At 40.0% G+C, this 288,358-nt stretch overlaps 7 protein-coding genes, 1 long non-coding RNA gene and 1 other non-coding gene across 18 annotated transcripts; 4 read left to right on the forward strand and 5 right to left on the reverse strand.

Moving 5' to 3' along the window:
- Window positions 1-17,114: 17,114 nt before the first annotated feature.
- Window positions 17,115-20,063, forward strand: LOC122107771. The gene is made up of 3 exons (XR_006147413.1): window positions 17,115-17,148; window positions 18,225-18,396; window positions 19,613-20,063. It is a non-coding gene; the product is annotated as an uncharacterized LOC122107771 (long non-coding RNA).
- A 9,210-nt stretch (window positions 20,064-29,273) lies between these two features.
- Akirin2 (akirin 2) lies at window positions 29,274-51,657 on the forward strand. Its single transcript, XM_042679519.1, has 5 exons — window positions 29,274-29,515; window positions 44,647-44,790; window positions 47,867-48,016; window positions 50,650-50,721; window positions 50,975-51,657. The coding sequence occupies exons 1-5, from the start codon at window positions 29,281-29,283 to the stop codon at window positions 50,983-50,985; spliced, it is 612 nt and encodes a 203-aa protein (XP_042535453.1). The 5' UTR covers window positions 29,274-29,280; the 3' UTR covers window positions 50,986-51,657.
- A 6,607-nt stretch (window positions 51,658-58,264) lies between these two features.
- On the reverse strand, window positions 58,265-109,098 carry Orc3 (origin recognition complex subunit 3). 6 transcript variants are annotated; one of them, XM_042679513.1, is made up of 21 exons: window positions 109,020-109,080; window positions 108,627-108,788; window positions 107,004-107,058; window positions 101,170-101,264; window positions 99,664-99,805; window positions 97,582-97,686; window positions 96,479-96,630; window positions 94,953-95,086; window positions 92,432-92,591; window positions 88,748-88,861; window positions 85,844-85,977; window positions 84,848-84,911; window positions 78,714-78,830; window positions 77,848-77,927; window positions 71,033-71,163; window positions 69,365-69,441; window positions 68,309-68,409; window positions 62,260-62,401; window positions 60,465-60,581; window positions 59,555-59,634; window positions 58,265-58,669 (listed from the first exon to the last, which is right to left on the reverse strand). In XM_042679513.1, the coding sequence occupies exons 2-21, from the start codon at window positions 108,687-108,689 to the stop codon at window positions 58,564-58,566; spliced, it is 2,169 nt and encodes a 722-aa protein (XP_042535447.1). In that variant the 5' UTR covers window positions 108,690-108,788; window positions 109,020-109,080; the 3' UTR covers window positions 58,265-58,563. The 6 variants fall into 6 exon arrangements, with proteins under 6 accessions (XP_042535447.1, XP_042535448.1, XP_042535446.1 ...); XM_042679514.1 differs by having other exon boundaries at window positions 94,953-95,083; window positions 101,170-101,267; XM_042679512.1 differs by having other exon boundaries at window positions 101,170-101,267.
- A 130-nt stretch (window positions 109,099-109,228) lies between these two features.
- Window positions 109,229-152,348, forward strand: Rars2 (arginyl-tRNA synthetase 2, mitochondrial). Its single transcript, XM_042679603.1, has 20 exons — window positions 109,229-109,309; window positions 113,135-113,208; window positions 115,802-115,904; window positions 117,812-117,895; window positions 121,730-121,827; window positions 124,688-124,743; window positions 127,523-127,606; window positions 132,329-132,405; window positions 139,010-139,168; window positions 139,959-140,065; window positions 141,033-141,128; window positions 143,573-143,633; window positions 146,225-146,301; window positions 147,216-147,340; window positions 147,970-148,037; window positions 148,121-148,230; window positions 148,592-148,687; window positions 149,827-149,901; window positions 151,388-151,451; window positions 152,105-152,348. Exons 1-20 carry the CDS (start codon window positions 109,274-109,276, stop codon window positions 152,189-152,191), a joined length of 1,737 nt encoding a protein of 578 aa, XP_042535537.1. The 5' UTR covers window positions 109,229-109,273; the 3' UTR covers window positions 152,192-152,348.
- Window positions 152,349-154,159: 1,811 nt separating this feature from the next.
- Window positions 154,160-180,795, reverse strand: Slc35a1 (solute carrier family 35 member A1). Its single transcript, XM_042679604.1, has 8 exons — window positions 180,661-180,795; window positions 175,565-175,742; window positions 166,483-166,642; window positions 166,094-166,246; window positions 160,443-160,509; window positions 159,081-159,257; window positions 158,311-158,445; window positions 154,160-155,072 (listed from the first exon to the last, which is right to left on the reverse strand). Exons 1-8 carry the CDS (start codon window positions 180,674-180,676, stop codon window positions 154,945-154,947), a joined length of 1,014 nt encoding a protein of 337 aa, XP_042535538.1. The 5' UTR covers window positions 180,677-180,795; the 3' UTR covers window positions 154,160-154,944.
- Trnaa-ugc lies at window positions 168,484-168,547 on the forward strand. Its single transcript has one exon. It is a non-coding gene; the product is annotated as a tRNA-Ala (tRNA).
- Window positions 180,796-190,180: 9,385 nt separating the features above from the next.
- Window positions 190,181-238,012, reverse strand: Cfap206 (cilia and flagella associated protein 206). Its single transcript, XM_042679609.1, has 13 exons — window positions 237,914-238,012; window positions 236,171-236,279; window positions 232,996-233,079; window positions 231,604-231,694; window positions 228,871-229,059; window positions 226,497-226,655; window positions 225,286-225,494; window positions 217,429-217,548; window positions 214,467-214,665; window positions 209,016-209,156; window positions 205,368-205,561; window positions 194,896-195,039; window positions 190,181-190,411 (listed from the first exon to the last, which is right to left on the reverse strand). Exons 2-13 carry the CDS (start codon window positions 236,276-236,278, stop codon window positions 190,181-190,183), a joined length of 1,869 nt encoding a protein of 622 aa, XP_042535543.1. The 5' UTR covers window position 236,279; window positions 237,914-238,012.
- A 14,658-nt stretch (window positions 238,013-252,670) lies between these two features.
- Window positions 252,671-268,274, reverse strand: CUNH6orf163 (chromosome unknown C6orf163 homolog). Its single transcript, XM_042679615.1, has 5 exons — window positions 268,127-268,274; window positions 266,749-266,843; window positions 264,377-264,484; window positions 259,918-260,120; window positions 252,671-253,106 (listed from the first exon to the last, which is right to left on the reverse strand). Exons 1-5 carry the CDS (start codon window positions 268,272-268,274, stop codon window positions 252,671-252,673), a joined length of 990 nt encoding a protein of 329 aa, XP_042535549.1.
- Window positions 268,275-275,316: 7,042 nt separating this feature from the next.
- On the reverse strand, window positions 275,317-287,961 carry Smim8 (small integral membrane protein 8). 5 transcript variants are annotated; one of them, XM_042679622.1, is made up of 4 exons: window positions 287,891-287,909; window positions 283,017-283,146; window positions 278,163-278,316; window positions 275,317-275,735 (listed from the first exon to the last, which is right to left on the reverse strand). In XM_042679622.1, exons 3-4 carry the CDS (start codon window positions 278,295-278,297, stop codon window positions 275,577-275,579), a joined length of 294 nt encoding a protein of 97 aa, XP_042535556.1. In that variant the 5' UTR covers window positions 278,298-278,316; window positions 283,017-283,146; window positions 287,891-287,909; the 3' UTR covers window positions 275,317-275,576. The 5 variants fall into 5 exon arrangements, with proteins under 5 accessions (XP_042535556.1, XP_042535554.1, XP_042535555.1 ...); XM_042679620.1 differs by lacking the exon at window positions 287,891-287,909 and adding an exon at window positions 287,493-287,595; XM_042679621.1 differs by lacking the exon at window positions 283,017-283,146 and having other exon boundaries at window positions 287,891-287,961.
- Between the last annotated feature and the right edge of the window lie 397 nt (window positions 287,962-288,358).

A 288,358-nucleotide genomic window follows, 5' to 3' on the forward strand; every position in this document is an offset into this window, starting at 1 on the left:
TGCCTTTAATCCTACATACTCAGGAGGCTGAAATCTGAGGATCAAAGTTTGAAGCCATGCTGGGCATGAGACTTTTCATCTCTAAATTACCACCCTAAGTCTGGCAGTGGAGCTGTGGTTAAGTGTTAAGAATACCAGCCATGATAGAAAAAGCCAAGTAAGAGTGTGAGGCTCTTAGTTGAAGCAAAAAGAAAAAAGCAAACATTGAGATCAAGTTTGTGAAAGGAAGCAGAACACTTACAAATTACAAATTACAATCACATGTTCAATTACAAATACAGAGCAGAGCAATTGATTACAATTTTGTGGGGGAGGAGGACCTTCTGTACTAAAATCAGGAGCCTCCTGGGTAAACTGTGCCAGCAGTGAGATGAAGGCAGACCTCCAAAGCTGCCAAGCAGACAGGGAGTTCTGTCATGACCATGACCTATTAGCTTTGTCTGATGCTGAGCTGAGGTGACTGGGCCTTTACTCCTCGCCTCAGTCATTTAGTAGAGACTGCCTGCCCTAGAAAAACTATGATTTTGGATCAAAGAGCTAAAGTGAACCTTGAAGGAGCTAACAGATGGAAGAAGGAATAGAAGCAGCTGGACCCAACATCCTTTGAAGGAGAGTCTGAATGGTACATCTTTGTGTCTATTGCAATCTCCATCTTATGCCTCAGTGTCCTCATTTGAAACATGAGAATAATAATGGTAAATGCCCAGCAGATTGTTTTGAAGGTTACAGAAGTTATGTGTAAAGTGATTAGTACACAGTCACCCCCTATTAGTTATTTTACCACAACATGCGTCCTTCTGGTGTTTATTGTTGGATCTTGAATTCTTGATCTTTTGGTCTCCTTTGTGAAGCCACTAAATTAGTGTTCATCATACCTCAGTCTGGCTGTAATGTACATGACCAATCTATAGCTTCCATGGATTAGGCTGATTGAATCTGGCCATGTCATTTCTTTTTTTTTTTATTATTTTTTTGGTTGTGGGGCTTGAACTCTGGGCCTGGGCGCTGTCCCTCAGCTCTTCAGCTCAAGGCTAGTGCTCTACCACTTGAGCCACAACACCACTTCTGGTTTTCTGGTGGTTAATTGGAGATAAGAGTCTCACGGACTTTCCTGTCTGGGCTGGCTTTGAACCACAATCCTTAGATCTCAGCCTCCTGAGTAGCTAGGATTACAGGTATGCGCCACTGGCACTGAGCAGAAGGAAGAATTCTTAAGTTAAAAGTAGCTATCAGAGAGAGAAAGAGAGCAGGGTAGGGAGAGAGGGATTGGAGGAGAGAAGAGTAAGCCCAAGAGACCAGAAAAAGCATAAATGAAAGAATGACTACAGATCATTTTTAGCCTGGGTAACTTCTGTGATTATGAAGCTGATGAAATAAATGATCCTCCCCCTGACTTCCCTTTCCTCCAGAATAAACCATGACGTGTGATTCCACACGTGTTCCACTCTGAAGAAGCTACAGCTACTAAAAATCATATGAATCCATTTATGAACAAGAGCAGGAAACAGCACGAGGTGAAAAATTGGAAGGTGATGTTGCTGGTATGCAAATATTTCCCTGCCCTAGGAGCTGGACACAAATTACTTTTTATAATAGCCCTTGGCTTTTCATTTACCTGGGAGGGAAGTGTGAGGTAGCAGGCTTCCACACCCTCTTTTACCTGGCTGAGGGCCCCTCTGCGTCATCTAAACAGATGCAGCTTAGATCATATGGGTGGGTTGCTTGTTTCCTCCTCTCATTACCTGAGCTAAGGCAAGCGCACAAAGAAACCAAGCAAAAACAAGGGCAATCTCACACACTGTCTTTGAAATACCTAGATCTCTTTCAGCTTGTTCTTCTGTTGAATTCTAAGCATTATCAGTCTAGGATCCTTTGCCTGAACTGCTGGCACAAAAGGTGCAATTTTATCCTCCAAGCAGGGTGTTCCTCTGGCCATGAGCCAAGGCACTTGGCTCACTCACTTCCTTTACCACTGCGTCTCTTCAGGGCTTTGTGCCTGTCAGAAGCCAATTACACAATGATTCAGGAGGTGGATGCAAGTACTGCTTCTGCTCTCACATTGGCTACTCACCTCTCTCTGACCTACACTGCTTTACTTCACCAAAGAACCACAGAGTTTCTGGAGACCCAGTTCTTTTCTAATTTTGTAATTACCATGATGGAAAGCTAAAGTAGAAAGGCCTTCCTGCCCACTCTGTGGAGAAAAGGGCCTGGGATTTTTGTAGTTTCTGTAGAGGAACCTGGGCTGGCATGTGCTGCTGATTGTCTGATTGCTACTATCTGGGCTCAGGTACCCTGGTGCAGGTAAGCAGACCGAGTTCTACCCTAGAGACAGTCACACTCGTGTGTTTCCTAGTGGAGCTGCTGGTGTGCATGTTACACTTTTTATCTCCTGCCTGCTTCTTTCCAAGAACCACGGGACACATTTCTTCTTCTAAAATGTTTTGATTTGGAAGTAGGCTATGTCTCAAGTGAATGCCAGCCCTGAGTGAAAAAGTTAAGTGGTAGCACCCAGGCCTTGAGTCTAAGCTCCAGAAACCACACACACACACACACACACACACACACACACACACACACACACACACACACACTGTTATGATTTAAAGTGCCTGGCCCAAGCTGGGAATGCCCAGCCTGTAACTCTCCTCTAGGAATCACGTAGGTGACCTTCATCTCAAATCCCAGCCAACTGTACGAACCATTTGCAGGTACCCTACAGGTCATGTTCTTTTAGGTCAAGAAGTAATAGTGAGCATATGGTTGTGGCTCAGGCCTGTAATCCTAGCTACTCAGGAACCTGAGATCTGAGGACCAGAGTCAGGCCAAGCAGTTAAGTCCATAAGACTCTCATGTCTAATTAGCCTCCAAAAAGCCAAAAGTAGAGCTGTGGCTCAAATGGTAGAGAGCCCAATGTGAGAGAGAAAAAAAGAAGCGAAGAGAGAGTGCCCAGACCTTGAGTTCAAGCCAGTACCAGCATGAAGAAGATGAAGAGGAGCATGCTAGCAGAATCAAGGTAGAGGAAGGTCTCTGCGCCAACAGACTGCCAGCAATGGGAAAGGAGGGAGTCAGAAACTGCTGCTGCTCAGCCCTCCCGCTTTCTGTCATGCCACCTGGAGATCCTCTTACCAACTGGAGGGAGGCCTGGAACAGGCTTCACATTCAGGAATACAAGAGATAAAATGACTGGGCTGGTGTTTGAGCAAATGATTCACTTGGCTTTTTATAAGTAGAAGAACTCAAGAAACTGTTAGCCTTCCTCTATATTCTGTCTTCTCTTTGCTGATAAACATGAGGAAAAAAAAAAAAATCTGAGAAAATCCTTCCATGTGCCCAGACTCAAACTGTATTTTAGGTATACTACCAAAATCATACTTCAATTTAGAACTACTTGAGCTTAGCAAACTAATGCATTAAGGTTTCTAGTGGATCATACAGGTCCCATGAGACCATGAGACTTCATATCCCATGAAAAATTATTGGATAAATTCTCTCTCTCTCTCTCTCTCTCCTCTCTCTCTCTCTCTCTCTCTCTCTCTCTCTCTGTCTCTGTGTGTCTCTCTCTCTCCATTCTCCATTTTCAATCTAACCATTAGTACAATGATCCAATGCTCTGTTTCCTGTACATATGAATGTGGCTTAGCTCCTTCTTGTTTAGGTATTTTACATTTGTATCTGTATCCTTCTGGATATCTTGTAAATATCCTTCTGGATGTTTTGTGAAATTGGTTGTTAGCAAATGTGAGAGAGGATATACATTTCATTCCAGTGGTAGAAGCAGGCACTGAGGAAGGGATCGTCTTCTTATTGTGTATACCCCAAAGATACACCTCCCCTCTATGACTCTGCTGCCCCTCCTCATGTAGCTTGCCTTCCTAACATAGCCTCAAACATACAAACAACAACAACAAAAAACCACCTCTCATTTCTCCTCTTGGATTCAACTAAAAAAAACTGCTATATGGGGGAAATAAACTGAGATCCTGAGATATTTTGACCATCAAATCTCTCCAGAATGCATTTCTGGCTTGAAATCAAACTTAAAGTGCTTATGCCTCACTTGGAATCTCTCTTCCCTGTAATTCCTTCAGGGCTACCTTAGCAGCCTGTGAAATATCTCCCTTACCACATTCCTACATGTCACTGTCACAGTCACCAGTGATTCCAATTCCTTTGCCCTTTGATGGATATTGAAAAAGCTCTAGGAATTCCACTACACAGGCTCAAGCAAACCATGTTGCCCTAAAGAATCATAATGCAGATCTGAAAAGCAATGGAAATCAGGTCCCTTTTGAATTCAGAGACATTTTTGCAGCATTTTCTAGAGGAGAGATGTTTGGATGTTATTTGCAGAACTCAATCTGTGGGCATAATATTACTTTATGATCTTTTATGAACCATAAGCTGGAATTGTTAAAATAACTACGGGTGGATGGATGCCAAATGGCAAAGCAGGGTGGAAAGTGGTGGTAAGGATGGATTTTTTACTGCTCCATTTACTTGCTGAAAAACCCCACCCAATAATTTCTGCAAAGCAAGAATACAATACATTGAATACTCTGATGATCTCTAAAACCTTTAGCCTCTGAGTTAGGGTGAGTAAAATGTCCTGATTAAAGTCATTTAAAAAAACATTGTCACTAGGGCTCAGGGAAAACTGGCAGGAAGACTCCTGAGAAACTCCCTAATTGTCTCATTTTCCTAAGACACAGTGCTTGTGCTGACATTCTGGATGTACTTGCCAAAGAAGCTGCCCGGATTCTATTCGTAGACAAATACCCTGGGGGAAGGGGAAGAAGACATCTGTGAGGAGGTACACTGGCACACAGGCTATATCAGCATACATTTCATAGGACAAACAGTTGTTAGGTCACGCTTTTCTACTTGTTGCAAATAACATTTGAACAACAAGTGTGAAAGGTTGAAGAATGAAAACTACAGAAAGCTTCAGAAATCCACACACTTGGCTGAGCCTGGTGATACAGACCTTTAATTCCAGGATTTAGGAAGTAGAAGCAGAATTGAGAATTCGAGGCCAGCCAAAGGATGTCAATTGACATGAGTTGATTTGCATGCATGGAGAAGGGAGTACAACGTTTCTTTGTGGGAAAAGGAATTCGGAAATGGAAAAGATAAGGCATTAAGGATTTGATTCCCTCAGCTCAGTCCTAAGTCTGAGTCTTAAGGGAGAGAAGGGCTTTCTTTACCTAGTCTCCCAGTTTTCATAAGGGATTCTTTAAGAAAAAAATGGTATTGTTATTATAAAGGTAATGTACAGAGGGGTTACAGTTATATAAGTCAGGTAAAGAGTACATTTCTTTTTGGACAATGTCATCTCTTCCCTCACTCTGTTTTTTCCTCCCAGCCCACCCACAAGTTCTGTAGTTCATCTTCTACATCATGCCTAGTATCACTGCTGCGTTTGTTTACTCTTTTGTCTCTCCATTTTTGTGCCTCATAAGGGATTCTTGCTGTGATGATGTGGGTCCCAAAGTGACATGGGGGAAAAGCCCTGAGAGGCAGCACATCGTTAGTAGCAATCATGTTTTCTCCCCTACTGACCTAGGGACCAGGCCAACATCTGCAAATGGCTTCTGAGGCCACAGCCAGTAACAGAGGAAGCAAAGGAAAGGACTTGAGAACTCTTTGGGAGTATATGGAGACAGCCCTGAGGATTCTGGGAGACAGTCTGGCATTATTGAGGTGAGAGCAAAAGCCAGTAAAACTTCAGGCTTGTCATTCAGGTGACCCTACTGGTTATCAACAAGTAAATGTTGCATGATAAATATGTCCTTTAGAGCCAGGCGCCCGTGGCTCAAGCCTGTAATCCTGTTACTCAGGAGGCTGAGATCTGAGGATGGCCGTTCAAAGACAGCCTGGGGAAGGAAAGACCATGAGACTCCTATCTCCAATAATCCACTAGAAAACCGGAAGTGGTGCTGTAGCTCAAGTGGTAGAGCGCTCGCCTTGAGTTGAAGAGCTAAGGGACAGCACCCAAGCCCAGAGTTTAAACTCATCATGAAGATTTTTAGTTGCTAGTTTAAAAATGAAATGAGGAAGTGGCACTCTGGCTCAAGTGGTAGAACTCTTGCCTTGAGCTGAAAAGCTCAGGGATGATGCCCAGGCCCAGAGTTCAAACCCCAAGACCACCACCAACAAAACAAATGAATGTATTAAAGGGTACATGTATATGGACTACCTAGAAGGGACAAAGCTTCATTCTCTGGAGCTACTTGACAAGAAATTCTTTCCAGGCAGGCACTGGTGGCTCATACCTGTAATCCATGCTACTCAGGAGGCTGAGATCTGAGGATCACAGTCCAAAAGACTCTTACCTTCAACTGACCAGCAAAAAGCCAGAAGTAGAGGTTTATCTCAAGTGGGAAAGCACCAGCTTTGAGCAAAAAAGCAAGAGCAAGAGGCCCTGAGTTTGAGCCCCAGTACTTACACACACACACACACACACACACACACACACACACACACACACACACACACACACACACAAATAAATATAATAAAAATCTCCAGACTACAGTATACTGTAGGGATGTTTCAGCAGAGACCACAAGTGTGGATGGTGGTCTCTGTACAGGGTAGCTGTGCTAATAGCCCTTTGTTTTGGGTACCTACACTAGAGCTGCTGGCCATTTTGTGTCTCTGCCAAGTTGCTCAGCTTCATCAGCAAACAGCCTGCACACACATGCTTTCTGGTGGTTTTTCTTCTGTATCTCTGTCTGGGGTGGTTTCATCTGATTGTAAAGAGACTTGGTTACATGTCTGCATCCTGGTTGCAAAAAGGCCAAAATAGAATGTTTTAGTTTTATCCTGAGAAGGAAGGACTCATGATGTCAGTTTCTTGGATATAGAAAGGGCTTTCAAGAGATAATGAATGGCCACAAATACAATAAACGGGTACTGGGAGAGATGTGAAATAACTGGGCAGCCAAACTTCGCAAAGCAGTGAGAGACCAGGGTTTACATCTTCCTGCAAAACGACTTGTCATAATAGGGATAGAAGAGTCATAAAAGGACTTTTTTGTAAAGAAAGTCTTTCAGATGGCTCTCAACAGACAATCTTTGCTCTTTTCCTCTTGGGGAAGAGAGAGGAGGGATGCAAGAACTTTGCCTTCCATCTAAACTTTAAAAGGTAGTTTCGGAAACTTTATAGAAGTTATTAGAACACTGGAAGAGTCAAATGTTTACTTTTTCACAAATTTGGGAGATTAGTGAACAGGAAAAAAGAAAACAGCCTGAATACAGTTGTTGAAATGTATGCGGTATAAAATAAAAGGTCTCTGCTGAGTGCCAATGGCTCATGCCTGTAATCCTAGATTTTCAAGAGGCTGAGAACTGAGTAGCAAAATCCCTGAGCAGAAAAGTTCCTGAGCCTTAATCAGTGAAAAGCTGGAAATAGAGCCGTGGCTCAAGTGGTATAGCATCAGTCTTGAATGAAAAAGCTAGGGGACAGTGCCACAGTGCCCAGGCCCTAAGCTCAAGCCCCAGTACTTACACACATGCACGCGCGCACGCACACACACACACACACACACACACACACACACACACACACACACACGCACATACACAGAGGCAGAGAGATTAACAGAAGTTTCTGAGCTTTTCATGGACATGATTGTGTCCCTGGTAGGTTAACCCTACATTCCACAACTGCATCTAAAAGGAAAGTGGGTTAGGGATGCAGCTAAGCGGTAGAGAGTTTGCTTGAAAAACATGAGGCCCTGAGTTTGACTTCTATTACTACAAAAAAAAGAAAAAAGTAAAAGAAGAGGGCTAGAGGTACAACTCAGGTGGTAAAACACTTGCATAACAAGCTAAAAGCCTTGAGTTCAAACCCCAGTATTCTACCCCCCTCCACCGCCATACATACACAAAGATAAAATAAAGTAAGATGACTTTATGAGAAATTCAGCTCAATCCTTTAAAAAAAAAAACACAAAACTTTAGGTGGAAAGATTTTAGAAATCCTGATACATGTTCCCAAAGTGGCAACTATATACCACAATAAGATCTTTATTCCTAGATCAAACATCTCTAGAATATCCTTGAAGAAAGATCTGGAATGAGGCTGACTCACATAAAAAGTCCTCAAAACCCATTCTCCTTGAAAGTTGAATCTCTAGAGTCTGGATAATTAGTGAGGAGAATGTTAAAAAAAAAAAAAAGGCGATTCTTCACACTGTGGGGTTTGAGATAAGACCTTGATGTTTGTAGTCATCATGAATGTGGACAGGCTTGCCACCCCAAAAGAAATGCAACATGAACTGTAAAGTGTCTCAGGAAGAATTGGCATTTAAAGAACAGAATTCCACGTAGCTTGACTAAAAAGAGGCTAAGTTTGAAGACAGAGGTTGTGAAAGCAGGTGATACAGCTATATCTAGACGTTATAGAGCTAGGCACTGTGGCACTTCCTCTCTCTGAGGTAGATGATCTCTCTCTATCTTGGCGACCAGTCTGCTCCAGCCTTGGGTTTCTCTGTTTGCAGACTGCAGCTCTCTGTTGACTCATGATTTCTCAGCTTCCCCATGCTACTCTGACTAGCATGAAGCCTTGGCCTGTTGTAGCAAGCCAGCTGGGCATGACCTTGCAGCTTGGCCCTTCATAGTGAAATGACTCAGCTTCTTTGTCCCTGTTCCAAATTCCTGGGAGAAAGCTTGATCAACCAAGCTTAGATCAGATGTCTGTCCTGGGGTCAGTCACATGGTATGAGGAATGGTCCCTTCCAGGCTTAGGAGTGGGGCAGAGGCTCCAAGGTAGAATGTGGGTAGGAAGAAGAGAATGTTTGGCATCTTGTGGACAAATACAAGGCAGAGAGAGGCTTGCTTAGCCATGATTCAAAAACAAAACAAAACAAAAACCAAAAACATAGGTTTGGAGGGAAAAAAAAGTCCTGTAATTTCTTAGTCATGAAACTATGGGCAATATTCCTAATCTCTTAAATACTCATTTCCTCATAGGGAATCACAGGGAGCTGAGCATGATAATCTCCATGCTGGTCATTTTCATATGAAGAATCTCATAATGTAAGGAATGACCATTTCTAATATCAATGATTTGGTAGATTTCACATAAAAAAAAAAAAAACCCTCTCTCTGCAATAAGACCAGTAGTGTATTATCCCCAGCCTCCCCATTATTGTAAACACTTTGGAAGGCTGTTACATGGGCTAGCAATGCGGAAGTCCCCAGCTAGACATTCTGCAAATGCCTCTTGCTTAGGAGGGAATTCTAAAAGAAGAAAACAAGCCTTATACTCAAGGGTTTGCCTGACCAGGTGTTACAGCCTTGAAAATGCAATGTGGTGAAATACATGCATTAGTTCTAACAAAATCCACTCATTTCTCATGCTGCTGGTAAACAATGCTCCCAAATCATTATTGGTGAACTGCCTGCTGCAAATGAAGACAAAAGACGGTGTTAATTGAAACTGCTTTCTGTCTATGCCAAATTAATACAGCTATCTTGCAGCATGTGAAATTGAAGGATTACTGTATTTTGCCTACACAGCAAGATTAATATTTCTCCCACTGGAACCCACTGTGGTGTGAACATTGAGATTATTCCTATCAAAAAAGGAAAGATACAAAGGGAAACACTTAAAAAATAATAATAATCCCAGTGAGGATGGCAATTCCCCAGCCTATTGGATTGCCTTTTAAAAAAGCTTGAAGTAACTTACACAAACCCATGACTGGTAGCAAGTAAATGCGCTTCTGGAATTAGGCCACCTCCAGTTTTCCCACATTAATGCCAATTCTTCCTATATGCAAGCCCTCCTTCAGTTGTACACCTCAACTGTCATTATTCACCTGCCTCCTCTTTTTGTATGTAAGTATAAAAATATGTTATTTCTAGGTTGGAGCTGAGGAGTTCACTCAAGTTGATTAATCTGTAGTGGAGGGAAGGCAGTTTGGGTTGTGGGCGAACCAAATTTTCCAACTGGGATAGAGCGAATAGACTGGTGCTTCAAGGAACCAGAGCTTCCCTTCTCCGTCCTCAAGACCTCCTTCTAGACAGGCACTGGTGGCTCATGTCTGTAATCATAACTACTCAGGGAGCTGAGATCTGAGGATCATAATTCAAAACCAGCCCAGGCAGAAAAGTCCATGAGATTCAACTACCATTAAATAGCAAAAGGCTGGAAATGGAGCTGTGGTTCAAGTAGTAGAGCCCAGGCCTTGAGCAAAAAAAGCTAAAGGATAGCACCCTTACCCTCCCTTACTGACAAGCATCAGTACTGACATGAAAAACAAACAAACAAACAAAAACAAAAAATCAATTCCTTCTAATAACCCAAGTTCCTGGGCAGAGCAGTCCGTGTTACCATCCGCTATGCATGCCTGTGTGCCACTAAGAGAAGACTTTTAATTTTAAAATATGATCGTCTCCCTTTCATATAACAAACTTTTCTTGCTCACCCTTCAAAGTAGGGCATCTTATTGCTTACTTGCTTTCTGATCATAAAAACAATCTGAGGCTGGGAATGTGGATTAGTGGTACAGTGCTTGCCTAGCATGCATGAAACCCTGGGTCCCATTCCTCGGTTAGTGGTACAGTGCTTGCCTAGCATGCATGAAACCCTGGGTCCCATTCCTTGGTATCACATCAATAGAAAAAGCAAGAAGTAGTGCTGTGACTCAAGTGATAGAGTGATAGCCTTGAGCAAAAGAAGCTCATGGACAATTGCCTAGGCCCTGAGTTCAAGCCCCAGGACTGGTTAAAAAAATATCTATGCTCTGGGGCTGGGAAGGTGGCTCAGTGGTAGAGTGCTTGCCTTTCATGCATGAGGCCCTGGGTTTGATTCCTCAGCACCACATACACAGAAAAACCTGGAAGTGGACACTGTGGCTCAAGTGGTAGAGCACTGGCCTTGAGCTGAACAGCTCAGGGACAGTAACCCAGGCCTAGAGTTTAAGCTCCACCACCAACCAAAAAAAATATATGCTTATATTTTAGAAGTTCAACAATTTTGAAATGAATATAGTAAGCAAATGGCAACTTTCCATAATTCTATTACCAGATACACAATTATTACTTTCGTATTTTTCCTTCCATATAGAGTATACATACTTCAAATATAGTAAAATATATGCTCTATTTTTTTAAATAAAATCATCTACTCATTTCTGTTGCCTGCTGGGTTTTTTTGTTGTTTGTTGTTTTTAGAGCTCTTTGGCTTTATGTAAGTATTCATCTCATTCTTTTTCTTTTTTTTTTTTTTTTGGTCCAGTCATGGGGCCTGAACTCTGGGCCTGGGCACTGTCCCTCAGCTCTTCAGCTCAAGGCTAGCACTCTACCACTTGAGCCACAGCGCCACTTCTGGCTTTTTTTCTTTTTTGCTTATGTGGTGCTGAGGAATCGAACCCAGGGCCTCATGCATGCAAGGCAAGGGCTCTACCACTGAGCCACCTTCCCAGCCCCTCTCATTCTTTTTAATAATCTCTCAGTAGTCCTTTGTACCCTAATGCCTACCTTCCACCAAAGGACATTTATAATGAAGTTTTTCATTCAATACTAAAAATATTTCAATAACTGTGCCGACATATGTACCGATATATCTTGTTCATGTTCTGATTGTTTCCTTAGGACACATTCTTATAGCTGTTGGGATAAAGCCAGAGCTCATTTAAAATATCAAAACATACCCAGGAATGTACAAGAACATTTTGAGCTTCTTGCAATAATTTTTGAACTATTATTGCCAAACTTATAGTCAAAACTATTAGCTTGTCATGCTAATTTTTATTTTTTTGAATATTAATAATTTATCAGGTGTTCATTGAGTATTTGCTTCTCTTTCTCTATGAACTGTTTCAACTTGTGCATCTCCACTCTGATGTCTCCAGCCCCACTCCACACCTTTGGTTGAGTATATCAGGATGTGGTAGACATCTGGGAAAGTAAATTCCTACTCCTGGAACTGGAGTTGAGGGCAAGTCATCTCTGTTGTATTTAAACCAGAAAGTCATGCAAAACTGGGCTCAGTCAGCCACTGTTGCTCACATACAGTACACACACACACACACACACACACACACACACACACACACACACACACACACACACACACACACACACACACACACACACATATATAGGATTACAGGCATGAGCCACTGGTGCCCAGCTGGACTTTTATTTTTAAGAGGTTCTTGGGTGGATGGGGATCTCAGCCAGGCACAGCAAGTCCCCGCCAACCCATGTGGGACCTCTATGTGCTATATTTCCTTTCACCTCTTTCTTTTTACTCTTCCCTCTGTCCCCCTAGCCTTGTCCCATGCCAGCCCTTAATGTTCTCAGCCTAGGCAAGTAAGTTTTGTTTCTTATGTTTTTAAATTATATGAATGATGCCAATAAAACCTCAGTTACTCTGTTAAATAGAGAAAGAGAAAGAGAGAGAGGTGGGGGAGGGAGGGAGGGAAGGAGAGAGACAGAAAGTGGGTATGCAGAGAGAAAAGAATGGGACACACCCTGGAAAAGATGGGGCACTGCACCCTTGATCCCTTCCTGTCCTGCAAGCCTGTGAGAAAGGTCTTTATTCTTAATTAGTTTGATTGGATTTTTGTTAAGATAATATCACCCCCACCCCATACTGGTTTGAGTCTAGAGCCTGACACTAGGCAAGCGCTTTACTCATTAGGTCATTCCTCTAGCCCGTGAGACTATCCTAGGTTAATTCCCCTGTCTTCTGGAAAGTTAAACCCAACAAAGACCTAAGAAATCTGTGATTCTCAAATGTGAAGGGAAGTTACAGCAAACATTGCACAATAGACCCAGTGTGTCTTCACTGTACTTGTTCTTTGATTTGTTCTTCTAGAACTCCTCATCCAACTTCAACCTGGCTTGCTGCTGCTACTCTGCTCCCTTCAGGAACCACATCAGAACTGCCCACTTTTGCCAGGGTAACAACTCGCTTTATTACTCAGTAATGTACTATCAAGTATACAATAATATACTATATACTTGCTAAGTGTTTTGTAGATAATAAATTCTTGAACCAAATTAGGATATTATTGTTCAATATAGCAAAAGAGGAAATGATGCTTAGGAAGTTTAGTAAATTACCCAAGAACACTTAGCTGAAGCTGTTGAGCAGGATTCTGTTTCCGATCAGTGACTCTGCTATACTTCTTCCTCCCTGCCTGGCTAGAATTGGCTGCTGGAACCTAGACCTAAGGGGGCATTGGAGCAGGGCACCTGTGGCTCATACCTGTAATCCTAGCTACTCAGGAGGCTGAGATCTGAGGATCACAGTTCAAAGCCAGTCTGGGTAGGGAAGTCTGTGAGATATATCTTCAATTAAGCACTCCCCCCACCCCCCCAAAAAAATCCAGAATTGGAGCTGTGGCTCAAGTGGTAGAGTGCTAGCCTTGAGCAGAAAATGTCAAGAAATGGCACCTAGGCCCTGAGTTCAAGCCCCAGGACACACACACACTAAAGAGGCAAAATTTTGGTCTCTATGATCATGGCTCCTGGCCCTTATGCCTTCCAGTGGACTGAAGATGTTTTGAAGATGCAATGAACTGGGTTGGATGAGTCAAATAGTGTCACTCATGGAGCTGCAGTGCACTAGCTGGTTCTGAGATTCCAGACTCATGCAGTGGAAGTTCCTTGCTTCCATGTAGCCCAAGGGCTATGGCTGAACAGGGCTTAGTTTCTGTCTTTCTGGCCCTTTCAGCCCAGCATTCTGTTTTCTGGTGCCCTAAGCTCCTCTTGTCTTTGCTCTTTCTCATATCCACATTCAGAAAGGAGAAATATTCTTGTGATCCTGCAAAATTTCCCTCTCAGTTCTGCCATTTTTCTTTTCCCTCAGTGATACTTACTCTATTTTGTTATTATTGGTTCAAAAGGACTAGTATAATTTCCTTAATAGACTTAAGCTAAAAACATCATTTCTGCTTTCTTATCTGTCGTGTCCCTCCTCTAAGGAAATGAAACTTAGGACTGCCTACCTGAATAAAAGGCGGATTTGAGAAGGTTACTGCACCTTTCTAAAACTAGATCTCCTACCTTCAGAAAGGAAATAGCAGCTATCTTACTGAGCTGTTAAAAGACAATAAAGAAACTTCAGGAGCTGGTGCTGGTGGCTCATACCTGTAGCTACTCTGAGGTCTGAGATCTGAGAATTTCAGTTTAAAGCCAGCCTCAGCAGGAAATTCTGTGAGACTCATCTCTAATTAACCAGCCAAAAGTCCGAAATGAAGCTGTGGTCAGGTTGTAGGGGACCATTCTTTTTTTGTTTTGCTTTGTTTTTGCCAATTCTGGGCACTGTCTTTGAGCTTGTTTTACTTAAGACTAGTACTCTACCATGCACCACTTCCAGCTTTTTCAGTTTATATGGTACTGAGGAATAGAACCCAGGGTTTCATGCATGCTAGACAAGCACTGAACACTAAGCCACATTCCCAGCCTAAAGCACCATTCTTGAGCAGAAAAAGCCAAATGAGAGCTCAAAACCCTGAGTTTAAGCCCCACTATAGGCTCAAAAAAGCAGTACCAAAAAAGAGAAGCTTCTTTTTTGTTTGTTTTTTGTCAGTCTTGGGGCTTGAACTCTAGGCCTGGGCACCGTCCCTCAGCTCTTCTGCTCAAGGCTAGAGCTCTACTACTTGAGCCACAGCGCCACTTCCAGCTTTTTCTGTTTATGTGGTGCTGAGGAATCAAACCCAGGGCCTCATGCATGCAAGGCAAGCATTCTACCCCTTCCCAGTCCCCGCCCCCCCCCCCCCAAAAAAAAGAGAAACTTCTGAACTTCATTAAGCTATAACTTCATTAAGCTAGCCTGCTATCCTCAATTTCCCAAAGCTCAGTTAACAAAGTTTTTAACTCACACCTATAATCCTATCTGCTGAAGAAACTGAAATCTAAAGATACCAGTTTGAAGCCAGCCTAGGCAGGAAAGTCCATGAGTCTCTTATACCCAATAAACTACTCAGAAAAAGCTGGAACTGGAGCTGTGGCTCAAGTGGTAGAGAGTTGACCTTGAGCAAAAAAGAGCTTGGGAACAGTACCCAGGCCCAGAATTCAAGCCTCAGGACTGGCAAAACAAAACAAAAACCTTTAAGTAGTTGTACAAAATGGGTCAGTTTATGATCATAATGCATTTTTTTTCCTTTTTTTGTGTGCTGGTAATAAGCCTTAAACTCAAGGCCTGAGCACTATCCCTCAGCCTTTTCTCTCAACTTTTTAACCACAACTTCACTTTCAGCAATGTTTTTAGTGGTAAATTGGAGATTAGAGTCTCATGGACTTTCCAGCCTCAGCTGGCTTTGAACTGCCGTGCTCAGATCCCAGTCTCCTGTGTAGCTAGGATTACAGGCGTGAGCTACCTGGTTAATATAATGCAGCTTGATCATTGTCACACCTTCGATCTCCAAAAGGAAATTTTACATCCCCACTATATATAGAATATTATTTGTTTTAAACTAAAAGTTGAACAAAATTTTTAAAAGACCCTGTTGCGAAGGGAAGTAAGTTGTTAGAGTCATTCACAATCTACGCCAAAGAGAGACTTTGCCAGACATAAATCAGAATGGGTCAGATACCAGAAGAAGAAATAGCTTTCTCACTGGTATACAATAAAAATATTAAATGTGACTTCACCCATGTCCCATTAAATCATCTTCCCTGTCACTTGAAACCATTTCCTGTCTTATCTTACACTTGGACGACACTGAGATCATGCATGTAAAGCACTTGCCTCAATGACTGGCATAAGGTTTTGTTATCTTTTCTAATTCCTTCTTTTCTTTTCCTACAGGGGTTAAAGGCTCACCTAAGCCCAAAACAATGACTACAATCTGTGTCTTATGTCCCCAGAGCATGGAGTCTGGATCTGGGCTCTGCCATTTTGAAGTTACGTTATCTTGGGCAAGGGATTCTTTCTCTGTGCCACAGTTTTCTTATCAGTAGTATGCTGATAGAACAGCAGTTAATTCATAAATGACTTACTACACATAAAGCACTCATAATAGTACCTAGCACCTACTCAACATTCTATACATATTATATAATTAATTCTATTATGTGCTAGCATAATAGTGTTCTTTCTTTTTAATCATGCACATTATGATAACAGTAGTCATGAACAAGTAGGTTACTATAGAAAAGATGTTCTCAAATTGGGGTGAAGAAATAGTTGTACTCTCCTTATGTTGACCTGTAAATAGAACAAAAGTTAACTATTAGAAAAATGAACTTAAAATAAGAAAATGTAAAAATACAAATCTACTATTTTTAAATTACTAGATTCTCTAATCAGAGAAAAACACAGGAAAAATGAGTTACAACAGTGTAGACACTGTTCATTGAACTCTGAGTACAGGTTATTAATAGAGTCTTGCTTTAGTATCTTCACGTTGTTTCATGTTTACAACAGGACAATACAAAAGAAATTAAATGTTCTCATATGCACCAATGCACACTGAACCAAACACCTTGAATATCAATTTTAAAAAATAACTGAGCTTTTTTGGGGAGGGAGGTGCAGGTCCAGAGAGTTGAACTCAGGGCCTGGGGGATCTTTTCTTTCTTTTTTTCTCAAGGCTAGCACTCTTCCACTAGAACCACCAGCTTTTTTGGTGCATAATGAGAGATAAGAGTTTCACTAACTTTCCCAGCTGGCTTCAAATCATAATCCTCAAATCTCAGTCTCTTGAGTAGCTAAAATTACAGGAATGAGCCTCAGTGCTCATTTATACTTGCTTGTTGATTGTTGTTGGGTTTTTTTTTACTTGTTAATTTATGTAATCTAGATTGGCTAGATGATAGCACTCCTAACAGGAACTATGTATCTTAGTATTTGCTATGTTTGTTTCAATAATATTCATAACAATGCAACCCATCTCACAGAGATATGAAGGAAAAGGGATTTAAAGCAGTTTCTATAAGCTCTGGTTTCAGCTTATATCTAAACACAAAGTATGTAGTGTTGTATAGTCAACATTCATTTTCAGTTCTTCATTTGTAGTCAGTTCCCAAACTTACTCTTTTATTTTTCTTTACCAGTCCTGAGGTTTGAACTTCAAGGCCTCTGCACTGTCCCTGCACTTCTTTGAGCCACAGTGCCACTTCTGCTTTATCTGTTTATATGGTGCTGAGGAATCAAACCCAGGGCTTCATGGATGCTAGGTAAGCACTCTTCCACTAAGTCACATTCCCAGGCCAGCAAAATGGATTCTTCATAGTTAAATTTGTATTATCTTTGATAAACAAATGAACAAGTTGAGTTCTGGATTTTAGAAACTTTAGGGCTATAGCTAAGAAATTTAACCTTTAATAATTCTAGCTAGTGCAAATGTGATGCCTGCATTTGAGCTATACCCATTAAATGAGATGAGTCCTCTGGTACACTGAGGGTATGGCTCCATGGTAGAGGGCTTGCCTGGCATGCTTGAAGACCTGGATTCAATCTTCATCACCATCAAAAATGGAAACAGCTAATGGCAGTCCCGTCGTGATGCTCATACATGTTGTGACTATATTAAGTTGTTAAATTGCGCTATATTGTTGATTTATTTGTCTGATGGTTGGGAACAAATCTAGAGACCATACTGTGAGTAGTACTAGTCTACAATACTGTGCTGGGATGTGAAATTACACAACTTAAAAAATTGTGGAGTAGCAAATGATGCTTCAGTTTTGCTATTGTTGTTGTTGTTGGGGAAGTACTGGGGCTTGAACTCAAGAGCCTCATAAATTGCTAGGCAGGCCCTCTAGTACCTAAGCCATGTCCTAGCCCTTTATTGCTTTATTTTCTTGATACAGTTTTGAATTATTTTCCTGAGACCAGTCTTGGTCTAGGTCCTCCTGCCTATGCCTTTTGAAGCCAGTAGGTCTGGCTTATTTATTGAGATGGGGGAGGGGGGGTCTTACCAACTTTTTCCCTAGGCTGGCCTTGAACCACAGTTCTCAGAATTTCTACCTCCCAAGTAGCAATCACTGGGTATAGGCATGAGCCACTGCTCTCATTTATTTTTTGCTGCTTTTATTTATATTTTTAACCCAAAATGATCTTACTGCTGAAGAAAGTATCTATCTCCAATTTAAAAACTGGCATCTTAGGTGCTAAAGAAATTTATTGAAAAGATATCCTTGGCAGAGAGGTAATATTGCAAAGTGTATGGGAGTGGGGGGCAGGTAATACTAGGGCAGAATTAGTCCTTTCTTCTTGATCTGTAACCACAGTCTTGTGTTTACATTTGCAGTCACCTGTAAGCCCCCATCAAGGCTGGCATGCGTTGTGTTTATCTGGAACTGGAGTACTCAGTACAGAGATGGACACCTAGCAAATACTCAGTAAATACTGAGAGGATTCTAAGAAGCTTATCTTTCTTACATTGCTGGTGGAGCGTTGTGGAGGGACAATTACCAAGAAATGTAAGAACTGTTTAGCAGTATGGAAGCAATATGTAGCATATTAGCAATAATAATAACAGTAACAATAATAATAGCAATATGTACATCTTTCCTTTTTCTTATTAATCGTTTCCTGATTTATGAGATGCAAAGACAGTGGCTCCATTGAAAGCCACTCTGAACTCTACTCGTTTGCAGGAGGGAACATTTACATGCAAAATTTTTCATTGATCCAAGTAGGTATTTTTAGATGGATTGTATAGGCTCTTTTATTCTACTTTCTATCAGGGAGGGTGTGTCTTCGTTATCTTGGTATCGCTGAGGACAAACAGAGGGCATGGCACATACCTGCAGCAGGATGTTATTAGCACATCTGCCAGGGAGAAGCTGGCCAAGTGAAGTATAGCTTCCAAATGTAATGTGACACACATCACCCGAGGTCTTGTTAAAATGCAGTTTTAGATGCCATCGTTCCAGGTGTAGCACCAAGTGATGCCAATACTTCCGGTTTATGGGTCACACTGGCAGTAGCAAGGACTGAGGAAGAATGAAACAAAGCTGCATTTCTGTGGAGATGTTTGGTAGCAAACTAAGTAAAAGATATGACTGATATTATTTAGGAATGATTGTGTGTGTGTGTGTGTGTGTGTGTGTGTGCATATGTGTGTGAGGATATGTGTGTCAGTCTGAGGCTTGAACTCAGGGCTCGGGTGCTGACTCTAAGCTTTTGTGCGCAAGGCTAGTGCTCTACCACTTGAACACAGCGCCAATACTGGCTTTTTTGGTGGTTACTTGGAGACGAGACTCTCAGAGGCTTTCCTGCCGGCTTGCTTTGAACCACAACCCTCAGATCTCAGCCTTCTGAGTAGCTAGAATTACAGGCGTGAGCTGCTGGCACCTGGCAGTCATGACTTTTTAGTGATCTGTAAGTATGTGTTGTTTTGGAGACATAATAAAAGGCTATTTAGGACATGTCACAGGACATTTCACAATACTCTCTGGGAACTCACAGTTGCCTAGAATAGTACATGAAACTGCAACAATCATCTTTTGAAGCTAGAAACTCAAAAGCCAGGTGCCATAGAGAAACAAAACACAGTGAAGCAGTTGTAAGTGACATTCTTGTCTGTGTTCTAGAATCCATGTTGAGATCCACCTTTAAAAATATTTTTATTGATCACTTATTTACATTAGGCTGCTTTGTAAAATTTAAATGAACATATCTCTTTCCTTCTAGTGGTGACCTGGTGGCCCAGATCAACAGTGTGGAATGCATCTTGAGGACTTCACAAACTTGGAAAACTGATCCATTTTAGGCTAAGTGCAAGCCTGAGCCACAAGTTCAGCAGTAAAATGGGATTAGTACTACTATCTTTTTTCCCCCGGGGTACTGGGACTTGAACTCAGGGCTTCAAGCTTGCTCAGCTGGTGCTCTACTATTTGAGCCACATCATCAGCCAGCACTACTATCTTGTACGATGTTTACTAGGATATATTGAGAACAATCCTTGGCTATAGTGGGATGCTCATAAACGAAAATTATCCCAACTTGCAAATATTGCCAACCTAAGTTCTAACTCATCTAATCAAGTGAGGTTAAATAAGCATAATTTATAACCCACTTTCTCTAGTTATTTGTAAACGTTTACATGTATTATATATTATATATTCATTCAATATATATTATATATACATAATATATGTATTATAAACTATATATACATTTACTAATGGAATACATACACTTATAAATAGTATATACGTATATACATTTACCAATTATATGTGTGTGTGTGTGTGTATATACATTTCTCCACCAGATTGCCAGCTTCCTTGAAGGGAGGAAATTGTTTTTATCTAGCTAACCCAAGTGCCTTAGAGAGACTGGACTCTAAGGACATGGTAGTTTAAACAAGGAAGATCACGCTCAGAGTTAAAAATGGTTTTGCCGGGAGCTGGTGGCTCACGCCTGTAATCCTAGCTACTCAGGAGGCTGAGAGCTGAGGATCGCGGTTCAAAGCCAGCCCGGGCAGGAGAGACCGTGAGACTCCTATCTCCAATAAACCACCAGAAAACCGGAAGTGGTGCTGTAGCTCAAGTGGTAGAGCGCTCGCCTTGAGCTGAAGAGCTGAGGGACAGCGCCCAGGCCCAGAGTTCAAGCCCCACGACCGACAAAAAAAAAAAAAAAATGGTTTTGATATACACTCCAATCACATCTTTTGCCACTTTTCATGTTACAAAATAAGTTGTCAACATACTAGTTTAATTAACCCAATGACTAATATCTTTTCTTGTGACCTAAAAGACAGTATGAATTTTAGAGGTCAGAATTCAGGTCATAATCCTGATGTTCATTACTTTTGGCCTGCTTGTCAGAGACAATTCAAGTTGAGCTGGTTGATTCTCTTTTCAATAAATGTGGACTTTGTTTCAAAGTGTTCTGAGTTTTGGACTGATAATTGTTATAAATCAAAACAAAAAAAACCCGCCAATGAAGCCCCAATTAGAACTGGGATGATAGCCTGGTGAATGGTTAGGAAATACATATGACAGTTTCAGTCTGAACTCTCATTCCTATTTGGGAAGACCTAAGTGGGAAGAAGTCTTTGTAGTACAACAGATGGTAATAAGGAACCATGGTAGAAATGTAATCAGAGGTGAGAGCTCAGATCATTACCTAGGAGCAAAAGAAAATAGAAGCCAGGTACAAGTGGCTCATACCTGTAATCTGAGCTACTCAGGAGGCTGAGATCTAAGGATCATGGTTTTAAGCCAGCCCAGGCTGGCGATTATTTTTGGTGATTATTTCCAATAATCACCAAAAATCCAGAAGTGAAGCTGCAGGTCAAGCAACAGAATGCTAGTCTTGAGGAAAAAAAAAACCCTCAGGGACTGCCCCAGGCCCTGAATTCAAGCCCCAGGACTGACAAAAAAAGAAAAAAACAAAGAAGAAGAAGAAGAGAGAAAATAGAACAGTCCTTGGCAACAGTCTACTTGGAAATTTAGGTGAGGGGTACTTGTGAAATCGACTCAAAATCTGGACTCCAGTGCATATAATTGGCCTATGAGCAGTCTAATGACAAGACAATGCTTTTGAGATTCATCTGTTATCATATATTTGTGGGGGTGATTTTGGATTTTCCCTTTGCATGAGAATAGCTATCACCTAAGAAGGGTTCGCTGGGCTCTGGCACTATTGTGAGAGATGCTGGCTTAGCTGCAGACTGGTGGTAATTGGGATGACTTTTTTTTTCCTCTAGGGAAAACACAAAATTTCAATTTGCCAAATTATTATGACATGAGAGACTTTAGGAAAAGAATCTAAATACATAAAGTAGAAAATGAGCCTATTTGGAAATTTTTCTGGACTAAACTAGCCACAAAGAATAATCACAGGACACACGTTCCAGGTGAAACATAGCAGTTTCTCTGGCACTCAGTGAAGCCCTGGCCTTAATACAAGCCCTGAGGGCTGCACATGACTAATAATTGGTCTCAGGGTGATGTTTGTTATCAGTGGGTGGGGTTGCAAAAGCTGCTTCTGGGGTAAGGCTAGGCCCCTTATTTCCTTTACACCACACACCTGGCTGACCCTTATAATAATGGGCTTGCAGAAGGAAGCCCACAATACTGGAAAGGAGTAGGGATCATCTCATTCTCTTCAACATTCTCACCAGAGAAAGTTCAAGGTGGCAGCATGGAAACACAGAACAAAAGACACAAGAGGGAACGAGAACCTGATACTGACAGTGACTCTGACTCTGAGTCAGGATTGGACTTAAGCAAGAAAATGGAGGTGACACCTGCAGTAGAAGGTGTGAAGGCATTGTAAACTAAGTGCACAAGGCTAGGGGCACCCTTCAGGGACTAAGGGAGCTCCACAATGGTGAGATAGTCATGAAATGTTTATTGTGGATTTTATGCCTGGTATTCTGCAGTGATTAGAGCACGTGAGGCCCAAGCTGTTTCATGTAATTAACTCTGAATAAGTGAAACTTCGGATCTTCTTATTCTTAAATACTATCCATGGGAAATTTTGTGTGTGTGTGTGTGTGTGTGTGTGTGTGTGTGTGTGTGTGCTGGTCTTGGGACTTGAACTCAGGGCCTGGGCCCTGAATTTTTTTTTTTTTTTGAGTCCGGTTGTGAGGCCTGAACTCTGGGCCTGGGCACTGTCCCTCAGCCCTTCAGCTCAAGGCTAGTGCTCTACCACTTGAGCCACAGCACCACTTCCGGCTTTTTTCTTATGTGGTGCTGAGGAATCGAACCCAGGGCCTCAAGCATGCAAGGCAAGCGCTCTACCACTGAGCCACCTTCCTAGCCCCATGTCCTTGAATTTTTGTGCTCAAGGCTAGTACCATATTTGAGTTACAGCTCCTTTTCTGGGTTTTTGATGGTTAGTTGGGGATAAGAATCTCACAAACATTCCTGTCCAGACTGCATTTGAATGGAGATCCTTAGATCTCAGCTTTGTAACTAAGATTATGGGTATGAACTGCTGGCACCTGTCTTCATGGGCAAGTTTTTAATATATATTTTAATACACTTTTTAAAACACATACTAACCCCAGTTTGTGCTTTCCTCAATGACTTGGAGTCACCACCTTGTTACAAAATACCAGATATTCAGTAAAAGTGGGATTTCAGCTAAACGTGTTATTTAAAGAAATTGTGTCTTGTTTATCTGAAGTTCAAATTTAACTGGGTGTCTTATTTTTATTTGGTAAGTCTGACATTACTATTATTATACAGTGCTGTCATAATATGGTGGATGCCTCAGTTACAGATGAGTTATAGTAGGACTAATCATTCTCTCAAGACTGTGGTAATTCTTGAATTTGGAGATTTTTCCCAAGGATCTTTCTTGGTTTCTAGTTACTGCATTGTTTATTGAAGCCAGCTTATTGTATTTTTTTAAGTCTTGTTTTCCTCTCCTATTTCATTCTATTAATTGATTTAGGCTGGGAAATAGCCCCAAATATTACTGATTTTTTTTTTTTGTAAAGTAAAAGTAGTTTCTGAGCAGTACCTGTACTTGAGGGTGTATATGTGGCAAAGTATGTAAATTTTAAAAACAAGGATTTCATAAATTCTGAATTTGAGTTCCCAAAGTTGGACAGTTGAATCACTTTAAAGTTTCTTGGACTAAGTAAGTCACAACTTGTTTTCTGGAATGTATTACTTTCTTTTTTTGCTATTACCAAAGTTCATTTAACAAAACTTTTCATCTGAAAAGGGACATGACCCAATTTTATGTCAGAGTGAAACAGGCATTTTGGAGAGGGACCAAAAATTTCTTTGCTGACCAGCCATTAAACTCCTTGAAAGGCTTCTAACATAATGCCCTTTCCTTGAACTTCCACCATTCCAATATTATTCTACTTTCCACAGCCACCCATTCCTCCACCACAAGATTCTTAAAAGAGATCACATCCCTGCAATATTCCTTGGACATGTTGGCTACTATTTAATTACAATGACTTCTTATTGTTTTGCCAGTCCTGGGGCTTGAACTCTGGGCCTGGGAGTTGTCCCTGAGCTTCCTTTGCTCAAGGCTAGTACTCTCCCACTTGAGCTTCAGTGCCACTTCCAGATTTTTCTGAGTAGCTGATTGGGGATAAGAATCACATGGACTTAAGGGCTGGGAAGGTGACTCAGTGGTAGAGCACTTGCCTTGCATGCCTGAGGCCCTGGGTTTGATTCCTCAGCACCACATAAGCAAAAAGAAAAAAGCCAGAAGTGGCGCTGTGGCTCAAGTGGTAGAGCGCTAGCCTTGAACTGAAGAGCTGAGGGACAGCACCCAGAGTTCAGGCACCACGACCAGGCCCCCCCCCCCCCCAAAAAAAAAAAAAAGAATTACATGGACTTTCCTGCCCGGGCTGGCTTCAAACCATGATCCTCATATCTCAGCCTCCCGAGTAGCTAGGATCATAGGTACCATCCTCCAACACCAGCTAATGATAGCTTCCTGTCCAAACTTTTTTTTTGTTTTTAACTTGGGAGGGACAGTCTGGCTCCTGGTGTCTCATAGTTCATGTCTTACTTTGTTTTGCATTGGTCTCCATAGGGGACTGTTCAGAAGAAGTCATCTTCTGTCAGAGATAAATATTAGATATAGGAAATTCGCAATAATATGTTTACAACTTATGCCGTATTCTAGATGTTTTTCCTGGAAAATCTTTAGGAAGACTCAGGCAGCTACTGATCTGGCTTGATTACAGGTAATCTTGCCTTGAGGCTGGGGACTTCATTGGGTGACCTATTAAAATAACTGCCAGAAACACATGGCAAACTTGCAAATATTTGACCGCACAATGGTGGTGCAAAAGCAATATCCATTCAATAGAAACTGTAGATTTTTGAATTTTGATTTTTGCCAACTAGTACTAGTGCATTAGTAGTAATCTGTAATATAATCTCAGTCAAACCACATGATCAGAATGGGAAACAAATATGGTTACAATGTACAATGTAGATGCATTTTTACTTACATTTTCAACTTATAATGAGTTTATTGGAATTTAGTCCTATTGTAAGTTAAAGAGCTTCTGTTTATGACTCTGATTACTTTATGTTCTATCCAATCAACTTAAAATAATGAATATAAAAATTAGCCAGCCTCCTATCTACAGCACAAAATACTGTGTTCTAAAAAAAGATCTGAGCCAGGCTGCAAAATAAGGAATAACAATGTCTACTCTCCCCTAACTGCACTCATTTACACGATTAACAATTTTTTTCTGCCCTAGGCAATGCTTGCTCTGAATATAGATTTGAAGTGGCTCCTAAATTAGAACTGCTGTTCCTAATGCTGAGCATATAATTACTCAACCTCAGCATGAAAAGCCAGCAAACACTTCTCCACACCTTATACATTAGCATTTATCTATATTTGATGTCAAAAAATGTTTGAAAATGACTTATGGTATAAAGAGGATTTTCAGGCTCATGGTGGTGAGATTTTGTGATATCCAGCTATATTTATTTATACTGGCTTTAATCAAACAATGCCTCATCTGAATCAGATCTGAGAAATATTTTGGGAGGTGTAAGAAAAATGCATTATCAAGCAAAGATGAGCATCTAGGTAAAAGAGTTTGATTTTCTTCTGGGACTTCGGAGAGTGTACAAATCAGAAAATACTAGTTATATGGTGAACACACAACTCTAACTATCTCAAGCCTTTAAAACTTGCCTTTGACTCATGAGAATAATTCTGGTCTGTGTAGGGCACAAGAATCATTAGCTGTACTATATATTTAGAATCCCAATGACCTAATTCTATGCATTAATGTGCTAAATATAGTTTTCTTTTTTCTCTCAAGTTGCAAAACAAAAATTCACTCTTGATGTTTTTCTTCTGCTCTGACAGAGTTTTTACAGTATTTTAGTATTTATCTGTCTTAAAAGATGAAGATAATGTGGGCTATTGAGAGGACAGGATGGCAAAAAAAAAAAAAAAATGTTTAGGAGACAGGTGCTGGTGGCTCATGCCTGTAACCCTAGCTACCAAAGAGGCTGAGATCTGAAGATCATGGTTCAAAGCCAGCCCTGGCAGGAAAATCTGTGAGAGTCTTAGCTCCAATAAACCACCTGAAAACTGGAAATGGCACTGTGCCTCAAGTGATAGAGTGCTCACCTTGAGCTGAAGAGCTGAGGGACAGGGCCCAGGCCCAGAGTTCAAGTCCCAGGATTGGAAATATTCGATGGACATTTAGTGAAATGTGGGAGAGATCCATGAATACAGAATTACTTTGCAATATGGTAAAAATGGTGAAAGTACGCAAACAGGTATTTCTTCATGATTCTATCAAACTAACTCAGCACTGAAGCATTAGTGAAGGGTTCCTGAAGGCATTAATGACTAGACTAGGTCTTAAAAGGTGAGTGGCAGAGGGACTGGGGATGTGGCTTAGTGGTAGAGTGCTTGCCTAGCATGCATGAAACCTTGGGTTTGATTCCTCAGTCCCACATAAACAAAAAAAGCCAGAGGTGCTCTGTGGCTCAAGAGGTAGAATGCTAGCCCTGAACACAGAGAAACTCAGGGACAATGTCCAGGCCCTGAGTTCAAGCCCCAGGTTTGGCAAAAAAAAAAAAAAAAGTGAATGGCAGAATGTGTGGATCAGAAAGTCTGATCAACAACACAGAGGTTAACAGGTGAAATAGATCTGTAGTCCTTGGAAGAAGGGAGGTACTCCACCCTTGTCACTATTACATCTTGACCACCTTTTGCAGATATACTGTGCAGTGATGACATGAGCCGCTATTATGACTGAGTTTACCATATATCCCTTACCACCTTTAGGTGGTAGCTCCTCATTTTCTAGGCAGTCTTGTGTACCTCATATGCTAATCACAACCTCATATTAATTTCCTACATAACAAAGTACTACAAACTAGGTGTCTTACCAGAAATTTTACATCTCACAGTTCTGAAAAACTGAATTCTAAGACTAAGGTGTCCTCAGGGTGGGGAATGAAAGGGCAAATCTGTTCTGTGCTTGTGTCCTAGCTGCTGGTGGATAGCAGTAACATTGCTGTTCCTTAGTTTTGAAATGTGTCATTCTAATCTCTGTCTTCATGTTCATGTTGTTTTCTGCCTCTCTTGGAATTTCCCCTTTTATAAAAATATCAGTCATATTGGATTAGGGGCCTCACCCAACTCTAGTATGACCTCATCTTTAATTACTTTTGAAATAACTCCATTTCCAAATAAAGCCACATTCTGAGATACTAGAGGGTTATTACAATTGAGGACTTAACATAGGCATTTCAACTCAATACCATCTTCCAACATCAAATAATTTCAAAACTTTTAAATTATATTTATTTAAAAATACTAAATTCAAAATATTAATTTGTCAAGAACTTTTTTCTATTCATTACCTTATATGCATTCATTATATATATATTCTGTTAATTTCATGTGAACAGATTTCATGAAGTAATTAGAATTTAGCAAATGTCTTTTTTTTTTTTTTTTTTTTTCCTGGTCCTGAGGCTTGAACTCAGAGCCTGGGCACTGTCCTCAAACCTCTCTGTGCTCAAAGCTAGTGCTCTACCACTTGAGCCACTGCACCATTTCCTGCTTTTTCTGAGTAGTTTGTTGTAGATAAGAGTCTCACAGACCTAAATGTCTTTTAAAAAGACATTTACCCAAAAGTATAATATCCTAAATTAAATTGTGCCTCACTTACTTGTTGATACAATGTTTTAAAAAAAAGGCTTCTGATTTTTGAGGCATTGGACAATTCTATAAAACAAGAATACATTGAAATAGTATAAAGATAGTATAAAGAATATAAGAGAATAGTATAAAGAATAGGCTCAAGCGGTAGAGTGCTCGCCTTGAGCTGAAGAGCTGAGGGATAGCACCCAAGCCCAGAGTTCAAGACCCACGACCGATCAAAAAAAAAAAGAATAACATGTTGACTACTAAGTAGACCAAATAAAAATTGGCAGTCAGTATTTGATATTTTTAATCATTTGATAATATGGCCTTCACCTAATTTTGTTTGGTCTAGCACCCATAGGCAGAGGAAAGTACAGTGCTCTCTATTAGTTACTTTTAAATTAATGCTATATTTAATCCTTATTTTAGGTCATTACAACTTTTAGAGATATTTTTCCCTTCAGCCTACAAAATGGGGCCAAATTGTGCATGCGTGTATATTCACACACATGTGTGTATACATACATACATATATGTGCACACCCGTTTCAGAAACATGCAACAAATTCAATTTCTGGTATCATTAACCTTTTATCCAGAGTAAAACAATTGGTCTGTACGGTCCAAACCCTGTTCACAAAAGCAAAGTGTACATAGGGCAAAGGACTGGGTTCACTCAAGGATTCTGTAATCTGATTCTACTACTTTCTCAGTCTCTCCCAGTAGCTTCCAGATCTTTCAGTTCCTATTTCCACATTTCCACGACGTGACAGATTTTGTTGCGCTCTATATACAGAAATTGATATTGACTATTAATTCGACTGTTAGGTTGGCTTTTTTCTGTTTCCCGTCGTCAACAGATCCTGAGTCTTGTTGGCTCCGCTCACTCCTAGTCTCTGAACCTTTTCTTCTTTCTCTTTTACTCTCTAGCTGTGTAGGGGGATTTAAATTCCAACCCGGAACTCAGAGTAGCGCGCACTGAGTGACGGGAGATGTAGTTTCTCTGACTCTGGACTAACCGCCTGTCACGCCGATTCCTCTCCTGAGCGAAAACCCACAACTCCCAGGATGCACCCTTGGATGAGCCCGCCCCTTTGCGCAGGCGCACTGAGGCCGCAGGATTTGAATCGGCGGCGTTGTTATTGACGCCATATTGAGGCCGGCGGCGGGTGGAAGAGTCGTACCGTGACCAAGGAAGCGGCTGGACGTGTTCGTTGGAGCTCCCACCGCCACAGCCACCTCGCCAGCCCTCCTCCTCTGCCGCCGCTCGCCAGCTTCTGAGCGTACCCGGGCGCCTTAGAAGCTGTGTTCCAGCTTCGTTCCTCCCGGGACCGCGATCGACTTCCGAAGGGAGCCGGTCTCCGCTCGGGGGCTCCGGAGCCCGGACGGACGGACGGCGGGGCGGCCGGAGCCTCTGCCGGGGAGCCGCGCCGAGGAGGCGGAAGAGCCCCCCTGACGCGGCCGGCGTGCGTGCGGCCACCGCCCCTCCCGCCCTCGCCCGGGCCGGCCCTGGCCACTGCCCCTGCCGCGGAGGCAGCGGCGGCGGCGGCGGCGGAGGCAGCGGCAGCGGCGCGATCGGCGGCGGGCGCCCCCGACACCCACCGGCTCCTCCTGCGCCCGTCGGTTGGGCGCTCGGCGAGTCCCCGCTCGTAACCTCCCTGCCTTCCCCGACCGCGCCCGACTCGGGCGCCGCGGCCGCCACCACCACCGCCACCCCCCCCCCTCCACCCCCCGCCATGGCGTGCGGAGCGACTCTGAAAAGGACTCTGGATTTCGACCCGCTGCTGAGCCCCGCGTCCCCGAAGCGGAGGCGCTGTGCGCCATTGTCGGCGCCCACCTCCGCCGCCGCCTCCCCGGCGGCCGCGGCCGCGGCCACCGCCGCCTGCTTCTCGGCCGCGGCCGCCTCGCCGCAGAAGTACCTCCGGATGGAGCCGTCCCCCTTCGGCGAGGTCTCCTCCCGCCTCACCACAGGTGGGACTCGGCCGCCCCCCCCCCTCCACCGCGGGGCGGGCCGGCCCGGGCGGGGAGGTGGGGGGTCCCGGGGCGCGGGGTGGGTGGGGGTGCGCGACGGCGCCCCTCGCCGCCCGCCGGAGTCGTCGGGCGAGCCCAGTTGTTTTAAGTGGTTCTCGGGGTGCGGAGACACAATGGGAACGGCCCTGCGATTCGGGGGTGGGGTGGGGTTGTTGGGGGGGCAGGGAGGGTTCCGCCGGTCTTGGGGGTGGGGGGGGGGAAGAGGAAGATCCTTTTTTCTTTGGGCGGAATTCACTGGGTTTGAGTGTTTCCGTCGGTCCGTCCGTGGAGAGCCGGCGGAAACGATCCGAGAAGGCGAGATTATTCCCCAACCAGGCGAGGGAAGGTCACATTTCACCCGAATCTCGACATCTGTTGGCCGGAATCGAACGGTGGTGGCCGTGTGAACTCTGGGACTGGGTGGTTGGAGGCGAGACGGCAGCCCCTCCTCCTCCTCCTCCGGTTCAGACATGGCTGATTTTAGTACCGAGGGGGTGGGGGGTGGGGATGGATGTCACCGGGGCGCGATCTAGGCCTGTCATTAATCACCCACGAGAACGCCACTCGGGCTGAGTCAAGACCTGTTTCCCTAGCAGGGTCAACAACAAAGAGAAGGCACTTCCCGAGTACTCTGGAGGTGAACACACCGTGCGTCCGGACCTTGAGAAAGCTGGAACTTTTATTGAGGACTTGGCTTTTATTTGTCAGTGCTCTATTTCTTTATTTCTGTCTAGCAAAGTATGTTGGGAGGGAAAAAACAACTTAGAATAATAAGGAAGCAAATCCCAGGGACTTGAGACTTAATTTGCATCTTGAAACATTTTCTAAAAGTGATGTGAAGGAATGCCTTTTGGCTGCTGTGTAGAGAGAGCATGTGTGTGCCCAGGTGTTCTTTTTTTTTTTTTCTTTCTTCATCTTCCTTTTTAATCACTCTGCCTATACTTTGAAATCCTTGTGTGTTCCTGCACATCCTAGGATAGGATTTTGTGCATTTGAAGTGTAAATCTCTTTTCCTTTGTGTGTACGGTGAAAAGATTTTGCGTGTGTGTCTTTGGTACTGTCACTTAGACAAAGCCTTTGATTAGCTTGATTTGAAATGCCTCATAATTAGCTTTTATTTTTTAAGGTAGCAAGTACGTATTTCTATTTGTCAGAAGGTTTTTTGCTTTTTCTAAATACCCTTCACCAAATCCATGGGGAGACCCTCAATTACACAGACAACCATTTTTGCTATTAAATACTTGATGTTTTGGAGTTGTAGCCAGTTTTGATAGGAATTCCCAGAGTTACTGTTTTTTATAAAGGCCTTTCTGATTGAAAGCTTTTCTTGTTTTTAAGAAATATCCAACAATGTCATGAAAGCTCTTTATGTAGATATCTTTAGTCTATTTAGTGAAATGCCACCTTTGAAAACTAATGTCAGTAAATATATTAAGCCATTTTAGAACTACTAAGCCATTTTAGAATAGGTTATAACCTGCAATAAATGTGGTTGAAGACAGTGTTAAGAGTGTTAAATTTGTGAGTTAAAAGTGTATCTCAATGCTGCTAAAGTAGTCTTGAGTGTATTTGTAGTTCACTTTTTTTGAGTGTATTTGTAGTTCACTTTAAAGGGACTTACTGAAAGAATTAGGAGCTTATTTTGGATTTGTATTTTTGATACATTTGTGGCAGTTGTTTTCTCATTTCTGATTTCAGTTAGGTATATTATATATAATAGTAAACGAATTGGAATTGTTACTATTGTTTATACCAGTGGATTCAATTTCATATTTTCCAAATCTTGTTCTTCTGTTTATCATGCTATTTTTTGACACCTACTTCGGAAGTTGGATCAAAGCCTGAAACCTAAAGTCACCTCCTATCAGGTTTCATTGAATCTGTCAAAAATTAGTTATTTCAGATAGTTTGAGTATTAAAGCAAAACGTTGACTTGAGAAATGAGTTAATTTTTTATTTAAAATTTTTTATTTAAATGTGCATATATATATATATATATATATATATATATATATATTGCCAGTCCTGGGGCTTAAAAGTTAGAGGCTCTGAGCTTTTTTTTTTTTAATCTTTTTTGTTCAAGGCTAACTCTCCCACTTGAGCCAAAGCTCTACTTCCAGTTTTTTTGCTGAATGATTGAAGAGTCTCATGAACTTTACTGCCTGGGCTGGCTTTGAACAGTGATCTTAAGATGTCAGCCTGCTGAATAGCTAGGATTACAGGCATGCACCAGAATCTGGATGAAATGTGCATGTTTAAGTAATTTTTAATGACATGGCAAGTATCTTTTGTTTTTTGTTGGTCATGGGGCTTGAACTCTGGGCCTGGGCCTTGTCCCTGAACTCTTCAGCTCAAGGTGAGGAGTACTCTTATCACTTGAGCCACAGCACCACTTCCGGTTTTCTGGTGGTTTATTGTAGATTAGTCTCACAGACTATTTAGTACCCAGCCAGCTTTGATACATGATCCTCAGATCTCAGCCTCTTAAGTTGCTAGGATTACAGGTGTGAGCCACTGGAGCCCTGCAAATGTGTCTTTATGTGACAGTTTGGGATTTGCTCTTGTATAGTTTTGTAATAATGTTGTCATAATGGGAGCTGCACAGTGTTGGGCAGATAGGAAAGAGCTTTCCGGTTTTCCTTCCCAGGCACTGGTTTTAACTACAACGATTCTTAAATTTGATAGGAATGAGGGCTGGAAATGAGGATTAATGGTAGAGTGCTTGACTAGCATGCACGAAGCCCTGGGTTCGATTCCTCAGTATCACATAAACAGAAAAAGCTAGAAGTGGCTCTGTGGCTCAAGTGGTAGAGTGCTAGCCTTGAGCAAAAGAAGCTGAAGCACAGTGCCCAGACCCTGAGTTTATCCCCCCTTTCAAATATATACGTAGGTGTGTGTGTGTGTGTGTGTGTATGTATGTGTGTGTATGTATTTGGATTGTAATGAATATATCCATGTATTCTTAGTTGAAATAATTAGCTAGGATTGATTCCTTCGTACAACCTGGGAGCTAAGAATGTCTCATGTTTTTATTTTTATTTTTAAATTATTTTGTGGTGCTCGCTAGCACTGAGACTTTGAACTCAGGTCCTTGAGTTCTTGTGTGGATATGTAGTTAAGGCTTGTGCTCCACTTCAGCTTTGCTGGGTCGTTGGAGATGAGATTCTTACAGACTTTTCTGTCTGATCTGGCTTGGAACTGAGATCCTCCCAAGTGGCTAAGATTACTGGAGTGGGCCACCTGCATGTCCTAGACCTAGCTTGTCCTTTTCAGTTTTAAAGTGGCTGGAAAAGAGCTGAAGTAATTACTTTGGGGTATGTGAAAATAATAAGGAATTCGCGTTTCAGTGGTTGCCATAAATGTTTTGTTGGAAAACTCTTTCCTTTTTTCCTTTTAGGTTTTGTTCACTACAGACTGAGAAGTTGTAACAGACTATTGCTCTAGAGGTCATATTTACTATATGGTCCTTTACAGAAAAAGTTTGTGCACTCTGGTCTATAGTGTTAGCAGTGAGATTTAATTTTCTTGACTATTTAGAAGTGAAAGTGGGTGAAGAATGAAAGTTGGTATGGGGAGAGAAGCATTAATATGGTTGGGGAAATGAATGCGTCTAATTGGAGAAAAATACTTATCCTGGAAAGTTAATAGAAACAAATTTGAAGTGTTCTATCTTTACTCATTTTTGAAGCATCTGTGGTATTATCATTTAGCCTAGAGATTGTCATGATATTCCCAAGTTGTTTAAGAAAACCAAAATATTATGCAACATTACAAGAGATTGTCGGTCAAATTCAACACATGTTTTTATAATTGTTCTGAGAATTAACGGACTGGTGAAGAGAGCCTTCTGTAAACATCAACTTTTTTGTGAGTTTACTAGTAAATTAATACACATTGTTTATGGCTTGCTATCATGGTTCTCATTTGCCTTAGGAATTGAGTTGGATGAAGAGTTAAATTCCTTTGTAAGAACTCATTGTATCTGCTGGAAGCTAGCCACTAAAAATGGAAGCTACAGCTTGTGAATGGAGAAGAGTTTACAGGAACATAGATTGTTCACTAGACATTGATACATGCCTGCAAATGGAGACACCAGCTGGCTTAAATGAAATATAAATGGTTCTAGGCAAACAAATGAGATGTCTGTTGGAGCAGGCAGCATCTCACTTCAGATGTCATTTGTATTGAGCCAGAAGTGGGTTTTGATTTTTTTGTTGTTGGTGGTATGGTTATTTAGACAGCTGTTAAGTTGGGTTTGGCAAAAAAAATTTTTTTTAACTTAATTTTGTTATTATTAAGGTGGTGTACAGAGGGGTTCCCATTTCAGAGGTCGGGTAATGAGTACATTTCTTTTTTGGACAATGTCACCTCTTCCTCTTCCTTTACTCTGTACTGTGGATTTTAAGCCTGGTATTTTGGACTGTGTAGTGCGATAAGTTGGGGTGGGGGTGAAGGTCATTGGGAGAGGGCTTTGTATAGCCTTGGTTTTGTTTTCAGTATCCAGCACTATGATTGAAAAGAAAAAAGTTTATGGCTTTTAAAGAAGAGTGCAGTTGTATTCATTTTTGAAGTCTTTTGCGAGAAGGGGTCAGAAAAATGAAGCCTAATTTAAGTATAGGAATGGATAGGCTAGTCTTTGAAAGGTTAGGTATCAATGCTGCCATGGTTGCCATAGAGACATAATCAGAGATGTAAAGGAGAATAATTTCTTCAGTTTTAAAATGGCTTTATAGGAAAAAATAATGCATTGTGAGTTACTCAGGTGTATTTTTCCTGCTGAATATTGAGATAGAACCAGGGTAGAAGGACTATTCAATAGAATGTCTAGTTTTATGTATTTTTTTCCTTCAAAAACAAGCATTGTTTTAAGTATTTTTTCTACATTACGTCTTTCATTGTAGTATTTGTATCATAACTCATTTGAATCACATTTTGTCATAAAATGTTGTTACATGTTATTGCATAAAATGTTGGGTTTTTTTTTTTTTTTTCCTACAAAAACACCTCCTCCTTAAAGGAGGTGTTAAAGTGATAGCATGAGTTTGGATGGTTCATGAAACCAGAGAATGGGGTAGGTATTTTCAACTATCTTAAACTTCAAAGTAGTTAACTATCATTTTGTGAGTTTTAAAGTCCACTGTCCTTTTGACCAACAGAATGATTTCTCTGCATGTATAAACTACAGTGAATTTCTTGCCGTTGATAAGACCACCCACTTTGAAAAAGATATGAAAAATGGAAGTACTCTTCAAGCCTAATTATATTGCTGATTGTAGGAATTCTAGAACTCATCTTACCTCAACATATCTTAGCTTTCTAAACACCTGATCAGTGGTCCATTAGCAGCAGTTGTTGTAGCACTGACTCTTGAACTGATGCCTTCTGAATTTTGAGGGCTAGTGATTATGTAACCTTCTCTCATAGGAATGTTTTATCATAAAGCTTTAAGATGTAACACTTATTTAGTTATTCAAGTCTTGGCATTTCCTAAGTTGGTAGTGGTACTGAGGATGGAGAAAAAAGTTTCATGCTGTTTTGTAACAGTTTAAAACATGAAATAACATTTTATAAGAAAAATGATTCAAATGAGTTATACAAATATTGCAATAAAAGACTTAATGTTGAGACATTTGAAGTGTGCTTCTCAACATTCTTCATCTTTTTGGTTAATAGACATGGACTAGCTAGTAGCTTCAGATTTGCTTATTTGAAACAATACTCTTTAAAAAATTTTACAAAGTTCTGAGGAGAAACATTTTCTAATCATAGGAGAATTAAATAATTTTTAAGTTATAGCAGATCTTCCCCTAGATGAATGGTATAGTTACATTGGGCCAGTGGCTCCATGCAGGTAATTTAACATCTTAATGTAGGTTCATTTTTTAACTTCGGTATTTTAGATATTGATCAGAATTTTACATTATGTAATAGGTTTTGTAATCTTTGTGAAGGTAGACTTTTTAAAAAGGTTGTTGTTGGTGTGGTATATAACCTAGCACTAGAAAAGAAACTCATAATAGTTTTGTTTAAATAGAACTTACATATTTTCCACCTTTAAAATCCTCAGCCATTAATTTTTATGTTTTAAATCCTGAGATGTACTAATGCTGCACTGTGATATTAATTACACATTAACTAATATAAGCTTTGAATATGATTTAAATTTCTAGGTTCTATTGATGTATGTACCTGATTTTTCTCAACATTAAAAATTGAAATTACTAGGGCTGGGAAGGTGGCTCGGTGGTAGAGCGCTTGCCTTGCATGCCTGAGGCCCTGGGTTCGATTCCTCGGCACCACATAAGCTAAAAGAAAAAAAACTGGAAGTGGCGCTGTGACTCAGGTGGTAGAGCGCTAGCCTTGAGCTGAAGAGCTGAGGGATAGTGCCCAGGCCCAGAGTTCAGGCCCCACGACCGGACCCAAAAAAAAAAACAAACAAAAAATTGAAATTACTGTAGAGGCATATGTTGACTGGCCTTTCAAAAGAGGACAGTGAGGTAGAGTCTTGTTTTCCTCCTTTTTGATAATGTGCACATGATAGTTTTTGCCTCCTAGGATTGTTGTGAGAATTAGGAGCATTTTCCTGTCCCACAATAGGGTATCCTTAAATGGAACTTTCAGTACTGCTTAGCAGTCCTGCCTGTCTATTCTACAGAAGAAATAGAGGCCATCAAAAAGGCAGTTTCTTTAGTTTCACAGTACCTATACTACTGACATGTGTGCTAGGCTCTTTACCTTTTAATATTATTGAGGATTAGAGGTGATAAAAGTTTTTTTTTTAACAGAAAACACAGTGAAAGAATCCTTTCCACTGGAGCCATGTCCTCTTATTATTTTTCATCTCTCTAACTGGCTCCTTTGAGTTGGACCTCCCAATTAGTAAGAAAACATTTGTTTTCAGCTCTTAATGCATTTGTGCTTTAGCTAGCTGTCATTTACCCTCTGACATTTCTTATAATGTTAAGCCTCCTAACACATTCTTTTCTATTTGAAACACATGCTTCTTTGACAGTTTTCCTTGCTTCTCTGGTTGCTCTTTCTGTTATCTGGTCATTAAATTTAGGATCCCTCCCTCTCTCCCTCCCTCCCTTCCTTCCTTTCTTCCTTCCTTCCCTTTCTTGGTCAGTCGTGGGTGTTGAACTCAGGGCCTGGGTACTGTCCCTGAGCTTTTTTTTGCTCAAGGCTCAATTACTTTGAGCCACAGTACCACTTCTGATTTTCTGGTAGTTAATTGGAGATAAGAGTCTCATGGACTTTTCCTGCCTGGGCTTGCTTTGAACATCAACCCTCACATCTTAGTCTCCTGAGTAGCTAGGATTACAGGAGTGAGCCACCAGCACCTGGCTAAATTTAGGATTTTTTAAAATTCTGGCTCAGTGTCTTGCCTGACATACAGGCCTCCCCTAGGTAACCATGTCTTCAGTTCCACCTGCAGATGGCACTAATTTTTATCTTTAGTTTAGACTATTCCTTTTAGTTTCAGCCATGAGGATTTGGACCTTTTGATGTTAGCTTTTCCAAGGCCCTCTGCCGTGTGTGTGTGTGTGTGTGTGTGTGTGTGTGTGTGTGTGTGTGTGTGTGTGTGTGTGTGTGTGTGTGTGTGTGTGTGTGTGTGTGTGTGTGTGTGTGTGTGGATTTGGACCTTTTGATGTTAGCTTTTCCAAGGCCCTCTGCCGTGTGTGTGTGTGTGTGTGTGTGTGTGTACTTTTTGATGTTAGCTTTTCCAAGGCCCTCTGCCGTGTGTGTGTGTGTGTGTGTGTGTGTGTGTGTGTGTGTGTGTGTGTGTGTGTGGATTTGGACCTTTTGATGTTAGCTTTTCCAAGGCCCTCTGCCGTGTGTGTGTGTGTGTGTGTGTACTTTTTGATGTTAGCTTTTCCAAGGCCCTCTGCCGTGTGTGTGTGTGTGTGTGTGTGTGATTGACCATATAACTAACTTTAAAAAATACATGTGATTAGCAAAAGATGTCTGTAGGCTTCTAATCAGTACCTTCTTGTGAGAGAAGTAAACCTATAAACTCCTTTTAATAGTAGTCAGGATAGAAGAGTAAATACATGTTTTTCTTCATAAGTCACATGATGATGAACATGAACATTCTTTTTTAAAGAAGATATGTTTTGGAGAGATGAAAGAAGCAGTATAGTTTATTCTATAATGAACCTCTCAGTAGTAGAATCATTTAATGAATTTGCAGATTTTTTCCTATGAAAGGGGTTTGCTAATTTAGAATTATAAAAGCCATTTAGGTAGTGGCAGGAAAATGAATTTAGATCTGCTTAGGTATTTTCAAACATTAATTCCCCAGTTTTTAAAGCTTTTATTCTCATTCCTTCCTTTCCTCTTTAGTTTCTTGTATGTCCATTAATACATACACAACTTAAAAAATACCCCATTAAAGGAGTTATTTTAAGCAGGGGCCAGAAATTCTAAGGGTCCATAGTTTGATGTAATGAAAGTTAGAATTGAAACTAGTGAATTCTAGCTTTGCTAGAGATTTAACAGCATCCTCTCATGAGAAAAAAAGAACCAACTCTCTGGATCTACATTTTAAAAAAGATGTCCAGTTGTGTATATAGAGCCTCAACATTATGGCTCCAAGCATACTGCTGTACGTGCTCAGGAATCAATACCTTTTAACTGCTGGCCACACATTCATACTGGTTTTACCACACAGAACTCCGTTTGGCCTTCTGAATCATCAGTTTGCAAATTCTGTTTTTGAAGTGTGCTCTAGTTGGAGGGCTAGATTTTTTTTCAGATGCTAATAAATTATGATAGGAAAATAGGTTTGTACTGCAGCTTGATTGTGTGGTAGAGTCCTCACGAGAAGTCTGTTCTCAGTCTCTGCAAAGACTCAGGTTCTCAATTTGCATTATGTAACATTTTGCCTGTAAGAGTTACTCATTTGTCTTTCTAAAATAAGATAAAAAGCTGTAGTCATTTCAAGGTCAAAATGTCTCACTGTTGCTCTGTAGCCAGTGATAATTTGTGTGAAATACATGCCTCAACTTGTTAAAACTCTGCAAGTAAATTTATAAACTTTGGTGCTTTGGTGGTGAATTCATGGCTTTATTTATGAATGGCTCAGTCAATTCAGTCATTCATGACATGAATTGGTAGGAATAGGAAGGGAAGGGAACTCTATACTTCTAAACCAAATGGAATGAGATATTTTCTGTAGTATGCACATTTTAGTTTTTGTATTTTGGATGATTCCATTCCCCTTGTTCTTCCCAATTTACTGTTTTAAAAAGAAATTAATTTTCTAGCTTGTGAACTACTTGAGAAAGATACCTGTAGTATAGAGCTTCACAACAAAAGCAACAAGGTTTACATATCCTCATAATAATAATAATAATAATAATAACTGGAGCTGTAATGCTGTGGAGAATCCACCTATGTTTTGAGAATTGTTAAACTCTTTACAGGAATGAAACTCATTGTGCATTTTGTAAAATGTATGCTTATCTGCAGGGTTTTAACAAGTGGAGTCCTTTATTTCAAACATTGGTAGTAAAATAATATAGTTGACTTTGTGTCATTATTGCTTTTTTTCTCCTGCTGGTGGTATGTAAATCAATACCTCTTAGATACAACAAGTATTATGTATTGTAAACTTAGAATCCAGTTATTTTAAGTTACTGTGGATACATTAAAGTATATAATTATGTACAACTAAATTGTGCTTAATTAAGATTCATGTTAACCCAGATAAGAGTTAACGTAGCTTTGTGTTGATTGGTGTTTAAAGGCATTAGTCCATTCTTTTTAATCAAATAGCTTTTGGCAACCTAAGTACTTTGTTCCCAGGGGTTCTTCATGGAGAACATAAGAACTGTTTTGGTTTGTAAACATGATCCTGGAAAAATAGATGGTTATGAAGATGGGAGAAGTCCTCAATTGTGAGTTCTAATTCATAAAATAGACAAGGTGTCATCTAGTGTGTAGTTCATAGTTCTAGATGTGTTCTGTTCTGTTTGGAACACTTTGTTAGTTTTTGCTCTCAGTGGTTGCTGCAGGTTTTTTGTACTTAATTGTGTGCAGGTTTTTTTATGTCATTTGTGTTTGTCTAGAAATGGTGATCTTCCATGATTAAAAAATCCTGTTTTCTGTCTAGATGCACTTTCACTTTGTTTTTTTTCAAAGATAATTCATTCCATACTGAAATAGATGGAATGTAAAGAGATATAAGAGAGTATCATATACATAAGCTTTAAAAACTGTTGAACCCTAGTGCTTCATCTAATAATGGCAGTAGGAAAATTATAACTATGGATTTGGGGCAAAAAATTCAATTTCACATGTCGGTTTCAGGATTTATAGACTCAGAGTATACTTTGACATAATCTCTAACTTCATATCCTCTGTTTTTGATTCTCCTTTAAACACACTTTTGGTTGCTTCTAGTTTCAGTCTTCCCCTTATTCTCAGACGCAGCTTGATGCTGTTTTGAAGTTATTTCTCTTACCAATTCCTGTTATCTTGATCCCATAACTGAATCCTCCTTTTTTTTTTGTGCCAGGCCTGGGGCTTGAACTTAGTTGTGAGTTCCTGTTCCTGAGCTTTTTTGCTCAAGGCTGCCACTTGAGTCCCAGTTCCACTTCAGCTTTTTTTTAGTAGTTTATTGGAGATACAAGTCTCACAGACTTGCCTGTTCTGGCTGACTTTGAACCACAGTCCTCAGATCTCAGCCCCCTGAGTTTCTAAGATTACAGGTGTGAATCACCAGCACTCAGCAAGAGTAAGTTCTGACTTAGTATTTTTTTTTTCGGTCGGTCGTGGGGCTTGAACTCTGGGCTTGGGCATTGTCCCTGCACTCTTCAGCTCAAGGCGAGCGCCCTACCACTTGAGCCATAGCGCCACTTCTGGTTTTCTAGTGGTTTATTGGAGGTAAGAGTCTCACAGACTTTCCTGCCCCAGCTGGCTTTGAACCACCACCCTCAGATCTCAGCCTCCTGAGTAGCTAGGATTACAGGCGTGAGCCACAGGTGCCCCGCTTTACTGGTATTTCTGACCTACTAAGAGGAGAATTTTTATTAGCATTCTTAATGGCATTTACTAGATCTGAGAGTGAAAAATGCTGTGAGCCAGAATTTGTTCTTACTTTCCCTTAGTATTGAATGGTAAAAGAGTGATGCAGATTTTAGGATTTTACAAAAGGTTTATACATCTATTTGTGATTTCGCTTGACAGGCATATAAGTGCTTTGCAAGTGTAATGATGAACATAGTTAAAACTGGAATAGGCAACTCATGCACATGAAGCTTTATTTGAGTTTTATTCTTCTTTAATGGACTATAAATTGTGTTGGCAACACTATCAAATATCTATTCTTGAAATAAAGTACTTGAAATACAAATGTATTTGCTAATCTGTGGAAAGGTGGTTAGCTCTAACTTGCTTACAATGAACTGAATAAATTATTAATATATATAGAAGGCCTATATACAGCTGACATGGTAGTTTATGTTGGACACATGGTCTATTTTCTCTTTTGTGGAGTATCAAATATTGGGATTATAAACAGTTTATACCCATGAACTGAAATAAATTGAGGCTTGACCCTTGTAGTTTGCTGCTGGTGATCTGTACTGCCATCTTGGCCAAGTTAAATTGGACCATTTACTGCATGATGTTGGTCACATGTTACTGGTATTGAACATTTGAGGGCACAGTGTGATTTAGATGAGCTGGTTGCATCATATTAAATGTGAAAAGCAGTACAGGCAATTCAAAATTCTTCAGCTCTTTAACTGACAGTATCATGTGTTGGCAATGGTGTGGAACAGCTGGAATTCTCATGCAGTTATGCTGGTTGAAATGACAAGTGGCAAAATCATTCTGGAACAAAGTTTGGCACTTTGTTAGAAAGTAAAGTCAGTAAGCTGGGCGCTAATGGTTCATGCCTATAATCCTAGGTACTCAGAGGCTGAGATCTAAGGATCACAGTTTAAGCCAGCCCATGCAGGAAACTGAGACTCTAATCTCCAGTTAAGTACCCAAAAAAAGCTGGATGTGGAGCTATGGCTTAAATGATAAAAGACTAGTCTTGAGCAAAAAAGCTCAGGGAAAGCATCCTGAGCTTTGTTGAACCTTTGTTCAGGCCTTAGGACCCGCTCCAGAAACAACAACACACCAACACATGGTCACTTGTGATTAATGGAATCTGATCCCACTTTTAGGTATTATCCAAGAGAAATGAAAACATGTCTTTCCAAAGACTAATATTTGCATATTAATCATAGGATAGATAAATAAATGAATTGTCTAACACAACGAATAATACTAGTCAATAAAAGGGGGGGATTTTACTGGTATATGCCGCATACATGAAAAACTCAGTCATATTCAGTTAAAATATTCTTACTCATAGTTGAATCTGTAGATTCAGAACTGAAAGATAGAGAGCCAACTATAGTAATAGTAGGAATGTGTCACAAACGGAGGTATGTGTATGGAGTTGAGATAGGGTGGAATTAACTGCAGAGTAGCATGGGGGAGACTTTGGAGTAACAAAAGTTATACTTCCAAGACACTACATATGCATTCACTTGTCTGAACTCCATTATATTTTCGAATTCTTTTGTTAGTGTTGTCTAAATATTAGATAGTACAGAGTTTTACAAAGGTAAATTTTAAAAAGTGTTAACTGTCTTAATCATAGGTTTTTTTTACAAGCTTGCTATTTTAATTGTGCTTCCATTGATTTTGGTGAGGCAGGAAGCAAAAAATCTGAACAAGAAGTTAAAATATTTTAGGTCAGCAAAAGGCAGATGTCAAGTTACTCTGAGCTAGTATATCCTAGTTTGGTTGTGAATAAGTTTTACTGTGATTGAGTGGCATTTTAAAGTAAGGATTTTGGTAGTTTTAAACAGCAAATTGGTGAATGAACCTTGCTGTAGAAAATAACATAAACTTTAGCTGGGTGCTCATGGCTCACACCTGTAATCCTAGCTACTCAGGAAGCTGAGATCTGAGGATCACGGTTCAAAGCCAGCCGGGGCAGGAAACTCCATGAGGCTCTTACCTCCAATAAAACACCAGAAAACTGGAAGTGGTGCTGTGGCTCAAGTGGTAGAGTGCTTGCCTTGAGTTGAAGAGCTGGAGGATTGTGTCCAGGCTCAGAGTTCAAGCCCCACAACCGAAAAAAAAAAAAAGAAAAAAGAAAATAACAAACTTTAAAATCTTGTGGGATGGGATACTGTTACAGATTTAAAAAATGAATTTGCTCTTGTACTGATTGATACAAGATTTGTTGCTAGTTTTATTTCACACCTGTAAATATTAAATCCATTTATATCAAGATAAATTACTGCCAAAACAGTACTTTTATTTCACAATGGTAAGTTTGTTTTAAAATAATGAACTAAAAAGTAAAAAGAATTATACATAAACGGAAAATAACTATAACCCATATTAAGCTATTAAGGTTCTAAAAAATATTAAATGTAGCTAAAGCTGACACAGTCTTCTTGAAGTTAATCATTGCAAAACATAATTCTTTTTTTTTTTTTTGCGGGGGTGGGGGAGTGGGGTCCGGTCATGGGGCCTGAACTCTGGGCCTGGGCACTGTCCCTCAGCTCTTCAGCTCAAGGCTAGTGCTGTACCACTTGAGCCACAGCACCACTTCTGGCTTCTTTTTTGCTTATGTGGTGCTGAGGAATTGAACCCAGGGCCTCATGCATGCAAAGCAAGCGCTCTATCACTGAGCCACCTCCCAGCCCCATAATTCTTATATTTTATCCACATTCATACAGACACACAGACACACACAATGTTTTGTTAACATAACAAAATTAAAATAGATTTTTTTTGGTACTGGGACTTGAATTGAGGACTTTATTCTCTTGCTTAGTTTTTTACCCAAGACTTGTGATGCTCTGCCACTTACTTGAACCACACCTCCATTTCCTGCTTTTTTTAAATTGTTAACTAGAAATTGTCTACCCAGAGGGCTCCAAACTAAGATCCTAACATCTCAGCTACCCAGCAGCTAACCACTGAAGCCCAGCTCTTGACCATTGATTTGCTGGAACTTACTCCTGTTACAGTAATGAAACTGGCAGCACTTACAATGTTGGCAATATTTAAAATATTTCAAGGAAGGAGTTAAGTCCTTTGAGAATTCTAAAATTCCCCTAGGGAAATTAAAGTAAGAAAAGACACAAGTGAAGGTTTAGATATGAAAAACCTACCAGTGTTTTTAAAAGGCTTATTACCATACATATACTTTTTTTTGCCTCAACTTTTTAGTTCTTAAAGCATCATTACTCACTATACTAAATTTGTAAATTGCTTTTTATTACCTATTGTTGCTTTTTTGTTTTTGTTTGGTTTTGCTTTAGATTAGGCTCGGGATCTATTTTTACAATTTGAGAGCATGGGACTGGTAGTCAGAAAGCCTAAAAGGAGAGTGGACACCTCCAACAGGCATTCTCTAGAGAGAGTAAATGGTAGCTGTTCTGATTTAGAAATCTTTTCAAAGTGAATCATACTGGCTTAAAGGATATGGTGTTTTAGTGGTTGTGGTTAAAAATAATTGCTGCGGTATAGTTGTTCTGTCTTATTGAGAGGACCTGTTATGTACTAATTACCTTCCTGTGAATTTCTCCCTCAAGATTCAGAATGCTTTTCTGTTAATCCTGGATAATTATTTAGTCATGGCCATTAGTATTAAACTCTAGAGCCTTAGTTAATACTTTGTCATTTGGTAGACCTATAGTCACTTCTTACTGGTATCCTTTTTTCTAAGTATTTATGGACTTTGAAATACCTGTTTGGTAGTTTTGTATGTGATGAATATGTAACTTAAGAATCGAGTAAAATTTATGTTTTGGTTCAGACTCCCTGGCCTTTGAGTAAAAGGCTTAAATTTTTGCTTAAATTTTTGCTAATCTCTGCTCAACACTAGTCATTGTTGGGTAATGGATCCCAGATGATTAAGTTGCCCTCATTTGTGCTGAAAAGAATTCCTTATAGACTGTCAGTTTTAGTATGTTGTTTGAAGGAATGATTTTGGATATCTTGGTTCTTCTAAATAACTGGTGATGTGAAAGTTTTTACTTTGCTAAATTTTAAACTTCTTTTTCTTTTAGAACAAATTCTGTACAACATAAAACAAGAGTATAAACGTATGCAGAAGAGAAGACATTTAGAAACTAGTTTCCAGCAGACAGATCCAGGTTGTAGTTCTGATGCACAGCCAAATGTATTTCTCCTCAATGGACCAGCTTCACCAGGTAATAAAGTAATGAGAACAGTATGGGAGAAGTGTAATTAAAATACCTTCAGTCACTTAAACTCCTATTATTAAAAATTAAAAACAAAACAAAGCCCCTATATATATGTATATATGTATGATACCTTAAAAATATGACAAAATAGTCATTAATTGGATTCACACTAACCAAAGACAATCAGTAGACACTGTGTAAAGACTATAATTTGTAGCCTCCATTCAATATGAGATTTTGCTTCTTTCATTCGGAATAGTTATACCTTTTTTACTGATGCCATTTTATTTCCTGTAATTACTCATAATCAAAAATTCTGGTATTACAGAATTTATAGAATTATCTGTATACATACTTAACACCTACTACCTGCCTTATTGGGCTAGATTTCTAAAAGTGAATCTTTTGATTTTGTATCCAATCTTACCTACCTTTTTCAAAAATACTATTTAAGGCAGAAAATAAGTACCATTTGAATAAGAAAGCTGAAACATTAACTAAAAACGAGCCATCAAGAGTGTTTCCTTTAGACATGTCCATAGCAAATACGGTTTGTCTTGTGGTAGTATTTGATTTCTTTCCCTTTAGCAAGAATAGGAAAACCTAGCAGAATGAAAACAAAAAAATTCAAAAGCCATTAAATTAGATCAGGGAATATGAACTTGTTCGAAACTACTGTACTATTCCTATCAGTTTGGGGAATGAGAGTAGGTAAAACATGCCAAAGGGAGGTTGACTATATTTGTAGAAATTAAAGTCATCGTCTCTTTACCTTTTTTTTTTTTGGGCGGGGAGGGGGGGGAGGTCCGGTAGTGGGGCCTGAACTCTGGGCCTGGGTGCTGTCCCTCAGCTCTTCAGCTCAAGGCTAACGCTCTACCACTTAAGCCACAGCACCACTTCCGGCTTTTTTCTTTTTGCTTATGTGGTGCTGAGGAATCAAAACCAGGGCCTCATGCATGCAAGGCAAGCGCTCTACCACTGAGCCACCTTCCCAGCCCAGTCATCATCTTTTTAATATAAGTTTATTTCTTTGAAAATCAGTTAACTGGCAAACTTAACAAAGCTGCTACACTTTATTCTTTTAACAGACGCAGTTCTAATGAGTAGTTAACTATGCCCGGCTATGTAGGTTATAAAGGAGCTAGTGCAGAGAAGAGTAAGAGGTAGTAACTGCAGCATATATATAGACCAAAACACCAAAAAGAAGTTAATAGCAAATGAGTTTATGCTTCTGTGTATAAGGTCCTTACAGCAATATTGTAAGGATGGCCATCATAATCCTAAGTGCTCAAAAAGATTAGTGGCAGATGTTCTCAAGAAGCTGGGAATTGTGTTTTTGGAAGTTGATGGGACTGTCTGAAATATCTTACTATCTGATAAATACTAGGTTGCTATTAACACTAGCAGTCTTTAAGGATTTTGAATTAAAATTTTAAGTGTTGAATATTAGGTCTTTATTGTCAAAATGTATTTTTACAAAACAGCATATATCATTAAAAACAAAGCTGTAGAAAAATACAGAATTCAGATAAGCAAAACATAAACAATGATCAGTTGTTCCCCTCCATTGAGATCAAAGAAATAAACTTTTCTCTGAATTGTTGCTCATGAAGTAGCTTTTAAATATACTTAGCATTCTGTTCTCCATAAAGCTTTTCATAGACATGTATTTAATGTCTTAAAAATTGTTGCTACAAAATAAATATCCTTAAAAATATCTAGCAGTATACATGAAAATAATTTTAATAGTAATATTAGTAATATTGTTAAATTTCAAGTAGATACATACTCAAGTCATATTGCTAATTCAGTGAAATAGACAAAGTGTTGGTACAGATTTGCTCTTGGATATTTAGTGTGGTGACATTATAATTCTGCTATAGTTTGGAGTATATCATTTTGAGTAAGTGCTTAGTACTTAGCACTTACTTTCTAGGTGAGCTTTAAGTTACATTACCTTAGTGGAAATTGTGTTCACGGTTTAAAACTCAGAATTAATTATGCTTCTTTATGGGCTGGGAAGGTGGCTCAGTGGTAGAGCGCTTGCCTTGCATGCATGAGGCCCTGGGTTCGATTCCTCAGCACCACATAAGCAAAAAGAAAAAAGCCAGAAGTGGCGCTGTGGCTCAAATGGTAGAGCACTAGCCTTGAGCTGAAGAGCTGAGGGATAGTGTCCAGGCCCAGAGTTCAGGCCCCACAACCGGACCCCCCCCCCCCCCCCAAAAAAAAAGAATTAATTCTGCTTCTTTAGCAAAGAGTAGGTATCTAGATTCCAGAGTATTCTTTTGAGTGTCTTTTCAAAGGGTGTGCCCATTCCTCCTCCCCAAAAACTGAGGTGGTCTCAGACTTTACACTGACTTAAGACTTTATTGGCTTGCTCATGGCTGGCACTCTACCACTTGACTCCTTGCTTTTTTTTGCCAGTTAATTGCAGAGTCTTGCATTTTTCTGCTCCTGCTGGATTTGAACTGCATTCTTCTGATTCTATGTCCCCGGGTAGCTAGGATTATGGGCATGAGCTACCAGTGCTTGGCTTCTTTTTAATCTAACAATGAGAAATAACTTTTTCTGAAAAGAAACCCTTTAAAATTAAGAGGTTTGGGAAATGAGGGAGGTATTATAGTGAAATAATTACTAGTTTTTTTGGAAGTAAGACATTTTCTATATGGCTTTTAGGTAACAGTGTATTTTTATAGCCTAATCATTTGTTATTCTGGTTCTAAATAAAATGTTTATACCAAAAAGGTTCCTTTTTTTTTTTTTCTAGAAAAGCTTGCAAACTAGTCACTAAAACTTTAATAAGAGTATGCTAGAATAGAGACAACAGTTTTGTAATGGGACTCATCTTCAGACTTTCCCCCTGTAAACTTAATTACTTCTTACTATGTTCCAGAGCCATAGGCTGATAGAATTTTTACTATACTTGTTTTAGGACTCGTGGTTAATCTTGTGACTAAAAATTGAAATGTTGAAAATGATTTTATATTAACATTGAAAAGATCCAAATGAACCTCTTTTATTTAGACAATGATTTATAGCATGGTTCTAAATGAGGTGTTGTTTTTGTTCATGTTATACACAGGGACTTCATCTGCAGCATCTTCACCATTAAAAAAAGAACAGCCCTTATTTACTCTACGGCAGGTTGGTATGATCTGTGAACGTTTGTTGAAAGAACGTGAAGAGAAAGTTCGAGAAGAGTATGAAGAAATACTGAACACAAAACTTGCAGGTAAGAGATTTAAGTGTCCCAAACACTCAGTTTAAGAAATGCATTATTTATTAAAGCATTATTCCCACGCTTCTTATCGGAGGAGGAGTTCAGCTTAATAAAATCAATTTTTTTTTGCCAGTCCTGGGACTTGAACTCTTGTGCCTGGGCCTTGTCCCTGAGCTCCTTTTTTTTGCTCAGGCAGTTACTCTCCTGCTTGAGACACAGTGCCACTTCCAGCCTTTTCTGTGATTAATTGGAAGTAAGAGTCTCACAGACTTTCCTGTCCAGGCTGGCTTAGAACTGTGGTCCTTAGATCTCAACCTCCTGAGTAGCCAGGATGATAGGCATGATTCACAGGTGCCCAGTTTCAACTTTCTTTAAGCTCAGACCTCATCTCAGTAACATTAGGGAAAAAAAGTAACATTAGGAATAGAGTTATTCATGTAAGATCATAGCAGTATTAAGAAATTTGACTTTTCACGTAAATAATCCTTAGCTAAAAATTAACTTCAGCTGTTTATTTCAGCTGAGCTGTAGGTTTTTAGGCTTTCATGATAACCTTGCCATCACTGAAGACATCTGAAATACCTTTGCTGTCACTGCGTATGTCATTTTAGAGTATTAAGCTATGGAATTTATTAAAAATTACAATTTAAGTATGGTAAGATTATGTATGCTATTTGGATCAGGATGCCCCCTCCTTTAATAAGACATTGTATAAAAACTATTGTAAGCTTTAAAAAAACAACACTTCTTTCTTTTCTTTCTTTCTTTCTTTCTTTTTTTTTTTTGGGTCCAGTAGTGGGGCCTGAACTCTGGACCTGGGCGCTGTCCCTCAGCTCTTCAGCTCAAGGCTAGCACTCTACCACTTGAGCCACAACAGTGCCACTTCCGGCTTTTTTCTTTTTGCTTATGTGGTGCTGAGGAACTGAACCCAGGGCCTCATGCATGCAAGGCAAGCACTCTACCGCTGAGCCACGTTCCCAGCCCCAACACTTTTTTCTTATAATGTACAGAGGGGTTACAGAAGTCAGGTGAAGAGTACTTTTTTGGTTTTGGTTGGTCAAGGGGCTTGAATTCTTGGCCTGGGTGCTGACCCTAAGTTCAACTCAAGGTGAGTGCTCTACCACTTGAGCCACAGCACTGCTTATGGTTTTCTGGTGGTTAATTGGGGATAAAGAGTCTCATAAACTTTGCTTCCCTGGGCTGGCTTTGAACTGTGATCTATAGATCTCAGCCTCCTGAGTAGCTAGGATTACAGGCATGAGCTACTGTGTCTAGCTAGTACATTTCTTTTTGGACAGTATCACTCCTTTTCCTCAGTTATTCCCTCCCCTCCCCACCTATAAGTTGTAGAATTCATTTTTAACAGTGTTTAATGAGTACCACTGCTGTATTTGTTTACCCTTTGGCCTTCCATTTCTATACCCCACTTTTGCCCTCCAAAAGACAGATTAAAAAACAAAAACTGCAAAAAGGAACGTTTTGTTCCCATTTCCTGGAGTTCATTTCAATAAATATTATTTTATGTGGTCAATTTATAAGCTTTTTAATTCTTGTTTGTTCACTTTAGGTGGTACTAGGGCTTGAACTTTTCCAGGCAGGTGTTCTTTTACTGACTCATGTCTCTAGTCCTTCTTTTGCACCGATTGAGTCTTCCTTTTTGCCCAGCCCCATGCCCTAATCCGTGAGTTTCCTCCTATATGCTTTTCACCTAAGCTGGGATGACAGGTGCACCGTGCCCTGCCCAACTAGTTTGGTTGAGGAGGAGTTTCACAGGCTTTATCTTGGGTTGGCAACAAACTAGTCTTCTAGATCTCAGCCTCTTAGTAGCTGGGATTACAGCTATGAAAGACTGCCTAGCGGTTTTTTGATTCTTAACAGTTTAAAACAAGGTGTTATGTAGGTAAGAGAATTTGCTTCCTTACTTTTTTTTGTAACATCTGCTAAGATTATAGGTATTTATTTAGTTTCTGACTGTTGCACTTCAATAAGTTGGCATTCCTAGATTACTTATAATAAACTTTCAGAGTAGATAGATACTTTTTTCCCCCAGTTCTTGAGCTTTTCTATTTAATGCTAACACTACCACCCAAACCACAGATCCACTTCCAGCTTTTTGGTGGTTAATTGGAGATAAGAGTTTTATAAACGTTCCTTCACAGGCTGGCTTTGAACCTGGATCCTCAGATCTGAGTCACTTGAGTAGCTAGGATTACAGGTGTGAGCCACTGGCGCCTTGCTAAAGATTAATCTTTGTATTGCAAGCCTTGTGTTTTTCATCCTTAGTAAATAAATGCCACCCAGCATGTATACAAATTATGTGATTTGGACTGAAACTTAGATGAAGATCAATACTGAGCTCTGCAGATAACTCAGGATATAGACTTTTCTTTGGGATTTTAAGGCAAAGTATTTTTCCATTAAAAACCACTTAGATCTCTAGATCCTAAGTCCATTCTGTTGATTGACTGTCTCTTATCTTATCCTGACTAAAAACTCATTTTGCATATTACTAAGGTTATTGGAATGGTTAAGATACCTGCTTAGAATTATTTCATTATATACCTTACATTTTTAGTGTATCTGGCTCAACTATATTAGAGAAGGTATTTTGCAAGTGATGTGGCTGACATGTACTTTTATTTTAGAACAATATGATGCATTTGTGAAGTTTACGCACGATCAGATAATGCGACGATACGGGGAACAGCCTGCTAGTTGTAAGTATTTGGCTTTTGAATGAATTGTACTCTGCAAATCAGGGTAGCTTTAAGGAGAAATATTTTCAAATTCAAGAAGAGAATTTAATAGTAATGGAAAAAAAAGCCTGGAGAAAATAAGCAGCACAAGCAAGGCATCCTTGTAGTTAAGTAGCTAGGGATAATACTGCAAAACCTGGTGGGTTTTGAGTTTTGCTGTAGAGAAGTTTGGATTTTGACCTGTTCTTTGCACTGCTTTCCTTTTCTCCTCTAGATGTGTCATGAATCACGCCACTGCAATTGTGGGCTGCCTTGTTCCTTGTTGGTTGTTGCAGGAGGTCCTGATTATGACATGCAGCAATGGCAATACACCCCTGTGAATACAGGTTTCTTCAAGCTTTCGTCAGTGGCAACCACTCTTAGGCAGCAGCAACTGGTTTTGGAAATTTCCCTGATGTCAGTACCACCTGGATGTGGACCTTTGCTACCTGTATTAATACCAGTGGCCTCATTTTGCTGTATCATTACAATTGGCTTCTTATAGTAATGTGTTTGAAAAGGATTAAAGCTGGTATTCTAGAACATGCCCTTCACTGGTTGTGTAAATAAAACTGTAGAATGGCACTTGAGATGAAGTTAGTGTGATTTTAATTGTGCACTACAACCAAGCTGTAACCAGTTATTAATAATTTAGAATGTAATCTGAAGACAATATATTAAGCAAATAGCCTACAGTGCTTCCTATGAAATTGTGAAGGAGGGCATTTCTGTATTCCAGGACTTTCTGGGGTTTCAAAATGGGTTTATATGATTTTTTTTGGTAGTTTTATTTATTCTATCAGTCTTTTAAACAAATGTTTATTGCTGCATCTCCTCCCCTTATCCCCAAGTGTATCATTGTTTTACTGCCCTTGTAGTACTGGAATTTAGTTGGAAGAATAAAACATTTACTTCTGTTCTGAGTCTTTTTTAAATGTACAGAGGGTAGTATTTGAATAAAGCGAGTGTTTTAAATGTAAGCGTTTCTAGCAATCAGTGAACTAACTCATTGTTTGGTAGGATTTACAATGAAATTTGCAATTTCTTCTATCACTTACTGCATAGATAGAATCTTTATCTCAAAGGTGTCAGTAGATAGAATGAATCTAGTTCTCACTCCAAATGGACTTACTAGGTGAAAGCATGATTGGGCAAGTATAACTCACTTTCCACGCATAGTTTCCAAACACAGCTACATAGCTTTCTGAAGGAGGGAGGTGTTTCAGTGGCTTCTATTGAATTCTAATATATTTCCACTCATTACTCCAATCCTAAATGTGCTGGGATGTGTTCATTTATACTTGACCCAATTAGTGAAAGTATGTTTTCTTGGTGACTGGCAATTATTTCATTGTTGAGAACAAGCCCAAAGGTAGCACAGTCTTTGCACAAGATGCCCAGGCTGTTTTTCAGTCCATTAGTATTTGAGAATATTGGTTACCACACAGGGTAGAAAAATCTGCTTTTAGAAGTAGTTGGATAAGAGATTGTCAGTCTCTCAACAGTACTAGCACTTTGGGCCAGATCATTGATTGGGGTAGGCAGGGTGGTGGGGAACGACTTATGTGCTGAGGGTTAAAAGCTTACCAGTATCTTGCCTTGGTTATTAGATTTCAGTTGTACCATCCAGCACGCCCCCCTTCCTCCCAGTGGCAACCATGTTCCCTAAATAGCCTTTAGCATGTCAATTTGCTTTATTAGGGAAAATTTCACAAAAAAGCTGAAAAGAACAGTTTTAATGATCCACTTATTATTACTGTATTTGTTTTATGTAATTTTAAATAATTTAATTTTTAATATGTTAACTTAGAACATTCTTCCAGGAATAGTAAACTTGTTTTTTGTCAGTTCATATAATTTAGTGCAGTTAACAGTTTAGAAATTCACCAACACATCAATAGTACAAAACTAAGCAACATTATGTTATCTGCCCCCTCAGGAAAATAAAACATACTATGATTGTCAAGGTTAGATGTCAAAGTTTTAGAACAGAGGAAGAATGTGAACCTGAGTACAGGAAAAAGCAACTGCTCAGTGACACAAAAGAAAATCCCAAAGAAAGTCCACTTTGACATTGTCTTAAGTAAACTTTTATATAACTCCAATACTATTATTTCTCTAACATCAGATCCATATTCACATTTTCCTGTGTGCGGTACCAGTATTTTCCCCACCCCTCCTTCAAGACCAGGTCTATTGTCTTGAATATTTATTTTGCTTTATCCTGGTTATATGATTTCTGCCTTTGAACAGATTATAAATTACAAGCTAAGTCTAAACTTTTAGTTTTCTGGTTAAATTTGTCGATAGAGGTTTTGCTCTGATGTCCGCATGAAAACGTGGCATGGCTTTTCTAGGATTAGTGTTTAGATGGTTGGTTATTCTGTAAATGACTCCTTTTAGTTTTGTCTTTAGTCCATTTATTTGCAAAGTCACCAAGGAATTTTACAGTATTAAGAAAATCTATGCGTTAGCTGCTGCTTCTGAGGTACCAACCTCTTGCTGCTGGCCCCATTTTCACTTCCCTGATCTTAAATAATAAGCATGTCCTAGAGACTGAACTTAGGCTCCTTAATTACTTAAATGCCTAGTTTGTTTTGTTAAAAGATCTCATCTAGGGCTGGGATGTAGCTCAGTGTCAAAGTGCTTGCCTAGCAAGTGCAACGTCCTGGGTTCGATCCCCAGTACCAAAAAAGAAAAGACAAAAAAAAAAATACAGTAAAGATCTCATCTAGTATGTCGGATGACATCTCCACTTGGATGACAAGACATCTCAAAATTATATCTGAATACAAATCCTTATTTTTGCCTCGTTTCCCCCCGCTTACTCTGTATTAGCTTCCCATCGCAACAACAAAACACTTGTAAGAATTAACTTAAAAGGTCCTGTAGTTTTGGACGTTCATTCCATCAATCATGACTGCTTTGGGTCTGTGGCATGGTAATACATCATGGATGCATGCTGGAGCAAGTTTCATCAGCCAGAAAGCAGAAGAGGGACACAAGACTTGCCAGCATGGCTCAAATGTCCTAAGAACCTCTATGTAGGCTGTACCTCCTAAAGGTTCTATCTACCACCTTTCAAAAACACTACCCTGGAGACATGGACTTGGGGGGGAAACTTAGCCTAACGTGGCAAATCCTTGATTTTTTTTGTTTTTTAAAGCTAACAAGTACCTCAAGCTAATAAAAATGTAGTATGAGGTGGACACCGGTGGCTCATGACTGTAATCCTAGCTACTCAGGAGGCTGAGATATGTGGATTGCCATTCAAAGCCAGCCCAATCAGGAAAGTCCACAAGACTCTTACCTACAGTTAACCACCGGAAAACAGGAAGTAGCTCTGTGGCTCAAGTGGTAGTGCTGACCTTGAGCTGAAGAGCTGAGAGACAGCGCCCCAGATGCAGAGTTCAAGCCCCATGACCCCCCCCCCCAAAAAAAGTATGGGTTCACCTAAAATTTAAGTCATTTAAGACCAATCATTTAACTTTTTTTTTAAACCTCATATATGTCCAAATAAGATCCTTGTGCCAGCCACAATGACTGTTTACCTGAGCTTTTTCATTCAAGATTAGTGCTCTTCTACTTTGAGCCATGTACTACTTCTGGTTTCCTGGTGGTAAACTGGAGATGAGTTCCACACTTTCCTGCCAAGACTGGCTTTGAACAGTGATCCTCAGATCTCACATCCTGAGTAGCTCTGATTACATGTTGATCACTTCTACAGTTTCTGTTGTAGCCGGAATACTTTCTGTTGTAAGACGTTCGCTGCCACTATGGAGTTTGATGGTTAGTTTTAACATTAAATGTACTTAATACTTGTAATTAATGGGAGTAATCATGGCAGAATCTAAAAACTAACACAAATTTCACAGAATTATTGCAGGAACTATAAAATGTAAAATGTACAGGAAGAAAGGTATATATATAATTGGCAAAGCCAATGAGTGCTAATTTTTCTCAATCAGAATTTAGGGAAATTGGTTAATGAACTCAATATGGACCATGTAGAAAAATGAAAGTTACAAGGAAAACTTAAAGAATTATTATTATATTGCATTGAAAGTGGATTTAGGAAGCGAATAGCTTTTTTAACCTACTTTACATCTAAACTCCAAATTCATTAAATCTCCTAAGTCAACATGGAATAGACAACAAAATATGCTCACAATTGGTAGTTTTAACTCAACTGACTCATTTTTACCAGCCTGCTTTCACTTACGCAAGTTTTAAATTCCTGTTCCTTGGACTTCTCCTTTTGAGGAAACAATGTCTTTTGCAGCCAGATGCTAGTGGCTCCTCCAGTAAACCTAAACTTAGCTATTCAGGAGACAGATCTGGAGGTTCAAAGGCAACCCAGGAAGAAAAGTCCACAAGACCTGTCTCCAAAATAACAAGCAAAAAGCTGGGCTGTTTGTCATAGCTCAAGTTGGATAACCAGGAGGCCCTGAGTTCAAATCCCAGTATCTCCAAAAGAACAAATGTTTGCAGGGTAGGAGTGGTGGCTCAAGCCTGTAATCTTAGCTGCTTGGAAGCAGAGATCAGACCATAGTTTGAGGCTGGCCTAAGCAAAAAAAGAAAGTTACAAACACTCCATGTCAGCTGATGTCTGAGCGTGGTAGTACACACCTGTTACTTCAGCTGTGGGGGAAGCACAAGTAGTTCATGACACAAGATGGCACAAAGTGAGACCTTTCTTTGAAAATAACCAGTGCCAGCTGGCTGGTGCTGTGGCTCAGACAACACAATGCCTGCCTTGCAGCCCCTGGTTCAAACTATCACAATCCAGCATGTGTCCAGCACATAGGCAGACCCACATTCACCATGCCCCAAACATCCCAAAGCCTATTCTGCTGGGCTGTCCTTTAAAGACTCCCTGCCTCAAAGTACCTTTTTTGTTTTTTGAGATAGTGGTAGGACTGTAACTTTTTAAAATTTGCCTGGAAAAATCCGTTTCCTTTTCTCCAAAAACCTTTCTCATTATTTAGCTACTTCAGTGAACTGAATTTACAGTATCAAAAAGACCACCCCATGCATGATGCAGAGACACATCGTTGGGAATGACAAGAGATCTCTACCAATGCCTGCATCATACGCATAAACACAAGGACAGAAAGGAAAAAGCAAGCTGGAATGTTCAGAAATTTGCTGAGTTTGAGTTGTCCTTAATTATAGATTTGTTTGTAATTAAAAGGAACCCCAGAAAATCACTCAATATTCTTCTAAGCAAGAACTGCTTCCCAGGGGCATAAGGAGAAGTAGACAAAGGGCAGAGGGGAAGGCCTACAAAGGCAGAACTAGGAAAGGAAGCCCGGGGGAAAAGAGGAGAGGGGCCAAGGGGCCAGAGGAAGAATGAGAAATTCATTCTCCCTTCTACCAGATTCTCTTCTAAGGGTTGACTCCCAGCTGGAAAGGGTCTCCACCCCCTAAAATCTCATGTTTTTGTTCCCTCAGCTCCCAGGAGACTATAGCCCCAGACTGGGTTCTAGGCCCTTTTAAGTACTGGAAACCAAGACGGAGTCTCCTCACTTGGGCTATGCGGGACGGGCTCACTTTCATGTTTAATTCTTACATCACTTTTGTTCTTACCCTGTTTCTTCCATAATTACCTCTTCTGCTTGAGTGAGATGAAGGCAAGGATCTTGGATGGTTTCCAAGTGCTGTTCTCACCTACTCGTAAAAGACGAATCAGTAGCTCTTAGTGAGAGACTCACTTCTGTACTTAGTACTAAAAGTATCTTGCTTTGTATTGCTGATTTTAATGGTTTTTAAACAATTTTATATAGTACTCATTAGTGTCATTTGAATACCAGAGAAAACCAAGTTTTCCATGGTGATGATGTCCTCATCAGTATTGGAAAACCTTTCCCATGGTTGACTCTTCACATAATTAAATAGATAGAAAAGCCTTGAAATAATCTATACAACCTTTACAAACATTACTGAAACATGAGTTGAGTGTCAGTGACTCATGTCTGTAATCCTAGCTACTCAGGAGGCTGAGATCTAAGGATGGCTGTTCAAAGCCAGCCTGGGCAGAAAAAGTCCATGAGACTCTTATTTCCAATAAATTGCTCAGAAAAAGCTGGAAGTGGCGCAGTGTCTCAAGTGGCAGAACACTAGTCTTGAGTGAAAAAGCCAAGTGAGAGTGAGAGGTCCTGAGTTCAATCCCCAGAACAAATAATAAATAAGACTTTAGGATGACAGGCTCAGCCTTTTGCTACAAGGTATCAAAGCCTGTATTTGTCTTAGTTACTTTTTAAGGGTCATAGTTTTTTGTCAGCCGTGGGGCTTGAACTCTGGGTCTGGGCACTGCCCCTCAGCTCTTGAGCTCAAGGCAAGCACTCTACCACTTGAGCCACAGTGCCCACTTCTGGCCTTTTCTGCTTATGTGGTGCTGAGGAATCCAACCCAGGGCCTCACGCATGCAAGGCAAGCGCTCCTACCACTGAGCCACCTTCCCAGCCCAGGGTCATAATTTTCTGTGCATATCATAAACTAAATTTCAAGTTGACAGTCCCCCGAGCATGTGTGTGTTTAAATTCTGCTGACTGAATAAGTTCTGGCATTTTTTGTTTAGGTGAATTAGGTGAAACACGATGCTATTCTGGTTAACAAGACTACCCAGAGCTCTATAGGGTCTGCTTGCAGTTGATTCTTCAGTTGTGGGGATCTTGGGGCTTCCTCTCCCTCTCTCTCTTTTTTTTTTTTGGGGGGGGGGGGTCCAGTCATGGGGCTTGAACTCTGGGCCTGGGTGCTGTCCCTCAGCTCTTCAGCTCAAGGCTAGCGCTCTACCACTTGAGCCACAGCGCCACTTCCGGCTTTTTTCTTTTTGCTTATGTGGTGCTGAGGAATCAAACCCAGAGCTTCATGCATATAAGGCAAGCGCCCTACCACTGAGCCACCTTCCCAGCCCCCTCTCCCTCTCTTTACTCTCTTCTCTTGAATAAAGTTAGTTATTCATTGAAATTACCTTCAAATTAAATGGTGTGTGTGCCTGCCCCTTGCCCCCCACTACCAGTTTTTTTGGTGTGGACATGTACTGCCCGTACACCACCCAGTCACATTTGCATAGTGCTTTTCATATGTTATTGAATAAAGTCCCACAATGCTCTCTGGGATAGAACATTAAATAATGAGCTTTAGGTTTTGTAGTCTCATTATGTCTTGATGAGTTCTTGCCATGGAAGAGCTCCATATGTCACTGAAGTCTTGGTTTCCTTACCTGATTTTTACATGTTTAGGATGTGATTTGTAAAGGCCTTACTGGCTTTAAGACTTAACGAGCACTTATCCAAAAGTTGAGTGTTTAAGGGTAAAGCCAAACAGCCTGAATCTTGTTAAGTTGTAAGACTAAAGGACACAGGAAGTCAGAGGCAGTTTTTGAACTTTTGTAGTCAACCACTAGAAGAAACAAACCTGTAAGGCATTCATTCATATAAAATATACTCAAGTGACGAAGGCCATTGCACAAAAACCAGGGACAAGGCTAGAATATTACTATACCAGTCACACATATTCTAGATTCCTGGTTCAATATATTTATTAATTTACACTGTACTGTCAAGACTGACCCACCCATAACTTATTAAAGACTGTGAAAAGTACAACAAGAATGAAAGTTTTAGTTATACTGTAAGTATGCTATTTGTTGTATTCTAAAGTACATCAAAGATGTTGTAATAACCATCTGTTTGGGGTTAGCAGTGCACATTGTGGTGATCACACATGTCTCTCCTCACCAGGAGTCTCCTTTGGTGACTTACATGAACAGCCTCCCTTTGCCCTTAAGTTAAATGGGATACTTGGGTCACTCATGGTTCCTTAGCAGCCGCCCCATGTTAGCCTTGCCACATGGTCAGTCTTTTGTTTTGTAGGTCTGATGAAGCCTAAAAGTTCTAGTTCAGAAACAGCTCTAATAAACCGAGCACTGGAGACTCTAGGTAAGGAAACTGACCATGTTAAATTTTGACAGAGGTTAAAATTTCAATGTTAAAGAAGTAGTAGTTGAATTATATACTCCTCAAATTAGCATAAATAACCTTTAACGGAAAACATTAAATGCAATTAGAAGATACTGTCAGTAATATACAAATGGAAAAGTGCTTCCTGAACACTTACCCAAAGTCTAAATTTTAAAAGAATATAAAAACTGCCCTCCCTCACTTTGAAACAAACATTAGAAAAGTAGAGAAATGACTACTTCTGGTACAGTCCCATTAAATTCAGAATATTTAGAAATTTAAGTTTTTCTACAATGGCATGGTTAATGCTAAAAAGTTAACTTCTTATCTAGGTGCTAATGACTCATGCCTATAATCCTAGCTACTCAGGTGGCTGAGATCTGAGGATTATGATTCGAAGCTATCCAGGGCTTGAAAGTCAATGAGACTAATCTCTAATTAACCAGCAAAAAACTGAAGCTGTGGTTCAGTGGCAGACTGTTGGCCTTAAGCAAAAAAGCTCAGGGACAGTTCCCAGGCCCTGAGTTCAAGCCCCAGGTCTGAAGAGGAGAAAAGAAAAGTTAACATCTTTACAAACACTAGTACAAATCTACAGAAATAACAAAACTTTTTTTCCCTTCTGGTGCTAAGCCTTGTGCATGCAAAGCAGTACTCTACTACTAGCTACAATTTCCAGTCCAAGAAACTATAGACACTTAAAAAAAAAAACCAAAAACAAAAACTGTACTTTTGTTTTCATTATACTTGTTGATGCTTGCTACTGAGCTATCCATGCCCACCCTTGCCCTCCCCCACAATAAACTTCTCATACTCAATTTGAATACTCTAGACCTGATTTTTTTAAAGGATACTGGATAATTTCGTTTCTTTCTTCTGAGGTGGTAGCATTCCCATCCATTTGCTCAGCAGCTGTCACAACTGTTGCAAAAGCCTTTTGAGTACACAAGACAGAGGAAAACAGAAATATCTAAAGTCACCAAATATCTTTTACTATACTCTTTGATGTTTCCATAATAAGCTATATTTAATACTGTTGGTAGCTGGTATATTTTTTTCATTATATGAAATGTCACCTCCTTAAAACTGATAATCATTTCAAAGCAAGTTATACATTAAAAGATAACACAATGGCTCCTGAATAATCTTGATTCAGAAAACCACAAAGTATTCAGAGAACCGAAGAAACAAAAGAGAATCAAAATTAAAAGGCCAAGAAAACCCTGTATCTTCTACCTTCAATTTCATTTACCCCAGAAAAACTGGCCTATTTTTCTTAGAAGCAGGTAATTGGGGAATATTTTTAATGGTGAGAAGACAAGACTTTCTACAGAGCTCAGATCTCTGTAATTGTATTCTGAGGAAAAAAATATTTTAAAGAATAATGACAGTTGTCCATCACTCTCAAGCTTACTCTTGCACTTCTTGACTGTTAATCTTTTGTAGTCATTTCAATTTTTTTCTTTTATGCAAAGAAAAAAATGCTAGCCAATAACATACTTACTTTGTGGAGTACCACAAAACAGACCTAAATTGTTTAGTTTTCCTTAATGCTAACAGATCACATATTTATTTTGATCTGGCCTGAATGCAGAATTGGCTTGGTTGAGGAATGCAGGATCAGAGAGCAGATTGGGAGTGAGGATTGCTGAGCTTCTGAAGAATGAAGCAGTTTATGCTTTCCAAATAAAAGAAAATATTCCAGGGAAGTTGCCATGGGTAAGGTAGCCAAATCCAGAGTTTGCTCTTTTCTTCCTGACATACCTCTGACCAGTCCACAAGGTTGATTAGCCTGCTACACTCCAGGTGCAGTTTGTATGCTATGCAGATGTCAGGGGCGATATTTGGAATGCAGCCTTCTTCACTCTTTAGGGCTTCATTCTAAAAAAAATGGTAAGCTAAAGTGATGATTAAGAAAAATGAGGCATTAGTCAACCCTTCCTAATATCTCTAGTAAACTAGTAATAATCTGGTTTCTTTAGTCAATGGACTCATTAGAAATTTAAAGCTCTTATTAAGCTTTAGGTCTTGGTCATATCTCTCTAGCTCCTAGTCACTGGAAAAATTTTCCCAGGACAGAAGACAAGCATATTTTTCATTTTAATCATAAATTATTTTCTGAAACCCCATACATTTCTAGTTGTGATATCTAATTTAGGGAATCCTTTAACTAGTAGAGGTATAAGTTATCTCGAAGACTATTCTATCAACATCGTAAATCTTAAGCACTGTAGAAGCCACCAGTATCTTTTCAACCTACAATATTTAAAATCCATAGTTCTTACTCAGAACACAATCATATATACAAGCTGCCCAAGCTACATATCTTCCCCACTGAAACCACATCTGTTTTTATTTTCTGTGATGCCACTACTAAGATTGTGTGAGTTTTAATCTGTACCTTATATATTAGAAGTAATTGAAGCCTGGCGTCAGCGACTCACATCTATAATCCTAGCTACTCAGGAGGCTGAGATCTGAGGGTCTCGGTTCAAAGCCAGCCCAGGCAAGAAAGTCTGTGAGACTCTTATCTTCAATTAACCACCAGAAAACTGGAAGTGGCTCAAGTGATAGAGCACTAGCCTTGAGCTGAAGAACTCAGGGACAGTGCCCAGGTCCAGAGTTCAAGACCCATGGGGGAAAAAAAAAAAGTAACTTGCTTTATTCTTCCTTAACATGCAATTAACAAGTTTCCTACTACCCCTCACTGAAAACCAGATTTGTGTTTTCCTACTACTCAGTGTTGTCCTGCAGTAGATAGCATGCTGTGCATTCTGCAATGGGAAGCTAGTGGGTGAGGACACCTCACAGACTTCAGTGGGTCTTTTTTTTAAAATTTCATTTTATTGTATAGAGTTACATGAGTAAGGAGTATACTTCTTGTCAAACATTGTTTGGTGCTGGTCCTGGTGCTTGGATTCAGGACCTAGGCGCTGTCTGAGCATTTTTTTTTATAGCTCAAAGCTAATTTTCTACCACTTGAGCCACAGCTCCACTTCTGGCTTTTCTGGGGGTTAATTGGAGGTAAGAGTCTAGTGGCTTTTCTGCCTACACTGGCTTATGTCTGAGTAGCCAGGATTACAGATGTGAGCCAGTGGTGCCAGGGTCAGTGAGTCACTTTTAAGTAATTTTTGCAGAATTACTCTAGGGACTTAAACTATTTCCAAATTACTTAATATATGTGGTTATAATTTATATTAAATAACAATCTCTTCAGGAGACATTTCCTTTTTTCACAAGCTCAAGTAGCATTATTTCCTCAGTCCTGTCACAAGATCAAGTAGCATTATATCCTCAGCCCTGTGCCTAGGATCTGGCTGTATCATAGGAAAGGAAGACAGTTCATGATATGGTCAAAAATATGTAGCATCACCACTGATTGGTGGTTTTCATTGAGTTAGAAAATCCCTCTAAATTGAAAAGAGGTCTTAAAAAGATATGAAAGATACAGCTCCTACCTGCCAGTCTTTGCTCATTAAACCAGAACTGCAAACAAGAGTATTTTGTGACGATAAAGCACCAGGAGTGAGCTTCAGTTGAGAACCAAATCCCTCCTTACCTTTAGATAGTAGTAGGGGTTGTTGAGTGCTGTGTGGAGGGCGATTCTGGGAGAGGCATTCAGATGCTCCCGAAGGGTGTGGGCTGCGCTGAAGTACACCACCTCGTGGAGAGGCTGGGTCTCAGGAGGCAGAAGGTATTCTCTGAAATAGCCAGTTAGCTTTTAGAGACAGACAGACAGACAGACACACACACACACACACACCTGAACAATCTATTGAGAAGGCAAAACCAACAAGAGCCAAATAAAACAAAACTCAAATATTAGATCTAGTATTTCATTCAGAACTACATCTCATCTATATATCTATATATTTTTTTGGGAGGTCCGATCGTGGGACCTTAACTCTGGGCCTGGGTGCTGTCCCTCAGCTCTTCAGCTCAAGGCTAGCGCTCTACCACTTGAGCCACAGTGCCACTTCCAGCTTTTTTCTTTTTGCTTATGTGGTGCTGAGGAATCGAACCCAGGGCCTCATGCATGCAAGGCAAGTGCTCTACCACTGAGCCACCTTCCCAGCCCCTCATCTACATATTTTTAATAATGTCTTTACTATTTTTCTGAACCAGGAGCAGGGCTTGAACTCAAGGCCTGGGCACTGTTCCTGAGCTTCTTTTGCTCAAAGCTAGTGTTCTACCTACCACTTGAGCCACAGCTCCATTTTTGGCTTTTAGAGGAGTTTATTGGAGATAAAAGTCTCATTAACTTTTCTGCCTGAGCTGGCTTTAAACCATTAACACTGAGATCTCAGCTTCTTGAGTAGCTAAGATTACAAGTGTGAGCAGGAAGTGACCAGATTCCTGGATATTCTTTACAAAAGTTATGCTCTAAATCTTTAAAATCGAATTTAAAGTATGAATAAGTAATTTTTAGCAGTATTGGTACTTTGAACTCAAGGACTTATGCTTGCTAGGCACTTTCTACCACTTCAGTCTTGCTATAGTTATTTTTTGGTAGGATTTACAAGGTGGGCCTTGGACCATGAATGCCTCCTGCACAGCTTGGCTTCTTTGTTGAAGATGGGGTAGAATCTCACTAACTTTGCTCAGGTTGGCTCCAAACTTTGACCCTACTGATTTGTAGCTTGGATTACAGGTATCAGCCAGTGTCTGCCTTAATGAGTTTTTTTTCTTTCATTTGCATTTATTTTAGGCTAAATGTATTTCTGTGCTGAAAGTTATTTTCTTCAGTTTCTTCTGGAGTATCTTTTTCTTCTGTGTTATCTCTTCTTCTGGTTTTTGCTCCTTTTCAGTCATGATCAACTCAGTGTGGCAGTGGAAGCTCATATATGGGTCAGTCTGACCATGTGTTCTTTAAGTATCCTGGTCTTGCTAGCTTTCTCACCTGGATTCACTCAATGACCAGAGAATCTACATCTAAATTTTCAGTTCAGGATTACTCTATGCACTTTTAAATATATGCAGCAGAAATGCCGCACTTTTGGGGCCCTTGTGTTCAACCAGTTAGGCCTGAGCATACTTGCCACCTTTTTAAGAGTGACATCTTAGAGATAGCTAGTAGCTGTTCAGATATGCATATCCTCCATACTTCAGGCAGTTCTTTCTTCATGGAAACTCAAAGAGCTGTGTGGTTTTCTCAAGTGGGATCAAGAGAGTACCAAATCACTTTCACAAGTCATGCTAGGCAGCTTACAGAAAGAGGAATCTTTTTTTTGTTTGTTTTGTTTTTCATTTTTTTTTATTGCTGTTAATTCAAGGAAAAAAGGTTGCATAAAATCCAATCTGTCTAGAAATATAAGTGGCCTTTCCAGTACATAACATTTCAAATATCAAAGTATATGGTAAACATACAAATAAGGAGAAGGCAACATACCTCCTATATACAGTACAGTATTTTAAATCATAAAATAAGCTCCATAAAGTACAACTGGCAAGTGACTCGCACTGCGCTTGCGCATACGTGGCTCATCAACACTCTCACCTGAGCAACTCAACTGCAGCTTAACAATTTAATAATGTGGTCCAAAAATACCCAGGTCAAATAAAATATATTTAATCAAAATAATTTCCTTTGCTTGAATTTTTTCTTTCTAAATTAAAGCTCTCATCTGCCCCTTCTCCCCCCTTTCCCTTTCCTGTAGCTCCCCACCCTGAAAGTTTCACAATGTACATTGGTGCTATAAATAGAAATGCCACTTCAGAAGCATCCAAGTGAGCTGCTTTTTGTCTTCAAGTTTTTCTGTCTGTCTAGCAATGTCAGGCTTCTGACCCAAGACCAAGCATGACGTTCCTCCGCTACACACCAGCACAACCCTCCACAACAAAGACGCGTCAGAAAGAGGAATCTTAATGAATTTCTTACATTCATTAGAAAACCAAAATAATCACATTCTCTATGTTTTTTACCATAGCAAACATTTACTCTTTCTTAATAGTATTAAACACAAGGCTTAAGCCTAAAATTGAGAATTTAGGAGAGTCTTTTGGGAGGATAATGGCTTAGTTGCCATTTTTTCAATGGGTACAATACCTCAGGAAGTTTTTTTATTTTTATTTTTTGGGCAGTCATGGGGCCTGAACTCTGGGCCTGGACGCTGTCCCTCAGCTCTTCAGCTCAAGGCTAGCACCCTACCACTTGAGCCACAGCACCACTTCCGGCTTTTTCTGCTTATGTGGTGCAGAGGAATCGAACCCAGGGCCTTATGCATGCAAGGCAAGCACTCTATCACTGAGCCACCTTCCTAGCAGCCCGAGTGTTTTTTATAAACAAGAATTATTTACTTTAGGAAGAAACAAAGGCTAAATTTCTTTCTTTTTTTCTTTTTTGGTCAGGGGCTTGAACTCTGGGCCTGAGCGCTGTCCCTTAGCTCTTCAGCTCAAGACTAGCATTCTACCACCTGAGCTACAGTGCCACTTCTGGTTTTCTGATGGTTTCTTGGAGATAAGAGTTTCACGGAGTTTCCTACCCGGGCTGGTTTTGAACCATGATCTTCAGATCTCAGCCTCCTGAGAAGCTAGGATTACAGGCGTGAGCCACCGGCGTCTGGCACAAAGGCTAAACTTCAATTTCACAGTATGGAGAAAACTGTTAAGCAATAATGTTTCAATTATTAAAAAGGTTGGCATAGCTAGGCTCTGGTGGCTCATGCCTATAAACCTAGCTATTTAGGAGGCTGAGATCTGAGGATTGCCTGTTGAGTTTCTCATTTCCAGTTAACCACAAAAACAAAAAATCCAGAAGTAGAGCTGTCTTGGTGGTAACAGTGCTAACCTTGAGCACAAAGCTCAGCGTCAGTGCCCAGTTCCTAAGTTTAAGTCCCACAACCAGCACACACATACACATACACACACACGCGTGCGTACACACACACACACACAATATTCCTGGCATAAGTTAGAATTCCTATTTTTCACCTATGGATTAAATAGCAAACCAATTTTAATAAACTTAGAGCTAAAAATGTGGCTTAGCAGTAGAGTGCTTGCCTAGCATGCATGAAGCCCTGGGTTTGATTCCTCAGTCCCATATATTCAGAAGTGGTGTTGTGGCTCAAACCCCAGGACTGGAAAATAAATACAAAGCTAAACTTAAAAAAGAAGACATCACAAAGTCACTTTGGATCTGTAATGAACTCAAGAGCTGGTCTGTCCCATAGCAATGACATCACCATTAGGTAGCCTGTAAGGCAGCAAACTGAACAAACTTTGGTACACACAACCGAAGGCTGGTAATAGGTCACCCACTGGATTTAAGTAGTTAATGCACATGCCTGCATAAAGATTCCTGGGACTTAATCCAGTTCTGAGCTTGAAGTGTGTTAGCCACACCAGACTATATAGCTCATTTCAGTCAGTGTAAGGAGAACAAAGAGCTACCTCAGCCCTGCCACCAGACATTCTTCCTCAAGAGTCTTTTTTCACCTCCTGGAGAGGAGACCACTTCCTATGAAAATCCCCTTATACACGCTCTAGTCTGAGATACTCAGTGGCTTGAAGATGAAAGGAAAGATATTAACATGCACATCACTCATCCTCTCCCTCCTCCCATATCAAGCTCTCCTCATCCCTTCACCCATTCTAATTCCAAATGCTGCTGAGTCCAATGGAGCAAAATCTACCTACAGTGTAAGGTTTTGATTTGACCCTCACTAAGGGAACATTCTGCTTTCATCTCAATTACTTAGCACTGAGCTAATTAAGCTGCTACTTCAGGAAATGTTTTCTGTGATGCTGGTGGCATCTTGGATGACATGGAATGCCTAATTTGTAAATTATGTGCCTAAATCCTAAATCTTCCTAAGCCCCCCTAAACCAACCTCACACAGTTACTCCCCTGGGGCTATTGTGGCTGCCATTTATAGCCCTGGAGCAAGGCTATGCGCTTAAGGGCCTTGGCTCAATCCTCAGTATTGGAGGGAAGGGGGACATTGGGTGAGACTTTATTGAAATCTTCATATGCAATGGAAGAATGGAAATCTCCCAAAACTAAAGTTATAGAAGATATAAACTACTGCTTCACATTTGTAGTCCTACCCTTTTAAAAATGTCTTTACAATTAATGTTTAAAAGATTCAGGCAAAATGCTACTTTTTTTTTCTTTCTATCTTCAGGTAAGTCTCTATCTAAGGCAAAACATCTGCCTTATTTTGTTCCCACTGGGCTACATTAATTGAATACGTACAAACTCAGTGCTGGGGCTTTTAGTGGCAGGGTGGAGAAATTTTTGACAAATGTTAGAGACTTAAGACAGTTGACACTAGCTATCATACCTCTCTCTAGGTTTTGTACTTCTTTAGCTTTCTTTTACTTCTGTCTCTTAGTTTTAATACGCTACAATCCTAAACTCTTCCCTCTCTGGAAAGACAATCTTAGTAAAGACAGTAAGCTTGAGATATGTGATTTCACATTTCATTCATGCTCAGCATTATTCAGTAACTGCTCTGAAGCCAGCCCTTAGGATAAAGATCATGAAAGGGGAATACTTGACACAGTTTCATAGCTCAGTTTGGGATGTGTAAGACCACAGAAGGCTGATATTTAGGTAAGTCTGTTAAATCTCATGGTAAAATAATTTCTAGTGACTGCAATGGGCATAACTTGTCAAGTCTCCTTGGGCAAGTTCTGAAAAATAATTCTTGACTAACAGTTCAGCTCAATATTGAAGATATCACTTCATTATGGCACATTTCTCTCTTATAACTTTGTCAGACTCTGTTGATCATTTTGTTTGGCATTTACATTTTTCAGCAACTAGGAAAGACCCTGCACTCACACTCTCCTGGAAAATAGAAATTTTCACTTTGAGGAAGGGAATGCTATTTGCCAAATTTTACTGTCCTCAATAAAACTAAGCTGTTATTTTTTTTTTCAGTACTTTCTTCCACCTGGTGCCTTGCATGCTGGAGGGTTTCAAATATCACTAAAAACAAACAAAACAGAATAAAACATGTTTCTACTTTTTTTCTTTTTCTGCATACTTCTTTTTGTAGCATGGTCCAAGTTTCCAAAAGGTAGCTTTGGATGGGTGATTTTACTGTTACATAAAGCAATTTACAATTCAGAATGATCTAGGTCCCAAGAATCCAGGACAGACTGAGAGATGCCTATATTTACTGAGGAGGTGGTTCAACAATGGATCTCATGCTGATAATGAGTTGTTCTGGTATTCTTTAGAAGTTCTTTATTCAGGACAAAATGGAGCAGCATGGCCAGTCTGCTTAGCCTGTTTTCTGGGCATGACCCAGATTCAATATTTACTTCTAGCAAAGACAGAACCATGACAAAGTGAGATACAAGCACTTTAACAAAGTAAATGGGGGGGGGGGGGGGGAGGGAGAAACACTTTATAATTCACTGTTTTTTCCTATGTGGCCTTATGAATTACGTTTAAATTTAATTTTTTAAGCTGACAGTATAACAGTAAACTAAGAAATTTGATTAGATGCCTTAAAGGAAAAGTTGAATAAAACTGATAAATCTAAGTTGAATGGAGAAATACAAAAGACTAGGAAAAAGTATCTTGGGTTGGTGATAGTTATTATACCAGTATTATTTGCAGAACCAGGACAATTACTAACACAAGACAGACTCACCTCACCAGACAGTCAATGAAGTTCACAACTTTTTCTCTGAGTATTTCAAACTTGGTTTGCTTCTTACTTGTTCTTCTTAATTCTTTCATTTCCAATAAGGACTATGGGTGAAAAGAATGTACTTTTTCTGGTGATTCTGAGAAAAAGTTTCCAAGGGAGCTATTACTAGGTAGAGGCAACTAATGTTCTTTCCATAGGCAGAATGTACTAAAAGCCAAGTCAAATGTGCCCTTTTTTCTTTTTTTAAACATCTGGCAAGGCTCTGAGGTGTTTTGCTTTAAGCAAATAAATTTTCAGGGAGAAAGGAAAAGTGCAGTTCATGTCACTTTTCAGTTATGTAGTAAAGAACTCCGTACTCAGAATCCATTTGTTCATTTAAGAAAAGGAATGAAACTGGATAAAAAAAGCAGGAGAAAATACAAGAGACTGAGGAAGGGGTGAAACATGAAGGGAGGATGAAAGAAGGGACCATCAATAGCCACTATACCTTTTGGAAATAGTAGCTGAAAAGATTTCACATTTTCTCTAGTAAAATATTTGTTATATCTACATAACTTGGCATTACGGTACCAGTACCAACAACATTCTTCATTTGACAATCAAGATCATGAGGTTAGAACTGAAAAGTAACATACTGTTATATGGCTCAGTTTCTACTCTATATATAAATGTGCACTAAAAATATCTAAGTATCTAAAATGAATGAGTTCCTCCTTTGAACCTCTTCAAATTTGACCTACCAGAAAAATAAATACTTAGGCTAACAATCTGGTTGGGGTGTTTTGCAACTATATTTGTTCCATTTTTCCGAATGTTTTACTCTGAGCCTATAAAAACAGCTTCCACCTGTCTACTACACATAGGGTGTATGCATGCAGAGCTGAGGCGGGCAGTAGGACAAACAGGATGTGAATTTGAAAGTGTGAATTCAAGGTCAATACGCCTACTAAATTGAAAGTGTTGTTCTGGGTTATGGCTTGAAAACAAAAATATCTTGGCATAGCTAATCTAGAGCACACATTGAAAAAATGACGTTGGAAGGAAATGAGACTTGACCTTCTGAAGATGATAGAGGTCTGTCTTCTGAAACCCCTTTGACTGTGACCCAGAAGCATCTTCTTCCTCTTTGGCATCTGTTTTCAATATACAACCAATATACAATAATTAAGATAAGTCCAAGTCAAGAGAACAAACACTATATGAAGCCAAATGAAGTAAAATGTGGCAAGGGATCAAGGTATCATCAGGTAAATAATTTGTTCAATGCAGAAGGTCAATTAATATTACTTAATTTATATGGTTCCATAAGTTCTTCAACAACCACCTACTAAATTTTAAGTGTATCATAACGAAAACTAATCCTCTGAAATCAACAACAAAAAGCATTAAAATATTAGTGTTGTTATAGCTCCTTTTAAAAAAATCATGCAAATGGTAAACTATTTTTCTTTATGTAGATTGTAAACAACACAATCCCTGACAAACTTTGTCTCTGCTTTTCAAATAACTATTTCTACAATACTACGTATTGGGAAATAGGTAGTGTATAAAAGTTGTGAAGTAATCTACTAAAACACAGTATAGCATGGTTCCTTAGCAAAATGAAGAGAAAACCGTAACTGGTAAAATGTACTACTGTGCTTTTGGAAAGCTGAGGCACTGATGCCCTCCTACAGTTCAGGGTATATCTTGGGGCCTGATACTCACAAAGTTTGGGCCAAATCTAAAATAGAAGATAAAGCTAGAGAATATATATCATTCTCAAAGAAAAAAATTCTTCTTCACTGTAGATAACTTGTCTCAAAAAGAGCATAATTTAAGGTCAATAAACCTACTAAATTCTTTATTCCATTTCACTAACATGTAGCAGTGCCTTAAAAATAATTCCAATCTGACATTCTGCCTTACTTAACCGTCCTCAATTTGTAATGTCAAATCAGGACTAAAAAACCAGACTGCAAAGCCATATATTTCTACTTCTCCAATACAGGAAGTGTAAATTACACTTATTAACAGTGTTTTGAAAATAGACACTACTCCAAGATAGCTTTTGCTTTCATTTGTCATATTCTTTATTCTTTATGCTGTTAAGCATTTTAATGTTCAATGTTCCCATTCCAAAAATATATATTTATTTAATGTTAGCATACCACAGAATTTGATCACTAGATGTTACCTGAACTGCAAATAAAATTATGAAAGTTTCTTTTTACAGCAATCATTAGAGACAAAATTTTGAGTCTAATTTTGTAAAATAATTACATTTACCTGCTATTCTCTCTTTTCCTTTCTGTTGCCTTTTGCTTAGATAAATCTAAAGAATTTCTGTCCATCTAATACTAGTCCTAGTGCTTGAACAAGGGCCTGAGTGCTGTCCTAAGCTCTTTTGCTGCAAGCTAGCACTTACCACTTGAACCACAACTCTACTTTTAACTTTTTGGTGATTAACTGGAGCTAAGAGTCTCATGGACTCTCTTGCCGAGGCTGGCTCTGAATCACAATTCCCAGATATCAGTTCTTGAGTAGGGAGGATTCTAGGCATGAGCTACTGGTGCCTGGCTATGATACTCTATTGTTTAAACCACATCTAGAATAGAAGCAGGCTGACTATTGGTGACTGATAAGGTGTGAAATTCTGAGGCTTAGTATACTGACCATGAACTATATTTTGGTTAATGGAGGAATGTCACTGTCAGTAGAACTGGTAGGATATTACATTTTTACCATCAAGGTTCTGAAACTCAGCCAGGAACTCTTCTATTTTCTTTACTGTGCTGCCAAGCTGCTTTTCAGAAGAATTAAAAACCTTGTAACATTTCTTTAGTATGTTCATCAGTTCATCCTTTGCCAACATTCTGGAAAAGAGTGACAGATGTAAAAGAACTAAAAAAATGAATACATTTAAAACATTTCCTACTTATTAAATATTTCTGGTCAGAGCAGATAGTATAAATTCCTCATTAGTAGTCCTCACTTTTCTTTGAAAAGATTTTCCTGAATATATATGACAGTGAGAGGTAGTCTTGAAGAGCTCTCTCTATCATAAAGCTTAAGCTTGGAAAATATTCAAAAATTTGGGCTCACAGCCTTGCTGTGAATTTACTATGTTAAAATGCAGAACAAGTTTACTAGATATCTCTGATCCTTGGTTTTCTTGTGTGTAAAATGAAAAAAGTCATAACTTACATTATGAGAGAGATTAGATGAAAGCTTAATAATTAAACAAGAAAGTATGACATGCTAAATGAATGCAGGTTTAAAAGTATCAAAAATAGAGCTAACACAATCATCTTTTTTTTGGTCAGTCATGGGGCTTAACTCTAGGCCTGGGCACTGTCCCTCAGCTCTTCAACTCAAGGTAAGTGCTCTACAACTTGAGCAACAGTGCCACTTCTGGTATTCTGGTGGTTTACTGGAGAGAAAGTCTCACAGACTTTCCTGCCTGGGCTGGCTCTGAACTATGATCCTCAGATCTCAGCCTCCTGAGTAACTAGGATTACAGGTGTGAGCCACTGAAGCCCAGCAATCATTTTTCTAAGCATTACCATTTGAACTATGCTTTACATCTTCTAAAGGCTTCATAAACATTACTCAGTAAATCAACTGAGTAAATTTACTCAGATAAACACTGTAGGCAATTCTGCTTGCTAGCAGAATATATAGCACAGGCAGAGTGATTAATTCATTCAAGGTCACAGAATCACCTCTGATAAAAACTAGTTTTGATGAGATGCAAAAGGCTAATTATAATCAGTTTAAGAGAATGGGAGAGAGAAAGAGAGCATTTTCCAATTTTGGTTCACTGCAACTGGCATTCCGCTTTAAAAGAACTTAAAAAAGAAAATACCAAATTCAAAGGTTTAAAAGCCACTTTATAACATTAAAGAAAAGGGCAAAAAGGTGATTAAATAGTTCACACTAGTGCCACAGAAGAACACTAAAGGGCATTTAACTAACTTGATTGAGAAATGATTATATCACTATAGATCAAAAAAGAACTTTGACAATATATTAAAAGGTTTGTACTTTCTATCATTTGCAACCCCCTCCCTCCCCCACAAACCAACAACAAAACAGTTTCCTTGTGAAACAGAAACATAGGATCATCACTAAAAACAATCATCCTGCAGGGCAAAGAAATGTTCTGCTTCTTCATGCAGAGAGCCCATCATTTCTCATTAGTACTAATTATATAAAAGTCAGATTAAGAGGAATAGAAAAATTGGGCTAATTCAAAGATATTTTGAATAAATCCTCATGTTCCAAACAGACAATTCCATTATAAGACAGCTTTGAAAAATATTTAAAACCCAGGATTACAAATGTATTAATGTTAATGAAGACCAGAAATTAAGAAAATAAAATGTCACTAAAAGCAATTTATTCAGAGATCTTTTTAAAAGACTAACACAACAAAGTAAATATAGCTACAGCTATCTATATATGTATGACTTGTAACTATGAAAACCAAAGAATGTGTAGCTTCCTTTAAACCTTAATTTCTGATATCAGATGCCACTTAACAACCTCACAAATGGAGGTTAACTGCAAACTGGTGGTACCTTAGCATTCAAGAGCTCACTACATTTTTTAAAAATTGCTTTTACTACTCTATTGTAGCTACCTATCTATTGATCTGCTTGAATCACTCACTTGATCACAATTTATGTTGGTAAGAACCAGAAATATATTTGTCATCAGATCATTAGCTCAAATGAAACACTGAAGAAAATATTTTTCCATGAAGAGAGTTAAGTCATGCAATAATAAAGAATTATATTATATCAGGCCTCAGTGAAGAAAAGATGCTAAGGTGAATGGGTCTCAAACCTATTCACCCAGGAGACAATCTGGATAAAAAATTAAAACCAAATAAACAGAAATGAGGATAATTCCATTCAGCTAAAGTAATTCCTTCAGCTATCAATGAACTTCAGGGTTTGAGTTTCCACAGCAAACTTAGAAGGTCACTTGGGATAAGTGGACTAAACGCCATTGCTTCCTTCATTTTTCTGCACTTGTGCTGAGATGACTAAGATCAGGGTTAAGACAGTGTGGCTGAGTCCACAGCAGCTCTTTCTCCTGGCTCATTTTATAATTGTGGGTGTGTTCTTAACATGGTCTATTTGCCCAAATACCATTTCCTCTTGCTATTAACTCTCAAACAATGGATCTAGGGTGGAAAATGTGGAAAGTACTGTTCTATAAACTTGAAAAAAAATATTGGTGTTTCTGGCTTTGGTTTCCTTATTTGAAAGAAAATGATAGACCCGAAGATGAATCATTATCAGCTAATAAGGACAGGGAGCAAAGCAAATTCTCCTAGGAACAACAAAGTTTTCGTTGCCCCCAAGCCAAGAAAAAACTGCTATTACTATCAGAGTACAGTATGCTTTAGGTTCAGTTGATCCATCATGTTTCTGTAAACTGAGGGCTCTGCTTTATATCAATGCTTGAAACTTTATCATGTAAGGGCTGGGGGCACTGGCTCATGCCTATAATCACAACTACTTGGGGGGTGAAAATTGGGATGATCGTGGTTTGAGGTAAGGACAACCCTAGCAAAAAACTAAGTAAGACTATCTCAAATAAGGTGGTAGGTAATCCAAGTTATGCCAGAAGTATAGGTAGAAGGATCATGGGCCAAGGGTAGCCTCAGGCAAAAAACAAGATGTTAAGTTACCTTTATTGCTTTAAGTTACCTTTATTGCTTTATAACTAAAGCAATAAAGGGCTGGCGATGTGGTTCAAGTAGAATGCCAGCCTAGTAAGCAAAACAAACAGAAGCATTTATCACTTATGCAAGGTTCTATGAATTTTAGAAGTCTGAAAGATTCTGGGCATATGTTTAATTCGTACATAGGGATTCTAGTAACAACATTTTCCTCTTTGAAGTCTTTCAAGCTGATGAGGAAAGGTAATGTATTTACCTAGCTCCCTGTTGGGTTACCATCCTTTTTTTATTACTATTTATTCCCACGTGATTTTTGTCTTAAATAGTTCCTCACATAACAATTCAAGACTGATGAACAATGACTTACTTCCTATCTTATACAAACATATGCTCTCCATGGTGCAAGAACTCAGTAAGGAAAGGTTCTAGAAGACTTAAGCAAATCAATACACTGTGATACATATCACAATACACGCGTGCATATTCCCCCAATATTAATGTACATTATGTACATTTTATGGATATTAAATTCTTTTCTACTCATGTATTTCCCAATATGATTACAAATTCCTCATAAACAATTATTGTTTTGAGACAGGATCTCCCTATATTGTCTGGGCTGGCCTCTAACTTCTGGTCTCAAGGGATCACTTATCTCAGCCTCCTGAGTAGCTGGACTACATGTATGTGCTACTATGCCATGCCTGGCTCCTCATAAATACTTTTTAATGAATATGAAATAGTTTATCAAGCAGACCAATGGCCATTTCAACATAGCAGTTGCTAGACAGAAATTTTTTCATGAGACTTTACTACCTTGGTTAGTTTTTTGTTAAAACAGGATCTTGTCATGTAGCTCAGGCTGGCCTTGAACTTACTGTCTGGTCCAGGATATCCTGAAACTCTTGATTCTCATGCCTCTTGAGTGCTGCTGGGATTACAGGTATACGCCATCATACCTCGCAGTTTAATTTTTACAAAAACAATCAAATGGAAAATTTGATTAAGATCTTTTTTAGTGCCAATAGTAAGGCCTGAACTCAAGGCCTTAGAGCTGTCCTTTTGCTTTCACTCAAGGCAGGCACTCCAGAAACCACTTGAACCAAAGCTTCACTTCTAGCTTTCTGGTGGTTAACTGGAAGTAAGAATCTCATGGACTTTTTTTTTGTTTCTTATAGAACATTAGCATATTTTCTTTCCAAAGGAACATTTAACAATGAATTGACTTGAAGTTCAAAGATGAAATAAGGATGCCTGGTTTCCTTAATCCAGACAACTCCTATTGAGAACACCTCAACTGAAAAGGGTCCCTGGCTATTTGTGCACATGGAATGTGAGCAAAGGAGGAAAGGTGGGTATGTAAAGCTCAGACTGTACCTGTCCTAGCTAGAACAGCTGCTATATCTCATCTGCAGTGCTTCTACCATTTCTGTTTTTAAATGGCCTATGTTTCTGATTCAGCTTTCAAAAACGATGGAAATTTCACTTATTTGGTTCTTGTCAGCATTGGGGCTTGAACTCAGGGCCTCAAATTCACTTGGCTTAGTATGTTCACAGCTGGTGTTCTACCAGCTTTCTATTTTTTGTTTCTGCTTTGTTCAGATCTCTAAACCCATATATCTCTCAAAAAACAGTTGATGGTACAATCAGACCCACATTGGGATTTTGTTTCCATCTGGGCATGGTCGCACATGAGTATATTCTAGCACTTGGGAGGCTGAAGCAGGAGATCCCAAGCTTGAGATCAGCCTGTGCTATATGCAAGAAAATAAAAATTGAAGTGAAATAACAAAATAAAAAGTAAATTAATACCAAGCCAAACAAAAACAAACAAACAAAACAAAAACCCCAACAAGCCTTCTTGGTTTCATACATAGCTAAAGTGATTTCAGGTAAGTCATATAATCACTAGGATAAGGAGGTGAAATCTGAGTATCTGTCCTCCTGAGATGCTAGGATTAAGGAATGGTGCCCAGTTGGAACAAACATTCTTTTTTTTTTTTTTTTTCTTTTTTTGTGCCTGTCCTGGGGCTTGAATTCAGGTGATGTCCCTGAGTTTTTATGCTCAAGGCTAGTACTCTACCTTCTAAGCCACACAGCTGCACTCCAGCTTTTTGATGATTAACTGGAGATGAGAGTCTCATGTACTTTACTGTTTGGAGTGGCATTGAACTGTGATCCTCAGATTTTTGCTTCCTAAGTAGCTAGGATTACAGGTGTGAACCCCTGGTGCCCACCTGGAATGTGCATTCTTGATCAGTGATTAATAACTCACAACTGACAGGCCAAAGAAGTTCAGAAAGAAAGAAACAAGTTCCTCCTTGACAAAGAATCTATGAATTTGGGAACAGCAACTGGAGAAAGAAGATAATCATTAATCATGAAATTAAAACCAAAAACTTTGTAAGAATTACTGGATACTTAAGACATGGGTGTTTACTTGAATAGAAAAAAAGTTCCAGAAATATTGCAGTTCAAGTTTATAAATTCACAGACACAGTTTATTAGGATTAAGAAAAAAATAAAATACTGCCTTTTAGTGGCAATGGAATTTCCTTGGAAAATTATTTTTCCAGAGAACATCAAATTAATTTGCACCTAACTGTGGATCATTTATATCTGCATTATTAAGTTTCTGGACTCAACATGCTTTTAGTGTGAATCTGCCTCCTACTATGTCCATCTGTTCTTTTCTTGTGGGCCCAGAGAAAACTAGAACTTAAAAAAAAAAAATCTACTTTCTAGAATTCTTTATTGTATGTTCATGTAAACATTTATATAATATAGTATGTAGTACCTAGCTCACATCTATTTGATTTATCTCTTTAGCTAGGTGGTCATTATTTTAATTATTTTAATGACTAAGAGGTCACAATATATAGCTGGATGTGATGGTGACTTCCTATCTGTAAGCCCAGTATTTGGGAGCTTGAGACAGAAAGATTGCGATTTGAGGTTCAGCATGGACTACATAGTGAGACACTGTCTCAAACAACCAAACTAAACTAAACCAACAGCAATAAAATAGAAAGTAAAGCCAAGAATATAAATGATTCTAACTTCCTAAGGTGTATTTGTAGGGATAAGTGCTCTTTGATGTTTAGTAACACTAAGATATTCATTTATGTATTAGTTAAGTAATTTCTGAATTATCCAATGCTAATGTGCATAGAGGCAGATTAGGAGGAAGAAAGTATGTAGGTCACTGTCTCCTCATGTTGCTTCTAATCAAGTAATGACCACCTTCAATGACAATTCATGTTTCTCTATTCTCTGAAAATTGAATAGGTGCCAGTAGTAAGCAGTTTCTTGGCTACAATGTTAAGCTGATTAGATTCAAATAATCTATATCTACATTCTCCTCATACAGTGTCAATATTTAAACAACCATAGGTTTTTCTTTTTTTTTATTTTTTATTTTACTTTTTGGGTCCGGTCGAGGTGCCTAAACTCTGGACCTGGGCGCTGTCCCTCAGCTCTTCAGCTCAAGGCTAACGCTCTACCACTTGCGCCACAGCACCACTTCCGGCTTTTTTCTTTTTGCTTATGTGGTGCTGAGGAATCGAATCCAGGGCCTCATGCATGCAAGGCAAGCGCTCTACCACTGAGCCACCTTCCCAGCCCCAACCATAGGTTTTTTTAAAAAACTATTAATTCCAAAAACAAGATAGTACCATTAACGAAATGTATGGTTGTTACCTTAAAAACACCATAAGCTACAAGCATAAATTCAAGATATATATACATCTTCCTAGACACAATATGACTACTTATGAAACTTTTTGGCAGGCAGAGTCTGGAGGGAGGTGTTATTTACAGGCAGTCTTGGAGCACACAAAAAAGGAAACATAAAATGAAGAAGTACCTCAGCAACTGCAAGGCAGATCCATACTCTTCTGAATCCCATATGTTCTTTTCTAAACATGCACAGTACAACTCTCTAATCTGCAAGTGAACAACATAAGAACCAAAAATCATACACTAAGTTTATACACAAGACACACAAAATAAAAACCGTAGTCTTTAAATGACAACAGACATCGTGGTATTTATAACAAAAGTGAGTATAAAAATATAACCTGCAAAAAAGTAAAATGAAATTATATCAGGACTAGCTGATATTGCAAGTCATTTTGCGATAGGAAAATGATAAGGGAAAAAATGCTTGTTGAAGGTTCAATGGCAGAGATTACCTCATGAACAACTCATTCTAAAATTCTTGAATATGTTCTCCAAAATTCTGACTTAAGAACCTGAGAATTAGAATTCCTTTCATCTGTTCTTCAGATGGCTGTTGAGTTTAGGGTAAAACACACAGATCAGCTAAGCAGTTTTGCTAGGAGCAGAAAGTAATGTGTTTTATTCAGTGCAAGGTTAAGCATTAAGCATTGTCAAACAGATTCCATTTTCTAGTTCACTCCAAGTGGAGAACTAGTTCTCTCTCTATATAGGTGGAAAAGAAGCGTTAAACAAGGAAGGCTTACACCCTGTAGTATAAATACAATGCAGGAAAAAGAATTCCACTGGGATGCATGTGACTGTTTCTAGAAGAAAAAAATCATGTTCCAATTACCAGTAATTTGTACAGCTGGAATGGATTGTGTTCTGATTTATAAGATCTGGATCCACTTTAAGTTCTGATGCCTGAAAGCTAGAGGAATCAACTGAAAGCTAGATGAAACAAAACAAGAGCACCATTTTGTAGATTTCAAATGAGTAGGCCTTACTTACCTGTCGACCTAGTGGATACTTGGGAAGAGAAGAGGTAAAATTATGAAGGCATCTCAGAACCAGAAAGTAATTCAAATGGTAAACATGCAAATTTTCTAGTAATGATTGAGTTTCCACCTAAAAAGAAAAAAAAATCACAGAATCATGATTAATATTTGAGGCCAAAGATTAATATTTGAGATAAAGGTAAAATCTATTTCATATGGGTATACATATATATCCACACATATATATATATGCATACATCAAAACTCATACTTATCTCCTGGTAAATTTTAGCATCACCACAGTATTAGTCACCCAAACTACAAGTGTTTAACAGAGCTCATTATTATACACCTGCCGGTAACAATCACCTGGTGTATACTTTAGGAGGAATGGTCCACTGTCCTCTACCTCACAGGTATTAGAAGAGTATGGTCATCATCAGAAAGCATAGTATCAATGTTAACAGTGGCTAAAGGTCTGCTTATGATGTATGATTTCTGCAAGTACTGCTCAATTGTATGTAGAGGGGAAGAAGGAAACTAAGAAATATTGCTGTTGAGTCTGGTAAACCCTTGTCTCTTGGTGAGTCTCTCCAATACAGGTTTTTACTCAATTTAATAACTGAGAAATGAAAAGTGAAGGGAAATCTGAGACAGGCTTTATAATTCAGGACCCAGAAAGTACAGTATTTGGGGTATGGCTGATACTTCTGCTTCTAGGCCACCATGAAGTGAGCAACTCTCTGCTCTTCCATATGCTTCCTACCATGTTCTGCCTCACCACTGGGAGCAACAACAGAGCCAAGGAACCATGGATTAAAACTGCTGAAACTCCCCGAAGAAAGAGGACTATGATGACTATGCAGTGTGAGGAGATATGTGCTAAAGCATATCACAATGGAAATGGTCAGAAGGTGTGGGAAATAACACGAAGTTCACTTTCCTGTGGACAGAGAAAGCACATACTGTGACAGTTCTGGCTATTAATTTAATTGGTGCTTCCTTTGTCCCGTCCCTCCCCCTTATACCAGGGTTTGAACTCAGAGCCTCATGCTTGCTTGCTGGACTGGTACTCTACACCTTGAGCTATGCATCTAGCCCAATTTCTTGTTGACTATTTTGGAGATGGAATCTCTGAGACTTTTCTGCCAAGGTTGGCTCTGAACTTTCATCTTGTGGTCTCAGCCTCCTGAATAATTAGGATTACAGGTGCTTAGCAGACTTCTCCAAATTTTAATGTAATAGTCTCATGGCTTATAAGGAAAGCAAATAGGAGTGGTAAAAATGAATTTAATAGTTGTGCTTAAAGCAATAATTAACACTAGAATGATGCAAGTCTACTGTGCCAGCAATTATATTCTTTTCTGTCGTATTGCTTGAAACATTGATACTATCAAGTCAAAGAAGGAAAAAAAAGTTTTGGGAAGATGTTCCAAATTCCAAGAATTATTCCTGAGGCACAAAGACTTAATTTGCAGAAGCATGTTAACTTTTGATATCTCACCTGTGAACAACCATGACTATGACTGGCACATTTTACCAGGAGAAGGAAATAATCACATCATCCCCACAAAATGCAGTTTGAACTAACATCAAATGAATCTTCCTCTTCTTAGAAAATGTCTACATGAAGCAACGGCTGAGTAGATGTGGGGTGTTTGAATCATTAATACTTGTAGACTATACCCTATACCTCACTCTCTCATTTTGTACTTCTTAAAAATGAATATGACTGCTGGTCACTGGTGGCTCATACCTGTAATCCTAGTTACTCAGGAGGCTGAGTTCTGAGAATCACAATTTGAAGCCAACCTGGGCAGAAAAAGTCCCCCAAAGACTCATATCCTCCAATAAACTAATCAAAAAAGCCAGAAGTGGAGCTGTGGCTCAAGTGGTAAAGGCTCAGGAACAGTGCCCAGGCCCTGAGTTCAAGCCCCAGACTGGCAAAAACCAAACAAACAAACAAAAAAAACATGATTCAGAAGCAAGGTCATCTACTAGATCTTATACAAGTAGACTGAGATATCACCTATTTTTTCCAGATTCTTAACATTGTAAATATTCTTACTCATTGTTTTGACAAATACTTGGCAAATATTTTACTTTCTAACTATATATTTTGCAAACATAACTAAGATACAAATGATTATTAGTAGAGCTTAATAAATTTAGAAAAAATGATAGGAATATTTAAAAAGTAAAAAATGTAACTTCAAACATGTAATAATTTTTCTCTTAAAAATTTTTTTTGCTAGGCACCAGTGGCTCACACCTGTAATCTTAGCTACTCAGGAGGCTGAGATCTGAGGATCGCAGTTCAAAGCCAGCCCAGGCAGGAAAGTCTGTGAGACTCTTATCTCCACTAAACCACCAAAAAACCAGAAGTGGCACTGTGGCTCAAGTGGTAGAGCACTATTGAGCTCTTCAGCTCAAGGATAGCACCAAGGCGCAGAGTTCAAGCTCCACAACTGACAAAACAACAACAAAAAAAACCCCAAAAAACAAAAAAAAACTTTTCAGGGTGCCGGTAGCTTATGTCTGTAATTCTGGCTACTCAGGAGGTTAAAATCTGAGGACCTCGGTTTAAAGCCAGCTGGGGCAGGAATGTCCATGAGACTCTCTACTCCAATTAATCACAAAAAAAGATAAATATAAATTTTTTTATATTGAATCTTTTTCCTGTGTCTCCTGAAAAAATTTTTCATTAAAAATATAGTAAAACTCACTTTATACTACTAAGAAAGGCCAAGTTTACTATCTAGCTTTATGCTTTCTTATCTGTTATTTTATTTAATTCTCTCATAGATCTAGAAGCCAGTACCTTTTGACAACCAAAATAAGGTTCAGAGTGGCTCAGTAAGTTTTCCTGTCAGTAAAACCAAGTCTACTTGACTCAAACTGATATTTCCATACAAATAATGTATTCTTTAATGTATTTAATAGCATGAAATTGCATACTTAAAAGTAGTTGAAAATGAAAATTTTGTTGTTTTACATTCTAGCAGAATTAAAAATCTGGCAAAGAAAAGAATCTTGAAGCATATTTCAAATTTAAACAAAGAAGTTTAAACTTTTATTAGAGAAGTACTATTTACTTCACCCATTTACAAAAGGAAGAAACCTATAGAAAGACTAAGCTTATCTTGCAAGTTAACTAGAAAAGTTTTTTGGGGGGAGGAGGAAGGATAGAGTAGAAGTAGGGGGAACATTTTCTAGACCCTTCTGAAATAGTTTAAAGATAATTTAAAAACCCTATATCCTATTCAATTGTTTCTATAATTACTTATTTCTGTAACATTTTCTTATAAAGAATTATGATCTGTATCATGATCTTTAAATATGTTTTCTTCACTGAAAAGTCAAATGAAGGACTTTAAGTACTGGGCTCTGTCTTTCAGTAATATCTTGCAGATGCCCACTACTTTTAGTGGTTAACCACTAGAAAACGATACTTTATGTATCAATATATGAACTAAACCAGCTACTTTCTTCTAAACTCTTAACTCACCCAGAAATCAACACTTTGGTCAACAACGTATATATGTCATTTCCTGAGAGTACAAAGCTCCTATTATTTGAGTTAATTGGTAATTAGAACTAATCTAGTTTCCTCTCATAGCATAAGTAGTCATAGCTAAGAGTACTTTAATTATACTCTTACTATAAATTATCACACAAAGATTACATAAGACATTTAAACTATTTAAGATGTATTTATAAATGGGATGAAAAATATTCTGGAGGAAAAGGAATTATAATTGAATAATAATTATACTTCATGCTACTTGTACTTCTGTGTGAAATAGAGGTAAGTACTGCTGGGTGATACAACACACTAAAATACTTTTACAGAACATTTGAAAAGCTCATTTCTAATTTCTTAGGCATTAATAAAGAACCTCAGGATCCTTCTGGCCAGTTTGCACTAACTCTTCAGAACTACTTTACAAAGTATATAAGATTGTAATATCGATCTGGATAGTAAAGCCAGTTCTTCCATTTACCCTATGACACTTTAGACAGGAAAGATACTTCATCACAAAGGTATTTTAAAACCTATGTCTATGTGGTATCTATGTTTCACGATGAGACATTAAAAACTACCTACAAACTGGAGAAAGCTGCTACTATTACACCATCTCCCCAGACCTTTACATATAAGGTATATAAGAAAGAAATTTTCACTATTTAAAAGTCTTCCCGGTATTTCAATGCTGAGTGCTTTCTTCTGTGTGCATGTATGTGCCAGTAGTGGGAACTGAATTCAGGACTTGCATTCTCCTTTGGCTTCTGTGCTCAAAGTTGGCATTCTACCATTTGAACTACACTGCCACTTCCAGCTTTGTGTTGGTTAACTAGAGATAAGAGTCTCATAGACTTTTCTGCTTAGACTGGCTCCAAACTGGCTTCACACCAAAGTTCTAAGTCTTTGAGGAGCTAGGCATGAGCTGGTGGAGATGTGAGCCATCAGTGTCTTGTTTTCATACATGCTTTCTACCTTAATTTAGTAAGTAGCTTACAAGTAACATATGTTTTATAAGGTTGGAAAGTTTTTGTACTCCTTCATATTTCTCCTTGTGTAAGTCTCAAGAAAACATGCCCTTAAACGACAAAATATCCTGAAATATTACAAAGATAAAAATAGAACTGAAAATGCAACAAGACAAAGTATAGTATAATAAATCAATGCTCATAAATCATGGAAGAAATCTAAAAAAGATACAAACATCATGCTATTTCCTTATTAAATTAATTCCTTTTGTAATAGTTAAAAGGTATTCTGTTCCTGGCTTTTGAAAATACATTTGGACAGAAAGTTGTAGTAAGACAACTAGCAGACTCATCTGTTATAGATCAGCTAATCTTAAAAGATTGAGTAAATGTACATATAACCTTTCTGAGATTTCCTCTACTGAAATAATCTGCATAGGGGTCTAAAGACTTCCAAAACAGCATTCAAAAGATTACAGAAATGATTCAATGATTACTGGACCTAATCTAGAAATGACTTTATACCAAGTGTGATCCTAAAAAAAGAAATAATACTAAATAGAAGCCATTCTAAGATGTTTTAAGATTTTAGAATGTAGGTAAATTCATATTTAGAAATATGCTAAGAATATGCTCTCTAGGATCTAACATTCTTTTATTCAAAATATGGAAACAGTATGTGTCAACAAAACACACACTCAAGCACCAGGCTTACTTATAAGCTCATCTTTTCTAATAGCTTTTTGCTTAAACAGGTTTAAGCTAGGGTATAAAAATACATGAGACATTACAGGCTTCAAAATGTCTACCACTCATTAAATAAAATGAAGGTACACTCACTGAACAGGAAACTAGACCACACTTTTTGGTACTATTGTAGAATGACATCCAAGAATAAATGTAAAATAAAACAAGGTACAGAATGGCGTTATATTATATTTATCTTCTTTCAGAAGAGGGAAGCCCTCAAATATATACAATTACTGGTAAATATGGAGAGTAATTCTAGAATGCTACATAAGAAACTGGAAATACTGGCTATCAAGAAGGGAAACAAGAGCTGGAAGATAAAGGTAATTCAATTTGTTTTTTTAATTACCATCTAATTCATGTCCACATACAATTCATTTACTCAAGAGGGGGAAAAAACTTGCTTTTGGTAATCCTAAGGTTATACGGCTCAGTCCTAACTTTTTAGCCTCATCACTTTCCTGGCACTCACATTATCAATATATTAACAATGAATATTCAAATAAAATCAGCACCTACTTAGCAGTAGGTGCCTAGCTACCTGGCTTCTACATGCTTTTATTTATTACAGCCTTTAAATGACCACTGAGATAAGATTATCTACACATTTCAAATGTGATATGTGAAGATATTTAGAAAGTAGATCTCTACACAAATACAAATATATTTGGAAAACAGCCCCTAAGAGAAATTATTTTTTCTTGATAAGTAAAGTTTGGTCTTTAAGAGCTGAGGTTTTGTGTCATCATTAATATTTGCATTACTAATTGGCCATCAAGATTCAATATTCACTGTGTAAATACTAGGACATGTGATTATATAAACTTAACAATGAATGTCTGTGTACATTCTTTTTCATGAAAGAATGAAGAGGAGATTGAAACCAAAACACATTTACATTCTTACCTTCAAAATTCTCTCACTGGTCAAAAGTGCAACTTGCTTTTCTGAAGCTTGCTTTTCCACATACCTAGAATTTTTTATATCCCATACCAAAAAAGAGAAAATTAAACATTCTACATGATTGGGTAGCACAGTGGGAAAAAGTTACTTAAAATTCTTAATTGGTGGCCACATTTTTACATTTCTTCTCAAAAATAAATTTAAGGTGGTAGTCATGGTTTAATGACAATTTTTAATTAAATCACCTACACTTAGTAGTCTGATAATAAAGCAATAAACACTAGAAATACAAATTCTGTTTCTTAAAAGTTACTCTGGAGAACTTGTGAACTATATCACTTTGTAAAAAATACTTTTCTTGCTGGGTGCCTGTAATTCTAACTACTCAGAAGGCTGAGATCTGACGATCATGGTTTGAAGCCAACCCAGGACTTATCTCCAGTAGAACTGTGTAGCTCAAGTGGTAAACTAAATGTGAACAAAAAAAGCTCAGGGACAGAGCCCCAGGCCTTGAGTTCAAGCCCCAGGACTGGGACCAAAAAATTAAAAATAAAAATATAACTTTTTTTTTTTTTTTTTGCCAGGTGCCAGTGGCTAACGCCTATAATCCTAGCTACTCAAGAGGCTGCAATCAAAGGATTATGGTTTGAAACCAGGTTGGGCAGGAAAGTCCATGAGACTCTTATCTCCAATTAATCACAGAAAAAGCTGGAAGTGGTGCTGTGGTTCATGTGGTAGAGTGCTGGCATTGAGGAACAGTGCCTAGGCCCAGAGTACAAACCCCAGAACCAGTAAATATAAATACACAAATAAATATTTTTTCTTTATGCCAAATCTTCCAATCCAACAAAGGAATCCCATCATTAAAAACCATCATTTTACACTGCTCTAATTAAAACAAAATTATCATTCTATTCCTTACTCCAAACTAACTAGATTAAAAATCCTCTATTTTGTCTCAGTCTCTGGTATAAATTAAAAATGTACTTCTCTTTTTACCTCCTAAATGATGGAAGACGTCGAATGTCTTCACATTGATTAACTGATAAAAAATTTATTCTTCTCTTGGCTTCAGGGAGACTGCAGCACAGAACACTTAGGGGCTGGGAATAAAAATGCTCTAATAGAGAAAGCTGAAAGAAATGTGAAAGTGAGATATACATTAATTTGTGTATGTAATAAATCTTTTGTCCTCTATCTGCTTCATCTCAAGGTTTCCTTTGAGAGCTAATATACTTATGGCACTGATATCACAGTGTCATAATAATAATGCAGCCAACATATAAATAGCTATATATTCCTAGTATTTTTAAGGCCACAGTTTTATGGACAAGGTTAGAAAAATGGTAATCTCAGAAAATACAAGCTAAACAAAAACTAATAAAAATGGATAGATTGCCTGAAGAAGCAATTCCGATTATTGTAAATGTAGTATGGATGGGACTGGGGTATATATGATCTAAAGGTCTGATACCCCACTATTTATAAAAAAGATACCAATCCAATGCCTCACTTGAGGCAGAAGACTCAGAAGCTCAAGACCCCGTAAAGACCCTGTTTCTGATCCCACATCCCTAAAAAGAAGATACCAATCTAAAATTAGTATTATATCTAGCTGAATGCAATGGCTCATTCTAGTAATCTTGGATACTTGGGAGACAGAAATTAGGACACGATGGTTCAAGGTATAACCAGACAAAAATGTTCATGAGACATTTCAAGTCTGTTTGCCTCTTATTTCTTTTCTACATTAGTTCTTTAACAGAGCTCCTTTCCTTTACTGTTTGTTGCTTTTGCTTGTAATTACTCTTTCATTTTGACCTGGATGGCTCCTATTCATTAGGATATACTTGTATTCTCTAATAAAGTTCTAAGATGTTTTTTTTGTAGCTCTGTATAACTTTTTTAAAAATTTAAATTTTATTGTAAAGGTGATGTACTTACTACAAAGGGGTTAGTTACATGTCAGATAATGAGTATATTTCCACCTCCTCCCTCATTTTCTCCCACTTTTTCTCCTGTTGAACACCTTCCCCCTCTCCCCCTCCCCTCACCAGGTTGTAGTTCATTTCTAACATAGTGTCTAGTGAATAACACTGCTAAATTGGTTCACCCTTTGTCCTACTGTTTCTGTGATTCCCCATTCCCTCCCCAAATCAGATAAACCTATATAAAACAGAGGATACAGAAATCAAAAGCAATGACAAAAAGGGAATAAAGCACAGGAAAAAAGAAAGAAAAAGAATTAACTGCAAACAGTACAATAAAAAAATATTCTTTCCATTTCTTATAGTTCATTTTGATAAGCATCATTTTATATGGTCATATGCACATAGTTATTTAGCCATTGTGAAACTCTGCAAACTTTTTTTTTTCTTTTTTCTTTTTTTGTTGATTGTGGGACCTGAACTCTGGGCCTGGGTGCTGTCCCTCAGTTCTTCAGCTCAAGGCTAACACTCTACTACTAGAGCCACAACACCACTTCCGGCTTTTTTCGCTTGTGTGGTGTTGAGGAATTGAAGCCAGGGCCTCATGCATGCGAGGCAAGCACTCTACCATTGAGCCACCTTCCCAGGCCTCTCTCCTAAGTCTTAATGTGCATTTCTTCTTCTTCCTTGTTTGCTATACAGTGAGCAATTTGAAGGCGATTTCTTTTTACTCTCTATAGCAAGGGCTCAGCATAGTGCCTGCTTTGATGTTAGTTCTTGATATTTATGAGTAGCAGATGAGAAAATGAATTAGAAGAAATTTAGGAGATTATTGTATCTCAATATCACTTAATTTCATACCTTCCTAGGGCAAATAGGGTTTTCTAGGTTTAAAATATTCTTTAAAAAGTCAGTGTTGGAGCTGGGCACTGGTGGCTCACACTTGTAATCCTAGCTACTCAGGAGGCTGAGATCTGAGGATCGTGGTTCAAAGCCAGCTCAGGCAGGAAAGTCGGTAAGACTCTTACCTCCAACAAACAACTAGAAAACTAGAAGTGGTGCTGTGGCTCAAGTGGTAGAACGCTATCGTTGAGCTGAAGAGCTAAGGGACAGTGCCTAGGCCCAGAGTTCAGGCCCTACAACTGACCAAAAAATAAAAAAATAAATAAATGATAATGTAGTATTTGCCAAAAGAAGAAATGCACATTCACGTTTAAACCACTAAAGAATGTGGTCTTTTATGTTAGAGCAAATATTATGAAGCCTAATTTAAGAATTAGCTCTTAGCAATTCATGAAACCTTAATGACAATGCGTTAATATATAAGATTAAATGTAAATGAATTCACATGTATGCAAACTGACATCTAACTACTATTTTTGTATGATGCAGGAACTAAAAATGTGTTCAGATCTTTAAAGCATAATGAAAGCAGCAGCAGGAGGCTGGGAAGGTGGCTCAGTGGTTGAGTACTTTGCCTTGCATACCTGAGGCCCATGTATGGGTTTGATTTCTCAGCACCACATAAGCAGAAAAAGCCAGAAGGGGCGCTGTGGCTCGAGTGGTAGAGCGCTAGCCTTGAGCTGAAGAGCTAAGGGACAGTTCAGGCCCCATGCCCAACAACAACAAAAAAAAAAGCATAATGACAGTGTGTACTCTCTGGCCCATTATGAAAGAAGTGTGCTTTACATAGGGCATTTCTTAGGTAAAAAGCCCTGGTAAGTTTTTATCAAAACACTCTTTTCTCCTGACATTCCATAGGTTGGTATGGAAAGAACTTTTCCCATTGTTGATATAATAATTAATACATTTTCTATATTTGGCTGCCTGGTAACAAAGGAATGATGGTAGAACTTAGAAAAAAAAACTTGAACGTACTTATTCTATATTTTGCCACTAAACATGTTTAATTATCACATAAATAGTCTGAAATAACATAAAATTTGAAGCAGCTTGTGAATTTTCAAACTCTTACCTGAAGTCCTTTTATAAAATTTTGAATTGAGAAATCATGATACAAAAATATGTTGGTCAGAACCTGTAACACTTTTTCACTTATTTTAAAAGGAAACTGAGTTGTAAGAAGTAGCTGAAAGAGATTAAGAGAAAGGGAAAAAACATACCACTTATTCTTGAGTTTTCATAAATATGAAATATAAACAATGAGACAATGATACCATGACATGATAACTAGGAAAACAAAGGTGAATATACTTTTTAGGTGATGTATCAACCAAAAATTTAACTTAATTTGTGATGCTCTCCCCCCGCCTCCCAAAAATGAAATTAGAAACAGAGCATGGGCTGGGAAGGTGGCTCAGTGGTAGAGTGCTTGCTTGCCTTGCATGCATGAAGCCCTGGGTTCAATTCTTCAGCACCACATAAACAGAAAAGCTGAGGGACAGTGCCCAGGCCCAGAGTTCAGGCACCGTGACAGACCAAAAAAAAGAAAGACAGAAAGAAAGAAAGGAAGAAAGGAAGGAAGGAAGGAAGGAAGGAAGGAAGGAAGGAAGGAAGGAAGGAAGGAAAGAAAGAGAGAAAGAAAGAAAGAAAGAAGAAGAAAGAAAGAAAGAAAGAAAGAAAGAAAGAAAGAAAGAAAGAAAGAAAGAAAGAAAGAAAGAAAGAAAGGAAAGAAAGGAAGGAAAGAAAGGAAAGGAAGGAAGGAAGGAAGGAAGGAAGGAAGGAAGGAAGAAAGAAAGAAAGAGAACAGCCAGGTGTCAGAGGCTCACGCCTGTAATCCTAGCTACTCAGAAGGCTGAGATATGAGGATCATGGTTCAAAGCCAGCCTAGGTAGGAAACTCCATGAGATTCTTATCTCCAATAAACCACTCAGAAAACCATAAGTGGTACTGTGGCTCAAGTGGTAGAGCGCTAATAGTCTTGAGCTGAAGAGCTGAGGGACAGTGCCCAAGCCCACAGTTCAAGCCCCACAACTGCCCCCCCCAAAAGAAACAAACAAACAGAACAAAATTATTGATTTTTAAGAATAGGGCCAGCTAGGCGCCAGTGGCTCACACCTTGTAATCCTAGCTACTCAGGAGGCTGAGATCTGAGGATTGAGGTTCAAAGCCAGCCTGGGTAGGAAAATCTGGAAACTCTTATCTCCAATAAACCACCAGAAAACTGGAAGTTGCGCTGTAGCTCAAGTGGTAGAGCGCTCGCCTTGAGCTGAAGAGCTGAAATGACAGCGCTCAAGCCCAGAGTTCAAGCCCCATGGCTGGCAAAAAAAAAAAAATAGGGCCAAATTTGAAAGGCAGTAGCTCCCTGTAGAAAACAAAAAAAGCAGGGCTGGAAAGTTGGCTCAGTGGTAGAGCACTTGCCTTGCATGCCTGAGGCCCTGGGTTCGATTCCTCAGCACCACATAAGCAAAAAGAAAAAAACCGGAAGTGGCGCTGTGGCTCAAGTGGTAGAGCGTTAGCCTTGAACTGAAGAGCTGAGGGACAGCGCCCAGGCCTAGAGTTCAGGCCCCACAACCGGACCCAAAAAAAAAAAAACAAAAAACAACAACAACAAAAAGAAAACAAAAAAGCTCAAAGATAGTCATTAAAAGGAAAAATTCCAAAGATAAAGGCTAAAGTAAATTGGTAAGTTAAACACCAGGTTATTGGAATGAAACTCAGAAAGAACCAGAAAATCTGGAAGGTAGTTTGATTTTGGGGCGTGGTAAGGAAGAAATTTGGAATGTGGTTTTGCTTTGAGGTCTTAGTTCTTTGTGTATAGAGGCTGTAACTGCTGTTTCACTAACTTGCTTCTTTAATGGGAAGATTTGGAATAAGGACTTTGCCTTGTGACTTATGGCCTTGGTGGAACTGTAATCACCATTTGTAATCACTAACTGCTAGCTCTGCGTCTGTAACTTGCTTCTTTGCCGGTTGTGAAACTACCACTGGCCACCTGCGAGTGGTGCCCCCTTTCCTCATGGATCTTGCCTTTAAAAACCCTGAGCTATTTGTGTTTGGGGCTGGCTCATTCCCAAGTTGAATTAGCCCTGGCTGGTCAATCCAATAAACTCCAGCTTTTTAAGATACTGATCAGGGCTGGGAAGTTGGCTCAGTGGTAGAGCACTTGCCTTGCATGCATGAGGCCCTGGGTTCGATTCCTCAGCACCACACAGGCAGAAGAAAAAAAAAAAAGCTAGAAGTGCGCTGTGGCTCAAGTGGTAGAGCACTAGCTTTGAGCTGAAGAGCTGAGGGACAGAGCCCAGGACCAGAGTTCAACCACAACCGGACCCAAAAAAAAACAAATCAAAACAAAACAAAAAAAAAGAGATACTGGTCAGTGCGCTTCAAATTTATACCAGATTAACAATTACAAAAAGCAGCTGGGTGCCAGTGGCTTATGCCCCTGATCCTAGCTACTCAGGAGGCTGAGATCTGAGGATTAAGGTTCAAAGCCACTCTGGCAGGGAAAGTCCCTGAGGCTCTTATCTCCAATTAAACACAAAAAGCTGGAAGGAGAGCTGTGACTCAAGTGGGAGAGCATCAGCCTTGAACAAAAAACCTCACGGACAGCACCCAGGCCCTGAGTTCAAGCCCCAAGACCATTACCCTAACCCCCATCTCCCTACAAAAAACCAAGGAAGTAAAAGGGCCAAGTACCAGGAAGGGAACAGTCAAGTACCCAAGCCCAGAGTTCAAGACTCAACACTGGCACACAAAGAAAATGAATAAAAAGAAGTAATTTTTACTACAAACTCACAACCAAAGACACACACCATATTCTTTATTTTTAATTTTTAAATTAGGCATCAAATTTAAATTATTGCTTATTAACTAGGTAACCATTTTTTTCACACCAGAGTTCATTCAAGAAGCCACAGGTTTTGCAATTGTTATTACCAAATATGAGTTCTTTTATCCCTATTGATTTAAATTAATGAAGATATATTAGACTATAGAATACTAAATGAACAGACAAAATAACTGATTTTTACTTTAAAAATGTAGAATAACTCAATTTCAATTTTCAATTATCAACAGCAAATCTTACATCTGAAAATGAAAAATCATTCTAGGGCATTTTTTCTTTTGCTAATATCCGAATTTGTACTCAGGGTTTCATTTTAGCATTTGTTATCAAGGACAACAAGATAAGCCAGGAGCACTGGCTATCCTTGTAATCCTAGCTACACAGATGGTAGAGATCTGAGGATTGTGGTTCAAAGCCAACCCAGCAGGAAAGTTGTAAGACTCTTATCTCCAAATAGCCATCAAAAAATAGACAGGGAACTATGGCTCAAGTGGTACAGCACTAGCCTTAAGCACACACACACACACAAAAGCTCAGGGAGAGCACCCAGGCCCAAGGCCAAGGACAGGCACCAAAAAAAAAAAACAACAAAAAAAAACAAAACAAAACAAACAACAAAAAAAAAAACATGATAGGAAGATCAAAACATGTTAGTAATTACATGTAGCATAAGGTTGTGAAAAAATACAAACACACAGACATGATCATTCTTTTATAACATCTACCTTTTAAAGAAGCAATTTGATACAAAAATCACTATAAAATATGAAAAATAAAAAATCATAATTAAAATACGTGAAGGAATATGTTACACTGTGAGAACTACCATTAATATGTGTATGTACAATCTATGCTTCCAAGTCTTTCTTTCCATCTGTGTCAGTCTTCCTGCCCGCCCCCCTTTTTTACCTTATCAAGTATGGTAGTCAGGTGCTCCTTGCAAGACAAAGACTGGAACAGCTCTATACACAATAAAGATGACACTGCATGAGGAAGCAATCGGTGGATGATAATAGGAGATGTGGCAATCCCAAAAATAAGTATTAGTGGAAATTCATGCAGATGTTGACTAGTTTGTAAAGAAAGATATAAAAGTGAAATTTCTTTAGAAAATCTATTTCAATATATCATCCTTTAAGACTAGCTTTTATTTTAACATCTACTTTATAAGGTAATAACAAGTATTCCAAATATTAAAACTGTCAATCATTATATGTTACAGTAATACAAAAATAGTGATTTTTCAGACATTCTAGCTCTGAAATGAAGTAATGGATTCTTTCATTTTATACATCAGAACACAGAAGTATAAAAATGATCAAACATGGCCCCATGGGCAATCTTTTCCTTATTCAAAGACATTTTAGACAACATTTACTTTAACTTCTCTGCCAGTCTGAACTACACTGTTCATCTTACCTATGCTTTCAGAGTTCAGTGACATGAAATTCATTAATTTTCAAGGTAACTGATTTTACTTAAGGACATTTCTTTTTCTTTTTCTTTTGGTTGTGGAGCCTGAACTCCGGGCCTGGACGCTGTCCCTCATCTCTTCAGCTCAAAGTTAGCACTCTACCACTTGAGCCACAGTGCCACTTCCACCTTTTTCTGCTTATGTGGTGCTGAGGAATCGAACTCAGGGGCCTCATGCACGCAAGGCAAGCACGCTTCCATTGAGCCACCTTCCCAGCCCATATTTATGGACAGTTCTATCAGAAACTGTTTTATCCAAATTTGTCTCATACACTTCATTTCTTTGCCCACGTCCTTACACAAAATACAACATATCTTTCCCTGAGTATCATTAAATGTTTCATCCCTTCATTTTTACTCCAAACATATACTGAACAAGATTTATTCTTTGCAATACTAGGATGAATACAAGTAAGTTCAACAGAGTAAAACAGCAGATTCTCAAGAGCTATTGTAAATCATAGCCCTCTGTACTATGGCTGATGATTCTGTCTGTTCTCTCCTGTCAGCTACTGCTTTTTAATACTCCACTAGTATGCAGTTCTATCTTTAAATAATAAAAGGCTTGGATTTTCTCAGTGTCATTACAAGTCCTTTATTTCTTATAGCTAAAGTAGTGCAAGTCTGAGTTCTAAAGGTATGATGTTTTGTTTTTGTTTTATCACTATGCTGTATTGTGTACTTTCCCAGCATGGTAAGCAATTCAGTGTCAGTACTAAGGAAAGTCCTGAGACAGAGATGTGCTTGCCTAGGATATATGAGGCCTTGGATTCCATGTTCAGCACTGCTTAAAAAAAAAAAGAATCATAGCATCTAGAACTGTTATAAACAATGAGGAAGGACAAAGAAAACTACCAAAATATATGATCATAAATTATAACAACTTTAGGCAACTATTGCACAGGAAAGTAGATATACACAGGAAGCAAAAGTAGATGATGGGCTGGGAAGGTGGCCCAGTGGTGCCTTGCATGCATGAAGCCCTTGGTTCAATTCCTCAGCACCACATAAGCAGAGAAAGCTGGAAGTAGGGCGTGGCTCAAGTGGTGGAGCCCTAGCCTTGAGCTGAAGACTTCAGGGACAGTGCCCAGGCCTAGAGTTCAAGCTCCATGACCAACCCAAAAAAAAATAGTAGATGACACCCTAAAATATATACTACAGAAAATGCACACCAGGGGATTTTAAATATAGTTACTTCAACCATGAGTGTGCTAGGAGTGCCTTGAAGATCTCAGGACCTCACATCACAAATGCAGTTTCTCACTACAAATATTATAAACATAAGATAATGTCACTTGCAAAACAATCTTTGTCAGTAAAGCTATATGCAAACTCAAAAACCTCTAAAGACAGGTGTTATGGTTTGTATATGGAATCTATCCCTACACCCTCCTCCCGCCCCTCCCCCCCCCAAAAAAAGCCTATATCCCAAGGTAGTAGTACTATTTTGGGAAGTTCTGGAAACTTTGGGACATGTCAATTGGAACTAGTTTTTGGAATATCTTGCCCCTGACCTTCTCCAATCTCTCAGCCTCCTGGGTGCCAGTGCTAGTTGAACAACTCAGCTCCACAATGTTCTCCCCACCAGGATGGACGAAAACTTCTGAAACTAGGAGCAAAATTAAATCTTTCCCTCTCTTCAAATTGTTTGTGTCAGATACTTTGTCACAGGGACAAGAAAACCAATGTATCATCAAATAAAGCTTGATTTAAAATAAAATTAACCTGGAATAGTTTATTTATTTTATACTCCCTTAGCATGCTAATTAAAAGACTAAATACTTGATTCTTATTCATAAGTTAAAATGTAAATAAAAAACAACATTCATAAAAAAACAAATCATTTTGAATTCTATTAAATTGGTCTTAAAATGAAGATAATATCTCTTAGGTTAAAAGAAATGTTTTCTTAATAGAAAGAAAAATTTTCACAAAAGCCAAGTGACACACCATCTACCTGCTGATAATGATGAAGTCTTGGAGTACTTTTGTGGAGAAGCTTTCCATATCCTTTAAGATAAGCACAACAGGAGGAGAATGCCATTGGCTAGAAGTAATCCTCTTTTTGCTTGGCATTTTGGGGCCTGTCTTCTTTTAAAATATTGTGGAAAGAAGGAGTTAAAAAAGTAAGCCTTACCACTCAAACAATGTTGTAATGCCAAATATTGATGTATTTTCTTTTAAAGACAGTGACAATGTTTCTTTTATTTTTCTCAGTTAATTAACAGAAATTCATTCCAACAGTTACTAACAGGATATTTCTGTGACTGACATGGGGATAATAACGAAGAAGAAAACATTCAATAAAATCAATAACTTATAAGAATGCATTTTCTATTGAAAAAAAAAAGTTAGAAAAACATTAAGAGAAAATTGTTTACACAATTGACTTTCCTTGTTGGGAGAAAGTTTTATTTTGCTTTGCTTTAAGACAAAAACATAAATGCTTTCTAATTAAAGGTATCTGCTCTACTACTGTGAAATTTCAAGCTTAAAAAGAACCCTAGGGGCTGGGAAGGTGGCTCAGTGGTAGAGCACTTGCCTTGCATGCATGAGCCCCTGGGTTCGATTCCCCAGCACCACATAAGCAAAAAGAAAAAAAGCCAGAAGTGGCGCTGTGGCTCAAGTGGTAGAGCGCTAGCCTTGAGCTGAAGAGCTGAGGGACAGCGCCCAGGCCCAGAGTTCAGGCCCCACAACCGGACTCAAAAAAAAAAAAAAAAAAAAAGAACCCTAAACTGCAAATAGTGTTTGATTTCTAAAAAATAACTCAGTGTGGATGAAATTAAGGTACTGTGGTAAGCATGACTTACTTTTAGACCTTTATATAAAGCAAAGGAAACTTATGATGACATCAGTAAAAATATTGAATGGAAAATGTCACCACAAGATTTTTTTAACCCACACTTTCTATGGAACATTATAAACTAAAGCTGTGGTTTTATATTGTAAATACCAAGTAATCAAAGTACTCATTTTCACTGAAAATTATCACAGTAGAATGGAATTTATTTTTAGCTATCTCCTTTGTTGAAATAAAGTTATTTCCTTGGATTTCTAAGCATAGAGTACGTTATATTTAAAAAACAAAACAAAACATGATTATTTCTCAGAGGACTAAATTAACATAGGGAACTGGAAGCATGACACTATCACACAAAAGTAAATACTAAAGCAAGCAGAGTGAAGTACAGCCACTGTTACAGAGATTATATCTGTAACAGAACCATCTTCTGATATAGTTTTACTGTTTTGTTTTTTGTGATTACAGGGCAATGTCCCATAAATACAATGTCTTTGTAAGAACCTCAGCCTTTTTCAGGAATTAGGTTTATTTAATAAAAGTACATACTAAAAAAAAAATAAGTATTATACTGACACCTCTTGCTGCAGAAATACAAGCTTATTAGAGCAATAAAGTAGTAAGAATGCAACTTAAAGTCTCATACAACATTTTCAGGAAGAAAATCACCAATTTGTGTTTACCTTTGTGATAGTCTTATACCAAGTGGTAAGTGAGTCCATTGAACAATGTGTCTTCTTCTGTGTGACCTGAACACTTTCTTCCTCTTTGGATTTTACATCTCCACGGCAGTCTGTCAATTGTGAAACAAACTTTTGCAAAACATGTTTTATATCTGCAAAATAGAAAAAAATATTAAAAAAAAGAACATATATATTCTCTAAAAGCCCTTGAAATATCTTGACTAATATATTACATTATTTGATTTGAATGTAATTTTTTTATATTGATCAATAGATAAAATAATATTTAACATACTATTAATGTTCAGTATCTTTAATACTTAAATTTATTTAGTTCCTACTAAGAATAGACTAAAATATCTATTAAAGTATTACCTAGGCAAATGTGTAAACATAGAAACTATATGTTTAAATCATATTGAACAAAGACTTTAAGATTCCTAAAAAAAGAATCAAAATTGGTATTTACATGAATCATCTTACTAAAGACTGCCTTTATAAACATTTTTACATTTTTAGACCTTTAAAAAATTCAAATCAGTTTATGAAAATGGAACTTATATAAATATGTAAGTCTTGTTTCCAAACACAATCAATTTTGCTATATTAGCATACATATATGATTTCATGGCTTTAGAGTCTAATTTGGCTCTGCCAATATGGACTACCTTTACCATTGACAGCCTATTAAAAGAGAAAATATAATGGTTTATATCTGTATATCTATAAACCTATGGAGTCTACATTCAGTTGGGCTAACTATAAGCCTATTATTTCCCAGTTTTCAGCTTTGTGTTCCAAACTTTTCATCCTACTAGAAGATTCACTGTTAAGGAACACATATTAATGAAATGCATTCACTATTAGTGGCAATGAAGCTGATACAGCAGGAACAGGACCAAAATAAAAGGCACAAGAATTTGCTAAAAGTACTATAATAGGCATGATTATTCTGGGGAGCTAAAATTACTCTGGATGACATTAAATGTCTGAAGTTTTATGCAATACTATGCTTTCCCACAAAAAGGGATTAAAAAGACATGAGAGAAGAGAACAGACACATTTTGTAACATCTCATCAAGAAATTTGCATTTACAGTTTACCTGGACAATCTTTAGCTTTCAACGAGACTACATATTGAGTAACATTACTCTGAATGGCTTCTGTTAGACTTCTGAATATTAAATCGTGATCTGTGACATTCACACCTAAGAAATAATACATGGATACAATTTATTAATCATTTAACAACAATAAAAGATATTCAGGGCTGGAGACATGGCTCAGCTGAGCCAAGTACATGAGACCCTATTACTGGCAAAAAAAGAAGGTATTCAAGACATCAAGCAAACAACCAACTAAAATCATTTAAAAAACATGATTCATAATAGAGATGAAGAAAATATATCATAGAAATGAAGGCATATCAATTATAATTGTAAAGGTTCATGTTAAAGATATAGTTTGGTTCCTGAATATACCCCAAAAGGTTTATGTACTGAAGGCCTGGTACTTACTGGGAGGAAATGGAAGCTACAGAAAGTACATCCTAGTGGAAGGCAGTTAGGGTGTTGTGTATATGTCCTTGAAAGGACAGCCTCTTCACTCTGATCCTGATTGACTGCCTTGGTATTGACCCAAAAGAGCAAGGTACAATAAACTATAAACTAAAACCACTGAAATCATGAGCCAAACCTTTTTTCCTCATCAATTGATTACTGAGTATTTTGTCACAGAATCAGAAAGCTGACTAACACAACTGGTTTATTCGGAAAGATATTTAGCAAAATTCCTCTTTGGAAAACTATTGAATAGGGGTAACTGATCTTTAAAAATAGGAGTGATTTCATTATTTTGTTATTATTTCTTTTTAAATCATTCAAAAACAAAGGGCAACTTGGTTTGGAGGCTGGGTTGAATAAATATCTCCAGAGGTAGCAAAGCATTAAAAAAAAACAAAGGGGACTGGGAAGGTGGCTCAGTGGTAGAGTGCTTGCCTTGCATGCATGAAGCCCTGGGTTTGATTCCTTAGCACCACATAAGCAGAAAAAGTTGGAAGTGGCGCTGTGGCACAAGTGGTAGAGTGCTAGCCTTGAGCTGAAGAGCTCAGGGACAGCGCTCAGGCCCAGAGTTCAAGTCCCATGACCACCCCCCCCCAAAAAAAAACCTTATCATAATAAACATAAATACATACACACACAAATCCTTTTAAGAAAAAGGATAGAAAGCTGGTGACAGTGACTCACACCTGTAATTCTCGCTACTCAGGAAGCTGAGATCTGAGGATCGCAGTTCAAAGCCAGCTCGGACAGCAAAGTCTGTGAGTTTTTTTTTTTTAAATGTTTTTCATTATAAAAATAGTGTACAGAGGGGTTATAGTTACATGAGTAAGGTAATGAGTACATTTCCTATTGAGCATTGTTACCTCTTCCTTTGTTTTAATGTGAGACTCTTATCTCCAATAAACCACCCAGAAAACCAGAAGTGGCACTGTGGCTTAAGTTGCAGAGCACTAGCCTTGCGCTGAAGAGCTGAGGGCCAGTGCCCAGGGCTAGAGTTCAAGCCCCAAGACCAACCAAAAAAAAAAAAAACAAACCAAAAAAACAAAAGATAGAAATTTGCCAATATTTCAGAGAATTCTTTCTCTACCATCTTAGAATCCATGTTTAGTAAAGATAGGTATTAGTGATGGATATTTTTAAAATTTTTCAACCTGTAATCTGAAAGTAATTTATATAAAATTCACCCAAGTCCTTTCCTAATGCAGTTAATATAGTGCAACCTGAAACTGAAAAACTCAGCACACGAAAACAATTTATTATAGGTTACTTAATATATCTTAGTATTAAGATGTGATTGTTTTAGAAGAAGACAAAGTCAGGCCCACTGATTTTTCACTGAATCCAAATCTCATATACCTTTATAACACGGATATGGAAGAATAAAACAAATGCAGTTCTTCCTCCTGACAAAAAGTTAAAGAGAACACTAGCTGTACCAGTTGTTTTAATTCACAAATGATCAGTATAACAAACTTCTTGATTTTGAAAGAACATAAACTACAGTTTCATTCTGTAACTAAAAGTTGTTTATTAGAACAAGTTATTCCCCACAATTCTCAGAAATACAACAATTAAAAAGCATACACACATTTGTTCATGCACTCAGTATAGATATGTACATACCAAGAATGAGGGCAGCAGTTGGAATTTCTCTGAGTTTTATTTGGCAGCCCCAGTCACTTGATTTGTGGAATCCAGAATGAGACTTTCGAAGAAATTCAAGTAGACTGTCAAACAGGTTTTTATTTAATTCTTCCTGTAGTTGCTACAAAAAAAAAAAACCCCCACACACACACACACAAAGCTTTATGAATAATCAGTTAACGGTAACATGATGTGTCTTTACTGGTAAAAAGAAATTTCATATTTTTTGCTTCCCTTTGAATGTTCAATAATTTGTCTATAAACTAAAAATACATTTACAAGAAGAAACAAAACCCGTACAACTGTATTAACATATAATGTGCAAGACAAAGTAACTGACACAAAATAAAAGCAAGATGGGGGTAGCTTAAAATGTATTTTGAACTAGAGAAAGAAATTATGGTTCTGGGGCTGGTTGTTGGGATGTGAGAGTAGATATGGGAGTGGAAATGGCAACAGGTTATAAGAGAGTGGGAGAAAAATGCAAGAAACAGAGGCTGTCTCATTATACAGACAAGGTTAGTCATTAGGAGGTCATCTGTGGTAATCTTTTTTTTTTTTTTGGGTCGGTCGTGGGGCTTGAACTCTGGGCTTGGATGCCGTCCCTACGCTCTTCAGCTCAAGGCGAGCGTTCTACCGCTTGAGCCACAGCGCCACTTCCATCTGTGGTAATCTCTATCTGAGCCAAGTGTTAGATTTTCAATCTCTTCTTACTAAGACAGGTCTTTCTTCAGGTGAATACCTTTAGATAAGAAGCCTCTCTGAGGGGCTGGGAAGGTGGCTCAGTGGTAGAGTGCTTGCCTTGCATGCATGAGGCCCTGGGTTTGATTCATCAGCACCACATAAGCAAAAAGAAAAAAGCAGGAAGTGGCGCTGTGGCTCAAGTGGTAGAGAGCTAGCCTTGAACTGAAGAGCTGAGGGACAGCGCCCAGGCCCAGAGTTCAGACCCCACAACCAGACCCCCCCCCCAAAAAAAAAAAGAAAGAAAAAAGAAAAAGAAGCCTCTACCTGAATCCAGTGTTTACTAAAGTATATAGATGTAAGTATTTTTTACAAAATGATTTGCTACTCAGAACCATTCTTGTGTCTGCAACCTTTTGCAATAGACAGATGCACATGTACCCGTTGCAGTGGCTTATTCTGACCTCCCTCAGTGGTTTTAGAAACAATATGCTAGCTCTAGAGGTACCAACTGCCATCTTTTAGAGCTGGAACATAGAAAATACAGTACCTATATGTGAGGATGAGGGGGTTTAGTTTTAATATTCTCATTTCGTACTTGTAGAAATAACTGAAGGACAATGTAAGAGTGGCATTACCAGTATCATGAAATATCTAAAGCTCTATAAATATGAGTCATCTTAAAGAGTATTCTTGACCAATATTTCCTGTAGTTCACCAAAACTCTTGTAAATTGGTGAGACTGAAGCAGCAGGAGATCGACAGCATGAGTATAGGAGAAAAGTTAACAAAAGAGGTACTCACCTCAGTTTCAGATTTCATCTGTTGCCACAGCAAATGGTAAGTTTCAAATCGAAGCTTATTGTCTTCAGACTCATTTTTCCCTTTGCTAAAGTAGTCTTCTAAAAACAAAGAAAGATGGTTTATACACTAAAAATCTGAAGTGGTGTATACAGCCACATAGTGAGAAATAGAAATTGAAGTTGTTGTTTTTTTTTTCTAAACACACAATTAAAATTTTTTAAAGCTGTAGTATAGCTCACGAGATAGCAAATGCCAGATCCCAAGCTCCAACTCCAGCACTACAAAAAACATAAATAATAATAAATCTAAATTTCCTTTAACTTCTAAATTTCTAAGTTTTTGTTTTCATTTAGCTGAACAGGGTTTTGTTAGGCACGTGGCTCTACCATTTAATCCACACCCAACTTTTTTTGCTTTACTTTTCCAGTAGGTTCTGACATTTACACTTGAGCCTGCCTGTACTATTATCCTTGACCTGGGAGGACAAGCGCTTGCCACTGTGCCCAGGTTTTTACTGGTTGAGATGGAATCTCATAAACATTTGTCCAGTCTGGTCTTTAACCACTATCCTCCTAATCTTGGCCTCTTGAATAACTATGATTATAGGCATGACCTACTGCTCCAGCTCTAACAGTTTTACTTAATGGTTTCTGGTTTGAAACATATACATTTACTATTAATGCTTCATTATTTATTCTCATTCATATTTACTTCTATTATTCTCATATATTTTGGCTTATGCTTTTGCTTTGAATTCTTTTTAATGATTCTATTACTATTTTGATTCCACTGACACACTTTGGTCCAGTCTCATTTAATTTTTTATTCTTTAAATTATTTTTATTTATGCTGGTACCAAAGGTTGAACTAGGGTCTTGAGCTCTTGCTTGCTCACAGCTGGCAATCTACCACTTGATCCAACCTAACTTTTTGTTAATTTTGGAGATGATATGATGGATTTTTCTGCCTGGGCTGGCTTTGAACTTCTAACACTGATATCATGTATCCTGAGTAAGTAGGTTTACAGTTCTGCATGACTGGCACTGGCTTTAAGTCTATATATTTTATACTCTTGATGTTTTCTCCAACGTGTTAGCCATTTTTCAAAATAATTTTTATTATAGTGTTTTTCAAACTTCAAAACTACAATTCACATTAAGAAAACATTTTACACCATAATTTAACACATACACAAAAACAAAACCAAAAATCACATGGAACAATCCTTATCATATAATAGCAAATGTTTTCTTTTCTTGTGGCATGATTCACTAAACTGATTTTATAATTCACAATGGTATATGACATCTAATTCGGAAAAAAAAAACATTCACTTACTGACAAATAGATTCTTTCTCCCACTAATTTGACCTTTTTTTTTTTTTTTTAATAAATACTTGTCTATTTAAGCTATTTTTCAACTTTATCTTCCATTATTACTGAATCTAACTTTATTTCTATATTAATCTAGAACTCTTTAAAGTACTGAATCTAACTCTATTTCTGTATTAATCTAGAACTCTTTAAAATACTGTATCTTGCACTGTCATCAATCAATGTTACTCTTTACATTAAAAAAACAAAATAGGCTGGGAATGTGGCTTAGTGGTAGAGTCCTTACATAGCATGCATAAGGCCCTGAGTTTGATTCTTCAGTACTACAAAAATAAATTTTTTTTTAATCAGGATACTTTCTAATTTAGAGACATTAAAAATAGACTAATTCCTCATATTAAAAAAACAGGACTTCCTATAAAAATAATTTTATAATAATTTTTTAATTTCTCAAAAATTATTACATAGGTATTTTGATCATATAAGATGAAATTTAAAATCAATTCATGCCCATTTGTAGCTAAAACAATAACCATTCCCTCCCTTTCCTGGATAACTGTGTAAGCCAAAAAAAAAAAACCATGTGCAAGCTGAGGCCTGAAACACCAGTGTACACCTGTCACCCCAGCAATAGTAAGTTGCAAGTCTGAAGCCAGCCTGAGCCTCTGTCATAAACACACAAGCAAGAAAGCAACAGAGAGAAAGAGAAATAAGTTTCACATACAAAAGCCATCACAAACCTTTGTTAAATCAAATATTTTTTAATTTATTATAGTTTTCTACTTCCTTCATATTTCCTGTTGTATAGAACCCTGAGTTCAAGCCCCAGTTCAGTCAACAAAGGAAAGTTACTAAATTAAAATGCAAAAGAAAAAATAAAAAAGCAAGATATTAAGAGGTAAAACAGTAACAAGGTAGCTTTAAACAGAAAAACACGTCATTTTATATTGAAAGTGGGTAGAATCACAGTAAAATGTTCAGGGGCAAATCAAGGCATAAATTTATTTGCTGAAGTAACACTGCAACAAAATTCACAGTGAAGAACCTAGGCTGTGCAGTTATCTAGAGAATACTGAGGAGAGGAAGTAACCAGTGCCTCAAGGGCATGCCCAATGTCTTCAAGTCAGACAGATGGTGGGGAAAATGCAGCACATCTTTCTACTTCTCTGTTTCAAGAAATGCAGCTAGTGAAGGCAAGTGCTAATAAGTGTATTGATATTCCTCATTCCTGCTCCATCTGTCTCATAATTGGCATCAATTTCTTGAAGATTTTCATATTATAACAGTATCTGTTGGTCTTATTGGCACAATAAAAATTTTATCAAAGGTCTAAAACAGCTCATATTATAAAACTATGCATATCACATTTACTGGCACTACATACTGAAAATCTTATTACTTTATAAATGGAATTCAGCACAAAAAGTTCTAAGCAACTATTTGTTTCATATAGAGGTGGTTATATTAATTAATAGACCATGGGCTCTGGAATCAGACAGTTGGGTTCAAATCCCACTCTACCATTAAAGCACATTAACACTGAGAAAGTTCTTTCTACGTATTTGCACATATTTTAATGGAGATAAAAATTCTGATATACTCTTAGAAATACAAAAATATATAGTGTAAAGTTCAGGTAGTTACTCCGTTTAAGAAACTCTTGGGGCTGGGAAGGTGGCTCAGTGGTAGAGCGCTTGCCTTGCATGCATGAGGCCCTGGGTTCGATTCCTCAGCACCACATAAGCAAAAAGAAAAAAAAAGCTGGAAGTGGCGCTGTGGCTCAAGTGTAGAGCGCTAGCCTTGAGCTGAAGAGCTGTGGGACAGTGCCCAGGCCCAGAGTTCAGGCCCCACAACCAGACCCCCCCAAAAAACAAAAAGAAACTCTTGAGCTGGGATGTAGAGCACTCACCTAACATGTATGAAGCCGTGGGTTCAATCTCCAGCAACGTACACAGACAGAGACACAGAACTGGATACTTAAATATAAGTCTGTACTACTGAGGATAACTAGGCAAAGGGTAGAGAACTCTCTATTATTTCTTACAACTGCATATGAATCTACAATTGTATCAAGATAAAAAGTTCCCCAAAATGATTCTAATAACCACTTTTTGACTAACAATCATGTTATTTGCTTGAAAAGTCTTCTTAACTTGATCACTAAACAGACTGTCTAAAGATAAATGCTTCAAATGAAGGCATTTTTCATTTAGTTTTATTGAAATATAATTTGTAAGTAAAATACTCATTTTAACAACTTGATATTGTCAGCCAGTGTACATAACCATCCCTTGAAGGTGGAGATCAAGACAGATAACAATTCCATGACACTCAAGTTTCCTCTTGTCTTTTCACAACCAATGCTCACTACTTCCTCTCAGGAAACTGACACTTTTACATTGACAGCAGAAACTGGTAGAAAAGGTGTGAAGGATTAATATAGGCAGCAACTCTGTCCCATTTGAAAACATAATGTCTTCTGCTGCTCATTCTCAGGTTTTCCCTTCCTTCAGCTGAGAGAGGGAGTCTTACAACACAAACTACAAGGCTGAGGTACTTGACAGTCCACAGTAACACAAATTATTTACTATTCACAAAGCACTATGTGTTAGCTTTTAGAGGAATGAGATAAGGATGACATCTTAATAAACCAATCTAGACCCTGCCTTTACAGATGTGGAGACCTAGGGAAACACCAGAGCAAAGGCCATACAACCAGTTAAGTGTTAGGTGCACATTCCAAATTTCTTTAGTTCTAATCTAGGTATGTCTATATCTTGGTAGAATTACTGTAAGAGATCTAGGACTTCAGAGGTTCCTCCCCCCCCCCCCCCCCCAACATATGTTGGTATGCATGGAGTGTATTCCTAAATTCCATTTAGATGATTTTTCTTTATCTTTCCATTTAGATGATTTTTCTTTATCTTGCCAACTATGTTAGACTGACATTTCTGTGAGAAGATGTATTTTATGCAGAGACAATTCAGTCCAAAATCTACTGGCTCCATTACTTTGGGCCTGAGACAAAGCAGAACATCCAAGTAGCTAGAGGATCAGGAGGAGGAGAATGATCACTTCAGGTTGCCAGAAACAAGATTAAAAAAAAAAAAAAAAAAAAAGCACAATTCCAGCAAGCCACTGCCTCCTATTAGACACACCCACGACAATACAGTTTCCATACCATCCTTCAATAGTCCACTCAAATTTTGCATCCATTAATGGATAAAATAATTATGTCCAGATCCACATGATCCAATCTTCTCTAGAAACACCATCAGTGGCACCCAGAAGTATGCTTTACTAATCATCTAGGTATCTCTTAATCCAAATAAATTGACAATCAAAATTAACCATCACAGCAAATTTATTTATAAAACGGCATACTATAACCAGTTGATTCTTTGTTTTTCCAATCCTGGAGTTTGAATTTGGGGCCTCTCACTCACTCAGACTGCTTACTCAGGTGGCACTTTCTCTTTTGAACTATGACTCCAGATCTACTTTTTGTGCTTATTCTTTTTTTCTTTTAATTTTTTTTTTATTGGTGCTTATTCTTGAGATGGAGTCTGATGACTTTTATTGCTTGGAATGATTGTGAATCTCCATCCTTTGGATTTCAATCTCCTAAATTCAGGGCCTGGGCACTGTCCCTGAGCCTTTCTGTGCTTAAGGCTAGCACTCTCACTTGATCTACAGGGACATTTCTGGTTTTTTCTGTGATACTGAGGAATCAAGCCCAGGGCTTCATGCATGCTAGGCAAGCACTCTACCATTAAGCCACATTACAGCCCAATATTATTTATTTCATCCAGTAATATTTTTACATAATTTTCATTAGAAAATACAAATTTCTATTTTTTCTCTTACACTTTTCTGTATTAGTTTTATTATATACATATACACACACATATACATATTTCCTCCATTACTAGACATCTGTGTTCCTAATCAGCATTTTTATTTGATCAAAGATCAATATACTTTTCTAGTAGAAAATGATTTTCATTTTCATTTCAGAAGTTGTAGATAAAACAATTATGGCACACAAATCCTTAAAAGATTTTTTTTTTGGGGGGGTCCGGTCATGGGGCCTGAACTCTGGGCCTGGGCGCTGTCCCAAGGCTAGCGCTCTACCACTTGAGCCACAGCACCACTTCCAGCATTTTTCTTTTTGCGTATGTGGTGCTGAGGAATCGAACCCAGGACCTCATGCATACAAGGCAAGCGCTCTACCACTGAGCCACCTTCCCAGCCCAAAAGGTATTTTTATTTTACAGCTTTCCTTTTAAGTATACATTTATATTCCCCTTTAGATCATTCCCTGAAGTATTCCTTTCTCCCTTCAGTCAATATCACTACTGAAATATATACCCTTTACAGCAACATGCAGAGAAAGCCAAGCTTAGAAAAGAAAATTAAGTTAAATTAAGTATAGGTCTTCATATTGAAGATGAAATGGGAGAAGAAATAGCGAACAAATTTGATCTTGAGACACTTACCTATTGGTACAGAGATCTTTCTCTTCTTGAAGCTTGGTTTAAACACAAAACAGCCCTAATTTTTAAAAAGGGGGGCGGGGGGGAATAAGCATAAAGTCAAATTAGGTACAGAGCAAAAAAGTGCCCAAATATTCATGGATGTGCAGATTTTAAAAGGAGGGAAAGATGTTTCTTGGTTTCTAAGAAAGCACATTACTTATTTCACTTTTATTCTTTGAGACGCTAATAGGTAGATGAAAATAAACTTGATTAAATTTAACTAATGGTTCCATTTTCACAAGACTTAGTGGAAAATAACATAAATATTATGTATTAAAATGAAGATCAACAATGTTCAAATAACACTATTCATTCCAAAAGAAGTTTGTTATTGCCAGGCACTGGTGGTTCACACCTGAAATCCTACCTACTCAGAAGGCTGATATCTGAGGGTTGCAGTTCAAAGCCAGCCCAAACAGAAAAGTCTGTGAAACTCTAATCTCCAGTTAACAACCAAAAAGGCAGAAGCAAAGCTGTGGCTCCTGATAGAACACTAGCCTTGTGCAAAAAAAAAAACGAAAACAAAAACAAAAACACACATTATCCAGGCCCTTGAATTCAAGTCCCAGGGCTGGCCAAGTAACAACAACAAAAAAAACTAATTGGGTCTACTTTATAATCATCCCAATATAAGTATTCTTTCCTAAAAAAAATCTCATTTTCAGTAAGATACACAAAAATAAGAGGTGGTTGAAGACTGACCACTCAAAACCTATAGATCTGTATTGAGAAGAACAAAATCATCATCCAAATAAAAATATGTGTACTGTCAAATCTTTTCTGTCTTTGAAGCTGGCATCACAGTCTGCTGAAACTTTAAACCTCAGGATTTGCACTTCCTCTTTCGACTCTCATAGACCATTTTAATCAGTTAAAAATGAGATGTTTGGGTAAGCACTCATCATTAATTCACTGGGAGAAATGTTTGTACACTTTCTTCATCTATATTTTTCATCAGACAGCTTGACTTTAGGGGCTTCCCCATGCACTTATGGTCCAGAATACACTATCCAGAATAGCTTCCTATAATGACAGAAATCTCATACATCTATTCTGAAATAGTAGCAACAGTCACAAGGGTTATTAAGAGGTCAAAATGTGGCTTAGTGCTACGAGAGAACTGAATATTGAATTGTACTTCAATTCAAATGAATACCAAAAGAATATTGAATACCAAATGAATATTCAAAAGAATGCCACTCTGGACAGTACAACTTGAGGATTGATCTTAACTACTCTGACTTGTAGTCCTGGGAGTCACCTAGGCAGTCCACTTGAGAGGTCTACATAACCTCCACTCCCCCCATACACACATACTTGCATTACTTTTTCATTCTCAATTTTCCTAACGTTCCTATTCTTTCTCTACTACCTGATTGTTTTCCATTATTTCTGTCTTCTAAGGGGAAAAAAAGGTGTTAGGCTATCCCTTTCCCCAACTCTACACCTGCCAAGCTTCTACTCATTTTTCAGGTAAAGCCTAAATGCTGCTTTCTTCACAAAGCCGTCGCAGACTCTCATCTGCGCTAAGTTTTTCCCACTCCTCTTATTCTTTTGGAACTTTTTTCCCTCGCTAACACTTACCACAGTTGATGAACGTCCAATCAACGTCTTTCTTCCGTGCAAAAACCGGTCTGCACGGCTCATCTAGGTATCTCAATACCTAACGTGGTGCTAGGCACACAGTCCATATTGATGACAGGGAACAAGTAGAGAATGATAGGGCGCATCCTCGGGACAACAGACCTCCATAAAACAGAAAGTAGAAGTCCTCCAGGCCGCACCACGAGGGAGACCCGCGACCTGCGGCCCCACACAGTCGGCCTCCCCTGGATCCCGAGCAAAGACAGGCGAACTCCGTCGGCCACCCCGCCCCTCCAGCCAGGGAACCGAAACCTACAGAGCCTCTGCTCCATCCCTTCTTCAAAGACGCCTCAGGCGGTGGTGGGGCCACCGTGAGCGCCCGCCCCCACGTACCTTGGACACCGAGGAGGTAGCCATGGTCCGAATACCTCGGCGTCGTCCCGGTGCGCCGGAGTTTCCCGCGCGCCCTCGCGGCGGCAGGGCAAAGGTTAGTGGCGTGCTATACGGCTTCTTGATTGGCTGGCGATGCGGGTTTCCGGCGTGAGGGGGCGGGGCGTGCGGAGGAAAGTGGGAGGTAAAACTGGAACTCGCCGGCCGCCGCCGCCGCCGCCGCCGTCGCCGTCGCCGCGCGCTGGCTGAGGCCAGGCATGGCGTGTGGCTTCCGCAGGTCGATTGCCAGTCAGGTATTTGTCCCCGCACGGGCCGGGGGGTGACCAAGATCCCAAGTCCCTTCACTGCTTTGAACTGGTCCTCATCCCGCCGGTTCTGCGGACCCTTGCTTGCCCGCTCCCCCCCCCCCCCCCCCCGGCCCCGAGCGGCTGGGCGAGCTCTGCGTGCGGTGGGGAATGTCGGGGAGGACCTCTGTATTGATGTGAAAAGTCACCCCCAAAGGCGCTTGTGGCCTTCCCAGCCCAGAGTTCAGCGTGCTTTCACCCTGGGTGCAAAGCCTTAGGGACCATTGGACCTTGCAGAAATTAGTGTTCCTCACACTTGTGTGAAATTGAGAATGGATCCGAATTAATGTTCTAAAGAGAAACTTATTTCTCTTGTGTTCTCTTATACAGTCTGGGCCTAAAATTCGTTTTTGGGTAAATCTCAAAGAAATCCATGGCACTGTTTTTGTTTTTGCTTCAGGGTCATATTTGAACAACTTTACAAGGATGCAGTTTAAAAAAAAAAACAACTTCGGAAGAGATCTGGGATTCAGCAAGCGTAATTTTTTAAATTCACTAACTACTTGTAAAATTTTGCAAGGAAACGTTCCACTCTGGGTCTTTACAGACCCCCTTCCTTCTTATTAGTGCATAACTTAATATCCATCATTTGCCCAGTGTATTACTCAACCGAAGCTCGTTTTTATTTTGTCTTGGCATTTGAAGGGAAATTCCTCTGCCATGCTGCTCTGGCAGTGTTAGATTTCCTAAGGTCACCAACATTACCTTTTATGCGACAAACCTGAACTTAACTACTTTCTTGGGTAAAGGAAAACACTGCCTCATCAATGCTCTTGGTAGTGCCTCAAATTAGGAAAATATGGTTAGATTTACTGAGAATTTAAGGCCAATTTGTCAGTGACAGAGGGTGGAGGTGGGTAGGGATAATCACCAGGTAAGAATCCACAGCTGGCTGTGAACCCTGTGGCTCATGCCTGAAATCCTAGCTACTCGGGAGTCTGAGATCTGAGGATCGCAGTTCAAAGCCAAGCCCCAGAAGGAATGTCTGTGAGACTCTTATCTGCAATTAATCTGAAGAAAACCAGAAGTGGTGCTGTGGCTCAAGTGACAGAGCGCTTGCCTTAAGCTGAAGAGCTCAAGGACAGTGCCCAGGCCCAGAGTTCAAGCCCCACAACCCACCAGTAATAATAGTAATAATCCAAAGCTGCCCTTGGTCTAACACTGTTTATGTGGCTGGTGAAATTACTTGGCAAGGCATCAAAGCATCTTGATGCTTTACTTTCTTCTGAAGAATTGGTACGTTTTTCAGGAAGCTTCTATACCAAACAAGGTCAAGTCTCCAAAGATTGTAAAGTTAGCTAATAAAGACAAAAGAAATAATGAAGGCATGTTATAGTGAACTATCGATTTCTAGACTAGATAGATTGGTTCAGTTATTCAGTTGATGCTTTGCTTTCTCAGCCCGTAAGTCAAGATAGCAAAATTGGGGATTTTATACAGTTGTCATAATTTGATTCTGAACCTGGCAAGTTTAACTCCTAACCAAATTTGGCACCTGTCTAGAGCCAGACTAATATTTCTTGACCTTGTATTTAGTATCTTGGTAATAGAAACAGGGTTGCCTTTGTGCCACAGAAATGAATGGTTGAGGACTGCTCATAGGCTATAACGTCCTTTTTCTACTGGATGCTAAAGTTTTAATAGTCACTTAGAGAATTGGGGAGATCATTAGGCAGGCAAAATAGAAAGAGATGGAAATCTGTTGTATAGAGTTCAGGTGTTCATTCACAAGGTAAGGAAATTTTTTTTGCAAGTTTCTAAGGCTGTCACATTCTTGAGCTTTAGTGTTGCTAGAGGCCAGGAAAGTCTGTCAGGTGTAGTTCACGTTCTGAGAATCTTATCCAGTAGTCATCAGAGAGAGATTTTGATGTATCTCTCTGGCTCTTAAGTTAGAATATGTTAGGGCCCAGTCAGATGAGGCTGCTCAGATCTACTTAAAAGTTGTGGCTTTGTACTTTGTCTCTGTCCTTATATATTTACCTACTTCCCTGCCATTTTCAAGGACCCCAGCTTTTCTAAGGTTGGATTGATTATCTCATTCCAAGTTTTTTTTCTTTTTTTCTCTGCTTTAATCTTTGTTTTTTTTAAAAAAAAAAAATCTCATTTCTTTCTGCATCATACTTTTGTTTCCAGTTATTAAAATTTTCTTTTTTTTTTTTCTTAATCGGTTCTGGGGCTTGACTTCAGGGCCTGGATGCTGTTCCTGAGTTCTTTGGCTCAATGGTAGCGCTCTACCACTTTGAGCCATAGCTCTACTTCTGGAGATAAGAATCTCCTGGACTTTCCTGTCTGGATTGGCTTTGAACCATGATTTTCAAATCCTAGCTTCCTGAGTAGCTAAGATTATAGGCATGAGCCACCAGTGCCTGCCTCCTTTTTGTTTTTGTTTTTTAAATAAAAGTTTAACTTTTTAAAAAATTTCAAAAAAATTAATTTTAAAAACTTCAAATAAGTTTTCAGACCTCTTTCTTTCTCTTGCTGGGGCATGAGGTGTGTTCCTGGAGCTTGAACTCTGGGCCTGAGCTCTGTTCCTGAGTTTTTGTACTCAAGGCTAGCGCCTCTACCATTTGGGCCAACAGCCAGCTTTTTTGGTAGTTAATTGGAGATGTGAGTTCCATGGGCTTTCCTGCTCAGGCTAGCTGAGAAACTTGAAGTTCAGCCCTCAGCTGGAATTAAGAGTGTGAGCCACTGGCTATGGTTTTCAGATTTTTAATCTGTTTTTCACTTTTTCTTTCAGCTCTTCTTTTTAATTGTGGGGAAAATACATATAACATAGTTTGCCATCTTAACCATTTCAACTTATAGTCACTAACTGCATTCACATTGTTGGAGAGCCATAACTACCATCTACATGCAGAATACTCCCTCCATAAATAATGCCTCCAATGTCTTTTCCGTTCATTACTAAATTTTCATCTTACAGGATGGTTTGTGCCTTTTGTAAAGCTTCTATTGAAGCTTTTGAAGCTCGTTTTTTTTTTTTTTTTTTTTTTTTTTTTTGTCAGTAAGACAGCCTGGTTTTAGAATGAAGTTTTATGAAAAGTTTGGTCCTGTTAGATTAGTCTTACTTGGTCTTGAGGAAATTAACATAGGTTGGGGGATAATGTTTATTGTGCTTTCCTGCTGTTCTGGGAAATAAGTTATATATGTCTGTCGCATGTATGTCATTTATTATAGAAATGCCTAATCGTTGTTCAAGGGGCTTCAGTTTAACATATCCATTTAGGTGTGCAATGCATTCTGATTAGTTTAACTTTCCATCATTTCCCTGCCCCCATATCCCTTTCCCTCTAGTTTCAAGTTTCTTGGTTCCAAAACTTTCTGAATGAAGATTATCTTTGAATTTTCATTGTTGATCTTTTCCCATAAAATTTTTCTTAATTTTTAAATTTACAAACATAAAATTTAATCCTCCTCTGTACTTTATGTTTATACCCTTTCCTAGCCTTCAACTCTTGACAGCCAGTATCATTTTTTACTCATTGGTTAACGTTAACCACCTAAGCCACACCTCCAACTCCCATGTATCTTTTTCTTAATCCTTATGGTTTTGGAATTTCCAGAATGCCAAAGGAAATGTATATTCTCTTTCTGGTTTTTTTGATAACAACAAAAGAATTCTCTGTTCAGGCTTCTTTAGTTTAGCATGATGCATTTAAGATTTAGTTGTTAAATATATCAGTAGTTTATTTCTTTTGTGTTAAGTAGTATTCCATTCAATCTACCCAATATGTCTAACAGTCTTGCCCTGTTTTGTTTCTTTTGACTTTTCAGCTTTCCAGAGTTTTGGATCTTCCACCAGAAAACTTGATCAAGTCAATATCTGCAATTCCAATTTCCAAAAAAGAGTTAAGTGAAGTATATTTCTTAAAATATTGAGCTTGAAATGTTGAATTTTTTTGGCAATTCAAAAAACAAAACCAAAGGGACTAGGAATGTGGCTTAGTGAAGCCCTGGGTTCAATTCCTCAGTACCACATAAACAAAAAAATGGCACTGTGGTTCAAGTGGTAAAGTGCTAGCTTTGAGCAAAACAAGCTCAGGGACAGTGCCGAGGCTCTGAGTTCAAATTCAGAACAAAAAAACAAACCCACTTGTGGGCTGGGAAGGTGGCTCAGTGATAGAGCGCTTGCCTTGCATGCATGAGGCCCTGAGTTCGATTCCTGAGCACCATATAAGCAAAAGAAAAAAGCCAGAGGTGGCGCTGTGGCTCAAGTGGTAGAGCGTTAGCCTTGAGCTGAAGAGCTGAGGGACAGCGCCCAGGCCCAGAATTCAGGCCCCATGACTGGACCCAAAAAAAAAAACCCACTTGTTAGGCTTCTATTTTTAGACTAGTCCTTAAAGTTAATTATAAACTTTTTTATTCAACCAATTCCAATTGACTTAATAAAATTAAATTTGTAGTTGAGCATGGATAGCTTATTGCTATAATCCTAGCTACACAGAAGATTGCGATTTGAGGATCACAGTTGGAAGCAAGCTGGGGCATGAAAGTTTGATTCTTCATCTCCAATGAAATACTCAAAAAAAGCCAGAAGTAGAGCTGTGGCCTAAGTGGTAGCGTGCTAACCTTGAACAAAAGAAGCTTATGGACAGTGAGCCCCAGCACCAAAAAAATTGCATTTTAGAATCTGATATGTGCTAATTATTTTTGTGTTTGCTATACTACCAGTGAAATTAGTATTTAATTGCATAACAGAGATAACTTCAAGGCTTTTGAAGTTACTAAAGGCTGAATACTGTTGTACCATATTTATCTTCTACATAGTTTTGTTTTCATTTTTTTAGACCATTTACAAGGAAGCATTTGTTAGAATTGTTTACTCATAGATTCTGTTTTTGTATTAGCAGCAAGGAAATATCTGTCTCCTTGTGAGTTTAGTTAGCACGACTGATACTTACCATTTGAGTGGGAAACTTCAATACTAGGATAAAATGCAGTTTCTCCACCAGCCCGGTATCACATAGTCTGCCTGGTCAAAATACTCAAAGAAAAGAGCATCTACACTAAACATGTACAGACTTTTTTTCCTTGTCATTATTTCCTAAACAACATAGTACAATGACTTACATAACATCTACTCTGCATTAGGCATTACACATAATACAGAGTTTATTTAAAGTATACAGAAAATATATGTAGGATATATACAAACATTACACTATTTTATATAATAGGCTTGAGTGACTAGGGAGTTGGGTATCCACAATGTGTCTTAGAACCAGCTCCCCTGCAGATGACTATACTGTCAGCCATATGGTAATGTCAGGAATGTAGAATTTCAGTATTAAATTTAGAAAAGATATAAGGATATTAGTACTGTTATGTCATGGGATCAAAGTTTTGGGCCACCTAGCTTATTGATTGAAATAGGATTTCACTCATCTTTTGTGGCACCAGCCTGAAATTTTGATCCAGTTCTGTCTTCCAAGTAGCTCAAGAGGTCAACAGGCCCAGGAAAATTCTTAATGGTCATTGTAAACTAGTTTTGTTAATGGGATGGTAATCAGAAGTCACACAGGGATTTTAGTCAATTTCCTGAGTGATATGAAAGAGGTCACTTGTGCCCCTCCAGAATATGTTATGTGACTAGTTAGACATGATACATCTTACTCTGCCTAGTTTCTACTTTGCTCATGAGCATCAGATATTAGTGTGGGTAATTAACACAAATATTTTATAGGGAAGGGGAAATATTGTAAACCTTGGAACTGTTTCAAACCTACAGAAAAACTAGTAGGGAAAATGGAAAGTGGTCTTCTAAATTGTCAAAGCTCTATCTTCCTCTTTCACTTTTGTGATGATTTTTGTTTCAGTAATGTTACAAATACTGTTCAAGTCACTGATATACTTTGACTCTATCCCCTCCCTTCTTAAGGGTAACAACTGTGATAAAGCAGTATTACTGTTGTTGATGCGTTGCATTGGGCTTATTTTTACAGTTTTATCCTCACCTGGAAGAAAAGTCAATTGGCAGTGTTCTTTAATGAACCTCTGAGCTGAGTATTAAGAATGATACTCTTTTCTTCCCTCCTTCATGTTGAAACTCAAATTACATTTTAAAAACTCTTTTGCTTTCATGTTCAGAGATCACTAGTAGCAAGCATTAAGATAGATGCAGCATTTTAAAAGAAGTCTAGATACCTGGGCTTTTTTAACCCTACTTGTTAGTTGCGGCAGGACCCAAGAGGGAGAAATTTAATTTTAAATCTCTCCCTATTTCAAAAATAGAATAAAATTGCAATTTTGGAAGATTTAAATGATAAGAAAAAAATTCTGAGTAAATAGTAGGGAATTACTAATTCCTTTACCTTTAGTTTTGTATATGTAACATCTGATAAAATGGTGTTGGTGTGGTTAGCACAGTGATTAGCAGTTGTTTACACTAGAAATATTTGTAAGAAGACATTATCCCTTTCTCTTTTCAATGTCTGTCTATAGAGAAGTAGCAGATTTTCAGCTTTCTGTGGAGTCTTTACTGGAAAACAACAGTGACCTTTCAAGACCAGATATTCAAGCTCAAGCCAAGAGACTGGCAGAAAAGGTATTTTGTCTCTATTTAACATTATTCATGACCTTAGACGTTAAAGGGGGGGAAATAGCCCTACTAGCATGAATTCCTTAGTGTTTCTTTGTTTATAGAATCTTGGAAGATACCATTTAAATTCATTTTTACCATATACTAGAGGTTACAACAATTTTTCAAATTATTTTTGAAGCATTTCCTCTTGAGCTAGTATTGTTCACTGTTTTTATTAAGTACTTACAAGAGAGCTGAAGTGTTGATTAATTTTACACATTGAAGCTAGTTGAGTGTTTGAATTTAGAAAAAGCTTGATAAAGTAGACATGTGGGTAACAAGTTTTAAAATGAGTTTCTAAGAGCATTAAAGAGAAGAAATGATTAGACATAGAGTCATTATAAGAAGTAGATGACTTAACCTACATTTGTAAGTTTTCTGATGGGTATTATATTCTAAAAGAACAATTAAAAAGATTGTAAAGGCCAGATGCCAGTGGCTCACACCTGTAATTCTAACTACTCAGGAGGCTAGATCTGAGGATCACAGTTCAAAGCCAGCCTGGGCAAGAAAGTCCATGAGACTCTTATCTCCAATTAACCACCAGAAAACCAGAAGTGACACTGTGGCTCATGCGGTAGAGTGCTTGCCTTGAGCTGAAGAGCTCAGGGACAACACCCAAGCCCAGAGTTCAAGCCCCACGACTGACAAAGAATTTGGAATGGGAAAAAATAAATTAAAGCTGGGACATGGCAGCATACACCTGTAATCCTAGCACTTGAGCAGCTTCAGACAGAGGCATCAAGAGTTAAGGATCAGCCTGAGCTGCATAGTTCATGACCAGTGTGCCTGACATTATGAGACCCTATCTCAGCACCTCTTCTTGCCAAAAACAAAAGAAAAGAAAACTTACAGAATTTGTATAATAAAGGAATTTGGGGGCTGGAAAGGTGGCTCAGTGGTAAAGTGCTTGCCGTGCATGCATGAGGCCCTGGGTTAGATTCTCCAGCACCACATCCAGAAAAAGCTGGAAGTGGCACTGTAGCTCAAGTGGTAGAGCACTAGCCTTGAGCTGAAGAGCTGAGGGACAGTGCCCAGGCCCAGAGTTCAGGCCCCTGGACTGGCAAAAAAAAAAAAAGGAATTTGGGTAGCTGAATATTTTTTTTATATTATTATGTGGACTTGAACTCAGAACTTCCTGTTTGCTAAGCACTCTACTGCCTGAGCCATGTACCTGGCCCTTTTTACCCTGGTTATTTCTGAGGTAGATTTTGCTTTTTGCCTAGGATAGACAGGGCTAAAATCCTCCTATTTTATGCTTGCCACCATAACTATGACAGGCCTGTGACACTTCACCCAGCTGTTGGTTGAAATGAGGTTTCATGCAACTTTTGTGGAGGCTTGCCTTGAACTGTGAGCTTCACAATTTTCACCTCCTGAGTAACTAGAATTATAGGTGTGAGCCAGCAACATATGATTATAAAATGTTCTCATTTTTATTAGCAAGTATATCCATAGTAGAATTAGAATATTTAACCCATTTCCCTTATTTCTTGGAATTTGTCAGACTAGTGGCTCTTCAGTGATGACAGGTATCATTAGCTTCATAGGTTTATTAAGGAGTTGAATATCTATTGGGTTAGTAAATAAAATATAAATTACTTCCTGTGTCTTGGTGCAAAAGTTTTTAGCAGAGGCACTGACAGAATGTCATTTTCTGGACTTTTCCTAAAGATGAATGAGATACAGTATCGCTTTGTGATAGATGGAGAATTTGAGGTGAAGAAAAGGTAGAGGAAAGATTGAATACAAAATTGCAGTCAGGAGAAAATGTTTTTCCAAGTCCAATGTAGAAACTGAAGAAACTGGCCAAAGTCAAGATCCAGCTGTAATAAAACATACCTATTTTATGTCATTTATTGTCTTTTCAGCTTAAGTGTGATACAGTGGTGAGTGAAATCAGCACTGGTCCAAGGACAGTAAATTTTAAAATAAACCGAGAACTGTTAACAAAGGTAAGAGATAGTTATTATCTGACCATTGTGCTTTCACTCTACTTTAGCCACACTGATCTTCCTCCAGCCTGAAAAATCAGTTTCCATACTGTGCCCTGTACTAGAGTACTGCTCCAAGTTAATAGCTACTTAACCATTATATTTTTTTTCCCTTGATTATATATGTGCATGTGTGATGCTGGGATTGAATGTAGAGTGTTGCATATATTTAGGACCTTCCTTGGCAGTAGTGTTTTTATCTTTTCATTTGTAGTTTTCACAGTATTGTTTACCTGTTGTATAGAACAAATTATAGTTAGCATTTTATTTGATTAATGCCACTTTTTCAATTCTAATTCCCATTCATACCATGTCTTTCTTACTGATGAACTTTTAGTTTTTAGGGCCTGGCATGTGGTAGATGCTAGATAACTTTGTTTCATGAATAGTCTCTATTGAGATACCCAGCTCTAAAACTTTTCTGCCCAGGTTAGATTCAAACCACAATCCTTCTGTTCTTGGCCTCCCAAGTAGCTACAATTACAGGTGTAAGTCACTAGTGACCAACTTAATATTTTAATGGCTATGAGTTTTTATAATTTATTATAGTTAACAAACTTAGAGGATTTTCTCTGGCTTATAGATGTCTACTAGATTGCTTATCAAAGATATTTCCATGTCTGAATGTGGTACTGCATTGCTATAATCCCAGCACTCCAGAAGAAGGTTTGCATACATAGCAATACTCTCAAAAAGAAAAAAATTACAGGCATAGTGGTTCACTCCTGTAATTGCAGCTAATGAAGATGAGATGGTCATCTTCCAGGCCAGCCTGGGCAAAAAATTATTGAGGTCTATCTCTCAACTAACAAGCCGGGCTTAATGGTGTTCATTTTAATCTAAGCTATGAAGGAGCCATAGGTAGGAGGATCACAGTCAGGGGCCAGTCCCAGGCAAAAACAAGGGATCCTCTTCAAAAAACAAAGAAGCTAGAAGGATCTGGCTCACTTGATGGCATACCTGATTAGCAAGTATTGAGCTTTGAGTTCTAACCCTGGTACCACCACCCTCAATGAAGGCACAAGAGTGAGGGCTTTCAAGTGCAGCTAATTGTGCTCAATGGAAATTCTCTATTGCAGCTTTGAAGATCTGAATCTGCTTTACATTAAAGCAGAAAATCAGTAACAAGTTCCTTAGGAATGTTCAATTTGTTTCTTGATGTGATCTGAAAAATTCATTAGACTCAAATAACCACTATGTAAGGCTTGAAAATAATGGAGCCACATGTAGAAAATTTTTAAGTTTTGAGTAATCAGAATTATTAGTATTTTAACGTAGTACAACAAAATGATAACATATAGCACAGAGGCATTCATACTTCCCTTTGATATATTTTTCCTGTGACACTGAGCAGATCTGCTGTTCATTCATGTTAGGTTTTTAAAAAGAGGTAGCCGAGTAAAAACTGCACCAGCACGCACGTGGTATTCAGGTAAGGGGGAGGTTTATTCAGTAGACCTACTGGGACCAGGCAAGGTTGGCACTCCACGTGGCTGAGAAAGGCCTGGGAATGAGAGAGAGCTGGGAAAGAGAGGAAAGAGCTAGAAAAGAGCAGAGAGAGGGGTAAGAACAGTAGCACTCACGTGGTATTCAGGTAAGGGGTAGGTTTATTCAGTAGACCTGCTGGGACCAGGCAAGGTTGGCACTCCACGTGGCTGGGAAAGAGAGAGGAAAGAGCTAGAGCAGAGAGAGAGCAGACAGAGCTAGAAAAGAAGAGCAAGAGCAAGAGCTAGAAACGAACAGAGAGAGAAAGAGAGAGAGTCTGGGCCTGGGCTAGGCCTTATGTAGGGTATGGGCGGAGAAAGGTGTGGCCACATCAAATTCAGATGTGACCTCAGCGGATGCAGATGTGACCTCTTCCAGGTGTCCCAGTTGCCTAGGTAACGCAGGTACTGGGTGGAGACTTTGCTGCGAGGAGGGTGGAGTCTGCTCACCATCCAGGAGCGGACCTTACAATTCAGTTATGTGTAGTTTCCATGAATCACAAAATGGTGATTACAATTCCAGTCATTTCAATTACCAAGGCCATATTGTCACAAGGCAAAGTTCTTATCCTAAATCTTTCCATCAAAGAAGCAAGTTAGTAAAATAGCAATTACAATCTCTATATACAAAGTAGTAAGTCCTCAGAGCAAAAAGCACATTTCAGATTTCTTCCTTATCACACCTCAAAATCAAACTGGCTCTTTCTGAGTTTCACTATTACCTACCAAATTCCAGTAACCTGGTATTTAACTTACTAATTTACTTCAAACCTCTATTTCTGGAATTTCCCTTTAATTACTAACTTGGAGTTTCTACAAGGAAATTCTGCCTTTTAAGTTTGTCCTTATTCTTACTCACTTCACAGATTTCAGTAAATTCCAGGCCACAGTTTGTCCCATTCCTAGGGTCTGTATCGATGTTTCTCAGGTTACCTAAGACTTGTTTGTCTCAGTTAAATTTCATTTTTCTTTGGTCTAATTAATATTCTATTTGTTTAACTTAACCTGGTTCTAACATCAAGATGCTTCCTTCTCCTACTCCTGCTTCACCCACTTTTCTCAGTTGTTTGAGGTCTTAGTATGTATTCCCGGCTGGCCTGGAACTCATTATATGTAGCCCTCATTAACCTGAAGCTCACAATCCTCCTTCACCGACATTTCATTGTTCAGCTTCTTAAATTCTGATTGTTATGTATTGTTTACTACTTGCTCTTGTCTTTTCTGCTGTTCCATTTAGGGATCATCTTAACCAATTCTCTGATACTAAAATTCTTCATTATCATGGACTCAAAATATCCTTAGTGAAACGAAACCAAATTTAGAATAGATAAAAAGTTTCAAAGTAGTTTTAAAACAGAACCATTTTGAGAAACTCATTACCAGTAATAAAAATATGAATATGTATATTATATAACAGTTCTGTTACTAACTGAAAATTTGCTTAGAATATGTTTTTGAAAGTTTGAGATTTCTTTTTCACTTGTAGAGCCAATAGGCATTTAATTTTTATGTTATTCATTTTCTACCATTATTTGTGATCTATAGTATCATAAAAACAACATGTAAGCAGAAATTCATTAACATAATCACTGAGAGCTAGGGGAAGTTTTCACTACGTGACTTAATAGCAATGTCATTTTTTTTTTTTTTTTTTTGCAGGGGAGGGGGAAGTTACTTAACCTTTTCTGTACTTTTCTTTCCCTGTGTACAAAAGTAGTATTTCCAAGGCTGCTATGTGAACTAAATACCTAGCACAGTCCTTGCAATACAATGTACACTCAATAAATATTAAGTGCTGATTCTGGCTTTGTCATTACTCTTTACTGTGGAACTTCAGGTAGTTGCTTAATCTATCAAAGCTCCTGGCTCCTGTTTCCTCATCTGGAGGGATGAATAGGCCTTATAAACAGGTAGAGCATCAGTGTCACCTCATGTTAGGACTGTTCTGCTGGGCTACAAGGGAGATTAGTGCAATGAGCCAATTAACAGCATTTAGTTCTCAGTAACAAAGTAATTAAGAAAACAAGGCTTGCCTGGCGCTGGTGGCTCACGCCTGTAGTCCTCGCTACTCAGGAGGCTGAGATCTGAGGATCGAGGTTCAAAGCCAGCCCGGGCAGGAGAGACCGTGAGACTCCTATCTCCAATAAACCACCAGAAAACCGGAAGTGGCGCTGTAGCTCAAGTGGTAGAGAGCTTGCCTTGAGCTGAAGAGCTGAGGGACAGCGCCCAGGCCCAGAGTTCAAGCCCCACGACCGACAAGAAAAAAGAAAACAAGGCTTTTGCACCATTCATTTCTACTTTTATTTTTCAGGCTGTGCTGCAACAAGTAATCAAAGATGGCTCAAAATATGGATTAAAAAGTGAACTTTTTGCTGGTCTTCCCCAGAGGAATATAGTAGTTGACTTCAGGTGGGTGCCTACCTGTCTTACATACTTGATGAGTCCAATTGATTAGGGATGCAGTTGGAAACCAATGATATGTCCTTAAAATCATAGTGAATGATCATTAAATCATGAACATGATTAAAAATATAATGTTTTAGATATTAAACTCACTAGTGATTATGTTTATTCTTTTTAAATTAAGGAACACTCACTTTTTAAAATTCATTTTAGCAAACTTGCATTGTATGGCATAGTAATATGTTTATTATCATACTATTTTTAAATGAAGTTATATTTGAGTAAATGTCTTAGTACTTTTGTAATCCCATAATTTGCTCATGTATCCATAGGATCAAGCTTTCAAATTGTAAAACTTCTTATAAGAGTGTGTAACAAGACCTTTGGGATAGAACAGAATTTAAGCTCTAATTTACCATTTTAATTAGCTAGGTTTAAGTTAATTTTATCTTAATATTGAAAAATGAAATTTTCCATCACTTTCCAAACAGAATATCTGTGAGTTATTAGATGAGCTAACTCAAGTAACTTGCATGAAACTCACACGGCAGGTAGTACATATCTGCTATCATTAAATGATGAATTACAACTTCTCAAGTGCACAAAGGAATAGTATTCATTCAGCAGGAATAATGAGTCACAGTTTTGATTATTCTGAGAGGCCTTATGAATAAATATTTTACACTTTCCAACTTTAATGTCTGATGCAGTAAATATTGTCATACATTACTCATGAACAAAATTTCTTTGGGTTCCTCAATATTTATTTAAAAGAATAAAGATTTTTGGAACCAAAACACTAATTTCCAGTAATCTATTGTTTTTAATCAAAACAATATTTCTTAATTACTTAACCATTCTTTTCTTTTTTCTGGGCAATGTTGGAGTTTGAACTCTGGTTCTTATATTTGCTAGACAGATCCTTAAGTTTGCAAGACTAGGCCATGTCTGTAGTCCTGATTGTTAGAAACATAATCCGATTACCATGTAACGAAGCCTTGTTGTGTTTGTGGTATGTTTTTAACGATAAGAGAAAAAATAGCTTAAAAGTTTTAAGCAGTTTTTTAATAAAGTAAAAGAGTTGAATTAAGTATCTGAGAAGAGTGAATACCCAAAAATCTATTAAAATAATTCCTATATGTCTTAAGAGAAAATTCATTAAGTCCTGCTTTAAAAACAACAACCACTTCAATATACAGAAACTTGGCAGGAAATGGTTGTTGGTTGGCCTTAACTCAATGATTCTTACTTGCCTGTAGTCTCTTATATAACTTTCTTCATCTGAAGGCTTTATTAAGTTAGAAATCTAAATCTAGGGCTGGGAAGGTGGCTCAGTGGTAGAGCGCTTGCTTTGCATGCTCAAGGCCCTGGGTTTGATTCCTCAGCACCCTGTAAGCAAAAAGAGAAAAAAAGCCGAAAGTGGCGCTGTGGCTCAAGTGGTAGAGTGCTAGCCTTGAGCTGAAGAGCCCGGGCCCAGAGTTCAGGCCCCACGACCGGACCCAAAAAAAAAAAAATCTAAATCTAAGGCAGCCTATTGGCCTATCTGGCCAGGCATCTTTCCCTGTCCACATGTATCCAATGCAATGGAGCAAGACCTCTCTACAAAGGTGCTCAGGGCTCTAAGATAGAGTGAAAACATCCAATCTTAAAAGCAGGTCACATTCTGCTAAACAAAGTAAGTAGCAAAGTCTCTCCAGGTTCAAGAGTAGACTGCTTTTTTTTTTTCTTGTGGTACTGGGGCTTGAACTCAGAGCTTTGCACTTAAACAAGCATCTGTCACTTGAGCCACACATACCCCTTTTTGTTCATTGTTTTTATGAGATTGAGTCCTATACTTTTTGTTCCCACTGATCTCTGACAGTGATCCTCCTGCCTCTGCCTCTTTTAAGTGGCTGTCATTATAGGTGTATACCACCTCATCTGTCTGTTTGGAAGCAAGGTGTCCCTGTGGCAGCTGAGAATTCCCATTTCTCCTGTCTCTGCCTTCCAAGTATCTGGAATTACAGGCCTGTGACACCAGATTTATCGCATGCTGTTTTGAACACTCAGCTGAATTGATGCAGAGAAGCTCTTAGTCCCAGTCTCAGTTGTGATTAAAGTCTGTATCCTAGGCATTCAAGGTTTTTTCCTCAGTGCTCTCCTTGGAACCATATACCTGCAGATTCCAAAAGTCTGTTGTAGCTAATTTTTAGTGCCTCCCTGATAAAGAGTGTGAATTATTATGTGTTTAGTCAGATCTGCAGTAAAGGGCTGGGATAGTTTGCTATCCATCATGGATTTGCTATAAGAATTGAAACTAATTACTGTTGCTCTTTTTGCTAAGGCATTCTTTTCTGTACAGTTCAAAATCTACAAGTACCTTGATTTTTTTTGCTCCTTATTTTTTGAGATAGGTCTAGATTTTTGGCTGGGCTTGAGCTGGGCATGTGCTGAGCACAATTTACCTGTGTTAGGCTTCCTGATAGCTAACAGGCATGCACCACCACCGTGCCCAGAGTTTTATTGCAAAGGAGTCTGATGGACTTGAACTTTTTTCTGAACTTGAGCTGAGATTCCCAAAGTCTTAACCTCCCAAACAGCTAGAAGTATAAGCATGAGCTACTAGTGCCCAGCTTATTCATCCTTTTAATCATACTTAAAAATATTTGCTTCAAAAGTGTGCCACTTCTGTTTATGGTACTCACCATAAATCACAGGATCAATTCTCTCTTAATTCTAATTTGTCTTTAAATTTGAAATCTTTAACTTACTTTTGCTCTAAATTATCAAAGGTTCCTAGTATGTCAGCCTGTGGAGGTTTGACCTAATCCATTCCTAGAACTCTGTTTTAGAACTTTAAAAAAAGTCTTACAAATTTTTTTTGCAGCTCACCTAATGTTGCCAAAAAATTTCATGTTGGACATTTGCGTTCCACTATCATAGGTAAGTGTTTGTTTTCATAGAAAATGCTAAGCATGCCTTTGGGAAAATATGTTGTACTACAGTTTAACAATTTAATGTTTAAAGACCAGAAGAAAAACAAAAAAAGTTTCAATTGATTTGAATCTAGCATTAACTAAATATTGCATAAAATGAGAAAAGTGGTTTAGAAATTAAAACATTTCAAAAGCAAAAGATTAACTCAGAAATCTGTTTTAACTGGTATATGTGTTATAATTTTTAATTTTCTGAAAACACATGAAGAACTGAGAAACAAAAATGAAAAGTTATGTGGGAATAGTAGCCTTCTAGATTTTTTTTGTTTATATAATATATTTTGTTTTATTTATTTATTTTTTGCCAGTCCTGGGGCTTGAACTCAGGGCCCAGGCACTGTCCCTGAGCTTCTTTTGCTCAAGGCTAGCATTCTACCACTTGAGTCAGGGCTGCACTTCTGGCTTTTTCTGTGTATGTGGTACTGAGGAATCCAGGCTAGGGCTTTGTGCATGCTAGACGAGCACTCTACCACTAAGCCACATTCCCAGTCCCTATATTTTGTTTTAGAAAAGCAAATTTCATCAAGAACTATTTCAAAACTGGACTGTTCTGAAAAAGAGGGATACTATAGTACTTTATAGCTTTAATGCTTCTGTATATAAATGCTTATGTATTTCAAACATTTAAAACTCAAGTTATAATTGTATAATTAGCATTGGAAAAGACTTTGGAGTTTGTCTCCTCTAATCTGGCTTTCAATGTAGGTAGAAATCTGTGTATTGCATGCTCAAGAAGAAGTCATTTAACCCTTAGTTGAGTATATTTAAAACTGGACAGATTAGTACTCTGGCATAGATTATTGAAATAGTTGTCTTTGTCTCAGAGTTCTTGAGCATTATTTTATGAGAAGAAGTGAAAAGGCTTAAAGAAAAAACATAAAAGAAATATATCAATGTTTGATGAGATATGTACTCATTATCTTGTCCGTGTAATTGTAACCCCTCTATATAGTATTTTCACAATAAAAAAAAAGAAAAATATATAACAAAAATTACACAAGTCAAAAGCAAAGGAATGTGTAAGGGGGTGGGTATGGCATGATAAAGTGGTTTTTACATTTGTTAAGGAAAATATTGGGCCAAGAAGAGAGTATTTATTGCTCTGGTTAACTGTCTTATGAATGAAGTTCAGACATTGCAATTAACTTTTCTAAGATCACATGGCTAGTAGGTACTGTAGCCAGTAGCTAACTAATTCCAAAGACTAGAGTCCAACATTTAATTGGATCTGTGAGGAAATAAGGTACTAAGAAAAAGTTATACAAGGGCTGGGAAGGTGGCTCAGTGGTAGAGCGCTTGCCTTGCATGCTCGAGGCCCTGGGTTCGATTCCTCAGCACCACATAAGCAAAAAAAAAAAAGCCGGAAGTGGCGCTGTGACTTAAATGGTAGAGCACTTGCCTTGAGCTGAAGAGCTGAGGGACAGTGTTCAGGCCCCACAACCAGACCCCCCCCCCAAAAAAAAAGAAAAAAGAAAAAGTTATACAAGATGAGTAACAATTGAAGAAGTAGTTCGTGTTGCTGAAACTTATATGGACTACAAACAGGGAAGATGTCAAAGAAAGTAGCTATAGTAAGTCCACCTATGTGTTGGTGATATTTATTTGAAGAAAATAAAGCCATTCCTCTTTAAAGCAGGAAAGGATGATATCCCAACAGCTGTCCTAACAACTTTGTTACAAAGAAGGTTTGAGTTAATCTGGCATTACAAAAAAATCTTAAAACTGAACCCTAGAACTCGGTTGTGAAGGGAGCTTCTGGCTCTTTGCTGTCATTCTCATCACATTCTAGGCCTAAGCTACAATACCCACAATCTGGAAACTGCCTCTGTTTGTGTCTTGTCTTCTGGAAGAGGCCTGAAATAAGTAGAACCTCTTTGAGTAGTACTAGCAAGACAGGTGGACCAAACAAAAACTCTCAAAGTAACTCCCCTTCCAAATCTTCAAAAAAATGCATTTGACTGCCCAAACCTGGAAAACTTCTGGACCCTAACCACAAGACTTCTAGCCTTTGCACTATGGAAGAGAGCAGATGCTGAATATCAGAGCTGTATCAACAAAATATCAAGGTGATGACCTTGGACCTCTATGTGCATTTGAGGGGCAGCCATCGGGAAGAAAGTCATTAGTGATTGAAAGGAGATTGTGTAAGTTACTTAGAATAGTGTGACTCAGTTTCTTAGGGTATAGCCAAGTCATTATCTTTCTTGTTAATCAATATGATTCTGTTATTTCCTGTCCTTGGAATTAACTAGGAATAGCAGTTATCCTAACGTGTTCCCAACTCCCTTTAGTAATGATGAAAATTCTGTTCTTGTGAATGAGTTATTTGGAATAACTTCCTCCTTTCTATGAGACAAAGGAAAACACAATAATGAATTTTTAGTAAAAACAAAAAAATTAAGTTGGTAAATTTTATGAAAATAATTTTCTTGGAGCTGGAAAGGTAGCTCAGTGGTAGAGTGATTGCCTTGCATTCATGAGGCCCTGGGTTCAATTCCTCAGCACCACATAAGCAGAAAAGGCCAGAAGTGGCTCTGTAGCTCAAATGGTAGAGCGCTAGCCTTGAGCTGAAGCGCTGAGGGACAGTGCCCAGGCCCAGAGTTCAGGCCCTATGACTGACAAAAAAAAAAGAAAAGAATTTTCTATATTAACCTTGATACCACAGAAGGAGTAGGTTTTACGTAAGGCAAAGTAACTAACAAAATCAATGTTTTATTGATTACTAGGAAATTTTATAGCAAATCTTAAAGAAGCTTTAGGACATCGAGTAACAAGAATAAATTACCTTGGAGACTGGGGCATGCAGTTTGGTAAGTATGTTTGAGGCTTTTTTTTTTTTCACTTCATCTCAAGGTTTAATTTTTTTTTAAGGTGATGTAACTTGATCATCTGAAAAGAATATTTACAAAGTACTGTGCCCTGCCTGTTTTTCTCGTGGTACTGAAGATCAAACTGGAACCTCGAGTAAAGACAGCACACACTCTGCTATTGAGCTACATTGCCAGCCCACAATCTTACTTTATTTAAATGTCTCATGTTTAGAACAAGGCCTGAGAAATATTTTTTTTGTGGTTTTAAGAAAAGTAACATGGGCTGGGAAGGTGGCTCAGTGGTAGAGCGCTTGCCTTGCATGCTCGAGTCCCTGGGTTCGATTCCTCAGCACCACATAAGCAAAAAGTAAAAAGCCAGAAGTGGCGCTGTGGCTCAAGTGGTAGAGTGCTAGCCTTGAGCTGAATTGCTGAGGGACAGCGTCCAGGCCCAGAATTCAGGCCCCACGACCAGACCCCCAAAAAATTTTTTTTTAATTTATAAAAAAGAAAAGTAACATATATATTGGTTAAATGTAGGAGCAAGAATACAGAGGAGAGATTAGATGTACATACACTTCTCAGCCACAGCCTTGCCATGTTTAAATGTAGGGAGGTCTAGCTTCCCTAGGCCATCCTACGTGAAATGAGATTGGCCCAGAGAAAAATGAAATATGATACTTTGGCTTCCCTTTGAACTCTGCAGTAGTAAGGGTAAGGGTCGCAGGCAAAGAATGAGGCCCAAGCATCAGACTTTCGAGTAGCACAGATTATTTCAGATGTTTCCTCAACATTTTAGCTCACGTAAATTGGTCGTGGAGATGTCAGAGAGCAGAGTTGTTATAGTAGTGAAAATCTGGTGACATATGAAACAAACTTGTGTGTGCATGTGTATATTGGTACTGGGGCTTGAACTCAGGGCTTGTGGGACTAGCTTCCAACCATATCATCAGATCTCTGCATCCTGAGTAATGAGGGTCACAGGGATGATCCCTTGGCACCAGGCCCAACACCAACTCTTGATGGTTTTAAGATGAATTCCTAGGGTTGGATAGGTAGCTCAGTGATAGAGTGCTTGCCTTGCATGCATGAGGCCCTGGGTTCTATTCCTCATAAGCAGAAAATGCTGGTAGTGGTGCTATGGCTCAAATGGTAGAGTACTAGCCTTGAGCTGAAAAGCTGAGGGACAGTGCCTAGACCCCACGACCAACCAAAAAGAAAAAAAGATGCATTTGTAGTGCCAATCTATAAACATAGCATTCTCTGACACACAGACACATGCTTGCCCAGCTTCTCATGTGACCTTTCCTAGTTCTTTTTGTATCCACAATACCCAGCATATAAGAGGCACTCAGAGTGAGAGATTCTGGCCTGAGGATTAGGATTAGCTAATCCTAAAGAGATCTAGATAATATTTTAGAATGTACACAAAAGTATGTAGTACACATTGCCAGCTCTGAAGTTCTCTGATCTTTCATGTTCTTTAGCGAGTGTGGTGAAATGACAGGTTCCAAAAGTTGATTTGAAGAAGAGATTTAGCATGTCCTCCTTATGAATGTTTTCCTTTTTAGCTTATAAAAATCTTTTTCAGACCCCCAAATGATTAGAACTTGGACCTGTTACCAGTACTGTTACTGTTCACTGAAAAAGAGTCAGAAAACATGCCCTGTATGTTGAAAATTCAGTGGCAGTTCTCAGAAACTGATAGTCAAAGCTCTGAGCACTAGTCAGACTTAATAGATGGTGTCCACTTTGTATTAGTTTCACTAACTTAGACATTTTACAAGCCTTAGCAAATATGCAATTATGCTTTTCATTGAATTTTAACCTCAGGGTTTATGATAGTGGTTTTTCTCTAAAGTACTACTTTGGTTAATGATCTGTCAGCATTTCCATTATAATAATCATTATGAAGAATTGTAATTTTGCTGTTTTTTGGCCATCCTCGTGTGAAAGTTGGCAGATGGGTCCTAAGTACAAAATTAGTTTTTGAACATGTATTAGATTGTTAAATGGAATAGCATTTCCTTTTCCCATTTCTGTTTTTTTTAAAACACATTGGGCATCTTTACATATATCCTGCTCCCAGGACCCTGAGTCATAATCACATTTGGTTTTGCTTTAAAGCAATCAGAGCTTTAGTTGTCTCTCTTGATATCTAAGCTCCAAAGTATTGTGTGTACCCATGTTCCACTTTGAGTATCGTGAAGGTCTTTGGATCTGAAGTTTGGTAACTAACATAGTCACAGAAACATTAGTTTTTCCTAATAGTAAAGCTGCTTAATTACTGCTTTTGGTCCAGGCTGTATATATCTTTTTAAACTGAAATTATGATAATCTTTTAGTAAAGTCTCAATATAAATAGTATAGTCTGTATTAAGAATTTCCAATACTAGTTTCCATAGTTCATTTAGTATATTTATAAATTTTTATTGACTTAACATCAGTTATACAGGGTGGGAATTTCATTATTTAATCTTAGATGGTAAAGCTGTATTCTGATTAGAATTGACCCCCATTATCAGATTCCCTGCACCCCTCTTTCTAGGACATAGTGTTTCCAGCAGGTGTCCTTGTTTCATTTTCATAGTTTGAAAAGTCTATTTCAGAAGTATTCAGTCTTTATCCTCCCCCACCTCCCCACTTTTGCTAGTCCCACCTGCCCAGTCATTTCTCTTCCCTTTCATCCTCCATTGATCATCAGCGTTTGTTGAGTTTCTCTGTGCTGCTCTCATATATACCTATGATGTGTTACATAGTTAATGATTCTCTTTATTTTTCCTTTCCCCCATCTTCTGAGTAGTCTCTAAGCTTGATTCGTGTTCTGTATTTAACCTCTAAGTAATAGTATATATGAATATTTATACTTAAATACCTGTCAATGAGTACACAAGTCTTTTAGGCCTAGCTTCCACATATAAGTGAAAATATACAATATTTTTTTGCATTTGACTTGTCTCACTCAAGATGTCCTCAATTGTGTCCATGTTCTTGCACATGACATGATTTCATTTTCTTATGGCTATGCAATTGTGTGTGTGTGTGTGTGTGTGTGTGTGTGTGTGTGTGTGTGTGTGTGTGTGTGTGTGTGTGTACACTGCACATAGTACAATTTCTTTGTCAATCTGGTCTTGGACACCTCTCTTGATCTAATTGCAATATAGATGAATATATAGAGAGATTGTTGCAATATACATGAATATGAGGGTGTCTTTCTGCTATATTAATTTACTCTCCTTTGGATATATATCCAATAGTGGTATGATGAGGTCATAGGGAAGATCTATTTTAGGCCTTTGAGGGATCTCCATATTGTTCTCCAAAGAGGCTGCACTACTTTACATTCCCACTAACAGTAAATTAGAGATCCTCTTGCCTCACATCCTCACCAACATTTGTTGTGTTTTGTTTTCTTTGATGGCTACAAATCTAACTAGAATGAGATAGAACTTCAGTGTGATTTTGGTTTGCCTTTCCTTTATGACTAAGGAATGTTGAATACTTTTTCATATATCTTAGCCATTTGTAATTCTTTTTTTCAAGAACTATGTGTTCAGTTTGCTTATTTTTGATAGAATTGTTTTTTGATTTTTAATTTCTTAAGTTCTTAATATAAATTTTTTAAGTTCTCAGTATAAATTTCTTGAGTTTTTAATAAAAATATTCACAGTTTTATCCTAGGAATTTCTAATCCTAGTTTACAAACCTCATTTAGTACTTTTTTTTTTTTTTGTCAGTCATGGGGCCTGAACTCGGCCTGGGCGCTGTGCCTTAGCTCTTCAGCTCAAGGCTAACACTCTACCACTTGAGCCACAGCGCCACTTACAGTACTTTTTTTATAGTACTTTTTTATATAGTACTTTTTTAATGTAGAACTCACTTATCATGGTTGTTTTTGTTTTTGTTTTTGTTTTGCAATATCAGGATTTGAATGCAGAGCTTCATGCTTGCAAGGCAGGTGTTCTTACCACAGAGCTCTGGCTCCAGCCCTCATTTAGTACTTTCTAAAGGCTTAAATTAATATTATCTCTGACTTTATCAAAGATTGAAAATTCACTGTTAGTGGGAATGTAAAGGAGTACAGCCTCTTTGGAGAACAATATGGAGAGTCCTCAAAGGCCTAAAATAGATCTTCCCTATGATCTCATCATACCACTATTGGACATATATCCAAAGGAGAGTAAATTTATGTCTGAATAGAAGAATTCTGTCAATTGGCTACTTTGAATGAGAGAATTAATCAAGATCTTTTTCCTATTATTTGTTTAAGAATTAATATTCTAACAATAAGTATACCTAAATGTTTTATTTTAACACCTATAAGTTTAAAGGAAGTGTGAAATCCTAGTAGTTTATTTTCACTAATTCCTGTTGCCTCACAGAAGAGCTTTTAATCAGTGTTTGTTTTCTTACTATCAACTTGGATGGTGTTGGGCAGTTACTAGAGATGAAACAGTCCTGGCCCCTGCCTTTGATGAGTTCACAGTCTCATCAAACTGAATGTGGTTGTGATTTCAGTAATCTATAAATTTGCAGTATGAAATATGTAATTCAGTATATCCTTGTGTTCAATACAAAAAATACTTCTTAAAGTTTACATCTTTACCAAGGGTGAAAAAAAATGTTAGCATTATTCTATAATGCTATATAATTAATAGAGATTGATCTTTATGTAGGTTAATCTATTCTACTATATAATTTTTTATATATGGATTGTCATGGTAGGTCTTCTGGGAACAGGCTTCAAACTATTTGGCTATGAAGAGAAACTCCAGTCCAATCCTTTACAGCATCTCTTTGAGGTGAGTTGGCAAGAAATGATATTGGAAGGATGTTCAACATTTTCTTCAGAATACTATGTAACTTAGTAACAATTTTTAAATGTAGATTAAAACATGGAACCAAAGTTTAATGGATCATTTTTCCAAAACATAGTTGAAAATGTTTCTATATTACTAAAGAGTTCATTTCCAAGTGTTTCTTTCATTGCAATTTTGGTTGACTAGAGGCAGTTACTTTCTCACAGAGAGTTTTCTTAGAATAAATTGGACACGAGAGAAATTTCTATCAGTTGCTATAACTACAGCTTTCTTCATGGCCCCATTTAGACAAAAAACATGACTATATACTTTCTTGCTCTTTCTTCTTTTTCTTGTATTAGGGAAAACAACATGTGCTTCTGTTCCAATTTCTATGTGATTTTGTTTTTTCCATTATGTCATTTAGCTCATCTTCCCAGCTTTTGCATAGTGTGAACTCCTTTCTGTTCTTGATAGAGTTCTTTGGATAGTTTATTTTTCTATCTTCAGCTGTACCTGTAGTTCAGTAATAAAGCGTAATAAAGCTCTTCTTAGCCAAGTACTCTGTAGTGAGTATCTCTGCTATATGTGGGCCTTACAAAGGAGACAGTGTTGGACATAATGGTGACACACAGGGCTTCACACTTGAATGTCCTTCCTGTGCATGAGAAAGAGTGTTGTCAAAATAATCCCATACCAGTTCTGCCAAAGCCAAAAAGAACACTTTATCATTTCCTTTTTAATGTGATTTTTTTTCTTGCCTCTAACTTTGCAATTATTTTAAAAACAAATTCCAGTTCTTAAAGGCCTTTAGAGGTTTGTCATTTTCTCCTGAGTTTATCTCTGCACTGCACTTTGATGCTTGTATTTTATGTATGTTCACTGAAAGTTATCTTTTTAAGAGTTTTATTGATGGACAAGAGATTAATAAAAAATAAGAACTTTAGTACCTCTTAGTACCTGGAAATTTTTCTGTATTATGTCTTTTTGTTGTTGTTTGGTTTGGTTTGGTTTTTTTGTTTTTTGTTTTTGCCGGTCCTGGGGCTTGAACTCAGGGCCTAAGCACTGTCCCGGAGCTGCTTTTGCTTAGGGCTGGCACTCTACCACTTGAGCCACAGCACCACTTCTGGCTTTTTCTGTCTGTGTGGTACTGAGGAAGTTAAACTAGGGATTCATGCATGCTAGGCAAGCACTCTACCACTAAGCCACATTCCCAGCCCATGTATTACGTTTTTATACTTTGAATAATAGCAAATATTTTTACCACAAGCTTAGCAAGGGTTTCATCAGATCTATGAGAGAATATGATGTGGCCCAGAAGATAAAAATACCTGCTTGCAGACCTAGTACCATTGATTTGCAGTACAGTTTGCCATGAAAATTATTCTGTTAACATTTCTTCTATGCTGACTCAAATAAACTCTTTAATCTGGCAAGCAGTAAAGCTTTGTTTCTATAACATTTTAAATATTATACTAAAACCTATTCTCAGCTGCACAGAAAACTATGCATATGTTTCTTTCTGTGCACTTCAATGCATTCCCCTTCCTGAGATTCATGAGAATAGTGGGAGATTGACATCTGTGTTAAAGGTTGGTGGAAACATTAAGGAAAAGACAGGTATACTTTTCTGAATAACTGAAGCCAGTGTTCTTGAGCCTCAATGTGCGATGTTGAGCACTACATTTACAGACAGAAGAAAGCAAGTGGGACCCACCCACCATGCTGATGGGAATGACAGAAACCATTAGGGCTATCAACATGCTCTTGTCCTTCCTCTATTAAGATTACATAAAAACACCTCCAGATTTTTATAGCCTTATGGTATTTTTTGAAGGTCCATTTTGAAATGAAATCCACTGCAAATTATTTTAATCCACAACTTCTAATGAAATGAGGATTTTTGTCCTTTCCCTTTTTTCAGCTTTTAGCTGAAATGCTAATACTCTTGTGTTTCCTTTTTTTGAGGGGGTGGGGCGGGGAGGGTGGTCCTGGGGCCTGAACTCTGGGCCTGGGCGCTGTCCCTGAGCTCTTCAGCTCAAGGCTAGCACTCTACCACTTGAGCCACAGAGCCACTTCCAGCTTTTTCTGCTTGTGTGGTATTGAGGAATTGAACCTAGGGCTTCATGAATGCAAGGCAAGCACTGTACTACCTTCCCAGCCCTATTCTTGAGTTTCTAAAGGAAAAATTGAAAGTCATGTGGACAACTGAGTTTATTTATTAGTTGTCAGGTGTCTTTGCATGCCCTCCAGTGACAGACATGGCATATGTGGTAGTATATCCTCATTTCAGGTAACTAGATAGGTGTTAGTGATAGAAATTATAAGCTTGGTGTCTAGTGGATGGGCAATAATGTTGGCCTGTGCTGATGAACAGTTAAACATTTAGAACATTCTGCTTTCTCTTACTTGAGAAACTTCTTCAGAAAGCTTTGCTGGAACTGTGTTTCTTCCTCATTAAACTTCTTAGAGAGAAGCAAGATTATAATAGTAATTTGAAGGTTTTTGGGTGGGAGGTTTGCTCTCGTTTTCTAGAAAACCTACAAGTAGGATCTATTCTCAAGAGAGAATGTTTGAGTCTCAAAACAATTTCTTAAGCATTAGAAAGTAATTGAAGAAGCCGGGTACTGGTGGCTCACGCCTGTAATCCTGGCTACTCAGGAGGCTGAGATCTGAGGATCATGGTTCAAAGCCAGCCCAGGCAGGAAAGTCCATGAGACTCTTACCTCCAATAAACCACTCAAAAACCAGAAGTGGTGCTGTGGCTCAAGTGGTAGAGCGCTCACCTTGAGCTGAAGAGCTGAGGGACAGCACCCAGGCCCAGAGTTCAAGCCACAACCGACAAAAAAAAAAAAAAAACAAAAAAAAACTAAGGAACAGCAATCAGATCTTGAGTACAAGTCCAAGTACCAACACACACACACACACGAAGAAAAAGGGAGGGAGACTGAGTCATTTTAGTCACAAACATGCCAACAAGTGTTCACTCTTCACTATAATCACTCTCACTGCTGAACTCTAGCTGAGTTGGGAGGAGTAATTGAAGACTAAGTTAATTCAAGTCATGTCGTAATATGTATGGGTTACTAATTATTATAAAAAGTTGTATTAAAGAATAATGGGACTGGATCTTGTGCCTTGGGTGCTTCATATTCTTGATCACCTTTCTTGCTCATGGCTGATGCTCTACCACTTGAGCCAAGACTTTGGTCTGGCCCTTTGCTAGTTAATTGGAGGCTCGAGTCTCTCTGACTTTTCTCCCCAGGCTGATTTCAAACCTCAATCCTCAAATCACCACTTCTTGAATAGCTAAGATTACAAATGGAATCGCTGGTACCTGGCAAGTTCTTTGTAGGTTGGGTCATGTTTCTTTTTTCAGAGAACATTGTTGGTAAGGATAGGAATTTTGCTCCTAAAGAATCCTTACATGCAAGACAGCTTTTAAATGTAATTCTAAGCCCCGCCATCACACTTGAGATTGGAAGTATAAGTCATTTCTAGGGATTCTCACCCTAAAACCACACTGTTCCCTTACTGCATCCAGTCATACAAGTGCTGTTCTTCAGTCCACACTGGTCTCTGGTATGCTTGGTCTCCCAGCCTACCTGATGCTTTGGAGCAAGGGCATATGCTCTGTTTTACGTGTAGAGGTCCTTGCCTGACCCAGTTCTTCAGGTCTAGAGGCCAGCCTCTCTGTGTAGGCACACCAGGAACCATTTCCTTAGGGATGGCCACAACCCTGAGAGCTCCTCAACTTTTGATGCTCCAGCTCCTCCCCAAACGAAGAGATTCTCCTTCCCTGTATCCGGCCATGTTCCCTGAAACCACATACCTACTTACCTACCCCTGTTTTCTGGGACAATGCTGTGGTGTTTCATTATTATTATTCAAGAGTAGAGATGTCTGGCAAGACCAGAGGACATGTTAATGGCTCAGGAAAAATATCACCCCATTAAAAGGTACAAAAAAGTACTTTTTTCAGCATGAGAAATGTTACAGTACTAGACACCAAGTGCCTGTTGACCTGCGAAGAATTAGTAACTTTTGAATACAGATATGAGACATCAATTTAAGGGCATTCTATGTTTGTTTGATGGATAATAAATTCTGTACACACAAATGTGCACCTGTCAAAGCAAGAAAAAAAATCGGAATTATAAATATATATGCATACATATATATGTATATATACATATATGTATGTGTGTAGGTTGCACTGCTAAGCAGTTGTCAAGGGCTAGTTAATTCAGAAGACAAGAAGTCTTCAGTTGGACTGGGAAGGTGGCTCAGTGGTAGAGCGCTTGCCTTGCATGCATGAGGCCCTGGGTTCGATTCCTCAGCACCACATAAGCAAAAAGAAAAAAGCCGGAAGTGGCGCTGTGGCTCAAGTGGTAGAGCACTAGCCTTGAGCTGAAGAGCTGAGGGACAGCGCCCAGGCCCAGAGTTCAGGCCCCACTACTGGACCCAAAAAAAAAAAAAAAAAAAAGAAGTCTTCAGTTTGCTGTTTTACCACACATTACCAACTTCTTATTTTTAATTGGCTTTCTATGTAGTATTCTGGAGTTACTAACCGCACCACTTAGAGATTAAATCTTTATAACTGTGTCAGGTCTCCTAAAACAACCTCCAGTTTCAATGAGGAGGACTCCTAGAATTCAAGGCTGTGATTTATTACCGGGAAAAGCTACAAAGCAGATCAGCAAAGGAACAGATGGGCAACATTGGCTCAATGCTAGTAATTACAGCTCCATTTCTGGTTTTTGGTGATTAATTGGCAATAAGAATCTTCATGGACTTTGCTGCCCAGTCTGGCTTTAAATCTTGATCCTCAGATCTAGGTCTCCTGAATATGGTTACAGACATGAGCTACCAGTGCCTGGCATCCTGTCATTCATTCATTCATTTATTTAGCAGGTCCTGAGGCTTGAACTCTGGGCCTGGGATCTTAGCCTCCTGAGTAGCTAGGATTACAGGCATGAGCCACTGGCTCCAGTTCTGTCAATTATTTTTAAATCTTTTTTTTTCCTATTCAAATGTTGCCATGGTATTTTGATGTTACTATAAAAATTTAAAGCTTCTTTTCTAGCTTATTTACTAATTTTTGTTGCTTTCATATTACTTTGATAGTTTTCAGGAAGTATAATGGGGTAGGAAACCTGTTATTGATGTTTCCACCTGGAAATGAATTAACAACTCATTTTATAGTCTATAATTTCTGTGCATTATCCTATAATATTTATAATGTCACTTATGGTAACTATATTTTTGAGGCTAGAAGGTGATTCGAAGTGAGTCCTTCCGAAACCATTGCCCCTCACACCTGTCACTGGGTGGGTGCTGCACAGAGCAACAAGATGGATAGTGCTGAAACACCAGAAGGGTGTGAGCTACATGTTCTTAAGTATCCTACCCGAAAGCCCTTTCGTACTGTACCATCCTCAATCTCAAATTCTGTCATGAAAGCAGTTGCTAAATCTTCTGTTGGCCTTTCTTTCCCCAGATGGAGCTACCCTGCTGTCTTGTCTATCTCAGAGAAGTTGCAGGAAGTGGCAGTATGAGAAACCAGAAATACCAGTTGTGTCTAAACCAGCATTCCTAACCTAGGGGACCATGCACAGGCTGGGAAGAAAAAGTTGCTCTTTATTTTCACTATCTTTATCAGAAAGGGAGCATTTTCTTCCAGTATACCACAGATTCATTTTTTTCGTATGTGGCTCAGTGCATGTTACTGCAGCCTTTGTAATCCTTTGTATTTATACATTTATAAACATTTGGAGACAGGGCTCTACATGTTTCACCAAAAACTCATGGCGAAAAATGCTACCCTCTGTCATGAGGCCACTTGTAGCTGTGAATTCTCATGATTATACTTTATTTTTTCCATTTTTAATTGTTGTTATAAAGGTTATGTACAGAGGGCTTACAGTTAGGTGAAGTTACCATTTAGTTAGATAATGAGTACCTTTCTTTTTGGATAGTGTCACCCCTTCTCTTGCTCTCTTCCAGTTTTTCCCTCCAGTCCCTACCTACAAGTTGTATAGTTCATTTTCAACATAGTGTCTAGTGAGTACCACTGCTGCATTTGTTTTTTTTGTCAATACTGGGACTTGAACTTGGTCCTCATGCTAACTCAACTTGCCTGCTCAGCTGGCATTCTACTACTCATACCGTGGCTCCAACTGGCTTTTTGCTGCCTATTTTTTTGTTGTTGTGGTAGTGTTTTTTTTGTCAGTCGTGGGGCCTGAACTCTGGGCCTGGGCGCTGTTCCTCAGCTCCTCAGCTCAAGACTAGCACTACCATTTGAACCACAGTGCCACCTCCGGCTTTTTCTGCTTATGTTTTGCTGAGGAATCGAACCCAGGGCCTCATGCATGCAAGGCAAGCACTCCACCACTGAGCCACCTTCCCAGCCCTTTGCTGGCTGTTTTGAAAATAGTCTTGGAGAGTTTTCTGCCCAGAATGGCTTCAGAAATTTGATCAGCTAGATCCGAGTTTCCCAAGTACCTAAGGTTACAGATAGGGGCCACTGGCATCCAGCTATTTTCCTCTCTGCTGTAGAGATAACAATGTCTGGTTATGTACATCACTTAATATAATATACTTTCAGGTTTATGTGCAAGTTAATAAAGAAGCAGCAGATGATAAAAATATAGCAAAATCAGCACATGAGTTCTTCCAGCGTTTGGAACAGGGTGACACGCAAGCCCTTTCTCTATGGCAGAGATTTCGGGACTTGAGTATTGAAGAGTACATTCGGATTTACAAGGTACTGTAAATTCTGTTTTACCACCGAAGGGCATGTACAGCTCTCCACTGCAGTACTGCTTCCTAAAGCTGCTCCTTAGCTCATGTTTTAGCATAGACTTAGGGAAGTGGTGGTGTTGGGAGGGATGAGGGAGAGTGATGAAAGGAGTGGCATAGATCAAGATTCGTTGTGTTTACATACTGCTTTCTTGAATGGTAACTCCTTTGTTCAACCACTTAATGAGGAAAATGAAGATGTCACGGAATGGAAAATTAGAATTCAAAAGATTATTTCGATGAGTTGAGCTACAAATAATTTTGAGGCAGTGTCAGATGCCATTGTTTTTCTTTCCTTCTATCATTTCTTCACTTTATTCATCTTTTATTCCTTTTTCTAATTCATCTTTCACTTCCTCAGGTCTGAATATGATAGGTGTACATTCATTCATTTAATGAATATTTGAAATGAGAAGTATGCAGTAGTAAACAAAAGAGATGAAAGTCTTTGTTATTTTGGAACTTACATTCTAGCATGGAGAAATTGAGCAAATTAAGCAAGTTAAAGAGATATACAGTCTCAGTTTTGTTTGATCCTAAATTAAGTGGCCACATGGATCTTGTGTCCTTTATATTGAACAGCAGTTCACTGGCATACTTGGAGGCATTGAGGAGTCTCAGCAAAGAAATAACTTGATCTAAGTTTTATTTTCCTCATTTGTATGCCCAAGTGTGAAAGCATGCTTAATTTTGTCATAGTGTAAGATAATTGGAGATGTAACCAACATTTTTTTCTTGTTTATGAACCCTTTTAGCGCCTAGGAATATACTTTGATGAATATTCTGGAGAATCTTTTTATCGGGAAAAATTTCAAGAAGTTTTAAAGTTGCTGGACAGTAAAGGACTTCTACAGAAAACAATGTATGATCAGGTCACTATTTTTAGTAAAGTTATAGGTGTTCTTTGAAATTGGTATTGCTATCTTCTTTCAATAAAGACAACAATGTTGCATGCAGCCTTTTAGTCATTGTTATATAGCACTGTTCTGCTGCTCAGAGAACTTTTTGTGCCATAGCAAAAGCCTGTTCTTACAGGAAAAAGATGAAACAGGAAATGTGAGATCTGCCTCAGATCTCACAAACTAACAAAATAGAATTTGAAAAAGAAAGTAGAATTTACTCTTAAAACTTTTTAAATGTTTTTTTAAAAGATTAAAGGCAGTTTATGAAAATGGATATAATTGGCCTTTGAAAGAATAAAGTGCAGAAATCAGAAAATAGCAGGACATAGTTAAAGCAGAGATGTTAGTAAATTTCCATGGGATTCTGCTTCCTTGCATATATATAATAGTTCTTTACTTGCCAGAAGTTTTGACAAATTTTATCTATTGTGTGTCTTGATGTTTTTGTATGTATCTACACACATTGTAGGATATTAAGTCAAGCTACTTAATATATTTAATTCAGATCCACTTTTTTGTTGTTGATGGTGGTAGTGGTCGTGGGGCTTGACATCTGGGCCTGAGTGCTGTCCATCAGCTCTTCAGCTCAAGGCAAGCGCTTTACCACTTGAGCCACAGCGCCACTTCCAGTTTCCTGGTGATTAATTGGAGGTAAGAGTATCAAGGACTTTCCTGCCTGGGCTGGCTTTGAAACATGATCCTCCTGAGTAGCCAGGATTACAGATGTGAGCCACCAGCACTGGGCCAGATCCACTTTTAATAGATAGTTATTATTTCTAGTTCTTGTTAGATGTTAGTTATAGCTTGAATGACTTGCTTATTGCTACTTGGATGATAATTGCTACGTTGGCTTCTGATTTCCCAGAGTAGATAATCGACTTTGAGGTCTAGCTTATGTTGCTTCACAGTTACCTTTTGCATTTCTAGAGAAGGAACTGCTGTAGTGGACCTCTCTGGGAAGGGTGACCCCTCTTCCATCTGCACTGTGATGCGAAGTGATGGGACTTCTCTCTATGTAACCAGGTTTGTAGCCTCTGATGTTTGAATGTGTAAAATGTCAGTCTTTTGTCCTATGATCAATGCAAGGTAATCACTTCACCCTCAAAATTGTTACCAGTTCCTGGTTGCCAGCTATACGTCTCTTGCTTTCAGTATTTCAAAATATGGATTGGGTTTCTATTTATTGTCTGAAAAATGACTCAAAAACTGCCTATAATTTCTTGAACATCAATAACTGGACATCATTGAATATCCACAGCAGAATACATTGTACTAGAAACTATTAAAATGAGGGTATGTGTGTGTGTGTATAAAATCACTTATTTAGTACTTTTATACTTGTGTATTGGCAGGAAATACATACCCAAAAAAAGTGTCTGTACTAGTGAGTCAGTGGTATCTAAATAGATTAAAGGCCATCTTTCATGCATTTCAGTGTCAGACTTCTGAAAGAATACCACAGTCACAATGATTGTCTTTCATTAATCTTAGGATAAAGAACATGACATCTTACATATACTGCTTGTATTGTTTTGCCCTTCTCCATGACTGACTTTATGGGAAGGAGTGGCCACTGTTTATAAGAACCAGGTTTATTAGCCACACATGACTTCTGGGATTAAACCAATAAGGAAGGAGAAGGAAAGACAATAAAACAGTCAAACAACATAGCCAAACCCAAGAACTGCTGACAAAAGGCTCTAAGGGATCTCAAGCATAAGCTTATTTATTTTTTAACAGAAGAATGAAAGTTTATTTATATGACCAGGAAGCCTTTTAAGGAAATGAAGAACTAAGGTGCTGTTAAGAGTTGAATGTTTACATATTGAAAAGTATAGTTCCTGTGTGGAAACTAAAAGATCCAAGATTTTTTTTTTTTTTTGGGGGGGGGGTTGGTCGTGGGGCCTGAACTCTGGGCCTGGGCGCTGTCCCTCAGCTCTTCAGCTCAAGGCTAGCCCTCTACCACTTGAGCCACAGCGCCACTTCCGGCTTTTTTTCTTTTTGCTTATGTGGTGCTGGGGAATTGAGCCCAGGGCCTCAGGCATGCAAGGCAAGCACTCTACCACTGAGCCACCTTCCCAGCTCCCAAGATTGTTTTAATTAAAGGTCTGTACAGATTTCCCTTGGCTTGAACTCCCAGTCTTTGGTGATAGGACAGGTGTCAAGGTGATGTACAGAGGAGTACCAGTTACATATGAAAAGTAATGAGTACCTTTTTTTGTCAAACATGGTTACCCTCTCCCTCATTTTTTCCACTTTCGGAAGGCATCTTTCATGTGGGAATTGTATCACCTGCTTTTAAGAAACACTGTAAAGGCCAGGGGATCTGGCACCTACTGTTTTGTCAAATGTCTTTAACTCAAAACTGGCAGCATCGAGCTGGGAAGGTGGCTCCGTGGTAGAGCGCTTGCTTTGCATGCCTGAGGCCCTGGGTTTGATTCCTCAGCACCACATAAGCAGAAAAAGCCAGAAGTGGCGCTGTGGCTCAAGTGGTAGAGCACTAGCCTTGAGCTGAAGAGCTGAGGGACAGTACCCATGCCCAGAGTTCAGGCCCCATGACCAACAAAGACAAAAAAACTGGCAATATGTCAGATGTGTTTTTAACTCTTCAGCTGTGTCATTACTTTAAGTCCTTGGGACAGGCATCCCCTTTCCCCTGTATTAGGGCCCTGCAAATGACCAGAGCATGTTTTTCAAAAAGTTCATCAAAGCCTTTTTCCATCTTGGATACTAATAACACAAAGAACATAATAAGTCTGAATTTACTAGTCCTTTACCTTTTAGCCTGGACTGTAACAGAAGACACTCTGCTGCTCCAGGCCCTCTTCAGATTTGGGCTCAGCCATGCTGCTCTGAATATAGATCAAGAAGTATTCTTATCTAAGCTTCATATTAGGCCACAAAACATGTTATATCTACCCTTTTATGGACTTTAACATACAGGAGAATGGCTCAAATGCTAGAGCACTTGCTCAGTATGAAGCCTGAATTCAAATCCCAGTACTGCCAAAAAAATAAAATAAGAAGAGAGACGTGGGAGGATGAGAGAGAAAATGTACTAGAAGATAGCTTTTGAGAGGCCCAAGATTTTGAAAGTTCTTAATAGCACTAATAAAAGAGTGGCTAAAAGATACTTCACTATTGGAAAATAATGACATTTAGAGGATTCTTTTTAATAGAGACTTAATCATAAAACTTGCCTATGAGGTACTTTGCCCAAAGCTGTTTTTTTTTTTTTTTTAATGCTACTTGTTCTAGAACCTTATCTTTAGTGGGTGTTTTTTTAATCACTTTTCCAAAAGCATTTAGAATTTCTTTTCCAAATTATAATTTTGTATCACAATATATTGTGACTAGATAAGCACAAACTTAAACTGTAGGGAAGAGTTTGAAGTAGAAAAGTCTGTTATTAAACAGGTTAAAGTAATTATTACTCAGATCTATATAACTTTACCCATATTTTTCAGAGATCTTGCAGCTGCAATAGATCGAATGGATAAATATAATTTTGATACAATGATTTATGTGGTAAGTAATCATTATAATGAATGAAAGATAATCCTAGCTACTCAGGAGCTGAGATTTGAGGATTGTGGTTCGAAGCCTGCCTAGGCAGGAAAGTCTGGGAAACTCTTTATCTCCAATTAATTGCCAAAAATGCAGTGGAGCTGTGGCTCAAATGGTAGAGTACTAGCCTTGAGCAAAAAAGGCTCAGAGACAGCACTGAGGTCCTGAGATAAAGCCCCAGGACTGGCAATAAAAGAATGAAAGGTTGTGACACCTACCTCATAAAAACTAAGGAGATACAGAAATTAGAGACAGCGTTGCAAAAATGAGGGAAAACAATTTTGTCAAACTTCCGAGTGATTTCATTATTTAGTGCAAAGTGGCAACTTCTGTTTAAAAAAAAAATTATTTTTTTTTTGGGTCCGGTCGTGGGGCCTGAACTCTGGGCCTGGGCGCTGTCCCTCAGTTCTTCAGCTCAAGGCTAGTGCTCTACCACTTGAGCCACAGCGCCACTTCCGGCTTTTTTCTTTTTGCTTATGTGGTGCTGAGGAATCGAACCCAGGGTCTCAGGCATGCAAGGCAAGCGCTCTACCACTGAGCCACCTTCCCAGCCCCCTAAAAATTGTTTTATAAGTCCTAAGTATCTGCATGACACTGGTGAAGTATCTGCTGGGCACCAGTGACTCAAGCCTGTAAACTTAAGTACTCAGGAGGCTGAGATCTGAGGATTGTAGTTTGAAGCCATCCCAGGCACACAAATTCCAGAAACTCCTATCTCCAGTTAACCAGGAAAAAGCTGAAAGTAGAGATGTGACTCAAGTGGTAGAATAAAAAAGTTAAGCAAGAGCAGGAGACCCTGAGTTCCAGTACTGAGGGGAAAAAAGCCAAAAGGCAGAAAAGGCAGGTTAGTTGGAGACAACCAGCAAAAAGATGGAAGTAGAGATGTGGCTCAAGTGGTAGAGTGCCAGCCTTGAGCAAAAAAGCCAATGGAGAGATATTTAAGTATCAAAAAGTTCACATACTTCATAGCTATAAAAAAAAAGCCCGTGTCAGGTAAATTATTTTATGAAACTATTATGTGCAAATCAGTGTAGTGTAATCAATTGTTTGAAAGAACTTTTTATTTTGAAATAACTTAAAAGAATATTACAGTATTTCCGTGTTCCCTTCACCCAGCTCCTGGCAAAGATAATATCCTACCGTGACCGTAGAACTTTGTCAGCATTTGTAGAGACTACATTAAAATTTCACCAGTTTCTGTGTGTACTTTTGTGTGACTTGGTTTTATGAAATTTTATTACATGTATAGATTTCTATAATTATCACTGCATTCAAAATAACGAACTGTTTATATCTGAAGACAGACTCCTTCATGGTTAACCACTTAACAATCACACCTTCTAACCCTAACCCTGTTCTCTATCATAAATTTTGTCACTTGGAAAGCATTATATAAGTGGAACTGTATTGGGTGGGCCATTCTGAGATTGACTTTGCACTCAGCATTGTGAATGCCCTTGAGACCCATCCAGACTTGATATTTCAATAGTACATTCCCTGTATTGCTGAAGGGCCTTCTATTTCAGTCCTTTCCTACTAAAGAAGACCACCTTTTCTACGAAGAAAGTTACTAGCAACCATCCTTTTAAAGCTTTACTTTGGTTTCCTTAAAGGTCAGAACAACTGAGAAGGGAGGAGTTTAAATAGAATAGTCAGAAGATTAAATAATCCCATTTGACTGAGAAAGCTACAGCTCTTGTTTCCTTCTCTGTAGAGCATTCAGCTTGGAAACTATTTTTTTTCATTTTTTGTTAGTAATTGTACACACGTCAGGTGGTGAGTACAATGCTTTTTTGAAAGTGACACCCCTGGGCTGGGAAGATGGCTCAGTGGTAGAGCGCTTGCCTTGCATGCCTGAGGCCCTGGGTTCTATTCCTCAGCACCACATAAGCAAAAAGAAAAAAGCCGGAAGTGGCGCTGTGGCTCAAGTGGTAGCCTTGAGCTGAAGAGCTGAGGGACAGCACCCAGGCCCAGAGTTCAGGCCCCATGACCGGACCCCCCCAAAAAAAAGAAAGTGACACCCCTTTCTTCCTTCTCTCCCAATTTCCCCCTCCAGTTCCTACCCATAAATTACATAGTTCATTTTTTTACATGGAATATAATGATTGCATTGGCTCACCCTTCCTCTATCCATTTCTGTGTCTCCCCCCCTCCCAAAAAAAAAGAGAAAAAAAGAAAGATCTTGGCCAGGTTCAGGTACTGGTAGCCTGGAATTGTAGCTACTCAGGAAGCCAAGATCAAAGACAGCTCAGGCAGAAAAGTTCACAAGACTTCATCTCCAAAACATCTAGCAAAGACCAGGACTAGAGACCTGGCTCAAGTGATAGAGCCACTACTATGAGCAAGCAAGCCAAGTGAGAACTTGAGGGCCTGAATTTAAGCCTTAGCATCAGCACACACAGAAAAGCATTCTTTTTGTTTATAATACATTGCTAGACAATGATATTAGTCTGTCAAAATTCTCTATATGTTCATTTGATTCAGGTTTGACCTTGATTTTAAATAATGGCTTAACATTTTTTTTTTAATTTTTAAATACATTTTCTTCCAAGACAGATAAAGGGCAGAAGAAGCATTTTCAGCAAGTGTTTCAAATGCTGAAGATCATGGGATATGACTGGGCAGAAAGGTAATATCTACATGGTTCACAATTACCTGCTTAAGGTTACAAATGGTTTTTTAGGTCATCCAAATCTGAAAACATACCTACCTTGATTTCCATAGACTTCAGGTTAAGGCAAGGTGCCGGTGTTTCACGCCTGTAATCCTAGCTACTCAGGAGGCTGAGATCTGAGGATTGCAGTTTAAAGCCAACCCAGGCAAGAAAACCTGTGAGACTCTTTATCTCCAGTAAACCACTCAGAAAACCAGAAGTGGCACTGTGGCTCAAGTGGTAGAGTGCTAGCCTTGAGTTGAAGAGCTGAGGGACACCAGCACCCAGGCCCAAAGTTCAAGCCCCATGAGGGACAAAAAAAAATAAAATAGACTTCAGGTTAAGCAGATTTAGTTTTCATAGTAATTTTTGTCCTGATAAGTATTTATAGACATCTTAGTGTTTTGATTTCTAACAGGACTAATCCCCTTCTGTTCTTCATAAAGGCAACCAGTGATTTAATCACATGCTAGTTATGTCTGTGAGATGAAGCTCTGTCCAGTATGCTTTGTGGTGATATACAGCAATTCACATCTTGTTTCATTTTCTTTTTTTGTGGTCGGTCATGAGGCTTGAACTCTGGGCCTGGGTGCTATCCCTGAGATCTTCAGCTCAAAGGTAGAGCTCCACCACTTGAGCAACAGTGCACTTCCAGTTTTTCTGGTGGTTAATTGAAGATAAGAGTCTCACAGACATTCCTGCCTTGGCTGGCTTTGATCCTCAGATCTCAACCTCCTGGGTAGCTTGGATTATAGGCATGAGCCACTGATGGGTGGCTCATTTTCTTTATTCTTACGACCTCCAATATAAGAATAAAGGTCAAGCTACTCTATGAACTGGTATTAGAACACACTGGCAGCTTATACTTAACAAATGCCTTTTTATTTCAGATGCCAACATGTGCCCTTTGGAGTAGTGCAGGGAATGAAGACTAGAAGAGGAGAGGTCACTTTTCTGGAAGATGTCTTAAATGAGATTCGGTTAAGGATGCTACAGAACATGGCCTCCATTAAGAGTGAGTCCATTTTTCTTAGTCATACCCTACTTATATGCCACTTCTGCGTTTTGCTGGACTTTGGGCAATGTGATTTATTTTAACTGTCCTGTCATTGAACTTTTACTGTGCCACAGTAGTTTTCTTGCCCCAATCTGAAATGCCAAGGATTTCAGGCTGGCTGCTATTTTATATAAATTTTATATTTTTATATATATATTTTATCTATCTACATAAATATATAATATAATCTGAATTGACATAACCTTGGTCCTCTTTTCATGGACAGCTTCAGTATCATAATCTGATTATCTGAATCATTCTCTGAAATTCCTGTGTTGTTAACAGGTTGGATTCAAGTCATAAGTTCACACTTTAACCTTCACCCCTGGAAAAATAAGCATTAGCTGTGTATCATATTTTTTAAAAATTCACATTTCTTCCCTTTAACATAGACCAAAAAAAATGTGTTTATGTTGTAAGTTAGCTTACATTTGGAAGGTAAATTGCCTGTTTGTTTATTCTTTATTGTCAGCATACAAAACTTTGGGCTGATTTTTTTCCATCTACTTTACTCATAATTTCCCTCTACTTTATTCATAATTCAAAGGGTCCTTCAGGTTAAAGAGAGGTGCCTTTGTCTGTTTCAGCCAGTAAAAAACTTGAGGACCCACAGCAGACTGCAGAGAAGGTGGGACTTGCAGCGCTCATCATTCAGGTCTGCTATGACTCCTTCACCTATGAGGCTTTTTGGTTTGGTATCTGAACAGATCCCAGGGCTGAAAACTTCTCTCATTTTAGGATTTCAAAGGTTTACTCTTATCTGACTATCAGTTCAGCTGGGATCGTATTTTCCAGAGTCGAGGGGACACAGGAGTCTTCCTCCAGTACACACATGCTCGCCTCCACAGGTAAGAAGAAGCTTCCATCCTTCCTTCTAACATCTTTTAAAACTGACTAAAACTCATCAGATCTTTTATTGTTAGCTATTTTATTAAGCACTATGTAACAAATGCTTTTAATTATATTGTTTTATCTCACTATCAGAATAACAATGCCAGAGAAGGGTTACCTACATTTTATAAACAGAAAAAAAAGGTAGGGAGAATTGAGGATTCAGGTCACAAAATGTTGACATCTAGGGCTGTATTAAGGAGACTTAGCATTCTTTATATAGTATACTGTGAGGTAGTATTCATCACATGCAGTTACTTACCCTTAGATGACTTGTGTGTTCGTTGAATGTTTTTAACTGTAATCCTTTGGTAACAGTTTGGAAGAGACTTTTGGATGTGGTTATCTGAATGACTTCAACACTGCTTGTTTACAAGAGCCACAATCTGTTTCAATTCTCCAGCATCTTCTCAGGTATGAGGGTTTTCTGGTAGTTTTGCTCCTGTGTGTTGAATTAACTTTTGGTTGCTATCTTTGCTGACCATTAGGGATGTAGGCCATTGGTTGCCTCCTATCTTTTAGACTTTTCCTAAAGGTATGCCCCAAAAGTGATTGTTACCTTTGAGGCCAGAGGGAGGGCACAGCTTAAGCCATTGCTGAAAAGTCAGCCCTTGAGCCTCAAAAATATGATCACCACTGAATTAGCATAGACGCCTCTCTAGTCCATTGTCTGGAAGGGGAAGCTTGATAAACAGATAAGCTTTGAGTTTTGGAAGAGCATCTTCTTGACCTCTGAGATCAGTCAAGGAAATCCCTGCCTTTGTGCAGCTTTCCGAAGACTAAGTCTTTATTCTTGCCTCCTGGTTTCAGTTCAGCTCAAGTCTGATTGGCTGATTCCCCTACACTATAGGAAACCACACTTTGTAGCTGTGTCAGTAGAGATTAGTTTTCAGAAGGGTTGTGGTTGGTTAAAAACAGGCAGTTTTCTTTGATTGCCACACAGTGGTCAATGGTTCTTTTTCTGGAAACAGAAAAATTTGCTCACATGCATCTAATTTCTTTTTGTATGTGTGGGGGAGGGGGAGGTTCTCATGGAGCTTGAACTCAGGGACTGGTTGTCCCTGAGCTCTCTCAGGGCTAACGCTCTACCACTTTGAGCCATGGTGCTATTTCTAGTTTTATAGTGGTTAACTGGAGATAAGAGTGTCACAGACTTTCCTGCCTGGGCTGGCTTTGAACCATGATCCTCAGATCTCAGCCTCCCGGGTAGGATTACAGGCTTGAGCCACCAGCACCCAGCTACATCTATGTAATCTGGAAGGGAAAATAAACCAACCTTACTTAGCCTTGTGGGTAAATGTTGCTAGCAAAAACAATTTTTTTTTTCAGCATGGCTACAGGCTTTATATATTAATTCTAACATCCATGATTCAAGTCTTTACTCTGAACTAGGCTTCACTGATAGCACTAGATGACTTAGTATTTGCTTTCAAGGATTTTTATATATTTGGTGTCAAGTGAGTTTGACATCTGCCATCCTTTAACATCTTAACATCTCACTTTAGTGTAACATGCACAGTCTGTCCCTGCTTGTTGTTCCTGTCATCTTTTAGGTTCGATGAGGTGATTTATAGAACATCTCAGGACCTTCAACCCAGGCACATTGTTAGTTACCTTCTAACTCTAAGGTAAGTAATAATCTTCCAGTTTTCAAGGCATTTCTTTCATCTAAACATCCCTTTCTCTAAAACTTGGTATGTTTTTGCTTTAAGTCACAAGAATGTCTGTCTTATCTTTGCCAACTAGTAAGTCATAGACATTCATTCTATGATATCGTCTAATGAATAGGAATCAACAATGATAATGATGGAGGAGTTACAGCCAAGTGTCATGTGTGTTGTGATGTGAGATGATCTTCATCTAACCAGCCTTAAGAGATTGGAGGGCACTCAGTGTAAAGCAGGAGATAGTAATTGGGAGAAGCAGTAAGTTAGGAAGGAGAACAGGCCCAGGAAGAGCAAGAACTACAAAACATCCTTTGAATGGATGAGAAATGATGTGTGTGGGCCATTCGGCTGTTTATAGACTACTTTTTTTTATTATTTTATCTTTAAGTGGTTGTACAAAGAAGTTCCCACTCTACAAAACAGTGTATGAATACAAAGTGTATAGACTACTTTTTGTGGAGCAGTTGGGCCCATTAGAGGTTTTAAGCTAAGGCACAGAAAAATCATTCAGCTAGAAGGTAGAGAAAGAATTGGGATGCACGTTGTCAATACTAACTTGATAAAAAAATTCCATGGTTATTTTATTAAACCTTGAATAAAAGTTGAGTCTACTCTTAATTTAACACCTGTGTCTTCCCATAAAACTAAGAAGGAAATTCTGCTTTGTAGGGCAGTTTTATCTCGTGTGTGTGTGTGTGTGTGTGTGTGTGTGTGTGTGTGTGTGTGTGTGTGTGTGTGTGTGCGCGCACACAGCAGATTAAAAACCAATCTCTAAAGAGGCCAGGTTGTAGGGCAGTTTTATCGTGTGTGTGTGTGTGTGTGTGTGTGTGTGTGTGCGCGCGCGTGCGCGCGCACAGCAGATTAAAAACCAATCTCTAAAGAGGCCAGGTGCTGGTGGCTCACATCTGTAATCCTCAGGAGGCTGAGATCTGAGGATCACAGTTCAAAGCCAGCCTAGGCAGGAAAGTCTGTGAGACTCTTCTCTCCAATAAACCACTCAGAAAACTGGAAGTGGTTCAAGTGGCTCAAGTGGTAGAGTGCTCGCCTTGAGCTGAATAACTGAGGGACAATGCCAAGCCCCATGACTAACAAAAAAAAAATCTCTATCCAACTTTCTTACTCTACTGAAAAAGGCCCTGCCCTTTGATTTTAAAGGCTATCTAAATAAGGGAAATAATGTTAGAAAGCAATAGCCTGTATTTGTAAAACTAACAAAATTAAAATCTGAAGAACCTGCTTCTTGATAGTAGAACCATGACTAAAAGCTAAAGCATGGGTTGAGTACTAGAAAAGCAGTGAATTCCAGTCTCAATTTTGGTTACTTTCTTTAGTGATTAGAGGCTTCAACTTAAGTTGAGGGAGTAGGGCTGGATATCAGGCTTATATCTACAATAGGCAATTAACTGCTGATTCTCATTAAGATTTCTCTTCCCTATTTTTGTTTCAGTCATCTTGCATCTGTGGCTCATAAAACACTCCAAATAAAAGATAGTCCACCTGAAGTGGCTGGGGTATGTTATATTTCTTCATAATCCTTAGCCTCAGACTAATATTATAAAGTATTAATAATCTTGTAAACTTTCCTAAAATAATGTCGTTTAGACACAGCTGTGTACTTCCTTACTCAGATAATTTTAATTGGGCTGAGACAGCTAATGTTCATATACGTCTCAAAATACACTGTGAAACACATTTCCTTGCATTAGGTATTAAGAGTGATTAATTCCAACTCCTACTCCACCGACCCTTTTGTATCAGTCTTACTGTAATAGATGCTAGAATTTATATTTCCTTGCCTTTTGTCAATCTATTGCACTTTGGAGTGTTGTTCCTACTTTCAAGATTTATAAAACCAACCATTAGCTGGGTGCCAGCCAATTGCTCATGCTTGTAATCCTAGCTACTCAGGAGGGATCTGAGGATTGTGATTTGAAGCCAGCCAGGGCAGAAATGTCTTTGTAAAACTGTTATCTCCAATTAACCACTCAAAAACTGGAAATGGAGCTGTGGCTCAAAATGGTAGAGCACTGGCCTTGGGCTAAAAAGCTCAGGGACAGTGCCCAGACCCTGAGTTTAAGCCCCATGATTTAAAAAAAAAAAAAACCATTCTTATTTACTTGTAGTTAGCCTGTTACTGGTTACTTAATCATTCTTTATTTTGCAGGCCAGACTTCAACTCTTCAAAGCTGTCCGTTCTGTCCTAGTCAATGGAATGAAACTTCTTGGAATAACACCTGTATATAGGATGTAATTTCTAATTAAAATGGCTTTTTAAAATATTAAAAAAAGAACTCTAGTTATTTTTAGATGACTTGTTTAGGACAGAATTTAAACTATAATTCTATACCAGAATTTATTCTATTAAACAACTAATCAACTTAGTTTTATCCATACAAATGAGTTCTCTCATAGTCACCAGGTATCTAGGTATTTGAAAAAACCTAAACAAAAGAATTAGGACTTAAACTCTGTCATACAGCCTCTTAACATAGCATTCTTCCATAAACTGTTTTTGTAACTGAGATCCAGTGTTTTTATCAAATGTTGGGGGGGACAGATTTTTTTTTATTAGGGCCAGTAATGGACAAACAGATTAAAAACTTACCTGACAGCTGCCCAGAGAGAAACTGTTCATACTTGCCTTTTATATGCTATGTACCTACTACTTACTATGTGAACTCAGGGACTGAATTCATTTGAATAGTGAAGAATTACTTGTACACTGTATTATCTCATTTTGTAAAGCACAGTTCATCAGTGGCACCATAATTAGAAGTGAAAGTTTTGGGGTTTTTTTTGTTTTTTGGGGTCCAGTCGTGGGGCTTGAACTCTGGGCCTTGGGTGCTGTCCCTCAGCTCTTCAGCTCAAGGCTAGCGCTCTATCACTTGAGCCACAGCGCCACTTCCAGCTTTTTTCTGCTTATGTGGTGCTGAGGAATCAAACCCAGGGCCTTAAGCTTGCAAGGCGAGCGCTCTACCACTGAGCCACCTTCCCAGTCCTAGAAGTGAAAGTTTTTAAGTTTCTACATATCAGAAAGGTGGATTCTATGTGACTTGACTCAGTATGAGCTGTTTCAATCTCATGAATCCTTGATCAGCATGGCCATCCATTTGTACATAAAGAGAAACAAACTAGCATGGACCAAAATCTCCCCAATGAGAATGAAATTTTTTTTGTATTAGCAAGACTGGTTTACCTTCTTCATCTTAGAGAATAGTCATCCATGCACTTGATAATTAAATTGGCTTCCAGATTGCTAATTTCTGACGTAGCATTAAGATTCCATTAGCACAGACCAGCCATGGAATAAAAATATAGTCAGGATATATTTTACACACCCAATATCCCTTTCCATTTTTTTTTTTTTTTTGGGTCCGGTTGTGGGGTCTGAACTCTGGGCCTGGGCGCTATCCCTCAGCTCTTCAGCTCAAGGCTAGCGCTCTACCACTTGAGCCACAGCGCCACTTCTGGCTTTTTTCTTTTTGCTTATGTGGTGCTGAGGAATCGAACCCAGGGCCTCAGGCATGCAAGGCAAGCGCTGTACCACTGAGCCACCTTCCCAGCCCCCTTTCCACTTCTTTTAAAAACACTTTTCTCCTAGTATAAAGTTTTGATCTTAACAGATATTTATTTTTGCCAGTCCTGGGGCTTGAACTCTGAGCCTGGGCACTGTCCTTGAGCTTCTTTTGCTCAAGGCTAGCACTCTACCACTTACTAAGCCACATTCCCAGCAATCAAGTTTTGATCTTGAGTGGAAAGATGCAGGGACAGTGATGCTGACAGTCAAGTCTTCAACAAAAGCAGCTCCCTAAAAAGACTTTTAGTTACTACAACCTAGAAAGCACTGTATCCCTGACTGTAGTCTTTTTTTTTTTGGGGGGGGGGGGGGCCGGGGCGGGGGAGAATGCTGTACTGGGACTTGAACTTAGCCTGGGAGCTGTCTGAGTTCTCTGAAGGCTAGTGCTCTACCACTTGAGCCACAAATACATTTCTGGCTTTTTGTGATTAATTGAAGATAAAAGTTTCATAGATTTTTCCTGCCTAGTCTGGCTTCAAACCATAATCCTCACGTCTCAGCTTCCTGAGTGGCTAGGATTGCAGGTATGAGCCACCAGTGCCCAGCTTGCAGTCATTCTTACCAAAACTGGATTGTAGTTATTACATGAAAACAGCCTTATTTTACACAATTGTACACACAGAACCAAAATTTAAAAAAAAAAAACAGAACTGATAAATAAGGTTTATTGCTGAATTTTCCCAATTAATATTATAGAAAGATTTTTTAATCACAAATTTAATAAATTATTGAAAGCCCAACAATTAACTATATTTTATATTTTTTAAAAAAGTAGAAAAGTGACATTAGAAAATTTTGTGAAAAGAATATCATCTACAGTAAAGGAACATGAACCAGAGAAAAAACAGTACAAATAAATACAGCACTAAAGGAGTTCTCAGTTCAGTCACCACCTAGAAATCACCGAGTTAGGAGACAGATTCAGTTTCAGAAGTTAAACACAGTATGTGTCTGAACTAGCCTGTCCTGTCTCTGCCTCTTTTCTAAGAAAGAGCTTAATTGTTGCTGGGGTAACTGCTGTACATGAATCAAAGAACAAGGAGGGGTTGTCCATCTCCCCAATACCTGAACAAGAGAACAGTTAGGACAGAAATGGCTTTGGCACTTTAACCCTTATACACTGTCCCACACCTTGTTACTCAGATATTGTAGCATCACATGATTTTAAATATTTCTACATTTTCTATGTACACAATATATGTATATATACAGTAATTAAATTCCTTCATTGTAAAACAGTTCAGATTGGTCCAAGCAGCTCACATTAAATCTCTGTATTAGCATTTCCTGTATACAGCTTTCTTATTAATTCAATGCCATACAGTTCACTGATTGTTGTTGCTCTTTAACCTACCTTCTGGGATTGACTTAAGGCTCTAGTTCAATGCAAACAGTTCAGTCATAATATGAATCTTGTAAGGCTCAAATCACACACCAATGATTCTCTCTTTTGAAGCTGTTTCTCCTTGTTGAATGGATGTAGTATCTTGTCTGGGTAATCCATAGAGATATATGGAAATACACACAAGAAGGGCTCCCAGAGCAAAGGTGAGCGCTGAAAAGAAAAAGAAGTTTAGCCTGTATTTGTGCCTTTATGACTAACAATCATCAATTTAAATTTTTTTAATTTTAATTGTGGGGTTACACTATTAGGTCATAGGAGAAAACAAGTATTCTGTTTTATGCTGGTAACATTTTAAGAAAATTAGTCTGGTAAAATCAAAAAGGTATGATTGGGGCTAGGAATGTGGCTTAGTGCTTGGCTAGCATGCATGAAGCCCTGGGTTTGATTCCTCAGTACCACATAAACAGAAAAAGCCAGAAGTGACGCTGTGGCTCAAGTGATAGAGTTCTAACCTTGAGCAAATGAATCTCAGGAAGAGTGCCCAGGCCCTGAGATCAAGCCCCAGTACTGGCAAAAAAAAAAAAAAAGGTATGATGAGTTATCATACATAACTTTTCAAGTTGATAATTACCCCTGTCTTGGACCACTCTTTCAGATGTAAAAATTGATTATTCGGAGGTTACTCTTGTTTTTTCTAAGTGTCTTCTGTGTGGGTATTCTTTAAAAAAATAATTTTATTAAGGTGATATACAGAGAGAGGTTACCATTTAATAAGGCATGTAATGAGCAATTTCTTTTTTTGGACATTTTTACCCCTTCCTTTGCTCTCCCCCAGTTCTTGAACCAAAGAATATATAGATATAATCCTATGTGATTTATATCATATATACTATATGTAATACAGAAATAGATATACAAGATAGAATAGAAATATACAAATAGAAGGTACAGTAGTTTGGCTTTTCCATGGTACCAAAAATTTGTAGAAGTTTGGAAGACAGTTTAGCCAGATGCTCGCGCTGCTGCTCACACCTATAATACCAGCTGCTCTGGAGATTTGAAGATTGGGAGGCTCAAAGGTCAAGGGCAACCTAGGCAAAAATCAACCAGATCTGAACAGGAAGCTGGGCATGGTGGTGCATAGCTGTCTTCCTAGCTATGGAAGAAAATGTACATAGAAGGTTTACAATCTATCTAGACTGGCCTGGGTAGGAGTGTGAGGCCCTATCTCAAAAATAACCTGAGCAGAAAGGGCTAGAAGTTTGGTTTAAGTGGTAGTGTACCTGCCGAGCAAGCATGAGGTCCCAAGTTCAAGCCCTAGTACTGCCAAAAAATTTTTAAAGATGATTAAGTAAAATGTATTGTGACCAGTAATCCAAACCACTGAAAATTTCTGAGTAGATCAGATAGTGATTTACCATATAACATTACATTTCTTGACAGATTTACCTTTTAAAAAAAAAATCTTAATCCTGAAACTGAATTACAGCTAGGCTCATCTAGACATATAGACATATAAATAAGTGCTTAACATCAAAACTACATTCTAAGAAAAACTGAAGCATATTCTACATAGAGCACAAAGTGGCAACACTTATAAATGGCTATACAGTTCACCCCCAACTAGAAAATACCAGCTTTAAGAAAAGTAGGTGTTTTACATTAAATAGATTGTGAAGACAACATTGACCCAAAACATTTTACACTGTTAACAAATTTTCCTCAGGAGGAAAGACATAAGGATTATAACATAAGGACTGATAAGAACTGAAATTTAAAAGTTCAATCAGGCCTGTAATCTAGCTACTCAGGAAGCTACCATCTGAGGACTGTGGTTCAGAGCCAGCTGTGCAGGAAAGTCTATGAAACTCACCTCCAGTTAACCACCAGAAAACCGAAGTAGCACTATGGCTTCAAGTGGTAACGTACTAGACATGAGTGAAAAAGCTCAGAGACAGTACCCAAGCCCTGAGTTCAAGCCCTACAACCAAAAGCAAAACAACAACAAAAAACACTCAGATCAGGTAAGAACTGCAACTAAAGGAAGGCCCACAAATACCCAGCACTAATCTGGTAAGTGGTTGGTCTTGACCAGTTTCCTTATGTAATGGGCCTATTCTAAGCCGGTCATCCGACGACCCTAGGGGACAGGTGATTTTGTTAATGCTGCACAGTTAAGACACTCTAAGCTATGTAACTTCACTATGGCTTCAAATAAATGGTACAAGCAAAATTTGAACTTATAACATCAGTTTTGTAAGTTGTTTTGCAACAAACTCATGTTCTTTTGCTAAAAGAAAAGAATAGGAAGAAAAGGACTGTTGCATAGTTTGAAATCACCGTTTATTGTTGCTAAAATAATTTAAAACCCAACTTTATGCCAAGTGTGAAAGCTAGGGAAAATTATATTAGGGCTAGCATAGCAGAAGGGTGCCAGAATGCAAGGTTATAATGAATTTTTAATTAGTTATTAAATGAATAAGTATATCATTATAAAAGTCTACATTTGGGTGTGTATGTGTGACTGTGTGTCCGTCCTGGGGCTTGAATTCAGTAAGTTCAAAAGGCCTTTATGCTCAAGGATAATGTTCTACCACTCGATTCACAGCTTTTGGTGCTTAACTGTGAGGTAAGAGTCTCATGGATTGCCTGCCTGGGCTGGCTTTGAACTGCAGTACTCAGATCTCAGCCTCCAGAGTAGGTACAAATACAGGCATGAGCCACCAACACCTAGCATTGGGTTGCATTTTTAAAACAAATTTTGAAGTTCAAAAGAGGAAGGTGAGAGTTGAGAATTTCTTCTTTCCTCGAAATAAGCCTGATTAGTTCAATTCTGAAAGTAATCACTTCCTCAAGTTCTTGTCTGATTCTGAGTACCTAATCATGTTCTACCCACTCTGTCTGAACTGGCTCCATGAACTGGCTCAGACACCCTCCCAGGCTCCAAACCCACATAACTCACACACATCCTCCTATACAAATTGTTCAAAGGTTACGTATAATACCCAATACAATATAAATACTATGTACTTTATTCTAGACTTTAGAGAATATCAACAAGAAGGAAAGTATGTACACATTTAGTACAGATGCAGATTGTTCCTCAACATTTTCCAACTGGTTGGTTGAGTGCATGGATGCAGAACCTGCAGAAGCTAAGGGCCAGCTGTTTTCCTGTGTCTTAACACCTCGGGAACAGTGAGGCCTAAGTTCACATATACCATGTCAGCAGCAGCAGGACTGTTCTCATTCTACAACCACAAACTGCTGCACTTGTAGAATAAATTGTGGTAACAAAAGTAGAATTCTTTTCCTGTTTACCTCTTATAAAAGTAGAATTTCTCTTAATGCTGTGACCAGCTGCCACTTCTACCATGAGGTGAAATAAATCATGGAAGTGATAGTGTTCCCATGTGAAACAGTGGATTCATCACAAACTAAGACATACTTATCTGTAGTCCAAACAGTATCACTGAAGCAATGGTAGAAAGGACAATGGCTGCGGCCGCAGAAAAGCCTTTCATGATGTTGTCTGTGTACTTGACCACCACAGAGGTATAGAGGCCACCAACACTTGCAAGAACTTGGGATAGAGAAATAATATGAAAATAAATGAGACATTGTTTAACAGGTAATTCTTTTTTGGCGGGGGGGGGGGGGAGGTACAGTCGTGGGGCCTGAACTCTGGGCCTGGGCGCTGTCCCTCAGCTCTTCAGCTCAAGGCTAGCACTCTACCACTTGAGCCACAGCGCCACTTCCGACTTTTTTCTTTTTGCTTATGTGGTGCTAAGGAATCGAACCCAGGGCCTCATGTATGCAAGGCAAGCGCTCTACCACTGAGCCACCTTCCCAGCCCTAACAAGTAATTCTTATCCCCAGAGATGCCACACTAATTAACCTAGGAAGAGGAAAACTTTTCTTTACAAACAAGTTTCTGAAAGTCTGCTAAAACTGAGTTGTAGGTCCTCAGATGCCCAAGGGATTTTGTGGGCTGTGAGCTTATACAGTTATTGCTAACACATTACATTCTTTTGATTGTGAAGGCAAAATTGCTTTGGGATAGCTATCCCACAAAAGTCAATAAAACCAAAATTACATTTTTAAACTTATTCACAGTATCAAAGGAATAATTTCAAAATACAATACAGGTTTAAAACACATCCAGCTTCTTAAAAAAAATAAAGGATCTACTCAAAATGTTAATTCCTGGATACTTACAAATGACAAACCAGACATAGTATGTGTAACCATAGAAAAATCCTTTGTGTTTAATTTCAGCTCCATCTGACAAGTAGGCACCAGCTAAGGTCACAACAATCCCAGATAGATACATCTGAATGTTTCTCACCCAAAGGGATGTGTCTGAACTCTTTAAAACCTTTTCAAAATATACTCCTGAAAGAAGAGTATAACATAAATATATTATGAATTCATTTAAAATGTCTTCCACGTAGTAGAAGTGTATAAAGTGTGATTTGGGGAGCAAATCTAATCATTAGTTACACAAACATTTTCTATTCAGGTCATGACATGCCATCTTGAGCATTACAATTTGCTTTTTTATAGCACTCATACAGATTCATGCCTAAGAGGGAACATTATAAGCTACAATGACAAAGGGTGGTTAAATTATTGTAAGACAGTTTACCCCTGAAGGAGATGCTTTGGTCACTTGAAAAACTACTGTAAGAATTTTCCGATAATATCCCTGTAATATCTGCCGGGTAATGAATTCTAACTGACAAATCACCTCCAAAAGTCTTCAGTATGCCAAGTTTAAATAAAATCCGCTAAATGTAGCCATTTTCCTTTCCAGAAGGCCCTATGGATTTCTAACTAGGTAATAATATTGTATGTGCATTTTTCTGAAGTTGAGAGTTCCTAAGGGGTACACCATGGGAATACTTTCCCAAATTCAGGTTTCTCCTTTCCAACGAAACAGGCAATATTTTATTTCCAAATCCTGCCTGTTCTCCTAACACATTTTTTACACCTACTTCTTGAGCCATACTAAGAAAGTAACCTCTAATTCCTAAATAGCTAGGATTATTGCACCACCACACCTGGAAATATTTGCATTTTATTTGACTGATTAGAGAACTAATTGTTGCTATACATGTAATCAAAGGCCTTGTTTGCTGATATTAGTCATTTTATGCTCTCTCTCTCTCCCCCTTTTGGCTGCTACTCTTCTGTGTTACATCTTCAAGATATAACTTCATCCACTTCTTTACTATTCCCTAGTTCCTAGTCTACTAAGAAGAATTGAAGCTACAGAACAAAATAGAAATGGAGCTGTACTATTAACCACTATAGCAGCAGAGGTTCACTTAAGGATAACTTGAATTCCAGAAAAATAGGTACTTGATCTTTCTGAAGGCTAATTTGCTACATTTTCAGATGCTTTTTTTTCTATTTACTTTTGTGTTCTTGGAATGGTCAAGAATGACAAGTTTACTCGGTGGTAACTAAGTTAAATCAGGATTGAGGTATGAACTGAGTCAAACGGGGCCATAATTTACTAGAAAAGTATCTAAAACCAATATGGTAACAGGATAACAGAATGCTTTCCTGACTTACCTGCAAATCCTGAGCACAGCACAGCAATAGCTATGGCACCAAACCCTAGCAGTGGATTCTGTTCCACCTGCAATATTAATTTTTAGTTGATTTTAGTAATAGACTAGGCAATTGAAAAAATGTGTTATAGTTCTACTATAACATATTTCATGTCAAACACAACTATTCTATAGAATATGAAAACCAAATAAAAAGACCAATCTAGAAATTAACCAGAGCACTTAAGAGTGTCCTTTCCATCACAGACATAGGATATGAGTAATGTAACATATTCACCTCCTACATCCTAATACCAATAAGTACCACTAGCACACAGTTTTGCATAGTTGGCCCGCTGCTTTTCATTTCTGTCACTGCCCTAATTGGATTTCCATGATCCATGATAATGATTTAGCTTGTTTATTCCCTATCACCTATAGGATAAGTGCTAGCTTCATTGAATTCTGACCACTTCATTGAGTTTTGACCAAATATTTATAGTATATCTTCTGTGTACCAGAATCACTGCCATATAATGAGTAATAGTAATTGTAATAATAAAGAAGGTGATGACACACAATCCTGGTTCTTAAATGGCTTCATGGATAGAAGGCTGATAAACATTCATAAACACAATACTGTATGTGAGACAGTGCCAAGAGATACATGTCATCAGTCCCCACCTACTGCTTCAACCTTAATTCCTTTCTTCCCTGAACTAACTCTGTAGATCTATCTTTCCTAAGAGATAAAGACAGATACTCTCTCAACATCAGTGAAATTAAAGGGATGAGTCTCACTACTGTAATAAGGATGCATATATCTTGTTCAAAATAAATAAGCCTAATGTAAGGAGAGCAAGTAGCTGAGAAGAAAGCTTGATCTAAAATGTTTATATGATGAGAAACAGAAGACATTGTAGACCAATGGCTCTCAAAGTATCCCTGGACCAGCAGCAGCATCACCCGGAAATTCATTAGAAAGGGAAATTGTCGGGCCCTACCCCAAACCTACTGAATTATAAACTATGGGGATGAGCCCAGCACTCAATTTTAAGTAACTTTCCAGTTGTTTTTGATGTAGAATAAAAGTAGAGAGCTGTTGCTACACCATAGACTAAATTGATTAATGTGGATGTTTTCCAGACACAAATTATGAAACAATTTCATCTAACATCTGCTAAAAATAGAGTTTAATCAATACTTGCGTTCCTGTCATGTTTAGACTAGTGACAGAAACTGCTGAATGGTGACATGGACATGATGGAAATTTTGGAAGAACAACAGACATGTTGGCATGAATAGCTGCTACACAGCACAGTTGAAGAACATGAGTGTCAATCCTGAGCACATCAAGCTCAACCCTATAATCTTAACAACTCAAGAGGCACAGATCAGAGGATTGAGGTTTGAGGCCGTCCTGACATAAAAGTCAATAGCTGGACAGGTGGTGGCTACCTGTTATTCCGGTTATTGGGGAAGCACAATGGCTAAGCCAATGCGCCATCCCCAGACAAAAAGACCACAGCCTAGGCTGGCCCAGGCATAAAGCAAGACCCTACCTCAAAAATAACCAATGTAAAATGGACTGGAGTCATGCTCACATCATAGAAAATTTGCTTAGCAAGTGAAAGGCCCTGAGTTTAAACCCCAATACTACAAAGGAAAAAAAATTAAACTTCAAGGTAGAATTCCATGGCTGGTGAGAAGATTGATATAAGAGGTTCTGAAAATGAGGTTCTGGTGAAGACTTCAAAAGAACACAAATGAACATGAGGGCTGGGACTGGGAAGGTAGAATGCTTGACTAGCAAGTAAGAGACAGAGCTCAAACCCAATACAGAAAGAAAGAGAAGACAAATCATCATTAAAAAGAAGTAAACATAGCCAGGTGCTGGTGGCTCACGCCTGTAATCCTAGCTACTCAGGAGGCTGAGATCTGAGGATCACAGTTCAAAGCCAGCCTGGGCAGGAAAGTCTGTGAGACTCCTATCTCCAATAAGCCACCAGAAAACCGGAAGTGACCCTGTGGCTCACCAGAGTTCAAGCCCCATGACAAAAAAAAAAAAAAAAAGTAAACATGAGTTGGGCACTGGTGCCTCCAGCCTATAATCCTAGCTCCTTGGGAGGCTGGGATCTGAGGATTTGGATCAAAGTCATCCCAGGCAGAAGAGTCCCCCTGAGACTGTAAACTTCAATTAACCACTCAAAAGCTGAAAGTAGCACAGTGGCTCAAAGTGGTAGACCACTATCCTTAAGCATAAGAGCTTCGGACAGCACCCATGTCCTAAATTCAGGCCTCGTGACTAACAACAAAAAAAACATGATGCATAAGAGCATCTTTTCTGAATTCTGATTAAAGGAACAAAAGGACTTGCAGATCACCAGAAGAATGTAACTAGGAAGACTTTTTTAATACTAACAAAAGAGTAACCAACGAAAGAGTAAGTGAAACCTTGCAAAAACATAAAATATTAAAGAAAGCTTTTGAAAGTATTTACTCTTCAAGGAAAGAGTCTTGAAGTAGACAGCAGGGATACAGAATTACACAAATCAAGTTTCCATTTTTAAAAAGAGGCAATGAAAGAGCACTTTGAATATGATGCTAGAGGAAGTGAGTGGCTGCAGCTGTCATGGCTCCTTGAGCGCAAATCTTACTGATGACATGAAGAACTTAAGCTTAATAGTCATCAGTGGAAAACAAGCTGGCTTTCCCTAAGGGTAGAACACACCACACTTCCTTACAGAAAGGATTCCCATGGAGTAATGGAGATGGGAGTTGCAGGTGCAGAGATGTCATAGAGATGGCACAGCTTTCTAAGCGCCTGCTCCCCAGGGGACAGAGCGACTCCTGCAGGAAAGGCATTGATCCCTCTCAGCACATGGCTTCTGAAAGCATTCTCTTCCCAACACCACCGTGATGTCATCACACTTCAGCAAGAGTTTACTCCAACCACACCAAGAGAAAAGGAGAGCCAGGCGCTGGTGGCTCAGCCTGTAATCCTAGCTATTCAGGAGGCTAAGATCTGAGGATTGCAGGAAAGTAAACTCCATGAGACTCTTATCTCCAATAAACCACTCAGAAAAACCAGAAAACTGGAAGTGGCACTGTGGCTCAACTGGTAGAGCACTAGCCTTGAGCTAAAGAGCTGAGGGAGAGTGCCCAGGCCCAGAGTTCAAGCCCCATGATTGACAAAAAAAAAAAAAGAAAGGAAAAGCAAATACATCCAAATGGGATTGAGACAAAATTGAGTGAGAAAGGCCCAGGTTGTTCTTTATACATGAGAACTTTGAGCTCACTAAAAATTTACCCTTTGTAGTATTAAAAATACAGTGAATGTTCATACAGAGAAATGCTTGTTAAGCCTGAACCATGTAGCTGAGGCACTACCAAATACCTGACCCATAAAAACCATTGAGAGATAATGTTGTAGTAAGAAAAAAAAACTCAAGTCAGGCATAGTGGTGCATGCCTATAATCACAGCACCTGGGAAACTGAGACAGGATGATCCAAGGTTTGAGGCAAGCCTGGGCTACACAGTGAATTTGAAGACAATCTAGACTATAACAAGACCTCATTCAAAACAACAATAAAGAGCTAGGGAAAGAATCTAAGTGGTATAACCACAGAACTGAAAACTAAGAAGACATTATGCATTCTACTCTAGAAAGCATAATATTTATAGCAAACCTAAGGATGGATAAGAACTCCAGAGGCGAAGCAATGGACCAAAACTAGTCAGATGAACTTCATAAATACAAATGCATCTTACATTCTGTTTAGAAGCCGGGTGTCCGGTGGCTCATGCCTGTAATCCTAGCTACTCAGGAAGCTGAGATCTGAGGATTGCAGTTCAAAGCCAGCCAGGGAGGAAAGTCCATGAGACTCTTATCTCCAATAAACCACTCAGAAAACTGCAAGTGGCCCTGTGGCTCAAATGGTAGAGTGTTAGCCTTGAGCTGAAGAGCTGAGGGATAGCACCCAGGCCCAGAATTCAAGCCCCACAACTGACCAAAAAAAAAAATTGTTTAGAATAAATCCACAAATCCACTGTGCACAACATTTGAGACAAACTGTATTTATGCACCACAGTCAGTTATAAAATTGATACTCTTCTGTCCCACAAATAATCTTAAGCTGATTTAATAGTTCTCTAGTATCAAGAAAGTTATAACCCACACTAGCAAACTCAGGGAACATCTGGAAACATTGTGAAGTTTCAGGACATAGAGGAGTAATGACAAAGCATCTACAAGAGAGGATCTGGCAAGTTTCTGTCTAGAAACCACACCACATGAAGTATAGTAGTATTTAAAATGGTGCTGGGGGGAGGGAGGGTAGACCCTGGGAAGAGTTGGACCATGACATCCTCATTCACAATGGACTAAGTGAGGATTCACACTATTCTGATAAAAGCGAAGTAATGAGAGGCACTCTGCCCGTGCTCACTGCTGAAGCTAACAGCTTTTCACAAATTGTTTCCTGGACTTTTCTAAGGGTGAGGTATTGGAGCTCATATTTAACACATTTGCGTTCTCAAGTTATTTCTCTGAAGTTCTATAACTGAGTTAACTATGCATTGCCTATTTGATATCTTGAAGTGTCACCAATAATATAAGGATGCCTTGGCATCATGTGAGAGCAAGAACTCAGTCTCAACACATTTTCTGACATTTCTTCTCTACCAAGCTAGAGAATAGCTGATTAAAAAGAACAGACCTTCAAAAAAAGAAGAAGAAGAAGAAGAAGAGACTTTCTACTTGTACAAGTTCTCTGTGCACTTTCCCAGCTGCCTTCTATTCAAGAACGATGGTCCATTTGTTAAAAGTTGAGGAGAGTGTTCAGTATGGAGGGAAACCTGACCTCCAGAAAATCATTAACAAATTCTACTTCCTACTTCTCCTAAGGGAAATAACTGAAGCATACTGTATTAAAAAGAAAATATATGTACCTTAATATTTAATCTTGATGTCTTCATGTAAGGGGTTTGTGGGGAGAGAGGTTTTTGTCAGTACTGGAGTTTGAACTTGTCAGTACTGGAGTCTCACACTTGCTCAGCTTGCTTACCTGGCTAGCCTCTACTACTTAAACCAGACTTCTAGTCCAGCTTTTTGCAGGTGATTTTGGAGATAGAGTCTTAAGGAATTTTCTGCCTAGATTTCTTTAAGCAGTAAGTTTCCAGTTCTTAGCCTCCTAGTACCTAGGATTACAGGCATGAGCCACTAGCTCCTACTTTTATTAACAATGATCAAAACACTTCTCCCCTATTGCCTGACAGCAAGAATGTGTGCCACAGACTGTGAGTTAAGGATGAATGAAAATTAGATGAAATAATCCTAATCCATTGTTTCTGAGAAGCTAGCTAAAAGTTCTGAACATACACACCATGCACAGTTTCAAAGTTACTATCCCCAGATAAGTTACTTCAACTGGCTGAAATTCTTTTTGTTATCCCTCAAACAAGGTAAAATACACTATGAGTAGGGTACCTTCCATCTCTAATATATTGTAACATTCTCCAAGAAACAGACAATGGTTAAGTATCATTATCCCTATTCATCACATCATTAAATTAAAGTAATCATGCCATATTCAGCAGTGTGGCTGAATTGTACAAGGCTAAAGTGTATACGAGATGTTTCCTATTTTACTTACTGTATGCATTTTCTTACCACAACTTTTGTAGCTTGCACTGGCTTCCACTGAACTAGTGTGACTCCACCACACAACATAAAAACTGAAATCCACTGTAATTTGCTGAGTGTCCGGTTCAACATCAACACAGTACATAAAGCAGTACAGGGAATTTTCAATTGGTATGTCACCTAGAAACACACCTTGAATTAGTATACTCATGTAGTCTCTGATATGATATTATTTTCAATTGGTATATCACCTAGAAATACCTTGAATTAGTATACTCATATAGTCTCTGATATTATTTCAGATATCCTTAATAAAATTGAGAAAAAAAATACTGGATAACACAATAGATTAAAGTCCGTTCGCCACAAAAATCGTGTCTAAAAGTCAGAGCTGCTGCTTATCATCATCCGCTCACCTGATACACGGCTGCATCCAGATTACTGAGCGCCAGGAAGGCCATGTTGTTCTGCACCGCATACACCAGAGATGGCACGCTCAACTTCATCAGCTCCTTGGGACTTCCCAAGACGTGCTCACTTAACGAGGCCTTGAATCGACCAAAACTACCAGTTTCTCTTTGGAAACAAAAAGACATGGGAAGGGGAGAAGGGAGGGAAGGAAGGAATAGTGGGAGAAAAATGAAGGAGTAACAATGGTCAACAAGAAAGGTACTCATTGCCTTACTCGTGTAACTGTAACCCCTCTGTGCAGCACCTTTACAATAAAATTTTTAAAAAAATTTTTTTTTTTTGGGGGGGGGGTCTGGTCGTGGGGCCTGAACTCTGGGCGTGGGCGCTGTCCCTCAGCTCTTCAGCTCAAGGCTAGCGCTCTACCACTTGAGCCACAGCGCCACTTCCAGCTTTTTTCTTTTTGCTTATGTGGTGCTGAGGAATTGAACCCAGGGCCTCAGTCATGCAAGGCAAGCGCTCTACCACTGAACTACCTTCCCTGCCCAAAGAGTATTCTTTTATTGAGAATCCTTCATACACAGTATAGCTATGTTGTTACACCCATGCTATAGTTTAGCAGACTTCTAAAAACAATGTCCAACTAGTTTTAGTTAATGCGTTCTCATTTAAAAAGTTAAAATTTCTATTTAGAAAATACAGCAAAAAAAGAAAAGAAAAATCAGTTATTGATACAGAGCTACCACTATCTGATCCAAGCTCCAAGAACTGTTTTAGTAGTATACTTATCAGAAGACAGTGCTGGTAGATATTGCCTATATTAATCCTTTAACAGCCATGGTGGTACACACTTGTAGTCTCAGCGACTTGGGAGACAGAGACGGAAGATGAAGACTGAGGCCAGCCACACAAAGATAAAGCAGAATCCTTCCTCTGAAATGAAAGATTTTGGGAGCATGGTTCAAAGGATAGAGTGCTTGCCCACCCAAGCACAAGGCCCTGAGCTCAATCATTACTATTTAAAAAGAAAAAGAAAAACAAAAGCCGGGTGCCAGTGGCTCATACCTGTAATCCTAGCTACTCGGGAGGCTGAGATCTGAGGATTGCAGTTCAAAGCCAGCCAGGGCAGGAAAGTCCATGAGACTCTTATCTCCAATTAACCACTCAGAAAACTGGATGTGGCACTGTGGCTCAAGAAGTAGAGTGCTAGCCTTGAGCAAAAAAAAAAATCAAGGACAACACCTAGACCCTGAGTTTGAGCCCTAGGACCTGCACAAAAACCAACTGTGGGAGGCTGAGGGACTAGATATGAAAAAAGAATAGTGGCATCAATTTGAAGAGAATAATACCCATCACACAAGACATGAATTTTTACTTATTCCCCAAGACCCTGAACCCATCATAGTATGCATGAAGAGGTAATGAAATGTAAACAACAGCAGAAATAAACAGGGCTGGAAAAATCTGTAACCATGGTATTTTACAGCCACATTAGCTATTCTAGATAATGCTATGAAATAGAAGCATCTTCTCTGATCTTAATGTGATTTATCACTAAAGCACACCCAAAGTGTATGAACATTTACACATCCTGCTAGGTTAATGTGAACAGCAAACAATAAAAAGTTGACTTTGTTCTAAGGCATTAATTGTGAGCAAATGCAGAATGGAATCTGCTCTATGTTAATAAGTGTCATTTGTTAGCATACAGCTTACAAGCAATTTTCCTGGGAATTTAGTTTTATGAAAAAAATTGTTTGTGAAAAATACAGTTTTATTTTAAAGTACAGTTTAGAAACTGGGAAGTTAAAATTATCAGAAAAAAAATCACCTTACTGAGTGCCAGGCATGGTGGTACAAACCTGTAATCCCAGCAGAGATAGAAGTTAAGAGTAAGGCATGCCTAGGCTACAAAGCTGGGCATTCTCTACAAAAAGAAAAATCACCTTCTTCACATAGAGCTTTTGAACATCACTGTTCATCTACCCTCCAAAGCAGAGGGCTGGGAAGGTGGCTCAGTGGTAGAGTGCTTGCCTTGCATGCACGAGGCCCTGGGTTCGATTCCCAGCACCACATAAGCAGAAAAACCTGGAAGTGGCACTGTGGCTCAAGTGGTAGAGAGCTAGCCTTGAGCTGAAGAACTGAGGGACAGCGCCCAGGCCCAGAGTTCAGACCCCACTGGTCAAAAAAACAAACAAAAAAAACAGAGCTGACTGTTTTCTTTTTCAGCTTACACAGGAACTCCCATAATGACACAGGCGCACCTCAGTGTATGTACTAAGATCATCACTACTTCCTTGATTTGTAGTAGCAGAACATGGTAAATTACCCAAATGTCCAGTGTGGTGTACTATGCAGCTTTCAGGAAAAAATGGCTCAGACTGCTGTGCACCATCATGGAGCATGTACGTGTAACAAAGGCAGTGTGTGCCCGGTATTTCTCAGGGCATTGAACATAACTAAAAATTGCCAGTTATACCTCGTGAACCCTATTTATCAAAGTAGCCATCCACTACTTCCTTCTCCCACCTTTTTCTTGCAGTTCCAACTTAAGATTGAAGTAAGTATAATTTTCACATCCCCAAACGTTGGGGAATTACAAGTAAAATGAAGAATGGCAAGATCCTAAAGTTAAGCATGAACAGAAATCCAATTGATCAATCATGATTTAAATATTTAACACAATTACACTGAAAAGGAAAACGAAATTATATGCCATTTAAATGCATAACACAATTATACGGAAAAGGAAAAAGAAATAACCTACGCATTCTAAAATAGTATCTTTACTGTATTCCCTAAAACTAAAGGAAGACCTTCACACTGCTGCAGCTCGGGTACAGGTGCGTTGTTTTCACAGGCATATGTCTGAAATTCTGAAATTACTTATTGTATATTTTCAGATTCCGGAACTAAGTATCATAAGGATAACAGAAGCCAGGCTTATCCTGGGTGGAAAAAGGAACAAAGGTGATTTGGGGGAGTTTAGAAAACCCAGCAGTGCTGGACAGGAGCTGTGGGGACCAACAGAGACCTCACTGCTGTACACACGCAGAGAAAGCCATATAGATAGGTGTGTGTGTATAATGTGAATATACGCCCAGCTCTGTCTGCTGAGTGGGTCTAAAGCGAGGATACTGCAAAAAAGAGAAAGAAAGGATCTATGGGAAAAAAAATAGTCCTGCTGGGACAAGAAAAGTACGTATCAGCCTAGGATGACTTGAAGCAGGGAAGCTTGCGGGCGATCCCATTGTCACCTCCGGGGCGGTTTGAGCATCCACATTAATGATAATACTGAGTCCTAACCCAAACAGTAAAAGAATCCATGAGTCCACAGGGTAGGGTGAAACTCTCTTGAGAACAATCTCCATTAATAGGGAAGTATACAGGGAATGAGAAATCCAGAACTTAGCACTGGCAACATTAATGGGCAGTAGCCTTTGAAAGTGGAATGAGAAAAAAGATATTTACCAAGTCTCAAACTATCTCTCTACAAGACACCTGTTAATTACAAAAAAAAAAGAAGAAGTAACTTTGTTACTGGCAATTGCAAAAAGAAATTCATAGTCCATGTTGAATCAACAAAAACAGGAGAAATAGATACCATGTGCATCAGGATATGTTTAACTGGAGACATTATTTTTGTGATTTTTTTTTTTTTTTTTTTTGTCGGTCGTGGGGCTTGAACTCTGGGCCTGGGCACTGTCCCTCAGCTCTTCAGCTCAAGGCGAGCGCTCTACCACTTGAGCTACAGCGCCACTTCCGGTTTTCTGGTGGTTTATTGGAGATAGGAGTCTCACAGTCTTTCCTGCCGGGGCTGGCTTTGAACCGTGATCCTCAGATCTCAGCCTCCTGAGTAGCTAGGATTACAGGCGTGAGCCACCAGCGCCCGGCTTTTGTGATATTTTTAACAAACAAAAAAAACCCTTCAATTGAGTCACATGCAAAATTTCAAGAAACGCAATTTGAGAGACACTCTGGAGACAATAGCTTTGCTATTAAACAACATCAAGGACATAGGAAAAGGAAAGATAGAGGCACAAAGCTATCAAAACAGTGGGGACATATGGGAAAGCAAAACCACCCCCTGGTATCCAGAGAGCAGAGACGAAACCAGGAGCAGAGAACCTCTGCAGGCATGTCCTCAAAGACCCCTCCACTACACCCACCTCCTAAACATCCATCATCTCCCCACAGGGCCAGGCTGGGGACCACACCTTCACACATGGGCCTTTAGGAACATTTAAGAACCCAACTATACTGTAAAATAAAACCTCTTTAAACAGAAACCTAAATCTGTTAGTATATAAAAAAAAAAAATTGCTGGCGGCTCACGCCTGTGATCCTAGCTCCTCAGGAGGCTGAGAATTGAGGATCGCAGTTCAAAGCCAGCCTGGGCAGGAAAGTCCGTGAGACTCTTATCTCCAATAAACCACCAGAAAACCGGAAGTGGTGCAGTGGCTCAAGTGGTAGAGTGCGCACCTTAAGCTGAAGAACTGAGGGACAGGGCCCAGGCCAAGTTCAAGCCCCACGACCGACAAAATAATAATAATAATAATAATAATGTGAGAGGCTCTAATTCTGTATTTCCCCTAGAAGCAGTGGCTCTGTATTCACTAATTCCACGCTGGTGATGACTTCAGAAAACGTACATTCTCTAAATATGAGATCTCACCACATATCCCAACCCATCACCACGCCCCAGGGACTGCACCTCCGGAGCCTGACTCTCATCCGCTAGCTCCTTCATTTCCTCTGCTCTAGTGCTGGGCCATCTTCACTTGCCTCTAGTACGTTTCCCTTCTTCCGGCTCTGACACTCCTCTGCACTTCTCAATCTGTGTTCCTTAGTGGGGCACCGTGCATCTTTAAAGCAAAGTAGGCTGTCATGTTCATCCTTGGCCTCAAACATTTAATGATTTCTAATGCACTTCAGATCAAATCCAAAAACTTCAGCAGCTCTGTAAGATTACGTGTGTGTGTGTGTGTGTGTGTGTGTGTGTGTGTGTGTGTGTGTGTGTGTGTGTGTTACTGGGATTTGAACTCAGGGCCTTGAGCTTGCTAAGCAGGCACTCTATTGCTTATTCCATCCTCTAGCCCTTTGTGCTCTGGCTATTTTTTTTTTGGGGGGGGGTCCGGTCATGGGGCCTAAACTCAGGGCCTGGGCACTGTCCCTCAGCTCTTCAGTTCAAGGCTAGTGCTCTACCACTTGAGCCACAGCGCCACTTCCGGCTTTTTTTTTCTTTTTGCATATGTGGTGCTGAGGAATCGAACCCAGGGCCTCATGCATGCAAGGCAAGCACTCTACCACTGAGCCACCTTCCCAGCCCATGCTCTGGTTATTTTTGAGCGAAGGTCTCACTTTTTGCTCCGGCCAGTCTGGAGCACTATTCTCCAATGTCATACTTCCTCAGTTGGGATGTCAAAGGCATACACCATGACAGCAGCTTTTCCTGCTGAAATGGAAATCTTGCAAACTGCTTTGCCAGGCTTACCTGGAGCCTGATCCTCCTGATCTCAGCCTCTCATCTAGCTGGGGTGACAGGCACACACCACCACCCTCAGGAATTGGGTCTCACAACCTTTATCTGGGCTAGCCTCAATTTTCAATCCTCCAAATCTCAGCCTCTTCAGTAGCTAGGATTACATGCATGAGCCATTATGCCTACTTTCCCAGAGAATTACTCTTGACATCTTATTGACCTTCCTGGTTATTTTAGCACCATTGTTCTCTCACAGAACTCAGGAAATACTGACACTGCTTAAGAATCAAGAATTTTATAGAAGTGGAGCTGTGGCTTAAGTGGTAGATCACTGGCCTTTAGCCAAAAGCTCAGGGACAGCACCCAAATCCTGAGTTCAAGCCCCAGGACTAACACAAAAAAATCCAACCAAGAGTGTGAGGCCCTGAGTTCAAGCACCACTATTGACACCGAAAAGAAAAAATAAAACTAAAAAATTAAAATATAAATAAAAATCAAGATGTTTCCTCATTTCAGTGGTTGCTTGCCCCTTTGCTCTGTTTACCCAGTCTTCGGGTCTCAACTGAAGTGCAGTTTCCTCAGAGAAACTTTCCAGTCCAAATGGAGGCCCTCTTGTCTGCCTCTTGATAGCTCCCCTGTTTTGCCTTCATAGCAAGTTCAGTTTATTATTTGTTTATTGTAAAATTTAATTTTCAGCCAGGCACTGCTAGCTCATGCCTCTAATCCTTGTTACTCAGGAGGTAAAGATCTGAGGATCGTGGTTCAAAACCAGCCGGGGCAAGAAAGTCCAAGAGACTCTCATCTCTAGTAAACCACTCAGAAAACTGGAAGTGGCGCTGTGGCTCAAGTGATAGAGCACTAACCTTGAGCTGAAGAGCTGAGGGACAGAGCCCAGGCCCAGAGTTCAAGCCCTGCACCCAACCAAAAAAAAAATAATTTTCAAGTAGATTCTAGATTCCACAAGGGCAGAACTATATCTTTTTGGCTTGGAACTATGTTTCTTGTATCACAGTATGAACCTTGATAAATATTTGCTAAATGAATTCTACAACCCCATTACATCTTGCTAACAGTATCTTGAAATACCCTTAGCATGACTATGTGCTGAAGATGTTAGAAGCACAGATTCTTTGGTTGTAACATTTCTCTAAGTAGAACTGAATTATAGAATGCTGAGAAATTCCTATCCTCCATCCCTTAGAATAAAAAGTGATATAAAATTCCTCTAACAATCTGTAAAATTCCTTTAATGATCAACCAAGACTAAACATTACAAAACAAAAGGCGTTACTGTAAAACCAAACTAAATCAACAGCCCAAATGACCAGTCTACAGTGAAGTTAACCTTTGCATAGTTCAAATGAAGTTGACGCTCTAGGATAATATTTCTATCAACTCTATATAAAGTGACAGTTCTCTATCTCAAAGGAAAGAATGGGTGAAAGAAGTTCAAAGTTTTTCCCAGTCAGGCTCCCGTGGCTCACACCTATAATCCTATCTACATAAGAGGCCAACAATAGGGGGATCAAAGTTGGAGGGCAGCCCAATCAAGTAAATTCATGAGACCCTATTTCAATCTACAGCAGGGTACAGAGGGAGCGCCTCTTACCCCAAGCTACACAAAAGGCTGCGATTGGGAGGATCAGAGTGCCAGGCCAGCTGAGGCAGAAATGTCTAGGAGACGCGGTTCTCCATAGAGGGAAGCTGGAAGTGGAGATGAACCCATGACCCTAGCAACAAGAGGAAGTGTGAAATTACACAGAGTGCAACACAGGCATGCAGCTAAGCAGGAAGTGGGATCCTAGCTTAAAAATAACTAGTGATGGTCGTAGTCAGAGCTCACAAACACTGTTCAGACCCCTGGGGTCTGTCCTTGCCTGTGCTACAAGAAACAATGGACAGTGCTTTGTATTTGAGTGCCTTCTGGTGCTGATTTTGGGAATGCTTTTTGAATTTAATGTTTGATAATAAGGTGTGTGTGTGTGTGTGTGTGTGTGTGTGTGTGTGTGCATGTATGTGCATGTTCATATGGCTATTTACATATATAAAACCCCTTTAAAGCGTTCATTTTATGGTATACATCATCTATTTATATTACACTGCATGTACCTATTGTATAGACAGTATATAAAATTGGTGAAGCCAAATTTAAGCTAGTCATGTAGATTTTGGGTTTGGTTTGGTTTTTGTGCTTGGAAGTGGTTGGTGTATAGTATTTCTTACTCTTCTTCAAATGTTTAATGTTATGGCTGTAGTCACTTGTTTTGTATGGCCTTCCTTGGGAACTCTGTTTTCTCAAAGTTCATCAGTCTAGTCAAAGAATGGTGCTGAATGGCAACATTGTGGAAAACCGGAATGCTGAACTTGGTCTTCACCGTCACACAGTTCTGTGTGTGTCATGCACATAATTCACTGTCACACAGAAATCCCTCAGGGTTTGTGGACGGGGTTTGCTAATGCTGATGTGTAATTTGTCTACTGATACGTAAGGCCTACACTTATGGTGTCATGCTCTTACCTATACACACCCAAGCCTGCAGCAATTCTCACCTGCTCTAATGGCATCAGTTAAGCCCCTTCTTAGAAACATTCTCCCTAGTCATTTACTAACAAGATGCTCCTAAAATCTCACCACCAATGTCTTTCTCTCCATTGAAAAAGATGAAGAAACTAAAATTGAAAGAGCTTAGGAAAGTACGTGAAGCCAGAATCACGATCACGGTGAGTGAATTAAAATTAGATCACTGCACAGCCCTAGTTTTAGCCCTGTCTTTCAACATGTCTTATATGATGGCACTGCTCCACAGCCCTGGCACCACACACACAACAGCAACACACATGGAGCCGTGACTGCACACAGCACTGGTAGGAGGGGCTAAGGGTAGTACATGCCTCAAAAATATTGAGAGACTAGGGGCTGGGAAGGTGGCTCAGTGGTAGAGCACTTGCCTTGCATGCCTGAGGCCCTGGGTTCGATTCCTCAGCACCACATAAGCAAAAAGAAAAAAGCCGGAAGTGGTGCTGTGGCTCAAGTGGTACTAGCCTTGAGCTGAAGAGCTGAAGGACAGCGCCCAGGCCCAGAGTTCAGGCCCCATGACTGGACCCAAAAAAAAAAAAAGTATTGAGAGACTAAACGAGGAAACCCAGGAAAAGCATTTAGCATAGTGCCTAGCAGTTTGTATAGCAATTACTCACAAAACATTTATTATACCTCTCTAAAACAGAGGTCAGCAGATATTTTCTATTATGAGTCAAATAGTAATAGTTTTGGCTTCATAAGCAATGAGAGGCTGGCAGCAAGCTACACTAAGCTACACTTGGTCTGTGGAGGACAGTTTGTCTGCACTGCCCTAGTGCAGATTTCAACCTCAGCAGCACTGGCACCGGAGGGGGGTGGGGGGAATTGTGTACAATGGAGGCTGTACCAGGACAGCACCGCTGGTCTCGGCCCCTCGAAGCCAGTGCCATCTCCCAGGTGGTAACAATGGAAAACATCCCCTAGCTGAGAAACACTTCTGTAGAACCACCAAATACATAAGGTGTTACAGCTAGTTTTCTATTCAAGAAAATGCCTTCACTAAGTAGAAAACTAAGACATTTTGACTTACTTAGCTAAAAGTCCAACACTTAGCAGTAACTTTATAACTTCTGTGATACACACGGCTGTGGTGGCAAAGTAGAGATCCTCGGCTGTGGTCCTGGTGTATCTCAAAGCCACGGTATACGCTGCCGCCACCAGGGTCATCACGGCCAAGCAGTATAACTTGAAGAGCAGACCGACATTTTCTGGAAAACACATGAAATAAAAACATGACTTGGGGGATACCATGTTGATAAAACAAATCTACTTACAGCTCCAAGTGCTTTCTTATTTCCAGTGCAAAATGTTTTGTTTTTAACCTATAACCATTAAAATTCTATTTCAAAACAATACTTTTCAACTACATGATCACAAAACCCAGTTGACTTCAAATCACTACAAGTTAAGCAGAGACTGCAAAGTTATGTACATACTAACTCTAGTATAAGATGCCATCTCTAACATGTTTTAATTAACTTTATAATTACAAACTTGTAAAAGGAAAGTATGAAAGCAGGGTGAAATGTAAAGACAGTAGAAAGAAAACAAAAGGAATAATCGAGTGATAAAGTAGGGATAGAGCCATTGTGGTGCACACCTATAACCCCAACTCTGAGTTCAAGGCCAGCCTGGGCAGCCTTGCAAGACCATCTCCAAATAAGAAATAAATCAGCACTTGGGGTATAGCTCAGTTGTGGAATGTTTAGTTGACACATGCAAGGCACTATATTCAATCCTCAGACTCACAAAAAGGGGGGCGGGGAGGATGTCAGATGGGCATGGTGGCACATGCCTACCATCCCAGTTACTTGGAAGTCTGGGGCAGGATGATCTCAAATTTAAGGCTACCCTGAGATCTAGTCCAATGATGTCTTAAGCAGACAAAAACATAGGATTCAATTCAGAACTTTATCAAAACCAAGTTGCATCACATCGTATTTCACCGCATTAATAATTCATAACACAAAGAATATTAAGAATAAAGCTCTATAAATGCAGGAAATAGAGGAAATGCAGGAAATAGAGAACTTACTGACAGTCAATTTAAAACTGCCCGCAAGCGTGTATGAGTGGCAGCCAGAGAGCGGCAGAGCCAGTCCAACACCTTGTGTAAAACCGCAAGTCCTGGAATCAAGTTTCTTTCCTTCACCCAAGGCCTGAACTATAGTATCTTTTCAAGGCAAAATTAAGGATATCATAAAGAGCATTTGTGTTACAAGAAAACAAATTTCCGCGTTTCTATAAATTATAAGTACAATTCTTTCTAATACACATCCACTAATAAGAATGGAATTAAGGAGGTTTTTTTATTACATGTGTTCAATTAGTATTCTGTCATCAAATTAATTGCAAATGTTCACCTATAAAAAAAAAAAAAAAACCATTCTTACTTCATAGGCCAAACAGAACAAAACAAAACAATAGGGGCAGGAACTAGAGACCTATAATCCTAGCTGTAATCTACATCAAGATAAGCCAGCCCAGACAGAAAAGTCTCAGAGACTCCAACTCCAAAATAACCAGCAAAAATCTAGGCTGGAGGCATGACTCAAGTGGTAGAGTGCCAAAGTAGGGCAAGTAAGCTGAGTGAGCACAAGGTGCTGAGTTCCTACCTTTGTACTGAATAAATAAATAATGGGCTGCAATGGAGAGTGGATCATACTTAGCAAACTAAGATTAAGAGTCCATGAACCTGGAGAGAGTCCAGGTGGCTGCTGGATCTACCATCTGTGCTGAACATGCTTCTGTTCATGCTTTGGAAGCACAATTTAAAGAGAGCTTTCACAGGAAATAAGTTAATTTAAGAGCTTAACAACAAAACAGGTATTCATACAAATATCTTCCCCTGAATGAATTCAATTTGTAGATTACAGACCAGTCTCTGAAATGAAATCAGATCTTAACTAGAAAATAATATGGTAGGATAGAATTAGAGCCTGAAACTCCTCAAACTTACTTTGCAAAAAAAAAAAAAAGCCCTTGGGCTGGGAAGGTGGCTCAGTGGTAGAGGGCTTGCCTTGCATGCCTGAGGCCCTGGGTTCGATTCCTGAGCACCACATAAGCAAAAAGAAAAAAGCCAGAAGTAGTGCTGTGCTCAAGTGGTAGAGCACTAGCCTTGAGCTGAAGAGCTGAGGGACAGCACTCAGGCCCAGAGTTCAGGCCACAGGACTGGACCCAAAAAAAAAAAAAAAAGCCCAAGAAGTGCAAAATTAATGTTTCTGTAAAAGGAAATGAAGATCACTACAATGTTTTCTTCATACACAAGGGGAAAGTGTAAACAAAGACAGCAGTAATCTCTTCTGGAATGCACTTCCCTAGACCTGGTGGGCAAAATACACTGTCCTTGTTTTCATATGGCCTTGTTTTCATGTGAGCTCAGGTTTCTCTTTTCTAAACTGTTAAATGTTAGGCAACCTTTAATGACACATGAAGGTGGGACTAGTCCATAAGTAACAGTTACACATAGCCTCTCATTCATTTGTCTCTAAGTGTTTTGGATACATTGTTCCTATAATTGCAACACTGAATAGCTATAGAGACCATCAGCACTTTACAGAACGTTTGTGCAGCCATGTACTAGATTATCTTTTTTTTTATAAATAACAGTACTTAGGACTGCAAATTCAAATCTACTTTATTCTGGCCCATATATAGTTTGCTGGCTCTGAAAACACACCATGAGTGTTAAACACTAAATGCAGTATTTATACCTACAAACAAACTCTGACTTAGTTATCAACTTTGAAAAGTACTTGCATAGTAATTACATGGAAATATCATCTTGAAAATATTAATCACAGGGCTGGGAACATGGCTCAGTGGTAGAGTGCTTTGCTTTGCATGCATGAAGCCCTGGGTTCGATTCCTCAGCACCATGTAAGCAGAAAAGGCCAGCAATGGTGCTATGGCTCAAGTGATAGAGAGCTAGCCTTGAGCTGAAGAGCTGAGGGACAGCGCCCAGGCCCAGAGTTCAGGCCTCACGACTGACAAAAAACAAAAAAAAATAATTAATCACAATAGATAAGTTACCAAATTTAGCTACTTGTAAAAATGTAGGACTTTGGTATGGAATATCATTTTTAGAAACATTTCCACTTGTAAAAATAACTGTGTGAGTGGGTGTGTGTAAGTGTGGGTGTATATGTATGCCAGTTCTGGGGCTGAACTCAGTGTCTGGGCACTGTCCCTTAGTTTTTTGCTCTCTGTGCTTTTGCTCAAGGCTAGTGCTCTACAACTTGAGCCACAGCTCCACTTCTGGCTTTATGGTGATTAATTGGAGATAAGAGCTTCACAGACTTTCATGCACATGTTGATTCTCAGATCACAGTCTCTTGAATAGCTCGGGTAAAGGCAAGAGCTACTGACCGGCATGTGACAAAAATGAAATTTTTAATCATGATTTATATTGACATTTCAGTTTACTACTAGATCAGAATGTTTCTTTACTCCATTCACAAATTTCCCAGCATGAAATTTCAATGATTTCAGTAGTCTCAACTTATTTGATTTATAAACTATAGTAAGTCAACTGGGCCAGAGCCAATGGCTCATGCCTGAATCCTAGATATGTAGGATGCCGAAATCAGAGGATCACAATTCAAAGCCAGACCCTACAGAAAACTCTGTGGGACTCGTAGCCCCAATAAATTACCCCTACCTACCCGCCCCCCCAAAAACCGAAGTGGAGCTGTGGCTCAAGTGGTAGAACGCTAGCCTTGAGCAAAAGAAGCTCAGGGTCAACGCCTAGGTCCTGAGTTCAAATACCCTCCCCATCCCCCCTCCATACACACACAACATGGAATGTAAAATTCAAATTATGCCCAAACCAGCTACTATAAACCTAGCCTAGAACCCGGCGGGGGACCTTCCTGTGGACCCCAATTTCACAGGGTCCCAAAAGTGTCTGCATGGGAAATTTCGCCCCAAGACACAGTCTGGAGTTACACAATTGTTTTTCAGTTTCATTTTATGAGTCATTGCTTGTAATACCTGAAATTTTGGGACATTCAGGAAGTCCCAGATAAATCCTCTGTAAAAAGCAGGAAGCAAGGGAAACTAATCTTAAGAGTACACACTGGCAACACCCACATAAACCTTGTAACACAACCAAGACACAAAACTAGTACTGGCAGCAAACCTCAATCTGTACATCGTTGCAACTCTTTCGGGTAAGGATCTGAGCGCTCTCTCATCATATTAGTCTTGCTTATCCCCATTCTACGTTAGTTACCAAAACAATTCTGTATTGTGTCACTTCTTGGGTGGCAAAGCTGTCTTTCCTTGAAATGGGGGCATGCACAATGCATGGGTGACTACAGACATCGCTCCTGGACGGCGGCAGATGGTGAATGGAGACTCCTGAACAAGAAAACACATTTGGCACCCATGCCATACAAATAAAGATAGTCGTTACGTATTTGTCAACGTTTATTCAGAAGTGAAGCCAAGTGCTGTTTGACCAAAGGGTGGAGAAAGATCCGGTGTCTCCCAACCCATCGCACCGTCTCCCAGCTACCACTCTACAGGACAACAATGCGGCGGGGTCCCAACTTGCACAAACCCCGCCAGGGAGACCCACGCGCCGCGTCCTGCGTCCCCGAGCCGTCAGTCCGTCCCCGGGAGCACTGTGGACGGAGCCTTCCCGGGGTGGCGATGGCGGTGGCCGCCCCGACCCCTTCACCCCCAGCACCCAGCGCCTTCGGCTAGCAGGGCTCCGGGGATGTCTCCACGCCCCGAGACACCGGCGGCCGCCGTGGAGCCTCGACCTCCCCGCGCGGCCCGTGGCGGCGCGAAGGGCCCGGGGAGCGATCGGGACCCGGACTGGAGGATGCAGGTCCCACCCGGGACCGCCGCAGCCGCGGCCCGCCAGAACCCGAGCCGGCACGCGAGGCCTGCCCGCCCCCCACCGCGCCCGCATCCCGCACCCCGGCCCCGGCCGGGCCCCGCACCAGACCCGCCGCGGCTGGAAGCCGCTGCCCCGCCGGCAGCCAGGCGCCCAGCTGCGCCCGGCGCCCCCGCCGGCCCGGGCCCCGCGAACGCAGAGCTCCTCCACCACCGAGCAGGGAATACGGGCTGCGGCGGCCCCCTCTGCTCCCCTGCAACCCCCCTCGGACCCGCACGCACCTCTCGGGGCGGCCATGGTGCTCCACAGCCCCGCGCGGAACTGAGGCGCGCGCCCGGTGCGCGCGCCCCCGCGGGACACTGCGGACGGCCTCCGAGGTCATAGAGACGACAGCGCCTGGCCTAGAGCGGCCCGCCGCCGCCCGCAGGCCTCCGGCCTCGGCCGGCCCAGCACTAACGCCAGGTGCGCTGGGGCGCTGGCCGAGGCCTCGCGGCGGACACCACTACAGCTGAGCCAACCGTGGTGCGAGGCGCGGCCCCGCACAGCGCCTCTGAAGAGGCCCAGTCCCCGGAGGCGAGCGTGGCCTTCTGGGAATTGTAGTCCCAGGCTACACCTGGCTCACGGACTTAGCCGGGGTGGGCGGCGCTCACCGTGTCCCAGCCTCGGAGGCCGGGACGTCGCCCACCTTCATCTTCTACGTCGGCCATTGCCACCTCCGATTGTGATTCATACTGCACGCTGGTCGGTCCCGTGCACGGGTCTCTGTGGTCCGCAGGGTCTCTGGTTAGAGCTGTCTAGCCAGTCAAGAAGAGGGAAATTCTCGATCGCCCGGGAGCATGCTAACGCCGCTGCCGACCCAGTGCGAGGAAACGGCGTGCTGTTTGAGCCGTGCGCACTCGTTTAGAAGGCTATAAAGGCATGCATCAGCTGAGATGGCCAGCAGCGCCCACCGCCGTGCGGCACGGTGCCCCGACGTGGTCTTTTGAGGGTGACAGGTGTACCCCGCTCCCGGGGGGGAGGGGGGGCACGTCCTTAAACGTGCATGGAGGGCTATCCGTCCCCATTCCGGGAAAGCTCTCGAGCACTTTATTGACAGCGAGAGGGGCTTGCGGGAGGCGCCGTAGGGATTTCTTTTTTCTGTTGTTCTTTCGGTGCTGGGACTCCAGCGAGTGCTCTGGTCCTTCACAGCCCGGCTGCACGGGACACTGATTTCTCTCTCGTTGGAGAACAGATCCTGTGCGTCCCGCCCGGTGGGACGCGCCCTCCTGCCGCTCCCCCCTCCCGCAGGGCAGTCCCCGCTGGCCGAGTTCATTCAGCTCCCGACTGTAAATGTACTGGCGCGCACAGTTAAACGGGAAAATCCTATATGTACCTGAAATGGAAAGATTTAAATGTTCTATCAAACACTTCCTGTTTACTTTGTACAGTTCATTCCTTCCCAGTTTGGAATATCGTTATGGTCTCAACTTCAGTTAACCATAATTGTTATCCTCATGAAGCTGGTTTTTTCCCCCATTATGACCCTTGTAAGCCTGCCCATTTTTTAAAATGTTTTTTTATTGTGAAAATACTGTACGGAGGGGTTACAATCACATGAGCAAGGTAATGAGTACATTTCTTATCAAGCATTGTTGCTTCCTCCTTTGTAGCCCGCCCATTTTTAAAGTAGGCATTATCTTTTTGAAGAATTTTTTTTTCCTTAGGACAAGACATTTGCAGATGAACCCTAATTTTTCACAGCCCTGGGTTGCAGAATCCACTGAGCTTGGAGGCCGGTTCTTTGTGATGGAGAATAGAGCCTCTCTCTCTCTCTCCTCTCTCTCTCTCTCTCTCTCTCTCTCTCTCTCTCTCTCTCTCTCTCTCTCTCTCTCTCTCTCTCTCTCTCTCTCTCTCAGAACACAACTGGAATAATGGGTAAAATACTGTTGAACATTTCCGAATTACACATTCTGCTGGATCATCTTTTTCCTGTAGAATTTTCGTTGTCCTAAAAGACATTTTATTCTACTTACTTGATGACCCAGACAGACTTAAAACAGTCCAAGACCACCCAGAACAAACTTCAAAAACTAGTGTTGGACAAAGTGTACTGACCTTTTCTAATGAGGGGAAATGATGACTAGAGGAGCTGCAGAATGTCTCGTGAATCAAATGACAGGTGTGTAGTTTTAGGGACGAGTGCGGGTGAAATTTAAAGGATAATGTTTTGACAGACTCAAAGCACATATGTAAATAGGGCCACATCATATCTGGACTCTAGTTTCAGAATTAGCGGGGCACAATGGCCCATGCTTGTAATCCAAGCTACACAAAAGGCATAGGTTGGAGGATTGCAGCTCCACACTCACTAGGCAAAAGTGTGATGTCCTAGCTGAAAATGACGAAGCCCAAAAGGGCTGGGGGCATGGCTCAAATGTTTAGAAGACTTGCCTAGCAAGCACAAGGCTCTGAGTTCAAACTCTAGTACTGCCAAATACACACACACACACACACACACACACACACACACACACACACACACACACAATAGTCTTGGGATCCTGTTTCTTGAAAATTAAAAGGCTACTATATATGTGAAATGTCATAGTTGAGATCCCTCTTATGAAGACTGGATGCTTGGTTGGAAACTGAGGCTGCTGCTCTGTAAGCAGTGACTCAAATCCTCTAAGCAAGAGTAAAGCATTCATTGTTAAGCAGCAAGTTGCATCCCAGTGTTCAATTTTAAGAAACAAATTTTTTAACAATGATATTGTTCCCACTTCCTGGAGGTTCATTTCGATAAATATTATTTCCTATGATCAGAGGCACATAGACATTGCACCTTTGTTTTCCTCCATCCTCCTTTGGTCTCACTGTGTGTGAGACCTACATCTTGTATAATTTACCATGTCCCAGTGTATTTTAGATCTAGCTTCCACAGATGAGAAAACTACGCATAAGAAACAAAAGTTTTCAGGGAGATAGAAAACAAACCTCCAAAAATTGTTAGTACACTTTACTACTTCAACAAATCCTTGGCAGAAATATTGTTTCCTGTTAATATTGTGACTGACTTTGTATATAAACCAAGCCCAACTAGTGGCTAAGCAAATATTTAGTCTTAATCTGAGCTACTTTTTATGTTCATATGAATTATATATTCTGAATTATCCCAAGTCTTACTGGAAAAGAAATATTGACTCCTAAATATCATTTAAATGCATGCTTAGCTTCCTTACACCTCTGGTGAAAGTATCAGCCATCTTCAGCATGTGCTGCAGATCGCACATGCCTGAGAAGTCAGTCCTAGAGTGCTTTAATCTGCTACTGTTATTGTCATGAGAGACACCGGTGAGCTTCCTGTTTGTCACTAACTACAATATTTGCCTTGATACTCTGTGGATTTCTGTTTCCAGCATGGGAGCTACCTGACTCTATGCATTGTAGAAAAGGAAACCCAGAACCACTAGTAATAAGAGAACTTAAGGGGCTGTATGACATAGATAAGCAAGTTACTCTTAAATTCAAATGTGCAAAGTGTTTAATAGAGGGTCTTTTGTTTTTGTTTTTTTGGTTGGGGGAAGGGGTCTTGAACTCAGGGCCTGGGAGCTGTCCCTGAGCATTTTTGCTCCAGGCTCTAGCACTTTGAACCACACCCACCATTTCTGGCTTTCTGGTGGTATATTGGAGATAAGAGTCTCACAGACTTTTCTTCCAGGGCTGGCTTTGAACCATGATCCTCAGATCTCAGCTTCCTGAATGGCTAGGATTTCAGTTGTGAGCCACTGGCGCCTGGTATTTAATGGATTTGTTGCTGTTGTTCTGGTACTGGGGAATGAACTCAGGGTTTTGTGTTCTCACTTGGCTTTTCCACCCCAGGCTGATGCTCTACCAACTGAGCCACACCTCCACTTATGGATCTTTGCTGATTGTTTGGTGATGAGTTTCTCCGAGTTATCTGCCTGGGCCGTCTAGCACCCAGCTTCAATAGATTATTAAACATACTAATGTTTGGCATCTCCTAAACAGTTAACCATAAAATATACTGCACGAATCAGCTACCTAAGTAAAATTACTTCCCTAGCAGTTTCATTCTGCAATTAAGGAAGGCATCCAAGATCAATTTGTTAGGCATTGTTATAAAAAAAAAACATTGCTTTCCTGTGGTGTAATACTACTTGAAAGAGCCGAAAGAAATGTATTTTGTGACTGAAAAAAAAAATAGATATGTGAGATCCTGTAAAATGCTGAGTCGGGAGAGTTAAACAGAGATAGCATCACTGAAGTTCAGATAGTTCCTATCTGAGCCTAATGCCACCCTTGCCTTGGCTTCTTTGATGGTTATCATATCCTCCCTTGTCTTTTCCTGCCCAACAGTAACTGATACATAATCTGTAACCACTCCTAGCATTATCTGCTTAACTTGCTGCCATCTGAACAGCCAAGTCTAAAGGAAGAGCACTCTGAAGCTGCCTAATCAGTGATCTGTTTCTCAGCGTTCCTTCTCCTTTTTGAACTCAGCATTTATTGAAAGTCATAATGGGCCGACGATTCTCCTAAGTAGGAACTGAGAGCTGAAAAGCAAAAGGAATAGAAAAAAGCAGAGGAACACTGGAGAATCTGTCCTCCTTCAGCCTCTCTCATACATCCTCGGTTTTGAACTGAAGAAACTCCAAGGCCAGACGCCTGTCATCCTAGCTACTCAGGAGGCTGAGATCTGAGGATCCCAATTCAAGGCCAGCCTGGGCAGAAAAGTCCATGAGATTCTTATCTCCAATAAACCACTAGAAAATCAGAAGTGGCGCTGTGGCTCAAGAGGTAGAGCTGGCCTTGAGCTGAAGAGCTGAGGGACAGTGCCCAGGCCCAGAGTTCAAGCCCCACAACCGATTAAAAAAAAAACAACTAAAAACCTTCAGCAGAGAGAAAATAACACACTAACAGAGCTAGATCTTTTTCTCTTCATTTCTGTCTCTCATTCTTTTTTTTCTCTTTTGTATCAGTACTGTGATTTGAGCTCTCCTTTGGCTTTTTTCCCACACCCTCACCTCCAAAGCGATAGTGGGGTTTTTTGAGCACACTGATTCCTGTTCACCTTTTTCTACTCTTGGGATTGGTCTTCTGGTCCTTCTCACCACACCTACTCCCTGTGGTGATTATCTTCATCCAGCTGCAATTCTATTTACCCTCTCTCCTGGGGTCCAAGGCTTAGCATTTGGGGCCAGTGAGTTCTTCGTCCTAATTATTCTTGGTTCCCCAAGGCAGGAACCCTGAGGTCACACGGTGGACTTTTCCTTCCCATTCTTCCTATGCCACATCTTTGTAATTGTGACATTTGACCTGTGACATCATCCATGTCCAAGTTCTTGCCAAAGTGTCCCAGCATCTCATCAACACCAGTGCCTCTGCTTCCTTGCTCCATTTCCTGTGCATGCTCTGCCTAGCTTCCTACTGTCTGATGACAGAAGGCAAAATACTGCTTTACCTTCCAAAGTCTTCTTTTTTTCTTTTTTTTTGGTCAGTCGTGGGGCTTGAACTCTGGGCCTGGGCACTGTCCCTCAGCTCTTCAGCTCAAGGCGAGCGCTCTACCACTTGAGCTACAGCGCCACTTCCGGTTTTCTGGTGGTTTTATTGGAGATAGGAGTCTCACGGTCTCTCCTGCCCGGGCTGGCTTTGAACCACGATCCTCAGATCTCAGCCTCCTGAGTAGCTAGGATTACAGGTGTGAGCCACCAGCGCCCGGCTTCCTTCCAAAGTCTTCTTAACTATTCTAATACTAAGTGACTGTCAGCACCCACCTCACTGAGAAAACAAGTAGTCAACCAATAGTCTACTTCTAGTTTTCCCTTCATCCTTTGTGTATGTATGTGTGTATGTGTACATGTGAGTATGCACACATGTGCACATGTGCTGGTCCTGGGTCTTGAACTCAGAGTCTGGGTACTGTCCCTGAGCTTTTTTGCCTAAGGCTAGTGCTTTACCGCTTGATCCACAGCTCCACTTTTGGCTTCTTGCTAGTTAGAGATAAGGGGTCTCATGGACTTTTCTGCCCAGGCTGGCTTCAAACCATGATCCTCAGCTCTTAATCTTCTGAATAGATACAATCATAGGTGCCAGCCATCGGCACCTGGCTATTTCTTCTTTTTCTTTTTAAGGATATTCATTCATCTAACACGATACTGTACAAATGCCAGAGACCTAAGGATGACTAAAGCCACCAGGCACCCATGGCTCACGCCTGTCATGCTAGCTACTCAGGAAGCTGAGATCTGAGGAGCACAGTTCAAAGCCAGCCCAGGAAGGAAAGTCTGAGACTCTTATCTCCAACAAACCACCAGAAAACCAGAAGTGTTGCTGTGGCTCAAGATGTAGAGCTCTAGCCTTGAGCTGAAGAGGTGAGGGACAGCACCCAGGAAGCCCCACAACCAACACCACCACCAAAAAAGATGACTAAAACATTTCTAATTCACCACAGAGGAATTGGAGGTGTGGCTCAAGTAGTAGAGCACAGCTTCAAGTGAGACAGACAAGTGAGAGCTCGAGGCCCTGAGTTCAAGCCCCAGACCTGAAACAATAAAAGAAAAAAAAACTTCACAACCTAACCAAGAGATACCTACTGGTATGCCTACACCTATTTAAAAGTATAGTAAGAGTATGAATACACTTCAATGGAAACCCAAAGACGGGTGGAGCTAATTTTTCCTAGTTGATGAGAAAAACCTTCATAGAAAAGACAAAATTGCATCCAGCTGTTTGTGGACAAATAGATGCCATGCGGGGCATTATGGAGAACATTCCAGGAGAAAGCTGCTATGAAAGGGCAGGAGTTATTTGGAGACTTTGGGTCCTAAGTGGCTAATATGTCAGGTGTGTATGGAAAGAAAGGGGTTTTGCTTGACAGTACTGAGGTTTGAACTCAGGGCCTCATGTAATGAAAGAGTTTTACCTTATTTTTAGGTAGGCTCGTAAGCAAAGGAAATGCAGTTGGAGTGAGGAATCCAGGTGTCCTGATCAGATTGTGTGTGTGTGTGTGTGTGTGTGTGTGTGTGAGAGAGAGAGAGAGAGAGAGAGAGAGAGAGAGAGAGAGAGAGAGAGAGAGAGAGAGAGAGAGAGAGAACTAAGACAGAGACAGAGAGACAGAAATACTAACTCACATCCTTTCCTGCCCAGGTTGACTTTTCACGGTGATCTTCAGCTCTCAGTTTCCTGAGTGGCTAGGATTACAGGCATGAGCCAACAGAGCCCAGCATTGTCATGAATTAGGAAACATCCTAATGAATCATGTGAACACTGGAGTCAGCAGAGACCTAGGCAATAGGACAAAACTGAACCATGGTGGCAGTGAGGACAATAGGAATACTTGGATCTCAAAGATAATTCACTCCAAATTAACAGGGCTTGGTGATTAAATTCAGAGACTGTGGGAGAAAGCCAACTGATAAGGGTTTGTTGTTGTTGTTGTTGTTTTGTTTTTGTTGGTTGTGGACCCTGAACTCTGAGCCTGGGTGCTGTCCCTCAGCTCTTCAGCTCAAGGTTAGTGCTCTACCACTCGAGCCACAGCGCCACTTCCAGCTTTTTTTTTTGCTTATGTGGTGCTGAGGAATCGAACCCAGGGCCTCATGCATGCAAGGCAAGCGCTCTACCACTGAGCCACCTTCCCAGCCCTTTGAGAAGTTTTTAATTTATGCTAATAAACAGCTCGTGATGTCCTTGACCACAAAGGTCATTACAAAGGAGAAACAAGTATGGACAAAGCAATCATTTTGGCCTATGGCTTGCTGAAATGAGGGTGGCCATCGGATAAAGCAGTAGAGAGTCCAGAAATCTTTAGTTTGATGGCGCTTGGACAGCCAGGGCACTGAAAAAGGTAGTGTTTCCATCTGAGTAAGGTCCCCTCCTTCAGAGACTGCTGGAGAGGTCAGGCTGTCTCTGTTCTTGTCACTCCATGTTATACAGAGCACAAGCTTCCAGGCTGTCTTGCCCTGAGTGACTCCTTTTCATCAAACAGCAGTTTGCAAACGCTGAGGCAGAATGATTCTCCATCTTCCTAGCATAACCATGTGGCAGAGATGGATGAGTAACCCACAGAGACAAATAAAATACCACCACCAAGGAACATATAAACTTAAGTTGCAACAGGGGAGTGGCTCAAGTGATAGAGAACGAGCATTGAGGGAAAAAAAAGCCAAGCCAGAGTGTGAGACTCTGAGTTCAAGTCCCAGTACCAGCACAAAATAATAAAACTAATAAAATATTTGCCAAATTAAATCGGGAACATAGGAGCCTACCAAAACCATGTCAGAAAAGCCAGCTCCTAAAATGATCAACACAGCAGATCAACACATAATGCAAGCCATCACCTCAGCTATAGAGCGACACTTGACCCCGGTGGTCCACGGCACCCACTGACCTATCGACCACCATCCAGTGTCTATGTCACAGGGTGGACAGGAAACATCCAAACTTGATGAGATCACTTGAACTGCCTTGGTTCTCTGAATCCACTAAACTTTGGACTGGCTCCTGGGCATTGAAACAGCTGTGTCTGGACCAACACTGTGCCTTGAGCCAGAGCTCAAGCCAGAGCTGAGTTTTGGAAACTCAGTGCCACAGCTCTGTGACTGTGTTGTTACATTCACTCTAGGTTGATACTCTAACACTTGAGCCATGCCTTTGCTTCTAACCTTTTGCTGGTTTTTTGGAGTAAGTCTCTCAGGTTTATCTGCCTGGACTGGCTTTAAATCATGATTCTCAGATCTTACCTCCTTGTGTAGCTAGAATTATAGGAATAAACCACTGGTGCTCAGGAAAAAAATGTTTTACATTTTTAGAATTTATTATTAAATGGGACTTTAGAAATAAAATCTTCTAGTAATAATAATCTAGTACTATATTCCCTCAATGGCTCACAATGTCAATCTTGATGCTGCAAAATTTTCTTTTTTTGTGCCAGCCCTTGGGCTTGATCTCAGGACCAGGGCACTCTTCCTGAGTTTTTTTTAGCTCAAGGCTGGCACTCTACTACTCGAGCCACAGCTCTACATCCAGCTATTTTGATAGTTAATTGGAAATGAGAGTCTCCCATGCTTTCCTGTCTGGGCTGGCTTGGAACTGCGAGGCTCAGATCTCAGCCTCCTGGGTATCTAGGATTACAGGCATGAGCCACTGGTGCCCAACTTAAACTTTTAGTGTTTTAATATTAAATAAGACATTAGAAATAAAGAAAGAAAGGAAGAAAGAAAGAAAGGAAAGAAAGAAAGAAAGAATGTGGCTTAGTGGTAGAGTGCTTGCCTAGCATGCATGAAGCTCTGGGTTCAATTCTTCAGTACTACATAAACAGAAAAAGCTGGAAGTGGTGCTGTGGCTCAAGTGGTAGATTGAGCAAAAGATGCTCAGGTAGGCCCTGAGTTCAAGCCCCAGGACTGGCAAAAAAAAAAAAAAAGAAAAGAAAAGAAGAAGAAAAAAGCAAGCAAGCAAGCAAGCGAGCCAACAAGCAAGCAAGCAAGGGAGCAAGTGAGCGAGTCTTCTAGTGATAATATTACAATATATTACACCTCAATGGCACCATAATGTCAATTTTTATCCCACAAAACTTTTTCTAAAGAGAAGTCAAAAGACAAATGGACATCATTTTGCTTGTCAGTTTTAATTTTCAATGAAGCAATGGTCTCTAGAAATTAACTTGCAGTTTTTCATAGCAGTTCGACAGAATATGGGAAACACGTATTCACACAAGCAGGGAATGCTTATGAGTTAGAAGTACAAGTAAGTACTTGTCCTTGAATCCCATATCCTGGAGGAGGGATATCTGCACAAATGCTGAGTCTAGGTTTCATCCACCGCTCGAGTGAGGTTGACCTTGACCCCGTAGGTGGTTTTGCTTTTCCCTCCGCGAAGACCCGCTATGTAAATCTGGGGCCTGGGCACGCCAGTGCTGTTCTCCCGCAAGGTCTGTGTACTTGCCTCCTTGGAAGGGTACACCTGTGAGTAATTGTCTCTTCTCATGTGACTAAGATTAGTTTGTACCGAGTGAGTCATTTTCTGACGCAAATTAGCCTAAGGAAAGAAAACGGAAGCAATGTTTCTCTAAAGAACAAATCATATAAAATATTAAGGGGGAGAAGAGGGATGGGGGGGAAGATGGGAGGTGAGGGATGGGAAGGGGAAACAAAGGAGGAGGCAACAATGCTTGATAAGAAATGTACTCATTACCTTGCTCATGTTATTGTAACCCCTCTGTATGGTATTTTCACAATAAAAATACTTATTAATAAAAAAATTATTAAGGAAGTGGTGCTGTGGCTCAAGAGGTAGAGCTCTAGCCTTGAGTTGAAGCGCTCAGGGATAGCACCCAGGCCCAGAGTTCAAGCCCCACAACTGACCCCCCCCAAAAAAGGTGAGACCCTCTCTGAAAAACAGACTAAAGGCAAAAAGGGCTGGGGAATATGCCCCCCCCAATTTTTTGTATCCCTTATTAAGTAGGGAAACACATAGAATGTTGAAGATGAATCCAAAGAAGGAAAACACCAGATTCAGAGTTTCAGTGAATTCATACCTTGAGATTCATACAAGCTTGGGTTTTTCCACTATACTAGATTGCCTTATTTTGTGCAATACTAGGTTTGAACTCAGGACTTTGCATTTACTAGGCAAGCACCTTACCACCTGAGCCATACCCCCAACCTATTTGGTCTAGTTAATTCCAGATAAGGTGTTGTGTTTGTTTGGTTAGGGCCAGCCTCAGAAAGAAATCATCCTACTTAGGCCTCTAGGGTAGCTTGGATCATAGGCCCAGCTTGTGGGGTGAGCTGGGGAGTCTCATCTGGGCTAGCTTCAAACTATGATCTTTCAGATGTTCATCTCCCAAGTAGCTGAGATTACAAGTGGGCAATACCCTATCAAGGCTTACTTTTGTTTGTATGTATCTATGTATGTATGATTAAATTTGTAGTACTGGGGACTGAACCCAGGACTTCACACATGCTAGGCAAATGTTCTGCCACTTGAGTCACAAATCCAGCCCTTTTATTTTATCTCCTGAATAGACTGGCCTCAAACTTGTCATCTTCCTGTCTCTGCCTTCCGAGTAGCTGGAATTACCAGCATCTACCACCACTGAACATTGTTTTTAAGACAACCATGTACGATTTCTATTGTCTTTATAAAAATAGACATTTCCCTACATTTTTAATATGAGACTGATGTTTTCAGTCTATAGTTACTCTTAATTTTTCTTACTCTGTGGATTAATTAACGTGAGATTACACAGATTACGTGGGCTCTTTAAACTTTTTTTATCATGGAAGAGCAAATGAAAAGGGCGACTCAGGGATGGTTCTAAGCGGTAGAAGCCTGTCTCTGACTTCACCAAGAAGCAGGACGCGTTTCAGCCTCTCGGTGTCCTTTGCTAGACTATTCATCCTTCAAGGAGGCGGCGGTGTGTAATGAATGTGCGATGAACTGGAGGTTGAGTGGACAGAAAATGCTGGGAGGCGCCAGGGGCCCCGCCCGCCCTCCCGCCGCCCTCCCGCCGCCCTCCCGCCGCCCTCCCGCCGCCCTGCCGCCGCCCCGGAGCTGCGATCCGAGGCTCTCCGCCGTGGTCCAGGACACTCTGCATCTCCAATCAACCAGCAAGGAGCTGGAAGCGGAGGTGTGTTCCACGCGACAGAGCAAGCGCCGTGAGCGGGAGCTCCCAGCCCTGACTCCAGGCCCCAGGACCGGCCCGGAAAAACGATACAACTGGGGGGTGTGGGCTCCACAGAAGACGGACGGGAGAGCGCGCGACGGTCCGCGGCGTGCACGGCCCCCGGCAACGCGGAACCAGCGGGGGCGAGGCCTCGGAAGGCGGAAGTGAGCGGGAGCCTATCAGAGGCTGGATATGCAAATGTGGCGAAGAGACCTCCGAAGCCGGCTCCCGCGGCTGGCCGGCCCGCGGCTGTGGTTGCTTTGGTTTGGTTTGACTTCCCGTTTTCCCACTTCCTGTAGCGGGGGCCCGGAGCTCCCTCTTCCTGTCTGGGTGGGGGGTCTGCATGCACTCCCACCCGTGGCTGCACGTGGGCTCAAGGCTGGCCCGCTGCTTGACCACACTCCACTTCCAGCCTCCTCTTTTCTTTCTATTGGAGGTAGAGAGTCTCACAGACTCTCCTGGCTTTGGATTGTGACCCTCAGACGTCGGCCTCCTGAGTAGCTAGGATTACAGACGAGGGCCCATTTGATTTCATTTTACTTAGGCTATGAATGTTTGCTGTCTAAAATAACAAGGTACTATAAAATGGGGCAAGTGAGTTGAACAGGGTTGGAGGGTTTTCAAAGGGCTTTAAGGGTGGGCACCAAATGTTAAAGTTTTTTTTTTTTAATTGTAAAGAAACTATACAGAGGGTCACAGTTACATGAGTGAGGTTATGAGTACACTTCCTCTTGAACATTGTTATCCCCTCCATTGTTTTCCCCTACCATCCCCTCCCTCCCTACCTTCCCCGAGGTTTTTTTTTTTTTTGATTGTGATTAAGTGATTACATAATTTCCGGAATTTCACAGTATTGTGGAATAATGATGCTCATTTAAAGTCACAAGTTCATTCTAACTTTCCTGGAGCAAATTGTCTATCACAGTCTGTAACATATAACGATGTTCACATGTTATATACCATGTATATGATCAGCAGCATGGGGATATTTAGTAGTGGTTCAACCAGATGAGTGGGAGTTCTTTGTTTCTTAAGTCCTGTTAGTTTTGTGGTATCACCTAACATTTTGGATTTAGCATCCACTTATCAGGGAGACCATGTACCGTTTGTCTCTTCGTTCTTGGCTTACCTCGCTCAACATGATTCCTTCTAGCTCCATCCATTTCCCTGCAAATGCCATTATTTTGTCCAAATGTTAAAGTTTTAAGAACTGAAAGGCAAGAGATCCTGGTGTCTATACAGAAGATGGGGCAGTCCGGGCAGGGTAGGACAAGCCTGTAATCCCAGCACTTGGGAGAAACTCAGGATGTGCTTGAACTCAGAACCTTGCATGCTTGCTTAGATTTTTCACTTAGATTAGCTCTAAGTTTTAAAACTGTTAGATTATTGTCATTGCTCTCCTTCCTGGTATAATAAATAGCCAGGCCCCAATAATCAGACTGGGCCCGTGGCCCAGACGGAGGGGGCAGGGCATCAAGAGAGGAGGCTCACCAGAGGGGGCGGGCATCCAGAGGCTGCTGTCACCACCCCATGGTCTTGCCATGCCTCCGAAGGGCGGGGCATGCTGCCAAAGGGGGCCATGGCTGCTCCTGGAGTGGGTGTGGCGTCAAGCCAGGTGGGAAAGCCTGCCTGAGTACAATAGAGTGGGCCTGAGGTGGGCAGAGGAGCCTGGAGAGGCCACTTGGGACCTTCATCTAGAGAGGCCTGTGGAGAGGCACCTCACAGAGCAGGGCAGGCCTGTGGAGAGCGGAGAGGCCTGCAGAGAAGGAGAAGGGGAAGAAAAGAAAAGCCTTCCCCTTTGGAGCTTTGGAGGTCTGAGGTTTGGAGGTTTGCAGACAGACTGATTGGTAGTTGCAGACTGACTAATAAAGGTTGGAGCTGCCTACTGGAGGCTTGGAGGTCGAGACTGCTCCTGGTTCTAGGTATCTAGAGTCCAGGACAAGGTAGTTGCAGGCCCCCTTTCTGGTGTAAATAGTGTAAATAAATTTGTTATCTTGAACCGTGCCTCGATAGATTGTCTCTTTTGAGGTCATAAGTCTGGCTTGTATCATTGAAGAATAATTCTGTAATAGGACTTGTCAAATTTTACCATCTTAGTTTACTCTTAGGTTCTATAACTCCCATTTTGTTTTTGTGACTCCATCTTAAAGGACTGCAAACCCATCCCTGAGACTAGCTCCTTACAGTTTGACATTTTAAAGATATATGTAACCATTGTTCTGTTTCTAGGTAACAAATATAGTAACAGATTATAGAAACGATTATAGTAATGATCATAGTAGCATCATTGTAACAGACATGTTGTCCCAGGTCATAACTGCTTACAGCATTGTTTTCGCTCATTCATCCTTGCTTACAGCATTGTTTTAGCTTCTGTAACCATTAGGGACTTTCCACCCCTAAGCAAATAAGGGGGGATGGGCTTTCTGCCATAAAAGAGGCCATGAGACCAGGCTTGGCACTGCCTTTCTGGGGGCACCTGACTGTCCAGTGTAGTCCAGGCAGGTAATAAAGACTTTCTATTGGTTGTATTTAGTTGTTTCCCGGTGGTCCTCACCCCAGCAGTTTCTTTCTGTTTTTGGTACTGGGTCTTGAACTTAGAGCCCGGGTACTATACCTTAGCTTTCTAATTCAAGGATGGCATTCTACCACTTGAGCCATAGCTCCACTTCCTTAAAATTAGTCTTAAAAAAATAAAATTAGTCTTACAAGGTTAAGATGCACATTATAAATTATGCTTATTTTTATGTTAGCAAAGAGCTGTGTGGAATTGTTTCTTAAGTAAGTACCAACAATGAACAACATATTAAAATTCCCCAATCAAGTGATAAATTTAGCAAGCCCTGCTACAAACCAGTTTTATGGCTTTTCTTCTTAGTTCCCACTCGTTCCACTCGTAGGACCGCACGATGTTGGGTGGCAATATGTGGGTGTCGGTCTGTGTGCTGCTTTCACACTTGGTGATTGGCTTTATGTAATGCTTGTCAACATCTCTCATCTAAAAACGAGAGTTTTGTAATTAGTTCTTGGAAAGTATAAAACACTAAGTTGACTTGAGCACTAGTGCCTCACACCTGTAACTGATTTTCAAGGAAGCCAGCCTGGCCAGGAACATCCATTAGACTCATGTCCAATTAACCACCAGAAGCCAAAAATGGAGCTGTAGCTCAAGTGGTTCAGAACTAGCCTTGAGCACAATAGCTCAGGGACAGTGCCCAGGCCTGGAGTTCAAGTCCCAGGATTGACACAAAAACAAAAAACCTAATAGGTTGGGCATTTAGTTACTCAGAAGGATGAGATCTGAAGATACTAATTTAAAGCCAGCATAGGCAGTCCAAAAGACTGTTTTTTAAATTTATTTATTTAAATTGTGAAAATACCGTACAGAGGGGTTACAATTACATGGGCAAGGCAATGAGTACATTTCTTACCAAGCTTTGTTGCCACCTTTGTTTTCCCTTCCCATCCCTTCCCATCTCCCACCCCCCCTAAAAGACTTATCTCCATCAAAAAGTTGGAAGCAGAGGTGTGACTCAAGTGGTAGAGTGCCAGCCTTGAGTGAAAAAGCTAAGGCCTTGAGTTCTGGCACAAATTCATGCCCAAATACTGGCACAAGCACATATAAAGAATAAAACACAATTCACAGATAATCAAAAGACTAGAAAAACAAGAATTCTTGACTATAGAATATACTTATAAATAAGCTCATAATAAGTTTATAATTAGTAAGCTCAGCATTCATTTTTCCTTACAGTCTGGCTTTTTGTATGATTCTTTGAATTGGAGGAGGAGTATTATGAAGGCAAGAATATGCCTCTCTCTCCCAGATCCTCAAATGTCCCTGCCCATTTTGCACAATCAGTTACATAACTTGTTGGAAGTAGTTAGAAAGTTAAAATGGCCACTATCATATATATATATATATATATACACACACACACACACAAATACATATATATATATATATATATATATATAAAATATATGTATAGATACCTCACATCAGTTTAAACCCTCATTAAAATATATCTTAAACTTATGCACAGACAGCATATTACCCAAGGTTTTCAGTTTTTGGTTGCTTTTTGTTTGCAGTGGGATATCCTGATTTTCTGCTGAGATGCCCAGCATGAAGGATTTAGGGGTTCCAGACTAAATAAGCCACACCTGAGCTACAGTTGACATTGCTGGAGCGGTTGACATGAGGTGGAGGAAGAAGAGGGCACTAACTGCTCTCCCCAAATCAAGCACAGGAAGTCATTTGAGGCACAGGGCATAGTTTCTTTTATATACTCCAGCTTGCTCAGATTTTTCGTCCAACGCTGACACTCTACCACTTGAGCCATCCCTCCACTTGTCTTTCTGCTGGTTAATTGGAGATAAGAGTCTTTCCAAACTAAAAGCCTCAAGTGGCTAGGATTACAAACATGAGCTATTGGTGCTGGCTTAAAAGTATCTTGTGATCTAGTCCATTTGATAAAAGCATACTGACAGATAATTAACAGTACTGTAAACACTCTACAACTTAGTTCCAATGCAACCTCATTCACTATTTTGTGATTATTCATGGCCAGAGTTAATTATTAAGTTAAAATAAAAACTGTAATGATGCTTTTTTTTCTACTCAAGTAGTATCATTTTGTTTTGAATGTCTTAAGATCTTCATGATCTTTAATTTCATAAATGTAATTGACTTTGACCATTTAAAATATGACATTTCAGCTTTCTTCCTTTTTTTTTTTTTGCCAGTCCTGAACTCAGGGCCTGGGCACTGTCCCTGAGCTTCTTCTGCTCAAGGCTAGCACTGTACCACTTGAGCCACAGTGCCACTTCTGCTTTTTCTGTTTATGTGGTACTGAGGAATTGAACCCAGGGATTCATGCATGCTAGGCAAGCACTCTACCACTAAGCCACATTCCCAACCCCATTTTTCAGATGTCTTTCTGTACCAATACTTCTCCAGTGATCGTCTGACATATTCCTTAATTTAGGAGCTAAGAGAATGGGAAAATGAGCCCCACAGACCAAATTCCTCCTCCAAAAGCTATATGGCTGACAAAAGATTATCATTATTGCCACTAAAACCTTAAGCTACCATTATTATTTATCTCCTGGACTACAGCAACTGCTATAACGAGGATGTATTCATTTATTTCAGAAGCTAAGATCTGAGATCATGGTTTGAAACCAGCATAGGCAGGAAATGTCAGTGAGACTCTAATAAACTGCTCAGAAAAAGCCAGAAGTGGTACTATCACTCAAGTGGTAGAGGCTAGCTTTGAGTACAAATAGGTGTAGGGACAAAGCCTAGGTCCTGAGTTCAAGCCCCAGGACCAGCTTTAAAAAAATCAATAGCATTGGGGCAGGGAAGGTGGCTCAGTGGTAGAGCGCTTGCCTGGCATACTTGAGGCCCTGGGTTCGATTCCTCAGCACCACATAAGCAAAAGAAAAAAAAGCCGGAAGTGGCACTGTGGCTAAAGTGGTAGAGCGCTAGCCTTGAGCTGAAGAGCTGAGGGACAGCGCCCAGGTCCAGAGTTCAGGCCCCACGACCGGACCCCCCCCCCAAAAAAAATCAATAGTATTTAAAACTAACAATGAATATAACATAGGGTCTTCTAGAAATAAAATTACCAAAAGATATTCAAGTCATTTCTAAGGAAAAAGAAACATATAAAACTGTATTGAAGTTCTGAATAGGGAGAATTAGTGTGAATATGTCAGTTCTTCTCTTATTTACCTACATATATGCAAGGTGTTTTCAACATTAATTCCTTCGAGAGTTTTTGTGCAACATGACAATATACTTCTCAACTTCATTAAACATCGGATCTAGTCAAGACTTTTTAGAGAAAGAAAAGAGGGGGAACCTCCTCTACCAATTATTAAGGCTTACTACAGACAGCATTCTGGAGGTTTCTTAAAAAGCCAAACATAGATCTTTCTCATGACTCAGCCATACCACTCACTCCTGGGCATCTACCCAGAACATCGCAAGTCAGGATATCATAAAGACACTTATACATCCATGTTTATTGCTGCACTATTCATCATAGCCAAGCTATGGAAACAGCCCATCTCATCTATAATAGATGAGTAGATCCAAAAAATATGATACCTATACACAATAGAATTTTACATAGAAAGAATATTGTGTCATTTACAGGGAATTGAATGGACAAATCATATTAAGTGAGGTAAGCCAAATTCAGACACACAAATGACGCATTTTCTCTCATATACAGAAGCTAGATCTAAAATACACCAGGTTATGATAAATTATACAAGACTCTAGGCATCCACACACAGTGAGACCAAAGGAGGATAATCTTAGGGGAGAAACACAAAGGCACAATACATATATGCCTCTGATCATCTAATAGTTACCCAGATGAACTCCAGGAAATGGAAATAAGAGGTATTTCTTTGTTATTGGTTTCTCTTTTTTATATTGTTGGTTATTTTCTGTCTTTGGGAGGGTAAGGAGGGCATAGAAATGGAGGGACAAAAGGTGAACAAATGCAGCAGTGGTACTCACTAGACACTATGTTGAAAATGAACTATACAACTCATGGATGGGGATGGGAGGGAAAAACTGGGAGAGAGTGAGGGAAGGGGTGACACTGTACAAAAATAAACTGTAACCCCTCTGCATATCACCTTTGTAATACCATTTTTAAAAAGTATATTTACAAAAGAAGACACTTATTTCAAAACTTCAATAAGTATCCATTTAGGCATTGTTTTAAAATTAAGTAATTAAACAAAACAGAGCTCCAGAATGAGGCTTTATTCATTTATAAGAAACAGTAGATTAGTAGGGAAACAAAAACCCTTTAGATCAATGGTCTAGGAAAACATTTCTACAAATAGAAAAAATTAGTATTGTATCTTTGTAACTAACCAACACAAACATCAAATTCAAATGGATTAAAGATGCCAATATGAAAAGTAAACCTATATTTTAAAAGATAATGTATTAGGGCATTTGTAATTTCAGGATCAAATAGGATTTTTTTTTTTTTTTGGTCAGTCATGGGGCCTGAACTCTGGGCCTGGGCGCTGTCCCTCAGCTCTTCAGCTCAAGGCTAGTAGGCTCTACCACTTGAGCCACAGCGCCACTTCCAGCTTTTTCTGCTTATGTGGTGCTGAGGAATGGAACCCAGGGCCTCGTGCATGTAAAGCAAGCACTCTACCACTGAGCCACCTTCCCAGCACCCAGTAGGATTTCTAAAGACATAAAATGTTTAAATAATACATAAAAGAATCATAAACTGTATATAAAAACTAAAGACTTTTTAATATATCAAAAGATATCAGGAAAGGGTTGTGGGCATGCATGGCTCAAGTGGTAAAGAACCTATCTTACACCTCAGTAGTGTGAAGAAAAACAAAACAAAACACAAAGGCAGGCAAGGAGAGTACATACTTATAATCCCAGCATCCTTGAAGCTGAGGAGGGAAGATCTCAAGTTTGAGGCTATATTGCCAGATCCCAGTTTCAAAAAAACAAAGAAGATAAGGTAAACTACAAACTGAGAAAAAGCATCTGTAAAACTTAGAAAATAATTCATCTCCAAAACATTTAAAAAACAAACAAACAGGGGCTGGGAAGGTGGCTCAGTGGTAGATCGCTTGCCTTGCATGCATGAGACCCTGGGTTCGATTCCCCAGCACCACATAAGCAAAAAGAAAAAACGCCGGAAGTGGCACTGTGGCTCAAGGGGTAGAGTGCTAGCCTTGAGCTGAAGAGCTGAGAGACAGCGCCCAGGCCCAGAGTTCAGGCCCCACGATCGGACTCCCCCCCCCCCCCAAAAAAAAAACAGTTCTCCAAAATGCTAAGAAGAAAATCAACTAATAAAAAATGAACACAACACAGGCATTTTACAGAAATATACTGTTTACAAATACACACATAAATGGCAAAGAAAGGGACAAGGACTGAGTAACACAAAATCCACAAATGTTATGGGAAGACAAAGGAAACCGGCAACATTGTTTTCTTGTAGACTTGGTACTTACTTACAATTCTAATTATTTTAGTATATTGATATATTTTATATCCCTTTTGGTATATATTATAATAGTTATAAGTTGGACACTGGTGGCTAATGCCTGTAATCCTAGCTACTTAGGAAGCTGAGATCTAAAGATCACAGTTCAAAGCCAGCATAGGCAAGAAAATCAGTGATACTCTTGTCTTCAGTTAATCACCAAAAATGCTAGAAGAGGAGCTGTGGCTAAAGTGGTGGAGCATTAGCCATGACAAAAATAAATCTCAAGGACAGTGCTCAGGCCCTGAGTTTAAGCCCTAGGCCAGACATACACACAGACACAGACACAGACACACACAGACACACACACACACACAGACACACACACACATACACACACACACAGAGTTATAGTCAAGTACTGGTGACTCATGCCTTTAATTCCTAGCTACTCAGCAGACTGAGATCTGAGGATTGTGTTTTAAAGTCAGCCTGAGCAGGAAAGTCAATGGACTCATCTCCAATTATTCAATAAAAAAAACTGGAAATAGAGCTTTGTTCAAATAATAGAGTGCTAGCCTTGAGCAAAATGCTCAGGGACAGTGCCCAGGCATGAGTTCAAGTCCCAGAACCACCACACACACACACACACACACACACACACACACACACACACACACACACACACAAAGTTATTGAGAAGGGTGTATTTCTACACCGTGTAAAAGAAGAAAAAGCTATTATTGGGTAGTTTTTTGTTTTTTGTTTTTTTTTTTTTGGTCGGTCATGGGGTTTGAACTCTGGGCTTTGACACTCAACTCTTCAGCTCAAGGCTAGCACTCTACCACCTTCCCAGCCATCTTCCCTCACCTAGTTTTTATTTTTAGCCTTTAATTTTACTTAATCAGAATTGCTACATAATTGTGTTGTGTGTTTGCGTGTGTGTATGCACACATGCACGTGCACATGCACAATAACTGGAGCTTGAACGCAGGGCCTGGGTGCTCCCCCTTAGTTTTTATTTGCTCACAGCTAGAACTCTACCACTTGGGTCACAGTTCCACTTTAAGATTTTGGCTGTCTAGTTATAGATAAAAGTCTCTCAATTTGCCATCATGGTCTCAGGACTCAGTCTTCTAAGTAGTTAAAATGATAGACACAACTCTCCAACACCTTGCTGATAAATAATTTTTGAAAAATGGAAAGACCTAGAAAAAGTATATTAAGTGAAGTATGTCAGACCCAGAGAAACATAGATTACATGGTCTCCCTCATCTCTGGTAGCTAGAATGGGCCTATAAATATACAAGTAAACACACTGGATGGTAAGCAAGGGGTCACACATGAATTAACTGCAATGTAATAGACTCTATGGAGAGTGCAAATAGTATAATGCTTTAAAAAGACTAAGTCAAAGCCCAACAAAATAAGTAACAGGAAATGGGTACTTAAAAGTGGAGAGGGTGCAGAGGGGAGAGGCGCAGAAGGATGAAAGGGAAAGGGAGAATGCAGGCAAGAATTCATTGTATGTACCACAGACTTGAGAAGTGTACCACACACTTTGATTTGGGTCAAAGGGGGTGAAGATGTTGAAGTGGTGAACCAGTTCAAGATGCATTGTACACATAAACTGCTTTGTTAAATTGCAAAAATTCAATACTAAGGAAAGGAGTGGGTGAGAATATTGATTGGGGTGACAATGATCAAGATGCACTGCACTCATAAACTGCTTTAGTGAATGGTTAACTCCTTCATACAACTACTTAAAGATAATAAAGCTTTTTTAAATAAAGAAAACAAAAACATCTCAGTCAGAGCTGGTGGCTCATACCTGTAATACTAACTACTCAAGGGACTGAGATCTGATGATTGTAGTTCAAAGCCATCCTGGGCAGGAAAGTCTGTGAGACTCTTCTCTCTAATCAATCAACAACAAGCAGAAAACCAGAAATGGACCTGTGGCTTAAGTGGTAGCACAGGCCACAAAGTCAAGGCCCAGGACTGGCAAAAACAGCAATAGCAACAGCAACCACAAAAAAACAAAACCCACTGTTTTCTGTTAAAGAATAAAATATCACTAAGTGGTGAAGTTTTATAACTGATGTAATAACAATAGGAAATATAGAAGTAAAGGGTACATTGTGAAGAAACTTTATTACATAATAACTTACAAATTCATCTACATATTAGTTTACTAGTTTAATACAATTCCAGTCGAAATCCCTCATGATTTGGGAACAACATAGTCAATTTGTTAAGAAACTTCCATAGCTCTAGGGCCCTAGATTCAACCAACTGAAGAACACAAATATTTTTGTAAAAAAAGTATATGCTGAACATGTAAAGGCTTTTTTCTTGTTGTCAGTCCTTAAATAATATAACAACCATTTCCATAGTATTTACATTGTATTAGGTAGTTTAAGTAATATAGAGATGATTTAAGTATGTGTGAGAATATGTGTAGATCATTTGAAAAGCTCTTCCATTTTATATAAAGGACTTACGTAGCCTCAGATTCTGGCATGCAAGGAATGTCCTGAAACACAACCTCTACAGACAACTAGGAACAACTGTATTACAAAGCAACCGCAATTACAACAGAGCAACATCACCACAGAGACACAAAGAGAGACCAATAGAACAGATTAGAGAACTGTTAAAACTGTTAGTATACTTGACATCCATCATATTCTGAGAAAAACATACACTATTCAGTAAATTATGTTAGGAAAACTGGCTTACTATATAAAAAGACATAAAATTAGAATGCCTTATAATATTGAGAGCTCCAGGCAAGTACAAGGCTCTGATAAGTTAAAAAATCCCAGTACCAAGAAAGAAAAAAGAAAAGAAAGAAGGAAGGGAAGAAGGAAGAGGATGTTGAATTTCACTATCAGAAAACTACATACTATAAAAAAATGACAAATATTGTCAAACATTACAAACCCAGGTGTGTGCCAGCAGAGTTATGGATAATCACTTTGAGAGTAACCTATCATTTAAGGCAAAGACTGTAAGCCTACGATTTTGCCCACACACAAAAGGACACTAAAAGACAACGTTCATGTCTTGTCACAGAAGAAGGAAGCCAGAAGGCTCTGCAGAATGGCTTGATTCAAAAGATAAAGTACATAGTATCAGATCACCTAAGCAGTAGCACAATCTCACAACAGTGCCAACTGCGCTGTCCAAGGTCCTGACCACCGCAGTTCCTTACTACACCATCCCTACACCCTAGGTCCCTTTCCCCCATGTTCTAAGAATGCCCTCTGTGCCTCTCTGTGTTGAGCAGGTCAGTACAATTACCACTTGACTCCCTGCAGGTTGGCTTAGTGGTACCAAAACCCATTGACTTCATAGTTTAAACACACACACACACACACACACACACACACACACACATGCACACACACACAGAAGTGTGGCTCAATTAGGAGAATGCCAGCCAATGAATGAAGGGGTCAGGTACCAAGTTCAAGACCCAGCATCAGACCAAAAACAAACAAACAAAAAAAACAGCAATAATCATTTTAAACTACATATTTCAAAATGATGTTTAGAGTTCAAAGGGAGGAACTCACCCAGATGCCCTACAATAGATGAGTAGATAAAAAGAAAATATGGTAGCTATACAAAATGGAATTTTACATAGTCATTAGAATAATATTACACTATTTGCAGGGAAATGTATTGACCTAGAAAAAATCATTAAGTGAGGTAAACTAAGCTCTTATGCAAAAGCTAGATCTAAAAGACACTGGAGCATGACAAATTATATAAGATTCTAGGCATTCACACACAGTGAGACTAAAGAAGCATACTGTTAGGGGAGAAACACACAGGTGCAATAGCTATGGCCTCTGACCATATAAAATAATATTTATCAAAAGAATTCCAGGAAATGGAAATAAGTGGTATTATTTGTTATTGTTTTCTGTTCCTTTTGTCTTATTTATTCATTTATCTGTCTTTGGGAGAGTAAAGGGGGCACACAAATGGAGGGACAAAGAGTGAACAAATGCAGCAGTGGTACTCACTAGACCTTATGTTGAAAATGACCTATACAACTTGTGGGTTGGGACTGGAGGGAAAAACTGGGAGAGAGCAAGGGAAGGGGTGACATTGTCCAAAAAGAAATGTACTTTCCGGGCGCTGGTGGCTCACGCCTATAATCCTAGCTACTCAGGAGGCTAAGATCTGAAGATTGCAGTTCAAAACCAGCTTGGGCAGGAAAGTCTGTGAGACTCTTATCTCCAATAAACCCCCAGGAAACTGGAAGTGGCACTGTGGCTCAAGTGGTAGAGCACTAGCTTTGAGCTGAAGAGCTGAGGTACAGTGCCCGGGCCCAGAGTTCAAGTCCCACGACCAACAAAAAAAAAAAAAAGAAAGAAAAGAAAAAAAAAAGAAATGTACTGACTTACGTAACTGTAACCCCTCTGTACATCACCTTTATAATAACAATTTTAAAAAATTAAAAAAGAGAAGAACTCAATGAAAAGAGAGACAGCATACCCAACTAAAAGTGAGGGCTGACTGTGAGAGACAGGAGGAGGAGGACAGAGCCTGTGGACCTGACTGAGGCAGGACATGGTCAGTGTTCTCACTAACTCCCATGCTAGGAATCATGCCTAGCACACAGTAGGTCCATTACTACACATTCGATAGGTGAACTAAGAACAGGGCATAGCTGTATATTAAACATACCTTTGGTCTGCTCTCTGGCCTTTCCATGTGCTCAGTTGCTTTCTAACTCCATGTTATCTGTGCTAAGTGAGCTTCTTTAATTTTAGATAAATACTATAGTTTCGATTATTTGGATCCAAAAATATTGTACTTTCAATTATTTAAATAAACAAAGCCCTTATCCTAAATGTTTTGTCTTTGGCTCATCACTTTGATTTCAAATGTTGTTTTCATTAAGCTTTGTAGATTCATTTATCATGGTTTCATCTTCAGATGTGAATCCCTCCCCAACAATTATAAAGCTCCTCCTCTGACCTTGTTTCTGTCTGTACTTGGGAAGCATTCTACAGAATATAATCTTTTTTTTCTGGTACTGGTACTAGACTTGAACTCAGGACCTGATCTCTGTCCCTTAGTTTTTCTCAGTTAAGGCTGGCACTCTACCATTTGAACCTCCACTCTGTGGTTAATTGGAGATAAGTCTCATGGATGTTCTGGCCAATGCTGGCTTCAAAACATTATGTCGTGAACTTAGTCCTGAGTAGCTAGGATTGCAGGTGTGAGCCACCAATGCCTGGTTTTAGAATATAACTTTTGAACAAACTACACTTTTAAATGTGATATACTCTTAAAAAGCATTGAGCTTGCTTACCTGTGAATATGGAATGAGGGTTTCAAACTGCTGGTGAAGTTCCAGTAGCTGGATTAACTCTGCATTCTTCTTGGCCTTTTCTTTAATTAAATTAATAAAGTTTTCAGGATTGTCTGCAAATAAGCATGCAGCCTCTTTGGTATTGAAAGTGTAATAGTTATCTTTGTATTTTAAAATTCCAATTGCTGGGTTTCCTGAAGGAACAACAATTGAATTAGGTATGAGACAGTATTATTACTAACTACTAACTACTACTACCACCACTAATTTTGGTGGTAGAGCATCCCACCCAGCCCAAGTATGTGATTCTGTTTATCACAACCCATAGAACCATTACTTTACACTCCTGGCTTAGGGTATTTGTTGTTTAAGGAGTGTGTATGTGTGTGTGTGTAGGTGCATGTGTGTTTGTGTGTGTGTGTGTCTAGATGGGCTCACACATAGAGCCTTGGTCATGCTAAGCAAGTGCTTTACCACTAAGCTATATCCCAGTGCACATACTCTGCTTTCAATACATCAATTATATTTTTATTTTGCTAACATATCAGTTTCTAGTTATATAGCTATATCTATTATTAAATGGTAGATTTGAAGTTTATATTAAATTAATTATATTTTTAGATTTTTATTATATTTTGGTAGTACTGGAATTTGAATTCAGGGTTTCACACTCGCTACGCAGGTGCCACCTGAGCCACACCTCCATCTTTTTCTTTTCCCACTCTGGTTATTTCTGAGAGAGCATCTTGCTTTTTTGTTGTTGTTGTTGGTCATGGGGCCTGAACTCTGGGCCCAGACACTGTCCCTCAGCTCTTCAGCTCAACGATAGCGTTCTACCAGTTGAGCCACAGCGCCACTTCTGGTTTTCTAGTGGTTTATTGGAGATAAGAGTCTCATGGACTTTTCCTGCCCAGGCTGGCTTTGAACTGCTATCCTCAGATCTCAGCCTCCTGAGCAGCTAGGATTACAGGCGTGAGCCACCAGCACCCTGTGTGAACATCTTGCTTTTGCTCTAACTGGCCTGGGCTACAGTCTTCTAACTGTACTTCCTGCTACAGCTTTGGATGGCAAGCCTGGGCAATCCAGCCTTTTCTATTGAGTTGGGGGTATCACAATCTTTTTTGCCCAGTCTGATCTCAAACTATAATCCTACTATATCTACCACCTAAGTAGCTAGAATTACAGTCATGAGCCACCATGCCTGGCTTAGATTTTTTAGTTTTATAAAAATATTCCCCATTCAGCTGGATGCTGGTGGCTCACGCCTGTAATCCTAGCACTCAGGAGACTGAGATCTCTGGATGGTGGTTCAAAGCCAGCCTGGGAAGGAAAGCCTGCGAGACTCTTATCTCCAATAAACCACTCACAAAACCAAAGTGGTGCTGTGGCTCAAGTGGTAGAGCACTAGCTTTGAGCTGAAGAGCTGAGGGACAGCCCCAGGCCCAGTATTCAAGCTCCACCACTGACAAAACAAAAAAAATAAAACAAAAAAAACCCTCCCCATTCTCCAAATAAAAGATGTTAAAGACCCTTTTTGAAAAGCCATTTATTCAGCCAGGCACCAGTGGCTCACGCCTGTAATCCTATCTACTCAGGAGGCTGAGATATGAGGATCACAGTTCAAAGCCAGCCCAGGCAGGAAAGTGTGTGAGACTCCTATCTCCAATTAACTACCAGAAAATTGGAAGTGGCACTGTGGCTCAAATGGTAGAGCACTCGGCTTGAGCTGAAGAGCTTAGGTATAATGCCCAGAGGCCCAGAGTTCAAGGCCCATGACTGACCAAGAAAAAAGAAAAAGAAAGCCACTTATTCATTTGGAAGATTTTTTTCCCAATCTACTTAAACTACTTACTAAGGGATTTATTTAAAAAAAAACTCTAGTAAAAACTACAAAAGTGGGACATCTTTTCCAAAATGCAACTTAGCATGTTATAAAATATTCCCCATTGTAAAAAGATTGAGTACGCTATTAAATGTCCACAGTTTATGCATATTATTTAAGAAACAATATTATTTAATGTGTTTATTCTTTCATTACTTAGCAAATAGTTTACTGACCCTGTTCTTGGCACTAACAATACAGAAAAACACAAAGTCTTTGCTGTCACCAAATCACAAATATGTTACAGGCCAAAGATTTTTCAGGGCTACAGAGAAAAGTATTAAATAAGGCAAACTAAACACATAGCAAAAGGAAGAACGGGAGACTGATGTTTTAAACTGGGTAACTAGGGAAGGTTGGATAAGGTGACAGCACAGAACATGAGCGACTTGGGGGAGAGCTTTCCCCCAAGGGAATCACAGGTGCACTGGCTCCTGAACAGCAAGGACAATGTGGCTGGAGCAGAGGGAGTCAGGACAAGAGTGGTAGGCAGTGAAGTGACTGAAGCCATCTGAAAAGCACAGTGACTGTGGGCAAGCCACAGTGCCACCTGAGGATGTAAGCTGAGCGGTCTGCCTGCCGAGCAGCAGCAGGAGGGAAGTCCTACAAAATCCCCATGGGGTTGTGCAGGTGCTGCCACCCAGAAAGCCATGTAGTAAAAAGGATACAGCAAACAGAAATAAAAGACACAGGATTAGCTTCTTCAGAGGAGAGTCTGAAGCCCTCATGAAGCCTGGCAAGTCTACTTTCTTTTTTTTTTTTTTTGGGGGGGTCCCGTCATGGGACCTGAACTCTGGGCTTGGGCGCTGTCCCTCAGCTCTTCAGCTCAAGGCTAGCGTTCTACCACTTGAGCCACAGCGCCACTTCCGGCTTTTTTCTTTTTGCTTATGTGGTGCTGAGGAATCGAACCCAGGGCCTCAGGCATGCAAGGCAAGTGCTCTACCACTGAGCCACCTTCCCAGCCCCGTCTTTCTACTTTCCTCTGTCTTTTCCTCTTAGAAACATGGTGGACAGGGCTGGGCACCAGTGGCTACCACCTGTGATTCTAGTTACTTAAGAGACTGAGCTCTGAGGATCGCAGTCAAGGCAGCAAAGTTGGTGAGGCTTTTATCTCCAATGTAACCAGTTGAGCATTTTTTTTTCTGGAGATGGAGTGCTTTGAGGACTTTGATGCCAGAACTGGGCAGGCGGCAAAGATTACAGGCATGAGCCACTGGCACATGTTTTATAATAGATTCATGTTTTGTAACACAGGCTGAGCATCCCTACTCTGAATTGTAAGGTAACCCAAATTGGGAATTTTCTGAGTGACTACATGACGATGTCATAAGTAGAAAAGTCTACACCAGACCTTGTGTGATGGGTCCTGGTCAAAATGCAGTGCATTAAAAATACGGTATGTCTTTGGGCTCTGTGTATCCAATGTACATGAAACGTAAATGAATTCTGTTAAGATTAGAGCCCCATCCCCAGCACATGTCTTATGCAAACATTCCAGAGCTTAACATACTCTAATATCTGAAACCTATCTTGTCCCAAGCATTACAGATAAGGGACACTGAAGTTGTCTACACATGCTATCACTTATCACTTGAAATCATGTGAAGGTAACCAAGTTGTACTGTGCACACTTCCAACATGGAGATACTACAGCTAGCATCTTTTGCACCTAACTATCCAACCCCAGGAAGCTATAAAGCATCAACCAGTGAGTTATAATAAATGCTTGGCACAGAGGAGGACCAGCATTATTTTCAGTAACATACCTGGAAGGAGAAGACCATCGGTTGTAGCAAATGTGTATCCACAAAATCCACGATACTGAATTAACAATTTATCAAAATTTGCTGTGGTTTCTGGAAAAAGCCATTCCAGTTTTCTGATGTCCACTGAAGATACTCTTTCCTCTAAAATGTGAGTAGGAAAACTTGCATTCATTGGAAAGATTAAACTTCCAAAACCAGTCACCAGTAGTTTATTACAAACATTAGCTTTCAGCTTTTTATTGTTTTGTATTTCTTGTGTTTGGCAGAACCTTGATACAAAAAACAGATTTTTAGCTGGGCACCAGGCTCCTACCTGTAGTCCTAGTTACTCAGGAGGCTTGGATCAGAGGATTACAGTTTGTCTTTTTTTTTTTTTTTTGGTCGGTAGTGGGGCTTGAACTCTGGGCCTGGGCACTGTCCCTCAGCTCTTCAGCTCAAGGCGAGCGCTCTACCACTTGAGCTACAGCGCCACTTCCGAGGATTACAGTTTGAAGCTAGTCCAGACAGGAAAGTCCTTGAGACTTATCTCTAATTACACACACACACACACACACACACACACACACACACACACTCACACACACACGCATGCACACATACTTGCACGCACACACGCACATGTGCCAGTAGTGGAGCTGTGCCTCAAGTGATAAAAGCTTTGAGCAAAAAAAGCTCAGGGACAGTGATCATACCGAGTTTAAACCTCAGTACCAGCACAAAAGGCCATGAGTCACAAAAGAAATCCTGGGCAGAAAAAGTAGTGCTAAAAGTATAACACTTCCAGACTTCAAGCTCTTACTACAAGCACTATAGTAATGAAAACAGGTTGGTAATAGTACAAAACAGGCCCCAAGACCAATGGAACAAAATAAATCCATAGACCTATACCCATCTAATATTTAAGAGGACATATATCTATCTACTATTTGATAAACCAAAAATATATTTGATAAACCAAAAAGCCTCCATAACATTATGCCATGTGTGGAAAATGAACCAGATCCCTATTTGTCACCTTGAATATCAATTCAAAATGGATCAAAGACTTGGATGTAAGACCAGTACAGCTTCTCAGGCACAGGCAAGAACTTTCTGAGTAAAGCTCCAGGGGCTCAGCAAATGGAAGAACTGATAAATGGGACTGCATCAAACTCAGAAGTTTCTGCATAGCAAAAGACAAGCTATTAAAAAGCTAAATAGATAGCATATAGAATGTGAGAAGATCTTTACCAGCCATATGCCAGACAGTAGCCTAGTATCTAGAATATACAAAAAGCTTAAGAAACGAAACCCTCAAACAATCAACAACCTGATTAATAAATGGGTAAATGAGCTAAAAAGGGCTTTTTCAGAAGAAGAAGTACAAAGGCTAACACACACAAGAAGAAATCCTCAACAACTTTGTCCATAAAGGAAATGTAAACCAAAACAACATTGAGAGTCCATCTCACCTCAGCTGGAACATCCATCATCAAGAATACAAACAAAAACAGATGCTTGAGCCGGCTGCCGGTGGCTTGAGCCTGTAATCCTAGCTATTCAGGAGCCTTAGATCTGAGGATGATGGTTGGAAACCAGCCTGTGGTTTCCAATTAATCTCCAATTAACCACAGAAAAAGCTGGAGTGGTGTTGTGGCCTTGAAAAAAAGGAGCTTGGGGATAATGCCCAGGCCAAGTTCAAGGTCTAAGACTGAAAAAAAATAAAGATTAAAAAAAAATAACAGATGCTGGCATAGATGTAGGAGGAAAAGTATTCTAATACATTGTTGGTGGGAAGCAGTACAGGGATTCCTAAAAACAACAACAGAACTAACTACCCTATGCTCTAGCAATAAACACTCTTAGGTGTTTATCCAGAATCAGGATACAGTAAAGCCCAGCACAACCATGTTCACTATGTTCACTATTCACCATAGCCAATGCATGAAATCAGCCCAGGTGCCCCTCAATGGGTGAATGGATCAAGAAAATATAGTCTATATACACAACAGAATTTTACTCATCTATTAAAAGAATGATACTGCATCGTTTGTAAAGAAATGAATGGACTCAGAAAACAAATCATGTTAAGTGAAGTTAGGCCCAAAGAGACAAAGGACAAATGTTTTCTCTCATATGTGAAAGCTAGCACTAATTTATAAGTATACCAGTAAATACTTCAGGACTCCATGCCAGTGTACATAGATGTATTAACTGAAACATGGTTATTTTCAAGCAAGAATTCAAATAGTATAATGTCTTAGGAAGGGTAGGGTTAGGAAGGATGGGAAGAAGGATGAAAGGGGTGATGACCAAGATGTAAGATAACACGGCATTGGGTAACTATTTAAAGTTAAAAATAACTTTAACTACGTACAGTTATACATAATTACTTAAAGATAGTAATCATTTAAAAAACATATTTCTGGTGAGACTGTTAATACAAAGAAATACAAATGAGGGCCAGGCATTTTGATTCATATCTGTAATCCAAGATACTTGGGAGGCAGCGATCAGGAAGATAAAGGTTCAAGACCAGCTTGGGCAGTAACTTTCCAAGGTCAACATAACTTGCTGGGGGAAACAAGGAAGTAGAGGCTGGGAATATGGCTTAGTGGTAGAGTACTTGCCTAGCATGTATGAAGCCCTGGGTTCAATTCCTCAGTACCACATAAACAGAAAAAGCTGGAAGTGGTGCTGTGGCTCAAGTGGTAGAATGTTAACCTTGTGCAAAAAAAAAAGCTCAAGGAGAGTGCTCAGTCCCTGAGTTCAGGCCCCAGGACTGGCAAAAAAGAAAAAAGAAAAAAAAAATAGAAAAAAAAAAACCCTGGGAAGTAGAACTTTGCTCCAGAATGGACACAAAGGAGAGGAGCAATGAGAAAAGCAATGTCTGAGGGCTAACCAACACACATGTGCCAGGGCATGTAGTTTTCCTGCTGGCCCAGACCTTCCTTTGGAAGAACTTCTTCAAGTTGGTAGAGTTCTTAACAAAATAGTAGATGGCAAAATGCTTATACGTTAGGACACTGAATCTCAAAAACAGTAGAGAATGTCCTAAACAGGAGTCAAAGAAATATCTTACTAACTTGACTTTTATTCAGGTAGCATATCATTTTGCTCATTATATTTTAAGACTCTCATATCTATTAGTTTACTTATTTGATATGAAATTGACCATGTTTTATATAAACAATATATTAAGAAAACATTATTCCCCCAAGATTCTTCAGTTTTACAGTTCCACTTACATTTCTGTGCCTGATTCTAAATACGAATAGTAGACCTACAAATAACTTTATGGCTACCACTAGATATTAATATATAACCTGGAAAAATACATCTAAGTTTTCCTGGATATGATCAAGGCCTCTAGCAAGAATAAGTTACACAGGTGTGAATTAAATTATCTCAAAAGAACACTGAAGTTGTGCAGAGCAGAGGCTCATGCCTATAATCCTAGCTACTTAGTAGGCTGAGACCTGGAGATCATGGTTCCAAGTAAGCCTAGGGTAGAGATAGGACTCAAGTGATAGAGTACCAGCCAAGCAAGCAAGATGAGAAAGAATACAGGCCCTGAGTTCAAACCTTGGTACTGACATGTGCGTGCATGTGTGCATACACACATACACACACACACACAATACAACTGGCTCTCTTGAAATTCACTAGAAAATAACCTGAGTGTTCTAATAAATACAAAACTCTGATGACAGTGAGATAGGACATTTAGATAACACATCTAAATCTCAGAAGTTGTGAGTGGATGACCCTGGTAATTAGGAGTAGGGTTGAGCTCAGTGCCTACGGATGCAATGACTTCCATGTGTGGTTTCATTTCACATTTGGTTGGACAATATGTCCTTTTTGTTGTTGTTGCGTCGTGGGGCTTGAACTCTGGGCCTGGGCACTGTCCCTGTGCTCTTCAGCACAAGGCAAGTGCTCTACCACTTGAGCCAAAGCACCACTTCTGATTTTCTAATGGTTTATTGGAGATAAGAGTCCCACAGACTTTCCTTCCTGGTCTGGCTTTGAACCCTGATCCTCAGATCTCAGCCTCCTGCATAGCTAGGATTACAGCCGTGAGCCACCGGCACCCAGCCTAAAATTTGCTTGTCTGAAGTACTGGGGACTTGAACTCAGGACCTTACCCTTATTAGACAAACACCATATCATTTGAGCCAGACCCCCAGCCCTTTTTACTTTACATTTTTAGGTAGGCTTTTGTTTTTTTTTTTTTCTACACATGCCATAGTAAGGAAGTAAAATAAGTATTAAAATCCTGAACTGACAAGACTTTTTGTTGTTGTTGGTTTTGGTCATGGGGCTTGAACTCTGGGCCTGGGTACTATCCCTGAGCTCTTTACCTCAAGGACAGCACTCTACCACTTGAGCCACAGTGCCACTTCTGGTTTTCTGGTGGTTTATTGGTGATAAAGTCTCAGGGACTTTCCTGCGTGGGTTGGCTTTGAACCACAATCCTCAGATCTCAGCCTCCTGAGTAGCTAGGATTACAGGCACCCAGCCAGTAGCACCCAGCACAAGATACTTTTGAGTGTTCAATTTATATACACTTCAATATATAAATATATAAGAAAGGGAATTATTGCCACATTTTTCTATTTTTACCCAAATAGGATTTGAAAAGGAAATTGATATATTATTTAATTTCATATTCTGGCAAAACTTTAATTTTAGGTAATAACTCAAGGTCCAGACTCTACTCTGGCATTTCTCATAAATTTTGAACTGTCTTTAAGATAGAAAAGACTGAAAGGATAAAAGTTTGTCAATAAAGGTAGTTTATCTATAAGAATCAGCATATCTCTTGAAGGCTTAACTGATTTTACAGGGACAAATGTATTGGTTTATAAATTCTTAACTTGATCTGAGGTAAATACTTAGCAATGGCATTCCAGAAAACTAGAGATTTATTTCTAAGAACTATAGCAAAGATTAATATCTTTTCCTACTATATACACATCAAGAATAAAACTTCTAGGGGTTGGGTGTGGTGTCTCATGCCTATTATGCCCTCTAGACAGAGACAGAAGGATCTCAATTGGAGGCCCATACTGGAATTTGTCGGACCCTGTTTGAAGCAAAAAAGGCTGGAGGTATAATTTAAGTGGCAGGATAGTTGCCTATCAAGCATAATGCCCTGAGTTCAAATCCCAACACCACCAAAACAATACTAATAATAATAGTAATAAAGCCTCTAATAACTCTACAATATATGCATATGATCATTGTTCAGCAAAATATGAAGAATAGCATTCAGAAAGGTCATTGCTGGTTAAAATTTACATACTTTGTACTTGCCACAATTTAAAAAAATGAACAGTAGTATTTTACAATCAAGAAAGACACTCGGTGCTTTCTCAGAAACCTGTAATATGAAAATGTTAAAGAAAAAGTGAGTTTATGCTAGAGAACTGCTACAGAGGAGGAGGAGTGAAGGGTGGCCTTCATTACCCATGTGTTCTTTGATTCTGTACACATCTGTCTTCACAGTCACATCTTTAAGAAGCTCTTTCATGACTTTGTGAGGAAAAAGCAGTTCATGAGTGCCCAGGAATGGCTCCAGGTGTGTGGTCAGGTTACTGAGGACACTAATCAAAACAGTCTCATCCTGAAAGCTTGTCCAAAGGCTGGCCAGTACTGTGAAGATGGGCTGAGGGAGAGAAAAATAACCCACAATGTAATGTGTGAAAAGATGGATAGGTCATTGCATTCCTTTTTGTGTGTATGTGCAGGTACTGGGGCTTAGACCAGGGTTTTATGTGCTCAAGGCTGGCACTCTACCACTTGAGCCACAGTACCACTTCCAGTTTTCTGGTGGTTAATTGGAAGTAAGAGTAGCAAGGACTTTCCTGTCTGGGCGGGCTTCGTGGATCCTCAGATCTCAGCCTCCTGAGTTGCTAGGATTACAGGTATGAGCCACGGGCACCCGGTTGATTTGCATTTCTTTTATGGACAGAGATGTTGAACATTTCTTCGTGTGTCTATTGGTCATTCTTACTTCTTCCTCTGAAAAGTCTCTCTTTAAGTCTTTAGCCTATTTATTAACTAGGTAGTTGATCTTTTGAGGGTTTTTATTTTTATTTTTTGTCGGTCGTGGGGCCTGAACTCTGAGCCTGGACACTGTCCTTGAGCTCTTCAGCTCAAGGCTAGCAGGCTCTATCACTTGAGCCATAGCGCCACTTCCAGCTTTTTTCTTTCTGCTTATGTGGTGCTGAGGAATCAAACCTAGGGCCTCATGCATGCGAGACAAGCACTCTACCACTGAGCTACCTTCCCAGCCCAGGGGTTTAATTTTTTGAGCTCTAAGTATATTTCAGATATGAGGCTCTTGTCTGATGCATAGCTGGTAAAGATCTTCTGCCATTCTGTGGGCTTTCTATTTATCTTGCTAGCTATGTCCTTCGCCGTACAGAAACTCTTCCATTTGATGTTTTCCTTTGTATCTAGTCTTTCTATGATGTGTTGTGATTCTGGATCTTTGCTTAGGAAGTTTTGACCCATGCCAAGGAGCCCTAGTGTTTCCTCTATCACTTCTTGTAATATTTTCATGGTATCTGGTCTTACATTGAGGTCTTTCATCCATTTAGAATTGATTCATGGGAGGGTGCATTTCAGTGGATGAATAGATGGAGAAAATGTAGTATATATACACAATGAAATTGTACATTTCCACCAGAAAGAATGATATTGTACCATTCATAAGGAAATGGACAGACTTAGAAAAAATTATATTAAGCAAAGTAAGTCACATCCCCAAAACTATAGGTTACATGGTGTCTATCATTTTTGGTAACTAGAAAGTGCCTATCAACCTACAAGTAAACACACTGGATGGTTAAAAAAATACACTGGGAAATAATAAATTATACAGGTCTCTAGACATTCACACAGTGAGACCACAGTGAGATATTACTAGCAGTGGATCACAGAGGCTCAATAGCTATTGGCATATGATTATATAAAATAATACTTTACAAAATGAACTCCAAGAAAAGGAAATGAGATATTTTGTTGTTGTTGCTGTTTGTGTCATCTTTTCTTTCGCTTGTTTGTCAGTTTGTCTTTGGAATGGTAAGGGGAGTACAGAAAAGGTAGAAAAAAAGTTGAACAAATGCAACAGTGGTACTCACTAGACACCATGTGGAAAATGAACTGTACAGCTTGTGGGTAGAAACAGGTGGGGAAAACTGGGAGAAAGTGAAGAAAGGGGTAATATGATTCAAAAAGAAATGTACTCATTACCTGACTTATGTAACAGTAACTCCTCTGTACATCACCTCTACAATAATAAAAATACATTAAAAACTAAGTATAGTTGTCCTTTGTAAAGAAACTCATCCTTTCTTAAGTGAAAGTTTTGGGAAATTGCACAACAGGCTCTAGATAGAAGTTCGATTTACAAGAAAATAAACTTGTATTTTATTTCAAAGAATTTGTTTTGCTTGGTGTTGAGAAAGACAATCCTTTTTTTTTTTTTTTTTTTTTTGGGTCCGCTCGTGGGGCCTGAACTCTGGGCCTGGGCACTGTCCCTCAGCTCTTCAGCTCAAGGCTAGCGCTCTACCACTTGAGCCACAGCACCACTTCTGGTTTTTTTCTTTTTGCTTATGTGGTGCTGGGGAATCGAACCCAGGGCCTCATGCATTGCAAGGCAAGCGCTCTACCACTGAGCCACCTTCCCAGCCCCAAGAAAGACAATCCTTATCTGATATCCATAATTCATTTTTCCTGAGCTCTTTTTCCACAGATTACGTTTACCTAAATCATATTGCTTTTTAGTTATGAAAGTACTGCACTTGAAAATCTGCAGTATTTAAAAAAAAAATCACGTATTTAATTTTGTGTTTTTACCTTCAATACTTGGTGCAGCAAAAGCTGCAAAGATGTACCACTTCGTCAGTGAAATGGAATTTTCTATATCAAAATTCTACTTTATTCTATATCTAAATTGTGTATCTAAATTCTACTTTAAAAAGTAAGTTTGCTTTTAAGGAGATCAAAAGGCAGAGTGCTCAAAAGGCAGAGCCAGAAGGATCATGAGTTAGAGGTAAGCCTGGGCTATGTAGTGAGTTCTGTTTGGATTCCATATGAACGCTGTTGCAAAAAGAAACCAAAGGCCAGGTGCTGATGGCTTATGTCTGTAATCCTAGCTATTCAGGATCAAGGTTCAAAGTCAGCCCATGCAGGTAAGTCAGTGAGACACATCTCCAATTAACCACCAAAAAGCTAGAAATGGAACTGTAGCTCAGGTAGTAAAGTGTTAGCTTGAGCAAAATTAGCTCAGGGACAGCACCTAGGATATAAGCCATCAGCAGGATTGTATATCAGTGGTAGAGCACTTGCGGAGCATGAGCTTGCCCTGCCTGCTCAGCACCATTTAAAAAAAAAAAGGTCAGAGTTGATTACAAATACTTACAAAGACTTGTGAGGTTGGGACAGCTGTTTTTGACTTTACAGTCATTTTTAATTGTTCCATCTGGGCTCCTAACTGCCTTATCATCTTTTCCACTTCTTGAGCACAACCAATTATATCTGACTGTGAAGAAAATAGTTGCATTAATGTTTTTATAATCTCAGTGGAAGAAGTCCATGTGTTTTAAGCCCTATCTGCTCCCCTCTCCCAGCCTGGGTAGCAGTGACACTGTGACTCTGGCCTCAGTGACAGCAGGGCCCACTCTCCATGGCTCCCTCAACACCCACAGCATGAGCAATACTGATGATGCTCCACTACTGTTTGTAGCCTCAAGGAATCCTTTGGAATATAGTGGGTAGAATTTTTCTCAAATGTATATTTGAGATATTAAACATAGCTATCCTCCTGAGATACAGACTTATGGTAATCCATTTTGCATAGTTGTGTGATTAGTATTTTCCAATTTACCTTGATAACTCTCACAAAATGTACCACTGAAAATGGTTTTGATACCAAGATTTAATAAATTATATAGAAACTTTAAAGTCACAGCATCAAAAAACAAAACAAAACCACACAAACACAGAAACATAGACACACAACACACACACAGACACACAGACACAGACACAGACACACACACACACACACACACACACACACACACCCAAACCGGGCGCTGATGGCTCACGCCTGTAATCCTAGCTACTCAGGAGGCTGAGATCTGAGGATCACGGTTCAAAGCCAGCCCAGGCAGGAGAGACTGTGAGACTCCTATCTCCAATAAACCACCAGAAAACCGGAAGTGGCGCTGTAGCTCAAGTGATAGAGCGCTCGCCTTGAGTTGAAGAGCCGAGGGACAGCGCCCAGGCCCAGAGTTCAAGCCCCACGACCGACAAAAAAAACACACACACACACCCGTAGCCGGGCACTGGTGGCTCACACCTATAATCCTATCTATTCCAGAGGCTGAGATCTGAAGGTTCAAAGCCTGCCCAGGCAGACAAATCTGAGAGACTCATCTACAATAAACCAGCAAAAAGCCAGACAGGTGTGCCTCAAGGGGTAGAGAACTAGCCTTGAACAACATAGATAAGCAAAATCTCTGCATTCAATACCCAGTGCCAACACACACACACACACACACACAGAAACCACAACAATAAATAAAACTCATTGTATTTCTGATAAAACTATGGTTCTGATACAACAATGTGAAAACTAGTTGCCAAATGCTAAATTTGAAATACTAACAAGTATTTGTTTTACCAGGTGCTAAACAACATTTAGTAAGTGCAGTACAGGTGAGAATAAAATGATGAAGGACAGAAAGGTAAGTTGACTCCAAGTACAGAGCCCAACCCTTACCCATCCTACTGCATGACCTCAGGTAGGGCCAGAAATGTGTTAGTATATTGTAAACTAGTAATATTTTTTTCTTTCTCTTTTTCCCCTTCAGACAGGGTCTTGCTATTTAGGCCAGGCTGCCCTAGACTCATAATTCTTCCGCCTCAGCCTGTGGAGTGCTGGAATTACAGGAGTGTGCCACTATACCCAAAGAGACAAAAATTCCAACATCCAGTTTAATTCTATTCTGTAATCTTTTCTGCACTTGTTTGTTTTTTTCAGTGCTGTGGATCAGATCCGAGACCTCACACATAAGTGCTCTACCACTGAACTGTATCCCCAGTTTTAAATAATTGTATCCCCAGTTTTAAATAACAAAAATGCATGAATTATGAAGGAATTGTTTCGAAATCATTAATTACTCAAACAGTCATTATTTCATAAGAAACAGCAAACAGTGTTAACATATTTCATCTAAGGAAAGTTTTGCTCATAAATAGAACTCTGCTTTATTTATCCATAATGCTATTTAAATGTTTCCCTTTTCATGTTTCATTGTTGCAAAAAGCATTGTCTGTCACATCTAACACATCTTCCCACTTCTCTTGTTTTGTTTTAGCAATCAAATATGACAATGTGGTGACGTCTTAAAAGATTTTAGATTGTTCAACAAGAAACACTGAAGTCTGCACTGTGTTCCCAAGGCAGAAGCCACATTTAACACAGGACACTTACATCATCTACAATGGACGCCAGTCTAGGGCCCCAGCCCCCCCAGCTAGGTTTGCAGGGTCTCATCATGAAGTGGGCATGTACATGGGACCTCTTGACTTTTCCTAATAATATCTAGAATAGTCACTCTACTTACATCTTACCAAAGAGAATGTATTCACAAGGGCAGTTCATTGTTGTAATGTCAGTTCTCCATGAATACTGTCACTTAAAAATTTTATCGTAGTCTGGTCAAATGCCTATGGGATATCTATGATACCAGCATGTTTTCTTGTCTCTTTTATTCTGTTTTATAAAAATGTATAAGTTCCTCAGACTGTCTTTCATGGATAATTTTCAACAAGTCTGGAAAAATGCATATAGCTAGAGAGGAGAAGAACAGGGAGTTGGGGTTTTGTGAGAGGAATCAGGCTACAGATCTGCTGTCCAGTGTGATACCTAGAGCTAATAATGCCACACTGTCCTCATTAAAATGGGTTATGAGGATAGACTTCATGTTAGATGTGTAAGAAAAAGAATATTATTGGCTGGGTGTCAGTGTAATCCCATTGACTCAGGAGGCTGAGATTTGAGGAAAAGCCAGTCCAGGCAGAAAGTTTGTGGAGCTGTGGGTCAACTGGTAGAGCACTAGCCTTGAGTACAAAAGCTTATGACAGCACTCAGACCCCGAGTTCAAGCCCCAGGACCAGCACACACACAGACACAGACACACAGACACACACACACACACACACACACACACACACACACACACAAATCAAACATATTCACCTGGAGTTTTACTTCTCAGGAAAAATCAAAGTGCTTTGTATTGCCTCATCTGTGAATAGACCTTGGAGACACTGGAAAGTGTGGGGTTCTAGAAAAATCTTGATGTATGGTTTTTTAAAATTTAGGGGGTACAACATTGGAGTTTTGAACTGTTGTCTTCATACTTGCTAGATAGGAGCATCTATCTCTAAGCCACAACTGCAGTACTATTTTCTCTGGAAGGAATTCTCTTCTCTCAGCAAGACAGAGGACAGAACTGATCTGATCCTTGCTCCCTTTTCTTTTTCGGTAAAATCCTGATCAGGACAAAGTAAAACAACTATTTACCCAAGCTACAATTGGGGTTTTAAATGTTTATATAAACTAAATTTAACTTTGGCAAGAGACAATCTTTAAAGTCAAACTCAATGCTTCAAATTTTTTTTTACCAATATCTCTTCAAATAATGTGACTTAAAAGTATATTCATAGACTTCAAGATAAGAAGTCTCAAAGGGATGATAAGAGAAAAACAAAGCGGATAAGAGAAAAACATGTTTGACAAGAAATGTTCTCATTACCTTACTCATGTATCTTGTAACCCCTCTGTACAGCTTCTTTACAATGAAATACTTTTTTAAAAAAAAGATAAGAAGTCTCAGCTAAATATAAATAGGTATTTTCTAGCTAATATTAGGTATACTAATACTCATTCTATAAAGACCAACCGTATCTAGTTATAACAAGTGAAAGGAAGCCTGTAAGCAGCAAAGAGAAAGTGAAGAGATTTCAATCCCATCCTGCTACAGTTAGGATAAAATCGCAGGGAAGAACACTAAGACAGATGCCTGCTTAATAATGTGAGCACAGGGGAAATAACACTCCTTCAGCTTGTTCCCTCACAAAACGGAGTGAGAACTGCTCTGCTAAGGCCTGACAATGATGGTGATCATGGTCATAGACAACGACATAGGCATCCACATCATCAATTTATTGGGTTCTTCCTGTGTGCCGGACATTGTTCTACCTTATCCACATAGTAGACACCATGTAATGGGCTGAAAATGGTATCTGTCCCCAACAGGTTTGTGTTGGGGTCTTGATGCTACTTTCACTTCTGGAAGTGGGCCTTTCTGGGAGAAGTAGGTCATGTCTGTGTCTTGTTATGGCTATTCACTTGCCTGCTCCCTTCCTTTTTTTCTTCCTTCTCCCCTCTCTCCTTCCCTGCTTTCCTTCCTCCCTCCCTCTTCCTTCCTTCCCTTCTTTTTCTCTCTTAATTTCTGCCTCTCTTTTCCTCTGTCTCTGCCTCTCTCCCTATGTCCTGTCCCCCATGAGGTGAAGAACCTTGCCTACCACATGCTCCCATTGCCATGATGCTCTGCCCAAGAAAATGGGTCAAGCAACAATGAACCAAGATAAATCTTTCCTCCTTTAAATTGTTTATATGAGGTATTTTGTCATGGTAACACAAATTAATACAGATCATCTTGCATATATGGAAGCCAAGGCACAGGGGAGTTGAGCAACTGCCTTTTTTTTTTTTTTTTTGGGTCTGGTCGTGGGGCCTGAACTCTGGGCCTGGGCACTGTCCCTCAGCTCTTCAGCTCAAGGCTAGCACTCTACCACTTGAGCCACAGCGCCACTTCCGGCTTTTTTCTTTTTGCTTATGTGGTGCTGAGGAATCGAACCCAGGGCCTCGAGCATGCAAGGCAAGTGCTCTACCACTGAGCCAACTTCCCAGCCCCCGAGCAACTGCCTTTAGGACAGAGTTAAGTGAAAAACAGGAGTAGAGCCCCTGCCATTCGATGAAAGCATGGGCTCCCTGTAGTGGTGAGAGGTGGAACTCCAACAAGAATTTAATACTGTCAGCTAACTGAATATGATCCATGACTGGAGGCTAGAGACTCACTCTCTAATGGATGGAATCCTCTGCTACATCCCTACAGTGTATGTAACAGCTTCCCTAGGTCCTTGCTTATAATATGTCCTCCAAATGCAGATAACAAACATGAGTAGGAGTTTCCATGCCTCAAGACAAAATGATTCTAAAATCCTTTTAGTATCTGATGGGTTATGAGGCTAAAGTCAATGTCAAGGGGCCATTTGCCAACAGGATGATCTGATTTGAGTAACTGATTTCCAGTCCTCTCTTCCAAAGGTAATCAGGTAAGAGGTCAGTGAACACACCCATGGTTTGTTGCAATGAAGGCATTGGGATGCTTATCTCTTTATTCTCTACAGTGAGGTAAAGAGAAAAGGCAGATCAAGTACATTGAAAAGTAGTAGCAACTCATTAAGATGTAAGTTAAGCCGGGCACAGTGGCTCATGCTTGTAACCTACCTACTTGATATGATGGCTATCAAGAAAAAAAAAAGTTGTGGAGGTGGGAGTGAAGGGATGGTAGGGGAAAAACAAAGGAGGAGGCAACAATGCTCGATAGAAAATGTACTCATTATCTTGCTCATGTAACTGTAACCCCTCTGTACAGTATTTTTTTTTTTTTTTGGGTCCAGTCGTGGGGCCTGAACTCTGGGCCTGGGCGCTGTCCCTCAGCTCTTCAGCTCAAGGCTAGCGCTCTACTACTTGAGCCACAGTGCCACTTCCAGCTTTTTTCTTTTTGCCTATGTGATGCTGAGGAATCGAACCCAGGGCCTCAGGCATACAAGGCGAGCGCTCTACCACTGAGCCACCTTCCCAGCCCCATCTGTACAGTATTTTTACAATAAAAAATGTACAAAAAAATCTGAAAAAGCTGGGTGTGGCATCACAAAATATTATTCCAGCTACAGAAGGAAGTCTGAATAGGAGAATTGCACCAGGGCAAAAGATAAGACTCTAGGGTCTGGGAAGGTGGCTTAGAGTGCTTGCCCTATATGCATGAGGCCCTGGGTTTGATTCCTCAGCACAACATAAGCAGAAAAACCTGGAAGTGACACTGTGGCTCAAGAGGTAGAGCACTAGTCTTGGGCTGAAGTTCTGAAGGATAGTGCCCAGGCCCAGAGTTCAGGCCCCATGACCAACAATAATAAAAAAACAACAACAAAAAAAAACAAAAAAAAAACACCTCTATCTCAGAAATAACCAGAGGATAAAAAAGGCTAACTGGGAGAGAGCAAGGGAAGAGGTGACATTGTCCAAAAAGTACCCATTACCTGACATATAACTGTAACCCCTCTGAATATCACCTCTACAATAACAAGAAAACATAAAATTAATTAAAACACTTCAGAAGAAAAAGAAAGCCAGAGGTATGGGTCATGGGGAAAACCTGCCTAGCAAGTGGGAGGCCCCCAGTTCAAACTCAAGTCCACTAAAAACAAAGAAAAGCAAGTTAAGTAAAAGAGGCCAGAAGACATCTCTGAAGAAATCAGTATTCGCTTTATACAAAGGACAGTTCTGGTGACCGAGTCTCACCATTATTGGAGAGCTGAGGCAATGTAAGGGTAAATGATGACAGCATATAGAGGTTTTGTCCATATGATTCCTAGCTCATAATTCCCTCAGGCAGACCATAGACATGAGAATTTCTCTTCCCATGATGAAGTTATGGAAACTACTCTCTCTGCCTTTCCATCTTAGAGTTGGCCATGAAGAATTCTCTGACCTGAAGTTGTCCAACATGGTCATAAGACCATCATTCTGACGTAACATGTACCACTGCTCCTAGTTAGTTTTAGAATTCTGTGTAGCTCTTCATCTCAAAGAAAGGGCACTGCTGCTTTTTAAAAGTTTTAATGTAGTTTTTTTTTTGGGTCCGGTCGTGGGGCCTGAACTCTGGGCCTGGACGCTGTCCCTCAGCTCTTCAGCTCAAGACGAGCGTTCTACCACTTGAGCCACAGCACCACTTCCGGCTTTTTTCTTTTTGCTTATGTGGTGCTGAGGAATCGAACCCAGGGCCTCATGCATGCAAGGCAAGCGCTCTACCACTGAGCCACCTTCCCAGCCCTTTTAATGTAGTTTGACTTGTTAATTAGACCTAAAAACATCAGCTATAACAATCAGATGCATGCACAGGTATCAAGATTTGAACTCAGGGTCTTGAACACTTGTTGGCTTCTTTCCTCAAGGCTGGTGCTCTACTACCTGAGCCACACCTCCTTTTCCAGCCTTTTTCTGGTTAGTTGGAGATAAGAGTTTCTCAGATTTGTCTACCTGGGCTGGCTTCAAACCTTGATTCTCAGATCTTAGCCTCCGCTAGGATTACAGGTATTTGAGCCACTGAGGCATGGCTGTAACAATCTTTTCTATCAAGTTTTTACAATAAGGGCAAATAATTATACAAAAGTCATCTGAGTGCCAACATTCTATGAAATAAAATTAGCGAGCTGGGAAGGTGGCTCAGTGGTAAAGCGCTTGCTTTGCATGCATGAGGCCCTGGGTTCGATTCCTCAGCACCACATAAGCAACAAGAAAAAAAGCCAGAAGTGGTACTGTGGCTCAAGTGGTAGAGCGCTAGCCTTGAGCTGAAGAGCTGAGGGACAGTGCCCAGGCCCAGAGTTCAGGCTCCACAATCGGACCCAAAAAAAAAAAATATTATCTGCTTCAAATGAAAACAAACACCACAATTATTCTCATATATACTCATACCATCAGTTAATGACAGCTTGTTCCAAAGAAAATCAACTATGAAATCAACTTCTACCCTCAAAATCAAAATCCAATTTCTCCATTCCTATTTTAATTCTTTTTATGGGGGGGAGGTCCAGTCGTGGGGCCTGAACTCTGGGCCTGGGTGCTGTCTCTCAGCTCTTCAGCTCAAGGCTAGCGCTCTACCACTTGAGCCACAGCACCACTTCCAGCATTTTTTTTCTTTTTGCTTATGTGGTGCTGGGGAATTGAACCCAGGGCCTCATGCATGCAAGGCAAGCGCTCTACCACTGAGCCGCCTTCCCAGCCCCTTCCTATTTTAGTTCTTAGTTCTATCAATACAACATAAACTAAGCAGCTTCTGACGTTGTCTCCTGAATTAGTTTTCTGCTTCAAAGATATTAGGTTATATAGAAAAGACCAGACCATATGAAATTAACTCACCAAAATAATCTGAAGGAAAATCTCATATTGTCGAACATTGTATAGTGCTTCCTTTAACAGAAGTGGCTGAAACTCTTTAATTAAGAGTGGGTTCTTTGTGATTTTCTCCAGGATAGCTGTGTATCTATATGCAAGGTCCTGGGCAATCTGAAGCTGGCAGTCAATGTGGTGAGTGGTGGCAGGGATTGCTTCACGGAGAATCTCTGGCACTGTTTATAAAGGATATAAGAAGACAGAAGTGATGAAATCAAGAAAGAATTAAGGAGAAAAAGCCCAGAAAGGGCTGCAGATGCAGCTAAGAGTGCTTGTCTAACACGTACAAAGCTCTGGTTTAATCCCAACCCACAAAAACAAAACAGGTCCAGGGGTGTGGTTCAGTGACAATGTACCTACCTAGCAAGCACTGGCCCTGAGTTCAAACCCTAGTATTGAAGAGTTGTGGTGGTAGAGTGCCAGCCTTGAGGGAAAAAGTCAAGAGCACAAGGCCCCGAGTTCAAACTCCAGTACTAGCACACACGTACATGTACATGCATATGTGCATGCGCACACACACATACACATATACACACAAAGAGAATGTAATATGCATAAAACCTATTACACGTTCCTAAATGTATAGGTTTGCAAATATCTGCTGTGGGACCTTTCGTACCATTTTCTTTCCAGGGTCACCTTTATTCCAGTTGCTGACTTTTCTTCTTTTGGTTGACTTGGAGTAAATGTCAATCTCCTCTGGGCTGGGGAGACCAGGCCCTGTGGTACCTTTCCCACTCTAGCTTCATGGTCTTGATAATTTCAAATCTTTCCTCAGCAAAATAAAAATGATGATGGATCCTAAGGAACCATCAAAAATACAAACCTCGCTAGGTACCAGTGGCTAAGCCTGTTACCCTAGCTACTCAGGGGAATGAGATCTGAGGATCGAGTTTCCTGCCTGGGCAGGAAAGCCTGTGAGACACATCACCAAATAATCAACCCAACTCCCTCCCCCACCCAAAAAAACCTGGACGTGGAGCTGTGGCTCAAGTGGTAGAGCACTAGCCTTAAGAAAAAAAAAAAAAGCTCGGGACAGGACCCAGGTCCCATGTTTAAAATCAGGACCACACACACACACACACACACACTGCCAACGTCCCCACTGGGAACACTAGGGCGTGTTGTGTATTGTTTTCTTCATGAAATGGGGAGTGTCCATCCAATGATACACTTACAGTTGTCAATGCCTTCTCCTCCTTTCCCACAGTCCCGGTTAAATAAGCGGATTCCAGTCACAATCAAGGTGAGCTCCACCAGTTGGCGTTCCTTGTCCTTCCGACTAAGAGTTAGAAATGTTCCTAGCTCAGCCTGAGGAAAAACGCTCTGGAGGGCAGCTGGAACAGACCATGACACAGGAAAAACAAATAATGACCTAGATCTATCACCACTTACAAGGTTCTTTCCTTTTTTTTTTATTTTTTTTTTGGGTCCGGTCATGGGCCTGAACTCTGGGCCTGGGCGCTGTCCCTCAGCTCTTCAGCTCAAGGCTAGCGCTCTACCACTTGAGCCACAGCGCCACTTCCGGCTTTTTTCTTTTTGCTTATGTGGTGCTGAGGAATGGAACCTAGGGCCTCAGGCATGCAAGGCAAGCACTCTACCACTGAGCCACCTTCCCAGCCCCGGTTCTTTCCTTTAGTGGAAAGACTTTTCTCTCTTATGTAATCTAAGCAATCCTTTACATTGATGATACCTGATTACAGAATACATAGCACAATTTATCCTATTAAAAGTGCCATTGTCTCCTGGTGATGTTTTTATAATTAATTATTAAGTGATTGTACAAAGAGGCCACAATTCTATACGTTAGCTTATGAGTGCAATGCATCTTGATCAATGTCATCCCTTCCATCCTTCTCCCTTATTCCCTCCCCCCATCCTTACCCTCAAGCTATGCAGTTCAATTTTTACATAATGTATAATGAATATAATGACTGCATCTGCTCACCCTTTTCTCTCCCTCATGTCCTTTTTTTTGTTGTTAGTGGTGGTGGGACTTGAACCCTGGGGCTGGGCGCTGTCCCTGGGCTCTTCAACTCAAGGCTAGCACTCTCATCACTTGAGCCACAGCATCACTTCTGGCTTTTTCTGCTTATGTGGTACTGAGGAAATGAACCCAGGGCCTCATGCATGCAAGGCAAGCACTCTACCACTGAGCCACCTTCCCAGCCCCTCTCGTGTCCCTTTTATGTGTGCCAGTACTGGGGCTTGAACTCAGGTCCTGGGTACTGTTCCGTGGTTTCTTCCTCAAGGCTAGCATTCTAGTGCACAACTGCACAGTCTCACAAACATTTCCAGTAATGACCCATCAGCAGTTTTGTGGCAATAAGTATTAAAATGAACTTTCTAGGTAGGCTCTCTACCACTGGAAACTGTATCCAGACCTGAAAATAAACTTTCTAATTAAGGGTTTGATTATTGCTTTTAAAACAAAATTAAAAAAAAATTAATGCTTTTAAAACAAAAAAAAGATAAAACATCATGAGCCAGGCACCCGTGGCTCACACCTATAATCTTAACTACTCAGGAGGCTGAGATTCAAAGATTATGATTTAAAGCCAGTCTGTGAGACTCTGATCTCCAATTAATTGTCATAAAGCTAGAAACAAGCCAGGTGCTGGTGGCTCATGCCTGTAATCCTAGCTCCTCAGGAGGCTGAGATCTGAGGATGATAGTTCAAAGCCAGCCTGAGCAGGAAAGTCTGTGAGACTCTGATCTCTAATAAACCACAGAAAACCAGAAGTGGCGCTGTGGCTCAAGTGGTAGAATGCTAGCCTTGAGCTGAAGAGCTCAAGGACAGCACCCAGGCCCAGAGTTCAAACCTTACAACCAACTAAATAAATAAATAAATTTTTTAAAAGCTAGAAGCAGAGGTATGGCTCAAGTAGTAGAGAGCTAGCTTTCAGTGGAGAAAGCCAAGCAGGAGTATAAGTCCCTGAGTTCAATACCCAGTACCAGCATGCACACACACACATACAAAATCCATTACCATCTATTCTTCATTTGAAAGGAGGAATGTGGGTGTTTTCTGCAGATTAGTCAATGCCATGTACAGATGATGGACTCCACTCCTTTCACCTGTCCCATAAAGCCTGTAGCCTCGTATCCACCATTTACCTCTCATACCTACAACTCACCTTTGGGATGTGTGGGCTCGAACAATGCAAATGAATCTGTAGGGTTTGTTTTTGTTTTTCTGGTGTGTGTGTGTGTGTGTGTGCGTGCGTGCTGGTCCTGGGGTTTGAAATGAGGGCCTGGGCACTATCCCTAAGCTTTTCTGCTCAAGGCTACTATTTATTCTACCACTTGAGCCACAGCTCTGCTTCCTGCTTTTTGATGGTTAATTGAAGAGTCTTACCAACTTTCCTGCTTGAGCTGGCTTCAAACTCCAGTCCTTAGGTCTCAGCCTCCTGAGTAGCTAGGCTTATAGGCATGAGCCACCACTGTCCGATTCTTTTTCAATCTTTCACACTCTTACATGTTTTATAAAATGCAATCATCCTATTATATTTGCTTTGGGGAAAGAATTTTGTTATTTTGTTTTTTTTTTACCTGTTGTCTCTCTGACAATCTTGATGTCTGTAGGAGACCCAAGCCCAGAGCGAAGTAACACATAACTGACAATCTTTCGGTAGAGATTTTCCAGTTCCTCTCTGGCACATGCTCTGTTATCTGTAATTTCTCTGCTAACTGAGCTCAATCGAGACTCTAGGACCCGGTGATGTTCTTCAAGAAATTCTCCTAAAATTGACAGATAACAATGTTTCGTACATTTATATTTAGAGTTTTAAAGTAGTTTGACTTGTTAATGAGACCTGAACACATCAGCCCTAACACTTGTGTGTGCACATTATAAACACATGCTATCTATCTGCACCTGAAAGCACCTGTGGTATATAAATTATGTTCATTTTTCTAGTCAGGTCTTAGATACATTTCCTGTGACTAATTTCACTGATGACATAGGACTAGACTGACAACTGCCTCCCTCTTCTCTCCCGTTCCCTGTGGAGTTGAGGCAGACCTGTGGCAGGAGGCCATCTTGAACAACATGAGGTGACACCCACACTGCAGGGCCAAAGCCGACTTTTCACCATTCAGAGCTGCAATCCTACCACCAAAGCAAAGGGGAACTCTCACATGTCTAAAGCTAGATGAATCTTCTCCAGGCCTTTGACTATTTTATCACTTTCTAATCTTGCTATTAGAAAGTAGGAAAAGCAAAAGAATTATTTTACGCAGAATAATAAATTGCTTACAGAAATCAAACTACTAGTGGCTCTATTACAGCAGAGAGGGCAGAGGCGATCTACACAGGAATTTTCTCTTTTGCTTCCAATACATCATAAATATGTGCATTACATTATATATTCATATTGCATATATGATACATACATGTATGGTATATACCGTGTGTGTGTGTGTGTGTGTGTGTGTGTGTGTGTGTATGTGTGTGTGTGTGTGTGTGTGTGTGTTGTTAGCATTACGCCTACTTTTGGGCATAACCAGACCTGAGCTCCTCCCTGCTATGGAGTTCCTGACATACAGCTGGCCCCTCCCTCTCTCTGCCCAGACCCATCTGAGCTCCCACCTACCTCACTTCCTACCCAAAGACCCTCCTGCTACCTGAACAGGACAGGTGCCATGTGCTCCCTCTTGGGGGAAATATGACTCCTCTAATAAACCTTGTAATAATCTTTCTCCTGTGCCTGCTTGCCTCCAGGTTGTCCACTGGGATGGACTTAAATTTTCAATAATCAATTCCATTTTGAGGCAGATATATGTTACATAAGTACTATAAAGAAAATAAACCAGGTTGGGTGCTGGTGGCTCATGCCTGTAATTCTAGCTACTTAGGAGGCTGAGATTTGAGGACCACGGTTCAAAGTCAGCCCAGGCAGGGAAAGTCCGTGAGACTCTTATCTCCAATAAACCACCAGAAAACCAGAAGTGGTGCTGTGGCTCACGTGGTAGAGCGCTAGCCTTGCGCTGAAGAGCTGAGGGACAGCATCCAGGCCCAGAGTTCAGGCCCCATGACCGGACCAAAAAATAAAAATAAAAATAAATAAAAACTTAAGTTGACTTTTAACTTTCACAAAGGTCATTGATCTTTTTCTCATTTCAAATTCCTAACAATTTTGTATTCTTCCAATACCATGGTTCGGGGAGGTGTCTGTCAAAGGCCTGCCTATGTGTTAAAAGCCAGGTCGCTGGCTCCTGGTGTGACTGGGAGATGGGAAAACATAAGGAAGAGGTGTCTGGGTCAGGAGGGATTGTGGGGACCCCAGCTTCTTCTGCTCTTTTGTTTCCCAGCTGTGAGGTGAGTGGTTTAGCTCTGCCACCTGTTCCTGCCATGATGTGCCACCACAGGCCAAGGCAGTAGAGCCAGCTGATTATGGTCTGAAACCTCTAATATTGTGACCCCAAATGAACTTTTTTGTTGTATAACTTGATGATCTCAAGTATTTACAATAATGGGAAATTATAATAACAGAAAATCAGGTAACACATCAAATTTGGAAAACATGTCAAAGGACTGAAAGAAAAAGCCAGGTGCCAGTGGCTCACACCTGTAATCCAATCTACTCAGGAGGCTGAGATCTGAGGATCACAGTTCAAAGCCAGCCCAGGCAAGAAAGTCTGTGGGATTCTTATATGCAATAAACCACCAGAAAACTAGAGTTGCATTGTGACTGAAGAGGTAGAGCACTCATCTTGAGTTGAGGGACAGCACCCAGACCCAGAGCTCAAGCCTCAGGACCATAAATTAATTAATTAATTAAAGCAATAAAAGGACTAGCAAGCACAAAGTCCTGTACTGCTTCCGAAAATTAGAGAAGACATAGGTGCACACATAAGCCACTTGGAAGACAGAGATAGGAAGATGGTTCTAGCCTAGCCTAGGAGAGGGAGGGACTCTAACAAAACAAGCCAAGCATGGCAGCTCACAGCCGTAATTCCAGCTATACAACACGCAGAGGGAGGGGGATTGCAGTCCAAGGTCTGCCTCATCAAATGTACAAGAACCTGCATGGAAACTCAGTCAAAAAATCTGGAGTATGTGCTTCAAGCAGTAGAGTACTTGCTTGGCAAATTCAAATTGCAATATTGTCTGTTTCTTTTTTTCTAGTTATTTTATTAAAGTTAAACTCATTATCAACCAAATGAAATCTTTCTTATCTGAAATACAATCTAATCAATATATTGATTGATATACAATATGATCAGTATATTGATACTTTTTGAACATACTTTTTAAACTCTGAGCATATTTAAGTGCATTACCTCGACTTGTGTAATTCATATCGAAGTAGACTTGCATCTTAATAGTATCCAGGGATGGATTCTTACTATCCAATAGCCGAGTCACACAGAGCTACAAGAGAACAGCCCACAAATAGTTCTGTTACACTCAAGTACTTAGTTATTTTCAGAAACACAGGGCTACATCAAAGCTTATTCACCAACAACCCCTTTCATTGTTCTTAATCTCCTTGACAAGTTCAGATTTTATAAGTTACTCCAACAACAACACATATTGAGTAGTAAGTACTCTCCTTTGATTTCACTTCTATCATCACACCCTGGTGGTTAATATCTAGCTGAAGAAGTCCGATCTACTTGTTAAGTCTGAGTAGTGTTTATATGGAAAAATGCTCCAGAAAACTCTAGTCTAGGGTTTGAACTCTGGCTTGTTGGTTGGTTGGCAGTCTCCATTTTAGCCAGGCCTCCAACCCTGCTTTTTCCTGGCTATTTTTGCTGACTAGTTTCATGGACTTTTCTACGGAGGCTGGCTGCAAACCACGATCCTCAGGCTTCCAAGTAACTAGGATTAGTTACTGGTGCTTCACTACCTTATTTCTTAAAATTTGTTTTCAGAAACATACACTTGCTTTATAAGATTATTTTGCTTTTATTTTAATTTTTCTTTAGCAATGGAAAGCATAAATTGCATTGAATTATTTAAATTTTAAAGTAGAACTATTTAACTTTATAGTACAAGTATCTGCCAGAAATTTATAATTTTCTCAATGTAAAAGAATAATAACAAGATTATTCCTAAAATACTGTGGGAACATACAAGCTCCTCCTTACTAACACAGAGCCCCAGTTTGGAGTAGGGCAAAGATTTACTGGAGAGGGGAAAACAATGTCCCAGGGTCACCTACAATATTATGGTCAATAAATACAAGCAGATAGAGGGATTTTGAGAAAACAATTATTTTTCTGGATAGAAAGTGATGAGACGTTTATCTCCAAATAATCAGGAAAAAGCCAAAAGTGGAGATGTGGCTCAACAAGTAGACTGCCAGCCTTGAGTGAAAAACCTAAGAAGACAATACCTAGGCCCTTAGTTCAAGCCCTAGTACACACACATACAAGGAGAAAGAGAGAGAGAGAGAGAGAGAGAGAGACATGACCCATTGGTGCACGCATTCTGCTCTCTGCCTTCCGCATCTTTCCACCTCTAGGTTGAACTACTTTGTGACCATGGATGAAAATCACATGGCAGCCCAGGAAAGCCAGAACATTAGGTTCTACATTTCTAGGTTTTGTTTTAGTAGACAAATCCCTCATTGTACCATTTTCAGGGCCTTTCTTATGCACCTACCACAAATACTGTGTTCAAAAGTGGAAAAAAAAAGTAATTTCAAATGAGCATTATTGGATACTGACCTTCACAAGTTTCTGCACGTCACTTTTTATGAGGGTTCTATCCGTGTTAAAGCCATTGCTGGGGTCCAGGACAACGGCTTTCACCTGATAGGAATAAGGGAGTCCACATTACCAAGAGATTTGCTCAGTACATTAACGTATTCTTTTACATTTCTACTTTTTACAACAATTAACTCATGATTACCTCAGGCTTCATCTTTTTAACCATTGTTCTTATGACTCAACTCTTCAAATCTTTCATTTGTAGTTGAAGAAAAGAAGCAACAAACATCAAAACTTGAATATGGGATAAAAAAAGTTAGATGGGAAAACAGATTGAAAGTAATGATTTGATTTTAAATTGAGGAAACTATGGCATATTTTATATTGCCATTGTCTGTTGTTAATCAATCCAAGAACAAAGAACTTACATGTTTTAACAATGAACATACATGTGACACAACTTTTTCACAGAAGAACTTGTTATTCTTAAAACCTACCAAGATCTTCTAAATCAGATGGGAGGGAAAAATAGGAAAATGTGAGGGAAAGGGTGATATTGTCCAAAAAGAAATGTATTCTTTACCTAACTTATGTAACTGTAACCCCTCTGTACATCACCTTTATAAGAAAAAAAAGTTTTTTAAAGATCTTCTATATCATTTATTATAAACTTAGAACTGACATGCTTTGTAGACATGGCGGAGAGCAAAGAAGGGTGTGGTCTGCCACCAAGGCTTAACTATGGGCCTTCCAGCTCTCAATTGGCTTTTTTACTAATGCGTAAGTACTCTATCACCTGAGTCATGCCTCCAGTCCAGCATTTTTGTAGATAAGAATCTGGAGACTTTTCTGTCCTGGCTGGCTTCAAACCTTGATTCTCCAGTTGCTACTTCCTGAGTTATTAGAATTATAAGCGTGATCCCCAATGCCCAGTATTAGGCTTTAAAAAAATATTCTCTGGGAAGTTAAGATTTGACAATGATAAAATGTCACAAGGAATAGAATTATAAGCATCAATGTCTTCAATTTAAAAAAAGCAACAAGAAGTGGCGCTGTGGCTCAACAGGTAGAGCACTCGCCTTGAGCTGAAGAGCTGAGGGACAGTGCCCAAGCCCAGAGTTCAAGCCCCAAGGCCAACAACAACAACAACAAAAAAGAGTTTCTTAAAAAAAGCAACAATTAGGATTTGGGGCTGGGAATGTGGCTTAGAGGTAGAGTGCTTGCCTAGCATGAAAAGCCCTGGGTTTGATTCTTCAGTACTACATAAACAGAAAAGGCCAGAAGTGGCTCTGTGGCTCAAGTGGTAGAATGCTAGCCTTGAGCAAAATCAACTCAGGGACAATGCCCAGACCTAAGTTCAAGCCTCAAGACTGGCAAAAAAAAAAAAAAAACCTAGGGATTTTCCAGGACTTAGATTTAAGTATGCATTTTGCCAAGTGTAAAACAATGAGTAAGAAATTCACCTGCATGGCAATAACTTGGAAGTGTGAGAAATGTGAAATTCAAAGTCTATCGAATTCCTATGGAATGTCCTAATGACCCAATGACAAACACAAGTCTGAAGAGAAGAATCCACACACATTGCAAGAACAGTTTAATAGTTTTTTAAGACTTTTTCCCCCCTGTAAAATGGCTTGCATTTCTACAGGGAAAATAGTGAAGAAATAAACTTTTCAGTTTGACATGGAATATAAAAGAATAAGCTTCCTAATATATCCATAAAATTTCACTGCTCAGCCGGGCGCCGGTGGCTCACGCCTGTAATCCTAGCTACTCAGGAGGCTGAGATCTGAGGATCGCGGTTCAAAGCCAGGCTGGGCAGGAAAGTCCGTGAAACTCTTTATCTCCAATAAACCACTAGAAAGCCGGAAGTGGCGCTGTAGCTCAAGTGGTAGAGCGCTCGCCTTGAGCTGAAGAGCTGAGGGACAGTGCTCAGGCCCAGAGTTCAAGCCCCACAACCAACAACAACAAAAAAAAATTTCACTGCTCATAACACTATATAACTTTGAGACAATTACATACAGAGAAGCAATCTGTCTTCTCAGTTCTAAAGACCTAACTTCCTTTTCATCCAGTTTATTTTTGTCTGCTTAGAAACAGGCAGGCATCTTGTATACACATTTTTCTAATTTGGGGAGGGGAAGGGAAATAACGAAATGCTGAAATAAGGATACAGGTTGACCCATTGTAACAATGAGATGTACAAGACACTATGTTGAAAACGACCTTTACAACTTGGGGGGGAGGGAGGAGTTGGGGAGGAAGGGATAGTAAGGGTAAAACAAAGGAGGAGGTAACAATGCTTGATAGGAAATTACCTTACTCATGCAACTGTAACCCCTCTGTACAGTATCTTTACAATAAAAATATATATTAAAAAAAGAAACAGGAAGAACTGGAATTTTTTTCTTTCCCATCTTTTTCCTTTAGGGATTCTTCATGAAGACAAAACCTTATTTTAAGTCTTACTAAAAAGAAAATATTAAAACTTTTTTGTTGTTACTATTTTGTTGCTTCAGTAATGGAAACAACATTTCTTAAAGTTCAAACTGACACACAAATGGAGGGACAAAGGGTGAACAAATGCAGCAGTGGAACACACTGGACACTGTTGAACTATTTAACTTGTGGGTGGGATGGAAGGGAAAAACTTGGAGAGAGTGAGAGAGAAGGGGTGACATTGTTCAGAAAGAAATATACTCATTACCTGACATGTAATTGTATCTCTTCTGTACATCTCCTTTATAATAACAATAAAAATGTTTTAAAAGATACTGAAATAGTCTCAGTAGCCTTTGGTTCATAAAGAAAAGATGACAGAGCTGTGTTTTAGGCTCAGTACACGGGAGGAACTTCAGTGCTTCACTCACAAGCTAAATTACAGGCACTGTGTTGGGGGGCCCAGAGGACAGGATCTTATGTAGCTTAGAAACCAAGGTCCTGACAGTTGATTATCAGAAACTGCACACTCTGGGTGTGGCAATATCGCGTGAAGATTGCAAGTTTTTACCCAATGGTGACCATACACCCCTCACAGCATCAGACTTTTAAAAGGTACTTTCACTAATTTGATTACTTTAATATGTTTTCAATCAAAAAACATCTAGGAAAACTATGCCCAACTTTAAGGGAAAATGGGCATCACATTTAAACTTTTTAAATAAAGCAATAATTTTTAAAAAGTCATTCTTACCATGAAAGCAACCAGAGTTTCAGAAACAATTTCTCCATGGGCTGCACATTCCTTCTCTATTTCCCGTATGATGTTCTTTATAACACTTTCAGCTTGCGTGGGAGGCATTCTGGCTACATAAAGCAATGAATGGTTTGTAATACACTCATTTATATATCATTTTCTCCTCTTCATATTTCTCCACTCATATTTGTAGTCATAATATTATCATAATTCTTTTTTTTGGGGGGGGGTCTGGTCGTGGGGCCTGAACTCTGGGCCTGGGCGCTGTCTCTCACTCTTCAGCTCAAGGCTAGCGCTCTACCACTTGAGCCACAGCGCCACTTCTGGCTTTTTTTTCTTTTTGTTTATGTGGTGCTGAGGAATCGAACCCAAGGCCTCATGCATGCAAGGCAAGCGCTCTACCACTGAGCCACCTTCCCAGCCCCATTATCATAATTCTTAATATCTAGGTCTCTCCTGTTTTTCCCCCTCTCCTAATGGACTTTGTTGATGACAAAAAGGAACTGAGCTATCAAAAGATTGACCAATTTCTTCTTTACTTAAATGATGGTACCCATCAAAGATGAATTTATATATTGGAGGGTTTTTTGTTTTGTTTTAAGGCTGAGAAATATTTGGAAGGGAGGAAAGAATTAGTAAGAAGCCAGCTCCTATCTGTGTAGGAGAGTACAGGTGGACAAGGAACAGTTTATTCCAGAACATTCTCTGAGTGAACTTTTATAACTGTAAGGTGTAAGCATTATGCCCACCTTCCGTCCTCAGCTCCACCCAGACCTGAGCTCCTCCCCGCCCTGGAGTTCCCGCCCTACAGCTGGCCCCTCCCTCTCTCCACCCAGACCCACCTGAGCTCCCCTCTACCTCACTTCGATCCCCAGACCCTCCTGACCTAGATGGTGCCATGTGCTCCCTCTTTGGGAAACTATGGCTCCTCTAACAAACCTTATAATAAGCTTTCTCCTGTTCCTGCCTGCCTGCCTGCCTCTGCGTGGTCCCCTGGGATGGATGTGTGGGATCCTTCATAAGGGAGTTCTTGGGTTTAAAACAACAACAACAACAACAACAACAAAAAACACCAAAAAACTCTAGGTCAGATCATCTGATTTCTCTTTTCTGCACATCCAAGTTGAGGTCTGGATTTTATTTCGGGAAACCACAAGGGCATTCAAAACGTATTAAGGGAATTGTACACCACAGCAGAAAAGGAACTCCTAATTAGTTACATTGATGATAAACGAGGCAAGAGTGGTTCTAATCAAGCTTCCTGATTTTCCCGAGTGTCACACGGATCGTTTGGCATATGTAATAAAGGTTACGGAATGTAAAGTTAAATCAGCGTTACTGGAGTCCTGTGAAATAGGTAAAGCGCCATTGGGCGTTTTGCCCAGTTACAAGCCAGATGGCCAAGATTCTGATGTGACCCAACCGCTGTCCAGCAGTGTGCACACTTGATCGCCCCTGTAGTAGGTAGATTCCTCATCTGAAAAGCAAGGATACTCTTACTGCATTTTCTTGACTAATAGTTAAATAGTTTTCAAAAGTAACATTCCAGTTACAAGTACTCTAAAAAATTGTAAGTGCAATTGCCTGTGGCCGTGTTTTTGTTTTTTTTTCTCCTTTGGGGAGGGATGTCGGAACGGTTTCCGGGCGCATGCGCTCTAGTGGCCGACATCGCGGTTGCTAAGGACGCTCCTTCGGTTGCCAGGAGAGCGAGTGGCGCCAGCGGGGTCGATAAGGTCTCACCTGAGGACTTGGGCGCCTCCGAAGGAAGTCACCGCCGTTTCCGCTCGGGGTCGACGGGCCCCTCCGCAGCCCCGGCTCTGCTCGCTGCCTGACGTTCGTGTGCTCTCGGGGTACGCCTGCAGCTCAAGTGCGCCGAGCCGAGTGAGCCGACCTTGACCAGAGTCAAAGCAGGAGTCCTGACTCCGGGCTGCCGGTCAAGCCCGCCCGGGCTCCCTGAGCGGCTGCTACGCGCTGTGCGTGCTGGACGCGTAACCATGGAGACAGGACGCTCGGAACCGGGGGCGGGGCCTTCGGGAGGAGGCGTGGCCAGCCGCCTGGGGCCAGTTAGAAACAGACAGAACAGAAGCCTGAAAGGGTCGTTTCCTAACCTCCGTGGTTAAAACAGCCAAAAACACAAGAGCAACTTGCTAGCTTTGGGAACAGATAAAAAGAGGGAAGAAGAGGAAGGGAAAAGATAGACATGGAGTTCTTATAACACTATCTAGTTTTAAAGAATAATAGTTGTATGTCTTGTTACCAAAAACAGTCTGCAGCAGGTTACTCCAAGATGCTAACAGAGGAAAGCAGGTCACTCCAAGAAGCTGAAAGAGAAAAGGGAGCACTTGAGAGGCTGGTGGCTCTATGCCTGTAATCCTACCTACTCAGGAGGCTGAGACCTGAGAATTGCGATTCAAAGCCAGGAAGTGGAGCTGTGACAAGAGCTCAGGAATACACCCAGGCCCTGAGCAGGCCCCGCGACCGACAAAACAACAACAACAACAAAACCCACCTGGAATGGTGGCAAAGAACTGTAATCCCAGCAATGGGGAGGCTCAGATAAAAGGATTGCAAATTCAGACCAGACAGGCATACATAGTGTGATCCAGTCTCAGAGAGATGCGGGGCGGGAGTTAAAAGAGAGGGTAAGTTTGGAGTTAGGATAATGAAGTTTCATCTCTTTAAAATGAAGACTTGGGAAGTGTCCAGTGGGGCTTGGGCTACAGAAAGCAGACAGGGAGCAGAGCGACCAGAGGCTGAGAGGCTCTTGGGAGAGCAGGTGTGAGGTGGGGATGAGGCCCCAGTCGGAATGACCTCTCTGTGATGTCCTCCTCTTCTGTACAGCACTAATGACATGCTCTCAAGGACAGACATTAATTTGGGACAGTCTAAGCCCTTCAGAAGAAAATATTTTCTCAGTTACCAAGGCTTCGGCTGGCTTTACAATGCACAGATTCGCAACTTTGTGAGGAGGAGCTTTTTTGATCTTTCACCTTTTGCTGAACTTTCTAAAAGAACCACATTGAATCAGCAGCAGCTGTTTCCTTGTAGTTGAATAAATAAATGCCGGGGATTCCACTGAGATGTTTGACTCCATTGTCCCTCAGCTTGGAAGAGCTGAGTTTTGAGTTGGAAGACAATAAGAAATAGCAAAAAAAAAAAAAAATCAGTTAATTTGCTACATATTCTTAATATTTTACTACTACAGTACAATATTAAGTACATGAAAATTTGACTAATTCAAATATCTGTTAAGCCTATAAAAGTCTTAAATATAGTTTAGTGGAGTCATGCATGATGGCATGTATCTAATTCCAGCACTCAGGAGACTGACAGAAGGATCATTATTAGTTCAAGGCCAGCTTAGGCTACCTAGCAAGACCCTTACACTCTCTATATAGTGTAGTTGGATGCTTTCCATTATAAAACTAAGGTTTTTGTGTATATGTGTGCCAGCTATGGGGCTTGAACTCAGCCTTGTCACTGCCCATAGGCTAGTGCTCTTACCACTTGAGCCACAGCTCCACTTCTGGCTTACTCTGGCAGTTAATTGGAGATAATGAAGTAGTAGGGAGGCTGAGCCTCCTTTGAAATGAAGATGCCTAGCACAGCCATCCTGGTGCCTCCTCAGGAAAAGGGGGGCTGGCTGTCCACCCAGCTGAAAGGCCTAGAGGTGAGAGGCTGTTCACTGAATGCAGAGCTTGAGTTAGGCGGGCTCTGCTTTCCAGAAATGCAGATGTTATCTTGGTTTCATGGTGGGGAGGGTGATACCCCCGAATACACCCCCACCTTAGGTTATGGGTATACCTGGATCCCTGGAAGCAGGGGCAGACACTTGGCTGACAGGTTATTGAACCTGTCAGTCCAGTGCCTGGGACTGGAAGTGTCCTGTGACCCTGCCTCCTGCCCAGACCTTATTTTAGCATATGTGCCCCATGCCACGCCACCTGTCTCTCTGTGATCCTGTCCTGTGTCCGGTTTTGTCTCTGGTAATCATGGTGTCCCAATTCATTGAGCTGAATTGGTTTGTTGGTATTGTTTTTGTTTTCTTTCCTCTCTGGCCTGCTTCCTAACCATGTTATGTGTACTTGAGGGCGGCAGGCCTTTGTAACAATTGGCTGCAGGCAGCCTGCTAACTGTGTAATAACGACTCCAAAATTCCATCTACCAAAATGTGGCTCCTCCGATAATTCACCTTACAACAATAAGAATTGTAAGGTAAATTAAATAGGTGCTTTAATTAGGTAGTTGAGGTATTCAGGCAAGAAGAGAAGTTTATTGTTTTACCAAACTGCTGCCCCCACCTTGCCAGATGGAGATCACAAGGCTGAAGGGAGGAGGGGCTGAGGTCTGGCCTGGGTTTAAGTAGGGAAGGGGTGGGGAGAAGGTGCAGACAGGTGAGGGAAAGTGTGGCCACATTGGATATGGATGTGACCTTAGGGCCTGGGACCCTCCCCCAGGATGTGACCTTGAAGGAAGGGGAGGTGACTGCCTCTAGGTGTGCCAGTTACCAAGGTGACACAGGTACTGGTCAGAGATTTAGCCAAGAGGAGGGAGGAATCTACCTCACCTTCCCAGGGCTAACCTTAACAAGAGTCTCATGGATTTTCCTGCATAAGCTGGCTTTGAACTGTGATTCTCATATCTCAGCCTCCTGAGTAGCTATGATTACAGGCATGAACCACTGGCACCTGGCTCTTTAAGAATTTTTTTAAGGGAAAAAACTACCATCAATAATTTGTCTAACAAAAGATTACTACTATTAACATAAGTAGCAGTCAGGCTCATCTTCCCGTACTTCTGTGTTGATTTATTGTGATGTTTAAATAATTCAATATACAAAAAACATTTAGGAAAGAGGTTTAAAATAAGGTTAGTACTCAAGAAATGCTAGCAGTTGTTATATTAAAAAAATGGAAACAACAAAACCTCATGAAAGAAGAAGATAATACAGCAAGTAAACAGTTTATTTGTTTCTTTGGTGAAAAGTATGTTTCTGTAAGACAGATTTTCAACCAGAGGTAAGGGAGAGTAGCTACAAAGGCTGTGTGGTTTCACTACACTCCAGCTTTTGCTTATTAGGGCTTTTTTTTTTCCTAGAAAGGGGGCTCTGATTGTGTGATTTAAGAAAAGTTAAAGGTTTCACATGTATGAAAGACTGAAGAGGTAAGAATAGGATATGCCCCACTGAGGAAAAACCTATTCAACAATCCTCAGGACTCTGTTCTCTATCTTTGCATTCAATCAGACTTCACAGTTCTCCTGCTGAGCCTGGGAAAGGGGTGTCACAGAGCCCACCACCGTGCTGATACCATGGGGAGAATATTTGACTTCTCCAATGAATAAACAAGAGTGCATACAGCTTTCAGACACTAGCATCCTCCAGTACCCAGCTTCCCTAACCCACCATGACCACAACGCCCCCTGGTGTCTGAGGAACAAGAGCAGCCAATTCATAGTGCTTTTACAGCAAAAAACATAAAACTGGCCTGTGGAAGCAAAAGCAGAATTGGTGGGTCAGGTAGCCTTTCTGTTCTCCTCATCTGATGAAACAAAAAGACTATATTGAACAAGGGCGATCCAAATAAACTGTTATCCTATTATTTTAAATCTGCAGTGAACCAGCTTTGTAGCATTGAGAAACTTTCTCAGCAATACTCCAGCCCAGAGGATCTAACACAGCTCAGATAGCCTGAAGAAATGGGATAGAGATATGGGCCAAGATGGCCAGGAGGGAACTCAATCTATCAGCTAATTTCTTTTGGGAGATCCACTTGATAGAAAGAGAGACCAACTAAATTACTTCCAAGTATGCTACTTCTTACACAAAGCAGAGATCTGTGGAGCTTAATATCGTAATATGGTGCAATGGTGGATGTCATTGCTGTCATTAAAGTTGAACTCTGATTTTGGAATTGCTAGAAATCCAAATTTGTACTGCCTATAGCATGTGCAAATGAGGCATCATTAATTCCAAATTTCTATGACAGAATTAGGAGTGATGTGTGCTGCCAAGGACCTGACTTTAATTCCCAGATGGAAAAACACAAGTTAACAAGGCAAACACAGCTGCTAAGAAGGGAGATTTTCCTTCCTGCTATATTAATGTCATCTTTCATACCAGGGTGAAGAATTGCTTCCAAATTGACCTCCAGAATATAAAGTATGAGACAACTACTTAAATGAGTTAAGATTTCCTGGAGGGACAAGGGGTAAACAAACGCAGCAGTGGTATTCACTAGACACTATGTTGAAAATGAACAATACAGCGTGTGGGTTGGGATGGGAGGGAATATCTGGGAGACAGCAGGGGAGAGAATTGTACTTTTTTTACTAGACTTATGTAACTATAACTTCTCTGTAAATCACCTTTATGAAAACAATGAAGCCGGGAGCTCATGGCTCACACCTGTAATCCTAGCTACTCAGGAGGCTAAGATCTGAGGACTGCGGTTCAAAGCAGCCCAGGCAAGGAAAGTCCATGAGACTCATCTCTAATTAACCACCAGAAAACTGGAAAGTGGTGCTGTGACTTGAATGGTAGAGCGCTCACCTGGAGCTGAAGAGCTGAAGGACAGCGTACAGGTCCAGAGTTCATGCCCATGACCTACAAAAAATAAAATAACAAATTTCTTTAAGATTTCCTGTGCAGACAAGGGTGCTTTCTCACATGTGTGTCAGGAGCCACCTGGTGTCTAAAAGGGATACTACAGCTACAAATTCTTCCACACCCCCAACTATACAGTTGCATACACTCAAATGCAAGATCTCCAAATTCTACAGAATTAAAAAAAAAAATCACTTTTAGGAAGGAGTAATGTACAGTATCCTGTCTCTATTGGAAGTCAGAAACTATCCATTAAGCACTTAGCTATCACACATCATGATGTATAACACTAGAATTAAAATTATGATCTGTAGTAATGAATACCCCTTCCAATTTCCTCCTTAGCATTTTGGGTAATAATATTCCTTCCTGAACTTGGCTTTGCCTGTCCCAATCCTACCTAGCCTGAAACCTCAGCGAAGCCTCTCCAGCTCTACCCCCAGTAGCTTGGACCACTCTCTGCTTGGACCTCTATCTGCTGCTCTGTCCCTGAGCCCCCACTCCCATGGGCAACCTGTGGGACACATACTGCCACACAAGTATATTCCAACAGCCAGAAGCTTCCATGTGCCAGCAGTTTTGCAAGAGCTTTACTCTAATCAACTCATTTAATTCTATATTATTAGCTCAGTGAGGTGGTTACTAGTACAATCCCCCTTTTACAAAATGGAAATTGAAGCCTAGAGAAGTTTGGAAAATGTCCAAGGTCGGCAAGACTCCTACCCAGAAGATCCAAGGTGAAAGCGCTTGCCATCCTCCCTTATCGTTCACACAAGGGATGAGGGCCACATCCTAAAATTCCTTTGTTGATGTGTCTATGGTTTCTACCTCCACATTGGGATCTTAGAATTGATGTTCATAGTGTTACCACACTTTACCAATTTCCCAGCAAACCAGAAGACTCAAGAATGAAGGTAGTTTCCCCCCCCCCCCATTAATTGGGCTGATTAAAAAGAAAATGAGCTGGGCACTAGTGGCTTACACCTGTAATCATAGCTACTTAGGAGGCTGAGATCTGAGTCTTGCAGTTTGAAGCTAGCCCAGATGGGAAGGTCATGAAACTCTTATCTTCAATTAACCACCAAAAATGCCAGACCTTGGGGCGGGGGTGTAGTTCAAGTTAGAGTGCCAGTCTTGAGTGGAAAAGCTAAAGTTTCTAACTTCTAAAGGTTCTAACTTCAAGTCCTAGCATTAGCATGAGAAAGATCCATCAGAAAGAATGGCATTGCCCATTCCCAAGGAATTAGAAAAACATGGAAAAATTATACTAACTAAACTAAGCTAGACCCAAAGAAACGTAGGCTGCATGGTTTCCCTCATTTGTAATAATTAGAATGTGCCTATAAATCTGCAAGTAAACCCAATGGATAGTAAAAGACAATTATACTTGGACACAATTAATTAAACACTCTAAACATTCACAGTAATAATGAGGGGGGATATTCTTAGGAGAGGATCACAAGGGCTCAATAGTTATGTGTATCTGACCATATAAAATGATGCTTATCAAAATGAACTCCAAGAAGAGGTTTTAAAAATTGTACTGTTTATGGTTCTTTTTAATCTTTTTTCTTTGGTTTATTCCCTTTGTCTCTGTTTTTGATTTCTGTATCCTTTGTCTTGTATACAAATTTATGATTTAGGGAGGGGAAGGAGAAATCACAGAAACTCCTAGGACAAATGGTGAACTAATGCAGCAGTGAGACTCACTAGATACTATGTTGGACATTAACTATACATCTTGGGGGAGAGAGGTATCAGAGAAAAAAATGGGGCGAGAATGAAGGAGGAGGTAACAAAAAGAAATGTACTCATTACTTGGCATATGGAACTGTAATGCCTCTGTGCATCACCTTTACAATAAAACTTAAAAAAAAAAACAACTTCGACAACATACAACGAGGAACTTGTGCTAAACATGTACGGTAAGCCTGACACTTGGTTATGCATTTTATGTGTCACTTAATCCTGATAATGAGTTATTTTAGCAAGCAATTATTGTGCATATTTTATAAATGAGAAAGTGGAAGCACAGAGATGGAGTAACTTGCCTAAGGTCACATGGGCTTAGCCTGTGTGTGACACATGTTGTCACCTCACACCTGCTGTGTGAGAACGCTGATGTGCAAGACAATTGAGGAATGGCAGAGCATATACCATGAGGAAGGTGGACTGTTTTCATAGAGCCACAACTTCTAATCCTGTAGGATTCATGTAAGCCAAAGACTGCACAGAAGGAAGGCTGCACGTTTCCAGATGTGAAGTTCTTACCTCCAGGGAGCTCACTAGGCACTGCTGCCATTCCCGAGCTGGCCTCATGGGGGCACTGCTCCCCTTTTAACACCTTATTTTTTATTTTTACTTTTTTATTTATTTTTATTTTTTTATTTTTTGGTCGGTGATGGGGCTTGAACTCTGGGCTTGGGCGCTGTCCCTCAGCTCTTCAGCTCAAGGCGAGCGCTCTACCACTTGAGCTACATGCCACTTATTTTTTATTTTTTTAAATTTATTTTATTATAAAGATACTGTACAGAGGGATTATAGTTCCATGAGTAAGGCAATGAGTACACTTCTTTTCGAGCATTGTTACCCCTTCTCTTATTCTTCTCTATCCCTTCTCTTTGCCATTTCCCTCACTCCTCCCCACCATCTGAAGTTGTAAAGTTCATTTCCAATATACTGTCCTGTGGGTATCATTGTTGGAATGGGTCATCCTGTGTCCTTGTTTCAGCATTTTGCTATTCCCCTTCCCCTCCCCAAATCAGACAAATGTATATACAAGATGCACCACAATAAGTCTAATTTCTGCATAATTACACAGAGGTCTAGGTGGTCACGGACCAACTCCTTTGGTAAGAGTGTCAGGATAAAAGGATTCACTTGCTAGGATGTGTGTCCAAGCATTCAAGAGAAGCCAACGAGGTAAAGTGACTGTATCCAGGAACACACTCTGACAGTCCTGGGCTCATCCTGCAAGCACAGAGGAGGAAGATGGGACGTGCATTATGGCTTCCAGGAACTCTAATTTGGGTGCCTAGATGTCTGGGAGATGGGACAGCTAGATTGCACATGGAGGCAAAATGGAGAGTGGCACGAGTTTGTGAGCACTTCACACTGCACTGATGCTACCACCAAACTTGTTTGCACCTGCTACCTGGAGCTTGAATGGGTGGAAGATACCTGCCCCATGACTACAGATGTCCAAGACTCATTAATTTACACTAAATCCCTGACCCATGTTTTTTTTTTTATAATAATAAATAACACAATTTCCTTCCTCCTTTCTTTCTCCTTCCTCTCTCCCTCTCTCCCTCCCTCTGTCCCTCCCTCCCTCCCTCCCTCCCTCCCTCCCTTCCTTCCTTCCTTCCCTCCTTCCTTCCTTCTCTTCCTTTCTTCCCTCCCTCCCTCCCTTCCTTCCTTCCTTCATTTTTTCTTTTTTTTGGTGCCAGCCCTGGAGCTTGAACTCAGAGCATAGGAGCTTTTGTGCTCAAGTCTAGGGCTCCACTACTTGAGCCACAGCTCCACTTCCAGCATTTTTGGTAGTTAACTGGAAATAAGGATCTCATGGACTTTCTTGTCCAGGGTGACTTTGAACCACAATCCTCAGATCTCAGCCTCCTATGTAGCTAGGATTACATGCATGAACCACAGAGGCCCAGCCTACAAGTATTTCTTAATCTGGAATAATGTTTACCTATAAGATTTTTTTCTGGAGCTTGCCTTTGGGATCAATTTGGACTTTGCTCTCTACTGAATCCTCACCTCATTCAGCCTCATATAGATTCTATGTCCTCTACCAGTTCCATCTAACACAGTATATCCAAACATCTAAAGCTCAGTAGGGTCAGTAGTTATCAAGGGAAAATAGATGAAATAACTTGTTCTACTTAAAAACATTCCCTTCTTGCTCAGTTAGCTATAATATACTGATCGTCTATTTCTGGATGGAAGTGAATTATAAAATCTTCCATAAACATAAACATCCATAAATGCTTTCTTTCTCTCTCATTCTTTTTTTTTTGTCAGTCATGGGGCTTGAACTCTAGGCCTGGGCGCTGTCCCTCAGCCCTTCAGCTCAAGGCTGGCACTCTACCATTTGAGCCACAGCCCCACTTCCAGTTTTCTGAGTGGTCTATTGGAGATAAGAGTCTCACAGACTTTCCTGCTCAGGCTGGTCTTGAACCACGGTCCTCAGATCTCAGCCTCCTGAATAGCTAGGATTACAGGTATGAGCCACCGGTGCCCAGCTTCCATAAACATTTTCTATACCTGTGATTGCTTCATATAGAGCAAGGGCCAGGAATCCAGAGCAGGTCAGATCTGGCCTGATCCTCTGTCTGTTTTTGGATGTCTGTCAGTCAGCTTTCCATTGCTGTGGCAAGAATATCTCAGAAATAGCCGGGCGCTGGTGGCTCACGCCTGTAATCCTAGCTACTTATGAACATTGCTGCACTGGGGACCAAGTCCTCAACACATGAGACTTTGGAGGATATTTCACCACCTAAACAACAACTTGTAAGCTAAGAATGATTTTTGTATTGTTAAGAAGTTGGGAAATATCAAAGAGCAATAATATTTTATGACATGAAATTCAAATTTCAATGTCCATAAAAATGTTTCATTAGAAATGTCACGCTCATTCATTTATGTAGCATCTAACGTTTGTTTGATCAACAAAGATACAGTTGAACAGTTGCAACAGAGATTGCTGATCTGTAAAGACTACAGTAGTTACTATTTGATTCTTTATAGTCTCTGGCATACTGTAACAGACTCCCTTGTATTGATAATACCTCTATCTTTGGAGTATTTTGTGTCCTATAACAAAATGCCTGAGACAGAGTAACTTACAAAGACATTTAGCTCGTGAATTTGAGGGCTGGAGGAGTCAAGCAGCATGGTGCCAGCATCTAGGCAAGGGTCTGTGGCTGTGAAGGAGAAGCAGAAAGGAAAACACTCACATGGAGAAGAGAACGTGTGAGTGTGTGTGTGTGTGTGTGTGTGTGTGTGTGTGTGTGTGTGTGTGTGTGTGTGTGTGTATTAATGGAATTTTTATTGGAGTCCTTAGTTCTGGCATCTCGAAAGAGATTTAAGCAAGATGTGAAACAAAAATCAATCGCAATGCTTATTAGGTGAAGTAGGATAATGCACTTGAGAGTTAGAATGGGTCATCCTAGAGGGGAGACTGACCCCCAGATTCTGGAAATCCTGCCCTTTATGTTAGTAAAAGGTAGGACTTTAAATCTTTCCCCTTTTTCTGCCTCAAAGGACATGTCCTCTCCAGTGAATCAAATCAAATCTCTTACCATGTAACAAAAATTATTCTGTACATTCAATGACCCAACACCACTTAAGAAAAGTGGGTGGGTGAGGAGTAGACTGGGTGGGAGAAAATCTGCAAGTAGAATAAAATTAAAATGACATGTTCATGGCTCATGGCCCAGAGGTAGTTTTTGACCACTCCAGCAGTTTGGGCTGGAGCCTGGGTGGTATGCTTTGACAGACTTTGCATTCTTTTCTATAAGGAGACAGGATGATATATATAGGGAGACAGGATGATATATATAGTCTTTGTGTAACTGGCTGTTTTGCCCTCAAGATCAATATATTGTGAGGCATGTACCCAACCTTTCCTTGCATTCTCTTGGCTTACTGCTACGTGTACCTGCTATCAAACCTGTAGAGTAGTCTTGTTCTCCTGAGAGCTAACCCACTCTTCAAGAACAGCCTGAATCCTCTCTAAGGGCAATGCCTCCATAATCTAAGCACTTTCCACTAGGCTCCATCTCTTGAAGGTCCCCCTTCAACACTGTTAGACAGCACATGCAAACCATAGTAATGGTCTTATTTTACAGACAAAGATGTAAGAAGCCCCCAAAGGCTATAAGTAACTGGAATGACATAGACCCTGAACTAAAAGCCTTGGCCACATTTCTTAAGCTCTCTAAGCTGTAGTTTCATTACTTACTGAAAAACAGTGTTGCCCTCCTATAACTGTGGTGGGGATCAAAGGGAAAGAGACTGTCCTACAGCTTATCACAGCACCCACCTGCTGTGAGGGCTTATTAAGCAAAGTGAGGACTAGCTAACAATATCATTTTTATGATTCAAAGTCAGATGTTCGACTTTAGCCAGTTCATGTTCCCTCAGGAAAAACAGGGTGTGCATTGACTCTATAATTTTACTGTTTATAAAAACTCAAAACAAAGGTGGGTGCTGGTGGCTCATGACTGTACTCCTCTCTGTAGGAGGCTGAGATCTGAGGATCCCAGTTTGAAACCAGGCCAGGCAAAAAGTCTTTGAGACTTATCTCCAATTAACCAGCAAAAATCCAGAAGTAGAGCCATGACTCAAGTGGTACAGTGCTAAACTTGAGTGAAAAAGCATTCAGGCCCTGGGTTCAAGTCCTCCCACCCCATTTTAAGAAGCTCAAAATCATCTCCACTTACTCTTCAGAATCTGATCCATGCAAGTCCTTGTGTTTGTACATAATGGCCACAGGGTGTCCTTCGAGAGAGGAATATCACCAACTGAGCCAGATCTCTTCACCATTTTAACTCTTCTGATGCATAAAATAAGGACAAGAGTATCCAACAACATCCTACATAATCGAAAGTTCAAAGATTACAGATATAAAAACATTTTAAATGTCTTTGCAGCAAAAGTCTGTGTCTAAAAAGCTTCATTGACTGTTGAGTGCCATCATGTGAACAGTGACCTAACCAAATATTTAGGTTTTCTTTGGTCTGAAGAGGAGCAAGCAGTTCCCAGCTCAACATGCTGGAGAGTAAGCCAATGATACAATATGAAAGAAGTTGTCAAGAGAAGGAAGTGGGAAAATGAGAAATCTTCTTAAAACTTCTTGTCATGCTGAGTGAATAGCTTGCCCACCCCTGCTTCTTTCTTATATGGGATCTCCAGCCTTCCTGCATCTTCTGCATCTTCTGTATCTTCTCATCTTCCTCTTTCCTGCCTTCCCTGTTTCCTTCTCCCACCTTCCAGCCCTTCTGCATCAGCCTCTTCTCTATTACTTCATCCCAAATAAATCCCAATGTTGTTTCTGTATTCTGTATTCTAAAATATTTCTGCTCCATGTCCACGTTTCCTTTCATGTGGATTGCTGAGAAATAAGAATTCACTTAGAAGGATTTCGTAGTCTGCATGGCTCTTTCACATGTGTTCCTTTGTTTATCATTGGGTCCTCTCAAATACCCATCAGAAAAGAACGTCCCAATTTACAAGGGATAATAATAGCACAGAGATTTCACTCTTTTTTTGTTTGTTTGTTTGGTTAATAGCCAGCTGTTCCTTAACTGGAAAAAGGAGCTTCTTGTGTTGTGGCTTTGGAGTTTCACTTGGTTTGTTTAGTTCTCTGTTTTGTGACCTTACTAAGGCTATCTTTCTCAGGTCTATTATTTGAAGACATTCATAATAATATTATCATCTACAAAATGAATTCCTAATTCTCTAGCATGACATTATTAATTTCCCAATTCGCTAGCATAGCATAGCATGGTTAACCCTTAACTTCCTTTCCAATTTTATGTCTTGAAATCTTCCCTTATGTAGACTACATTTTCCTAACTGCTTGCCCTCATAAATTTCTCTTGGCTTAGATTATTCTACTTTTTTTTCTCACCAAATCTTTCACTGAAACAATAGGGCATTCAACAGTGGCCGACTGAAGTTGTCTTCCATCTAAATTTCCCATGTTAGAGCTGAAAAAAAAAAAACACAACCCCAAACCCCCAAACCCTGAATTTGTAAGAGGCTTCCTATGTATCCCCACTCTATGTTTCCTTTTTACATACCAGATTTTACTTTTTAGCTTACACGACACGGTGTTCAGGGTGTCACTGTCAAAGTGTGTCTCTCTATAAAATCAGTTTTGGGGAAAGTAAACACCATCTGCCACAGGCATTAATCAAGCATCGGGATCATGTTGGAACTGGATAGGCGTGACTCAGAGCTGACATGACCTTTACGAGGGCTTTAGGCACCACTAAACTGTGGCATCTCCAGGAGGGCTTCACTTGGAAATTTCACTAATCCAGAAAGCACCAAATTATGTATTTCTCTGAATGGCTCAGAAAATGTGACAACAATGTTAGGAAGAAAAATGGCATTTGGATCTATACTTGAAACAGGATGGCTAAAATCACAGGCCCAAAAGTCATACCTTATGGGGTTGATATAGGTTCTGCCCCAACTAGCTGATTGGCTTTGAAAAAACGACCTGACTTCCAATTTTAAACTAGAATGTGTTTATAGTGTCCCATACATATACACGTGTGAAAACATGGTGAGTTTTTTGTTTGCTTGTTTTGTTGGTCATGGGGCTTGAACTCTGGGCCTGGGGGCTGTCCCTCAGCTCTTCAGCTCAAGGCTAGTGCTCTACCACTTCAGTCACAGCACCATTTTCGCTTTTCTAGTGGTTTATTGGAGATAAGAGTCTCACAGACTTTCCTGCCCGGGCTGGCTTTGAACCGAGATCCGTAGATCTTAACCTCCTGAGTAGCTAGACTTACAAGTGTGAGCCACCAGCACCCAGCACATGGTGGGATTTTTTAAACATCTGTCAAATTGGGTAACAACCAATTCTGTCCTGTCTGCTACATATCTGGAGAACAAGGTAGGTTGCAAAGCAGTATAGCCATAGTTCCTGCCCTTCAGCAATCAGTCATCTTGCAGCTGTCTTGTGATCTGTAGATCAGACTTTGCACTGGGCAGAGGCCACACTACAACTGTAACCAAGCTGTTGCTTTTACCATTAGGAAACCCTACATCGATAATGTCAAAAATACATCCAAAGCTTTCTCAAGAATAGTACTTTTCAGCAGGCAATGGTGAATCACACTTGTAATCCTACCTACTCAAGAGGCTAAGATCTGAGGATCATGGTTCAAAGCTAACCCAAGCAGGAAAGTCCTTGAGACTCTTATCTTCAATTAACCACCAAAATCTGGTAGTGGAGCTGTGGCTCAAGTGGGACAGACTCCTGGTCCTAAGCTCAAGCCTAGAACTGGCACACATATAGAATAGTACTTTTCAGTTACCTGAAACTTTGTTTTGTAGTTCTTAAGCAACCAACAATAAGTTGCTTATATTAATTAGAAGTTGATTAATCAGTTGTTGATATTACCTTGTAGTGGGTAGATATTTTTTGAGAAATTTTAATGGCTCGGGTATTCTTCCATTTTGATTTACTACACTGTGGTTGTTAAAGATTTATAGCATTGACTCAGGAGATGGACCCCACATCCCAGGGGGTTTGGTTACAAAACACAGGAGACTTTCGATTGTAGAGGAGGAAATCTGACTTCTACAGACACAATTTTCTTTCACACCCAGCAAATACAGGTGAGTCTTTCCTGAATTATTTTTATTCAGGTCTCAGATTTCAAATACTGTCTCACTGAATTGGAAGGGAAATTACTATTTTTGTCAAACAGTAATCTCTCTACTGGAATTTGTATGGCCCTCCTACATTTGGGGCAATCTAGGAAAGTGGTCCTTTACTTCTCACCTACCCAACAAATACTGATGCAGTTATGTGCTTGGTGTAGATATGGGTAAAGCCAGACAACTGGTGTGTTCATGAAACATTTCCTCCTAATCTGTTTGATTTAACTTCTGCTCACTTTTGAACAGGCTTTTGTTTTGGTTGTGCCAGGATTTGAACTCAGGGCCTTTTGTTTGCTAGGCAAGTGATCTACCACTTGAACCACATCCTTGAACGTGCTTTTGAATATTCTAGTGTTCCATCAAAATAGCAGTTTACAGGTCTATAGTACCCAGCAAAAAAAACTGAGGATCACTTCACGGTGTTGAATACATTTATTTCATCTTGGGATGAATGTTCTCTTTCATAGGGACATTTCAGCTACCAATTTCTAATCAAAAACTGGTTCATCCTCCTTAATAACAAGCTCGGCAGGTGTTTGCTTCCTTGATGGCAGAATAAAATCAGCATGTCCTGGTGAAAGCTTAGGGAAAGTGTAATTGATGTACTTTTGAAATGCTTCTCTGGTTTCCTCCAATTCCTCCTCCAGGAAATTCTTCCAGTTGGTCATGATTCCCAGTTGTTTGGCTACAGACAGCAGCTCATCCTGGGTGTTCACCAGCTTATTCTTCACAGTGCCAAGCATGACCTGATGTGTCTTCTCGACTTCCTGCAGTACCACCTGCACCTCTTCTTGCTTCTGCTTCTGAGCCATGCCATAGTACACATTCATTTCATATTCCTTGGCCTTTATCAGCCGGCCCATGTTCTCCTTTTGGTCCTTCATAGCTGTCACACCACTAGTCAGGAACTCCTCCATGGCCTTGCTGTAAAACATCATACAGATTCATAAATTAGTCAGTCATTTTGCCTTTAATAAAGGAGTAAATCATCACGTCATTGAGCCTATCCTAAGTAAACAAGCCAGTATGGATAAGTGTTTAGACAGCATTAGCTATTAACAGTCAATTAAAAAGCATTTCCAAAGGGTGAAAAAGTATTTACTAGCAGAGTGCTGGTGGCTCACACCTGTAATGCTAGCTACTCAGGAGGCTGAGATCTTAGGATTGAAGTTTGAAGCCATCCCAGGAAGAAAAATCCTTAAGACTTCTATCTCCAATAAACTACTCAGAAAAAGTCAGAAGTAGCAAGGTAGTTCAAGTGGTAGGGTGCTAGCCTTGAGCACAAAGAGCCTAGGCTGAGTTTAAGTCCCAGGACTTGGGAGTGGGAGGGAGGGAGGGAGGGAGGAAGGGAGGGAGGGGGAGAGGGAGAGGGGGAGGGAGAGGGAGAGAGAGAGAGAGAGAGAGAGAGAGAGAGAGAGAGAGAGAGAGAGAGAATTTCCTGAGGTAGTTCCCTGTTGTGGGCTCAGGAGAGGTCAGTAGCCCAATGTCTAATGGCAACTTTGGGTCTCTGAGACTGCCTAGCCAGAAAAATCCTGAGTGAATTATGCTTGAAAGTGAAGAGTCCAGGCATTGGTGGCTCACACCTGTAATCCTAGCTACTCAGGAGGCTGAGATCTGAGGATTGTTAGTTGAAGCCAGCCTGAGAAGGCAAGTTCACACAACTCTTATCTCCAATTAAGCACCAAAAAGCTAGAAATGGAGCTGTGGCTCAAGTGGTGGAGTGCATCCTTGAGTGAAAACACCCAAGCCTTGAGTTCAATTCCCAATACTTGCACAAAAAAGAAAAAAACACTAGATCCAGAGAAAGAATTTTCTGACAACCCAGTGGCTTACATTTAGCCAGAGGGAAGATAACTTGACCCTCACAGGTTAGATTTAACATTAATCTTGATTTTTTTTTAAACTGAGATTTCTCTGACAGCTTGCTGGAATTTTTTGATTGTAGGATCCTTTTTATTTTGGTCAGTTGTGAGGTTTGAAATCTGGCTGGGAGCTATCCCTGAACTTTTCAGCTCAAGGCTAGCACTCTACCACTTGAGCCATAGCCCCACTTCCGGTTTTCTGGTGGTTTATTGGAGATAAGAGTCTCACTGACTTTTCTGCCCAGGCTGGCTTTGAACTGTGATTCTCAGATCTCAGCATCCTTAGTAGGTAAGATTACAGGCGTGAGCCACTGGTGCCCAGCTGTAGGATCCTTTTACACTCAAAACTACTGAGGAACTCAAAGATCTTTAGTTTGTATGAATTAAATCCATTGACATTAACAGTACTCAACATTAAGAGTTTAAAAATATTAATATCAAATAGCAATGGATCCATAACATGTTAACGTAAATATTGTTATGAAATCTATTTTTCCATAACAAAATTTGGTGAGAAAAGTGGGTTTTTTTTTGCAATATCTTTATTGCCGAGTTAAAAACAAAATGGCAGGCTTTTATAGTATTTCTATTATATTCATATTAAAACTGGTAAACCATATTGCACATATTGAAGGTTGAAAAAGAAATATCTTACCCAGAAAGCAGCTTTGATTTCAGGGATACCCCTCTTACTGGGACACATGGACCCTAAAGGTCCTCAGACTACAGTTTGAGTCATTGTTGATGATCCAGATCTCTGGCCATAATGCCTATGGCTACATGTAATTGAGAGCAGCCAGCCCTACTGTCCTGTTTCAGTGTGTATACCAAACTGACAACTTTTGTGCATCTATCCACTCACTCCTGAGAGAGGTCTATTATTGTAGCCCACTAGGATGAGGCCACTAAGCCCAGAGGGGTTCAAACTAGCCCTACAACCCTGGCAGTCTGAGGTCAGGCAGCTTTCAGCTATTGTGAGAAACTTCAGTGGATTTCTTGAAGAGTTGAATAAAAATCTGTAAATTCACGTATTTATGGTTATTCATGAAAATCCACCTTTTCTGTCTCAGTCTTCACATGGCCTTTCAAGACTTAGCAGTTACCCTGTCATCTGAAGCCCATCCCAATGTACAAGTCTCATTATCTCTGATTCTTTTCACTGTGACTTCTCAACCTGACCCTTTTCTCCAATCTTGAAGCAAACATCACTGGTCCTCAGTCTCTCTAGTTTTCCTACCAATTAGGATATCCACCCTTAACAGCAAGGGCTAGTGTTTATTGAGCATTTACTGTGTCAAAATAAAGCATGGAAAACCCATTTCAACAGTTAATTTGACCTCTGTTCTTTTGCGTTATTTGGCAGTACTAGGGTTTGAACTCATGGATAGGCAATGCCTCCAGCTTTTCTGCTTTTATTTATTTTTCAAATAGGGTACTGAGCTTTTTGCCTGGGACTAGCCTCAAGTCATAATTATGCAATTCCACATAGCTGGGATTGCAGGCATGTATCATAAGGTCCAGCTTATTTGTTGAGAAGGGGCCTTGCTAAATTTTTGTTCTAAGTGCAATCCTCCTGAGTAGCTGGGATTACAGGTATGAGCTAGTGTGACTGTCTCTCTTTTGGAACTCTTTTAGCATTCTTTCTCATTATGTTTGGAAGGCTGTTGAAATGGTTAGAAGAGGGCTGGGAAGGTGGCTCAGTGGTAGAGAGCTTGTCTTGCATGCCTAAGGCCCTGGGTTCGATTCCTCAGCACCACATAAGCAAAAAGAAAAAAGCCAGAAGTGGCACTGTGGCTCAAGTGGTAGAGCGCTAGCCTTGAGCTGAAGAGCTGAGGGACAGTGCCCAGGCCCAGAGTTCAGGCACCACAACTGCACCCCCCCTCCCCCCCAAAAAAAAGAAATGGTTAGAAGATACATTGCTCATAGATTTAAAGAAAAATACCTGGGTGTTTCTTCAATCCTACTTATTAAGTATAATTTTTACTTTCCTTATGTATGTTGCTAACATCATGTTTTTAACCCCTTTTCTATATCCATCAATAAAAATACTAGCTCTAAAGACAGTAAAAACTAACAGATCTTTCTTAATAGCAAATCCTAAACTATGGTGAAATTCACTCCAAACTCATTTGTACATAAAATGGAGCCAAAGAGAACAGAGCAGATCATTTGCCTGGACAGCCCATAATAGGCTATTCATTCATTTCCATTTGAACATCAGGACTGTTAGATATATTTCAGATATATAGCTCATTGTGTTCACAGGATTTGAACACAATGTATTTTCCTAATGTATTCAGGATTCTGGGAAGCCATGGCTCCAGGGCTGGCTGGAGGACCAGGGGGCTCCTCAAGCAGGCCCTGCAGGAATCACAGAAGTGTAGGCCACACCAGGATTCCAGTCTCCTCTCGTATCTTACTAGTACTCTTGCACTTCACTGGCCCTGTTTATTACGTGTCTCTGCTCTTTCTGTTCTTTTTCCTTTCTCACAAATGGGACTTCCATCTTCTAGCACTCAACCCAAGACCAATTTCCTCAAAAACTAAACAAAACCACACCACTAGACCCCATCATGGCTTTGCTTAACATTTCCAGGACTCTGAATTCTTCTAGTGCCCAAGTGTTATTTGTGGCAGGGTGTACACAATCTTGCTCTAGAGGGGCAACCATGCTTTGGTTATGTCACATAATGTTGAGAAAGGGCTTTGATTACTTTCTTTTTTCTTTTTCTTGTTTTGGGATTTTGTAACCAGGCTGGCTTGCATTATAAGCCTCCTCTTCCTCCCTAAGCCTCCTGAGTATTGGGATGACAGGTGTATACTACCATGCAAGATCATGATTTCGTTGTGGCAGAGCTCAGTGCTTCCACACAGAATACACTTGACATTTTCTGGTGAAGTAGCCCAGTGCTCTAGATAACTCATATAACTTCCTATAGAGCAGCACAGGATAATAGAAGGTTGCAAGCATTGGCATCATAAAGGCCAGGATCCAAATTAGACCCGGTCACCTCCTTTCCAGAGGACCTTTGTCAGTTTGCTGCATTTCTCTCTAAGACTCTTGAGTCTTAATCTGAAGATAGGCAGGATGTTAGAATGGCCAGGAAGGGATTTGAGAATTTGATGAGGAGTATACAAAAGGTTTTGTGTGTGCTGTGTATCAAATAAAGGGTAGTTGTCATTAGGAATTACTGCCATGACCACAAAAATTCCTGAGCAACTGCTTCATTCATGTCTTGCCTTGGGCTACAAAACAATTAAACCTTTTCCAAGTGGGGATGTTTAAGTTTTTTAACTAGAGTTTTTTAAACTCTAATGTTTTCTGGATAATCTCTTTAGATTCTAATCAACTTAATCCATGCATTTCAGAAATTTCTTATAAGGAACTGTTCTGAATTCCTGTCTTAGATGAAAGTTGATAGCTAAACAAAGGCTCTCCAGTAGAATTTTAACTGGAGGTTTCCCTGCATATATTAAAATGTCTGCAAATGTTAAAAAAAAATCCTTGGAGTCTACCAATGTCTGGAAATGAAATCTGGTATGTGGTAGAGTTAAGCTGATCACAACAAAGGTGGACCTTGTTCAGTAAATACAAGGAAGGCTGGTCATGTGCCAAGTGCTTGAGAAACATCACTGGACAAAACAGACATTCTAATCAGGCCTCTTCAAACAAAAACATGGCATTTCCCTAAGCTTAGGTAATTGCCTCCATCAAAGATGCACACTGAAAAGCTTTCATTTAAGCATCCCAGAGGAAAGGGCCGGAGGGGTGGCAATAGAAGAAGCCCACAGGTATGAGTGAGGAGTGGACTCAGAGACTGAAGGGGAGAGGGAGGGAGAGAGGGGGGAGGAGGAGTAAGTGGAGAAAAGGGGGGGAGGAGAGAGGGAGGATTTATCTTCTTCTGATCTGGACTGCTGATGGAAATGATTTAACCTAAAGCACCCACCTCCCCTCTCATAGCCATAGCTTCAAACTGTCCTTGCTGCTGACCCCTCTGCATCATCTCCTCTTTCTTTACTCCTGAAGAAATGTACCAGCAGTCTTGTAAGAGAACTTGAGACCAAGTCCACATATGATGCTGATACCTTGATGAACACAGATACTGCTGAGACCTTGAAACTCCTCAGTCAAAATAACATTGCTCACCTACCCTGCCTCCCATCCCACCCCACTTTCACGGGGTGAGATGCTCCTCCATGACTGTACTCTCTGCCTAATATTTAAAGAGACTCTGTTGGAAGGGGGATGTGTCATGTTCCCTTCCACTAGGCTGAAGGAGACACTCCTGAATAAATCCTGTTAGTCTGTTGAGTTCACTTTCTGCCCTTTCTTTAGTCTGATACCTTCATGACTTACAACTGTGATTCCACAGGGCTCTGCCTCCTCCAGACACGCTCCCTCACCTTCCTTTCCTATCTCCACAGTGATTTTTCTCTTGGCCAAAGGGGAGATGCCTTGAAATTGCACCACCATGGTCCTCATCTCCTTCACAGAGGATACTATTGGCCCAGTTCTGAGAAATATTTTTACTTGTTAATTATCTACAATTGAATATGTTTGTTAAGTCAGGGAGCACAGACAAAGGAACGAGCCAGAATCAGAAGGCCAAACAAGGAGGTCTCTTAACATCTGGAAAGCGTGGTATTTCTCTTGCTTCAGACAAAGTCTGGGCTCCTGTTGGCTGTCTATACATACATAATGACTAATGACTTATGTCAAGGAATTTGTGATTGTGTACTTTTTGGGTCTGTGAATACATGAAAGGGTATGGAAAGTGTGACCCTATTATGAAAAATGACTGACTGTGGGAGGCAGTTGGCAGGGAAAAGCAGGAGTCAGGACATGCGAGTTTTGCTCTACACTCTTCCATAAAGTCAGTCTTTTGGGCAACATAGATTAGTTTGTAGTGAGAATAATATCAAGATGTAACACAAGTTACCACTGTAGGATATGAGCAAGGCTGGGGAACGGGAATGTTGAGTTTTATGTGTCTATGGAAAAATGTTTCTTAATTCTTCTTATTCTCAGTTACAGAATGAAAAACACCATGTTTAGGAGAAGAATGAAGGAGATATAACTGATGAAGACCATCTAAAGCTTCAGAAATAATGACAAATTTAATCCCTTCTGTTGGGTTCTTGTACATAATACTTTCCTTAGAAACACACACAATACATGTTAGATAGATTTCATAACAAAAATGTAAAAAAACCTGCTAGATAGTGCATTCCTATAATCCAAGTTCCAAGAGACAGAAACAGGAGGATCACAAGTTGATACTAGCCTGAGAAAAGTTATTTAGACCCTTTCTCAAAAACCAAAATATCATTGAAAGTAGGAATGGGAGGGAGAAAGATAGGAGAGAATGGCATTATGAAGTGGTATTATAAAGATGTATTACTAATAACCTGACATACAACTACACAATAAAATTGGAATAACAGCCGGGCTCTGGTGGCTCATCCCTGTAATCTTAGCTCAGGAGGCTGAGGGCTGAGAATCATGGTTTGAAGCCAGCCCAGGCTAGAAATTCCATGAAACTCTTATCTCCAATTAACCAACAAAAATGTAGAGGAAGCTGTGGCTCAAGTGGTAGAGCACTAGCCAAAACCCCAAAAGAATGATCTTTAGTTCTGAAAATAGAAAAGATAGATAGATAGATAGATAGATAGATAGATAGATAGATAGATAGATTGATAGATTGATAGATAGACATACATACATACATACATATAGGTAGACAGACAGATAGATAGAAAACATACACAGAAAAAACTAGGTCACGTCCTCCTATACACCTTAACTTCACCCTTGCCACAGGAGGATTCTGATAGAGTCAGACACTAATTTGCACATGAATTCTGTAGAATACCATCTCTGATTCATTATTGCTTCCTTGGCGATGAGCCTTTCTTCCTCCCTGGCTTTCTTCACAGCCTCCAGCTTCTCCTTGTGGCACTCCATCATGATCCTCTGAATTCTGTGGACCATACGTTGTTCTGCAGCCTCGTGTTCTCGCTGCATTTCTACATCCATGTTTTTAAACATCTGCACCTTGGTTTTAGCTTCTAAATCCTTTAGCAAAGGAAAAATGTAGTTAGATATGTCTGCTTTGATGTTATAAAAGGAATATTGAAGCTTAACTGTAAATCAACATGGAATGTGTACCTGTTAACCTGATGAGTTAAACACTAAGCATCCGGTAAAAGAACTCCATTTATATGCTATTAAATAAAATCAAAAGGATCATCTTATGTAGCATAAATAGATATGCCATAAAGAGTTTATTGAAATGAAGAAAGGAAAATAGATGGGTTAAAGGGTTTTAATTTTAGTGCTGAGGACTGAATCCAGGCCCTCACACATGCTAGGTAAGTACTTTACATTCCCAGAACCAGGTCTTTTTCTTTCTTTCTTTTTTTCCTTCTTTCTTTCTTTCCTTCTTTCTCTGTTTTTTCTGGTGCTGATATTGGGACTTGAACTCATGGCCTCACATTCTTGCTTTTCTTTTTTTAATCAAAGCTGGAGTTCTACTACTTAGGCCACACCTTCATATTGCCTTTTGCTTATTTGGAGATAAGGATCTTCAATTTATCTGCCCAGGCTGGCTTTGAAACATGATCCTCTGAGCTCAGCCTTCTGAGTATCTAGGATTACAAGTGTGAGCCACCAGTGCCTGGACTCAGTGGGTCTTTCATTTTTTGTTGTGTTATAATCACACATTGTCAGAAATATACATAAGAGAATTCTACTTCAGTAAACTTCAGATCTAATTATTTTGCCTCCTGAGTGCCTGCAGGGTTGGTGGAAGCCTGATGCTCAGACAGAAAACAGGAGCACATCACTGCAGTTTCAAACACCTGCCTTCTAGTCCTCTCCATTGTTCAAGCATTGTACCTCCTTAGTGGGGGGGGGGGGGGGGAGGGACAGGAACTCCAGTGTTGTGTAGTAGAAGCACCAAAAGAAGAAAGGAAGCAGACCAAGACTTGCAGAGAAGAGCCTCACAAACATTCCCAAAGGAAAACCATATTATCATTTTGGAAATGCCTACTTAACTCTACTGTATGCCAAAACAGACGTTATGAACATTGGAGGGCTTGAACTCTTGGTTCCTGGAAGACTCATTTGGAGTGGAAGAGACCAATAACCTAATTGTGGAATGAATGTTGTGATATATGCAAGAAAGAAACATATGCAGGAAAGAAAATGTGTCCAGGAGTATCAATAGTTTGTTGTAAAGGTAAGTTTTTCTCTGTTTTTAGGAAAGACATCATGGGAATGTAATAAAAACAAGTCATTTCACCTGGCAAGTCAGTCAAAGTAGTAGGGATGGAAATGTGGTTAAAAACTATCAGTTCCGGGCTGGGAAGGTGGCTCAGTGGTAAAGCGCTTGCCTTGCATGCCTGGGCCCTGGGTTTGATTCCTCAGCACCACATAAGCAAAAAGAAAAAGGCTGGAAGTGGCGCTGTGGCTCAACTGGTAGAGCACTAGCCTTGAGCTAAAGAGCTGAGGGACAGCGCCCAGGACCAGAGCTCAGGCCCCTTGACCAGACCCCCCCAAAAAAACAAAAACGAAAACAAAACTATCAGTTCCAAGTTAAGTGCTGGTGCCTAACGCCTGTAATTCTAGCTACTTAGGAAGATGGGATCTGAGGATCATGGTTCAAAGCTAGCCCAGGCAGGAAAGTCCAGAAGACTCATCTCCACTTAACCGCCAGAACACCAGAAATGGCAATGTGGCTCTAACTGGTAGAGTGCTTGCCTTGAGCGAAAAGCTTATGGATAGAGCCCAACCCCTGTATTCAAGCTCCATGACTGACAAAAATAAAAACAAAAATGAAAACAAAACCCATACATAAAACTATCACTTCCTTCCTCCATCTCTGGCTAAGATACTGGATCTTTCAAGAGATTCATTCATCTACTTAATTTCATTCTAAAACCCCAGATGCAATCTTATAAGATAATTATATAAACATCCACATACATACATATACACACATATATTAGTCCTTCCTTTTTTCCTTCCTTTCTTCCTTCCCCCTCTCCTTTCTTCCTTCCCTCCTTCCCTCTCTCCCTCCCTCCATTTCTTCCTTGTTCCAAAATCCCTTCTTTAAATGACTCTTACCCAGAGCAGAAAGGAACAAAAACAGTAAGAATTCTCCTGGCTAAAGATTCCCTAATCCCCACTAGCCTCTTGATGAGCATCTGCTTTATTCTCATAACTCTTATGTTGTTTTCATGGTCCACTGACAACCCTCCCCGTCTGGTTCTCAGGAAAACTTCACTCTGACCTTATCTGAAAATGCAGGACTGACACCTCTACCATAAAACCCCAAACAGGACTGTTTGCACTGTAAATCCCAAACAGGACAGTTCAGACAATAAGTCCCCAGCAGGATAGGACAAAGAAATTAAAAAGAAGAGTCTTACCCTAGAACACATAACCACCTAAAATTTCCCACATTCCCCAGTCTGTGTTTCTCCCATCCTGCTCAGCGTTACATGGAGTCTCTCAGCAGCCATCCTTAAAGCCTGTACTGGTCCGTGGAGGTTCCTCCCTTCTTTTCTCCTTTTGTCTACTTGATCTTTCCTAACACTCATGAGTCCGTTTCCTAACACCTCCTATCTGTGGAGACCTAGGAGCCAATTCCATTTTCTGGGCCTCAGAGAGAATCCTTATCTGAAGCTGCAAGCCAAGAGAACTCTAGCTTCAAGAGGAACTGAACTTGACTTTTTGGCTTTAGAAAATTATTTACACATTTTAAATATTTATTACAAGGGCAAAAGGTATGGCTCAATGATAGAAAACTTACGTAGCATATGTGAGGCCCTGAGTTAATACCCTGTACAACCAAAAATAAATAACCCATAGGCTTCATATTAGTCTCTGATTATTCCAATGGTAAATACTTTCAAAAATGAAATAGACAACAGAAAAAAGTCTAGTAAAATCTCTAAGAGAGGCTTCATTTGGCATATTTTGAGGATCTAAGGAAAACATTCTTGGTGTCAAAATGCTAGTTGGGTTTGCTACACTGCAGAAGGCTTTTATTTTTTATTTTTTTTGTCGGTCCTGGGGCTTGAACTCTGGGCCTGGGCACTGTCCTTCAGCTCTTCAGCTCAAGGCAACTGCTCTATCACTTGAGCCCCAAGGCCACTTCCAGTTTTCTGGTAGTTAATTGGAGATAGGAGTCTCACAGACTTTCTTGCCCCAGCTGGCTTTGAACCTTGATCCTCAGATCTCAGCCTCCTGAGTAGCTAGGATTACTGGTGTGAGCCACTGGCACCCAAGTTAAGGCTTTTATTCCTTAATTACTAAACTGTTTTGATAATAAGACACTTCAAAGATCAATTAACTAAATACTTTGTGTGTGTGTGCTTGAACTCAGGGCCTGGGCGCTGCCCCTGCATTTTTTTTTTTTGGGTCCGGTCGTGGGGCCTGAACTCTGGGCCTGGGCGCTATCCTTCAGCTCTACAGCTCAAGGCTAGTGCTCTACCACTTGAGCCACAGCGCCACTTCCGGCTTTTTTTCTTTTTGCTTATGTGGTGCTGGGGAATCGAACCCAGGACCTCAGGCATGCAAGGCAAGTGCTCTACCACTGAGCCACCTTCCCAGCCCTGTTTTGTTTTCTGAAAGCTAGTGCACTGCCACTTGGGTTACAGCTCCACTTCTGGCTTTTTTGCTGGTTTAATTGGGAATAAAAGTCTCCTGGACTTTCCTGCTCAGGGTGGCTTTGAACTGCAATCCTATGATCTCAGCCTCCTGGGTAGCTAGAATTAGAGACAAGAGCCAACAGCACCAACTAAACTCTGTCTAACACTTGCTTCACACAAAAAGAATAATGTAGTATCTTCATATTTCTTGACAATCGAGACTCGGCAGACAAGCATCGATGCCCCACAGAGCATAGCATCTCTTCTGTGCAGCTTCAGCACTTTCTCTTAGCCTCTGCAAAACATCCACCTTGCCTTAGCAAGGAGGCTTGGCTCACTCCTGTAATCCTATCTATTTAGGAGCTGAAATCTGAGGATTACAGTTCCGTGACAGCTTGGACAGGAAAGCTTATGAGACTCTTATCTCCAATTAACCATCCAAAAGCCAGAAGTGGAGCTATTGATCATGTGGTAGAACACTAGTCTTGAGTGAACAAGCTAAGACCCTGAGTTCCAGACCAATACTGGCACAAAACAAACTCCTAAACTTTGTACATTATTGATTTTGCCCTAATTCCCTTTGACAACTTAGGTACTTACTTTCCTTTACTATGTAAAGAAAGTTACTATGTAATTTAAGATAACAAGCTTCTCTTAAAACAACAATAGTAAAACCTGTAAATCTTTTTGATGTTTCTCTTCCAAAACCTGAATTTCGAATTTGTGTCTAGCATCTGCATCTTCCAGTGCTTTCTCTACTGCTTGTTTCTGGAGTTCATTGGCCTTTGAAAGAAAGAGTCCATTTATTCAGATATCATGATAAGCACAGGACAACTTATTTGATATGTTGGTATTCATGTTTATTACCATAAGGGCAGCAATTAACATAGGGTCCATTCATGCTTATTCCATTCCCCTCACATTTCCCACAGCAGCTTGGCTCCCTTAGCCAGAAATGCCAAGCACATCTCACTCCTTGGCTAACTCCTGCATCAGGAGTTGTTGCCAACATGGCATCATTATTCAGTTGTTTTTTCTCTTTGGCATCTTAGTAATGTGTGCTCATCATAAACAATCTGGAAAACAGAGTAAGTGAACTGATATACAAAGCTAGAAGAAGCTGAGTACCACCTGGTGGTTCAAAAAGAAGTTCTGTCATTTATTTGTACAGAATACTTAGAATAGTGGATATGCTTACATTTAAACTGTAGGCTATTCAGAAAAGTGTCCTCATGTTAGGAAGAATAAGTACTTGATGGCTCATAATCAATTTGAACTTTATTACTAATAAAGATAGATGACTCAAGCTTGGTGCTGGTGGCTCATGCCTGTAATCCTAACTACTCAGGATGCTGAGATCTGAGAATCATGGTTCAAAGCCAGCATGGGCAGGAAAGTCCATGAGACTCTTATCTCCAACTAACCATGAGAAAATCAGAAGTGGTGCTATGGCTCAAAGGGGCAGAATGCTAGCCTTGAGCAAAAGAGCTTAGGGACAGCACCCAGGCCCAGAGTTCTAGCTCCACAACCACCAACAAAAAAAGACTCAAATTCTCCATTAGGCTATTTTGTATGTTGAAAACACATATTTACCAAGCTTTTGCCAGCATTAATATTGGACAATTACCATACTCTTTTCTGTAATCTATTTTATGAAGAAATAAACAATACTCATTACTGTGGTTTGTCCTGCTCTGAAGGTGATTTCTCTTTCTTTCCCTGTCTGTCTATCCATCCATCCACATCTCTCTGGGGTTTGAACTCAGGATCCTACCTTACCACTTAAGCTACACTCTCAGCCTCTCAGTTGCTTTGATTATTTTTCTGGATTGTTCCATTTTTTTTTCACTCGACCATGATCTTCCTGCTTACAGTCTTAACTGTATAGCTGTGATTACAGGTGTCCTTGACATACTGGCTTATTGAGATGAGGCATTGCTTGCTTGCTTGGTTATGTTTTCTTTTTTTGGTGGCACTAGGGTTTGAACTCAGCTTTACACATAAGTATACAGGTGCTCTATTGCTTGAGCCACACCTCTAGCACTTTTTGCTCTGGGTTTTTGTTTTTTTAGATAAGACCTCCTTTTTTGCCCAGGCTGGCAAGGGCTGTAGTTTCTAATTATGCTTCCTGTGAAACAGAGGTAAGTGCACACCACCATACCCGTTATTGGTTGAGATAAAGCCTTACAATCTTTTTACTTGGCTAGCCTCAAACTATCATCCAATCTCTACTCCTGAGTGGCTTGTATTGAAGATGTGAGAGCCATTGAGCTTGGCCCAATTTAACTCTCTTTAGGTAGTCACATGTCAATCTATAATGGGAAGAAGTTAGGGCTACAGGATTAAGGTTCCTACTGTAGCCCCAATCTTCAAACTGGCCCTATGGCTCTCAGCAGTCATAGGCACAAGGTATCATGGATTTGTTTTTGTTTGTTTCAATACATTGCCCTGGCTGTGGTCTTGAATTGATGAGCTCAATTGGTCTTCTGCTCCAGATTCTCAAATAGTTGGACTGCAGCTGGTCACCACACTAGCAGTATTTTGGAGACAGAGGATGCAAAGAGAATTAGAGCAAGATGAAGCTTTTGTTAAAAGCAGGCATCTAGTACAGATATATTACACATTGCACAAGTAGACGGCCCTTAATTTATGTTAAATAGGTCATGATAAACCATCTACAACAGATGCCCTTTCCCTATTTATGTTGTAACTGAGAATAAGGAAGGCAGAAATCAACTATGGAAAGAGCATAGTCTAAAAAGAGGCTCCTGATGAGGCTCACTTCATACTGTATACTTACTGTATGTCAAGCATCCAGTTTCATTGAGCCTTATTATTACCCTTTCATACTTGAAGAAGCCAAGACTACAAAGGCTTTAAGAACTTGCCTCAGATCCCACTACTAGCCCAGATTCAGTCAGTTCTATCAGACTCTGTAGCCTGTGCTATTTCCTACTATGCTTTGTTTATTGTTTTACACAAATCCAGAGTGAAGAAACTGTAAAAATGTGTTCTCCAGGTTGTTGTTGTTTTTTAACTTCCTTTACCTGATCCCATACTTTAGCTTCTGCTTTTGCAATTCTTTCTTTGAGTTTTTCCTCTCGAAACTGGTCTTCGTGCTTCAGAATATTTGCCCCAATATCTGTGTTTGAATAAAAATGATCACAAATCTAATTATTTTAAACCAACTAGGAGACAGATCGTTTTTTCTTTGAATTTCACATGCTAAGCAACACACCCTACTACTGAGTAATAAACTCAGCCAGTAAAGTTTTCTTTAAAGATATCCATCAGAAGGGAAAAATTCCCTCTAACTGAACATTAGGGAATAAATTAGGCAGCACTATTAGGCTTTTACTCTACCCAGTCCAGACAGCAGGCAATTTGGGTAGTTATGTGAAATAAATGCCCTGCAGAAAATGGACATTTTGTGAACCTAAGAGAGAAGGGCAAGACCTCAGAAGATATTAGTACATCATTCATTTCCTCTCTCCTTACTCTTTGTCAGTGCTGGTGCCTTCTGCTTCAAGAGTGAATTCCAAATGTCTTCTTTAACATAGCATGAATGTACTTCCTCTAATGTGTGGATCTTCACAGGTTTTACCAGTTGTGGAGTGAGCTGAGGGCTAGTTTATTGCTTCCCTGCCAATGTTCTAACTTGATTTCTAAATACTAAAAAAAAAACCCCATAATATCTTCTCTAGTCAGATAAGGTAGTAAAAATTTATATAGTTAGAAGACCATACCATATTATCTGATAGGCAGGGGCAGAGCTGGACCTGGTACCAAGAACTGAGTGGTGATAGTTTTGTACATTTTCATCTGAGTAACTGTAAGAGGTGGCTTATAAATTGTGAGAAACAAATCCTTTGTGTATTGAAATCACAGTGATTTTTCACACTAAAATCTTATACTCTTCATTCATTTCTCACATCTTTACTCAGTTAAATTACTTTCCACGTAATTATGTTTTCACTTATTTTTTGTTATATGTATATATGTATGTAAACACTCTCATGCTATGTTTCTACTTTTGTCATTAGCTACTATTTAGAAACTATATTATTTCACTTACTTGTTAGAGTATTATTTAGAAAATGGAAAGTCTCAAATACAGGCCAAGAGTGAAAGAACATTTACTATGATGTTCTTGGTGTTATAATAGACACAAATATTTCATTAAAGCCTCATAACAACCAGAATGGCACATATTGTTGTTATTAATATAAGGAAATAGAGTGAGAGGCTAGATATCTTATCCAACTGTAAGTGGAGGAGCCTAATTCTGTACATGCCAGATGTCCTGTAGGGACAAGCAACTTGGAACAAGCTTATAAACATCTATATGACAATTTTAAAAAAGAGGTTTATGTTTATAAAATGCTATTAAATGTTAGGACAAAGGAAAAGAATTCAATCACTTACCCAGTATATCTTTGTGAGTGTAAAAGCGGGTCTTAAATGGCTTGTATTCATAGATCTGCTTGAAGGTGTCCCCAAAAGGGGCTGGTGGAACTATTTTATTACAAACAGCACAACAAACAAAATTTGTATAATCTGGATTCTTTATCATTGTTAGGTTTCAGCTTCTATTTAATAGTTAAAATAATCTTAGGCTAAGAAACAGTTTTAAGAGAAGCTATCAGTTTAGAGAGCTGAAAGAGGATTAAGATCCTAAGAAAATGCTACAGGCTGAGAAGAATGACATTGTCATGATCAGGTAGTAGTTATGTGCCTAATGTTCAAGAATGGTGCTGAAAACTTCTGCCATAAGGCATGGGCACTGGATTTGGGCAGATTTAACTGTTTCCCTCAGGTCCTGCTAAGTTGCTCATTTCTTAGCAACTGTTGCTAGGAAAAACAAGCTTTGCTCATAAAAGCAACTTGAAATAATGGAAAAAACAGCATGATGCAGCCACTCAATTTTCTGATAGTATTAGTTTGCTGTAACAAATTCGCAGTCTCAATGCCTTAAAGATAATACAAAGTTGTCCTCTGGAATTTATGGAGTTAACGTCCTGTAGGGCTAAAATCAAGATGGCAGGAGGGCTGGTTCCTTCTGCCAGCCTTAGTGGAACATCTGTTCCCTCACTGCATCTTCTCAAGGCCTTCTATGCTCCTTGAGCCCACACTCTAATGGCCATTCCTTCTGCTTCTGTGGTGTCATTGTCTCTCCCTCTCATCTTCTGCTTCCCTCTAAGGACTTTTTGTGATTCTACCAGTTTCATCTAGAAAAAGCAATCTCAACATCTTCTAAAGCCTCTGTTTTCGTAAGAGTTAATCAGAGGTTAGGTTCCAGAAACTAGGACCTGGACATCTTTGCAAGGGAGAATATTTTTCAGCTGATCACACTTTATTTCAACAGGGTGGGTTTTCCTTTTTCTTTTTGGTGCCAGTATTGGCATTTGAACTCAGGGATTAGATGCTGTCCCTGAGCATTTTTTCTCAAGGATGGAACTTTACCACTTGAGCCATGCCTCTTCTGGCTTTTTGCTAGTTAACTGAAGAGTCTCATAGACTTTCCTGCTGGGGCTGGCTTTGAACTGTGATCCTCAGATCTCAACCTCCTGAGTCACTAGGATTAAAGGTGTCAGCCAGTGGTGCCCAGCTCAAACAGTTATTTAAAAATAATGCATTCTCCCAAGGCAAACAATTAAGGAAGTACCTTAATTTTTTCCAGGTTATTTAGTTGCTGGGGATTGAATACTGGGTTTTACAGGTTCCTTATAATATGGTATTTTGGTATGGCAGTAAAATTAGGAAATATGGTATTTTATAGGAAATGCCACTTTTATTAGGTCAATATTCAAAATTACTCCACATGGCTTTTAAAATCACAGTAAACCAAATTACACCTATGATTTTTAGAAAAACATCCTTAGAAATTCTGGCTATTAACACTCAGGCAAAAGATTATTACTAAAATTTAAAACTGTTTAGTAGTGTCATACACAGCGTCTGCCAGGCAGGCCTAATAATAAAATAATGCCTTCAATGAAATTAATCTCAACAACAGAATGCTTAAATGAGCTAAATGTGTCACAAAATTCCTTCATGCATCATATTTCCACTGACTTAGATGGCTTGGTAACTGATTCAAGAACTTACACAAATCTATCATATGATACCAGGCTTGACGTCAAGAAAATGGTATTGGGATTGGGAGAAAGGTAAGAAAGAGAATTTTTACTAAAAACACTGAAAATCACTGCATTCAGAGATAATTATCTGGGCAAAGAATGCAGTCTATCTGTGTCAATATGACTCTTAAAAATTCTTGCCCAAAAGCTATTGTAAGCCCTTGATTTTCCTGGGACTGCCCTTGTTTTTAAACTGAGTCTTCCATCATGACACTCCCTCAGAGCCTGGCAAACTGAAAGGATTGACAACTCCATGGAAGATCAGGCTATAAAACCCATCAGTAATTTCACTGTGTGCATTAAGGACTCTTTGAAAGCCAACTGAACAGCTTGTGGATTTTGGCAAACAGCTCTTCTAAGGCAAGAGATCACTTCCCTGGGAAAAGGTCACTTACCCTGTAGTCAACAAAGGTTTTCTTATCAAGGCTTGCTTTAAGACCTAATCTGTCAATTTTGTCCACTTTCAAATTTCCACAAAAAGATCCTTTTTAACTAGTTGAACTTCACTGTATATATCTTCCCTGACCAGCTGTTTTTTAAACACAAAACTTAGTTTTGCTTCACCAATAGGTAGTTTTTACAGTCCAGTCTTTTAGATAATTGTTTCAAAATTGTTTCAGTATTTAAAATCTGAACATCTTATGTTTGATGATAATGTGACTGCTCAATTATGTTACGAATACTTACCATATAAGGAGGTAGATAGTAAGGCCAAAAACATCCTAGACTTTGGAGCAAGATCTAGGTTTCTGCCCTAATTCATAATTTCTCTTCACAGTCCACTGTCTTAACCAGAAGCAGACAGGATCAGACCAGGCAAAGTTGCATGTTCAAAATCTTAATGACCATTTCAGGTATTTTACTTTGCTTGTTGCCACGCCACATACACTTGGTTGAAACTTCTGTAATGAAAGGTTCTGGACAGGAGTGGAGCCTGGCATAGACTCAAACCCCAGGCATCCCCCAGGAGTTGGTGGAGAACCGGATTCCCTAGAGAAGACAATCTGGTCAGACTTAACCCGTTATTCTCTGAAAAAGAGAAGTTCCAGTGTGACTGCTGCTCACCACAGTGACCCAGGGCCCAGTGGCAGGATGCCTGCCCTGTGCCCTGACAAGTCCCACCTGGGAGAGCGTCTGTCCTGCCTCCAGGCCAGTTCAGGCCTGCCATTGTACACAACAACCCTTGTTTCCTCCTCTAACAAGCAGCTCAATATCCAACCACCATGGGAACCCAGTCCGAGAGGCACAGGCACAATGGAGGGGAAGCTGCCGAAGCAAGCGTTTGGAAAGGAGCAGAGATCACAGCAGGCAAAGCAGCCATGAGGATGTGTCTGCAAGGAGTCCTTAGCTGGGTTCAGCAAAGAGAGGCCAGCGCAGGTAGGTGGAACACTTCCATAAAGCTGCCTGTGGTGGATAGATGGCTTCTGATTTGACATCGGCAACAGAATAAGGGGCTGCAAATTCAATGAATAGTCTCTGGCCAGAGAAACAAGGTCAAATGCTTAAGTTTCTGCACTTCCAGTGGTTCCTGGTATCTCCAGCTGAGTGGACATCTTTCTGTGGCCAGTGGGTGCCACGCCACCTTCTGCGGAGTCTGCGTGAGAGATCGCATTAGACAAAGGAAGCATGCCCCCAGGAAGGGGGTGTTGGTTCAAGGCTTCCCATACACTTGGCTGCACCTTTATAGCCTCTACCTTTATTCTTACTATATTCTTCTTGGCTGTATATTCATTGCCTTTATTCTCATTTTGGCTATTTTTCTATTGATCCGCGAACAGAGCATGTTGTATCTTTCCAGTCCAATAAAGATGGCTTCTCTAAGTAATAAAGACTAAGACCAAAGATTAAATGTGGGAATGCCCCAATCAATTTATCATCTGATGTGACGTTGCCTCCAGAAACTCCTACAACTTCACAAGCAGTTTTGCAGCTCACGCATAGTATATAAAGAGATTTAAAATTTCCAGATATGTCCAACAGACAAAAATCAATGAATTAAGCTAAGTTAGAAAGAGTTATCCCAGTAGTTCAGAAAGTTCTAAAAAAGAAGGGACCTCTGATTATAAAAGAAAAAGAAAGATTCTCCCAACAGTTATGATTAAGTTTAGTCCAACTTACGTTATAGGGAATAGATGGTGGTTTCACACAAACTATAAAGTTAGTAACATCATATTTCCTGAACCAACCAAAGAACCATTTCCTTATACAGGAGCTTATAAAGATGAAAATAGTTGGATAAAAATAAAAATAAAAAGAGTACAATATAAGTACAGCCCTGTTTTAGGTTTGTTAATTATTAAACATAAAAAGGCTGAATAGATGATGTATTCTATTAAACAATATGCTAGACTTGTTTTGCACCACTTAGCTTAAACGGTGGGATAGTCATCAATTTTCATGTAATTTATCAATGCTTTGCCTTTAAAAAAATTGATTATGTGCTTAAATAAACAAAGAATCTATGTCACAATCACACACTGTATAAAAATGTTAATTCTCCTCAATAAAGATACACTCAGATGCAACTCTTTTGAGTCTGTGTCTGTTTGTCACTTCGCCGACTCCTTGCCCACCTATCCCGAGATCCCTGTCCAGTCGGTCCCAGTGCTCCGGCCGAGCTGGTCCGTCGCAGCTTGTTACATCCTCACTTGATAAGAGAATGGATGAAAGAATCATTGTACGGCAGACAATCTTTGAAACTCTAGACACACAATGCTGTAATATAACCTGTTAACCACCATGTAGAAAGTTAACTAAGTACTTGTTCCTAAAATGCAATGTTATTCTTCTGACACCCTACTTTTCACAGCTGGTACCTGACCATATCTTTTGCTGTCTTGATTCCTTCACATGGTGGTTACGTGGCTTCAGGCTGCAAGCCATTTGGTTCTAGATGCCTTTCTGTGCCGTGATAACCTCCTGACAGGTCACTTGACCCGTATCTCCCCTGACACTGAATAGCAACTGATTTTGTTGAAGAGCAAAATAATTTTAAAAAGATGGAACTCTGATATCAAGTACAGAAGCTGAAAACAGAAGAATCTTAGATCTGCAACAACTAAAATCCATAGGAAAAGCAAAAACAAAAAGGTATTTAAGTTAGAAGGCACTTAAATGTTATGAAGTGTACCACATGGATAAGGAATATTTAGGACTTAGTAATAAAAATTTAATTTACATGTAGATAAACTCAAATTGCAACTCTTTAATATCTACAAATAATAACTATATCTTTATACACACACACACACACACACACACACACACACACGAGATAGTAAGGAACCTCTTATTTTATACTTATTGCCTAATGCATAATTCTAGTTGGCGTGTGTGTATTTCCAGTACTGGGGTTTGAACTCAGGGCTTCACACATACTCAACTTGCTTCAGAGACTGGAATTCTACCACTGAACTATGCCTGCAGTGTAGCTTTTCTCTGGTTATTTTGGAGATGGGATATCATGGATTTTTCTGCTCAGATCAACTTCTAACTACAGTTCTTAGGATCTCAGCTTCTAGTAGTTAAACCAGTTATTTAAAAACTGGAATTAATGCTGGTGCCAGTGGCTCACACTTGTAATCCTAGCTAATTGGAGGCTGAGATCTTGAGAATCATGGTTGGAAGGCAGCCTGAACCTTCAAGTCTACAAGAAAAGTTCCAAAACAATCAGCAAGAAGCTGTGCTGTAGGAGTAGTTCAGTGGTGGAATGCCAGCCTAGAAAGTAGCAAACCATGAGTTCAAAACCTACTATCAGGGCTGGGAAGGTGGCTCAGTGGTAGAGCGCTTGCCTTGCATGCATGAGGCCCTGGGTTCAATTCCTCAGCACCACATAAGCAAAAAGAAAAAAGCTGGAAGTGGCACTGTGGCTCAAGTGGTAGAGCACTAGCCTTGAACTGAAGAGCTGAGGGACAGCACCCAGGCCCAGAGTTCAGGCCCCACTAAGGGACCCCCCCAAAAAACAAATCTAGTATCACAAAAACAATAAAAACAAAAATGAAGCCAGGACATATTTAATAAAATTAATCCAGTCAAATACACACATAGCCCAGGGCTGGAAATGTGGCTTAGTGGTAAGTGCTTGTCTAGCATGCATCGTGCCCTGGGTTTGGTTCCTCAGTAACACTTAAACAGAAAAGGCTAGAAGTGGTGCTGTGGCTCAAGTGATAGAGCAAAAGAAGCTGGTGATAAAGTCTGAGCCTTGAGCAAAAAGCAGCTCAGGGACAGTGCCAGGCCCTGAGTTATAGCCCTAGAACTGGGAAAAACAACAAAAACCACATAGCCCAGGATGGATGGTGGTGACACACACCTGTAATCCTAGCTATTCAAGAGGCTGAGAGCTGAGGATCATGATTTGAAGCTAGCCTGGACACAAAAGTCCCCATGAGACTGTTACCTCCTATTTACTACTCAAAAGCCCAAAGTGGTGCTATGGTTCAAAGTGGTAGAGCACTAGCCTTGAGCAAAAATAGCTCAGGGACAGTGCCTAGGCCCTGAATTCCAATCCCCTCACCAAAAAACCAAACCAAACAAAAACAAAAACAAAGCATAGCCCAGTGTAACATACTTCCTTTAAGAAAGAAAAACTTACATTACTTTATACCATCTTCCCATTTAATCATTATTTTAGTAGCTGAGGGAAGGTATCTTTTCAATTAAAATTTGGAACCAAAAATAGATGAAATAGAAATCAAAATACATGAACCTTCTATCCCTATAAAAATGATTTCAGAGCCAAATCAGTTTTTATTTTTTATACTTTACTGTTGACTCTAGGCTTTAAAATTATGATTTCTTTCTTTACATATGCAGGTTCTATGTTAGGCAGCAAATGAACATTTCCTTTGTAAACAACAAAACTAAATTTTCCCAACAGTTACAAAGATACAGGTTTTACCCTCCCCCCCAGTATAACACCTGCTTTCACTGTATTTGATGTCGGTATAATTTGTGGAGGGGAAGGGAAAAAACATGTCGTTTAAATAAGGATACAGGTGGACCTGTTGCAACAATGAGAAGTACAAGTTGTCACGTCAAAAACGAACTTTACAACTTGAGGGAGGGGAGGATTGGGTGAGAGGAGAGGGAGGATGGGAAGGGATGGGAAGGGTAAACAAAGGAGGAGGCTACAATGCTTGATAAGAAATGTACTCACTATCTTGCCCATGTAATTGTAACCCCTCTGTACAGTATTTTCACACACACACACAAAAAGATACAGGTTTTAAAACATTAAAAACTCCATATAGGACTGTGAAGATGGCTCAGTGGTAGAGTGCTTGCCTTGTATGCATGAGGCCCTGGGTTCGATTCCTCAGCACCACATAAGCAAAAAGAAAAAGCTGGAAGTGGCACTGTGGCTCAAGTAGTAGAGCGCTAGCCTTGAGCTGAAGAGCCGAGGGACAGTGCCCAGGCCGAGTTCAGGCCCCACGACCGGACCCAAAAAACAACAAACAAACAAACAAAAACTCCATACAAATTTAACAGCACTGGGTACTTTTATTTTATACATTAACAAAAGTGACTTCTATCCTTAAGGCACTTTTATAAGAGGATGAGAAAATTGGCAAACTGTAGGCAAAGAATGAGGTAACAGCTGTTAGCTGTAACAGGATACATTACTACATCGGACTGATGGCAACTGCATTTTAACATTTTATTGGACTCACTCACGAAGCCTTACAGTTGAAGATTTCAGAGCTTCTAATAAAGCTCTATCTGCAGGAACCAGAACTTTAATCCCATTTAGATGTTTTCTTTCTCATATAACTGTGTCCTTCACTATCAATAGCTTCAGAGAGGTCCTTCTTATTGTCTTGTGTTGCATGTAGATAACCAAGATAACCCACACAAAGCGAAAGGGTTACCAATCCAAAAGCCATTACTGGTTTGTTCTGTCAAGAAAAAAATTATAAAGCCCAAGACTGAAAATTCGAAGAGATTAAAATAGTTCTTATGCTTCCCAATACACTGACAACTCCCTACCACCCACCCAAGCAGTCCAGAAAGTGTTTCCATTATAATCACACAATCAATTCTTAATTCAATTAGCTCAACTACTGATTATTTACAGATTATAGACTCTTACTCATTCTATACAATTTCTCTATACCCTGGACATCTTGGCCATCTACTCAGTATGGTGAAAGATGAGATGAGCAAGAGGCACGGACATTGCTCTGGTATACTCAGCATCCTCAGTGGTGTCTGTGTAATGGGGAGAAGTCCCTTTACTTCTCTGTGCCCTGTTCTTCCCATTCCCTAGCCCAATTTAGCTTACTAGTGGGTGAGGATAAAGTACACATGCAATTTTTCTTGCCCAAGAACAACTGTCAAGAGTCTTTCATAACCTAAATTAGGTAGAGCAATAATAATGTATATATCCTTCTCTGGGAACCTGCTCTATTATTTTAAGAAAATTTAGTGATTGGAACAGGTATTATGCAAAGCAATATAACTTGATCAAGGGTGAAGGCTGGTAGAGCTTTTAAATACAGCTTCCAGAGAAGTGTTTTCTCTATTACAACTTATGATTCCTGACCTAAAATAGACACCTCATTTTGCATGTTTGTGTTCAACAAATTACTCTTTCTTAGGTTAGTGCAAACACACAACAGTGATAAAAATCGTCTATTTTTTGTTTTGTTTTGGGCAGTCATGGGGCTTGAACTCAGGGCCTGGGGACTGTCCCTGAATTTCTTTTTGCTCAAGGTTAGTGCTCTACCACTTGAGCTACAGTGCGGCGACCCTCAGATCTCACCCTGCTGAGTAACTAGATTACAGACATGAGCCACACCAGGGGCTCGGCTCCAAATGGCATTTTCTGCTTGTTTCCATACCTGGTCACTACAGTAGCCATCAGGTTTGGATTTAAGACCCAAGATCTAAGACCCAGGTCTGAAACCAACGATAATACCAAACCCTATATACATTTTAGACTATATCTTGCCTAAACATGTTTTATTTATAAATTAGGCACAGTAAGATATTAACAATAAAACAGAAAAATTGTAACATAGCTATATGCACATATGTGAATATGGTTCATTCTCTTGAGGCAAAAAACATTCAGGTCATTGCTGGCAGCAAAACTTGTAAAATGAAAGCATATAAGGAAGAATATTGTACTGTTATTTCAAAGCTTAATTATAAAATAAACATCAAACTTTCAGCAATGAAGTAAAACATTAGTTCAAAGTTTAAAAAATATCCTATGTTGACTTAGTGATGTAAAATACCCTATTTAACCTTAAAACAATTTACACTAACTACTGTAAAATTTTAAATCTCAGTTTCATAATAACTTCATTTTTTGTTGTTGTTGGTCACAGAGGTTGAACTCAGGGCCTGGGTGCTGTCCCTAAACTCTTTTGCTCCAGGCTAGCACTCTACCACTGTGAGCCACAGCACCACTTCTGGTTTTCTGGTGGTTAATTGAAGAATCTTGTTGACTTTTCTGCCTAGGTTGGCTTTGAACTGAAATCCTCACATTTCAGCCTCCTGAGTAGCTAGGATTACAGGTGTGAGCCACCAACTCCTGGCTGATTTTATTTTAAACTAGAAGATACATTTTCAAAAAGAAATTCATTAAATCAAATATATTCAAACAATATAAATGATAAGCTACATCCTCAACAGTATACAAATGTGTATTTTAGAATTTTTCACGAAGTGTTTACGGTATCAGCTGGGTGTAGGTGCCTCACACCTGTAATCCTAGCTATTCATGAGGCTGAGATCTGAGGGTCAAGATTGGAAGCTAGCCTGGGCAGAAAAACATCCAAGAGACTCTTATCTCCAATTAACCACAAAAAAAGAGGAATCGAAGGTATGGCTCAAATGGTGAAGTGTTGGCCTTGAGCAAAAGAGCTCAGACAGTGCCCTGCCCTGGAGTTCAAGCCCTAGTACCATCACAAACAGACACACAAAAGTTTATGATATCACATAAAGGGTAAAAAATTAGTAAAGACTAGATTGCAGTCTGTAAGACTTACCAGCTTTTCATTTTGGTCTCCCGTTTCAGTGGAAGGTCTTATTTAATAGCACATTATTAAACCATAAAATTACCTTCATATTAATGCAACAATGCATCAGTTAATAAATTAAAATGTAACCATTTTTCACTATCATACCCATATGCCTGAAAAACAATGTCTTAAATACATATAGGTAAAGCAGCATTTAGCATTTTCCTTTCACTTGTTTTAATTCAGAAAGGTCTTATTAGTCAACATAAAATATCCACAATAAGAGCATATTACTAAAGAAAAATAGGAGCTACTTCTCATTGCCTGATTAAAGTTATATCCTGTCTTTCTTACAGGTTTAATGAAGAGCTCTGGATTCACAGCTCGAAATAAGGTCGTTGTACGAACACTTCTGAGCCCTGGGTTTGGAAAGTCTTTCTCTTTGGGTGGTTCCTTTTTAACTGCTGGAGGCTCAGGAGCTGAAGACATCTTGACTAACGATGATTACCTAAAAACAAGATATTTTTCTTTCGTAATTCTTTGACAAACCTTTTTTTAAAAAATAAAGCCACTAAGGAAATAAAAATCACAAATACGTTCTTCTTTTGAATTCTGGATTAGCACAAAAAGTGGATGTCAATTCTATTCAAGTGATGTTTTAAACTTTATTCAGTAAAATTATTTTAACCTAAAAAAAAAAACAACCCCAACCCCAAATCAAACCAATAAACCATGAAACTGACAGAAGTCTGGAGAATGATTATTTGACACTAAGCCAGTATTACATGGAGGAGAGTACCATGGATAATCCCTTGCTCCATGGGCCCACCCAAGCATCCACTGTCCCAAGCAGTAAGGGTAAATAACTAGTTGTTTCTATTCACTCCTCCTTTGCTTATCAGCAACTCTCTGGAAAGAATATGTTCTGTACACTCCTTAGTCTAAATATCCTCTCTTTCAGTTGTTCTAAATCTGTTCTATTAGAACTAAGTATGTCCGTAATCTTCTGGTTCTTCTAATTTGAAGCATTAACATTTTGTATTTTTCTCTTCCAGGTGTCACTATTCCTGTCATCCAATGCCTAAGGTGGGAGATAGGAAGTAGAGAAACTTTCCAAAGGCTGAAATTAATAATAAAAGATAAAACTCTTTGGGAGACATGCCACAACTTCCTGTACAATAAAGTTATGTAGGGTCAAACATTCACATGTAATTCACTGGTGCTTGTTTTGTGTAAGTACTCTTTATTCATTAGTCTTCTATTTCATACACTACAAAAATATGCAGTTTTAAGGAGAAAATCAGACCAGTTGTTCAAACAATTTGTGCTGCAGTGATCAAAAAGCATTTACTTAAAAGCACTTGGTAGGTAAATACCTTGTCATGAACATCTGCTGGGTGAATTCTCCTCTACAAATGTTCACTGTAAGCTGTTTCACTTTTTTCTCCATGCATATTTTAGTTATTATTACTGATGTTTTCACCATCACTACAGCTTTGTGATCCCATTGTTACTTCAGTATTTCTGTAGAAATTTCAAGAGGTGCTAATTCCTGAGGAACAGGTGGTTGCCTGTAGTCACAAATTCTTCAAAATTAAATTGGTTTGGGATACCAGAGACAGTAGCAATTGAATATTACATGGCTTAAATATCACAATAGCTGCAATCTTCCAGGAGTACTTCAGGGATCCCACATTTTACTGCTGCAGGTGACTTTGTAGACATCTGACTTCAAGAAGTCATGTCAACAGATGCTTCATGATGCTTCCATTTTTACCTCCTTACCTAAATTCTGAACTTTTTCTTCCCACCACTGGTTTCAGTAATGAACTTTCAATGTGTGAATTATAGCTTCATCCGAAGGCTGCAAAATGATGGAGTTTGAAGATGAAAACAACACATACACTATCCAACTTAGGGAGTGTTGTGGGCATATGGTTGTTTTGATAAAAAAGATACTATGTTCTGCTCCTGTCCATTCTTCTCAGTCATTAGTAAGTTTGTCATCATCTGGGCATGTTATTTCCTTGATAATTACAAGGAAACAAATGAACAATTCTGGGAATTAGCCAACTTGCCAAATGGCAGTGCTATAAAATGCATTATACAGAACAGTCATCAATTTGTCCCTTCCTTATAAATCCATATAAGAATATAAGATAACAACTACTAAAGCAGTTTCCTCAGCTTTTAAATTTTCAAGCTGTAACCAGTGGATTTTTTTTTTACTTCTCCTGCATACTAGTTACTACTTTTATCTGGTTTAATTCACTATGGGAAACTTCTAAAATAATTCTGTAACAGCCAGTGCACATTTGCTTGAAGTCACTATATCCAAAGTTGACAAAAATAGATGCTTTCTGTTGCTCAAGTGGTACTGTTGAAGGCACATTTCTTCGAACGTTTAATACTATACAAACAGCTATGAAGGAACTTTCCACCTTTGTTTTAGTCCCAGAATCTCAAAAATTTTCTCTTCAGTTGGGCACTGGTGTCTCATGCTTGTAATCCGATCTACTCAGATGGCTAAGATTTGAGGATCAAGGCTTGAAAACAGCCCAATCAGACAAATCTGAGACTCTTATCTCTAATCAACCAGCAAAAGCCAGAAGTGAAGAGGTGGTTCAAGTGGTAGAATGCTAGCTTTGAGCCAAAAAGCCAAGCAAGAATGTAGGGCCCTGAATTAAAGCCCTACTACCAGACACACACACACACACACACACACCTTTCAATCTTGGCTCAGACTTCCAAAAGCTTAAGACCATATGTGTTTGGGGGACAGGGGATAACTCTAAATGCTTTCTCCATACCTCCTGTAGCAGCAATCTACTCTGCTTGTTATTGATATTTTCTCTATTGAAAACTAGGGTTTCATCTTTCTCCTCATAAACATGATGGAAGGATGATGATACACACACACACACATACCACATAAATGTATTTAGACTTTAAGTAATAAGTTTTGACTGCCAGGTACCTTAACCTGTTAGCAGTGATGTTTCTATGCTTAAATCCTATCAAGACTACAAATGTGGGGAAAGAGTAAATTTTTAAAAATCACTAAAGTAAAATTGTAATTTGAGATGATTATCAGGCCCTATCTGTAAGAAATGTACAAAGAAAAGTTCTAACACCTAATGCCACAACATTAGCACTGACTCACAGCCTCAGAGTTTACTACAACTGCGGCTAGTGGGGGGGAGGGGGGGGAAACAACTAGGAAGGCCCCAAAAAGCAAACATATCAAAGTAAAAAAATCTAACCAGAAACCAATCCAAACAGCTTTTTCCTTTTATTATTAGAAAGTAGCTGCATGTAATTAAAACAAAGATATCCTATGGAAAGTGGTCTGAAGTTGCTCACAGGGAAGACCAAGTAATGGGGGAAGCGGGTCCACAGAGTACACATCATAGAGCACAGAAAGGCCTCAGAGCAGTTTATCATGTACACTTTGTGAGGATGGCAATGTGCTGGGAACGACAGATTGTTAAATTACTCTATATTTCACACACACATATGTATATACACACATACACATGCATACATACATATATGGAGAGAGATACATAGTCAACACAAATTTCACTAGTGGGTAAGTATCCCTTACATGGAATGCTTGGGACCAAATATGTTTAAGAATTTATTTTGGCCCTCAGAATATTTGCATATAGTGAGATATCCAGGGAACGAGACCCAAGCTTTAACATAATATTCTGTAAGATTTTGTATAAACCTTATACATACAGCCTAAAGGTAATTTACACTATATTTTTAATAATGTGGTCATGAAATAAGGGCTGTGTACAAGTGACTGTTCAGAAAGCAAAGACATCTCTATCTCAGCCACCCACATGAATGTTGTGTTTGGCCTCACCCTCATTCCTGACTCTGAATTCATATGCTATTAGTGACTGAATCATTTTCTTCCTCTTACTTTCCTCTTACTCATACACAAGTAGTGAGTAAAAACCATGGTCTAACACTGTACAGTGAAATCGTGTGCACTAGGGAACTAAGTAGCACAGCGGTAGCTGCTAAATCCCATGCCAGCATCAAACAGCACCTGTGTTTGATTAAAAAGCAACTGAGTCCTGTATATATTTTTTTAAGTAGCTAAGCAGTTGAGGGACCAGGAAGTGGGCTCTCTAGGGATGAGGAAGCATTCTGCTGGGTGGCACTTTTAAATGGTTTTCCTAGAGTCATCTGTCTCATTAACAACCTTTTTTGTCTTAAAAGTCTCCCTTTGATTTTATAAACAGACATGACTTCTTGTTCTGTTATGAATGTACGTTGCTCTAGTCCTTTGATAAGCCCATCACACAGCTGCACCATATCGTCGAGGGGCACTTTCCCTGCAGTGTTCGCCATACTGTCTTCATCATCACTATTAGCATGATCACCTTGATTCTCAGCCCTGTCATCCATTCCACCCTTGGTCAATGACTGAACAAGTGAAGACTCATTACTGTTAGTGCATTTCTCCACAGCTGTGGTACCAGACGACTTATCACCATAAATATTTAAAAATTTAATGCCATGTCTTTTCTTAAATTTCTGCAGCCAGCCTGTTGAATACTCACAATTCCCTTCAATTTTTAATTCACTGTGATAGATCTTTGCTTGCTTCATGATCAACACACCATTCAGTGGCATGTGCTCATTGCGACGCTTGCGGATCCACTCTTTCAATACTCGATCAAGGTCTTCATTTTTTGCTTTATGTAGTGTTTTTCTATCCTTCATTAACTTTGGCTCATCACTTTCTGCATAGAACTTCAACAGTTTATCCTTCTGTTTCTTTAAGTCATATATAGTAGTCATTCCAACACCATATTCTTCAGTAAGATGTTTCACACTTACACCACTGTCCAACTTTTCCAATAGCTTCACTTTTTGTGCTATAGATAAACATAAATGCTTCCTCTTTTTCTTATCACTGTTACCCATAGGGATATCTGATGGTCTTTTTGACATTTTCAGTGTTATCATTATTCCACAGAGCAACACAGAAGCAAAAAATTACAGCAAGTAGAGTACAAAGGTCTTGGCTCCATTAGGATCGTGGTGCCTGTCATAGACACACTGGGCCTGCATGCATGCCATTTCATTACCCAGTGAGGGCATATACAGAAAAGAATTACTGCAGCCCAAGGGGCCTGAGGTTATATTTTTCTCTTGGGGATGCTGAATAAACTGCACACTGTGTACCTTTTTCTTGACTTCAACCTGTCACTTGAGGTCAAGTGTGAATTTTCCATTTGTGGCATCAGGTTGACATTCAAAAGTTTCAGATTTTAGGGTACTTCAGAGTTCCAATTTTCAGATTGGAATGCTCAACCTGTATTTTGAAATTAAAAGGATGCAGTGGTGGTGAATGTCATGGAATTCAACCTATGGTAAAGGTCAATAAAAAAAAAAAGCCATATCAATCTCTCCAGTGGTCTAACACAAATTCTAATAATTTTAGTTCTAAGATTCCTTGAACTCTTTTTCTCCTGAAAAAACCTATATTTCCTTTGTAATAAATTATGAAAATAAGCAATCAAGGTCATAGTCACGTTCACCTTAATAAAGCACTGTCTTTTGTTTTTACCCAATTGGCAAAGAATACTTGGACTGCAAAACCATATGCATACTTGAAAAGAGCCAATATAACCACAATTTCCATTGCTTTTGATACTTTCTGTAAAGGAAAAAAGTAGTATTTCTCATTATTTTACCTTTTATTGTAAGTAGGGCTAGTCAGCTTAGTTTTACTATTTTTTTTTTCTTTTTGAGCCAAGCAATGAAGACTGTAAAACAGTCCTTCCAAAATTGCAAGAATTTGCTTATATTTATAACACTAGTAAGAAAATTTTCATAACTACATATACTATCAAAAAAAAAAAGAGATTACTGGGACCAAGTGTTAGTAGCCAAGAATTTGTTACATATATAAAACCACAAAGAACAGAAAAACTTTTCCATGTGTTTCTCATTTGACTAGCACATGTATACAGCTGTGTATGTATGAAGAACACAAAATCTCTCAGCTGTTTCTTCACAGATGGGTAGGTACACTGGAAAAAACAAAACTCTTACAGAAACAAGTGAAACTATAATCTACTAATCTAGGAATAAAAGCTGACTATTTCCTAGTGTAGAAAAGCTGAAAAACAAATCATATGCTCACAAAACATAGGAAGAAGCTGTTCAGTTACTTTTGGTCATAGGGCTTGAACTCAGGGCCTGGATGCTGTCCTTGAGCTCTTCTCCTCAAGGCTAGTGCTCTATCACTTTGAGCCACAGCTGCACTTCCCATTTTCTGGTGGCTAATTGGAGATGAGTCTCTTGGACTTTCCTGCCCAGGCTAGCTTTGAATTGCGATCCTCAGATCTCAGCACCCTCAGTAGCTAGGATTACAAAGCCATCAGTGCCCTGGTGAATAGGTTATTCTGACATGCCTCTCAGATGAAATGATAACAAAAAGGATATTACCATCAGATCTTCCTGTCTCATCATGTCCTCCAACTTCTCCCTCCACACTACTGGAGGTAACTAACTTATTTGCATATAACAATAATCAGCCTCTACTTATATATTTTATTTTTATGCTGAATTAAAGTGTCTACGTAGGATTCTCCTTTATTGTATTAAAAGGGGAATCATGGGCTGGGAAAGTGGCTCAGTGGTAGAGTGCTTGTCTCACATGCATGAGGCCCTGGGTTCGATTCCTTACCACATAAGCAGAAAAAGCCAGAAGTGGTGCTGTAGCTCAAGTGGTAGAGCGCTAGCCTTGAGCTAAAGAGCTGAGAGACAGCGCCCAGGCCCAGAGTTCAGGCCCCATGACTGACAAAAGAAAAAACATGAGGGGGGGGAGGGAATCATACATATAAAACATCTTGGGGGAGGGGAAGGAAATGATACATTGTTCCAAAATAATTTAGTTTTGAACTATGTGTCAGCCAACTTGCCAAGTAATAAATCAGGCACTGTAGGCTGTGTGATCTTATTTTCTCTTTTTTTTGGTCCAGCCGTGGGCCTGAACTCTAGGCCGGGACGCTGTCCCTCAGCTCTTCAGCTCAAGGCTAGCTAGCGCTCTACCACTTAAGCCACAGTGCCACTTCTGGCTTTTTTCTTTTTGCTTATGTGGTGCTGAGGAATCGAATCCAGGGCCTCAGGCATGCAAGGCAAGCGCTCTACCACTGAGCCACCTTCCCAGCCCTTATTTTCTTTTTCCTATGAATGACTTATTTACTTATGACAAGAAACTGTTATTTGTGTATGTGTGAGCATATATACATATACAATATATGCATATATATTACTTTGCATGTATTTTGTGCAAGTATACACACACACACACACACACACACACACACACACACACACACACACACACACACATCTATACTTATACATAAAAAAACCTGCCTAGGCTGGGAATGTGGCTTAGTAGTAAAGTGCTTGCCTTGCAATGCATGAAGGCCTGGGTTCGATTCCTTAGTACCATATAAACAGAAAAACCCAGAAGAGGAGCTGTTGCTTGTAGTAGAGTGCTAACCTTGAGCAAACAGCAGCTCAGGGATAGTGCCTAGGCCCCGAGTTCAAGCCCAGGGCTGGGGAAAAATAACAATAAACTAGCCTATAAAAAAGTATACTATGCTCCACATACCTCACATATCCCTTCCTGGTAAAATGTTCCATTTACCTTTTCCTCTGTCCTTCCTTCCTGGGAAGGAAACATGCAATGTGAAAAGGCAACAGTAGAGATCCAGGACTGGCCCCTTTACACAACTCTTGGGGGCATTTGTATCTTGTGTGAGAATGGAGCTCCATCAATTACAATAATCCACAGTACTAGAAGCTAGGCAGAACCAGGTCTGGTCATTTTTGAGTGAGTTTTCTCTACCTGCTTTTGTTTTGGGGATAATCTAGAATGTGTCTAACTGATATATTGTACCTGAAAATTAGATCAAGATATAAAGAATGTAAGAATTTGGGTGGAAGTCCATTATCCAATGTAATTTTAGAAATAAACTCTTCTATAGATAAAAAAATGCCAGAAGTGGCGCTGTGGCTCAAGTGGTAGAGTGCTAGCCTAGAGCTGAAGGACAGCACCCAGGCCCAGAGTTCAAGCCCCACGACCGCCTAAAAATAAAATAAAAAGATTCAGGGAATTATTAAATGGAAACAACATATATTTTATTAGGTCCTAACCCAGGACTGGAATTGGTACCTGACACTTTTGCTCAATGGCTAGTGTTCTACTGACTGAGCCAGGCCTCCAATCCAAGGAAACTATTTTAATATGAATAAAATCAGTTTTACATTATCTTAGCAGACAAGAAAGTAACTTGCAATCTGCTGCAGAACACCTTTAAAATGAAACAGATAAGCTTAGGATAGAATCAGAAGCTTTTAAAGCTTGACTGACTCTAAGTGAGTTTCAAATCTTTTTTTTTTTTTTTAACGAGCCAAGTAGTAAGGCTAGAACTCAGAGCATTGATCTCTCTTGCTTTTTCCAAGATACTCTTCCAGCCTTTGGCTGGTTAATTACAGAAAGGAGTCTAGACTTACTTCCTGTAGGCCTACTTTAGTTCACAATTTTTTTTTTTTTGGTCGGTCGTTGGGCTTGAACTCTGGGCTTGAGCGCTATCCCTCAGCTCTTCAGGTCAAGGCGAGCGCTCTACTGCTTGAGCCACAGTGCCACTTCCTGTAGGCCTACTTTAAACCACAATCCTCACACCTCAGCCTTCAGAATATTGGAATTAGAGGCTTGAGCCAACATTCTCAGCTTTCAAATCTTGTGTGTGTGTGTTGTGTGTGTGTGTGTGTGTGTGTGTGAGATACTGAGTGCAGGTACTGGGGCTTGAACTAGGGGCTTTGCATTTTTATTTGGCTTTTTCACCTTGGCTGATGCTCTACCACTCAAGCCACACCTCTACTTCCAGGCCTTTGCAGGTTAACTGGAAGATAAGAACCTCTCCATTTGTCTGCCAGGCATGACTACCAACTAGGATCCTTGTATCTAAGCTTCTGGAGTATCTGGGAATCTGGAGGCAAACCACCAGCACCAAGATACAGCTTCAAATCTTACCTTTGATAACAGATGTGGATTGAGGTACGTGGATTAACTGACAAGTATTAGAAGGATACGAGGTTCAGAAACCGAAGCCAATGTCATCCTCACGATTTAGTCCCACTTTCCACCCTCCTTTAAACTAAAGCGCATCCCGGCCAAAGCCATTGTCTGTTGGTAGGAAGAGGGGGGGGGTTCGCCCAAGATCTTCCCGTTTCCAGACCACTCCTGCCACCTCATTCCCTGTTCTAAACGGACAGCAAGACTGCATTTACGCGTTATTACAAGACCTAAGAAACATACGCAGGCTTTTCACGTGAGCTATGTCTCCAAGAAGGAGGAGGTCTTCCAGCCCTTGGCCAGGGGCACACGCCTGTGAATCCTAGCTACTCACAGGGCTGGGCTCTGGGGACTGAGGCAGGAAAGTACACGAACCTCCCCTTCTCCAATGAACCAGGAGAAAAAAAAAAGAGAGAGAGAAATAATACAAAGTGGAGGCGCGGTTCAAGGAGGAGAACGCCAGCCCTGGGCAGAAAAAGCGAAGGGACCCCCGGGGAACCGAGGCCCTGGGTTCGAGCCCCAAGGGTCGGCACAAACCCCCCCTTCGCTTGTGTGTACCGTACCCGAAAAATGGAGGACGGCTTAGTCAAAGGCGGTGGCAGACCGTCGGGGGGCCTCGGCCGTCCCCTCCCTCCCCGAGGGCCGGCGCCTGGGCACACGCGCGCGCCGGGCTCCAAACCGCCGCCGGCGCCGCTCGGGTCTCCTCAGCGCCCGGGCGCGGCCGCGGAGAGGCGCGAACCCCGGGCCCGCGCCGGCGCGTCACGTCCGGAAACAGCCCCCGAGGGGGCCCCGCCTCGAACGGGACTGCGGGCTCCGGCGCTGCCGGCGGCAGAGGCCGGCCACCCGAGGGAAGGCCGCCGAGTCCGTCACGCCGGGGACTGACGCCCGTTTCCTTTCAGGCTGCGCCCCCCCGCCGCGTCCCCAAGCTCGCCGCCGCCGCCGCCATTATGGCCGCGCTCACCTTCCGCGGCGTCACCTCCTCCGCGCGGCTCGCCTCGGCGGCGCCGGTGGGGCGGAGCGGCCGGGCGCGCCCGGCACGCACCGGGGGGCGCCACAGCGCCACCGACGCCCCGGAGGCCGCAGCGCAGGGCGCGCGGCCGACCCCGCCCACCTGCTCCGTGCCGCTCTAGTGGATTACCCAGGGTTGGACAGGTTTCCTGCTTCTTTTGACATTTGATTTTCAAACTTCCAGCTTTAAAGAAGCTTTACGTTTCGAGTTTATGGGCTTTGCATAAATAAACCTAGCCGGATGCTGGCGGCTCACGCCTATTAGCGTAGCTACACCGGAGGCTGAGATCTGAGGATAACGGTTCAAAGCCGTGTTGGGCAGGAAAATCCCTGAGATCCTTTATCCAATTCACCACCCGGGGGCTTGGGCGGGGAGGTGGTGGAGGAAGCGGAGCTGTGGTAGAGCGCTGGCTTTGAGCAA

This window comes from Dipodomys spectabilis, unplaced genomic scaffold, assembly GCF_019054845.1.
Source record: "Dipodomys spectabilis isolate Male_0828 unplaced genomic scaffold, ASM1905484v1 ptg000053l, whole genome shotgun sequence".
Lineage (NCBI taxonomy): Eukaryota > Metazoa > Chordata > Mammalia > Rodentia > Heteromyidae > Dipodomys > Dipodomys spectabilis.

Excerpts from the sequence above, each read along its gene's own strand:
- Akirin2 (XM_042679519.1), top strand. The coding sequence starts at position 29,281 with ATGGCGTGCGGAGCGACTCTGAAAAGGACTCTGGATTTCGACCCGCTG. Across the intron at positions 29,516-44,646 it reads CTCCTCCCGCCTCACCACAG|AACAAATTCTGTACAACATA; the intron begins GTGGGACTCGGC and ends TTTTTCTTTTAG. Across the intron at positions 48,017-50,649 it reads ACTGAACACAAAACTTGCAG|AACAATATGATGCATTTGTG; the intron begins GTAAGAGATTTA and ends CTTTTATTTTAG.
- Orc3 (XM_042679512.1), bottom strand. The coding sequence starts at position 108,689 with ATGAGCCGTGCAGACCGGTTTTTGCACGGAAGAAAGACGTTGATTGGA. Across the intron at positions 78,831-84,847 it reads CCAGTGAGAGAATTTTGAAG|GTGGAAACTCAATCATTACT; the intron begins GTAAGAATGTAA and ends TTTTCTTTTTAG. Across the intron at positions 68,410-69,364 it reads ACCTCTATCATCTTCAGAAG|TCCTTATTGGAAATGAAAGA; the intron begins GTCAAGTCTCAT and ends TTTCACCCATAG.
- Rars2 (XM_042679603.1), top strand. The coding sequence starts at position 109,274 with ATGGCGTGTGGCTTCCGCAGGTCGATTGCCAGTCAG. Across the intron at positions 121,828-124,687 it reads AATATAGTAGTTGACTTCAG|CTCACCTAATGTTGCCAAAA; the intron begins GTGGGTGCCTAC and ends TTTTTTTTGCAG. Across the intron at positions 141,129-143,572 it reads ACTTCTCTCTATGTAACCAG|AGATCTTGCAGCTGCAATAG; the intron begins GTTTGTAGCCTC and ends CATATTTTTCAG.
- Slc35a1 (XM_042679604.1), bottom strand. Across the intron at positions 166,247-166,482 it reads TGGATGCAGCCGTGTATCAG|GTGACATACCAATTGAAAAT; the intron begins GTGAGCGGATGA and ends GTGTGTTTCTAG. Across the intron at positions 160,510-166,093 it reads TGCAAGCTACAAAAGTTGTG|GTGGAACAGAATCCACTGCT; the intron begins GTAAGAAAATGC and ends TTAATATTGCAG.
- Cfap206 (XM_042679609.1), bottom strand. The coding sequence starts at position 236,278 with ATGCCTCCCACGCAAGCTGAAAGTGTTATAAAGAACATCATACGGGAA. Across the intron at positions 229,060-231,603 it reads TATGAATTACACAAGTCGAG|GAGAATTTCTTGAAGAACAT; the intron begins GTAATGCACTTA and ends TGTCAATTTTAG. Across the intron at positions 226,656-228,870 it reads GATTGTCAGAGAGACAACAG|CTGCCCTCCAGAGCGTTTTT; the intron begins GTAAAAAAAAAA and ends GGTCTGTTCCAG.
- CUNH6orf163 (XM_042679615.1), bottom strand. The coding sequence starts at position 268,274 with ATGATAAAGAATCCAGATTATACAAATTTTGTTTGTTGTGCTGTTTGT. Across the intron at positions 266,844-268,126 it reads CACTCACAAAGATATACTGG|ATATTGGGGCAAATATTCTG; the intron begins GTAAGTGATTGA and ends ATTCAAACACAG. Across the intron at positions 253,107-259,917 it reads GCAATAATGAATCAGAGATG|CAAGGCCATGGAGGAGTTCC; the intron begins GTATTCTACAGA and ends GATGTTTTACAG.
- Smim8 (XM_042679621.1), bottom strand. The coding sequence starts at position 278,297 with ATGTCTTCAGCTCCTGAGCCTCCAGCAGTTAAAAAGGAACCACCCAAA. Across the intron at positions 275,736-278,162 it reads CAGAGCTCTTCATTAAACCT|AACAAACCAGTAATGGCTTT; the intron begins GTAAGAAAGACA and ends TTTTCTTGACAG.